General features: G+C 46.5%; 18 protein-coding genes across 29 annotated transcripts in view; 10 read left to right on the forward strand and 8 right to left on the reverse strand.

Moving 5' to 3' along the window:
* Window positions 1-630, forward strand: part of gpr137c (G protein-coupled receptor 137c) — a 9,458-nt gene extending 8,828 nt beyond the window's left edge. The window contains exon 8 of the mRNA XM_068590458.1: window positions 1-630. This exon is cut by the window's left edge and continues 2,074 nt beyond it. The gene's annotated coding sequence lies outside the window, so the exon portion shown is untranslated.
* A 328-nt stretch (window positions 631-958) lies between these two features.
* acp2 (acid phosphatase 2, lysosomal) lies at window positions 959-8,554 on the reverse strand. Its single transcript, XM_068591082.1, has 13 exons — window positions 8,406-8,554; window positions 5,685-5,780; window positions 5,260-5,346; window positions 4,979-5,039; window positions 4,808-4,899; window positions 4,619-4,717; window positions 4,444-4,530; window positions 3,959-4,042; window positions 3,815-3,863; window positions 3,534-3,622; window positions 3,235-3,341; window positions 2,914-3,089; window positions 959-2,832 (listed from the first exon to the last, which is right to left on the reverse strand). The coding sequence occupies exons 1-13, from the start codon at window positions 8,490-8,492 to the stop codon at window positions 2,687-2,689; spliced, it is 1,260 nt and encodes a 419-aa protein (XP_068447183.1). The 5' UTR covers window positions 8,493-8,554; the 3' UTR covers window positions 959-2,686.
* A 3,930-nt stretch (window positions 8,555-12,484) lies between these two features.
* LOC137793926 (insulin receptor substrate 2-like) lies at window positions 12,485-23,765 on the forward strand. Of its 5 annotated transcripts, XR_011078263.1 has the most exons (4): window positions 12,485-15,430; window positions 15,615-16,114; window positions 16,249-16,371; window positions 16,549-16,741. XR_011078263.1 is itself a non-coding variant. In XM_068590387.1 (3 exons), the coding sequence occupies exons 1-3, from the start codon at window positions 12,783-12,785 to the stop codon at window positions 21,144-21,146; spliced, it is 3,153 nt and encodes a 1,050-aa protein (XP_068446488.1). In that variant the 5' UTR covers window positions 12,485-12,782; the 3' UTR covers window positions 21,147-23,765. The 5 variants fall into 5 exon arrangements, 4 of the variants coding, with proteins under 4 accessions (XP_068446488.1, XP_068446484.1, XP_068446486.1 ...); XM_068590387.1 differs by lacking the exons at window positions 16,249-16,371; window positions 16,549-16,741 and adding an exon at window positions 21,142-23,765; XM_068590383.1 differs by lacking the exon at window positions 16,249-16,371.
* A 15,524-nt stretch (window positions 23,766-39,289) lies between these two features.
* lig4 (ligase IV, DNA, ATP-dependent) lies at window positions 39,290-43,502 on the forward strand. 2 transcript variants are annotated; one of them, XM_068590635.1, is made up of 3 exons: window positions 39,290-39,362; window positions 40,068-42,138; window positions 42,227-43,502. In XM_068590635.1, the coding sequence occupies exons 2-3, from the start codon at window positions 40,076-40,078 to the stop codon at window positions 42,888-42,890; spliced, it is 2,727 nt and encodes a 908-aa protein (XP_068446736.1). In that variant the 5' UTR covers window positions 39,290-39,362; window positions 40,068-40,075; the 3' UTR covers window positions 42,891-43,502. The 2 variants fall into 2 exon arrangements, with proteins under 2 accessions (XP_068446736.1, XP_068446737.1); XM_068590636.1 differs by lacking the exon at window positions 39,290-39,362 and adding an exon at window positions 39,775-39,817.
* A 2,770-nt stretch (window positions 43,503-46,272) lies between these two features.
* On the forward strand, window positions 46,273-68,968 carry nalf1a (NALCN channel auxiliary factor 1a). Its single transcript, XM_068590538.1, has 3 exons — window positions 46,273-47,458; window positions 64,892-65,063; window positions 66,208-68,968. The coding sequence occupies exons 1-3, from the start codon at window positions 46,772-46,774 to the stop codon at window positions 66,504-66,506; spliced, it is 1,158 nt and encodes a 385-aa protein (XP_068446639.1). The 5' UTR covers window positions 46,273-46,771; the 3' UTR covers window positions 66,507-68,968.
* A 16,200-nt stretch (window positions 68,969-85,168) lies between these two features.
* LOC137794134 (cholecystokinin receptor-like) lies at window positions 85,169-111,337 on the reverse strand. Its single transcript, XM_068590766.1, has 5 exons — window positions 110,909-111,337; window positions 102,111-102,359; window positions 96,370-96,631; window positions 91,726-91,853; window positions 85,169-91,063 (listed from the first exon to the last, which is right to left on the reverse strand). Exons 1-5 carry the CDS (start codon window positions 111,063-111,065, stop codon window positions 90,495-90,497), a joined length of 1,365 nt encoding a protein of 454 aa, XP_068446867.1. The 5' UTR covers window positions 111,066-111,337; the 3' UTR covers window positions 85,169-90,494.
* Window positions 111,338-119,003: 7,666 nt separating this feature from the next.
* On the forward strand, window positions 119,004-121,341 carry LOC137794117 (carboxypeptidase O-like). The gene is made up of 8 exons (XM_068590744.1): window positions 119,004-119,012; window positions 119,124-119,225; window positions 119,323-119,427; window positions 119,528-119,644; window positions 119,990-120,083; window positions 120,655-120,857; window positions 120,947-121,031; window positions 121,124-121,341. Exons 1-8 carry the CDS (start codon window positions 119,004-119,006, stop codon window positions 121,339-121,341), a joined length of 933 nt encoding a protein of 310 aa, XP_068446845.1.
* A 338-nt stretch (window positions 121,342-121,679) lies between these two features.
* nudt15 (nudix (nucleoside diphosphate linked moiety X)-type motif 15) lies at window positions 121,680-123,067 on the reverse strand. Of its 2 annotated transcripts, none has more exons than XM_068590747.1 (3): window positions 122,853-123,067; window positions 122,165-122,334; window positions 121,680-122,060 (listed from the first exon to the last, which is right to left on the reverse strand). In XM_068590747.1, exons 1-3 carry the CDS (start codon window positions 122,999-123,001, stop codon window positions 121,939-121,941), a joined length of 441 nt encoding a protein of 146 aa, XP_068446848.1. In that variant the 5' UTR covers window positions 123,002-123,067; the 3' UTR covers window positions 121,680-121,938. The 2 variants fall into 2 exon arrangements, with proteins under 2 accessions (XP_068446848.1, XP_068446847.1); XM_068590746.1 differs by having other exon boundaries at window positions 122,165-122,361.
* A 1,356-nt stretch (window positions 123,068-124,423) lies between these two features.
* trim25l (tripartite motif containing 25, like) lies at window positions 124,424-129,206 on the forward strand. The gene is made up of 16 exons (XM_068590287.1): window positions 124,424-125,053; window positions 125,419-125,514; window positions 125,626-125,859; window positions 125,969-126,128; window positions 126,218-126,250; window positions 126,340-126,372; window positions 126,460-126,501; window positions 126,592-126,633; window positions 126,718-126,765; window positions 126,897-126,962; window positions 127,259-127,444; window positions 127,537-127,644; window positions 127,874-127,909; window positions 128,029-128,097; window positions 128,193-128,258; window positions 128,378-129,206. Exons 1-16 carry the CDS (start codon window positions 124,424-124,426, stop codon window positions 128,950-128,952), a joined length of 2,424 nt encoding a protein of 807 aa, XP_068446388.1. The 3' UTR covers window positions 128,953-129,206.
* Window positions 129,073-141,330, reverse strand: trak2 (trafficking protein, kinesin binding 2). 2 transcript variants are annotated; one of them, XM_068590285.1, is made up of 17 exons: window positions 141,166-141,330; window positions 138,437-138,614; window positions 137,742-137,927; window positions 135,648-135,707; window positions 135,153-135,229; window positions 134,941-135,057; window positions 134,613-134,831; window positions 134,436-134,514; window positions 134,105-134,235; window positions 133,890-133,964; window positions 133,228-133,365; window positions 133,053-133,132; window positions 132,822-132,962; window positions 132,435-132,733; window positions 131,818-132,270; window positions 131,614-131,713; window positions 129,073-131,514 (listed from the first exon to the last, which is right to left on the reverse strand). In XM_068590285.1, exons 2-17 carry the CDS (start codon window positions 138,489-138,491, stop codon window positions 130,737-130,739), a joined length of 2,988 nt encoding a protein of 995 aa, XP_068446386.1. In that variant the 5' UTR covers window positions 138,492-138,614; window positions 141,166-141,330; the 3' UTR covers window positions 129,073-130,736. The 2 variants fall into 2 exon arrangements, with proteins under 2 accessions (XP_068446386.1, XP_068446387.1); XM_068590286.1 differs by lacking the exons at window positions 135,648-135,707; window positions 137,742-137,927; window positions 138,437-138,614; window positions 141,166-141,330 and adding an exon at window positions 137,319-137,699.
* On the forward strand, window positions 141,308-146,237 carry stradb (STE20 related adaptor beta). 2 transcript variants are annotated; one of them, XM_068590288.1, is made up of 12 exons: window positions 141,308-141,574; window positions 141,987-142,264; window positions 142,795-142,875; window positions 143,412-143,514; window positions 143,607-143,728; window positions 143,892-144,000; window positions 144,207-144,330; window positions 144,433-144,604; window positions 144,705-144,809; window positions 144,932-145,188; window positions 145,275-145,317; window positions 145,414-146,237. In XM_068590288.1, exons 2-12 carry the CDS (start codon window positions 142,253-142,255, stop codon window positions 145,564-145,566), a joined length of 1,281 nt encoding a protein of 426 aa, XP_068446389.1. In that variant the 5' UTR covers window positions 141,308-141,574; window positions 141,987-142,252; the 3' UTR covers window positions 145,567-146,237. The 2 variants fall into 2 exon arrangements, with proteins under 2 accessions (XP_068446389.1, XP_068446390.1); XM_068590289.1 differs by lacking the exon at window positions 141,987-142,264 and having other exon boundaries at window positions 141,532-141,574.
* Window positions 146,238-147,690: 1,453 nt separating this feature from the next.
* nbeal1 (neurobeachin-like 1) lies at window positions 147,691-182,438 on the forward strand. Of its 3 annotated transcripts, XM_068590306.1 has the most exons (54): window positions 147,691-147,737; window positions 148,272-148,657; window positions 155,990-156,081; window positions 156,993-157,154; window positions 157,317-157,398; window positions 157,500-157,627; window positions 157,744-157,826; window positions 158,866-158,951; window positions 159,251-159,641; window positions 159,810-159,916; window positions 161,463-161,549; window positions 163,642-163,725; window positions 163,835-163,933; window positions 164,014-164,585; window positions 164,745-164,877; window positions 165,026-165,145; window positions 165,310-165,619; window positions 165,702-165,787; window positions 165,952-166,041; window positions 166,152-166,329; window positions 166,446-166,579; window positions 167,509-167,771; window positions 167,861-168,020; window positions 169,732-169,890; window positions 169,988-170,147; window positions 170,705-170,793; window positions 171,125-171,715; window positions 172,346-172,521; window positions 172,629-172,917; window positions 172,997-173,305; window positions 173,414-173,563; window positions 173,666-173,823; window positions 173,961-174,085; window positions 174,481-174,607; window positions 174,694-174,842; window positions 174,943-175,076; window positions 175,179-175,283; window positions 175,374-175,469; window positions 175,556-175,680; window positions 175,809-175,949; window positions 176,059-176,189; window positions 176,389-176,498; window positions 176,747-176,864; window positions 176,961-177,058; window positions 177,182-177,298; window positions 177,446-177,535; window positions 177,634-177,743; window positions 177,881-178,053; window positions 178,178-178,272; window positions 178,514-178,630; window positions 178,808-178,969; window positions 179,206-179,354; window positions 179,439-179,574; window positions 180,581-182,438. In XM_068590306.1, the coding sequence occupies exons 2-54, from the start codon at window positions 148,607-148,609 to the stop codon at window positions 180,683-180,685; spliced, it is 8,292 nt and encodes a 2,763-aa protein (XP_068446407.1). In that variant the 5' UTR covers window positions 147,691-147,737; window positions 148,272-148,606; the 3' UTR covers window positions 180,686-182,438. The 3 variants fall into 3 exon arrangements, with proteins under 3 accessions (XP_068446407.1, XP_068446406.1, XP_068446409.1); XM_068590305.1 differs by having other exon boundaries at window positions 179,439-182,438; XM_068590308.1 differs by lacking the exon at window positions 161,463-161,549.
* Window positions 182,439-188,435: 5,997 nt separating this feature from the next.
* LOC137794220 (adrenodoxin-like) lies at window positions 188,436-192,961 on the forward strand. The gene is made up of 4 exons (XM_068590924.1): window positions 188,436-188,953; window positions 190,672-190,796; window positions 191,388-191,517; window positions 192,237-192,961. Exons 1-4 carry the CDS (start codon window positions 188,820-188,822, stop codon window positions 192,343-192,345), a joined length of 498 nt encoding a protein of 165 aa, XP_068447025.1. The 5' UTR covers window positions 188,436-188,819; the 3' UTR covers window positions 192,346-192,961.
* Window positions 192,962-194,151: 1,190 nt separating this feature from the next.
* On the reverse strand, window positions 194,152-203,849 carry LOC137794301 (rho GTPase-activating protein 20-like). The gene is made up of 16 exons (XM_068591054.1): window positions 203,773-203,849; window positions 201,246-201,331; window positions 199,539-199,712; window positions 199,236-199,385; window positions 199,049-199,090; window positions 198,882-198,966; window positions 198,563-198,640; window positions 197,985-198,051; window positions 197,502-197,681; window positions 197,254-197,426; window positions 197,004-197,168; window positions 196,455-196,567; window positions 196,184-196,376; window positions 195,993-196,107; window positions 195,017-195,792; window positions 194,152-194,877 (listed from the first exon to the last, which is right to left on the reverse strand). The coding sequence occupies exons 1-16, from the start codon at window positions 203,839-203,841 to the stop codon at window positions 194,152-194,154; spliced, it is 3,192 nt and encodes a 1,063-aa protein (XP_068447155.1). The 5' UTR covers window positions 203,842-203,849.
* Window positions 203,850-208,208: 4,359 nt separating this feature from the next.
* On the reverse strand, window positions 208,209-216,511 carry pspc1 (paraspeckle component 1). The gene is made up of 10 exons (XM_068590396.1): window positions 215,942-216,511; window positions 215,311-215,460; window positions 215,027-215,178; window positions 214,766-214,861; window positions 214,443-214,639; window positions 214,034-214,118; window positions 213,830-213,935; window positions 211,241-211,298; window positions 209,425-209,561; window positions 208,209-209,089 (listed from the first exon to the last, which is right to left on the reverse strand). Exons 1-10 carry the CDS (start codon window positions 216,458-216,460, stop codon window positions 208,823-208,825), a joined length of 1,767 nt encoding a protein of 588 aa, XP_068446497.1. The 5' UTR covers window positions 216,461-216,511; the 3' UTR covers window positions 208,209-208,822.
* A 1,178-nt stretch (window positions 216,512-217,689) lies between these two features.
* On the forward strand, window positions 217,690-222,781 carry LOC137793935 (ly6/PLAUR domain-containing protein 6-like). Its single transcript, XM_068590399.1, has 5 exons — window positions 217,690-217,733; window positions 221,021-221,186; window positions 221,404-221,502; window positions 221,613-221,743; window positions 221,836-222,781. Exons 2-5 carry the CDS (start codon window positions 221,069-221,071, stop codon window positions 222,010-222,012), a joined length of 525 nt encoding a protein of 174 aa, XP_068446500.1. The 5' UTR covers window positions 217,690-217,733; window positions 221,021-221,068; the 3' UTR covers window positions 222,013-222,781.
* Window positions 222,642-225,775, reverse strand: mmadhca (metabolism of cobalamin associated Da). Of its 2 annotated transcripts, none has more exons than XM_068590397.1 (8): window positions 225,589-225,775; window positions 225,053-225,097; window positions 224,650-224,791; window positions 224,217-224,434; window positions 223,849-223,954; window positions 223,597-223,715; window positions 223,424-223,510; window positions 222,642-223,337 (listed from the first exon to the last, which is right to left on the reverse strand). In XM_068590397.1, exons 2-8 carry the CDS (start codon window positions 225,062-225,064, stop codon window positions 223,119-223,121), a joined length of 903 nt encoding a protein of 300 aa, XP_068446498.1. In that variant the 5' UTR covers window positions 225,065-225,097; window positions 225,589-225,775; the 3' UTR covers window positions 222,642-223,118. The 2 variants fall into 2 exon arrangements, with proteins under 2 accessions (XP_068446498.1, XP_068446499.1); XM_068590398.1 differs by lacking the exon at window positions 225,589-225,775 and adding an exon at window positions 225,441-225,463.
* Window positions 225,776-261,485: 35,710 nt separating this feature from the next.
* rnd3a (Rho family GTPase 3a) lies at window positions 261,486-273,654 on the reverse strand. Its single transcript, XM_068590565.1, has 5 exons — window positions 273,330-273,654; window positions 272,930-273,017; window positions 265,101-265,210; window positions 263,679-263,813; window positions 261,486-263,527 (listed from the first exon to the last, which is right to left on the reverse strand). Exons 1-5 carry the CDS (start codon window positions 273,477-273,479, stop codon window positions 263,279-263,281), a joined length of 732 nt encoding a protein of 243 aa, XP_068446666.1. The 5' UTR covers window positions 273,480-273,654; the 3' UTR covers window positions 261,486-263,278.
* Between the last annotated feature and the right edge of the window lie 7,837 nt (window positions 273,655-281,491).

The raw sequence follows: 281,491 nt of genomic DNA on the forward strand, positions 1-281,491 counted from the left end.
GATTCCTAATCCATGTGTGTGTTTGTCTGTACGTGTGCGTGTGTGTGTGTGTGACCTTAAATATTTGTTTTCCTGTTTGCTTTTACACTTTTTTTTTACTTTACGGATCTCTTCCTCTCCTATTGTTTTTCGTTACCTCCCACATTTACTGAATCTCATGACAGACTGCATGCAGCCTGTAAGCATATTTCACTTGACCCAGTTCTCAGACCCAAATCAGTGTCCCCATCTGTGCCGAGTCAGGACCGACTGGAAAAAAAATGCTACCCAACATTTTGGTACTTAAACTGACGGCCATGAAAGCAATCTGTAAATGACCATGTAAAGGACACTGAAAAACAACCATGGAGCTGAAGCTGTCGGGTCCAGATGAACAGAAACATCTACATGCTTCTGCATCAGTGTGCAAGAGCTCAGTGTCATGATTTCTTTCATAGGCGATATCATTTATGTAACATTGTGGCTCTTATCCGCTATACAGCAACTGTTTTATGAATTGTTTCATGTTATTGATTGGTTTATCCGTGGCCATACTGAATGTAACCTATTGTGCGACAGATCACTAACGATGTATGCAAGAAAAGCACTACTATGTTGAAATAAAGGCCTACTGCACTGTTTTTAGGAAAAAGGCGAAGCAGAATTTGTCAATTAATTACTGTGGTTTGTTCTCCTGCCCTTGAATATTAGTCTGTTATGTGAAACATTACACAAAAGGTATCTTACTGCCCTCTGCCTCCCCTCCCTGTTTTGCACCACATACCACTCGTAGGTGTGATCGGTATCAAACCACCGCCAAATTGCACAGAAACGGTCTCGTGCTGCCGGTCATGCGGCCGAGTTTACAAGTTAACGAGTTTATCCCAGTTAAGTCCAGACAGCAGCTCACTGCACGACATGGTCGGGTTGAGCAGCACAGAGATCCCACTGCTGCTTCACATTGATTTGTTTATTCCACAAAAAATATCAGACAAGCAACAAAATGTTGTGAATTTCACACAGCATAAAATCAAGTTTGGACACAGTACTGAAAAATGTTAACTGTAGAGGATATTACAATTTAAATGTGATTTAGTATCAAATGTGTGTCGTCCATGTTTGAAACTACATACAAAATTTACTGTGCAAATTAACACTGCATTATATTCATTTGTAACACTTTACATTAAATATCTCTAATCACCGGCCTCTTGACCCAAATACACTTTAAGCATCATTGAAGCAAAGATATTCAAGTGAAGAACAAGTACCTCAAATATGTAAGTACTAGTACTTGAGTTATGTACTTTGTTACATCCCACCACTGTTGAGAAAGAAAAGGGGTAAAAAGAACGGGAACCCTACGACATTGGCAGCAAGCGTATAATTCTACGTCCCTTTAAATTTGTGCGAACTGTGTTTAACCCATTAAATGGGTGGGATTAAACTTAATCCTGTTTTGAAGACTACAGACAGGTGGACCCACTCTGCTCCAGATTAGCAAAGAGCTCAATTCAACTGCAATAGACTGCCAGTGGAGGGCAGTCACTTTGCATATTTATAACACTAAGTAGAACTCAAATACTTTGCACTTAAATGTCAATATTTGGACCTGAATCCATCAATAATTGGTGAAACAGCTGAAAATGCTTTGGGGGATTTTAGGTATTCTTTTAAGAACAGCATCCACTATCTGTTTATACATCATGTATAGTGGATCCATTGGCAGTCAGATTGAAACACACACAAAGGTTTCCTGTGTTTCTATAAATGTCATCTTCAGAACTGTTTTGATTCTCGATGACGCTCAGAAGAGATTCAGCTTTTACCTTGCTGGTGTTTAAGGGTCTCAAAGGACACTTGTGGGTGGACGCTTGTCGTCATGAGGCTTAAGGTCAGCTCTCTCTGGGCGAGTTAACCAAAGGTCGGCACCACCCTGCTGCTCCTTTGATCAAATAAAATGCGATGCATCAGAACCCCAAAAAAAGAAAAACATCTGAAGTAATTAAGGCATCTCGGCTGGTAGTCACAGACATCCTGCACACACACACACACACAAGCTGGTCAATCGTGAACACACATGGACATATACTTAATAAATGAATGTATTCTGCCTATTAAAAGAAAGTGATCTTTAAGAACTCGTGGAAACATTCTAGGCTGAGAATCATCGTGATTGAAACCAAAGAGGTTTCAATCAAGCCGACATCTTGTCCTGCGCGTTTACAAAAAGTCAGGGAGGAAAAGCACGATGCAAAACCATTGTTACATTAGAGAAAGTATTATAGAAACTTCAAAACCATTGCCTGCATCGACTTTCTACTACTTCTCTGCAGCCCATTTTTTCAAGACTTCTCAAGCCTCAAGACGCACACAAATAAAGACAAAAAAGAAAGACGAACACAGTCTTTCCAAGCAGCAAACAGGGACATATTTGTTAAACTTATTTGGCTGATCGGAGAACGAACCACACGGCAAATACTTTCGGAAACAAAAGCGCTAAACAGAATGGTTTTCCCTGCTGCGTTTTCATGTACTAGTTCAGTCTTGCTCCCTCAGACAATGTCTCTCCTCGTTTAGAGAGATGACGCGGCTCCCGAATGTGTTGATGAAAAAATCAACGGGTTCAGAATTCATCGTCGTCATCGCTGCTGCTTTCCCAGGACGCCAGGCTCGCCGATCTCCGGGGGAGGAGTTGGTGCTCGTGTCAGGATTCCTCTCCGGCTTCCTTGTTGATCACCTGTCGGTACCCCTGGCTCGTGCTCGGCTCCTGCTGCCAACAAATCACGCCGAGGAGGAAGATGATGAGGAAGAGGATGAGAGAGCCGGCCACCGCCAGGCTGATGATCACCTCTGAAAACGGAATGAAGAAAATGGATGAGGGGGTTGCATAAGTTCTTGTTAAATTTAACGTTTTATTTATTGTGTGTTCACCTTTATCCCTCCCCTCTACCGGCAGTTGACACTCCTTGTCGCGGTCTTCTGAAATAGAGAGCTTTGTAATTCTCACAAAGTCCTCTAGAGGGCAGTCTAGGGAGCAGCCGGGTAACTGCAGTGGGTACGCGTCCACTGCGCTGTCATTGCGGTAAGCCAACGACACCGAGACCGAGCTGGGCGGAGACACAGAGAGAGATTTACAGGCTTTTATTGGTCTGATGTCACAACAAAAGATGTACTTTCTCTCTTGCATCAGCGCCTCAGTGGCACATGGAGTCTGTTTACGGGCGATTGTCTGCAGTATAGTCTGTGCTTTACCCGTTGTCGTCCCTGTACAGCTCAAATATTTGACAGGCGGCGTATGGCGGCTGTCTTCCGTTGAACACATCCAAGCTTAACTGCAGAGCCGATACCGTAGTGTCATGCTGGGGAACACACACACACACACACACACACACACACACACATCAATAAGGAAATGTTTTGACATTTTTATCCCCTCCAAGAGTTAGAAGATAAAAAACACTTTGAAGCTACAGCCAGAAGACGCTTAGCATAGCATAAAGACTGGAAACAGGCAGCCTGGCTCTATCCAAATGTGAAACAGTAATTATTACCGCTGACAGCATCGTCATCTTCAGCCTCTGTTCAGGGTCTGGGACGGCCATTTTGGAAAGATTCTTCACAATTTCACCCAATAGGATACCTTAAAGAACAGAAACCGAAGCTATTAGTGACACATTTAGTCCTTAATTCAAAGCGTACGTCTCCTGGTATGCCAACATCGAATTTATCTACACACAAGTATTAAATCCTGGAATACATTATTAAAAAGACCTCAATATTGCACTGGGTAACAGGTTCCTTCATTGCAACACTACACGTCACACACACATACCTCCCTGCAGCCGGCTCTTTTCTTGCCGTTTGTGGAAGCCGAACATGACCTGTGTGGAAATAAATGGTGTCATCGCGTTACTTTTAACTACACGGGAACCAGACGTCCTAAATGGAGTCATTAATACCTGCTTATGACCGTTACCTGAAATCCAAAGTCTTTGAGCAGTCTGAGCTTCTCCATGACATCAGGAGTCACCCAGTCGGGGGCCGTCATGTTGTGACGGGACTGAACACACACACGCAGAAGAAAAACATGAAGAAAAACCACGACAAAGACACTGGATCGATAAGACAAAAATAAAAGCAGACATGAAACGGAGACAGAGTTTCATAAAAACTGAATGTGGTGGTCGAGTCACAAGACCGAGCCTAACGACATGAGATCTAGTCAGTTACTGTGTCCCCGACTGGAACGTTACACATAACTTGCGTCTGTTGGAAACGCAGCTTGTGAATTGTGTCTCGGAAGGAAAAAAAAAATAATGGAAGCTCTTATTTTGAAAAGAATCCGTAGTAAACCAATTAGCCAACCTTCTTCAACACTTGAAAAGTAGCACGCCACAACCTGAACTGTGCTCCAACTCTGACATTATTTTGCCTGTGTTTTGCTGCCGTGTGTGTTCTCACCTCACAGAAGAGTGTGTCGTACACGCTCCACACCGTTTCCACCGTTTGATTCAGTCCGGTTTTATTATTCACCAGCTTTATAATGTCCTGCAGAGACGAACGCAGTAACAATGTCAGTATACAAAAACATTGAGACTCCCTTTGAAGCCACGTAGCCCACCAAACCCGGCCGCACCTGGTACGTAGTGGTGACATTAATAAATTCCTCCGTGTGCTCGGTTTCATTCATCAGCTGTTTGTAGCGAGGACAGTCCCCAAGAGGAAACAAGAGGAGCTAAAAATAAATTTAAAAAAGACAAAGTTCAGACAAAGTGCGTATAATAATTTACAGCAAGGGGAAACAATGGACATGACGAACGCATACCCTCTCTTCACTCATTGGCACCGTGTGCACTGGTATCGGCTGCCACTTCAGGTCTGTTGTGAAGACCTGCTGACCCGCTGGGGGGTAGAGACCTGGGCGGCGGGCGAAATAGACTGTTAATGTGGGAGAGGGAGAAGGAGAAGGTGGAGGAGCGTGAGCGGATGTTCAGACCTGCCAGGTTGGCCTCGGCGCTCATCAGCGTGCGGTCGTAGTCCGTGCTGCGAACGGAGATCTGTGGACAGAAGGAGTCGCCGGTGAGGGGGTCAGACTGAATAAAAGTGATAGCAAACAGCGACCTCCGCTCGGTAAACAACTCCATCATGCTCCAGGAATTCCAGCACCAGTGTGGGAATGCTGTCTAACGCCAGCATGGCAAATATTCCCATGAATCATCGTCTGTCTTTGAGCGCCGTGGTCAGGTGTCATGTGATCGGAGAGAGGGGCGGGGTTACCTCGCGGCGGTCATAGGATTCGCTCAGGAATCCTCGGTACCGAAGCCTGAGAAACTGGCCCAGGAGTAAGTGCTGCCTCATCCCCTCCTGAAAAACACACAGCGATGACATCACGTCGTTAACTTTTCAGACTTTAAACACGCTTTTACGCAACAATAACATACAGTATCTGTAGATTTAAAACACTTATGTGATGCATTCGAATGCTTTACAGTTTATAACTCATAAAATGCAAATGCCTTTATATCTTTGTTATAAGTCCACAGCGTCTGAATGGGCCTGTGTGGACTTTATAACCTTTATAACTCAATGAGCTTCTGTTCAGTAGATCAATGTGCACACATCAATTGGGTTTAAAAAAAGTTCAAGACAACAAAAGGTGCTGATGCACTGCAATGACCCCAACTCAAAACAGCCCATTCTACCTGGGTCAGCTGGCCGAAGCCCTGCGGCCAGTCGCTCTCTTGGTGCGGGTCGGTGGGGAAAGCTTTGACTGGGGACCGGTCGCCATGACGGAACAACTGGAGGGGAGACAAAAGGAGAAGTCAGACAACACCCGACTGACAAAAGGCAACAACAACAAAAACACTTCGACAATTCTATAAACCCAGCATTGCTACACAGCAGCGATTCAATAGGTATTCATTTGGATTGAAAGTCAAGAGAATTCATTTGAACAAACCTCTGCAAATTATTGCAACAACAGTGAATGTATTTACCAGATTAAAGTCACTTGATCAAGCCAATATGGACTATTTCAACATGTGACTGGTCTTTATAGGCCTATTTGGAGAGTAGATATTCTATAGAGTGCTGCAGGAATGAGTCCAAAATCCCAGAACTGAGTCAGCGTCCTAGTTTTATCCATTTAGTGACGGTCCAGAGGAGCCCTGAGTTTGTCACAGTGTGTAGATCTTATTCGCGACCGAAGAATCCAAACACGACGGGTAGAGTGAGCATTTGTGGAAAAAGAAAAAGAAGCACCGAAGGCCCTGACGTTGGTGTGGCCTGAAAGGAAAAACCGTCAGTCAGCCCATAATGCTATTAATGTCAGCCGTCCTGCTCAAGTGGAACAGTTTCCAGTTTCAATCGTCTTCAGAGAAGTGTGGGTCTCTGATGTGGAGAGCACGCATGACCGATCTGTTCACTCTATTTGGAGGGTGAATAATCCCTTTTAGAAATCCTAATCTGATCTTTGATCAATTAATAGCTCCCTTGCCGGCCACTATGCAACCGTTTACTAAGAACGAGTGCAACAGTAAGAATGTGCTACATTAGAAGTTGTGGCGACGAAAAACTCAAACAACTTGCACATGAGAAAAACCTACATTGCCCCCTCTGACCCGTCACCCGAGCTTCCTCTCTTTGTGTCATATTTTAACGCGGTGACACGCCAGATGCCACGGCTTTAACACGGGAAACCACGAGTGTGACCGATGTCTTTTGCCAAGTCTCACGTCCATGACAGATTCTGTGACTGTAGACTGTAAATTATGAGAGTAAATGGGGAGGAGAGGGTGTGAAAAGAGAACCTGCTCACACAACAGAAGATTTATAAGTATAAATAAAACACAGTGAAACGCTTCAGGTTGACGTATGAGAAGAAAAACATTCTCATTACAGTGTTTTGGCCCTCAGGTCTGACAGTGTGTTCCTGGAACTCCGCAGCGAGTCGAGGACTTTATTCTATTGTCATCATCCCGCGAGCCTCGCCCTACTTTGCATTGGAAATGAGCAGACGGATACAAACTCTCCAGCTGTCCTTAAACAGTTATATTAAAGCAACAAAGGGGGGGACATGCAAAAAAGAAAAATGCACCAATGTGTAAAAGTGACGATGTCGTGCAACTTTTAAACCATCTATACAGCCATAACTCTAAGATTTGCCGGCTTGTGTCTCATGTGTGTGGTTTGTTGTTGTTGAGACAATCAATTCTGAAAGTGAGCTGCAAACCGAACTCCGGTTAAAGGTGACAGAACCGGAAAAGCTGAATCTGCAAGTACTTAAAGTTCGTCCTGAATATGCACAATGCAACAAAAAATATAAATTTTAAAAAGGAGAAGTCAGCTCAAATGGAATTCATATGCATAATGTCCTCATGTGCACTTTAATTACATGAATTCCTTCGAGGTTATATTGAACAGTCACTGTATCACAACCACGTATGAAGAAATACATTAAAGAACATGTATTTATAGAAAGATCGCAACGACCTGGTTTGATCCCTGTTGAGAAAAATGATGATGCATCCTAAGACGGTGACTCGCCTGTAGAGCCACCGGTCAATTAAAAAAACCTTTGATCAATTAGGGCTTTAATCATGATGTCACATCTCATGTGTCCAGGGAACTTCTTCGTCCAGCTGAGCTGAAACAACTGGTTACCTCGGGGCGGACATTAAAAACACGTCGAAACATATTTAGCTAAACAATTACCAATGATTAAGCAAGTTTAAGTCATTTATGAATGTATTCATTAAGTCACTTCCGTGTCGAGGGAACCTTTTGCAAGATGCTGCTGCTGCTGCTGCTGCTCGTTTTGCTTGCTTATTCGTAATAAAGTTCCTCATCTCGGGAAAACATTGACAGATTTTAAAATTATATATATATATACCACAGTCACATATATAATGGGTCACTCCACCGCAGATTGAGTTTCTGTTCTGTTTTCTTCGAGAGCTGTCATTACTCGTTTCGTGGAGTCACGCGCCTCTAAATACAAAAACAGGCCGTAGCATGTATACCATGACTTAATTAAAATATATTCATTTGAGTTTGAACGATAAACGCATCTCAACAAAATAGCCATTTTGCAAAATGTTAGCTTGTTGGTTTTAAGGCAATGCCTTAACGTCACCAGCAAACAGTGTAAACCGAACACAACATTAGCTCATTTATATAATAAATAAATAAAAAAAAGTGTTGCTCGGTGGATTATTAACATGCCGAATTGACCAGGAGACCCAATTTATTAACTGACGAATTAATTCGTGTTTCAAATAATACACACGTTTGCAGAGAAGCAAAGAAAACACAAAACCTCTAATATTTTGAATGCAGTTCCTTAAGCGTCGACGAGAAATGCGAATCAAAGCAGAGAACAACACAGCTTCCGTAGCGTTATTCCAATGACTAACAATACTCACCACAGTCACATATATTAGCTTTCTTCCTGCCGCAGCTTCTCGACAGAGACACCCGAGCGTTAAAAGGAAGAGCGCCGCGGCGGACATGTTTTTGTTTGTGCAAGCGAGAGAGCTAACCTCCAGATAGCCGACAAACACAAAGCACCTCCTTTCCCCTCTGCCTACTTCCTATCCACGCCGTTGGCTGAGCCAATAGCTGGTCTGCATTCACGTGACGACTATGACGCGCGAAATTTAGATCGAAGACCCTTCACGTGCGACTCCGGGCCAATCACAATGCCCCTCAAAATGTCAGTAATAGTTACTACGTGTCATTGCGACAGCGCCACTAAATCAGTTCACGCCTGTTGAATAGGTATAGAACATTATTTTGGGTAACGAAAACAATGCTGATTTAACCTCGACTGTTGTCTGTATGCCAAGAAATATATGAAAAAACTATTCTAGCATTTTCGTATTTTCTTTCAGTATACAGGACATCAAGGAGATGACAGCATGAGAGACTTGAAGATATTCACAATGTCATCAATAACAGGAGTGGAGAAAATGGACATTATGATGATGTGTATATATATATATATATATATATATATATATATATATATATATATATATATATATATATATATATATATATATATATATATATATATATATGGGCCATCTGCAAAAACAAACTCACTTCGAGTCATGCAGTATTTGTCCTCTGCCGCTAGAGGTCAGTGTTACACAATCTACAAACAAGTATCCTCTTATGGGTTTAGACTAATAGTATTTGCTTGTACTATGAGATTGCTGTGCTTTTGGCTTTAGATGCAAACATGATCTAGACCTTTTTTATTACTATAAGTGGAAAGTCAAGATTTGACCAAAAACATTCCTTTGTAAACGCATTCAACAACCATATCTGGAAAATACAATATGTTATACGTTCCTCTGGGATTTAGAGACCAAACCATGAATTTGTTCATTGGAAAAATACGTATGAACCGATTAATTGACAATTTAAACAATCAATCCCTGCAGCTTTAATTGCAATTCTGTGATTGCAAAAATGATGAATCTTCTGACATCTGTGTCTTCTCTGTGTGTTTGAGTATGTGCATGCATTCACACTGAGGCCAAGGGATCGACACACACACTTGTTTTGAAGTGAGACAATCATGCGGGTGTTAGAAGTTAGAGCTGCATGTGTGGACGCTTTGAAGCTTGAAAAGGCTTTCTGTGCTGCAGAGCAGTGACCGTGGAAAACCTCTGGTTCTGAGCGTAACCCTCTTTTTTACACAGTGAAAAGCTGCCGTGTTTTTGTGTGTGGAAATGTTCATCGACCTTATATTTTTATCACCGGTATTAAACTACACTGTGTTTGATTTGGGTGGGAAAAAGTACTGTGACTTCGTAATGTTTTATTTTTCAAACAAATAGAGTGAATAAGCTCTTTTTCCTCAAGTATTTTGGTGCATTTTCCACTTTGACAATGTCACTCTATCAACACAAAGTGTTTTTTAATATAGTTTTTGTGTTTATTATTTTAGAAACAAACGCTGCCAAAGTCAAGCAGCTATTTAGTTGACGTAATGTGCACACCTTTTTCCTGATTCAAAAAAGTAGGTCGGCTCAACTTGTTTCCTTCTCTCAGGTCACGTTGACCACAAGATTCTACCGGTTGAACAGGTTATCTTAATCCACAACTGTTGTTGAGGAAATAATACTCGTTCGGAGTCAAGTTGACCCAACTTTTCTTATCAAAATACGAAGTAGCTCCCTCTGCAACTGTTCTACTTATCCTTTTGAAAGCAAGTCGACTGATAATAATACTACACGGCCGTCGGACCAAAAACATTAGCGTCTCTTTTGGAAAAATTAAAAAATGAACAGTTTGGGCTCTTTAAAGTGGAGTACGAGGCACTTATGCATACTAATGCTAAAACATCCAACGTGACACAGACCTAGACCTAGAGACCCGATGCCCTCAACAGATTATACCACACTACAGAACTGTGTACAAGCTTTTTACTAGTCCTTATCTTATTAAGTTTAACTACCGCTTTTATTACCCACTATATCAACTACCTCTGTATTGCTAATCACTATCATACTATGTGATGCTGCTACTTACAAATACTACTGACATAACTGATAGTAATAGTCGGACAAAGACTGCTGGAGGCAGCTGAAGGCTCCAGTCTGTCCCATAGCCCGTTCACACTGGGGAGGTCTAGTCCAATGCGGCGAGCCCTCGTGGAGTTGAAAATGAACCAGCGGTGGAAAGAATGCCAAAATATCCCGCCGAGGCAGAAGAGCTCCTAATTTACAGGAGTTTCACCGGCCTCAGCGCAGGTAATGGACGGCCCCTGGGCTCGGGCTCGCAGAGGGACAGAAGATACCCAAGACTGGTTTTGGGTACAAAAAGCCACCCTGTGGGAACGTATCAGCACACCACGTCCCGTGCACTGCCTGCAAAACAACAGTATTCAGCGCTCATCCCCTTCGGTGTTGTTGCCAAGTTATTGTGTGTCCTCACCGCTTAGGTGTCAACAATAATCTCTTTGTTCCCTTTTGCTTTTGATTGCCTCCGGCTGTTTACATCTGTGTTACTAAATCCTGGTGGAGGTGTTGATGTTTTTTTCGCCCATATCTCAGATTATAAGTGACGGGGCTAAAGCTCAAAACACATGCCACACTGTTGATCCTCGGCAAATACACTCGTGTGAAAAACAGAAAAATAGGCAACGGGCAAACGTCACCGGGATAACGCGCACACACACGCGCACACACCCACACACACCCACACACACACACACACACACACACACACACACACACACACACACACACACACACACACACACACACACAGGCATCAACAATATCAATATGACCACAATGGTGATTAGAGAAGGCAGGATTAACCTTAATCTAGAGTATCTACGGTATGTGTTTGTCTGAAGGGGCACGCCCTTCATTCATAGCATCTAATTCACACTGACACCTCCATTGAGTGTAATCTGCTTGTTGGGGGGATTATAAAAAGTGTGTGTTTGGGTTTGGGTTGTGGGGTGGACATGACTAATGATCCCGAAGATCATAGGGAGAATTACTGGCATAATTGCCGAGATGATCTGACGAAACAGATGCCTGTGAGGCCCCTTCACAGCCCAAAGCAGGGCCTGTTATCCGGCACGACCTTTCGGTGCCTGTTCTTTTTTTGTCTTTAAATTGAGAGCCAAGCGGAAGAGGGAAAAAAGAAGTTGTTGTTTTGTTTTGAATTATGCGTGGGGGAAGACGTGCGTGCAGCAGAACGAGCAGCCAGATGATGGCGGCATTTCTGCAGCTTGTTATGACACAGGGGCCTCTGACGCATTCACTTTCGTCATCCCCCCTCTGTGAGATGCCTGTTTTTCATTCAAAAATAACATTTATTTTTGTATGTGCAGCAAAGGGCATCACAAACATGAAGGAATATCAAAACACACAGAAAAAACAAGGTCCCCCGTCTTCTTCAGCTGTTTGTTTGTATTATTCTTTTTAAGTTTACATGGAAAAAGTATATTTTGAACACTTATTTTCCATAATTATTACCAAACGTGCACACTACTGGAGTATATATGGTGTTGAAATAGGAATCATTCGGTTCCAGCTGGAGAGGAATACCCACAGGTTTAAATATAGACCACAACGCTCCTTACATAACAAGTGGGACAGCAGGGTTGTTTACACTCTTACAGCCTCAGCATTATGTTACACGTTTCAAATCCTAGCTAATCCAAATTGGCTTGTCAATCACACTGCAACACAACAACGAGGAGGTATCACTCCGATTGCATTACAATAAATACATAAAACAAGTATCGTGTGTGTGCTTTTTTTTCTGGCTTTCGACAGTTCGTAGGAATTGCTGTTATTCAACGGGCTTGTGATTTCTGTTTCTACACGACAGGGCTGTTGGGGGAAAAAAAGAGGGTGAGGGCGGGGTTTGCTTGCTTTGAATTATTGAAGCAGCCAATGGGAGCGCCGGAGAGCGCGATGGACAGGCACGAGCCCCGCAGCAGGCTCCGCCCCCCTATGACTCCGTGTTTTATTCTGTTTTTAGAGCAGCAGCGTCACATGTTGTTTTTCTCCAGGATCAGATCAGTCTCCCGGTCTGGTTCGGGTACACAGTCGCTTCTCCCGTGGCGTACAGCGGACGCATATTTCTCGGTGTCCGCGCGATGGATTAGATTAATTTATATATATATTTTTTCTTCTCTTTAAAAAAAAACAAAACACGATATCTCTTTGAAGTGAGAAAAAAACGAAGCAAGAAAGCGTGCTCATCTGAAACTTGGGGGAGTAAAAAAAAAACAACAAAAAAAACAGAAGAGACGTGGAGAAGAAATGGCAAGTCCTCCGGCGACAGGAGGACACCTGTTACCTAGTGGGACGAACGGCGTGAAGAAGTGCGGATACCTGCGGAAGCAAAAACACGGACACAGGCGCTTCTTCGTGCTGCGCGAGCCCACGGAGCGCTGCCCCGCGCGCCTGGAGTACTACGAGAGCGAGAAGAAATGGAGGAACAAGTCCGCCGCGAAACGGCTCATAACTTTGGACTCGTGTCTGTGCGTGAACAAGCGGGCCGACGCCAAGCACAAGCACCTCATCGCCCTCTACACCAAGGACGAGTACTTCGCGGTGGCGGCGGACAGCGAGCAGGAGCAGGAGAGCTGGTACACGGTTTTGACTGATCTCATAGCCGAGGGGAAGGTGTATGACAGCCCCGCTTCCACCTCCTCTTTAGTGGGCTTTGAGGAAGCCAACTACGGGCTTATTGCCCCTGCAACAGCTGCTTATAAGGAGGTGTGGCAGGTCAACTTGAAATCCAAAGGCCTGGGTCAGATCAAGAACCTCACTGGGGTCTACAGGCTGTGCTTGTCCAGCAGGACCATCAGCTTCGTCAAGCTGAACTCTGAAACCCCGGCTGTCAGTTTGCAGCTCATGAACATCAGGCGATGTGGCCACTCCGACAGCTTCTTCTTCATCGAGGTGGGCCGATCGGCGGTGACCGGGCCCGGGGAGTTCTGGATGCAGGCGGAGGACTCCGTGGTGGCGCAGAACATCCACGAGACCATCCTGGAGGCCATGAAGGCCATGAAGGAGCTGTCCGAGTTCAGGCCGCGGAGCAAGAGCCAGTCGGCCAGCACCAACCCCATCTCGGTGCCCACGCGGCGCAACCTCAACAACCTCCCCCCCAGCCAGACCGGCCTGTTGAGGAGATCAAGGACGGACAGCATGGCGGCGACGTCCCCTGGGCGGAAGTTCACGTCCTGTCGGATCAGAACGGCGAGCGAAGGGGACGGAAGCGTGACCCGGCCCGTGTCCATGTCCATATCTGTGAGCGGGAGTCCCACCAGTCCAAACCAAGGGAATCACCTCATCAGGTCCCACACCCTCAGCAGCGGGCGCACCTGCAGAATGCTGGATTCCTCCAACCTGCATCACAGCCGGTCCATGCCGGTGTCCAACTCCCCGCCGGGCACCTCCAGCCCCATCAGCATGTCTCCCAGAGGCGGCGCCCGCATCTCCACTCCTGACAAAGCCAGGCGGCCTTTCAGCTGCAGCGCCTCCATCTCCGGCTCCCTCAGTGACACTGGCTTCATGCTGTGTGACGACTACAGCTCCAGCCCGGGGGAACTCCGATTCATCCCCCTGACCCGCAGCGACACTCCTGACTCCCTGTCCAGCACGCCCCCGTCCCGTGACATCAACGACCCCTGTGGCTACATGATAATGGAGGGATCCGGGGCCGCCGGCGGCGGTGGCGACGACAAGGCTTACAGGAAGCGGACGCACTCCCTCACCACACCACGTCAACAACGCGTGGTGGCGCCGCTGTCGTCGGCCTCCCTGGATGAGTACACGCTCATGAGGATGGCTCACGGACAGAACTCTCACTCCGCTTCGCCCAAAGTGTGCTACCCCGAGGACTACGGCGACATTGAAATCGGTTCGTCCAGGAGCTCCAGCAGTAACCTCGCCGAAGATGGTGGCTACATGCCAATGACGCCAGGCGTGGCCGCCCAGTCGGGCAAGGTAGACAACTACGTGCCCATGAGCCCCATGTGTGTGTCTGCACCGAAGCAGATCGTGAACCCTCGGGTGCATCCTCAGGCGGCTGCCGGCGGCTTCAAGACCAACTCCCCCTGCAGCAGCTCTCTGGAGGATAACGGCTACATGAGGATGTGGTGTGGCTCCAAGTCCTCCATGGGGAGCCCAGACCGGCACGGTGAATACATGAACATGTCACCTGGGAACGCACCTCCACTCCAGACGCCACCCGATTACTACTCGGGTCTGCTTGCGGGGGAACCAGCGCCGGCGAGGTCAGCGTACCAAGCCGGCTCCCTCTCGCTCCCTGCTAAACTTCAGGCCTCCAGGAATGACGAAACCAGCCAGTATGTGTTGATGAGCCCTCAGAGTTTGAGGCAGAGGGTGGGGGAGTCCGACTATTATTCAGTGATGCAGCCCAGTGGAGCCCAAAGCTCTCCGCTGAGCCCCTCGGTACCCTCCCCGGTCAGACACGGCCGGGCGGAGAACCTGGCCTATAGAGGGCGGCTCGGCAGGCCAAACCGGCTTTCCCTCGACACCGTGAGGACCCTGCCCAGCATGAACGAGCACCCCCTGCCCGGAGAACCCCGCAGCCCCGGAGAATACATTAACATCGACTTCGGTGGCGCGAGATTGTCCGTTGCCTCCACAGAGAGCCGGTCTTCATCATCGGGCTCCAGCGGCGGGGCCCCTGTGAGGTCCTCCCTGGCAGACTACATGAACCTGGAGCCGGGCTCGCACTCATCCAAGGAGGCTGACACCCCCGCTGAACGCTTGGACACACTCCCAGAGTTGCCCACGTGCTCAGAGGAGGCTGGAGCGTACCATCTGGGGAGTGAGAGAGGGTCTCAGGGCCTCGGCGCTGAGGTGAAAAATGACTACACCGAGATGTCATTTGGGATGACCAGCTCGCCTCCTCAGCTTGTTCCTCACACAGCAAGGTATGTGTAACTGTGCTGGGAGCGAGAATTCATGAATATAAACTTTGATAATGTGAATCCTTTTAATTTAATCTTAATAAATATATACTGGTGATAACAAGAAGCATTATGTCAAACCTTTGGGATTTTTTTTGCTAGCATGAAAGTTAAATGTGTTTTCTTTGTTTTTAACTTTGTTCCCCAGTTGCCAGAGCAGCAGGGAGAGCAGGCTCTCTCTGGGAGACCAGGGAGTCCCAGAAAGCATTGGGGTCTTCCTGCTTGGGACCACGCCTTCCTCCACAGTGGACCCTGACTGCTCCGCCAAGGTGATCCGGGCCAACCCGCAGGGACGGCGGCGCCACAGCTCTGAGACCTTCTCATCCACCGCCACGGTGACGCCGGTCTTCCCCTCCTTCGCCCGCGGGGACACGATGAAGAGGCACAGCTCGGTGGAAAACATCTCCTCCCGGAGCAGCGAGGGCTCCGACGAGGAGTACGGCAGCCCGGTGAACCGGCAGGGCTCGGCCGCCTACCCAAGCGGGCTGAACTACATTGCCTTGAACCTGCTGGACAACAGGGACGTGGAGAAATGCGAGGAACTGGCCGGCTTCAAACCCACCAGCAGCTGCAAAGGAGGCATCAATGGATTACACAGCTCACCATATGTCTGTTTGGGATTCAAAGAGGCTGCAACCACTGCCAAAGGTGAGTCAGGCGTGTCACTGCAAAATAATGTATCTCAACTTTCAGCTTAAAGTCCGGAGGCTGTTATTGTTTTAAAGGAGGGAAGACACTGTTGTAAGAGTTTTTTAAACAAGGGATTTTCCTCCACCGTACAGCTGGCAGCTAAATGGAGGAGAAGGAAAAACAAGCAGGAAGGAAAAACTTGTATTTCCTCCAGAAATTCAAATGAGCTCTGTGACTCTCAAAGTACATAAAGGTGGTGCTGATGCAGCCTTCAGGTGCCGCTTTTTTAGCTCCGACTTCTGAGTACTTTCATATTCTGCATTTGTACTTATGTGGCGGTACTTGCAAAAAAAAACACAGTACCAAGGGGTTTCTGTTTTTTAAGATGAGAAGCGTCTGCTGGTTTGAGTATCAATCGTCACGCTTTACTGTGTTTTTTTTTTACTCATTAGTATTTGGTTCCTTCCAAGATTTCCCCACAACACGCGAACGCAGCACGAGGCTGCCATGAAACGTGACCAAGATGGGAGCTCTGAAGTAAACAAGCAGCACGGCGGAACAGGATGCCTCTCTGCTGCCGCTGCTGGTGCTCACGGAGGCTGCAGATACAAACAAAATAAATAAATAAAATAGATATTGACATTCCGCCGACGCCTATTATGAATGGAAGTTGTTTGCTCAAAAGAAACAGAAATGAGACACTGGAGATTATTCACAGAGCCTCGGGCATTTCCGGCTGTTGTTGTCGTCGAGCACATAAGAGGGTTGCAGTGGGAGGAAGGGCTCTGCACGCTGACATGTGAGGCCCCCAGCACGTGAGGCCCCCAGCACAAGTGGACATGTGTTTGTGGACATGTGTTTGTGTCCTTGTAGGCGGCGAGAGGGAAAACAACAAAGTGGGGACGGGTTGCTACGCGGCCGTCAGGTAACTGGATGTCACGGTCCGCATTCCTGGCAGAGACGGTTTTTTGTCCCGGCTCCGGGCCATTTGAATAGAAAGTGGCTTTTATTTCACCACATGCCAGAAAGAGAGAGATAGAAAAGTTGTTTTTTATGTTGAACACAGCACATACCCCCCAAAAAGAAGATTTTGCACAGTCAGAGGGAAATCATTTAATTTAAATACGTCCTCATCCTCGACAGTGACACGACTCAAATAGTCAAATGGCTGTTTTGTTTGTTTAGTTTATTTCCAGCAAAGGGCCTCTCAACAACGCGTGCTCTCACGCGGTTGTTTGCTTTTATCTGAGCTGCGTCGGTTCGCAAGTGTTTTGATGGAGTACAATTATTATAATTTGTGTTTTATGGCGTTGATAAAACTGGAATGTAAATGAGTGGGAAGAGGGCGGGGACCAGTCAAGCACATACATGTGGACTGTAGCACGTACGCCTGCGAACCCATCAGGGTTTTTCTCCCTTTTTTTTCCTTATTTTTTCCAGTGGCGTCGTGTGCTTCCGTGAAAACACTTGGCAGAGAGAGGAGGGGAGGGAGAGAGAGAGAGAGGCCCGGTTTGTTTTCCAGGGCCTGACTTGTTTGTGGGGGAGCCAACCAATGCGTGCATAATGGGGCGGGATGGCACGTGCACACCGCTGCACTTCTGCCTCATTAGGTTGTTCACTTAGCAGAAGTAAGACAAGCAGAGAGGAGGGGTGGCTCAGTAGAAAGAGGTGGGGAGGCGCTGCTTTTCAGAGGGACAAATGATACTCCCCTGTGAGGCCCCCCACCCTTCGACCGAAGTGCATCCTGGGAAGCGGTGTACGTGCGGCCCCCTGATTTGTTTACTCTGAATGCTCGGGGCCCACTGCTCTGTGGGGCGAGGGAGGGTCAAAGGGTCAAAGTTTGTTTTTTTGTGCCGGGCCCCACTAGCCTCCGGGCTTTGGTGTTGTGTTTATGAGGACGTCCCAGAGGTGGTAAGCTTTTTGACAGCTGGATACGTACTTTTTGGCCGCGCACACCTCGAGGAGGCTTAGATGTCCTGGTGCTCGGCATGCGGGTCAAAGTGTCTGTTTACCTCCTCGGCAAGGCGCTTACCTGTGCTCTCCTGGCCCCTTTCTCGTGGCGAGCCGCAGCTCAGCCAGGTGGATGTCCTGTCCCAGACCCAGATTAGCCAAGTCGCCCGTCTCTGTTTACGCCTCATCGGCTGTCTAATACCTTTATCTGGCGCCGCAGAACACCTTTATGTGATGAAGGTTTGATTGGCTTTTGCTTTTCATGGTCATCAGGCATCACACTGGTTACAAAGGGAAGGGCTCGGTGGGGGGGTTAAGGGTCTCCAGGTCCGGAGGAGCCCTGCTGTGGCAGATGGCCTAGTGTGTGTGCAGTTGGGGGGATGAACTGGGGTTGGAGGTTAAACACCCGCCACTGTGCCCTGTCTTCACACGCATGGAAACGCTCTCATTTCCCTGCCGTTGACCGTTGACCACGAGCACGTAGACGCATACACACAATGTCTCTGCCTCACATTCACACACATACACTCACCCCGAGCTACCCCCGCTAATGACAGCCTGCCATCTGCCTCCCCCCTCCTCCCTCAAGCAGGATGCAGAGAGCACGACCATCAGCATCTTTGTGTGTGTGTGTTTAATTCGTCGGGCCAGATTAGAGGCATTCGTGTCCATCGGCTCAAAGCCCGCTTCCACTGAAACGCCATTCACTCGGGAGTAGTGCGAGAGTGATGTCATCGCAAGTGGTGGGCGCGGTGGAACCACAACGCACCCTCAGAGCATGCTGCGTGTACGCCAATGCTACATGCACTTCTTGTGTTATGTGTTTTGAGTTGCGATGTCAAGGGGAGCGAAAGGGGTCTAGCCTGCACGGCCATGCATCCCTAACTCGCTCTGAGCATGCTCAGTAGATACGGCTCCCTCAACAAGGTGACACTGGTTAACATAATCCTGGGCTTTTTAGTGGTTTTGTTTGTATTTTCTGACATTTTATAGACAAAATGTACCACACACTCACACTCGAGCACACACTTAGACATTTTGCATGAATGCTGCATTGATACCACTTTTTCCACTGCTGGAATGATTTTTTTTTGTGGTGCCCGTGCGGCTTGTTTCTGATTTTCCACATGTCACTTTATTCTGCAGTTACTCGTAAAAAAGGGACTGATTTTAGCCGGCAGCCCAACGTCACACACACACACACACACACATATATATATATATAAGCTGTTGAGTGGTTTATTTACGTCCACGTTGAAGCTGAGATCCGGCAAACATAACAAAGTGGTGCGAACAGCCCGACCAGGAAGTCCAGAAATGCCATGTTACTTGATATATGGAGAACAAACATGCACACGTAACACCGCGGGCTCTTGTGTCAGAGTTTCCAGCGTGTGTGTGTGTGTGTGTGTGTGTGTGTGTGTGTGTGTGTGTGTGCGTGTCATTTCAAGGGGGGGGGTGGGGGGAGGAGCAGGAGGAGGAGGAGGAGGAGGAGGAGGAGGAGGAGCAGGAGGGGGCGCGCGCGCTAAAGTAGGCCGGGATGTTCCAGACAGAAGCGCTGCTAGATAACTGCGTGGCCAGCGCTCCCCACATTTAGCCGGCCACGGCTCCAGATGAGATTACGGCCTCTGTAGGCGAGATTAGACGGCCTGGGGTAGATCAGAGAGGGCCGGCGGCTACTCGGTGGACAGCAGCTGGCTAATGCGCGGCGCAAGGTGCGGCGGGCATGTTGTTTCGCTCCTCACCCGTCCACCTCACCTCTCGTGGCAGTCGAGCATCGAACCAATAATACATCTATCTGGATCGGTGATGAAAAGATAACAGCATCAGCCAAACAGGGTCATCTTCTGTGTAAGTGGGGGAACTCTGCAGGTCTTAAAGGGACAGTTCGCCCCAAAAGCAGATCGCCTTCTTGTCCCATTACATTTAAGAGACATCTTTACAGCCACCGAACTGATCTTGATTCCCCCTTCAACAGTGGCCACACAATCAATCATAATTATGAATAGTTTCTCTCTGTGTATAATATCGGAGATGCAGCAGCTACTCTACTAGTAGCTGGTTCTCCTCCACTCGGCGGGTGTCCATAGCAACACGGCAGCGCGACAGGAGACCCCCAACCCCCCCCTCACCATCGCTATATCCCAGATTATGTAATAACGGCCGCTGCCGACCACCAGCCTCCCACAAGAGCCCCCTCCCTTCCCTCTCTGCGGTCCTCCAAGCAGCTTCCTCTGGCTAAACAGCTGCTGTGTGAAGAAGTGACACGCAGCATCCAGCCACAGGATTGGATGTCCGGGTAGGGGGCAATGTGAGGTAAAGATCGGGGCTCGCAACGAACAGAAATTTGCACTAAATATCGCCATTAAGGACGAGCAAAGGCACATGAAACAATCAGGTTAACACATCCCAAATCCCTCCTCACCAACACGTATGTATGTGTGTGTGTGTGTGTGTGTGTGTGTGTGTGTGTGTGTGTGTGTGTGTGTGTGTGTGTGTGTGTGTGTGTGTGCGAGCAGCACTCGCTGTTCTTGTTATTCGAGCTGCTTTCCCCGGCGTGTTGTTGTGGCACAGAAAAACGTCCGCCTAATCTGAGTTCATGCTGTACAGTACAAGACAGTATGTTCTCTCAGGTCTGCAGGCTCTGAAAGTGCTGCGTTGTTGGTACTGGTGTTGTCCGTGGTTTGCACGTTTCTTGACTTGGATTTGTGAGATGACGCAGCCTTGGAACGTTTATATGTTACATATAAATATTAAAGGCACCCTGTGGAGTTCCCTACCGCTAGTAGCCCTATAGAGACATGTTTTTATGAGCGGGTCCTGCCATCACGGCAGGAAAGAAAAAGACCTTAAAGCTCTCAAAATGTAACGTAAACTGCCCAAGATTTTAAGTGTTTTATGAGGAAGCACATTTGCTTGAGCTGAAAACATTCACACAATGAGTTCGGGTGAGAAACACTGAATTGAAATATGACTTTTGTTTAACATGAATAAACTTCACAGTGTCTCTTTGAGTCTGCTGCTACAAATATTCATCCTGTAGTTAAAGCCAAAGACACTAATGCCCTCTTTTTCTCTCTGGCCGTTTCTTGCAGACTGAAGGACTTCTCCATCCTTTGAATTGGCGTCTTCACCGACTTGCTGCTCAGAAGAAAAGAGGAAAGAAAAACTCCACTTTGCCCTTCCACTGGGCTCTGTGGCCCGAAAAGACTGTTTGGACCCTCAGCAACAATCACACACACTTAGGAAACAAGCAGGTCACCGTCTATGCATGTCATGAATTTTCGCTGGAGGCAGGATAGGTGCGTTTGTGTGTGTGTGTGTGTGTGTGTGTGCGTGACGTTTGCGTCGCGTATCTGTGCGTCTCATGTTCCCTGTGCTTTTAGAGGCCATCTCACCTGTGACCCACATTTTGCCGCAAGCACAGAGCAAAGATAGTCAGAGAGTAACACAACTCTAATGGAAACCCAGATACTATTTATTTACCTGAGGGTAGTTTTCAGACTACCGGTGTGAGTGCGAGTGTGTTTCTGAGACAAAGTACAACTAACCGGTACGGCGGTGAACAAAGAAACTTACCATACAAATGGCCCAGGGAGCGAGGATACCAAGGTACACGGAGAATATAACTATATTTAGATGAATATGTTATTTATTTTTGGAAGACGAATGTCTGAAAGGACCTACCAATGCCTTAATGTCTATACTGTCCTTATGTTTTCTAAGAAATAAGAGATAAATATTCTATTACGGTATGTCTGTTTGGACCTACATCTCTATATTGTTATTCTGTTGTGGAACTTAAAAAGCTTACCAGTAAAGATATTATTTCAGAAATATACAGTACAGTGGGGCTGCTTGAGATCTGATTTATCGTATTAATATTAAAGTATTTTCTTAATTACTAATTTCTTATTTATTCTAACCTAGTTTATTTTTCGTCCAATCAAAGCGCTGGACTTAAAGAATTATATTTCTAAATGTCGTGAAGAGTTATGCATGTCTTTATAACTCAGCTCAGACCCCATAACACCAGGCATCTGAATGCACTGTACCTCCCACAGTTCCTCCGTCACTTGAGCCCCTAAGACCTCACACACTCCTACCTTCAAACCTCCACGGCCTGCCGCTGAGCTCGATGCAGGCTGCTCTGCTGTGATGTCATAGGACAGTACAAACTGTATAGCTGAGGTGACAACGGAGGGGTGGCGCCGAAGATAAGTCACACGGTCGGGGCACAGTGGAGACGGTTTCTGGTCAATCGCTGAAAAAGTAGAAGTAGACCGGCCCAGCGCAGAACAAAACACATCTGGCACCATTATGGAGGTTCACTGGAAAACCAGCTGTCTGGAAAATATAGCTTTATTGCAAACTGCATGAAGAGTTTCCTCTGGCTGAAGAGACATATGTAATGTTACAAGTTAAAACAAAACTACGTAAGACAATGCTAAAACAAATTAGAATATTCGATCACATAGAAAAAAGGCATCAAGTCTGTTTAATGATGGCTAACATTAGCCACTATCTGTTTCTAGCTGACGTTAGCTACCAGTAGCTACTAGCTAACAGTAGCAACTGGCTAACATCCGCCAGCTACCTACTAGCTAACATTAGCCGACATTAGCTACAGGTCGTTTGTAACTGAAATTAGCTACCGGTAGCTACTAGCTAACACTAGCAACTGGCTAACATCCGCTAGCTACCTACTGGCTAACATTAGCCGACATTAGCTACAGGTCGTTTGTAACTGAGATAAGACATCCTTCTTCTAACCAAAGTCTCAAACTAAGCTTTGATCCTCCAAAATGGCCGCAAGACGGTTGGTTAACATCATCTGAAAGCCTTCTGTAGTGTCCCGACTGTTTGGCCCTCGAGATCTTCCACTGTGCCAACTACAACCCCCTTTAGTGTACAGTAGATTGTAAAACGTTTCACCATGTCTGAATGTATCGCTGAGCTGGTAGGAACACCACACAAACATAACGTGGGAAACGGTTTTAACAGAGTTGAATAATATTGGAGCTGTACCACGTTAAGTTATATCTATTTATCTACAGAGTCTTGAATGTGTATATTGTGTACATAGAAAGAGTTTAACTAAAAACAATCTATTGAAAATACATAGTTCTTAGATTTTACCGATGTTGCAAGGATATTTCTGTGTAAAGACTTTGGCTACCGATTTTTCAAAAGGGGATGGGTTTTGCTTTGGGGTTGTACAGTATATTGTCTGCTTTTCTCCCACAGTCTATATGGAAAATAATACTCTGTCTATTTTATTATAGAGATCTCTTTGCCTTGTTGACACACTTTACCTAATGGCATATGCAATAGTGACATGAATACAATCTAGTTTACAACCGTGGAACCAAATGTAACATTGCATTGATGATTTATTTTCTTCTTGTGGCGAGCAGAAGCCGTTTTGCTCCTTGTACATTTCTCTTTCTGCCAAGTGTTTTTGTTTTTTGTCGCTGGGAACTTTGTTCTTGACATGTCTCAAAGCGCTTTACCCGTTTCTGTGTCCATGGACGGATGGACTGGTCTTGGATTGACTCAATCTGAATGCGTCGTTGTCTTCCATTGTACATAATTCAATATACTGTTTGTGATGCTCACAAGAGATGATTTTAATGATTTCTAAATTCTGGTAGTCGAGTATTGCTTTTGTCTGTATTGATTATGGATAGCAACCTACAGAAATAAATGAATTTATTTAAAGAGGAACTACTTTGTCTTCATTTTTTATTTCCACAAAAAATATACCATGCAGCCTCGCTTTTAATTCAATGGATTTTGAATTATATAATCTTCCTATACCACAAATGATGAACCTTTACAAGGCTCCAAATGCTCTCCTGCTCCTGTTCTTCTCCCTCCCTTACTTGAATGTCATGTATTTGGCACTGAAGTCTAATGGCTTCCTGGCTGTATCAAAGAGAGGCGGATATCATATTTTGCCCCCTTGACCTGCAGAAGAATGAGGAGCTGAACTCTCCCGACGACACTTTCCCTCTCCAGAAGTGTTTTTATTTCAGACGGAGGCCGAGGCGGGAAGCTCATTCTGAGCCAATGACTTCCTGTCAAGCCACGCGTCTCCAGAAGAAACTACGTAGTCAGAGTCTGGAGGTCAGCAGGTTCAGAGCATGAAGTGAAACAACCCCTTCCTATTGTTTCCTACCCGCACACACACACACACACACATGCAGCTGTTACACAGGGACATTGTGTTTCTTTGCCATGCAGCTATCTTTTTACACACGTTCATCGTAAAATAAAGGAATATTTTAAGGCTCAATTTACACACATTTTTCCCCCAAGCTTTTGAGACTTTTGCTGAATGACGAAAATGCATTGAGGTATTTAAAACAATAGTTTACGTTGCGGAGAGTTAGAAAAGCCTAATACCCAGATAATGTCTGTGTGGAAGCTCGGGGGGATTAGCCTAGCTTAAAGTAGCTAAAACCAAAAGGAATTCACCGAGCTGCACAGAAACAGACGTTCCAAAAAAATTTGCAATTTGTTCTGTCGTTTATCAATAATTAGTAGAGCACGTTTTCCCCTTAAACTCCAAACTGCCATCGCAGATGTGCTGGTATGCAGATATTTGGTCTGAACATAGCCGCGCTAGCTGTTTTTTGCAGTCTTTGCTAAGCTAGGCTCACTGCTACGGTGCAGCCTTGCTGCAGCACGGCTTTAGACTGTTAGACTTTGCAAAGGCTCAGTCGAACAGGTTTGAAACCCAAAAGCGTGTTGAGTTAGCGAGGGGAAATGTGAGAATAGGAGAATAGGGACCGCTAACGTTGTGACATTGTGCGTTTAGTCAGCCTGGGTTTCACGTTGTCCCCTTAAAGACGCCAAACTCTGATTCTGAAACATAGCCCACACTCACAATGTGATTATGATGCAGCTGCTTTGTTATTCTTTGTGTGCATCAAGCATCTCCAGTACAGACACAAAATGAACACACACACACACACACACACACACACACACACACACACACACACACACACACACAAGCACTGAGGGCACACCTCTGGCTGGTGTGTGTATTAATTAGCAGTGTGACAGTGTCAGTGGGGCTCTTCTCTGCTGCTGGGTGGAAAGCAGCCTTACATAACCCCGCCACCACCGCGCCACCAGGAGGGACACAATGTTCCTCATCCTTCTCGGCGCCGACTGGCCGTCTGCAAAAAAAAAGAACTTTTTTTTTTCCTTCCCCTTTTTTAATGAAATCTATACGGGCACATTTGAGGACACAAAACCAGAAGTCTTTGTTGCACGATGCTTTTGTTGTCGCTGGTTGTTGCTACCTCGACATAAAAGGACAGCTCGCTAAATAAAGTGTCAGGGAAGTGAGATTCTCAAGCCTGCGCGACATGGTTTTAACGGTTTCTAAAATACAGTTTACAGGATGCCGCTTTGAAGCGAGCGTGTGTGTTTGTGTCTATCTGATCTATTCCTGGATGCCCTCAATTATTCCCAAATTTAGAATCCCATTCACAATCACATGCTTGTAGACACGCAGACAAACGAGGAAGAATTCACAACGGCAAGCCACGTCATCGCGCTACGATTTGGAGGCTCGATCGCCTCCGACTTGTAATGAACTCTCGCTCCCAGAAGTCTTTGAAGATCCCAGAGTCTTTCCAACTTACAGCGAAATCAAGTGCGCTCCTTTCCAAAAAAGAGGGAACATGCAAACATGGAAACAGGCACGTGCAAATACACAGCAATCGAGCACATCAAAATTAAAAATTGTCATTCCCGGCAAATTGATTGAACGGGTCATCTGCGGCCATCTGAAGTATGGAGTGAAACCCCCTCCCTTCCCTGATGCGGTCGCGCCTTGTTCTGCAGGAAGAGGCCTGACTGGAAACAATCTTGTGAAACTGAACTTTAAACAGCAACTCCCGTCCTGCACCCTGTGGACTCGATGCACCCGCTGTACATTGTCGAGCGGCATGCGTGGTATGCGCTGTAGATTAGGGTCTTATAGTTGCTCCTTTGGCGACCCCGGCTTCTCCTGGGCCTCCCTCCCTTGCTAGCTTGCCGTTGCTGTGCTGCGGCTCTTGAGGGGATTGAGAGGCGCTGGCCCCATTATTTCTCCCTGAATCAGCCTAAGGATGGTTTTCAGCCGGGGATCACTGAACTTCACCGCGCAGCAGCAGCAGGGCGGAGCTGTGACCCACTTACAGTAACCAGCGCTAACTCCCTTTAGAAAAGAGAGGACAGATGCACGCAGCACTGGTGTGAGCCCACATGAAAACATAACATACTGACATATATTTTAGAAACGCAAGCACTAAATCAAACTACTCGTGAGAATGGATTGCTTTTTGTCACGCAAACAAAGACGTTCACGTCCACGACAAAGGATCATGTGGCCCCGCCGCTGGTTGAAAAATGCTGCCATGTTGGCCTTTTTTTTTTCCAACGTGAAATATGCCATGAGCAACGTTTGTCATTTAAGGGATTCTTGTTTCGCTTGGAGGGCTGGCTGGTTGTTCGTGGGCGGCGAACTCAAAGGCTGCGGCACTTAACCCCCACGTTTCTATATTTCAGATGTTGATTATGTATTCTTTCATATGCCATGAGTGATAAACACACAACAAAAACACAGAAAGAACACAATTGTAGAGCGATTTATGGGCGCTACCGGCCGCCATTAACACAGCAAATCTTGATTAGTTATCAGCCGCTCTTTACCCTTTTTCTCCTGGAGCAACAACAGCACTCTAAGTTACATGAAGGTCAACAGGTCCGCCCCGGTACATTCTCTCTGAACCTCTTTTGGTTTTTATTAGCCATCACTTCTGCATGCTTGTCCAGACAGAAAGCTGCCTCGAGGCCAACTAAAATCTGGATGCTTGGCTTAGTATCTGAAGACTGGGCGTTTTTCATTTTGATCTGTCCTTTTTGGATTCTTGCTGCAACGCTAGAGGAAGTTTCTGGGTCGAGACGTCTGCTTGTGAGCCTCACGGACCACTATTGTCTCGAGCTCGCTCAGTTTGAGTCTAGCCGAGGTGGTTTGACTCGGTTTAGATTCAATGATCAACTGAACTGGCATTATTTGGTACTCATTTTTCAACTTAGCATGCTGACAATCTTTGTGATCGTCTCCTAGGATTCTTGATTATAGAATAACGGGAAAAGGTTTCAATGGCGGATACATTTTTTCCGTCCTTGAGAGAGCCTGTGCATGCATGTGACTCTGTGTGTGTGTGTGTGTGAATGGAAAGTCTCTGCAGCTCTGTATCTCCTGGTCCGTGGCATTCAGACTCCACGTGTTTGGACAGCATGCGGAGCCCATGTCCCGCCCACTGCTCACAAGCACTCCTGCTGCTGTTTACCACGCTGGCAGTGGAGTGGAAGACTCCAGCCTGCCCGGTCCACATGCCGCCTTATCAGCCGACACTCTCGCGCGGCTCGTAAACATGTTTTGCAAAGGAAACACTCGGGGAGACGGCTGTCGTATAAAAAGAGCCGAGCATAAGTCGACTGATATTTATTCCCCCCCGATGAGCTGGTGTGATGGCTCGTGGGCTGAGAGCAGGCAGCGTTGTATGTCAGTTTCCTATTTCGGATGTCAGCTTAAGCAGATCCCCGTCTGCAGGAGGGGTTTTTTCTCGCATGCTCCCTTGCTTCTGCTTATGGCAAAACACGACCTGTACCCGATCACGTCATACTGGAAAGCTTTTTCACTCTTCAATTTTTGTTTCCCATCTCATTAGTTGAATTAAACCTCTGAGCACAGCTGCAAAAAAGAAGTAGAAAGTAAGAGGGAAGTCAGCAACAAGTGATAACAAATAGTTCCAGGAGGCTAAAAGCTAGCATGGCTTCACTATAGTCACACTGAAAGCAGCGGGGGACGGGCAACTTTTAGCGCAGATCTAAAAGCCGCTTTAACAAAAACAACCAGATGACAATGCCTAAAGACGTCATTTTAAATCTACTACCACAACTAGATAGTGAACTGAAAGTCTTGACCTGACACACCCCTGATAAGTGTCAACATATCTTGTCATTAAATTCAGTTAATTTAAAAAAAAAGAAGCTCTATGATGTATGTTATTACTATGATTTCATTTCTAAGTATTTGAAGTGAGAAATACAGGACAGAAAAATGGTTGAATGCCAACTTATGTGAGTCACTGCAGGCCTCGGGCTGAACTCACACTGGGCCCGCAGACAAAGAAATGCCTGCTCACACACCTTTACGCTGCTTTTTGAGTTTGCACAACCTTTAAATGTTGAAACAAATGTTTAAAGCTATTTACTTTATATTCTCTGACTGATGGCAGCTACAGGCTCCTGAAAGACTAACAGCTCGAGTCTGAGAATAGTATACTTTTTAATTCTCTATTTGTTTTATGTGGGAGTAAAAGGCCAAGTCCTGAACAAAGATAACTCTGAGATTCTTTACGGTGGGCTGGATATTAGGACAGTGCCATAGAAAAACTACTGTATATCATTAATTGATTACTGAGGTGTTCTGGGCCTCGTAAAATAACTTGAGTTTTGTCTGAGTTTACATCAGGAAGTTGCAGGTCATCCATGTTTAAGACATGCTTGAAGTTTAGCTGGTTGGTTTCCTCTTGATCGAGACATATATACAAGTATCATCTGCATAGCAATGAATGTATATGTACCATATATAAAGTGAATAAAATTGGTCTGAACACAGAACCTTGTGGAACTCCGTGACTAACGTTTGTGTTCATCGTTTATTCAGATCAATCTGATGAATAGGATTTGAAGCAGCTTAGGGCGGTTCCTTTAATGCCAATCAAATGTTCTAGTCTCTGTAATAGGATGTGATGGTCAATGGTGTCGAACGCAGCACTAAGGTCTAACAAGATAAATACAGAGACAAGTTTATCTGATGCAATTAGAAGGTCGTTAGTAGTTTTCACTGTCTCTGTGCTTTAGTGTTTTCTAAATCCCGTCTTAAGAAAAAGTTTAATTACAGCTACCTTGAAGGACTGTGGTACATGACCTGTTAGTAAAGACCCATAAAAGACTCTAAATCACAGACAATAATAACTGTCTGTTAGGACGAAAACTTAATAAGAACTCTAAAAATTATAGAAATTCTTAAATTGTGGACCTGGTGCCCGATACATACGACACATTTAATTAAGTGTGGCTTCAGCCGCATGGGGTCATAGTTGTCTGTACTGTTTTCCAGGTTGCATGTGAACGAATAAGAACAAGGCGTACTAGCGAGCAGTTGAGTGCAGCAGACTTTGAGACGATCATCAAACTGCCCCAGGGAGGAGAGCCGGGGTGGAAGCTAAGCTAACCTAGCTAGCACCCGAGGCTGCTCCATTACCCAGCATGCTGCTGGCTGTGTGATGCTTAGTTGCAGGAATAAACAGATGAATCCCTGTGTTGCATAATGATAATAAATGATCCTTGAATCCTTGCGTGGCTAAAAGCTTGAGGACCATTTGTTTTCATGCCATTTAATCCATCATTAATCATGACTCCTTGCTTTATTTCCTGTCATTACGCAAAGCTCTTTCAATTTATGGACAAAAAGCAGCATACAAACGCAAACATCCCCCACACACCCTCTCTGATCCCGCACTGGAAACGCAGCCTTCTGCGTGACATCTGAGTTTTAAGCACAGCGTTCTCCGTCGCAATCAAAAACCCCAAAACACGCAAGGTCCAGATTAGGAGTTATGTTGACTTTGGTGCACAAATACAGTCGTGCGCATGAAGCCAGTCAGCTTATCCACGTTTCCATCTGTGTGTGTGACCTTTTACTGCCTGAGCGCGAACAACATGAAACACACAGAGGCTTTTCCCCAAATAATTAAATAAATTAAGACACCGAGCTGTGTGTGACCACAGCTCTCTGTATTTCGGGTTATTTACCATTTAGTGAGTGGGTGTGCATGATGTTTTCACTTCACTTTTTTCTCCTAAACCACCTTCAAGAATGCTTGAGTAATCTGGAGGGAGCTTGACCTTCATATACATTTCTAAACTTAACTGCAGCGTAGTTTGTTTTTATAGTCAGTGACGTGATGTATTCCCTTTTTCTCATGCGTCACACGCTCCAGTTTCCTGCAGCTCTGCGTGGCAGTGATGTTAACTGGTTCTCCGTAGTGGAGGAGGATGGTGTTTCAGAGCGGAGTCAGTGAGACACTGATGCTAATGAGGCATTAGCTTAAGCCTATAATGCGGAGCATGGCAGTTTAACATCGAGGGCGGCCCCTCAGCGCACGACCAATCTGACTCACTGGATTGGGGATGATATAGCCTGTGACCTAAAAGCCGCAAAACACACAGTCCCACGCACGCATTTGTTTTTACGGGATCGTAAATGTAATTCAGTCTGCGTTGTGTGATATTGTATTGTTAGCTGTAGCTGTGTTCCTCACGCTACTTTTGCTGGATTTTATTTTTCAGGCAACGTATCAGCCATCAGCAATAAACCCACAAAATACCTCAGATGCGAATGATGACACAGTAGTCTTTGGGTAGCAAGCCCAAGACAGAACGTGCTGTCCATGAAGGAAAACACAGGAACAAATGCATTGTAATACAAAGTCACTGCAGTTTTGGGCCTGAATCCAACTCTGGTTTTGTCCCCTGTACATTCCTTTAACTCTCATCTCTTTAAATGCATTAGTGCGGCTCCTGCACCTGTAAAAGAGAGCCGTGAAAGCAGCGCCATGGTCGCCTCGGGGCCTATTCTCAGCCTGTAGCTTTACGTCAGAACGCATTCAACACTCTGAGTCACGCTGGGATGTCTGTGTGTTTGCGTATATATATACATATTAATGTATGTTTCTTTTAACGGCAGCAGCTCCAGTCTGAGCTTCTCCGTTCCATGAGCGTGAGTGTGCTGCCTGTGAATGAACGAAGACGAGGGGGATTACATGTTCGACTGCGGGATTTATGTGCATCCTTCAAATTCCTCTTTAAACCCGGGCTTTTACGAACTTTACTTTCAACTTTTGCTCCCTGCTGCATTGCCAAATGAGGACAACTATCTGACTCTGTCTACTTCTGGCATTTAACCTTCTACTAGCCCTGCGGCAGGATTATAGGAGAACCTTCGCTACTATAAAAACAAACATCTACTCATTGTGCTAAGCTAAGCTAAGCTCGGCCTCCTAATGAGAGCGGTATTGATCTTCTCGTCATACTCGGCAAGAAAGCGTTTGTATTTCCCAAAATGTTTGGAGGAGCAGTGTGTAGGATTTAGTGACATCTAGTGGTAAGGTTGCAGATTGCAACCAGACGAATACCGCTCCCATCGCTGCTCCCTTTCCCAGTGTTTCAGAGAACTACGTAAATTTAAACCGGCAGCTTCCGGTGCTGAAAAATGACGCCAAGAAGGAAAGTGACAAAAACTACAGTTCCTCAAATTGCCACTGGAGGTAGAGTTTAGATGTAAGAAGTCTACGGGCCTGACTTTAGATATAAAGAAAGCCACTTCATCCGCAGCTCATGGATTCTGCACAACACACGGTACGAAAACACGGCCAGATGTTTGTGCCTGAAGATATTTCAACTTCAGTCAAACCCCACGTGGGCGTTTTTTTTTCGCCACGTTTTGCAGCATATTTCCTTCTTCCAAACATTCTCCCAGCATTCCTCGACCGTTCGGTGTTTGATGCGCTACAGTCGGCATCTAGCTGTAAATGGATGCTTGCGGTTCACGCTGAACGCCGCGGTTTCTAAGCCACGCGGCTTTTAATGACAGCTTGAGTGTGTGTGCCCGATGTGGGTCACCGTGGCTCAGATCTGATCCACCGGCATCCGGCCTGCAATGCCCCGCTGCTTTCGACCTTAGTCCCTGTGCTTGTTTACCTGCTGAGTGGAATGTGGAGTTATGTAAGGCTTAATCTATCAGAGAGTACATGTTCCCACTGTTACCTGGGTCACAGGGTAACACACACACACACAAACACACACACAGACATGGATGTACGCACAGACTCAACAAACAGCTTAATGATAGGGCCTTTCTCGTGTCGCACAGAGTATATCAGAACTGTGCTCAAACAAAGGTACACAACCCTGTGTGCACGCCGCCGAAACACACACACACACACAAACACGCACACACACACATTGCACATAGGAGTGTGTTAAGGTCGTACACCGTGTCCATGTGTCCTGACGCGTGCACTTTTATGACCAATAGCTGGTCGCGCAGCAAAGATAAAAGCCCCTTCAGCTTACGCATGCTGAACACACTCACACACACACACACACACACACACACACACACACCTCAGACATTGTTAACCAGTCCAAATGTGTCCATGGAAAGTTCCCCTCATGTTTGCTGAACACACACCGCTGACGCGTTTCCGTGATATATTTTGTGGTATCGACCCGCCGGACGAGGTCAATATTTCTTTCCGGAGGTTTCCATTCGTGGAACCCATCCGAATTCGAGTGACACGGCGTCCCCCTCTGTGCTGGTGTGTCGTCACACACACACACACACACACACACACACACACACACACACACACACACAGACGGACCGGCAGGCTGCTCCGCATCATCGGGTGCCCCGGTTCCCGTGAGGTTTTTCCACACAAACATATCGGCGTGTTGGAAGTGTGCGGGACGGAAACATGTACGCAATAACAGGAGGCGCCACTTTGCTTTGTGTTCCAGTGGAACATAAACCTTTTATCTGAGGAAGACAATTAACCTGCGATCTGTTCTGATGCCGGTGTTTCACCAGCCGCTGGCCCCGACCCCCATCGTGGGGAATAGTTGGCGTCAATAGGATTCTCATTCAGCCGGGTTCACACGGCGGGCTTGTTGGCGTGCTTGTTGGCGTGCGCGGGAGGCCGAGTGAATCACCCCTCAAACATGCCAGCCACGAGGCTCAAGCTTACAGAGACAGGACAGAGTCGGAGACACTTAATGGAGGCAGGTTAAAGAAATGAATCCCACCCTGTGTTCTTCCTAACGGCCAGCAGGGGGCGACTCCTCCGAGTCTGATTGTATGCGAAAATGAGAAAATGACTCCACTTCTCATACCTCAGCAAACACAAAACAAATGATTCAGAACTTGAGATTTAAAAACCGTAGTCTACAAACCAATAGGTGCCACTTCTTTTGCCCATGAATTTTTTTTTTTTGCAGTTTGCTGTGTCTTTTTGAAACTTTATTAATGTTGCTAGACAACCACACAATAAATGCTAACGTTAGCTTAGCGCAAACCAGGAACGTTATGCTCCCTAACAGTATGAAGAGTATGTTTTAGATCAATTGAAGAACAACTTTCCCACTGCATTAATTTGCTTTCAGCTTTTCCGCTCAGATTAAATTGTATTTTTTTGACCCATGGAAGAAAACGCGCTCAGCGATGCAAAAATCTTCACTCTCACAGAAAAAAAAGATGACAAAAAGCAACCCTATTCAGCCACAACGCCCTCTGATCAGAGCCAGGCGGCACTGAATGGATCAATCAAGGTGGAAGGCCTGTCATGAGAGTGAGAACGGGCCGGTTCAAAGCTCACGTCCCATTAAACAGTGTTTAAGATCAAACCTCACAGCTTCCTGTCTTGGCACTATTCCCCCGGTTCCAATGAAAAGTTTGACCCCGAACGTCCAACAACAACCTCAGAACATTGCCGCGTCATTTATTTTCGAGTGTTATGCAATGAGTTGTTTTGTGAGCGGTATCTCAGAGTTGCATAAGATGCTGTCCGGCCGCGCTCTGCGTGGCGTGCGTCTGGATTTCTGATGTGGCGAGATAACGGCAAGGGGAAGGTGACTCGTCGGGTCGGATTAAAACACTTCGATAGCGAGACTTCAGCAGATAGATACTACTGTCATGGAGTTCAAAACACAGTGTGATCCATAATATGACCATAAAGATAAACAATATGGATGCTGGCACTGCAAAACAGGAATGAGGAACACAAAAGCGCTTGTGTTTTCTTCTTCTCTATAGGTGACAATGCTAATTCATTGTCTTTAACAGCGAAGAAATGCAGGGTAATATCCCAAATAATTGATTTGCATTTCAATTCATCGATAATAATTACACCTTCAGGTGCGTCTGCGTTCCGGCTCAAACCAGTCGCACAGATGCTTCTGGTGCTGAAAGCCCATTTGGACAACAGTACACACACAGTAGCACTCGATGTTTATTTAGAGGACAGGTCCGTCTGGTTTGTGCACCACAACGAGTCGACTATATTAACAATGACTCATTCAGTCAAATACAGCTGACTTCTGACAGAGTTGTGAATAGCGTCATGTTGAATGGGAATCAAATGCAAAGAGGAGGATGTTTCAGTGACACTCAGATGGGGCTTTTGATTGGCTAATATTCTCAGAATCAATAAACCATATCATTCTTTTCTCAATTAACTGGTTCATTTGTTGGTTTATAAAATGTCTGTATGTTGTATGTCACAATCTAACCCTCGCCTTCCTCTGTTAGGCCATCTGCTTCTCTTCACCGCTGCGAGGCCTTTATCTCCCGCTTTAACCCAAACCGATCCAGGTCACGGAAAGGCCGCGGCGACCTCTCGACCCCGCCTGTTTTCTGCTACTGTGTCGAATGACGCAACCGAGCGAGGCCGGTTGCGTCGGCGTGAGGGGCGGCCGGCCGGATTTGTATCGAAAAATTCGATCTCGTAACGGAGCGGGAGTCACGGGCCGAGAGATTAAACAGGTAACAGGGCGGCTCACGGTGTGGAATGGCAGCAATGCGTGAAGCTGATCCATTCAGTTTAGCCGAAGGTCACCGGGTGCAGTCTGGCTCGCCGCGCCAGCTGAAAGAAAAAGAAAAAAGCCCAACACATTATTTTGTGTTCCCGCAGTCCCGATGAACGGGATCTCCCTGTCCTCACCTCGCCTGACATTTGCAGAAGATTATGTGGCGAGGAGTTCGATCGCGCCTCCGGGCTTGCGGCTTTGGCAACTGTGAGGACATGTACTTTTTACTCCCTCTGTTTATAAAACAGCTGGGAACACACATTAGACACCGTGCGAGCGGGTACACGCTGTACTCTCATACGTACGCCGCGTATTTGTGATTGTTGCTAATGAATGTCAGCGTTAGCCTTCGGGCCCCCATCTGCAGCTGGGGTGATGCCAAATGTACATCCCATAAAACCTCAGTTCCACTGTATTATACACTGATTTTAGTGGAGATAAGAAAGTGCATTGATCCGCAGACAGAGGAATTCAGTCAGTAAGTAGAGAGGGCAAAAAAATAATAATTAAGAATGAAAAGAGAAGAGAAAGAACAGTGGAAGCCGATACAAAATCACATGGTGAGCAACACTGTGTGCTAAAAGTACTCGTTACCAGCACCAACATGTACATGAGCTTTTGTACGCTAACAGCTGCAGACTCCCTCCCGCATATTTTGAGTGTAATTAATTGTTATTGTTGTAATTATACGATGAATTTGACTGAATGGGTTATTAAATAATATGTGAAAAGGGAGCAAAGTAAACTATACGATCACCTGCAGCTAAATAATACGCTATAATTAAGCCACACCTCGATCATCTGAAAGCTTAAAGGCTGTTACGACTGTTTGATGTCGCACTTTCATTATTCAAACTGACTTTGGGAAAGGAACGTGGGAGTGTCCTGTTTGCTGAGTGGTTCAAGAGTCACATAACTTCCGACCTCTGTTGCATGTCATACTCATCTCATATGTATATATATATATATATATATATATATATATATATATATATATATATATATATATTCATATTTTATTGACGATTCCCTAATCTTTCACCTGATTTTGAGCCTTTTTTCAGGGTCTCCCCATGATACCTGCTTTTTGTTTTATGAGAAGTTCTACAGGGTAAAATAAAAGAAGAGGACTTGCCTTGTATTGTTGGATTTTAATATATTTCGATGAGAAGTGTATTTTATCAGGTATATTATATCAGGTGAAATATACCCAACCTTAGTGATAGTGCGACTATTTTTAACGTTGGTGTTTTATGGTTAAACGGCCCTCTTCCGAGCTAACCTGACGCGCCAGATGGTCGGCTACACGGAGCCATCTGCGAGGTTGTCATTAGAAACCTCTTGGAAAAGGGCGGGCACTTGTATTAAAATACTTGGCAAAAAAAATACTTGTTCGGGAGAAGAGAGAAAACCTCTTTTCCATTGAGAAAAGACCTTCTGTTCCTCTTCTGCCAATGAAGGAACGCTCTCCAGTTCCCATGGAACGGATGCTACCGCGGCGTCCACGCTAACCTCTTCAGGGCCGCCATTGCTGTTCGCATCACCTTTCCGTGCCGTGTCACAGACACACCTGTAAGCCACGCCCCTAGCGGCCAGCGGCTCCTCACAGGAGGCCGATTGGTCCGGTCACATCACCTGGGGCCTGACAAGAAGGCCCGGGGCCTTAGATCTGCTTCGAAGGTCCTTCTGGACTCTTCCAGTTCTGCCTATTTCCCGACTCACTGCGTCCGTCCGTCACGAAACGTTGCGCAACCGGAGTGAATAATCAACGGGAAGCCTTTTGGCAAACACTCCAAATCTGTCAGCAACCAGCAGGGGACAGGAAGTGTTTACCAATGTCTCAGAGGCAACACAGCAACACATCGCCAACAAGTCCCTCAGAACGAGGAGGCTGACGCACCGCTTAATCATTGGCCATGTCGAGAGATGAGGGGGGTGGAACAGTTTAGCTCTGTTACCCAATTCTCTCTCTGTCCCTCTGTGCCTCAGTGCCAAAATCCCACTACAAACACCCCCTTCCTCCTCCTCCTCCTCCTCCTCCTCCTCCTCTTCCTTGCTCTCGGAGCTGATGCATGCCACGGAAGCAGTGACGTCACTTGTTTACTGTCTTGTGGGTCGCTGCTAGTTGCAGTGCAGCAGCACATCCAGCAGGGCTTATGTAACCCCGCTGCACGACAGCATGACAGGAGGGTTACTGCAGTGTGTGTGTGTGTGTGTGTGTGTGTGTGTGTGTGTGTGTGTGTGCGTAGGGGGGCTTCATGCTGCACCACCAGATAGGTAGCATGCACGTGCTGCACCAACCCCGCTCTCATCGTTCCTGCACTGCATCGTGTGTGTGAGGCGAAGACACAGCAGGTTCACTGCTGGAGCTCATAGTAGCTCCATCCACACACACACACACACACACACACACACACACACACACACACACACACACATATCCCAGGATCCTCCACTGCAGCAGTAAACAGGTAAACAAACCCGGGCGAGTGCGTGTGGTGTGCGTGTGTGTGTGACTCAGACGCAGGGCGCCCCCTGCTGGCAGCAGGAAGCAATGAGCGAGACCAAATTTGGGCTGCCACTGAAGAGGAGTCTCACTTTGTTGTTTCAGGTCAAAACGAAGGAGGGTTTCTCATCTCACTGGGCCGGAGGAGCCCACACGTGTGTTAAAATTAGATAGAATATATATATATATATATATATATATATATATATATATATATATATATATATATATATATATATATATATATATATATTATATATATATATATATATATATATATATATATATATATATATATATATATATATATATATATATAAGTCGACTGTTGTCCAATGCCTCAAAAGAACTAAATAATAATGTGTTATAAAGCATTCATCAGGTTTATGTACTGATTCTAAATGTTAGAGGGAAAGACTTAAAGGGACAGTACACCCCCCAAAAATCTAGATTATGTCAGTAAGAGACACAACATAATCTGACAAATATGTACGTTTTTAAATGTTTGTAGTGAGCTGTCTCTTTAAAATAAAACGGTCACCATCTCATTTGTTTCTCATATATAATGTATAAAGGTTTATATTCATATTGAAGCTGTGGTGAAGTCACCGTTCCTATAAAGACACCTTTATCCATAAAGATAAAGATATAATAATATTGTGTTTTTGATATCTTCCTCTTCCAGAAGGCCGCTTGTTTTCAAAACATGTATTTTCTTATCTTTTGTGTGCTGGGTCCATCAAAACAATAGAAAAACAAGACCTGTGGCAAGCTTTATTGATCCCTGTCAGGAAATCCCTCCTCCCTTCCACACACACACACACACACACACACACACACACACACACACACACACACACACACACACACACACACACACACACAGGTCAAAGGTTAGGGTCATTGATTGAGCACCACTCCTCATGCCTGGAAGAGAGCATTAATACCAACCAGTAAAACATTACTGAACTGTTTAACTTTTATTTTAAAACTTGAGTATGTGTATTTGTGGACTCTTTGTCGGGGCCAGCCTCAGATACTTTAGGAACAAGACATCACTGGCACAATTTTGCTCTGCTTTTCAAGTAATGGCATGCACTTGGCGTAACCCCATCTGCTGACGCCGCGACAGTCAAAACAAGTTTATAATGGAAACAAAGCTCGAGGTTAAAAGCCGTGAAGCTTTTATCCAAACACAGGCAACAAAAACCTCTGTTTTTGTAGATCCTACTCATATTTTGTCCACACTAAATAGCTGCTCAGCTATACCAAGAAGCCAAACCAGGACTATTTACTCCCTCAAATAAGCAGAGGGAATATAATTATTCTTTTCATACAGTATTTGCTGTCACAAAAAGATTCCAGGCCCAACTGGCTTCATAATCTCCACTGAGTATATGCTTACTGCATTAATGGCCAACCAGGGAGGTCTGAAGTGTCACAAGTGCCATCTGCAGCCAGAGGACTCTGATCCACATATTTCCACATCATCATTGTCGTGAAGGGAACCGCCTTCTCGTGGTCAACAAGTGCGCATTCCTATCTTGCCTACCTACTGGCTCACTGGCTCCAGATCAGACCCGCGACGGTAAACAACCTCACGGGCTGCAGCCCCTCAGCACTGCGGCGTCTCAGGGGCGCCCTCTGCTGGCGAAAGAGGAGAGCGACAACAATACGTCTGCTGGGAAATCCACACGTTTTTCTGCATTCTGTTCATCATAAACATCATGAAAGGACAAGAGTAAATGCAACACAATGGGTGTGAACCAAGTGAATCTTACAACATTACAGAAAAATCAATTTAATTATAATAATACGTAAATAAAAAACAAAATGCAGATTAAACATTTTAAAAAGTGAATCCTTCAAAGTAGAACATTTGAGCATCATCTCCAATTTAGGTAATGAGTATTTATGTTTTGAAATTGCAAATCGTATTTGTAATCCTAATTGTAGGGCAACAAAGGTTCCGCTTTTGTTTCAGGGGGAATGTTTTCTTCGCAGGTAAACCAGGAAGTGCCCAGTATGTAGCTCGCGAGGGGAAGCAATTCAAGACCTCTTTGGAGGGTAAAAAAGAAAGCAAGAAAGGTAACATTACAATCTTATACATGACTTTATTTAGTCGGCGTGTATCGTTGCCGTTTCTAAAATAAAGATGGAGAACAACGTCTTCTGCTTCGACGGTCTGTTTTCAAAATGAAAGCGCGATCAACTTAAAACGTTTGATTCCTTCACGTTTCGTCGTGTGTGTATGAACTGAATGTTACGTCTAGCCGCCAAAACACACAATTATCCTTAAATATCAGCTAAGTTGTCGACCTGTAACTTTTCGGGACAGACAAGCCGGTACAACACTGACGTCGTATGACAACAGATGCTTTTATTTTGAAAATATTCAAACCGGAGTTGACGGTAGCTCTGGAAAATACTGACGTAAATACGTTTAAACGTTTATTAGTAGCTAATAACCAGCACGATATGCTTCAATTAGCATAACATCAGACGTTTAACGCAGTATTGGATTTTTTAGCTTCAACAATTAGGTAAACTTTTGGCTTTAGTTTAGTTCTTGTTCCTGTTTGTTTCGATGTTGGAAGTTTGACCTGTGTGGACCAATAACCTGCAACTAACCCATAAGTGGAATAACAACAATAATACTCATAAAATATTAAGCACATTTAAGATGGGCCACCATGTGTTTATTCTGTCAGTTGTCGGTTTTGACCCATTATTTCAGTTATTTTGGTAAAGCACCACAATGTGGCCAATTTATAACAAACAAATGTATTTCAGATTTCACCATGGAGGGGACTTCCAAGAGTGATGCTGCCGGTCAGCCCTTTGTTGCTGCTCAGGTTCCTTTCCTTCACCTTTGCAACACTTTAGAGAAGATCCAGAAGTCTAAACTCCGACCAGATAAATCCAAGATTCTCAAGGATTTCATAGAGTCATGGAGGAAGTTTCACTCTGCCCTCCACAAAGACGACCCCAAAACGACCGACTCGTTCTACTCCGCGATGCGCCTCATCGTCCCGTCCTTCGAACGAGAGCGAATGGCGTATGGCATCAAAGAGAGCATGTTGGCTAAACTCTATATCGACGTGCTGGGCCTCCCAAAGAACGGCCCGGAAGCCAACAAACTGTTGAACTACCGCGCTCCGACTACATCCCAAGGAGATGCTGGAGACTTTGCCGGCATGGCGTACTTTGTGCTGAAGAAACGGTGTGCCAGCCAAGGAACCCTTAGCATAAGAGAAGTCAATGACTTCCTGGACTCGGTGGCCATCAACAACGCGGGCAAGCAGAAGGATCTCGTGAAGAAGAGCCTGCTGCACCTCATCACCCAGAGCTCGGCTCTCGAGCAAAAATGGCTCATCCGGATGATCCTGAAGGACATGAAGCTCGGGATCAGCAAGGAAACGGTCCTGCAGGTCTTCCACCCGGATGCGGCCGAGCTCTACAACGTCAACACGGACTTGAACAAGGTGTGCCAGCAGCTCCACAGCCCCTCCGTGTCCTTAAGCGAAGTCTCCATCGGGCTCTTCTCCGCTTTCAAGCCGATGTTGGCGGGTATCGCGAACATCCGCAACGTGGAGAAACAGATGGGAAACAGCCTTTTTTACATTCAGACCAAGCTGGACGGCGAGCGCATACAGCTGCACAAAGACGGAGACGTGTACAAGTACTACACTAGAAACGCTTTTGAATACACCCAGCAGTTCGGCGGGTCCCCGCTGCAGGGCTCCCTGACGCCTTACATCCACAACGTCTTCAAAGGCCACGTCGTCAACTGCATCCTCGACGGCGAGATGATGGCGTACAACCCGACCACGGAGACCTTCATGCAGAAAGGGAGCAAGTTCGACATCAAGAGACTCATGGACGACTCTGAGCTGCAGACGTGCTTCTGCGTGTTTGACGTGCTGCTGGTCAATGGCCAGAAGCTCGGCAGGGAGACGCTGAAGAAGCGCTACGAGACCCTTCAGACGGTTTTCACACCAGTCACGGGGCGGATGCACCTGGTGCCAAAGACCGACGCCAGGACCGTGCAGGAGGTGGTGAACGCCCTGAACGACGCCATTGACGGCCGAGAGGAGGGGATCATGGTGAAGGATCCCATGTCCATCTACAAACCTGACAAGCGCGGGGAGGGATGGCTGAAAATAAAGCCTGAATACGTGGACGGCTTGATGGATGAGCTCGACCTGCTGATTCTCGGCGGCTACTGGGGGAAAGGGAGGCGGGGCGGCATGATGTCTCATTTCTTATGTGGCGTCGCCGAAGCTCCGAAGCCCGGCGAGAAACCCTCCGTCTTCCACACCCTCTGCCGCATCGGCTCCGGCTACACCATGAAGGAGTTGTACGACCTCGGACTAAAGCTGGCCAAGCACTGGAAAGTCTATCGGAAGAATGACCCGCCGGCATCCATCTCGTGCGCAACAGAGAAGCCAGAGGTCTACATCGAGCCCTGCAACTCGGTCATCATCCAGGTCAAGGCGGCCGAAATAGTCGGCAGCGACATGTATAAAACCAACTGCACCCTGCGCTTCCCCAGGATCGAGAAGATCCGCGAGGACAAGGAGTGGCACCAGTGCATGACCCTGGCAGAGCTGGATCAGTTCCGCGGCCGGGCGTCCGGGAAGCTCGCCTCGCGGCACCTTCGCATCGACGGCGACGAACCGCAGAAGAAGAAGCGCAAGCTGCCGGCCAAAGCTAAGAAGCTGGTCGAGGTCGTCGACCACTTCAAGCCCCAGGACCTCTCCGGCGTCACCAAGGAGACGGATATGTTTGAGGACGTGGAGTTCTGTATCCTGAACGGCACGGAGGCTCACCCCAAGGCGGAGCTGGAAAAGGGCGTGGCCAGGTAAAGTGAAAAGATCATTTTGTCTCCAAATAACACAATAGTGCGAGTCCTGAATGATGAAATGATTACTGGTGTTTCTTCTCATTAGGTGTGGCGGCGTCGTGGTTCAAAACCCGGCACGGGACACCTACTGCGTGATTGCCGGCGTGGAGAACATGCGCGTGAAGAACCTGGTCTCGTCCGACCGGCACGACGTGGTGTGGGCCGCCTGGCTGCTGGACTGCCTGCACCAGAAGGAAGTGGTCCCGTGGCAACCGCGCCACATGATCCACATGTCGCCCTCCACCAGGGAGCACTTCGCCAAGGAGTACGACGGCTACGGCGACAGCTACTTCGCGGACACGGACGAGCGGCAGCTGAGGGAGGTGTTCGGGCGGATGGGCGACACCGACCTGGACGTGGACGCCGGCCGGGTGGAGCAGCGGTACGGCTGGGAGGACCTTCCCACCAGCATGTTCAGACCCTTCCAGGTTTACATGGACGGCTACGCCGACATAGGTGAGCCTGAAAGCGCCATAGCTGCCACCTGTTTGGACATCAGGGCTCTGGAGTTTCGCTACCACGGGGGTACGGTGACGCCGGCGTTAGAGGAAGGGGTCTCTCACGTCGTTATCGCAGAGGAGACCAGACTTCTCTGTTTGAGGACTCTGAGACGCAGCTTTAGGAAGAAATTTAAGATTGTAAGCGACTCATGGGTGACGGATTCAATCAGAGCAGGACACCTGATGGATGACACCGACTACTTAGTCTGAAGAGTCTTCTGGCGGCACACAGGATGCAAGGAGATGAATCCTTGTGTCGCTAGCGTTTTTAATTGATTTACAATCAGCAGGTCGAAAAATAAAATAATCACTGTTTTTAGAGGACCCTGCACTGTGCAGGGATGCTACTTCTCAGGGGGTTTATGCAAACCGTTTGAGTTTTAATCTTAGCGTTCTTAATGAGCGGTTAAGGCTGCTTGTTATTCGTTTTAAATTAATACGCCACTTTTAAAGTCAGAGGGCTGAGAGAGTTCGTTTTTTTAAAGTTTTGAGAGAATTAAATTGCAAATTATATAAACACGGACACACACAGCACACACACAAACACACACACACACTTTAGCCTAGCAGTTACAGAGATATTTTATGGAACAAGGTTTCCACTTTAACAAATTGAGGTTTGGGTTTCATTTCTTTTTTTAAGGCAGAGATAACTCGAGTCATCGTTTATGAGTCAACAGAACCGTGTGTGTACAATTGAGGCATCAAAAAGGGGGGATTATTGTGCTGAGCCCCTTTTTTTTGTCGTCTGTGCCTTTTTTCTTTCTGTCCAATCGCATGTGAAGCGCAATAATCTAATAAATTACTTTGAATAGGTTTAAACCTGACTGGGGATTTGTTCTTTTTAAACTGATAATTAACTTAAAGCACGACTTCTGTGTGAAGAAATGGCCTTTGCCTCGCCTCGTCGGCGTGCACTCAGCAGAGAGGGAGAGAGGGAGGGAGAGAGAGAGGAGGAAGAGTGGGAGGGCCACCACAGGGGTACGTTAAAACCGGTTGAGCTCCCCCTGAGAAGCCCCTCTGAGAAGATGTGGCCGTGTTTCCGCTGTCTTCAAAAATGTCACCAATACGCCTCGGGACTCATTGATATGTTATAACCTTCATTACCGGCGCCTCTAGGGTGCAGGTAGCTGCCTGTGGTGTCCTGGGCATTGTTGTGCTTAAATGCCGCATGAATACATTTTCAAAGTGAAAGCGATGAGGTACCTGTTCTCCATCATGTGCGGTTACCGGAGAACATCGCTCGTTGCCTCGTCGCCGCGCTCCCAGCAGGGTTCGTCATTCTGGCTTAACAAATTCATTAAAAGTCTACCTTTTGTCGCCTTGGCTTTCGCAAAGAGTTCGCCGATAAAATAGTCGGGAAGCGTATGATTTCAAAATGAAGATGTTGTGCCTCAGAAAGCCCTGCTGCAGCCCGCCGCCCACTCTGGACTATTTCCAGGTGACGCGGCGTGAGCGTTGGACTGACAGGCCTTCATTAGAGGAACTCAACCGGCGGCCTCGCACCACAACCGTTGGTCTTGAAAAGTCTGAAGTGTGTGGTCCTCGTCGGGAGCAGATTGGCATCCATGAGGATCCAGAGATAAGGGAACCCCCCTCCTACATCCCCTCAGCAAACAGCTGCTGAACGCTCGCGTGGCAGAGATACTATACCCTAATGGGATGAATGCTCTAATTGGGATGCTTTTTTGGAGAGATGGTATCCGGCGAGCACGCTTGGACACGAGGAAACAAATGGTTTGGAAGGCCCCCACCCAGACAACCGGCAGCTGCGTGCACTCAGCTGAAATAAATGAGCTCCTGTCGAGACCAAACGGGCTGCGCGGCTGCAGGGGAGGTTTGTCTGCGGCAATTAGCCCGGCGCCCTCCCTCGAAGGATTCAATCACAACAACACAAGAAACGAGCTCCATCTTCTGCCTCTTACACAATCGGGTTTTGGATTTTCTATGTTTTGACATGTTTAACGTGTAGAAACCACTCTTGTCATTTGCATCAAATGGTTGTCCTTTCCTCTGTGGAGGGGAGGAGCCACTTGAGACAACATCAAAATAAATTGATGGAGATCGGTGAGATTTCGAGGTTCTCGTAGGTGTTACCTTCACCCCGAGCCGAGCTAACAGTCCCCCTCCCTCCCTCCTGCTTCAAGTCTTTAGCTTATGCTAAGCTAAGCGTCTCTTGGCTCCAGCCTCATGTCATGCCGTCAACTGGCGCGAGGTCTGAATAAAGACTGGATTTTGTGTATTTTTGTCTGTTTTTTCTATTTTTTTTCTATCTTGTGGCCCCAAACCAAGCCAAAGAGTTCCTCTCATACCTTCCTTATAAAAGCAGATTATATAAATGATTTTTGAGGTTTTCATTAAAGAGTTCTCAAGTTGAGAACACCTATTTTATTTAAAGGGCCGTACTTTTGCTTTAGCATGTTGTAGAAAATGTTTTTTAGATCCACAGATCCCTAAAACACAAAGGCAACCTGTGCTTTTGTATGAATTATAAAGATACACATGAATTTGAAGTGGGATAAAACATGCACACGCATCGGTATTATCCTTTAACCTATTAATAGGTTAAAGAGGGAAAACAGCCTTCTTTATTTTGATGGGAGCATCTCTTCTGGAGCTGAAACCAGGTGAGTACCAACCTGACTGGTACACTGTCAAGACAACGACAATACAGGCTACGACAAATCTGTTCGTGGGAGATTTCACAATAAAATCATCACAGTTGTCACAAACTATCTTTAGCTGCATGTGTTATTGCTCCATAGCATCAATAAAGCTGCGTGTTTTTTTTCCTTTTAGCTGTTTTTTTCCTATTTTATTTTGTACTACATACTCAAATAGTCGAGACAGTGTTTATTTTGGCAGCATGACATCATAGGCTTTCATTTTGAATTCACAATCACAACATTCCTGGTGTCATTGCAGCGGGCTCTCTCTGGCTTGACACACCTTGGTGCCGAGGGATGCGGCGGCTGCGATGCGCGCGCATAACGTCAGAGGCGGAGGAGTTTGGCAAGGTAGCGAGATTAAGAAACACGAAACCGGATGTTGAGTGATCGTATCTTCACATTAAAATAAGATATGAATCTGAAACGTAACGGTTATTTTTTCACCAAATGTGCACTAAATATAATGCTCTGGGGATTAGAAGTCCCGGATGCACTATTTGCTCCAATGCTGTGTAATAGAGGATACATTTGTAGATGAACCAGCAGGCTGTACGTTTTTTGTGTGTGTCTAAAAATCTTTAAGAGGACATTAAAACTACTAAAACACGTTTATTGAAATGCAGAAGCTGGATCCTGGAATAGCCTCGATCAGTTCACAAAATATTGGGCCAGCGTCTCCTGATATGAAGAGTCAAACAAGGGGAAGAGAGATAATAAACACATTCAGGTGTGTTACATAAAAGTGTATTTGTTGGGTCACAAATAAACCCAGTTTCGTAATCAGAGGTCGGGAAACATCGCTTCACATCACGGGACTCACGAAACAACAAGTGTCACAGGCGCGAAATAAACACGACCTTTATTCTGAAGGCCTCCACCGGAAATGCTGACTTAACTCAGCTTCCTGCAAACACACACCGTCTCCTGGCGAACATGGCGGCAACTTGACAACGGCAGCGAGATGAAGACGGCGAGGGCTTGAAAAAGAAACGAGGTCCGTACCAGGCTGAAGGCCCATCCGCCGACACAAAGGCAGACCAGCTTCGCCATGTTGGAAGAGGATAGCGCCCTTGTCCCTGCACGACCGAGGCCGGGGAAAACGTAAAAACGCGTCGGTGAGTGTTTCTAAAAACGGAGTCCGGGCTACGCAGAGGAGCGGAGCGGCGCGGCGAGGAGCTCGGGGCGGGCGGGAGGACAGCGGCTTCACCGGTCAGCCATGGAGGATGCGGCCCGTGGTCGCCAGCGTCTAATTTCCCATCCGGCCCACGCTCATTTTAATGGGAATTACCGCTGAACGCGAAGGCCAGCCGGGACAACCCACCGCCTGACATTCCGAGGGGAGGAAAACGCGAAGCGGACCCCCACGTCAATGACTGTTGCGGCAGAGGAGCCCCCACGGTGGAGTCGGCCGGTTCCCAAAATATGACCAGGGGTGCTGGGACGTGTTGGCAGCAAGAAGATGACGACGGCTTCCAAATCTGGCTAGAGCCCCCCCGCGACAACCAAAAGCCATTCACCGACTCCGAGAGGGCGCAGAGATGGCGACTGTCCTTGGCATCCCTCTTGTTCCTCACCATCCTCCTCTCTGATCACCTGTGGTTCTGCGCCGAGGCCAAGCTGGCCCGGACCCGGGTCAAGTTCGCGTCCTCCCACCTCCTCTCACCCCAGACCCACTCAGCACACAGCAGCCTCAGAGGAACCCCAGATGCTATTTTTATAGGAAACTCTACCAAACATGTGTGGCGTCTTGAAACTTGCCACCGGGATAGTTTGTCTCCGAACTGCTTCACTTTCGCAGACGCCGACCATTTGTGCGGGGGCCTTCACGACAAAGAGGGGACGCCGGCTGTAAATATGAGCGATTTGTACCTTTCCTTTTGTAACTCCTACTCTCTGCTGGATTTGTTCTACGGGTCGACGAGTCCGGACAATTTGAACTGCAGCCTCGACGTGCTCGGCGACGGCGACACGACCAGATGCAGCCTGTGCGTGCAGGCGTACCAGCGCTACGACCAGCACGCGCAGGAGAAGTACGAGGACTTTGAGCTCCTGACGGAGAAATACGAGCCGGGGGCATATTCGGTGAGGACGTGCATGGAGCAGTGCAAGGTAGGCTGCAGACAAGGGGACGGGAACAGGGAGGGGAAGGGGGAGGCTTTGGGGGATGGGGGGGAAGAGAGGAGGTGGAGGTGGTGGCCATCTGTTGATTTGGGCCCGGATAGATGCCAGTTTTGGTCCTCCTCCTCCTCCCCCTCCTCCTGTCGCCATGGAGACGGATGACAGATTCAAGGAGACTCCGGGCCTCATGTTCATTCATCTCCTCATTGCGTTTAGGCCCCATGCTAATGTGCAGATGGAGGCCCCTGCTAGTGTTTTTGTCATTTTTTTACACTATTTCTTTGCAGCACTCAGAGTTATTTCTCCAGCTCCCCGCTCTCGCTCTCCTCTGCACCCGGGCTTCGACACCGATGACCGCCTGACGCCTCCTGCGGCTCCCGCTCCCCACCGATTAGCCATCGATAACCCGGATGGGGTTGTTAGACCCGCACTGTTGCACAAGCTGCTTTTCTTCTTCTTTTTTTTTAATAGCCGCGACGTTTATGACGATTTAATGAGCAGGAAGGAAGCTGTTGGCCTATGCAAACAACTCCTGCGTGTGCGCCTGTGTGCGTGTGTGTGTGTGTGTGTGTGTGTGTGGGTTGTCGCAGTCCGCCAGGTGTTCATCATGGCCGCCCCCACTCCATATCGAGAGCGTTTCATTAAAGTCAAGAGGTGGTTTCCCTGCCTAATGTGGCGGGAGGCCTTCTTCAGCGCATCTTGTGTGTTTGCTCATTACCAGGCCCGCGCACAGGCCTCGTGTCAGTGCCTGTAGGGGAAGGGAAGGGGGGGGGGGGGGCACAATGTCACGTGCCATCGGGGTCAGGGCCGGTTCTGTAACGGGGGACCATGGAGACGTGGAGAGGCCCCACTGAGCCACGAGAGGCTGTTTTCAGCACCATGGAAAGCTCCAGAGCTCTCCATGGTGCTGAATGGCGTCCCTCCACAGACACACACACACAAACACACACACACACCAACCACCCCTCCCGGGCTCCATTCACAGAAGCCCTGGCCAATCCCAGATGGCCTCCATTCACCCAACCGGTGGCAGAGACACGCGCATATAGGCGTCAAAACGCGATTCTAATAAGGCCATCTGCCTGCTGGTACAAGACCAGTGCGACATAGACGGAGCCACTGGGCCTGGACTGCAAAGCTAGCTTACATTTAGAGGAGGAGGAACACTCTGTGTGTGTGTGTGTGTGTGTGTGTGTGTGTGTTGCATTCATCAAACGATGATTTGCGTTCTTTTATTTCCTCTGTTGGATGTCTTAATCCCTGCAAAGACGACACAGACTTTCTCTAGTTGTTTCACAGGAGGAAAAGATGATTGCAGCGTTCATAAAAAAGCCAGAAATTCTTCTTGTTATTATTAAACACACACACACTCTCTTTGTGCACACACACACACACACACACACACACACACACACACACAAATGAGCTCTTTCACGTATCTCATGCTCTAACAGTCGGGTTATACGGGGTGAGTTTACCGCCGGTTATTCTGTTCGGAATAGAGATTAATCGGTCAGTTGATCGGAAGAAAAGTGATCGACAGCTGCTTTCTCTGATCCTCTTTGTCGAAAATCGGCATAAACTCACGACTTGGACTTTTATGTCAACAAAACAAGGCGTTAGAAGACATCACTTTGGGTTCTGGGAACTTTTTTGGGCGGACGATTAACGGATGAAAAGATTTGTCTGATTAACCAACAGCAGACAAATGACCACCCACAGCCCCAGTTCTGCTATTTCCCATGAATCATCACACCGAGGGCCTTAAACCTATGTTGAGTCGGTGAAGCCTGATCTAAACTACAGAGTTTTCCTTCTCGGTATGAAGCACCACGCAGAAAATGTTGTAACATTCTCCCCCATCCTCGGCTGAATCTACATAATCCCTCTGAGCTCACCTCTCGACACTCATTTATCCTCGCCAGCTAATTCCTTCCAACGATGACCCCCCCCTTCTCCATCACCCTAAAACCTAGAAAATGGCGCGCTGTGGTTTTAAGTAGCCGGCTGCCCTCTTTGCCTTCTACGAGGAGCCATGGCGGTCCTCATCCTCTCATCCCTGCATGTTTTGTTGTTGTTTTTTTCTTGTTCCTCAGAACCGGAGGAAGGTCTCTGACACTCCAGGTGCTGATGCTTGACACGGAGGGGTGGGTTGTTTTTTTTCTCCCGCGGGCGGCGCTTTGATTCCTCTCGCCCCGAGGTGGAGCGTCACACGGCGTGCTGCTCCTCGCGGTGGGGTCCTCCACTACCCGCCGGCCTGCAAAAAGCCCACCCGTTCATCCCGGCAGCGGGGTCAGCCGCATTTACAACCCGGGCCGACGCGCCTACGCTGACTTGAAAGCAGCATTTATTTATTCCCCCCCCCTCCTTTTTTTTTAGTGTGAATCAAAACATCTCCCAGAATCCCACCTGGCTTTTCAAAAAGCACAATGTGGAGGCTCCCTGCAGTGCAGGAGCACGATCACCTGGTCATACAGGTGCAAAAGCCTTACTTTTTTCTTTTTTTTACGATTTGATTTCTGGGCACGATTGTCACGTACATACTGATGCGTCTGTAATAATCAATGACAACTATGAAAGGGGCTGAATTGGAACAAAAGCGGCTTTTTAAAGTCTAAAAACACGGCGCTTTGTTGTTGTTTTCATTATCAATAAACCTGCAGATTGTTTTTCTCTGATCTATTAGTGGTTTGGTTGAAAATGTCAGGGTGTAAGTGCTCCCCTCACTGGTTTGAAGTGGGCACGGATAACAAGTTGTAAAAAGGAGACGTCACACGGCTCTATTGTCAAGTCAAGACTGGCAACCATTTTGAGACGCTGGCAACCGATTCTCGGGGCTCTGGTTGCCGTCACCGGCGTCCGTTTTTTTGCAGGGCGACAGCAAAACGTGCACGTTGCAATAAGGAATATTTGTTGCATGCACACATTTAGAGATGCTGCTATGTCGTACGGTTGGATCGGCAATCAGGGCCCCGAGGGGCCCCGCGGGCCGCGTTGAGATTTACATATTTTTAATTAATACTGTTTGTATTTGTATGGAGGCCTTTTTTATTCTGTTCAGTCCGTCTTGTGCTTCAATGTAAGTCAATTCATGAAGTTGGTGCAAACTAAATACAGTGAACTAATGCAACTAATGGTCCCCGAGGACACCCATTGAGCGCCTCTGCACAGGTGTTTCACCCGTTTGTGAGTTTAAGGTACGGATCCCTCTTCCCTCAGAGTCCCTGGAAGCCCAACCAGCCGGTTCTTCTCTCTCTGCAAGCCGCTACGTCGTAAGATGATTTCAGACCAACCGCACACAGACGCTCCAGGTCCAATTGAATGTCTAATCTTAGCCGGTGTTGTGCGCGAGCGGTAAAAGGAGGACAGCGTCCTCCTCTCTTTTAGATCCTTGTCAACCGCGCACACATCTGCATTGCTCTGATCTCCCTCTGAGCCGAGGGGACGGGTGGCAGTAATACCGAGAGCCTGATCCCTATCGATTGGCGCCGAGCCCCTCCGCGTTCTCTCGCCCTTCATTTGAGAAGCTGGGCAGCTCCTCCAACCGATATATGACGGGGAAGATGTCTTGTCACGACGTGAGCCTATTTGATTGGGCCAGACCTGTGTGTGTGTGTGTGTGTGTGTTTGTGTGTGTGCTTCAGGTAGACCAAGCTGCATCCTCTTCATCCGTTACCTTCTCATCTACAACAGTGGACGGTTCTGCCACTCAGCAAATGATGCGCCGCAGCGAGGATATCGCTTCTCAGTTTGACGGAGCATCGTGAAGTCGTGCGTTTCCCTCTTTGGGTTTGAAAAGAGGCTTAAGCTCCACATTAACATCTGTCCTTTTTTTTAACCAAAGTCTCACCAAAATGTGGAAAAACGTTAATCCCTTCCAACTTCAAAAAAGGTCGGGCTGCGACCGCATCGATAGATTTGTCACTTTTAGCCAGCAGCATGGCCTATAGACTGAAATATCCCAACAAGCGTTGAGCGGTTTGCTGTGAAATTTGGCGCTGACGTGCACGCCACCCTCTGGACGCACTGTGAGAACTTTGAAGATAGCTTGACTTTTCCTCCTGCGCCGTCACCTGGTTCAAAATCTTAATTTAGAAGCTCAGGTTCTACCGATCGACGCTGATAAGGAAGTTTCTTAAAATGTGCAGAATGTTAGCCGACACAAACATTTAGCTCGGTCCTCGCCGCCGCAGAGTTCCCGGGACAGAGGATGTCGAATGTGGAAAGATTGTAAAGCCCTGTAAGGCAAATTTGTGATTTTGAGCTTTACAAAATATACTGAATTGAATTGCCAGGTAAAAAAAAACAGTAATTCACCTGCTCTAGGGCAGATATGAACTCAATTGCACAACATATTTGTTATATCAGAGGTATATCCTTTCATGTGGAGCACCAATACTGTGTGTGTTCACATAAGTAGCTTTGATTTGTCTCCCCCGCGTCCTGTGCTTGACAACAAGATATGGCCACAAACACTCATTATCTCATTTGCCTTCATGTCCTGTGATTTTCTGGCCTTTTATTTTCGTCATTCATACTCGCCGCCTCATGCGCTTCAATGAGCGACATGCTGTTGCATCGGCCGTCCGTCCAGGTTGCACACGGAGGCGCTCACATGTGTGATTTACGCCCGCGGGGCGGATGTGAACGCTGACCTTGGAGAGGGCTTTGTCCCTTGGAGATGCTTGGCCAGCTCCACAACGGCCCTTTTTTTTATGAATGGTTGGATCCCTGAGCGGCATGCCAATGAGCCGGGGAGAGGAGGAAGGGAGGGAGGGAGGAAGGCTAGCTGCTGCAGTGCACAGCAGCGCTTCCATGTTGTTTTTAACTGAAGGGAGAGCCACTCGGCTCACGTGAGATGCAGCAGGGTTGTCGGAGGGAGGAGGAGGGGGGGGGGCAGTAAAGTGGGTTACCCAATTAATAGACCTCATTTAACCTCTGTGGCATTTCCATCATGGGTGCCATGTGAAGTCATTCCTCCCGCACGCGGTCACGTCGTCAATCAAAGGTGGAGATTGTAATTAAAGCCACGCTGTCACTTTGTCGAAGGAGGATCCCGTTCATGGAACTGATGGCGTTCCCATGAGCCTCCGCTGTGGTTTGTGTTCAGCGTGTCAACACTTTAAACTCAGGCGGTAAACATTGCACCTGCTAAACGGCTAACAGCAGTGTTTGTTAAAGAGTCACTGCAGAGATGTAGCATCGCACTTCCATTGACTTGGACAGAAAGGCAGCAGCTGTGGCTCCCAAAGTACCTTTTCCCACAATGCAACTCGGTGGCCTTTTAAACTCCAGTCTCCAGACGTGACGCAGGCTTTCTGCTACACATTTGAAGAGACTTTGTGTTTCGCTCAGACCTCTTTAAAAGCCAGAAAGAGCACAACTGCTACATATTATCAGTTCAAGTAAAAAACACACACAGATATATAAAAAAATCATTCTTAAAATACAAATCTTCCCTGGAGATGACTCACGGTTAGTTGCTGCGCTCCTGAGCACAACCAAAATGTAATTACAGTAAAAACATTCATTACTTTGGCTTCGAATGAAGATGTTGCACGCAGGGTGTCCAGACTGAAACACCTGAGGGTCAGACTAATACCTTCATACGTTCATGGGCATGACATCAATTAGTCTAACAGTCATATTGTCTGCATCAGTATTTGAATGGATTATTTATTTCCAACAGGCGCAGATATAAGCCTGAATACATATCCCGGGCGCAGCGGGCTGTATTTAACTGATGTAGAACATGCAGGAGCAGGGCGGAGGTTTTGTGTCCTTGTTTGGGGCAAAGGGAGGGGGGGAGGGGGGGGGCATCGTCCACAGCTGGTGGTGTCAGATGGGGAAACTGATGACTGTGTAACTCTGATATCCTGTGGGGTGCCTCCACATGATCACATCTAAATCCCTGCACCACTTGGCACTAATGGGATTATCCGACTTCCCCTCATTCCCCGGTACGCCACCTCTCTCTCTCTCTCTCTCTCTCTCTCTCTCTCTCTCTCTCTCTGTTCCCCCCCTTTTTTGCCAAAGCTGTTTTGAAGCAGGCCTGCATGTGCGTACAGTGGACTGGGTAAAGGGTTAGAATCTGCGTTAAGCTCCGTGTGGCCCATTAAGGTGATTGAGGATGATGTTTCCCGGTAAATGAATTGTCAGTCACTGGGCACGCGGCTTGTTTCTGAGAGCGCCGCGCTCAGCGGGGCCGCCGTGCAGCTCTTTACATTAAATTGCGCAATGCGTGATGGCTGCTTTCTGTCTCATGCAATACGTGGATGTGACCTGTACGACGTGCGGCCGGTCCAACCGGAGCCGTGTTGTCAGCCAACGTTATCTCCATCTTCTTCCGCCTCACCACCGGACGAATGTCTCGGTGGCACTCGCTGCTCACAGATATGTATATTTTAAAAAGAGCCCAGTAGTTTCCAAAAAAAGATGAGCACTTTAGGAGGAATTAGTAGTATTTGTTTGGGACTATTTTTGGCTGCAGATCCACTTTTAGTGCTCGATAGTGAGTATGTGGGATTGAGTCAAAACAAACTACTGTGTGTGTGTGTGTGTGTGTGTGTGTGTGTGTGTGTGTGTGTGTGTGTGTGTGTGTGTGTGTGTGTGTGTGTGTGTGTGTGTGTGTGGTACTTGAGCCCGTACTTGAGTCCTGTGCCTCGTTGCTCTCCGGCTCGGCTCCTCATCAGGTTGTTTCCGGCTGCTGATTGGGGATCAGTTGCACATCAGCTGCTACCAGCGTCTCCTCTTTGCATCCCACCGCGGTGCAGTTGGATATAACCTGGACTAGCGTAATCCGGTCTGGACTACAGCCCTGCTTCATTGTAAAACGAGTGATGCAGGAACATCAGCCAGTGCAACGGAGCGGCACGAGATGCATCAGGACTCGTTATCGGATTCTTTGTTGGTTAAAACACCTTAAACCGGTTTGAGTGATGGGATCAGTCCGACTCGGATAGGTTTTCTTTTCATGTCGGCGCGTGTCGTTTTTTAACTTAAGGTAAGGCCGCGTAAACAAAGGAACACAAAGGGAACAGTTGGTGGCGCAGAAGGCGCTCTGCAGAGGAAGTACATCATAAACAAAACCGTTTTTATTTATTTCAGGTTATGCAATTTACACAGTAATATTCTCCATGTTTGCCAACTGTTTTAAAAACATGTTTCTTTCAGCTGCATCATATGGTTCCGAGGTAATTTAACAGAAATGCTATCAGGAATCCCAAAAACTCCACGTCAGCGTTTTAGTATTCAATTTAACAGAAGTAAGTAAGAGCTAGCATGTGGTGAGCGAAGGTCAAAGTCACTGTGGCCTTACACACACACACACACACACACACACACACACACACACACACACACACACACACACACACACACACACACACACACACCTCATCGGCCCTGTACTAATACCAGATGATGGTAAACGAATCCAGCCTCGAAAAAATGTCCCGGAGAGATATGAGCGAGGTTCTCGTGCAGTCACAAGGCCGCGATGTGAGGCGGGGGGGGGCGTATCATCGCAGGGAGATCGTGGGCGTATCGGGAGGCCTCTTGGCTGTTTCACGCTCACTTTGTCCTTGTATATTAATGATTCATTCCTGGAGAGCTTCTTATTTACATTTCTGACGTGTGAGATACCAGACCGGTGTCGGAGAGAGTACAGCTGTCTTCTTGGCAAGTAAACACTATTTAGCTTTAGCTTCTTCCTGTTTCCTGAATAAATGCCCCCCACTTCCTCTCCCCTTGTTCTCAGACGGTGGCAGATTCATGTTCACGCTGACGGTGTTGCATAAGGACCGCCGCCTTGACCACAGTGATCTATCTGCCCTCCATCACTCGCACAATGATCTTTCACATTTTCTGGACCCTCCAGGCCAATAAATCTATCTGCTGATTGCTCACAGTCACCCATCTCCCCCGAGACCTGTCATTCCTCATTCCCTCACTGTCATTACAGCCAACACTCAGCCCATAATGATCGGCTTTCTCAGTATTTACCTCGGAGGGGTGATCGCGACTGACGGCATGCGTATGTGTCATGACGAGAGTGGGCATCTCCAGGTCGTGTGGCGCAAGTTTTCAATGTTAAGGCAACAAAACTACTGGTTAAAGTTCAGGAAAAGATGGCGACATATATTGCTTCTAGAAACTACTGAATAATACGGACGTGGCGTTACTGAAGTACGGAGGTCACGTGACCAGTAAGTCCATGGGACTGCTGTGACGAGCGGCGCCTCCTGGAGAAGAGCAGTGTTTGTTGTCGGTGCAGTTTGGAGATAAACTCCAACAGCTTACAGTTTGAATGGGTGCCGTTGATTGAACAGAGGAGCTCGGCCCTTTATCTGTTTATCGCAGATCGACATCTCGGGGGCGGGCTCGGTCAATATGTCCGGCGTCCGGCCCCCTGAGCCACTCAGCGGGCGGCTCCGCGTCGATGGCGAGCGCCCTGACCCGCTCAGCAGCCTCCCCGAGCTCTGATCCAGCTGAGAGTGAACTCCTCCAGCCTTTTGGAGGACGAGAGCTGCAGAGCTGGAGGCGTGCCAACAGGGATCCCCCCCCTCCACCTCCTCCTCTAAGCAACCTGCTATCTATCCAGATTAGCTTGGTTCCCCGCAGCAGAGAGGATCTTTACAGACGCACCTGCTTTCTAATCTGACGGACGCACTGGAAACAAATCCCGCCATACACATTCATGACCACGCTGTTTCTCAGAACTCATCAGCAAAGCACGGCTCGGGGGGGAAACAAGTGGCGGGCGGGCGGCAGGTAGGGACGGGGCATTTCCAGTGAAAGGGTCCAGGGTTCCTGGAAGCCTCTCGGGGCCGTCAATACGATTGACGGGTCGCGAGCTAAGAGCTCCGTGGTGCGGATCAGGTGCCGTCTGGACTCTTAAAGACGGACCAAGGCTCAATCCCTCAAGCCGTGTAAAGGAAAGGAACAGCGAATGTTTAAATATCTCCTTGTTTCAACTGCGACATTGCACGACGCGATGGGGATGACCCCGTCCTCCAGCGGGAAGCCAGGACATGAAGAGCACCAGAGGCCCGTCGATACCGTTTATGGATCGCTAATCAAGGCCTCTGTTTGCCGCCGCTGACGCACTCGCTTCTGAGAAACCGACACGGCTCCTCATTGTGTGTTTCAGTTTCGCTACGTGTTTGTGTATTTATAGACATTTGCACCAACAAAAGGTGTAAATGAAAGATTTCAGGTGCACCCACAGGGCGTGTTCGGGAGTGGAAAGTTGAAAATAACGTGTGGCGGCTGGTTCTTGATGAAGTTGTAACTGGTTTATTACACATTGAGTGTTCTGTGACGCGCTTCTCTTTGTCGTCGTTCTCTTTTGAGACATTTTGATATATATTCCATATTTTGAGACTTTGAAAGATTAATTTAGAAGATTGTGTCTCTTGTCTGATCTTCCGAATTTCATTTTTAAGATCTAGAATTGACAGCAAGGCTCCAAAATATTTTTTTCTTTTCTTTAAACTGCCAAATACTTTAAACACCTTTTCATTCATTGTAGGGTTTGCAAAAAAAACAACAACAACAACAACCACACAGTTGAAATGACATTCATGATTGTATTTTATTTCAATAGTTAATACTTTAATTAACAGAACATCTTGGTGTTAATGGCTTTGATGATGTATTTACAGCTGCTCCCTGGCAGGACTTAAAAAGCTCCACATTTCTCTTCTAATGTCGACGTTATTTTGCTGATCAAACGTCTCCTTCACAGCTGCGTTTATTCACGGTTATTGGCAACAACTCCATTTTTACGAGATCACATTTGAACACATCTCAATTAGTGTTGTGCTCCGCTCCGACGGGAGTTCACTGCAACACAAAGTACGGTTTGAACGTCTTTAACGCTCGGGCCGATTTCTCTCGTTCCGTTCCCCAGACCTTCATGCCATCGCTCTCCAGATTGTTGCTCTGAAAATAAACCACTCAGTCAAACGTGGCCGTGCGTCCTCAGACCCCTCGCTGACCCGGCTGCTCCCTGAAGGACACTTGTTGCTGGAAGATGACACGGCGGACGTACAAACAAGGGTTGCACCCAGATTGCAAACCATCTAATTCGATGAAGAATGCTCTCTGCCTCGGAGTGTCATTTTCCAGAAACACGCACGTACACACACACATGTACACACAACCAGCGCCTTGATTTGTTACATCACTGGAGGATGGGATGTAATAAACGCGGACATCAATGCAGGAGAACAGACGCCCCTATATATCCCCGTCCTGCCGGATTATCCTGGGGTTGCGTCAGTGTGAGCGTGAGCGCATCAAAGTCCTGTCAACAACACCTCGTCAGTTCCTTTTATGTTGTGTGTGTGTGTGTGTGTGTGTGTGCGTGTGCACGTGTGTGTGTGTGTGTGTGTGTGTGTGTGTGTGTGGGGGGGCATGTGGACATACCCTTTTTTGAAAATGTCTTATGAAATAGACCAGGTGAGACCCCATATAATTTATCAGGAATTCATCTTTTTGCACACTCAGTACAATAATGGCACTATAAACTCTCCCCACACACACAGACAAACACACAAAAACAGCCCAGGTAGTGTGAGAGCCGCTTGCCGATCTCCTGCGGCCGTGATTTGTGTGAGTGGCAATGATCTGTGTCATTCAGCTCCTAACTGGGATCTCACTCTGCAGCTGACTCATATGCCTTTTATAGCCGTCTCTGTTATTCCACTTTAATGTGTGTGTGTGTGTGTGTGTGTGTGTGTGTGTGAGAGACGCTGTCCTGCTGATAAGAAAGAGAGTGTTGATACTAAGGCAGCGTGTTGAGTTAAAGTTCCCGACACACCCGGCAGCGGACCAGCACAAGGACGGTCAACTTGATTTTTGGGGAGTGCGTCTCCGGGCAAGTAATAAAAGAAATACGTCACAAATTGCAAAAAAAAACTACAAATGTGTTATTCTCTACAGTCATCAGTTCTTCCACATCGAACATGTCACTGTGAGGTTCATAACCCCGAAAATATCAGTTTATTTTTTAATATTCTTCCAGCGACAACTATTTTGCTCATAAAAATCTATTTAAAAAACAAGAAAGTGGGAAAAAACTCCTTTTAATGCAGAAGCATCTACATATATCAACAGGAAACATGTATTTATATGCATTATGTATATATATGGACACAAAATACATACATATTTTAGTTGACTTCGCGTGGCATAGCTGTTAAACTCATGTTAACAAAAGTCCACTTATTCTTTCCCTTTTATCTTCACTATTCCCCTCCCTAGTAATTACTTTTTAAGACTGTATTGTCAATATTCTCATAAATATCCCCAGGACACATTACTGCTAATGAAATTAGATGTTTTCATAAAACCTTCTACCTTTTTTTAACACCAATCTGCATTTCCTAACGTTTAGAAGATGCAGATGAATCTTTAGTGGATCTGCGGTCATCGAATATACTTTTAAGTCAGCGGTATTCAACTCATAGTTCATAAGGGACGCATTTAAAAATAAAATAGGCTCCGTAACAAAACACGTTTGAAAACTGTTTATCTTAAAATAAAGTACTTAATTTTAGAAATATGATTTTAACGAAATTGTCCTTGCCCTGTGACCCCAAAAAGCTTCAATATTATATTATTCTCATATTCTAAAAGGGTGAATGTGTGTGCGGGGGCTTTATCTGTGATTATTAAACCACTTGTTTCAGCTCCGCGCTCCTCTCTGTTCACATCATTGTTGGGCAGTGAATTAAAGCGTTGGGATTCTGATCACATCCAGCTTTTAGATTGTTTATTTTCCCAGCCTTCATTTTGGATGCGAGTGGGTACGTCTGCTCAAAAGATGTGCGCGCTTTCGTGTCTCGTCGTGGTCGTTTCACTTCGCCGCTTTCAATAATCGTCACAGCCTCTGAACACATGCGACGCACTGGTTTAGAGCCGTCATTTAAGGCTCTGGTCTCTCGATCGGGTCGCGACACACATGTCTGATGAGCTGAGCGGGATCACGTGAGGTGATTTACAAGACGTGCAGCTGCTCGTGTCGGTCCAGGTCCAGAGAAGACAGCGCCCGCCGATTGGTGACCCCTGTTCTTGGGGGTACTGAAGTATAAAGCAGTTTTTGTGTGTGTCCTCGCAGTAGTTGGTGTCGTCATTGTTGACAGCTGAAGAAACTACAAAGTTTATTTTGCAAAGGATGCCCTGATAAGTGTTTCTCCTGTGTTTTTTTTAATGTTGTGTCTGCTGCTTTTTTCCTCTTCTTTTCTCAGTCGTGTCAGCGTGGCGTTTTCCTCGCGGCGGTAATTTCGCACATTCAAGCACAAACGCCGACGACCCCGCCGCCTGCGTGGGGCGAGCTCCCCCCGCGGCTCGCTCTGTGTGGGATGACAGGCGTGTGAATGGCGAGGGGGAAGCCCTGCGACGCAGCGTGGAGGCACAGCCGCTGTGCGTGTCAGATTTAACAGGAGCTGTCGGCCCGGGCCGAACCGATGGATGCCGGTGGAATGACCAAAGCTGACCTGCTTTTACAACACAAAAATCACAGGGGGAGGTGTGTGTGATCCATCTGAGCCGAGCTGTGGGTTTCCCCCGAAGCCAAGCAGAGAGGAAATGCTTTGTAGCCTTTGAGAGGGGTCATCTCCAAACATCGTGAACGTGACATTTCTCTCTCTGCTGGTCGCTAATTCATATCACATTGAGCACCGCATGTAGCACGGCTCGCTATCTGCTAGTTGCAGCATCAGTACATTATGAAATAGTGCGCGCGCACACACACACACACACACACACACACACACACACACACACACACACACACACAAATACTCCCCGCAGAGACGTCTGCTCCAGCATTCGATTTGAGCATGTTTTTCCGCTCTCAGATTGATTGATGCTACTTGACAGCACACGAGCAGAACCCCTCCCTCCTCCATCTCGCAGGTATCAGATGCACAAGCTGCCAATTATATTGTGTGCCAGGCAGGGACACAAACTGGGTGCATTCAGATGGAATTGGTTGCGGTGAAAGCGGCAGTGTTTGTTTTGACCTTGTGTCGTTATTTGGTTCAATTTGTGTTCCCCGAAAAGAGGACGCTCCAATGTTTTGGTTCTGACTCACGACGCCGGTCCAGTACTGGTTCATCTGAGGGCAATATGACGTCGGGGTTGCGTATGCACTGACTGAAAGCCCACTAAACTCAGAGTTCCTCCATGTTTTGATTCAGATTATTGGTCCTGTACGACTTGCTGAGGTTCATGGTCCATTCATTGCTCCGTGTTTTGACAGTTTGGCCGTTTGCCATCACGTCTACTGGAATCCTGGAAGAGGGACAGCTAACACCAGCTATAACATTAAAGCTTCTATAATGTGTAGCAAACACAACACTGGTGTGTGTGTGGGAGCTGCCAATGACTCAGGTGTTTAGATAACATGAATAAGAAATACTGTGTGGGAATCAGTGCTCATGTTAGTAACTACGGCTAACTAGCTTCCACTTTATGAGTTGAAGTTGCAGCTTTAACTCATGCTACGCTAACTAGCTCCCACTTCCAAGTTGTACTACCAGCTGTGTCCACTCATGCTAGGTTTAGCAACTTCCAAGTTTTACTTTGAGCAGGTTCCACTCATGCTACGCTAACTAACTTCCACTTGCAAGTTGTAGTACATGCAGCATCCACTCCTGCTAGTTAGCCTAGCAGCTTGAGACGCTGCTTCCCAAAATATGTGCAAACCTTTTCGTCATCCTTTTTTATGCAATAGCCGCCGTACCATGCTGTCGTTTATTTCCTTTTCCCCAGATAATTCAAGGGATAAGAATATCTTGGACCACCCGATACCTTTTTTTTCTAGTTCAGGGTGGACTCCAGAGGGAAGTCTGAGGTTTCTTGGTTGAAGCTAATGAACTAAACCTAAAAGACAAAGTAATATATGTACTGCTTAGTCGCAGTAACGTGTCTGATTGTTCTGAGCAGTATGTTGTACTGCGGGCTTAAAGAAACTAAGAAGCAGTCCACCACTTGTTCTCCAGTCTGCTTCTTATATAATAGTAATAATCACTGTGGTGAAATTCAGATGCCAGCTCTGCTGACACTTATCTGCCAAAGCGTCAGCGTTTGAATCTTAATTTCTTTCTTTTTTTTAATGTTATTTTTAGGCTTTAAAAAGATTTGCATGCAAGCACTGGCAGGAAGGGTCTCACTGGTGCGTTTCACATCTCTGCAGCGACGTCTAAAAATTCAGGATTGTCTTGATTTCCCCTTCTGAACAGAGGAAGCGCCGGCTGATGCGACACTGAGAGCGGGGTGAAGCGCCGGGTCGCGGCGTCTGGAATCGGCTGCAGGAGTCGCCGGCTCGGTGTCTTTCCCGTCGGCGTCTCCGGGCTTCAGTACTTTGTTTGAAGCAGACTGAGCTGCATGGCGACAGAGGCTTTTTGAGTGCCAGGTTCCCATTCACACTGATCACACATTAGACTGATCAAATCAGACTCTGGGCCTGCTTCCTGACTAACTCAATTTGCTCTCATACGCTTCCCTTTTCACGCTGCGCACACACACACACACACACACACACACACAGACCTGGTTGTGCGCTTTAAACATGTGCACACAAACAGAAAACCAACAGAGAGCGGGGCAGCACCCATTGAGCTCTAATGAAAAGCAGAAAAAGATGTTACCTTGGCAACTGCCAGCATACATCTTCAGGAGGACCCAGATTTCCTGTCTGGCTGCGCTCGTATTGTTTTGGTTCTCTTTTGATAGCCGCAGCATCCCTAGACGGATTATCTCACAGCTGGGAAGAATTTATGCTAAATCATCGTGAATTAAACAACACCCATTTGAGCAGACGGGAAGTCGCCGCACTGAAAAACACCACAAACCCTCCGAATACCCAACCAAAACACGCACTTCATCAACGATCCGGGTCCCACGACCCTCTAGCAGACGAACAAGTGTCCACGAGGACAGAAAGTCCAGAGGAAAGCGTTTTAAACCCGGCAGCTTGAGACGGATCGCCCATCAAGGCGCTGATGTTGTTTTTCCGAAAGGACCAGTGTATTTCCTGGAAAACAGCGTAAAGCATTTAACCCCTCGCGGTACAGCTTGTTCCGGTACCGAGGAGGAGTCATGCGTGTCTGGAACATGTTTGATTTTGCAAAGCATTCAGGTCCACGCTGTTCTCGTCGTTATCATTCCCATCAGCATCGCCGTAATCAGATTGTTATAATTATTATAATTGCCCGTGCGGTGTTTGTTATCCTTGTATGGCGGTACGCTAATCAGACCCCCATGTGATTTCGCAGCATTTGAAAGGGCGAGGGACGCTGGGGGAGGAGCACGTTTACCTTTCTATCAGGGTGCGGTGGAGGTTCTGGGTGTTTTTATTGGTTTGAAGTGGGCGGGGCCTTACAGGAAAGGAAAAGGTGACGTCACATATTCCCGTTTACCAATCTGATTACATCATAGACTGTGTGTAAGAAGTGGGCGTAGCCATCGCGACGTCACCCCACTGGTTTGTAGACCAGTCGACTTTTTGAAGCCTCAAGTTTGACAATTCCGCCGTCGCCATCTTGAAATGACCGACGTAGAAACGCCGTACACAGCTCTGGTAGCGGCGGCGCGTTGTCATCACCTGCTTCATGGTCTGTTTGACTCATAAACTCATGTGTACAATGTTTACTGAGGGAATACATCAAGAAAGAAGTCATTTATAAAGACTTCTATACAACCAGGGGAGTCGCCCCCTGGTGGCCGGAGAAAGAAATCCCGTTTTAAGACACTTCTGCATCGGCCGCCTGTGAATTCCCATCTGTGTGTTCATAAATAATAAACAAGCGACCTCACACAACAGTAGATCGTTGCCTATTTAGCGGAGCATATTTCTAAAGACAGACACTTTGCTGGTGTAACTCTCCCACTCAAAGGTCAGTGTTCTCCCACTCTGTAATCACCTGATTGCCACTAGCTCTGTGATGTCGGGGTTTCATGACTGGGAAAAGGCGGCTGCAGCTTCCTGCTTGAATATGTCAGGGAGTCAAATGGCTCTCTCCTAACGCGCTCCATCACTTAATAGCAGCACATTTCCTCCACTGTATTATTTATTGGACGGGCCTCTCCGGGCCCTGCACGCCGTGCTGCTCCTGCTCTGACGGGACAGATGTAATCGTCTCCACGCGGCCAGCCTCACACAGGACTTCCTTTAATGATGTTTACAGTTCAGGAGTTCATTATAGTTCAGGCTGCGGATCTGACCGCTCCATTTTTAATAGTTTAGTCTCCTCCTGCGTAAACCTGCGTGTCTGTTACTCGACTTCGCTATCTGGTGATTTCATGAGTTCAACTGTGAAATGTCCCAATGTTCCAGAGCATACTTTGTCATTTTCTTGCAATAAACAAACTTTATTTAACAACTCATACTCCCCTGCTCAGCCTCTCGCCCCACCAGGAGGGGAGCGGGGTCCAAACGCATCTGATCACGGGCCCCTGTACCAGGACCAGCTGTGCTTTTCCTGTTTTTGCTGTTGTTGTCGCTGTTATTCCCCTTCTCTGGTATTAATCCTCGCAAAAAAGCACATGACGGGATGGCTAAAAATGAAAATGAATCCAGACTGTGGTCTGCCCTCGGTTCATTTTGTTTTGCTAAGCTTTTCCAAGCCCGAGGCTTTGGCTATTACATGTCACCATCTGCCTCCTTATGCACATACGTCTGTGCATTTCGTATTACATCCTGAGAATGAGAATAACTCTGAGGAGGGACGGACACAAGAAACCAAAGTGAATCCAAGCAGCTTCTTTTGAAGGGTTTTGACAAACCGCTCGGTGGCTGTGTGCTGTAGCAATGTCTCGCTTTGACAATCGATACAAGCCGTTTAAGTAATTTTTCCAAGTAAAAGTGCAATTAAATTGTTCCAGCCAACCGTCAGTGAAGCTGTGGCGCTTTTCTTTCTCTCATAAGGCAGTAAAATGAATATATTTGGAACCGTTGGCCGCACACTCACAACAGGAGTCGTCACCTTGGCCTGTGGGAATTGATTAATTGAGGAAAAAAAGTTAGTTTCAGCCCCAGTCTGGTGTTAAAGTGCCTCTAGCTTTTATGAAATAAAGGTTCTACATCTACTACCTGCCGTCTCTCCCGATCCATACCCCATAAAGAAGCAAATTACCACTGTATTTGGCATGCTTTACTTTCTTAGCTCATGCTCCGCGGGAAGATTTATTCAACTTCCCAGAAGGCTTTGCTTTGCAGACTCGCCTCGGCTCATAACTCCTGAGCTTTCATTAATGCATGAAGAGCCGGGTATCCATTTTGGAAGTTTTGTATCCGATGCTTTAAATACACGCGCAGTGACTTTTCCAGTGTGTTTTTGGAGGTGCGACTCAACAGATTGTCGGGTCCTGGACGGCGCATTCATGACTTCCTCTCTTCTCCTCCCCCCTCAGTCGGCCTACAAGCCCTGGCTGTGCGCTCAGTACTTCCCCACCTCCCAGCTGTCCTGCCAGAGGAAGGTGCCGTGCCTCCAGTACTGCCTGGAGGTCCAGCAGAGCTGTCCGTTCATCCTGCCCGACAACGAGGACCTGATCCACGGCGGCAGCCCCAGCTTCATCTGCACAGGTTAATACCGACCGTGCGCGTGTGTGTTTGTGTGTGTGTGTGTGTGTGTGTGTGTGTGGGCGTTTGCGTGGTCTCCGCCAGTGAGCGGTTACCAAGCGTGTGTCTCCCCGCATCTGCTGGGTGATGGTGTTCCTCCAGGAAGAGAAAGAAAACAGGCGAGCGGCGTCTCCGAAGGCTTTCTGATGACATCTAGTGGCGCGGCCGGAGCTCACACACTTCAGCAGCGATGAAGGGAACGATGGAGCCGTTTACTGCGGTTACAGTAGTGACCACGAGGGGCCGGGCAGCGCCGACGCACACGCCGGGTTCTGCCCGGTCGATGCTCTTTAGAGAGCTACAGGCCGGAGAGAAAAGGGGAAGGGGATTGAAGGTTTATCTTTCTTTTTTTTCTGTGTGAAATATGAATTCAACGCTCCTTTTCTGATGATTTCCATACAGTTTAAATATGAACAACGAGGGTCCTTTCATGTCCGTGAATAAAAGACTTTGTCTTTAATGGGATTGAACAATAAAAACGCTCCATTTATTAATGTTAATACTTTGCTTTCACACAGTCTACTACGTGTACTAATCTACTACTTCTACTAATCTACTACTACAGTCTACTACGTGTACTAATCTACTACTACTACTACTACAGTCTACTACGTGTACTAATGCACTTTTCAAGAGAATAGGAGACACACGAGCACATGGACCACTCAAATGAGAAAAATTACAGACAAAAGTATGTTAAAAATGCTCAAATTGAAGTCATAACAAAGCTGCCAAACCAAAATAAATCTGTAAAATATGTGGAAAATGTCCGGGTCACGCTCTGCCTTTACTCACAGTTCAGCTGGGGGTCACCGGCGCCGCGGGCCGAGACCCGGCGAGCTTAAAGCGAGCAGACCGAACGCTGCTGTTTTGAAAGCGAACTGGAGCAGGTTGTCGGCTCCAGCAGACGCTCTACTTCTCTCTGATTTCGGAGACGGATAGTCATCATATTATCAAGAAATGTTCGCATGAGAATACATAAAAATGTCCCGGTCAAAGTGACTCACAGGCGAAACCCAAATCACCTTGACACACTTAAAACAAATAAAAAGAAGCTGCGCCCAAACAGTAATCCTCTCTCTCCCCCGTGTCGCTCTCTCTCTCTCAGGGCTCCTGGCAGATCAACAACCAGACAGCGAGGCCGAGTGCTGCGACGTCCGATGGGACTCCAAAATGGACAGCCCCTCAGGCGGGACACTAAAAAGGACTGCCTCCTCCTGCCAGCCCGAGGGGGCCTCGGTCACCTCCGCCGCCACCCCGAGGCTGTGCAGCGGGCGGCTGAAGATCTGCCTGCTGGCCCTCGTCCTCCTACACACTGTCATCATCATCTCGGCCTCCCACAACGCCACGCTGGTGGGCGTGGCGGCCATTTTCTCGCCAGAGGAGAGCGCTTCTAACGAGGAGTGAACCTTTTTGGGGTTGAAGCCGGTGCTCGCGTGGGAGCGACGCCCGTGTGTTTCTTTTTTTCTTCATTTGTTTTGGCGGGCTGCCGGGGGACACGTCCGGCGAGAGACGCGCCGGAGACGCCTCTACGACCTCGCCCGCCGACGAGCCGTCGGCCGCGGGGAGCGGGAGGGTTTTCACTGGAGCCGAGGGCGCCGGAGATTGGACGTCGACCGAACCGAGGCGTTGAGAAGCGCCCGCTGAAGGACTGACCTCTTGCCACTTGAAACCTGCTCATTGTTTCTATCCAACCCAAATGTTTTCTAGCATATTGTCCCTTCCTTCCTCCCTTTCCTTCCCTCCTCCCTCCCTTTCCCTCTCCCCTGGCGTTTCCCGTGTGTATGGACGGCACGTCAAAGGAGACAAACGGACATCGATGAAGTGTCGCGCACTCACTTACCTTTTTTTCTTTCTCGATTTTTGCTGCATTTCTTTCAGGTGTCAGAATGTTTAGTTGTTTTTTTTAACATATCAACTGTGTTCCACTTCCTGCTCTCAATCACCTCGACGGCATCGTCCCGCAAAAGCGTGTGCGATGCCACTCGGGGTCGTGGGAGGGGCGGGGCTTCATCCATCATCCTGCAGACCCGGAACGTGTGTGTGTGGTTCCTCTACGTTCTCAACGTTCAGCCTTGTGTTCGGTCCCCTCCCCCGTTAGGACCTGAAGTGCTCTGAGAGGCGTCGGACAGGAAGCGGCGGCGCTCTGGTCTCTGGAGTGATCCTCGCACGGCGGCCCGGAGAGCATTCAGAGTAGTCGCGTGGGACTCTAGAGGACGGCTGCGTGATGCCAGAACACCAGAGGCCTCATTTATCAAGCGGACGCTCGGGAAAACGCGACTTTCTGGAATCGCGTGACGGTAAAAACAGAAGTTAGAGCGTCTGTAGTTTCAGCTTTAGAGGGGATCCGACCAAAACCGACGGGTGGGATCGCATCCACCGAAAGAGGTCGTGGCTCAGCGACACGTAGCAACCGGACTGTTGGCCTCCGCCCGCGCACCTCGCCAGGAGGGTTAAACGACTAAAAACACACCTCAGACGCATGCTTTTGGAAAATGAAAAGGTAATTTACGAGCCACTGATCCGTTGTGGCACCACTAACGGCGTCTGGGGAAAAGGACCCGCGGCAGATGGAGGGCCGTGCTTTCTATGACGGTGTAGTTCCTTCGTATCGGCAGGGAAAAACAACCGCCTCGGCCTGCCGATGGTCAATCGGCACGAGCCCGGGTGCACTGCGCTCCCCGCCAAACGCACGGGTCTGAGCGGCTGCGAGGTGCCGATGATGAATTGTGCACACGGCGGCGCCCGCTTTGAGCGACTCGTCCCCAGATCTCTGAGTGCCTCTCTGCTGCGTCACAGAAGAAGAGACGGTCCACTTCAGCGCTGTCATCGGTTCTGTATCGCAGACGAGGTGACCAGCCAGTCAGCCAATCAATCAATCAATCAATCAATCAGTCAGTCCGTCGACTCTTAAATACCCTCAGACGAGCTGATCCACCGCAGTCTCTCGCAGGCTGTGTAGCAAAGGGCTGTGTTGGTGTTGGCGCGCGAGGAGCTTTCAAAGGGCTGATCCATCCAGTTTTTTTCCGTTTGTTTGTTTTGAACGTGGCCACGAGGGCGGCGTCGCGCGGGGTGGGGGTCCGTAAACACTTTAAAACCCCTCTGAACCCTCCTGAACGAGGACCTGATTAAGCCCTGACGTTTAAAATCTGATGCCAACGAGTGATATACCAAAAATAAGTCTCTCTGCTGCAGCTCCCCCCCCCCCCCCACACACACACACACACACCCCTCCATGTCTGCTCGGTGATCCGTTGGGTTTTACTTCCCGTGACAAACCAACCAAGAGACCCTCATTCCCTCAGACAGCCGCGGATGTACTCGGCCTTCACGTCAGCGCTTCGTCCCTTCGATCTCTGTTCGCCATCCGAGTCCAGTGGATCTATGCAGATGAACCACACCCCAAACTAACACCACCACCACCACACCCCTTGTCCTTTCTGTTGTAAATATGTCCCCCCACCTCCTCCTCCTCTTCCTCCTCCCTGCCCTCCTCCCACTGTTGGAATCTCACTGTGTTTTCTGTTCGCCTCCTTTGGTTTCTCGTCTGTTTTTTGAGATTTTTGCCGCATTTTTTTTTTCTTCTGTTGTCTACAGCAGTGGTGTCAGTTGATGAGTAGGACTAAGTTGGATGTTAAAAAGACGCGATGAGGTCTTGAGAGAAATCTACACACTAAAAAAAAAGAAAAAAAAATTATAACGAAGCTTGAATTGAGAAAAGGGTTCAAATATAGAGAAAAAAATTATGATAAAGTTGTCATATTGTCATACTAGAGATGCTTTAGTTTGCTAATTTACTTTCTTTTTTTTCTACAAAAGACTTGGATGAAATTATTTATAAAAATGCGTCCCACGAGTCATGATCTTTTTTGGACGTAAAACAAATACATTTATTAACATTTTGTTCAAAAGAAAATAAATATAAATTATGTTAAACATTACTGGTGTTTGTGCTTTTTGTCCCACTGTGAGTGTCTCTGACTTTAATACTAACATAAACCCAAAGTGTTCATTATAAACTAAAGAAACTCATTAATATGAAATGTTACATCCTCTGTAAGTTTTAGGATTTTTAGGATACTTCCTTTTAGACCTTTTGTAAATGCCCCTTCTCACAAGTGCCTTTAAGTCTAAATGCCACCTCACATCATTTTTACTTTATTATTTTGTTCATGAGATGCTGAACCCTTTGGCACAGTCCATCCGGTCTCTGCAGGCCTGCAGTAGGAGCTGTGTTCGTATCCTGGCTAATAAGTGGACCAGCAGGCCTCCGTCCAGAACCACCAGCACAGGCAGAGGCGTGTGATTGGCTGACAGCAAAAGCTCTTATTGTGAAAATATGTGTAGTGGTCCGTTAATATTATTGAATGCATGTATCAATTGGATTCATTCATTATTTATTATTAATATAAGTGAACACATAGGACACTGCAGACATACAGTATAAGCGTGGTATTCGTGCTCACCAGCAGGGGGCGCTGTGGGATCATATATCTCAGGCCTCCGTTTGCAGCGGCAGGAAGGGTGTGTGAGTGTGTGTGTGTGTGTGTGTGTGTGTGTGTGTGTATATATGTATTTGTGTGCATGCGTTTATTTGTCTCCCAGATGAGAGGTTTGGTCATTGAAACACTTTTTTGAGGCAACCTAAAGAAAATGGAAGAAAGAAATGTTCCTCACCAAAAAGAAGAAGAAGAAGATGAAGAAGAAGAAGAAGAAGAAGAAGAAGAAGAAGAAGAAGAAGAAGATGAAGAAGAAGAAGAAGAAGAAGAAGAAGAAGAAGAAGAAGAAGAAGCAGGTTGCATGCTGGTGAAATAAAGAAGAGGGAACTTCCTGGAATATCTTTCTCTTGGGAAACCAGTCAAGCAACGTCTGTGTGCTCTTTGAGAGGTGCAACATAAATGAAGTGAATCACATCAATCTTACTAATGCAGCCTCTTTGACAAGCGCTCGGCCATTTTATTAGATGGAGACGAAGAGCCGGCAATACCCGGAAACGGCCACAAGGTGTCACCATTAGACCGCTTTACGTTCAGCAGCGTGCTGCACGAGTTACACAGGGGCACATGGGAAACAAATAGAGGGTTTTTTTATAAAGAGAGTTGAAGTTGAAGGCCTAGCCATCACTTCCTCCTTCTCAGCCGGACATTTAACAAGGTGACCAGCGTCCGAGGCGATTTCTCGGCCGTTTCAGTGGCAAAAGTCTGGCTGTTAAAGAGGTTTTTCCTCCCTGTTGCATTTCATGTAGTTCCCCTAAAGCAGAGCTAACCCATCTCTACCTCCTCTCTTAACCACACACAAACTAACCTGACATTTCCTCATCTCATGGGCCTTTTTTCTTCTTTTTTTGCCACCGTGCAGACTGTCAGGCTCTTGAGATGGAGGGATAGTTCTTGCACTTTGTAGTCTTGTTATACATAGATATTCCTAACTGTGTTCATATCCGGTACATGTGCTGTCATGCGCCCTGTAGGCGTCGGAGATGCCAGCAGCGTCCCTCCCACATCTCATCCTCTCGCTTGCCCACTTCCCTCCCCAAGTCCCAGTTTATTTATCGCGAGAGAGAAAATAATAACTGGCATCCTGAGACTTGACGCCTCATCCTCCAAACGAGCTCGGGCACGCCGTCCATCCGACGCCGGGGCTCGCCCGCATCAGCAGCCAGAGGGTGACGACAGCTACTGTACAGGCAGCGGGATACCACGGTGAAGGAGAGTAATGTGTTTACATGATGCCTTTTATCTGAGGGACGAGCAGGAAGCAAGCCGCTCCCACACACACACACACACACTCACACACTCACATCGTGGAGACCAGTGACTCTGCAGTGTTGTACCGTGCCTTGTGGACACCGCGTGTCACCTCCCATCTGTCTCGTGCACTCTTGTCGAACAAACTCCCGGAAGCGTTGTGTGTTTCTTTTTTTTTCTTGATCCGGAGGCAGGAAGCGGCGTTAAACTTTAATGCTACAATACGCGTGTCGTTGCGGGTTTGATACTGAAAAGCGTAACCACACACACACACACACCCTCCAACTACATTTGAAATATTAATACCGCAGTCCATCACGTTCGTCATCGTGACACGATGAGTAGTTATTAATATTCAATGAATTGAGCAGCCTTAAACTTTGTTCAGGTTCAAGTCTCCTGCAGCCTCCGTTCATCTGAATGACATTGACACACTGCTCACATCCCTGAGTTGTGGTGCGTTATCCGCGGGCCGCAGCTCCTCGCTGTCATACATTTATCAGAAGAACTGCAGCACGAAGGCGACGGCTTGTTTTCAACGTCAACAGGTGGCCGACTCCTCTCTTCTCTTGCAGCCGAGGACAACAGTTTAATGGGAAACGTAGGGCCGGGATTCATCCCCAGAGGGCACAGAGCGATCATCAGTCTGGACGCATTTCCTTTCACAGCATTTCAGGATGAACACACACACACGCACACACGCACAGCACATCAACTGGCTTTAATGGGATCTGGCAGGCTGTAAACATTCACTCCTGCATTGTTGGCACAGCCTCCATGCAGAAACCTGACACAATAAGACGCAATGCAGGGACACAAACTCGTCTTTCCATTTCTTTTTGTCCTTTTTTCTTTTTCTCTCATCCAAGACTTTGAAAAAAATATAATTGCCAGATGGCTCCCGGCACCACCAGACATTTTACCAGACATCCCTCTTTTTCATACATAAGCCAGCTGTAAGTGAGTGACGGCGCAGAAATGTCACAGGAAAGGTTTTTTTAAATTTTTATTCCCACCCCCATCGATGCGCACTTATCATTCATAGGCGAGCCTCCTTCTTTGCCATCAATCTATTTTCTCCCTTTCGAAAATGTCTCGAAGGTCAACACGGGTTGCCTTAGAGACGACACGGCAGGCGTCCTCCGACATCACCGGCATCGCTGACGGCAGCGGAGGACACCGGGGCTGTTAATCTCTCTGAAAACACCGCCGTGGACCCGCCGCACGGAGCCCATTCTGTCTCGTTAAGGCCGATGGCGTCACCGGCTCGCTCGTACTCCAGGAAGGCGGAAGCTTTAATGAATGCAGCGGCGTCATCACAGCGAAGACGCTCGGCGAGGCGTGACATTTCATTGCAATGTTAAGTGTGCAGGATGTAGGTAGTTAGAAAGACAACTCAACCAATGTTTGACAAATTGATCTTCCTATTCGTTTCCTGGAAGTTATCCCACATATTTAAGGTGATATATCATTTATGCAATGCCAGTTTCACATTTCCATGTGTCAGAAGCTCAGAATACTTATGGAAGTACTGTCACGTCAGCAACAGCGTTTACGTCATCTGGACACAGCTCGACAATCTCAAGTTGTATTTACCGGCTAACTAGCCTAACTGCTAGTCCTAACAGGTGATTTACATAGCTAACTCTCTTTCTGTATTCTGTGAGGTGAGTCTACAGCCAGTTATTTCAGTTTTCAGAATAAAAGCGCTAATTTAGAGCGCTGTCACTTTTATAATTGTAACCATAGTGCTGCTATGTGGCTGGGGGCTCAGCTGCAGGGGGCAACAGGTGCAGCTGATGAGGCCTAATTAGCAACAGGTGAAGCTGTTTAAGGGTGTCTTGTCCCTAAATGAGGCTCAGTGTAAGAGGAGGGAGAAGGAGAGCAGAGGCGCAGGCTGCCAATGTGTACACGTCACAATAAAACCAGTTAGCAACGTAGCAGGAGCTAGCGTCAACATAATTATATAGCTACATGGGACGGTTACCCTCGTAACTCCACGTTGATGTTGGACTTCCAGGTGAAGTTCAGTCAAAAGCTGTGAGAATGAAAAGCAGGCTGGCGTGAGCGCCCGCAGTAGTTCTCATCAACCTGCATCGATTTCACATGTGAAATCTATCCGGTCAAAATTGGGCTTTAATGACTCTGTTGTTCAGGCGAGTTGGCTTTGCCTCGGGGGCAATAACCGCCGTCAATATTCCTGCAGGCCCTCGGCGCGCGCCGGGGGGGAGAAGAATGGGGGAAAAAAAGTCTCTCCAATGAATGCATGTGCTCGAAATCCTGTAATTTGTGTTTCTGTGATTGGTGATTGCGATAAATACCCGCCAGCCAACGCCTCACACATCGGCCATTTCTTTTTAAATCAATGAAATCCTCCCACGCGGCGATTCTGTCGGCATGCAGGCCAGCGGGTAGCGTGACGTCTCGGGGCAGGCCGAAGGTCGTCTGCTACCTGATTACCCCGAGAGAAGAGAGAAATGAGGGGGTACACACACACACACACACACACACACACACACACACCTCCTTACTGTGGGTGAACAAAGCTCTCTCCATGTGTCTGTGATTCAAGTAGCTCTCCAGCCTCGCTGCTGTTTCTCTGGTTGAAAATGTGAGTAAATATGTGTGTGTGTGTGTGTGTGTGTTTACTGACTTCTTTAATTCTTCATCCCCCCCCTCTCTCTACAAACATGACCTCTTCTCCAGATAACTGCTGGTGGTAAATTACCCATTAATCTAGAAATCATTTGAATTTTCCTTCTGGTGCTGAAAATTAATTTGACTTCAGATCCATCAGTGAGCTCTTTGGCCCTCGGGGCAGATGGAGGCGATTGGTCTTAAACTACAAAATAATCACAAGTCTGTCAAACAGCAAATGCGGTGCGGGATTACGTAACTGATATTTAATCACAAAAGTCATTCAGTCATCATTTTTGGGACACACAAGAGAACTAATGATGATGAGCTTCGACTCTGGAAATTACACGTTTCCATCTTTTCCCCACAAACCCTTCAGAGGCCGTTGACACCAGTCTGTATGCTAAATGTGTCTTAGCTTAGCATAAAGACAAGTGTTTTACTGCTAATAGATATCTCCATGAAAGTTGTTTTTCAAGTTATCTTTTTTTCTGTTTTAAATATGTGCAAATGAGGCATCATCTTATTAAGACTGTGCACCATTTCCAGAACAATCTGACCGCTGCATCATGCCGAGTCAACCCTTTTTGTTTTGTCTTTTTATCACTCGATGAATCAGAAGATGCTGCCAGCAGCCAAAAAAATTCAACTCGGGCCGTGTTTTTAGAAATAAAATGTTGAAGTCAGGCTACGAACTGACCGTCAGAATATAGATAAGAAGGAAACTGTGAAGTTTGATATATTTGTGTGCCGCTGAAGTGGAGATTTCTTGTTGAATCGGAGGAAAAAAGCTCCCCTTGAGAAAAAGGCCTTTAAAGACATAACTCCATACATGATATGGACACTGCAGGTGAACAGGGTAGAATATGAACTATTACTTCCATCGTGACGATCGTGTTTCGTATCACAAATGTCATGTCTCTCTATGCAAATGAGCCTTTTTAATGGTGACGTTTGGGGGAACTTAGAAGGAATCTACATGCAAAAACAAAGGAAACACCTTGATTTCCAATTTTCTTCACTCGTTGGAAAGAAGATGTGTTTTGGAAAGACAACGAATTGATGACGGTTCCAGTGGATGTGGTGTTCAAAGAGAAAGCGTCTCTCCAGATGTCTCCTTCACAGTCTAGTTGCTCTGGAGTACTCTTCTTCTACTCGTGTGCAGCTTACAGGTTGGAAAATAAAGGCTGAGAGGGAAATGTTCTGGAAAACCCCCCCGTCAGTATCCTAGTACCTTTCTTCTTGTTTTTCGACTGGTTCTGCGTCCAGTGATCAATGCTGCTGCTTCCACCGTCATCTGAAGTATTCTTTCCGGGGGAGCGCTCATAAATAAGTCAGTGTTTAAACCCACAAAAGGAATGAGATTAAATCATCACTCAGCACTCGGCACATTGGAGGCGAATGTTTTTCCGTGGAGCAGCGGCACGCAAATCCTCTTTGATTTCCTGCATTCAGAGAATAATGGGGAAGCACGAGCAATAAAAACAGATTAACACGCATGTGAAAAGTCAATTTACAGGATGAATGAATTATAATTAGTCTCCTCGTTTGAACTGACGAAACATCTCAATTCTGTGATCCTTTTCAAAAAAACAAAAGAATGATACAGACGGCCGACAAACACAATTGAGTCATGAGGTTTAAAGGAACTGTGAGCTGAGAGTATTTCCTCCGAGTGGACGATAATTCATTCACGCTCGGCTCTCGGACCAGAATCTTTCGAGGTGGAGTGATGGAGGAAAGCGCTCCGCTCGGCCTCATTTCCATAAACGGGCTGTTCTTTACAGCCACGCAGCGTGAATACACTTTGGAGAAGAAGAAAAAAGCGCTCTTGTAAAAGCCAGTTTCCCTTTTTCTTTTTTTTGAAGGATTGAACTTTTGGCGTGTTATTATAGCAGCAATGATCCCCTCCCCTCCGCCCACCCCGCCCTCTCAAAAACCTGCTGAAGGCAATAATATTTCACTGCAATGCGTGTGGGGAAACAGGCTTTATTGGGCTGGAAGCCAAAGCAGGCGAGAGATCTGACGGCGAGAACATCAGCTTGATCCATCACTTTGCAGAAGTCCTCCATCTCCACGACGCGTCTACTAATAGTACTGACGTGCAGGTGCGATGGGGCACTTAGCGGCGGCTATTACAATGATTGCAATGCAGTTTGAAGGGGATTAGCATAACCATCGATTGCCCTTTTATAAGTTCAAGCTTTAAAGAAATGCCTCTTCGGGGAGCAAGTGCTTTATTTCAGGTGCCGTCTGGGACGAATCTGGATCCGTGTCAAAGACGTGAACTTGATTAACGATTTAACGGAATTTCACTTAGTCGACCAAGAGAGGTGCTCCACATCGCAGAAGGTCTTACTGTAATCAAGGTAGCGCTGTTTTCCCAAACTAAAACCTTCATTTAAAGAGTTTTGCACCAATCAGAGAGAGACAGCTAGCGACCAGCTGCTGTGCACATGGTGGAGCGTTGCAGCTCAAGAGCAGTTGGTGGAGACCAAAAACGGAGCTAAAAGAAGAGTGAACTTAGCTTTCTCAGGCTACTGTTGGCTAGAAAATGTGTCACATGAACCTAAAAGGTGGTGCGACAGGTCAGTGTTGTGTTTCAGCTCGTCTCTGCCGCCCAAAAGTGCCCCAAAAAATATATATCATCAAATGTTTAACTCTGAGCCAAAAGTGAAATTAACTTGTGTGTGAACACGGACTAAGGAAGCAAAAATTCACCCGCACACACACACAAAGTAGAGCCGTAAATTAAAATAAAAGAAGGAATCAAAGTATATGACACAATAAACATATGGGGAAGCGACACCTAAAGCAGTGATGCCCACAGCCAAAGTCCCACGAGCAACAGATGGCGACGCATTTACTGTATTCAAACCTCATGTCCTCTTTGTATGAATCTGTTTCACAGCCAGATGGTTGGATACGGTTCATTGTGGGTGTTGGAGTTGTGTTTTTAATAAATATAAAAAAGGAAAGTTCACATGTGCAATGTGCTAAATGTCACACACTGAGAGAAAACCCAAGAGGACGCGACCGCGTCTCGTTCCCATCTGCGCCGACGTAGATGTGACCTCTGACCTCGGCGGCGCCTGAATCGGGGTCAGTTCGGCTGCATCGCGTCGTTTATTCCCGCGCTCGGAAAGGTCACCATGATAAGTCACACGTGAGACTTTATGATATCACATCCAGCGTCGGCTGAGCAGGAGATGTGACAAATGACGGTACGATCGTATAGCCGCCTGAATATGAGACCAATTTAAGGATTATTTTATTCCCTGACAGCCAAAAAGACTTTTGGACCGGCGTCTGTGGAGGCTTTGAGCTGCTGGAGTCCTTATCTCTGGAGTCTTTCTCTCTCAGCGTGAAAGACTTGAGCAGAACGTGAATCAGACTCTCTCTCTTGTCAGCGGCTTAGAAGCGGCCAGATTGATTTTCCCCGCTTGTTTTACGCTTTTCCAGACTCTTCGAGGAGACGGGAACGCTCCTCGGCTGTTAATGTCAGTCATTTTCTGCTCATGGGCGGTTTCTGCTTCTGTTTTTCGCTTGTCTGGAATTTATTTACTCCAAAAACATGAGGCGCCTGAGACTGAGTTGAACTGGACCGGTTTCAGACGGGTCGTCTTCTTCTTCTTCTGCTTGATCCAATCTGAGTCGGAACCGTGCGCGAAAATCCTCCCGCGTCAATTTTAAGTCCCAGCATGCCCCCTTCAGACAATCTATTGCCATAAAATACGTAATATTTTTCGATTTTTGGGCCGAACGACACAGTTTTTTGACTGAACCTCCTTCCTAACAGGACAAGACTTTGTTTTATTGTGATTTTTGTTGCAGATTCAGATTCTTTAGGTCCTAATCTTTCCATAAAGGTGTCTTATTGACCGCTCCACGGGGCATTTTTGGGGAATCTGGCTCATATCATGCTGGATGTTCAGTTATCATCAAAATATCTTTTAAAAGTGATTTTTTTGCAGATATACATTTCACTGGAGCAGCGGTTCTGGTCCATCTGGGGCTCGCGTCATGTGACCTGGACATGATGTACACGGTGACATGGAGGACGGGTATTTAAAGCCTGCTGAAGAACACATCACTGAACACTTATTCTCCTTCATTCTGCTGTTTCTTGATATTTCTCATCATACTTTCAGTCACATAGGCGGAAATTGTCCTTGAAACAATTTGAACACTATTTTCTCTTTCCTTCATCTTGTCTTTCTTTGCCACATTCAATCATTGAAGGCCCACTTTCCTCACACACGGGGAACATCGAGTCATTTTCTTCAGTTTTCGGACATGATACGAGAGGCAGATGATAGTTTCACAGACGGCATCGTGAAGCCCTTATTTCATGCTTTGTTGCCGTCTGCGTCAGATCACTTTCATACATCCGAATCTGCTCGAAAAGCTTATTATGAAGCCGCTGACCGCTACGACAACGGACACCTTTTGGGATCATCAGCAACTTTCAAAGAAACGAAGGCAATGCCTGTTTTTGCTCGTCAAGTTTCGAGACGCAGAATTAAATTTTTCTTTTTGCAATAAGTGGCTTTATTTTCAATTAGATGAGAATTAAAAGGAAGCAGAGACTTCTTCTTCCTCTTGCTTCTCCCGAAAATGTGAAAGTGTGTTTGGTGAGGTGTGGACTGCACCTCTACACCTGAAGCCATGTTTTATAAAAAAATAATAAAACACCGGGAGAAGAAAAGTGCATCCAAGGCGAGAGCAAGCCTCCCAGCAAACCATGCTTATTGACTCAAGGAATTTACATGCTGAATACGGATGTTTGTTGGTTCACATCACGTCGAGCAGGATGCTCCTCGCAGGTGAGGAGACATTTGCACAGTGAAATGAGAACTCGGGCGCGTGACTCGTCCGGTTTCGATGCTCACTGACAACAGTTTCACGCTTTCAGATATTCCATCGTTGGCTTTTTGTGTTCGATGACAGGATCTCTCATGTCTGGACGCCTAGCCTAGCTTAGCATAAAGACCAGAAACAAAGAGAAATAGCTAGCTTGACTCGGAACGAAAATCGGCCTGCACCTTTTTTATTTTTTTAATTGTTTCATTTTGTGTGTTTCATTCACAGGGCATTGTGTTTTTAAAGCTCTTCTTATGAAAAGCTTCACACAGAAAGCAAATAATTCGGGGCGGAAAAGGTGGGAACACATTTTCCCTTCACCACTTCCCTTCCTACCTTTCACAATAAAAGGTGACAGAGAGGCTCGTCCGCTGGGTTACTTGACGTCCGACATCCTGCAGTGATCCTCTCACGGTGGATGAAGCCGTTCTGGTTGTTTCCCCGTGTTCCCAGTCATCATGCTGGGCGGCTGCAGGCTGCAGTCTTATGTTTACCAGCAGATGTTTGTCGTGTGAGCTGACCTGAGCTCACCGCCTGCAGGAAATAAACCCCTCTGTTGTTGTTCACCGCTCTCTGGGCGTGGGCAGACACTGACCGATTATTTTAATGGAGAGCACAAACACGAGACTGCAGGGATGCCGCGCGGTACATTTTGGGGTTATGTAACTGTGCGCTGCCTCACTGTACCTTCACCCTCTCTTGCAGCGAAAACACTCTCCTGCCTCATGTGCCTCCTCACCGTCGGCCCCTTGGAGCCGGCTGCCTGTCAGGATGATTGACAGCTGCCCTGCAGGCAACTAAAGTCAACACCTCTTTGCTGGATCAGTCACCGATTGATGTTTCTCCCCAGGGAGTTCAATTACAATTTGTATTCATGTGCCACTCTAAAGAAAAGTGATCCCTTTATTTATATATTTATATGTGTGTGTGTGTATATATTGTGTATATATATATATATATATATATATATATATATATATAAAATCAATATTTTGTGACGCATTTAGCGAGGAAAATCATCAACCAAACTGAGCTATTGGAAAAGTCTGAAGTACAGCAGGAAGCAACGTTTCACCCAGTAAACCTTTTACACTTTACTCACCATAATATGCACATATACTACAGCATCCTGCTGCCAAAAAACTCCATTTAAAAGATCATAAAAATCCATATGTTTAGAAGTTATAGATGTAGTGCCACATCGACACTGGAATATATACTCTATATCTTTCTCAACAATATTGATTGCAATGCAAAAAAAAAGTCTGTGCTGAGCGATGGAGCCCCCCTCGCTGTGTTTATGCCGCTTAATCGACACCTAATCCTGCAGCTTTGAAGTCCCACTGAAGGGCTCGTTCATCTCAGCGCAGGGAGGAGCGCCGCCTCGGCCCGAAGGCGCCGCGTTACACTCGCGATCCGAGAAGGAAAATAAAATCCTCTGGAAGCCGAGAGGCATGCGCGCTATTTTTTTCTTCCCCGGCCTCTGAGCGCCGCAGCAGCCAACACGCAACACATGTTGGTTCAGTCTGATTTATGGTCCAAAAGTATGTTCCCCTCTTCTTCTCGCTTCTGTCTGTCATCACACACATTCACGCTCATTCACAGCATCTGACCTCCTCCCCCCTCCCTCCTCTTGCCAGCGGCCGGCGGCCTCGTGGCACCGCCATGTGGCGCGTTGCCTCTGAGATCACGATCCCATAACGAGGCGTCAACGAGGACGACGGATGATGCCTCTCATCTCACTCTGGTGGTATCGGACTCTGAGGCGCTCAGACTTGAGGCCAGAAGGAAATCTGAGCGCTGGGGGGGAAAGATATTATCGCCAATTCTCTGGTTCCCACAGTCATCGGCGTCAATCGACACCCTGGAGAGTCCATTGTGGTCGTTTAGTTCAGCGGGCCGGTAGTATTGCATGCATGGCATAATGTACATTGTGTCATCGCCTGGCTTTTTGTTTGGCTCATGACTCGCTTCGTCTCCTGCCTAATCCATTGAACCGCCGCGCTAGACAACGAAGCGTACGTAAATGTTTGACGGAATAAACAAAAAAGACAAACTGTCTCTAAATCTGGATTCCCAGCGGGTGACAGCGAGCCGCTGTTGGGAGACTCTCGACTAATCAGACGCCACCTCTCCCTGTGGGGTCGACGCCTAACATCATTAAAAACGAGCGCGGCGAGCGACGGCGGTGTTTACACGGCCAGGTGACTAATGGCGACCTCGCTTTCGCTGCGCTTCGTCAAAACGAGGACCGACTTCGTCCAATTACCCACCAATCATCGGCCGCGTGCACAAAAAATAACGCCGGCGTGAGCTACGCGGGACCCCGCCGCATGTTTGATGTGCACCCACAGTCTCTCAGGCGCATTGGACTGTGTGTGTGTGTGTGTGTGTGTGTGTGCAGCTGTGTTTGCCAATTATTTCACCCAGCCGGGTGTTCCTAATTAGAAAATTGTCCTGATGGCAGGATGGAGATGAAACCACGTTCGGTTTTCAGCGTTTTTATTTTGCCGTCGCTACAAACGCAGAGGATTCGTCGAGCCGCCATTTTGAACATTTTGCCCCCTGATGTTGTCACCGATGAACGATTATTGGTTCAGCACCGATCCCGTTAATGAAGGGCCCTGGCGATGAGAAAATAGTCCCTTAATGAGCCATTTCTGAAACCGCCAGCTCGCGGCCCATCATGAGTATTGATTTATGTGTCGGCGCTTGTGAGTTTCCCTCCAGGCCGGTTCAGTGTGGTGAGATGTTTCTGACTGGTCTTCTGACCGAGCTTCACTCGGTCCCCAGTGAGTGATTGTGGTTTACTGAAAATAAGTTGCATCTAACCAACCCAGCATGTTTCTCATGACCCCGTATCATATATATATTTATATATATTGAGAGAACATACAGATCCTGTAGGGATCACAACAGACATCAGCTCTGGTGCTGAATATCTTTTATGTAACTTCCCGTTGAGGCTTTTTCTTTCTCCCACTCAATTCTCCCTGAATGGTTTTCTGCATCGTGTGCATCTGTAACATTTGACAGCTACTCTTCCTTCCATTTTGGGGGATTTTGGAGGAGAATAAAATGGCGGGCAGCGACTGTACAACACCTTAAAACGTCTTTTTTTTTCTTCTATAATTTAATTTGCATTTCATTAATACCCTGCTGTGTTTTATTTATACATTATATGCATACTTCTTGAGAATAGACATAAAATACCAAATGAGGCTCTCATCAAGTCCAAACATGTCTTCAAATGTCACGAGTTTAAAGAAATGAAGAGTTGCAGGGATCATATTTATTTTTGTCCCGTTGCTCTTAGATCAGAATCAAGCTGAAATCAGCTTCATTGTAGAGGCGTTTTAATTATGGCAGCAGAACGGTGACGTTTCTAACGGCAAAGTCAGGGTGACGGCGGAGGAGCCGAGGCGCCCGCAGAGCTCCTGGCGTGAAGCATTTCTTATCTTTGACCCTCCGTCTGTCCCGAAGCGCCGCACTCGAATCAATTTCTCCTCCTGAGTGGAACTTCAAAGTCCTCGTCGGGGTCGCACGCCGCATCCAAATGTTCACGTGAGGAAGAAAACAAAAAACAAACCACGCGACGAGCGATCGTCACATTTCACTCGAGTGGATTCCCTTCGGCCACGGGGAGCCGCAGCGCTCAGACGCCGGCGTCCCTCACCGCGGACCTGTGACACTTCTTCACAGGAAACGAACGCCTCGCCTCGCCACGAGCAGCAAGCTGCCACACAAACGGCCAAATGAAGGAGGTGAAGCGAAGGGGAAGAAGAGTCCCGTCGTCATATCGGGGCTCTGTGTCCTGATGGGAAATCATCTCATGGAAAGGTTCATTCATGCCATCCTAACCCGACATGTGACTGTCGACCCCCCCAAGCCATCCAGCCCATGTGTTTATTTTTTTATACGGATGTGTCACATTTTACGCCGTGGCAACTCTTCTTTTCAGTTCAGTTACTTAGCAACTACAGGACGTACATCGCGAGGAAAAGAAGAGGAGGAAGACCCTGAACCCCTTCGCTGGCGAGACAACTTTGAAAAAACACAAGGACGTCACAGCGATCGCCCGCGACAAATAAAACACGCTCAAGGTCGAGCGCGGCCCTTCGCAGTGGGCCGTTAGCGCCGTTAGCGCCGTTAGCGCCGTTAGCGCCGTTAGCGCCGTTAGCGCGTCGTTCCCCGGTAATGGGAGTCATTACAGCCGTCTGGGCTGAAGGACGATCTTAACTTTGGCGTCTTCGAGCGAGCGCTCGTCGAGCTGTGAGTCTCGGCACGCAGCGTCAGGAGGTTGACCTCCAGAAACCATTAATGAGAGCGTTAATAAGGATGAATTGTGACTGCATGATAGGGCGCAGGCCATTATGTTGGAAGTATATGATGACAATTTCCATACTCTATTATGTCTCAACCGCTTTGAGCCTTCTGCCATGAATAGCAGATTTCTTTACCACTGGAGAATTTATGAAAAATGAAATGAAATACCCCCTTAATGCCACATAGACCTTTAGGAACACCTGAGAAAGACGGCTGTGATTTGGGATCTAAAACTTTTGACATTTGGAGAAATTTAGAGGAATGGCATTTATTCAGCACTTGGAGAGAGAATCAGCGCTCTGGTGTGAAAATACTGTGTGTACGTCGTTGAATAGGCGCACAATAAGAACAAGGTTGTGGACTAAAAGGGTCAAAAATAAAGAGCTGCAGAGAAAGACACAAGTCGATATTTAGGTCTTTCACATTTCTGGGTTGGAAGGTTTTATCCACATCCTCTCTGGCTTTTCTTTCTCTCTCCCGCTTTCAAAGGTGACCTTTACCGAGGCATCCTTCCTTTCCGCCTTTTGGATCTGTATCGCTCTAAATTGAAAACCTGCTATTATATTTGAATTAGCCTTTCTGGAAACACAGCGAGCGGCGCTGCAACCTTTCGTCGCTGCGCCGCGTTACCCTCGCGAAAAAAGAAGAAAAATAATACATCATGGCCGCGAGGCTCACATGGCTTTCTTAACAAAAGCGCCGTGTGTGTGTGTGTGTGTGTGTGTGGAGCTGAAAATACCTACAGATGCTTTGAATTCGGGAAATGGAAATTATTACTTAAGTGCAGCATTAAATCAGCTGTGCAGCATCGAACAGAGCGACACATGGATTTACTGTATTACAGGATATTTCTTTTGAATTTCCTCCGGCTGTGTTTTCCTTTTGGGCAGCACATGCAACAACGCCTACCTTTACATGAAAGCAGTAGTGCGTATCCTCCTGGTCAGGACGCGAGGAGATGAGGGAGAAAGACCAGGAGAGAAATGCACAGGCGGTGGAGGCCATTAGGAGTATCTGGTATAGGGTTGCAAAGAAGATGGATGAGCTGTTCGTAGCGGGGCGCAACGGAGAAGTCGTGTCCATTTCCTTGACGCTCCGCTGTTGACTTCCATTACTGAACCCTGCGGTGGAAGGCGGCCATGACGAATGGTGTTGGGACCGGCGGGGTAATGGCAATATACATAACACAGTATGGCACACAGGAAGGGGCAACCCGTGGCTGGTTGGGATTACTGATGACTTCCCGGCAGTGTGGGGCTCCTCCAGCCTGATAGGTGTTGAATACATGAGTAAAAACTGAAGTATTAGATTGTAAATCCCACTTAATCCAAGTCAAAGCTAATTTTCGCAGTTGTGATGCTCGTGGGCCCAGAGAGACTTTTCCCCGTACACTTACATCATCATTACGTCATCAATGGATACACATTTTTAGGTAAATCAACTTGCCAGTAGACACTGAATAGCCCTTAATTAAATGATTAGGTCCTGAAACTTGCACTAAGCTGAATCCAGAGTTAATTTCATGCTGCCGTTCATGTGAGTGAGTCTGAGGCTGAGCAGCTGGAGGAGAGGAAAGGCGAGTCTGTTTGCTCGGTACCAGATGGTCCGGGAAATGATATCATTCTGTGGTCGAGTCCTTTCGCCTTCACGCGCCATCGAAAACCTCCCGTCTGAACCAACGGGAGTCGGCCTCCAACGCGTAAACAGCCCTCTTCTTACATCTACTGCTCTAATACCAGGACAACGATTAGAAATTACATTTTATGTACGACTGTACGTCACCCATTGGTTTGTGGACCGCGGTTCTGAAGCCACGAGTTCAGCATTTTGGCCGTCGCCATCTTGTTTTTTGCTACCAGTCACAGAAAGTGACCATATCACGCTGTATTGAAGAAGAATGATTTTTTTTTAAACCTTAAAACTTCAATCCACGAGGTTTTGAAGCTCCTCATACGCGGTACAGTTCATCAGAGCATCCATTACAACGGTAAACTGAATCGTGATCGTTGAGATTCAGGGAACGCGGCATGTTTTCCACTGTGTGAAATATTTAAAGCGCCTCGTGGGCTTCTGCAGCGCCTGAGAAAACAACAACAACCTAAATGTGCTTCTGTTTTTACACAAGTCAAGATCCTCGTCTCTGAAGGATCGCTTGAGAGGAAAAAGTATTTTCTCCGGGTTGTTTTTTTTGGGATCAAGACACCCCACCACTCCTGAGGACTCTGGTTCAAATATTCTCCGTGGAAGCTTATTCGCTTTTGTTTATTTTATTATTCATCTGCCTTTTTTTTGCCTGCTGAATACTTGTTCAGTCCAGTCCTCTTCGGCCTCAAAGCGTTTCAAACTCGAGCGCGAATACCCTTCATCATCTCGCAGATTATATCACAAAACTCTTTTTTTATTGAAGTAATCCCATATGCTCTCACTCACACACACACACACACTCACACACACACACACACACACAATGTCAACACACGTTTAATTTTCCCCCGATGTTTATTCTTTGTTAAATAATGGACATTTGGCATGAAAAACACTGCACGTGGAGCTAGTAAACATGACCCAAACAAGACGGCGTCAATATAACGACATCACACTGCAGATACAGTGAAAGCAAAAACATCACGAACATCAAGAACCTCACATTAAAGACCCGTTTCAACTCACGCACAAGTTACACATGTCATAATGAAGCACCAGCAGGCACCCGATGTGGCAAAATGCCCCCAAAAAAAGAGTAAAGTGAAAATAATTCAGCAGGCTCTGGAGACACACGAGCTGACGGCTTTCCCTCCAATCAGAGCGAGAGATGAGGTTTCCTCACCTCGGCATCTCTCAGGTTGTTTACGCGTTCTGCTTCCCACGTCAGCGCCGAGGACGCTCGGCCAGAAGGTGTGAAGAAGCGAGGGAAACGAGGAGCCGCCGCACCCAAAGACATGTTTTCCCCTTTTCTGTAAGGCATGTAGCGTAGAACATGAACACAAGCGGACAGGCGTCTCCCATTAGGTACGTTTCTCAGGTGCAGGACCTGCGGGCTAAAAATAACAATATTTCATTCTGTGCCAGAGGTAGAAACTCCAAAAAAAAAAAAAAAAAAAAAGCTCTTTGCAATTATGACTTATTCTGCAGAAGAGCAAAATTAAAAATCCAGCAGAGGCACATTTTACTCGCGGCCGCTCCCCCTCAGGAAGCCATTATAAATAATTGCGAAACAACTTCTCGTAATTTACTCATGAGCGCTTTGTCAGAGTTTGCTTCTGGCTGGAAAATACCAAAACTCCCAGCGGTCAAATATTCAGGAACTAAGAAAAGCCGCTTTTCTTTTTTTTGTTTGTCAGTGAGGATTTGGAGAGCTCAAGGTGAGCCGCGTGAGTAATCCCTCCACGGCAGCGGGGACATGAAAACCCTCCAAATGAGAGGGTGAACTCACGGCTAGAAGAGGCCTATTTCACCGCCAGACGAGTGACATTCATGTACTATGACGCTGCCGTCGATGTTCCCGTGCTGTCGCTCTCTTTTTCCCGTCCCGAGACGGTCAAACGTTGTGTGCGGAACTGAAGAATTTAGTTTTCTTCATCCCTGTGCGCCGCCTGGAGCGCCTAATGGGATTCTTGTTGAGGGAGGCAGCGATAAGAGAGAAACCGAGTGTGCCCGCGGTGCCTTGCCTCCGTCTCATTTCACTTCCAATTTGCAACAGGCATTGTTCTGGGGAAAGGGTGAGAATTAGATTTCTCACCCCTGCAGGGCCATTTTTACCTCGTGTGTTTTTTTTTTTAAGTCTGTAAACTTTTTTTGGCGTCATGGTATAAATCAATTCTTTCGGTGGCCGACTTTTTGTTTCAGGAGACGTTCACGAGTCTCGCAGCGGCGGACGTGCTCCAGATAGACTGAGAGCAACGATTATCCGAGACATCACGGGAAAAACATGATTATTTGCTTTTTTTTGTTGTTGACAATTATACGAGATTATTAATGCCACGAAACAGCGAATCGTGAAGTCACATTGCACGGCGTGTCCTCGCACAGTTTATTATTTTCTAAGACAACATACAAATTCATTGAGTCGGTTCATACACTTAAAAAGCTGTACTACCTTTTGTAGCATAGCTACATACAGTGCATGAGCCGAGCCAGCAACTCGTTCGCTCAGCTTGACCGTTAAAATATAAATATTTTTATATCTGCCCACATCTCTGTATAAACCATAATATATTTTTTTTCACAGATAAAACAAACAAGATATCACATTTGATGTAATGTGCTTAAAACAGCTTTGGAAAGGGCCAAACTAGCTGTTTTTCACAGATAGTTTGAAGATTTGGTTCAGTGATGTTTTCAAAAGATAAAAAGACGGAAAAAAAATCAGCTCACACTTGAAAACTACGAACTCAAATTAATTGCACTTGTCGTCGGTGCGAATTGTGCCGAGTGAAAGTAGCTTAACTCTAAAAGTACACACACGAGAAAGTAGCAGCCATGAGACTGGGAGGTTCGCTCATTTTAATAATGCATGCTGAGGTGAATAGAAAAACCGATAAGAAATTCAATAAAAAAAACTTTCCATTTCCAAGAGCAAACCTCTGGCAGGCTTCTCCTTCCCGATTAGTGAGCAAGGTTGCCTGCTCTACGGCCCGGTCCATAAAGCACACGAGCTGTGATTTATTTTGAGAAGGTGTGAATCTACAAGCCGTGAAGAAACACAAACACGAGCTTTCGGAGGCATATCTTCATTATTCCTACTCAGCTATGGTCGTTAACACACTTAACACTTTGCTACTCAATAACCTATAAGCTCATATTGCAACACACCATGCAAATGAATACAAATGAAGGGGAAAGTGTGCACAGACCAGTGAAATAAATCCAGGCTAAAGCCGCCAGGTTCTGCGCAGCAGCAAGTGCTGGCGACGATATGGAAATGGCTCACTGTTCTGCTTTAATTGCAAAAGCAGACACGGAGTGGAGGCTGCCAGACGAGGTGTTTACAAGCGAGGCTCTGCCGGGGATTTTTTGTGTGTGCCAATTGTCCGTCTGCAAGAAGAAGAGCTTGTAAACCGCTCTCGGACGGCGCTTGTTCCTGCAAATCTCAGCCGTCACCCACACGCCATTGACATTCATGTATTCGAACGCCTCTGTGATGGGAAAAGGAGGATAAAAAGGATGGTGGGGGTGGAGGGCCTGCAGGGACAGGCATTGCTTGGCGGAGAAAAAGAGGAGCAAACTTGAAAGTGACAGGAAATGACAGCGCTAAGCTGTCAACACAGGACCGCGTTTAGGACCAAAGCGCTGCATCACTCTGTTCAACACATGTCCAGATATCTTTGTGCTGTAGAGGCCATTTTTTAAATCCGTCACTGCAACTCTGTCCTGTCCATATTTCGGCCGAATCGACTGAATTCATAAAGGAAGTCATGAATAATTTCTTCAGAATTGTCCTTTCCTCAAGCTGACTACTTGCTACGAGCTCATGAATCTGACAAGTCCGCCTGACTTCATGTTCATTTGTGATGCAGTGAACATTTAAAGGGACATTTGGGTGTTTTGCAAGCTGGCTCTCATTTATCCAATTAGTTATGACAACTTGTCACTCGCCACCGTTTGTGATCATAAATATTTTAGGCACCCATTGAAATAACCCTGTGAGATTAGCGGCGGTAGCTCGCTACTTCGGGAGCTAACAAAACAGCGACCTGGTCATCTTCACACACTGGTTTGTTAATTTACATTACGACGCCTCGATTTAGCATTTGTGCTAGCTAGAAAAGTAGTTCTGAAGGATTTATTTACACTGTCGTCCTGTTTATTCTCACCAAAGTGCACAACCTAGGAGCCGGAGAAGAGCGTCTGCTGGACTGCTAGCTTGGTTAGCCGGCTAGTCGCTCCCTCGCAGTATTGCTAATAATCATTTTAGGCTTTGCTTTTACATTTCCTCAGTGTTTGGAATTATTCATGTTTCATTAAAATGCTTAATTTAAACCAAAGAAGATATCGGTCTTCATGCTAAGCTAACCGTCAGCTGACTCTGGCTTTCTATTCAGCGTAAAGACATGAGAGTGGTATCAATCGTCTCTCCTTAGCAAGAACTCAAATGAAGCGCTATCCGTCTGAGATCTTAAATCAAGGGTAATTATGCCATATCCATAATTTGAAGGCTGCATTATAAAATTATAAATGAAAATTTTTGACATTTTGGATGCAAATTTAGGAGTCTCATCTCCCTAAACGGTATGGGAACCCATTCGTAAGGGCACCGACACAAAAGGTCTATGTGAATATTATAAACAACATAAAAAGGCCTTTCATACCTTTCATTTGCCATTACTGGTTCTATTCTTATTCTAATTTCATCTATTATTAAAATGACTTTGTACTTGTTTTGGCCACCCATATTTCCCTTCCTTGTACAGCGCATTGCGCTCAGCTCCTAAAGTGAAAGATGCTCTTTAACTCAAGATTGTTGTTGTTATTATCAAAGAATTGAAGTGGCTCAGATGTGGCTCGTCAGCGGAGCCATTTGTCGACAGTTTTGCGAATGCAAAGCCGTGAGAAGCGCTCTGCAGGACTGAAGAGGGTCCCCGAGGAACACCTCGTTAGTCTAAGCCGGGAAACGGGGTCTTTGTACTTAGGTAATGCTCAGAGTAATTGGCAGCACCGCTGCAGAAGGCAGAGAGAGAGACTACATAAAAGACACCGTGGAGATAATTGAGCAGAAAAGGTGAGATTGACTAAAGCACTTTTCTGTGCCATTTGTGGCCGGGCAGACTGGAGCAACCAGCAGGCGCAATCAGCCTTTAATGGAGCGATGGACTAACTGCACTTCCTCCAATAATTCCCATCCCGATGGTAATGTCTGCATCAGTATTCAACGTACAACGGAGCAGCGAGGGGAGATTTAAGTTCCTGTATGATCCCAGTTTGTTCTGCTGCCGGCTGGAGCCGCACAAGACAATTGCCTCTTTCCAAAACTGCAGGCTTTCTCATTTACGCGTTCCAAGAAATGGGGCTAAATTACGGTCCTGCGCTGTCCATCGTCAAGATGAAGGTGCACCTGCCTGAATCACAGAGCGCTGCCAAAAAAGGGCACAAAAAAACCTGTTAAAAACAAGTCATAATCACCTGAATGAATGGATTCTGGCATTTGGGTATTACCAGAAAATATGCTGGACAAGAAGTGATGAAACATAACTCAATAAGAATGAAACATTAAGCAACTGCATTAACCCTTCAATACATTTTGGTGTAAATAGCATGATTTCTTCTTAATATCCAAAGGTGCCCTGTGTAGCCTTCAATATATCAATTCTTATAACTGAGAAAGATGCTATGATTGAAGATATAAACACAATAAACACAAAAGGAACTGAAATGCATACTGATTCATTACTGAGGTAACGAGTCCTCATGCTTCAACAGTATGTTTCTGTCAAAAATGAACCTTTGGCACAGTAAGAACCTAAAGACAAAGTATTTACAAGAACACAAGATCCATCTTCCCGTCGTAGTTTCTCACTAAAACGTCTCAGTCAGTGAACGACCCACCGTGCCAAAAGGAAGCTACACAAAGAGCACAGGCACTTGATGTTCTCTTGGGGATGCAACAAAGCGGATGCTGCCAATTAAACAGAAGAGAAAGAATGTCACCAAACTGCAACCGGCCTCACACGCTGCAACCGCGCACGCAGAACGGCCTCACAGACGAGCGCATGGATGTTACTCAGCGCGTGACTCCTGGTACAATAATACGAAGAGTGGAAAACAAGATGGGAAAAAGAATAACACACAGTAACCGCCGCCCCGGCAGCTACTGGTCGCGACCGGCTCAGCAGTTGCCGGTGGTGTTGACGGTGGTGTAGCTGAACTTGGTCATGGAGGTGGCCATCGACGTGGCCATGGAGGTGGCGGTGACGCCGTCTTCGCCGCCCTCCTTCTTCCTGCACAACAAGCGGCAGAGCCGGTTGCGGCAGCAGCAGGCGAAGGTGGACAGCAGGGCCTTGCGGAAGCGCATGTTCATGAAGCAGTAAATGATGGGGTTGACGCAGGCCGACGAGTAGGACAGCAGGTGGATGAAGGAGATGGGCGCCCCCGAGAGCGCTCTGGTGGCGGCCTTGAGGTTGAAGGCCTTCCAGGTGTTGGCCGTGTACAGCGGCATCCAGCAGATGAAGAAGAGCGCCACGATCACCATCAGCATGCGGATGACCCGCTTCTTGGCCTGCAGCTTGGCCTCCGAGGTGTTGCGGGCCTGCTTGGTCTTGGCCTGGGCGGCGCTAGACGAGGCAGAGAGGGTGGGGAGCTCCACGGCGGAGGAGGGCTTTTTGGACACCTGGATGTAGCAACCGTCGTCCTCTTCGTTGGCTCCCTGGACGGTCCGTCCTCCACCGTTCTTCTGGCCTGCGGAGGGGTCAGAAAAGTTTACAGTGGAGAGCTTTGGTGGACTTCCACATGCTGTGAATGCCAAACACTACAGAGATGCGTGAACTGGTGGAAAGATGAATTTTTATCGCATCCCGGGGGAATAAAACACGATGTTTAGCGATGGATTAACCGTTGCTACCGAAGGCTATTTCAGATCATCTCAACCTTGATGAATCACCAACTAGACTCCATGGAAACTGAAGCGGCTCATGCATACAGTAATAACAGCTATACCTCACCTAAAGGGACCACATTTCGGCAATACCTGACATGTTTTTCCTTTTCTATAGGGACTACCGGCTCTGAGGCCTCGCAAAAATTCCAAACACGCAAAAAAACAAGTGCGAGGTAGCAACAAAATATGTCTCCGCCTGAGGCGAAACAAACAGCTATCGCTTTGCAGAGAGTGCGAACACTAAAACACCTCCAACTGCATTCAAACAGATGTGCATTTAATTAAGATGTGATTCTGTCATTAGTGGCAGTTGTCATGTTTGACCACTGCAGCCTCTCTGTAATGTTTTGCACACACAGGACTATAAAAAGTGAGATGGATGTGTTCATCCCCGCCATGAAATAAATTGATATGAACACAAAAGTCTGTTGCAGTTTTGGATTGAACTCATGATGGATCTCACCGGCAGTCTCTCTGCTCTGGCCCGGCTCAAACTGCATGCCACGGAAGAGCTCTCTGGAGATCAGACCGTAGGCTACAATCATCACCACTCCCGGGATGAAGAACAGAATGAACAGCAGCAGCACATACCTGGAAAACAGCCAGAGTGGAAAGAGAAGAACAAAACACAGAGGGGGAGATGGAGTTGAATCGCAGCTCAAAACCAACCGAACACATCAGATTGTCTAGCCACGGGCAAAGAAGCAGGCTTGGGAATAGCACAAGGGATCCTGTTTTAAAAGAGAATAATACCAGTACCCTTATAGTGATACAAATACCAATGGAGCACTTCATAGTATTGCCATACTTTCCAGAGCCGTTGTGGCATCTCGACCACGGTGGTCGACTTCACCACACTGCAGACCGTATGGGTTGTTCATTTCTTTATAGATCTGGTGCACAAAAAGGATCAAACGCAGCTCTCATTTGACTGGAGGAGTTTCAATACTTGTTTCTGCTGATATCTTAGAGCGACTGAGGTAGTAAATCATAAGAGTAGTGGCGTCATTTTCTCATAGACTGCTTTAAAACCTGACTTATCTTTGCCATCAGACGTGTCGCCCTTTTCTGGTCAGTAGCGAGAAGCACGATTCAGGACACACACATCGGCTTCGCTCAGCAGAACGGGAGGTTTGCCGCCTGGTAACAAACCATCTGGCGGGTCAGCGATCTTGTGTTGTATTTCCTCGCACACCTTTGCTCATGTGTTGGAGCTGAGCTGGAGGCCCTGCAGATGGTTGACCCCGCCCCAACGGCCCTCTCTCTCGTCCCGTGGCGTCTGGCTAAAGGTCCTGCAGCATCCCGGGCCGGTTCTGCAGCTTCTCCCTGCAGACTATCAGGCTGCTCGGCACCCTGTGGTTCAACCTTCCCTGCACTTGCTCTACCTCCTTTAGGGCTGCTTTTCACTGGTGGCACGTGTGCATACCAATTTTATGCAAATACTTAGAAGTAGTTTTATGGGGGAAAGATTGCATTTTTTTTTTTTTTTTTTTTAAGAAAGGGGAAAAAAAGAACGAGAGAGATCGTCCTCGTCAAAACTTGGCACTTTGAAGTAGAAGGAAGTGTCACTTCGACAAAATGCTTAACAAAATACTCAGCACTGTAACATGACGTGTTAGTCATGTTACAGACTCATGTCATCCGAACATGAGGACCAATTAGTTCTCAGAGGGAGGCGAGCCAGTTGGACCAGTTTGCTGCTGCAGGTCAAACACTTTTAAACAATACTTTCTTTTAGAAGGAACGCCATGTTGCATGAGGCTTTCAACACCAGCATCAGACCGCCCTGACATGTTGACAGTGTCTCCAGTAGCATCCTCCTGTAGACAGTACACATGGCTGTATGTAACACACATTGGGAGGGCGTAGTCGCTGTAACATCACTCATTGGTTTGTGGACATTTTGAAATGTTCGTCTTTTTAGCCGCCGCCATCTTGTTATACATGATTCAACCAGAGGTGACGTGAGAAGAGTGGCGCTATAAGAACAACTGAATGTTAACGTTCATCAAATGAAAACGAGGGTCAAAGATCTAAGACTGAAACTCCCAGACCGATAAAGCCGTGTTAGCGGCCTGTCAATCACAAGGTAGCCACGCCCTAAAGCATCCCCTGCATTAGCTTTCAGGCCCTTCCGCATTGAAAGACATTTTTGAAACAACCTTTTGCCAAATGAACGCTGTTAAATGTGCTTTCATATGATGATATGGAGACACCGCGCGCTGCCGCCGGCTGTGTACTCGACTGTTTTCTGATCATAAATGGTCCATTTTTGTGGCACAGGAAAGTAATGAATATGGCTCTCCTGAGCGCCTGAATTGATGGCACCTCAAAGAAAAAGCAGTGGAGTAAATTGTAAAGAAACTGAGGAAAATGGGGGGAATTTATCAACAGGGTGCCAAATTCAAAGGGCTCCGAGCCGCCGCCGGTGTCTGCCTGCAGATTCACTCTGCAATTTCTACATGAGACCTGCAACACGGTGCTGCTTTGTTTAATTATGCAGTAAAGCACAATGAAGGAGTTGGGGTTAGGGAAGGATAAACTCTTTACCAGCGGATCAAATGAATACAACCTGTACATGAGTGGAGCCAGAAAGGAGTAACCCATGAATAAGTGAGACAAAGAAGCTACAGGTGTCACTTTGATCTTAATATATCTTTACCATCTGCAGACTCGTCTCCCTTTTGATTCGTCATAATCACAGAATAACCTTCTCCGCCACGCGGCGCACATCAGTCAGCGGATGAAAGTGACGGCACAGAGGAAGTCTCATTTACATCTCTGATATTCTAATGTCTTCCCGGGCAACGCTGTGAACTGCACAGCCCATCTCTCTCTCGCCTCTCACTCCAGGAAGACAAGGCTTCAGTCGAAGCCGCTCATCAGCCGGTTGTTTGAAACTGTGGAAAATCTGTTTGCACAAAAGCTCGCCAGGAAGTGAGGAGGGGAAAATAAATCTGGTGGGTATCTGCTTGTTTTGCCTCCAGAGGGAAACCCAGATGGACGGCACGATGAATATTCATATGCAGCGTCTCTCGTGACTGCTCCACATCACCTGGAAGCTGCGTGATTAACAACCGGGGAAGGTGCGTTGGCTTGGTATTCATCTTCGAGGAAAACCATATGCAGGTGTTGCACTTTTCTGTGCTACAAACACGACTAAGAATGAACTCCGCCTGTGATCGGGAGGTGTGGAAATGTAATCTGTTCTGCTCAGGATGAAACGTTAGATCTCTGGCGATCTCCTGACTTTTCCTCTAGCACCACGAGCTAAATATTCATCCATATAAGTCGAACCTTTTATTCTGCCCTTTATTGTTGTTGGAGGTTGTTGTTGCTCAGAGGAAAGGCCTCAAGCGCTGCCCCGGGTTAAAGAAAAATCCTTGCGCTTATATTTTAGGACACATTTTGTGATACCAATCATTAATATTCTCCTCGAAAGATGCAGATTCTTCAGCTTAACTGTGCTTGTTCTCTGGTCCTATTTACAGTCAAATGATCTCAGACTGGCTCGAGGCTTGATTTGCCTCAATGAATAATATTCTTCATCCCTCTGGCATAACTTCTATTTAGACTCCAGTCTGTGTATAAATTGCCAACGCACACCGTGCATAATGATCATTACAACACTTTCATAAAAATCACTACATTTGTCTTTGACTTGACAGGATTGGTTCATGGACCATTTCATGCCTCTTTAACTTGAAACGAGTTGCTCATCATTTCAGACTAAAAGCGGATGCTTCACTAACTCTATGCACCGCTTCATTAGGTGCTAAAAGAAGAGAAAAAAAAGATGCCATGTGCGGAGAGAGCGAGAAAACAGAAAAGGTGATATCTCCTGCCAGTCCAGGTTGAACCCCTAACCTGCTGTTCTTTAAAAGACGGGCCTCATGGGCGAAGATCAAGCTGGGAATTAAAACTTGAAAGGTCTGCGTACTTAGTGACACATCTGGACTTTTGACATCAGAGCCTCGACTTTCCTCCTCCTCCTCCTCCTCTTCATCCTCCTCCTCACCGAGCAGACTAATTAACTGGTCTACCACTGCCTTGTCTTTTTCCCAGAGAAGCTTTACGGTTTGACAGACGGGGCCGAGAAAAGAGCGCGTTTGACCACAAAAGGCTGTCAAGTAGGGAGATGTACACGGTTCTGCCGTGTTCAGCTTCTTCTTCATATTTAATTGTGCCCTCCTGCAGGACCGTGAGTTGTTTATGGCGCTCCAACGTCATCTCATCCTCAGCACTCATGCACTCGGAGGGTTTTTTTTTTAGCGACGAAACAAAGAACCGTGTATTGGTCCTCAGAGGGCAGGCGGATGGAAGGCTTTCCTAACGCCCACCATTCCTCTCTAGCGTCAGACAGCACCTTTTCACAGCTTCAGCCCAGGGGTTGAAGTCTTAAACGACAAGAATTTAAGAGCCCTCTCTTCATCAAGAGCAAGACTTTTCATCCCTGTCGTGTTTCTGACTGCTAGTGAGGAAATAAACCTCAGGCCGAGTCGCCACAGCATCCTTTTGTTGTGACGAAATCTATTTATCGTAATAGAATTGCCACCATTTGCTCTTGTAGTGTTACCCAAAGGATGACTGTGCAGGAAATTACAAATATTTTGCATCGATTGTAACTTTGGGGAACTTTAAGAAGCAGCTAAGTAGATCAAGTCACAGCACCTCTAACTGTATTAAGTCCCCTGTTAGTAAGTTCAAACTACAATGTCGCAGGAAGCATTTTTCTGTATTGACTGCACAGGAACAGTGGAGGCGCTAAAACCTGTGTCTGACATTTTAGTTAGATTAGCAAAATGACCAATTTAGCATGCAATCAATTTTTCGACTGTGAGCAATCAGCGGAAAAGGTCTGATTGCACGGCCCAGAAAATGACTTTCTGCTCAATAATGCAGATTACACAACTACGCCGCATGTAAATCAGAGTTCCTCCACACAATTGGAACCAAAGCCATGCAGATTTTATTCAATTCAATAACGGACTTTATCCATTCATCTCTCTCTCTCTCAGGCATCTCAGTTTATGAATGTCCATCACATTATTGCATTTCCTGTCGCAGATCTTTCTAAATCGGCCGAACGTCGTCGCCGTGGTCTTACCAGGTCTGCTCTGCTTCCCGACTGGGCCAGCCCATGCGGCACATGTGGGCGATGGTACCGTTGGCCTTCGGGAACGACCTGAGGACGCTGAACACCGGGTAGGGCACCATGATCATCAGCGACAACACCCAGGTGGCGGCGATGACGCGGTAGGCGTGGGACCGGGTCTGCCAGGCGCGAGACTTCAGCGGGTTGCAGATGGCGCTGTATCGCTCGATGGCGATGGCCACGAGGCTGAAGGTGGAGATGCTGACGGAGATCCCTGCCGGGGAGAGAAGAAGAGCTCAGGAAAACTTTGAGAGAGCTGGTCTGAGTAGATCAATAGTACTCTACAAGGATGCAGCCGTGAGGCGGTTACCTTAGCTGAGCATAAAGACGGGAGGAACTGAATCTGCACATCTCGTTCCCACTCAAGGAAAAACGATTAGCTTCGTCAGCAATTTTGCCGTTAGCGTCAAGTATCTTTACCACTCAGTAATCGTAACCAGTTCCCTCCCAGTTCTCTCAAACCCATTGGTCGAATAAAACCGTTATGACTGTCCAAGGACACCGTCTCTATCGGGTCCAACACGGGTTGAATTCCTTTGGAGACAATCCAAGGCCAAGTTTGAATTTGCATGCATGAATATGCATAATCAGCCGAGGGCAAAGAAGCTCAGCCGGTGCATAACCTGTGATCCGGGCGTGAGGCAGAAAGCGTTGATGGACCCATACCTGCGTGTCCCACACACCCAATAATTTATTCGCCACGTTGATCCTGTTGTCGCTACGAGAAGCAGCAACAACATTTTAATCCCCGTCCGTCGAAAGTGTCCCGACTAAGCCGAAGCGTAGCGTTCTCAATCGAGGGAGGAAGTGGTTACGCAACCTGCAGGAACCGTATTACTGGAGAGGTATTTGAGTGGCGGACCGCTCTTTGACTCGGCTGAAAACAATGTCTCCTCTTCGGCGACGGCCTCTCCTGCCAACCGCTGATAAGAACAAAAGTTTGGTTCTGTTGTGATAAGCTTTATTAGAAGCAGAGAGATTAGGGATTTAAGGTATATTGCCGGCTGACGAAAGGGCTGCGAGCATGTCTGGTTGTCGGGGGTTTGATGTGGAGGCTGATAGAGCAGCAACGCGATAAAGCCGTTCTCCTGCCTCCGACAGAACAAAGGGGCTGACTGGTCGGGATACTCCAGAACAAAGAGAACATCATTATTACAGAAAGACGTCTGAATGCCTTTTATGCTCCGCCAGCAGTTGGAGAGACTGTGCATTATTAAAAGCATTTCGACTCGTTGAGAGAAGGGTAATTTTTTGTGGTAGCTGCTCCACCAACATGAAACCTGACAGGATGCTACATCAAACTAAAACCACTGGGCTTATTGGCTCAGAGCAGGGGATTTTAACCCCCTCCCACCTCCCTCCACACACACACACACACACACACACACACAAAGACGCTGCGTGAGATGAAAGACACAGGTGCATGTCAGTTCGTGAAAACAACAGGAAGTTGGATATTATTGTTAATTATGCTTATTTGGCTCAGTCCACCCACACTATTTCAACAGTTCAACAAAGAATACGACACAAAGGTGAGAAAGAAGACAAGAAAGTAACGATGCGTCTGGCCAAGAAGGGCCACAAGGAAAGAAAACACACAAAAACAACAACCAGGTGAATGAGTAAAGATATAATATATAATAATAAACCAAAATAATCAAAACAACCATGCAACACGTCATCAGCTTTGTCAGTCGATCGTGTCAACCATGAATTCATTCAACATACAGATCTTCACTCCCTGTTCGTATCCTCAATCTTGGCCTCGATTATCCACCAAATAGAAGTTATGGGGCTTGTCAGTGTGCTTCCTCTGCGATTGTAGAGCTGGAATAACTATTTTTGTCACAGAACCTTAGCCGTCTATAGGCTCGTGGTGTAAATCTTGATTGACAGTCGACCCACTGTACACCTCAAACCCGCTACCTCCGGCTCCGGCTCAACAGAAGGAGGTGGGTGGCACAGTCAGCCGATGCGGATCTTTACAGTGCACCGGCGCTGAAAGAGTCTTGCACAATAAGTCTCTCACACCCACACATCTCCTTCAAGTGTGAAACACTGACACAGACCGAATCACACACACACAAGGGAGGCGGGGGCTTCTTTTGTTGACGCTTGAAGGCGGTCATGCACAGCCACAGCGCCGGCTCACGCTGATTGCTAAAAACGCGGCGAGGTAGGAATTTTCTCTCAAAAGGAACAATAAAAATAACGAGGAGTAAACAAGAAGGAAAGTGAATTATTAATACTGCACTTTTGTAAAGTGCTTTACAAAGCAAACAGACATGCGGCCGGATTAAAAGACGAAGGGAGAAGAACAATCAGCGGGAAAATGCAGATTAAACTGGGAGAAAAACACGGCCTAAGCATGGAGAGAAGTTTCCGAGGAATAGTTTGACTTTTTTAGGAAATGTACTCGATTTTCTTCGAGAAGATCAATAGTACTTTCATGTCAAGTTTCAGCCAAGCTACTGTCAGCTTATTTTAGCATCAAGAGTGCAAGCAGGGCAAACAGTCGTCCTGAAGTCCGTCCAAAGTATATAAATCTTCCAAACGGCACCCTCCAAAAAGCTCACTAATTGACTAATTCCACAAGACGAGGCCGCCGTCACCGCCGACCAGTCGGGCCGTATCGCCTCCTCTGAGGTTCATGAGCTTGTTATTCTTGGCAGAACAAGCCTTCCTTCATAAGCAACGTCTCAGCGCGTGGATACGCGAGGATGAGCCCCGTCAGAGGCAGAGCACAGGACCTCAGATGGCCTACGCTGATGCAGAAAGATAGCCGGGAGCTTGTGACATCCACACTGAAAGGAAGTGCACTTCCAGGTGATGTATGGCACCCGACACTCGGGTAATTTGGATCGATAGACGCAGCAGAAGGCACGCAGACCCATCAAAGACAAGTGCGCTTCTCGTCTGAGGGATTTTTTTGTCCTTAAAACATTTCAGTCCGCTTGACCATCTGTTTGTGTTACTGGCTGGGAGGCGGGCGGCAAACGCTGATCTGAGATCAACAGCACTGACGGAGCCATTCGTTCAACCCCTCAAGAAGAGTTATGACAGGAAATCTTCAGCCACTTTAGAACAGACTGCAGCAACTGTACTTTCTCATATATTAATACTGGATGTGCATTAAGAATATCAGTGAATCTCATTTTTACGATATTCCATTACCGAGAAATAAAACATTATAAGTGCTGCTTATATTAAAAAAGAGTGGCCACTTGCCCATCACATGCACGTCTCAGTTATTGCTGCAGAAAGTCCTGAGGATTTTTCAGACGTCCGCGCTGATCAAAGCTTCGCTCCTTGACACGTGGCGCTATGAGAGGGTTTATTAATGTTGGAGGACGGGAGATTCTGGACAAGGTGCAGCCAAGTTAATTGCCAGTAACTGACTAAACGCTCTCATTTTTTTCCTCTCGCCGCGCCGTATCTTCTCGTCTCGGGACGAGGAACCTCTAATCCCTTTTTCTTGTTCATTAAACACGAGGTTTGATAAGTGGCTTCTTTTCCAGCGAAACCGTCGGAGCTCGGATTCGAGAGGTCTTCTAGCACACCTCCCACCCTCGGGGAGAGATTTACATTTCCTCCAGCAGGAAACAATGTTCACTGTCTGCTCGCACCTGATTCTCTCTGCTGAGAGTTGAACAGAATCCTAAAGGCGTTACAAATGGAATTAATGTTTCATAGGTGCCAGACGCGCTGGCAGGCAGTTCTGTAAAACTTCGCCGGAAGCGTCGAAAAAACCCAAAACTCGACTCCATTATGTAAGCTGTCCCTCGAAGGGAGGGGAGGCTGCCAGCCTGAGCTGCTAAGTAGGTTAGTAATTGTGTCATGTGACCGGCACAAAAACACAAACATGGATGCATGAGGGCGATCGGAGGCCGCACAAACGCACACGCCCCAGATTATTGCGACATTGATCTCATAACTGCCGACCAAACATTATGGGGGTCATAACTCATGCGGTCATCGAGCGGGCGGATGGATGGATGCACGGAGGGGTGGCAGGTGAAGGGGGAAGATGGATGGCGTATCTTATGTCTTAATGGCCGTGCGCAGCAGATGAGTTGGCGAATGGGTAGATTGTCGCGCAATCAATGGACGATGACGGTCCTGTGATCCTGCCTATCGATCCGTTGCGGCTGATGGAGGGCCGTGCTCATGGGAGGCTCAGATCAAGAGGGGGAGGGTCAAGAGTGGGTGTTGAAGTGCACATTTAGATATTTGACGATCAGTCTATGATATTTCCACATCGAGCAACTCCGTTGTGTTGTTCATTCTGTACACGTCAGTGCTTCAAAGTTAAAAGTTGGAAATGAGCATATTCATATGTGGAAGATGAAAACGGTCAACTTTCGAGAACTCATAAAACGCTAACTGGAAAATTATGGGCAGAATACACGAGCAACACACAGAAGGACTTGCATCATTATTGAGACTCTTCCAAGCCAAGATTTCAGCCCATATCGGCTCCAAAAAGGAGGGGGGGTCATTCTTTAAGGCTGGCCGCTCGAGCCCCTCCTGTGGCTGGAAAACATCGCAACCCGCTAGATCTAATTGACAGTCAGCGAGCTCACCAGCTCTGAGAAGTGTTCTTCTCTCCTTCAGTAACCCTCAATTGAAAGGAACGGTGTCCTGAGAATTAAGTGCCAAAGGGGGTGTGGGGTGCGTACAACTCAGGGAGCTACGAGGCTCAACAAGCTGTGTTAGCGGTTAGCTCACAACTCCATCAGAGGCCCAGCTTCCACAGCCACATATTTGGAGGGACATGGTGAGGTCACAACTGAGCCTCACCCCAGTGCTGATTCAAAGCCAAAGGTGTGTATTCATCGTCCGAGGCTGCCGGCCTTGTCCTCATCACGACTCAGAGAACCCGGTAATTGAAAAAGGAGTTTCTTCCTCCTCACAGATGGTACAGTGCATGTCTGAGACAATAATAGGATCGTGGACTCAACAGCCCTCCCTCGGCCATTCAGACACAGAAAGCACTGCGGTGGATCTCAGTTGCCCCTCTCTCTCTGCCTCTTGTGCGTCTCGGGGAGCCGTCTCATCGCTCGGGCACACTCCCGAAAGATGCGACTGCTCGAGCTCCTTTGAGCACGACGGTTGCCCCCTGACAGGCGGGAGAAAGCTCTTGGAAGATATCAAGCCTTTTTTCTCTTTGCAGGATTCTGAAACTGGAGCAATTTCTTTCTGATTGGCAGCAACCCACTTAAAAAACATAAAAGACAACTCAAAGTCTCTATTCTGGAACAAGAAAACCACCTTTTAACCCAGTCGCTGAATGATCTGCCTATTCTTAAAGAACAATTGATCCATTTGAATGCTCCCTTGCTGCTGACAGCTATGACTCATTGAATGATTTTGGAAACAATGGGCTACTCAAACCAGCATTTCATTGGATTTCATTTTCCTGTGCCGATGTGATGTCCTGGAACAGAGGATGTTGTATGCAATACAACCTATAACTACACAAAATGAAAAAACAGAAAAGGGAACAGCATCCACTACAAACAGCTCTAAAGCTCACTAATCAACACGTTACCTGTACAAAAAAACAAAGTGTAGAAACGCCAAGTTTTGGTTTCACCGGCGGGATCGTGTGCAGTGACTTCCTGTCGTTATGTAAAGCAAGGCAGCTGCTGCCTGTAGCTTCGTATTCGGCGAACGGGAAAACCCATCCTCACCCATGAAATAGGAGACGGCCTTGCACATGGCGGCCCCGAAGATGAAGTCCTCCAAGAGGTTGGGGATGAGCGTGAAGGGCATGCAGAAGACGGCCATCATGAGGTCGCTGCCCGCCAGCGACAGCAGGAAGGAGTTGGTGACGGTCCGCATGCGTTTGTTTAGCACCAGCACCACGATGATGAGCAGGTTGCCGAAGACGCCGAGCAGGAAGATGAGGGTGTAGAGCAGGATGCGGAACGAGTCCATCTCTGATGGAGAGAGAAAGAGAGAGAGAGAGAGAGAGAGAGAGAGAGAGAGAGAGAGAGAGAGAGAGAGAGGACGTCATTTCTCAGAGCAGTTCTTTTATGTAACTCAGTTGATCAATTAAAGGAAGGAAGCATATTTGCAGAAGTGAATTACAAAGCACACAGCGTTGAATTAAATTGATTGAATGTTGGCTGCCTTCAAAAAAATTAAAACATAAAATTGTTTAATAATGTAAAATTAAGTATTTGACGTAAGAGGGAAAAATCGCAAAAGTAATGTAATGAACTGCCTGCTGGTCCGGATGGACAACAAACATTGGCTTCACAAAAGAGGTGTTTTTTTGACCATGTGCATGGACGTCAGTGTCTTGCCATCACAACAGCACACATGTCAATAGATGCGAGAAAATGACAAAATCTAAAAAACGTTGTATAAAAAGGTGAGAAAATAACACTGACACACGACGGGGAGATGCTGTATTGAGGCTGTTCACCTGGGAAATGAGAATCACGAGACGACGCCAACGGTTATGAGGACACAGAACAACTCCTTATAATAACTTAACATCTTTCGTTTTGTGCTTGTGACCAATTACAAATTAGATTAATAATACTGAGACAAAACGGTGGAAGACAAACAACATCCTGCGGGCTGAACAGACCGTGTTATGCGTTAATATCTCCGACTGGAAGAACGAGATCAAAAGTCAATATTATTCGCACCATAACATCCCTCTCGGTTAGCGTCGGATAAAGTATCAAATGATCAAAATGCAGATCAACATGGAGCATCTTCTGTGCAGGTCTAGCACGTAAAAACTAAGAATGAAAGGGTGCAGCTGAGCATCAGCGAGCGCGGGGCGACCCGGCCAGAGGAGATTTGGGATGTTCCCTTCACTCACACGGGCCTGTCAGGACGAGTCTGCGCGTCACAAACGGGACAAGGTCGCGGCCGGCCATGCGCTCTGATTACAGACAGCGACTTGAGAGACGGCCAAAGGTCGGCGGACACACACACGCCCCCTCAAAGGCACAAGGCTTCATCAGGGCCGGGCGACATGCAGGGAAACCAAATACCCTCGGAGTGGTTAGTGTGAGGATATGGCAGGGTTGGCCATTTGTGCCTTCACTAACTATTCATGAGATTCATTCATATGAGATGGTTGCTAATCAGGAATGTGGGTATAATGACTTCCGTGGGGGAAGACAGATGTAACGCAGCTTCAGCCGTCTGGTTAGTCAGAACATGACATCGCTGTCATGCAGCGTTCACCACAGGAAGACACAACACTGTATTAAAGTATACACATTCCAAACAAAATAAAGAAACACATTTTACGAATAAAATGTTTTCATTGGACAGTTTTTTAAAGCTATGGTATGACTCTATTATTGCGTAATGCTGCTCTGCATGGCTAACGTATGCACTGCAGAGTATTAACAGTATTGCTTCATATTGCGTTGTGAGTCTAGTTACATATACTGAAGAGTGCTTGTTATAACCCTGTGTGGTTTCGCTGCTTCCTTCTGTTCTCCCTCGTTCATGGAGGATGCTGATTCAGTTTCTAACCTGCTGTTTTACCTCCATTGGTGTCGGGGCATCTCGCCAGTTAAAAAGCACTGCACCAGGTACAGAAATGTGTGGCCTGTCTAAATAAATAAAATATGAGCTGTTTTAAACAGCCCTTATCTCTGGAAAAGGTCCTACACTGCACCAAACCTTCGCTCTATTTTACCTTTGTTTGTGTTAGTGTTGAACTGAATACAAAAAGGTCGAGGGATCAGAAGCCGTAGCCAATTTCTAGTCGAATTTATCGGACAATCTGCAGAAGAACTGTGAGAAAGATAAAACGTGTCTGAGGGATTTGGAAACCAGGAAGCCGCGTGAAGCATGTTAATCACCTCTGCCACCTGAGAGACGCAGTCGCCCCGCACCACAAATATGAATTATTCTTTTGATGGGAAAATCCTCTGGCGGCTCTGAGAGCGGTTTCATCGGCTGAGGATTGACGATGCGGTCAAGTTGATGGAATAAAGTTTTTCAGAGAGTTGGACACGGAGCGGGGGAGCCCCCACGAGCTCAGCGGCCTCCATTGTGTTAGATCGGGAACGATCCAGCCGAGTGAAAAGGGAATTATCTATTCATTGAGCACCGGCGGTGTGTCTGACTCCCCTGAGCCCGACGGCTGCAGGACAATCCACTCCGGTTCCTCTGACTCCCTCAAGCGTGACAGCTGCGTTCAAATACCTCTATAAATACATCGTCGATTGGAAGAAAATAAAAGGCCTCCGAGATGCTCCGGCGCAGCAGTTGAACATCAACCGGCTGAGTTATGTTTATTTAAACTCTGTTTGCTCTGCATATCTTATTGGCTCTGCGGTGCAAACCGACGCCACATTTCTCCGCAAGGATCATTAACGTGTCATCGCTGCACTTTGTCTTATCTCCGGGAGACTATTAAACCAACTTAATAAGGACGGAAAGCGTTTGAAAGAGTCCCTCGCTGGTGGATGTGGAGCGAGAGGAACATTTCTGTGCATCGCCTGATCTCATCCTGATACACGAGTGAAACAATCTTTAAAAAAGAGACCGTCTTGAGATGACGTCACACCAGGTAGGACGCAAAGTCGGGCCGTGGGCTTCCCTACTTCCTACTTCCTCGCTTCCTTGCACATCCACACGCAATCGTGTGAAGTTGCGCGGCCGCCTCTCCTGCAAAGTTTGCCACGTGTATCGCTTTAGCAATCTGCCTGTGGACAGATTGCTTTGGCGAAAGAGGAAAAAAACGCCCGGCAAAGAAGTCGCAACCGCCTACAGCGACGGTTCCCGCGACGGTAGGTGTTTCCAGGACAACGTGACTCACACCGGTAATAATGAACAGTAATAATCTCAGAGGCGATACGATTGAGACGCCACACAACTCTGAACTCTCCTTTTAATCACGGCCTCGCCGCGAGGCGCTGTTTCATCCCGAGCCCCTGTGAGATGATGAAACGTTCGAGACGACTGTCGACTCCGTCCAGATCTGATGTTCCTCCTAATTACAAGCGAGCCGAAAGCCCCTCGGAAATGAACCTGTGACGCAGCAGACGCCAGCCAGGAAATGAGTCCCGGACTTGCGGGAGTCGGCAACTGATTCGAATTTCTGAAGTATATTTATTTTCATTCCTAACATGAAGAGCTCAGGACTGTTTCGGACTGTTTTTCCAGAAACCAGGACACATGCTTAGCAGGTTTATGTTCATGTCAACATAACCCCAGTATATCTTTTCATCTGACTAAAACTGATCTGTGCAAACACATAATCACTAAATCGTGTCCGAATATTAGAGAAATCCCTCTAATATAATGACATTTACCAGAGTACAATTTTGTTGGGACATTTCCAATTTCCCTTCAAGCAATAAACGTCCTAAAATTACATTTCCATTCCTATTAGAGTCTCTTTTGGAACGTCAGAGAGAAAAACATATTATTTTGTGGAGGAAAAAAAAGGTCCTCGAGTCAAGCGACAGAAAGATTCATCACTGGTTGACGTTTCGGGAGCCTCATAAAGTATTTTTTCATTTTAAGGACAATATAATATCCCAGTGACAGCAGACAAATGGTAGAGTGAAGATAAGATGATCCTTATAAAATGTTCAATACAGTAACTTGTATTGGCTTTTCATATTGGGTTCACTTCCACTTTATATGAGGCTTTTGGCATGAAGGTGAATAAAAACCTATCGACCTTGTGTCTTTGGCTCAGACTTATGAACTTGTCCGTGCACTTTTACCTTTTACGGTGTTCATCCGCTCCACAGCACATGAAGAAATAGGTGAGTGTTTTGAAATTGAATTTTTTTTCTTTTTCCTCTTCTCGTACAAGCTGGTTACAACATCTGTTTCCTGATAACCATGAATGGTTGTGTTTTGGACTCATTTCTGTCTTAACAAGTAAACACCCCAAATACTATTTCAAACATGCTCATGAATGTTTCCCCAGAGTGGAAGGCTGCTTCCGATGCTAGATTTGTGTCCGCAGCGCCAAGAAATCACTCTTTCACATCACCGAGGCGCCCTGGCTTTAATCCTCCCCGTCACCTCCTTCCAAATTGCGGGAGACAGTTGGCGGCATGTTTTTAATCCACATGGATCCAGTCAAAAGATAGGGCTTACGTCTTCAGTCTAATCACAGGGGAAGCACCACCTCTGAATACCGAGACTGATTTCACCTTGAGTCAGGTACGCAGGCTCCTTTCAGACCCAAAGGATCAAAGTCAATCTGGCTCGTTGCGGATTGGACCCAGTGGGCCTCTTTGCAGCGCCGAACACGCGTCACTGGATCTTAAAAAAAAAAGGGGTGGCAAATGAATCCATTGACAAAAGCAATCAAGCACCTAGTGCTCTGCAACCGTGTCGTATTCTATCACTTTAACGAGGCAAGCTCCTGGTACAGTCAGCGAAATTGAACTCAATTAGTCTTCTCAATTAGGCGGCCATATTGATCTTTCTCTACCGTGACTTTTTTGGCCGTCTGGGGGCGGCGTTCGTTTGTGTTGCGCGAACAAGCTCTGCACATCTTAAATTACCCACGAGGCCACGAGATACGCATTCTTGCTTTTGACGCCATTAATTCCTCCGATATTGGCCTCATTACCATATTGTAAGATACCAAAGAGAATATTTTAACTTGAAAGCAAAATGGAGGACGGAAACTGGAGGGGCACAACGGCTATGGCAGATAGAGCGGTAGGTGTGAGCTCATGTCTATTTAAAGGCAAGCATTTAGCAGAGCTGCTGCACTGCAGACGTTTGTCTTCTGGAGAGTTGTAATCACCACTACAACACTCATTAAAGGAAGTGAAATAACCGATTCCGATTTAAGCTTGTTGACGTTGATTAAATCGGAGTTTCCTTGTTCGCCTCGATATAGTCTCATTTGAACAAGCGCCTCGTCGCCGCGTATTACCGCCGCCGTATCTTGAGGGATTTCTTCATAGCATTAAACATTCAGCTGAGGTGGTCGCCACTTGATCCCCATTAATCACGATGTAAACAAAGCCAACAGGGAGGCGCCGGTGATTCAAAAGGGAGCGCCATGCAGCGCAAATTACTAATTGGACTCAAACTTTGTGAGGTTCAGACTTTACAGAAGAAAAATCAATCAGAAGTTACAGTTTGATTTTTCAGGATCATTGAAGTTGCTCTCGGCTGCACAAGGGTGGAGGACCCTATAAAGCAGAGGTGTGGGCTCAAGTCACATGACTAGGACTTGAGTCTAACTTGAGTCACATGACTTGGGACTTGTTTGTCTTGACGAGGACCTGATTTGAGATTTGTCTTTCTTGACCATGGTCTTGACTTGAAACTTGTCTTTCTTGACTCTAGACTTGACTGGGATTTAGACTTGGACTAGATTTGGGACTTGCCTTTCTTGACTAGGGACTGGACTTGGGACTGGGGACTTGAGCACAAAGACTTGTGACTTACAAAAGCCCTCCTCTCCCAGCACCTCTGCCATGAAGCAGTGTTGAATTTGCTTTGTTACCCGGCGAGTCACATGGCGGAGGATTAACCGACGGTGAAATTAGTCCTCCCTCATACCGAGTCTGACTGATGTCAGATAACCGCATAAACCTCCAGCCGTGCCTGCTTCCAATCCTCCGCTATCACGAGCTCATGAAGCCGTTGTGCAGACGAAGGCCATTACAGCTCAGTACAACTATTATACGGTTGAGGGCATCTTTATTACTGGTGCCGTCTACACTGCAGACAACTCCATACACCATCATAATCTGCGATAACTGCACTGTTTTTATTGAGAGAACCGAAGAGATAAATACCGATAAAAGCCATAACGCATTATTGATCTACCTTATTGATCTACCTTATTGAATGTTTACTGACAAGAAGCAACAGCTCAAAGTCAGGAGGGAGGGCATATTAGTGTGTCTGTGTGTGTCTGTGTGTGTGTGTTGTGTCTGCCTCACTAGGTCGCTTCAAACGCCTCAAATTATTTGATCTCACTCTCGTGATCATGTTTGACATTCTACATCACTGTGTACACACCAGACGGGAAGAAGCTGGTGTCTTCTGCGAAATATCGGGGAGATATTAGAAACTCCTGAGGCGTCCCTCCAGCATTGCTGTGCATACAGTGCACAGTGTCTCTGCACTGACAAGGCTCCCAGCCTTCTTCTTTTTGTTTTTACCATGCAGAGCCCGAGAGCGACTGGTTGCTTCATTATTTCTCTTGGACAAAACTGAAGACGGTGTGTATTTAATGCTCACGAGATCCCTTAATGGGATCCGTGTCAGATGTTGTTTTCATGTTTTTGCGCCGCATCACTTTCAGCCGTAGGCAGCAAGGAGACACAGTCACACGTCTCCGGTAAAGTACAGACCTCAAAGGACGTAATACACTCACATTTCAGGTCGTTTTTGCATCTTTGCACATTAGCACCATCAAAAGTTAACAGAATGGGCCACTGTTATGCCATGTTTGCGATGCACCCAGCGGTGTACCGTCAGCTCGAGTTTAAAACATCACGATTCTCAGGCTCTGGAGTTATGGCTGTGTGTTTTTTCCTCGGCACACAGGCGTTTATTTGTGATGTAAAATTAAAGTAATTTTACAACATGCACTTCGCGGGAGGAGGAGGAGGAGCAGGAGATGGAGGAGGAGGAATGCAATTTGCAAATTGGATTAATTTGAGCAAATTAATGGATCAGACTATGATAACTGAAAGTGTTTTGCTTTTGTAAAGAAAAGTGTTCACATGTTGTGTGTATAGTCTAATGAGGAAGCAGGAGGCGCCTGTCATGTTAATTTTAATCATTTGTAAAAAAAAAAAATGGTTCTAGTCATTTTCTGTGTTTTTGTCACGCGATAAAGTGAATACATTTAGTCAATTATCCACTGATTCTGATTAATAAGTGATTTAATTGCATGATTTTAACAGCTCAGTCTGTCTGCATGGACAATAAACTGCAACGTGCTCGACCACAAATACACCAGGCTATATTTACTCTTTTCGGTTCATTGGGATCAAACTGCTGTCGTGTTTATTGCTGCCTGTTATTGTTCTGTTTATCCACCAGCATCACAAGCTCTGCCCCTTTGCAAGGCAAGGACACAAATCTCCAATTCAAGGAGTCAGACAGCAGAAATTCCACAAGTGGAGGGTGTTGTGTGCATGTGTGTGTGCGCGTGTGTGTGTAGGTGTGTGTGTGTGTGTAGGTGTGTGTGTGTGGAGGGGATGCCGCTTTAATATCCCGTCCCAGCGCTGGAGTGGCTCATCTCATAGAGCAATCCGGCCGCATAATCCGGCTCCCTCGGCCTGAGGGGGGATAGAGGGACAATGAGAAGAGGACTGTTGGCGCGTGTCGCAGAGCGGCAGGAGGCGGAGGCAGCGATCCATCAGCGGGACCTCCTCTCAGTCGAACACCGAACACACGCCCAGCAGCGCCGGACCGCTTTCCCGGCAGCAATCTTGTGTAAGGTCAATGCAAGCAATGCAGCGCAGAAGACGGAACGCTTGTGAATTATTTAGTAGGGGGGGTGTGGGTGGGGAAAGGGATTTTCAAAATTTTCTGCAGTAGCAGTGTGTGTGTGTCTGGGGAGCAGGGGGGGGGGGGGTAGTCTCGCCCACGTTCAGACTTCAATCAGCCCTTATTTTCCACACGCTGTCCCGATAGGAGACGAAGGGCCGCGTCTTCCTCTCTGCTGTGTGGGGTTTAATCTCCTCAATGTGCAGTCAGCAGTTTGAGAATTATACACAAGAAACATTAGCATACAGGATTTAAACAGCTTCTTGCACTGTGCACACACACAAACATACACAAACACAAACACACACACACACACACACACACACACACACACACACACACACACACACACACAGACAATGACTCTCCCTCTGATTGTCGTATTATTGATGCAGAGGAAAGCGCCAGTATAATTGGTCTGCTCCATGATGGATTGCACACAATGAGGCTGAGGAACTTGACACAACTCTTGATTGCACGTAATTATTTTTTTTACATTTTTTTTTTTTTTTACAGTTTTACATGAATGTAATGGAAAAAATGGAAGGATGTGATGGTTAGAAAATAAAAGTGCTTTTGTTGTTGTTGATTTTGTGGCAAATGTAATATCTGCAATCAACTCTAGATCTGCTGATTTCATTTTTAAGCAGGCAATCAGTCAAAGGTGGCAGTTTGTAATTAGCAAACAACATTATCAGGTTCAACCGGAGGGTTTTTTGCGATTTTATTTTGTAGGACTTACATTTACAGATATGCACTTGTTTTCTATAGATATAAGAAGAAGAAAAATGTTGTTTTTTTTTAATCCTGTCAAACAGACTATTTGAAACATATGACAATTAAGACAGTTTGGGGCCAGATGTTGTCTTTTTTTTATTTTTCCTTTTAATTATTATTTTTTCCGCCCGATGCAGCGCTTCCATCTGAAGCGCGAGCGCAGTTTCGCAGCTCAGCTCGGGTGATTCACGCGCGACAGCTCGGCGTAGAGGAGGCGACGAGGAGAAATCGAGCCTACCTTTGACTCCTCTACCCGGCCCGGGCAGCACGGAGCCGTTCTGGTTGCTCTCATTGTAGTCTCCAACTTCCACGCTGAGGTTCCCCGGCACCGCGTAGCCCGCAGACAGCCCCGCCGCCTCCAGCGCGCTGGCGTTCGGCCGCAGCGGCAGAGCCATGCTCCCTCCTCAGCGGGACGGCCGTCAGAAGCGCGGGCTCTCTGTCGCGTGCACCTGCGCGCGCTGTTCCGACAACCGTTGGGATCAATTCGCGAGGGTCGCGTTTTTCTTCATAACAACCGATGGATAGAGACGAGGTGTGGAAAGGTTTGGGGGTCGTGGAACTTAAGAGAGTTTGCCAATTAAAAATATATATAAAATAATATTTAAAAAAAACTAACAACGCAGAATAACGGGAGAATCTGATCGTTAGAAGTTGAAGAGCGCGCGGTCGCGAGGGAAGGAGGGGGCGGGGGGAACCCCGGGAAAGTGAAGCGCAGCTCTGCGCGTGCAGCACCGGACTGTGAAGGAATGAAGCTGCGCTGCTAAGGCAACTGAGGAGCTCTCTCCTTCTCTCTATCTCTCTTTCACACACACCCTCCCTCCCTTCCTCCCTCACTCCCCCCTTTTCTTCCTCCCTCCCTACTTCTCTCCATTCAGCTCACGACTGTCACTGTACAATTCGGTCACAGCTACACAAAGCAGGCTTCTCTGTCTGCGTAGCTGCGAGGTGGTGACTTCAGGTTCACCTCTTTGAATGAGTTCAAATTACAATTTTCTTTTGGAGTGACAGCAGAAGTCAAATATAAAATGTGTCAAAACCCCCCCCTCGCTTTTTATTATCATCGGAGCATCTCCGAATCAATGCTTTTGCTCTGACTCCGACTGCACCTTTTACTGTTGTCAGCTCGTGTCTTGCAGTTTACAAGAAGGTGTTTTTTAGTGAAAGAGCTGTAAAATCCCACTCGACACCGAATGCTGAAGCAAACAGCAGACAGACAGACAGTACAGGTTATTTTTAACACTGCATGTATTATTTTTATACATTCCACGTCATGGAGACTTAAGACAGATTTACTTTACACATCTTGTGAGGGTCTGCTTGTTCCCACATGCATGACAGAAATGTCATAAGCCGCCAATTTGAGGGGACTGCAGTTTCTAGTCCGGGCTTGTCCACAAGTGGTTCACTTCAAGTGGACAGTATAAACAGGACCACTGTGTGTTCTCAGCCGTACTTGTACACGTCTGTTTGGGAGTATTAAACTGGAGAGATGGATACCAGCATTAGTTTCTCAGGACGTACACAACTAACGCTCCGATACGCAAGGTGGCATCATGCCCACATGGATCCTGTTGTCAAATGCAATAATCTCTCCAGTCTGAGGCTCAAGTTAACATTAGAAAGCAGCATGGAGGCCAGCTGCTAAAGAAACTTGGTGGAGACCGAAAACAGAGTTACAAGCAGATGCTACAATTTAAAATGCAGACATCCAACGAGACAAAACGTTTGGGAACCGCTGGTTTAATCTTCATCAATAAAGTGGACTTACATCCAGTATGTGAGTGTATAGCTACCTCTACTGCGCTCGAGCCGTTTTATATTTGTTATTTGATATTATCGTCCAATCCCAGAGGACCCCACAACCGCCTGCCTCATTTCATGTGCTGCTGAGGTGCACGTATAGTGTGAGTGAGTGTGTGGAAATAGATTTGCCGTGGGTGAGCGATGGGGTTAGAAGAAACAGGAATGTAATTTATAAATTCGAACCCACTTCAGCGAAAAACAACAACAACAAATACTCCTCCTGTATTTTGGTGACTCATTTATTAGCCTGGATGAGTGGCAAAAACACTTGAACAGAAAAAGATTAAACTGTCTGAGAGAGACTTGTAAGAGAAGTAAAGTCATTTTCTCATAAACTTCTATACAACCAGAGGAGCCGCCCCCTGCTGGTCAGTTGAGAGAATGCATGTTTAAGGCCTTTCTGCATTGGCTTCACTTCCCAGAAATGAAGGTGGCCCCATGAAAGCTTAGACCAGCTCCCTCCCTCACTTAGCGGTGTTGTTTGAACTCATTTCTCAATGTAATGTTTTAATTTCATGTACAGCTCCAGCGAATCGATAGAACAATCTCTTCTTCAACAAATAAATGCTGTTGATTGCTCCGCTCTAGTGAGCAACCTCCAGGTCTTGCAGGGATGGAGATATAATCAGTGGGACAAATAGCCGTAATTCTGCAAGGTTCAGAGAAGGGTACCAGGATATCTTTTTCTTAAATTGTCTGGTGATTTAAAGCAGAGGAGGATGGTGCCATGGTTACAAATAGTTCTCTTGGATGTGCAATGAAAGGTATTGCACATACTTTTTTTTATTTTTTTTGATAAAAGGGTTTTTTCCCCCTCTTTTGTGACGGTCTCGTTTACGCTGATGTTTCAAAATGATTTGTAACAGGAGAGCATCTTGGATTTTTTTCCCCAGCCGGTGGAACCACTGTTACATTTTCCATTTGGCCGCTTGGACTCCTGATGTGCGGCGTGATGGCTTTGTTTATGGGGAACATTCTCCGAGCGCCTCTGGGTTTAGCTTGTGTGTCACCACTTGAGAAAGGATACTGATGCTTTAAGAAAACTGGGGACTGCGGTGGAGAGGGTTAGTTTGCTCTGTGGGGGAGGAGGGCTCCACTATTTGTGTTTGGGATTTGTTCGATAGGTGGCTGTCAGTCCCGCTGATGGTTTAACAAGCGAACGCTGCCTTTGTTGCTGCTTTCATACCACGCTTGTGTGGGAGGTGTGTGTGCAAGTGCATGTGTGTGTATGTATGTGTGTGTGCGCGCTGCTCTGGCTTTGCAAACATTTTTTACATAATGTTTTTTTGTTTTTTTTTAAGATAACAGCTTGCTAAAAGAAATGCCAAAAGTCGCTTCCTCTCGAACTTTGAAGTCGTTCGGCAAGTTTGGCAGCTTGGCTCCATATCGATTTTTACTGTGTCTACACGCAGGTCATGACCAGCGTGTCTGACGAGGCGGGGAAACCTTCTGATACTCCAGGGTGTCAGAACATCCTGCTCCAGTATACAGGCCTTTCGTAGCCATTTTATTTTTTCGTGAAATTGAAAATCTTTGTGGAAGAATCCACTGGATTTCACTCACAGCTCAGGTGGAGCACTAAAGTAAAAAACTGAAAGGGTTAATTTTGGGGGAGGATGTCGTATGTGTACAGATTGTAAAGCCCTTTGAGGCCAATTTGTAATTTGAGGCTTTACTAAATGAATTGAATTCAATTAAAGCATATGATTTACGTAAGAGGGAGAAAAAAAGAAGTCCACGAGTGCCTCAGGACAGCGCTGTCAATACTGATGAACAAACAGCATCCTCAAGGCGAGAAAAACAGGAAAACTGCAAGATGACTTTTCAAAAATGATCGCTCGCTGCGTCGGCATTGGAATGGTGCATTGGGGACACAATAACAACGTACATTAACTTTTAAATTGAGTGGAATTATCCTTCGCGGAGGTACATCAACATGAAGTGTTAAGCTTTTTAATGCTGCAGTTAATTGGTCCAAACCTAAATTGGAATTAACATTCCAGGATAAATTAACCGTGTTGAATTGGGTCCACAGTGAATTGTCTTTGGGCAAGACACCAAACCCCAAATTGCTCCCGAGGACTATGCCATCAGTGTGGGAGTGGATGTGAATGTGAATTAGTCCTTGGTCATCACGATTTTTTAAACCTGACCTGCCGACCTCAGGTTTTCTGTCTAAGAACTATAATTAACGGCAAAGCTCCAGGGGCATTTCACTTACTTACACTATAAAATGATTTTAGCATTATCTTATACTCCATGCAGGCATTATAATCACCACTGTGATCACACGTCTCATTATCGCCTTTTATTGCCTGTTAAGTGCAGACAGACAGGTGAACTTTCCCGTATGAGAAGAGAAAAGTGCCTCAATAGGAGTCCATGACCTTCGATGTGTGTCTTTGACGTGAAAAAAAGGGGTTTGCTCACTCGAGGATATTCTCCTAATCCTGTGATGTAATGAGCCCAAGAACTGGAACCAAGGGGGAAAAGCTAGCCATTGTCTGTCCAAAGGTTAAACCATGATTGCATACCAGAACCTCTAAAACCCTATAATTAACTCCAAGTGTCATCTTTACATTTCCAAGTCAGGCTAGCTGGTTTCCTTCGCTGCCAGTCCTCCAACCGTCTCCTCGCTGTAGATTCAGGCGACTTCAAGGAGAAAGGTGGGACATTTTGATGAATAGACTTATTCGCTTTCTTGTCGAGAGTGAAACGAGAAGATTGATACCACTCATGTATCTCCTTTAAGTATGACGCTAGAGCTAGGAGACGGTTAGCTTAGTATAGCATGACGACTGGAAGCTAACATGCTGGTACAAATAATTAAACTACAAGCGCCTTCAAAGCTCACATATATATACATATATATATATATATATATATATATATATATATATATATATATATATATATATATATATTTGTTTATTTTGTAATAAGTGAGCTTCAGAGGTGTTGATATAATTTATTTCGATCCCAGTCACACGAGCTGTTTATGCTAAGATAAGCTAACCCTCTCTTAGCGCGAGTTAAATTCTTGACGGTTAATAAAGTGCATTTTTAAACTTCCAGTTCCCTCCTATCAAAGTCTATTTTTCATTTTTTATATTTCATTTTGTATAGAAATAAAGTCTGTGGTTAACACACCATTCTTCAATATAAAATACATCATCTAGTGAATTTTAAAGCTTTTTTTGTATCTTAGAAAAGCGGTTTGCTAGCAAGTGACGAAATGAGCCTATAGAAAAACATTATGCCGTCTCGCCTGAGTTAACATATTTGTGGTGTTTCGTTCTGAAGATTATCTAGCTGAATAAAGCGTGTTAAGTATCACAAATTTGTTTGCCACAGTTTATTTTCCGCAATAATCCAAAATCCTGTAGATAAACTGCATTCGCTCTTCGCCGAGGGGACCAGTGCGATGCTAACAACAACCCTTCACGCCCCTCACGGATGTACGCGCCAAAAACACATTTGACCCTCAGCGCTGCAGTCTGTCCAGATGTTTACGCAGCTCTCCAAGTTAACTGCGCCTCATAAAACAACGAGTGATCGTAAAAATGTTGGATGGAAACTGTCAGGTGATGGGATGTTTTGGTTAAATGAGTCACAAGCTGGGAAGAGAAGAGGATGGATGTGTTTGAAATGGCTTCCTTGGATCCTCCTTGCCAGTTTAGAGACATGTAACCATGGTAACCAGTGCCAATCTCATGTGACGCACTGATGATTCGTGAGCTGAACTTTCTTATATATATATATATATATATATATATATATATATATATATATATATATATATATATATATATTGCACTCAGCAAAGTGGAATCTTTTGCTTAAATTGAAGCATTTCATGACGTTGCAGAGCTGTCCATTATCGTCTGTTATGAACCTTGTTGTCACTACGGCATTGCATTGTGGGATATCCATGACGCCGTAGTGTCCAGTGTTTTGGATATCAAAAAGCTCACCAACTAAACCCACGAGTGCATGACTTGGTAGCACATATCCAAATTCAGCTCCAATCCCCCGGAGAGATCTCTTATCTCTCAATCCAAACTTTAAGATGTTATCAGTGGCTTCAAAGACGCCGACAGACAGGCGGTGAGCTTGTGTCTGAGTGCAGCAGAGCGGCCTGCCACTCTCATCCAAAAGCATTAGCGCTTTCATCCATCATTATGAGGAACGGCCCATGATGTGCACTTTGATTCCGGGTTTGTGCACACAGCGCCGCGGCTGAGACAGGCCTTGTCTCCGTATCTCATGAGCAGCTTATGAATAGACAAGATGCACATGTCAGCAAAGCAGTGGGAACAAAGGCCGGAGCTGCTGAGGCGTGGTTAACACGCAAGCGCTTCACTGTCAGGGCTACAACCACGGAGCAGTCAGACGGAGACGGATGGAGCGCCGGGTAAAGGAAAGGCTGCACTCCGACACTAATTAATCTCAAAGGGTCAACTTTGCCAAGAGCAGCGGGTATCATAAATGACTAGTTGACAACCTGCACTTACTTTTTATTGAGAACTCCCATTGATAGTCTGTCATTCAGAATATAGCTGTCATTGTGTAATGGGTGTACTCCAGGTGTCTCTGATTATCTTATGCTACATAGTTTACCTAAACTCAGCATGGCAGTGACATCTGCTGGTGAGACATTCTTACTAAAACATGAAGGCAGACATTACTGTGCTGACAGCATGTTCCATACATTCAAACATGTCCGGGTTGAAGTCGTTTCCATCGAGGGCAATGTCTTCAACGAAAGATTGTCGGCTCAGCTCGATTTTATTAACGAAACTTTCAACACTTTTAATGCCTGACAGTAAATCGAATGCTTGGACTCCAGAATCCAGCTGCCTCAGCACAAGTTTCAGTGCTTATTATTAAACGTGTGAAGGTTTTACCGCCGTGCCGCAATGGAAACACAAGTAGAAAGAAATGGGTGAGAGGAATGCAATTTCTTTTCTTCTAAAAATGCTATATTCTTTGCAGCATTACAGCGCAGTGTACAGTTATTACGATCTTAATTGGGCCTGTGTGGATGTATCAGACATCATGACATATATTAACAGATTATTATGATCGATGTTTTGTAAGGAAATGACTGCTCTATCTCAGTTTCAATGAGAATAGGTTTGAAGAATATTAATATTCCTATAGAATTGCCGATTGTGTAAGTTCGCCCACTGACAAATAAATGATCATTTTATTAGTAGATTTATTTGAACAGTGAGAGATGGGACATAAAAATAAAAATATGAACGATGTGATGGATGTTTACCATCTAGTTTAGTGTTACCATGCTAATAAATATTTACACTTCACACAAACTACAGCTATTTAGTCATAAAACTTTATATTTATATTGATTTAAAGATAACACAAATGTCCAAATCAGATAATCATCATCACCAAAGCGTTATATTGACCTAATATTTTCCACCCAAATGCATGCCTCCTTTGTTAAACAGAACATGTGCAACACTGACATTTATACCGGTGGACCTTTGCTCTTTTTTATCGGCCGAGCCTCATTATTTTTTTCCTGTCATGTCTTTGACTTAGTGGGGCTTATCTAATCTTCTCCCTCTTATATTCACTTTTGGGAAAACATGTTCTCTTGTGTGGCTGAACGCACCGCTATTACTCTCATACGAGGATGTAGGATGCTCTAAAAATATCAGCGCTTAAGGTTTCCAGAGAGGACGAAAGGAGCAATATTGCTTATGAATTACACAATGTTTTCATGCAAGTTCCTTTGTTGTTCCTGATGAGTCTTTGTGACGGCCAGCAGGACTGAATACCACCTGCTCTCACTTCTTTGTGAAGAAAAGAGTGAGCTGGAGTGGATGCAATTAAAAAGTCAAAAACAGTATTAAAAAAGGTCATTTTGTATTGCTATGGTCTATTTTGTATTGCGATTGTCTTATGAATTTGTTAACCATCTGATTTGATTAATATTTAGCAACAGATAATTAAAATATCTGCGATAGCCCTGCGATGGACCGGCGACTTGTCCAGGGTGCAAGCTGCCTTCACCCATTGACAGCTGGGATCGGCTCCAGCGCTCCAGGACCCTAAACAGGGTAAGCGGTTCGGATAATGGATGGATGGATGGATGATGGATGGATGGATAATTAAAAGACATTAATCATCAGTGGCATGATGGGTGAAAAGTCAAGGCTGTCAGATCATTCAGTAACCAACAGATAGCGTGTGTGTTCTCATGCCGAGACAAAGGTGTATCTTTATCTGCTGGAGATCTCCTATAAAAGCTTGAGAACCAGACCAGTTGGTTTACCTTCACAAAAGCGACAATGCTTAGCTCGGCGAGTCTCGTGGTGCTGCTGTCAGCAGTGGGAGCAGCCGCAGTGGAGAGGTGAGTTTCATTCATGAAGTGTGTTCTTGTTGTTCAAATACAACGTGCTATCAACGAGGGAGGACCTCGTACTTCCACCACTGCTTTCTCAATCATTTTGCTGCTGTGCGCATACAGAGTGGAGCATGACTACTACAAATATCATCCCATGCCGGAGGTGAGAAGGCCTCCGATGAGCTCGCTCTGACACACGCCTCACTCCTGACAGACACACCGCTCGCTTCACGAGACACTCGGGTTGCGTAACGCAGGCGTTCTCACTCCTCAGATCGCCAACTGGATGGCTCAGGTGGCGAAGGATCACCCCGACGTCGTGACCATAATGGACTACGGACAGACGTACGAGAAGAAGACCATAAGCCTGCTCAAGGTCAGCCAACTTTGCGGTCTGTTGAATTCAGATCGGGAATGCGTGTGTTGGTGTTGTGCGGCGGCCTAACCGGAAGCGATATGAATGTGTCTTCAAGATCGGCCTCAACACCGGGAAGAAGAAGAAAGCTATCTGGATGGACTGCGGCATACACGCCAGGGAATGGATCGCCCCGGCCTTCTGTCAGTACTTTGTATGGCAGGTAAGACATACGTGATCATTTCAAAATCATGACTTCTTCTTCTTCTTCATATTATTTTTGCTTGTAATTGACATTCCAAACCATTGCATTCTCAAATCAGATCCTGGAAGAGTACAAAAGCGCCCCCAAAATGCAGGAGATGCTAAAGAACATGGACATCTACGTCACCCCCGTGCTCAACATAGACGGCTACGTCTACTCCTGGAGGGACAACTCAGTCAGTGCTCACGCTATTTTAATTTTGTGATGGATTCAAATCAAATTACTTTTTCGAGGGGTTTCTTCCTTGCGGCTCTCGGGCCACAGATGAGCGGGATAATGCTATCTATTAAGGAGCCGGCAATTAAGTTGCAGCGGGCCACGATTCAATCAGAGAACAAATAGATTTCTGGTGCTCAGAGTGACCCAAGTAGAAATTCATCTCATTTGTTATCATAAGAGAAAATGATATCACACAGCGATCCCAGGCTGGAGTATGTTTGAGTGCCCATTTATATCCCACTGAATTGATAGGACGGCCAGAAAGCAGCTGATGTAACTGACTGAGCATTTTGACCCGTAGACTCGACTGTGGAGGAAGAACAGGTCACCGGGACCTTCCGGCTGCAACTGCACCGGCGTCGATCTCAACCGCAACTTTAACGCCAACTGGGGCTGTGAGTCTTGTTGTGGTTCTGCATCTCCTTATTATTCAACAATAAGCAAGTTTGTGCCGCACAGAGATAACTGTCCCTTGTTCCTCTTCAAGATGTCACCGAAACAGTCTAATTAATGCACAATTTGTTTTAAAGGGGGTGCTAAAAAACACAACTCCGCACCATAAATATCCACAACTGTCAAAATCCTGGTCATTAACGCAGATTATTATTTCTGTTAGAGTCCGTTTTTGAGAAAAATGTGAGATGAAAATGCATGAAAATGTGACATACTTGCATGCGAACAGTATACATCTGGGGCTTTTATTGTGAAAAAAGGAGCCGATCTGTTGTGCGTCTTTGACGTGAAGTTGATACAATACAAATGTGAATCCACGACATGATACCCAATCAGTGTGTGGTATATACTCAATGTCCTAGGATGCTTATTCACAGGGCAAAGTGGCCAAAAATCTGCATCCAAAAAACAAATATTGACATACAATTATATTGTTTTGTAGAATTTCAAAGATTTAGGCATGTACAAAGAAGTGGCTTGACTCCATTTGATTTCTTTTGCCTGCCCTCACAGCGATCGGGGTGTCATCTAACTGCAGCTCCGACATCTACTGCGGGACCCAACCCGCGTCCGAGCCCGAGACCCACGCCGTCACTTATTTTGTGGGAACCCGGAAGGAAGACTTCCTGTGTTTCCTCACCATCCACTCCTACAGCCAGCTGCTGCTGGTTCCCTACGGAAACCCCAACTTCACCGCCTCCAACTACGACGAGCTGGTACCTCCGTCGACACACAATCGGCCGTGCACAATGTTTGATGTCCCATAGTCAGGATTTGAAACATTATTACGGGCATGGCTCCTCAGATGAAGGTGGGTTTGGCTGCCGCAGCCGTCATCAAGAGCGTCCACGGGATGAACTACACCGTGGGAACCTCTCCGGACGTGCTGTGTAAGTCACTGCCGGTGCTTGCCCGCTCTTTGCCTCGCTGACCCAGCGGGGACGGGCGCAGCGGTAAAACCTTTGGACCCTCTTTTCTACAGACGCCAACTCCGGCTCCTCCAGAGACTGGGCTCGGCTGCAGGGGATCCCCTTGGCCTACACCTTTGAGCTGAGGGACAAAGGGAAGTTCGGCTTCCAGCTCCCTGAGGATCAGATCAAGCCGACATGCGAGGAGGCCTACGCCGGAGCGCTGTTCATCGTCACCTACGCCCACGACAAGACCTTTAGCGGTGCCGTGTGCTCTGACCCATGCTGTTAGCATGTTAGCAGTGGGTGTCACCAGCAACACTCTGATGTGAGGAGGGAGAAAACTGACCCGTAACGCCTTCAGTTCAGGTTTATCGGGTTTTTAATGTTAGTTTCGTAAACAGTTCCAGTTTTTAAGATGCTGTGCTTTTATATTGAGGCAGGTTTTTTGTATGGAAATGTATCTGTTGATGAATAATAAGCCACCCTTGGTTCAAACCATTAAACAAATGCTGTGAAGTGTCTTTGAATGAGCTCCATTGTCTACATCTATTCATAAATCGTTCTCAAGTCTATTTTTATATCATCAGATATAAATAGAATTTCCTTGGAGTAAAAAAACAATAAAAATATTTAAATAAGTGATGTTTATCTTGTGTTGATGTGTGCACTTTAAACATTTTGTGAAGCGCATTCGCTCACGTACATGACACTTCATCGTTTGCTTAAAATCTGAATGAACATGGCAAATATTTGTGTATGCACCAAAACAGAAAGAACACATGATGTTTGAGGAAAAGGCCCTTCAACACCAAGCACTGATGACAAACAAAGCATGTTGTGTCCTTTGGGGAAAGGTGTAACCTTCCTCAATGTAAACACGGCCGTTTCAAAGCTGAGTTTCAGCGCTGCTTGTCCTGAACGGCTGGAAGCCTTGCTGCCTCAGGCCTGCCAGCGGCAGAAAGAGCTGCTCCTCTGGAGGGAACTGGTCCCACAGAGTCCACGTCCAACCTGGGAGGGAGAGAACCACGCACAGTGCTCAGGTGGATGGGAATATTGTATTCTTATTCCTTTCATTTAAAACTGCTGACAAACAGGAGTTCCACCTCACGTACCCTCGTTCTTCTCCGGCTCCAGGTTCTGCGGCTCTCCCGACTCCTTCCGGTCCAGTTCTCCCTGCATGAGTATGGTGACGTAGTGGTACTGCTCCTCTAGTCTGATGGAGTTCACCACGGAGGCAAAGCGCACGTCTCCCAAACGCACCCCCGCTTCCTCCAACACCTCTCTGCGAGCACACCCCTCCCATGTTTCCCTTTTCAGTGACATAGAAACGAGTGCGTCACATCCACTGGAGGTCATCACATGCACGTCATGCATGCAGCACATTGAGGAACATATTTAGACTACAGCCTCTCCACCTCGCAATTACCAGGAATTTGCTTTAAGGTGAACAATTTTTAAAAAAGAGTAATACCCACACTTCCCACCTCAAACTAAACTCCCTTTAAAATATGGCAGAAATAGTCTTTATGCACACTTAATTGGCAAACACGTGAAACAATGCAAAATCAGAACATGACTTAATATTTGCTGAACACTTCTGAACAATTCGGCACATTGATATCTGGCCGAGACGTTGTTTATTTAGTTGTAAATGCATTTTTAAAGACAGAAAAATGCATAATAATGCACGTGAGGATACAACGAGGGGTGTTTTGCAACAGCCTTACGTCACACGTCTACGCACGTGTCATATTTATGAATGGGGCTTAGCTAACGGCTGCAGCTGTCTCGGTTACGTACCCGAACTCCAAGTGGCCGCCGGGGAGCTGGTACGTCCCGTTGCCCATTGAGCTTTTCCGCTTCCCCAGCAGAACACAGCCTGGGTGGGCCGGGTCTGTCACCAGCACCCCGACCCCAACTCCCGGACGTTTCACGGTTTTATCTGACATGTGAACGACTTATAAATGACACAAAGTTAGCTAAACTGATTAGCTTATCTGTCTGTGAGGTGCAAGATGGTTATTTTTCAGTACTTCCGTCTTCGCTTTGAAAAAAAAATAAACCGTTGGTTAGACCACGCTCTCTTTTGTTGTCTTTACTTTGGTACATTAACTCCTTTTTTAGAATATAATGGCAGATATAAGTAGCTGACATTTCACATTATACTGTCTTAACTGTTCTATTTAGCTGGTTAATTAAATTAACCGCGTTGTAGATACTCTATTTGATAGTTAAACATACTCTTTGGCCACAGGTCGGTTTTAGCCGCGTGACCGCTCCGAAATCACGACTTATATTGGTTTATTTCTTAATATAATGGACAATAATTACATTAAAAAGAACCCGCTGCAGTTACTCAACATGGGTGTAACACTGCCACCTAGGGACACGTTTAGCTAAGTGTATATCTATTTATAGACCTACAGGGACTATTATGACTGTTAACCAGAGAGCTCACTTGGCTTTAATATATCTGCTGGAGAGGCCTTTCCTAGAAGTCACAGTGGGAGGAAGAAGAAGCAGTCCACATAATTTATTTCCCACATGGGACACAGTTTAGTCTGAGTTAAACCAAGCTTGTATTATTGGGACAGTAGTTTAGTTTAACATTTAAATAGACAGTCAATCCAACTGAAATGAGAGCGTAATCTACTAGGACACACTCAGTTACATGTGCAACTTTGTTCTATTGAGAACATTTTGAATTATTCTCTCCTTTGACTTAAGTAGGATTTAAACTTTGTTTTCCTGGTAATATAGGCTTTTGACATTGTATTGGTTTTGTGACGGCCCTCTAGCTTGTGGCAGGGCCTGGTGTGTGTGTGTGTGTGTGTGTGTGTGTGTATGTGTGTCTTGCAGGTGCAGGCTGGAGCTAATCAGCCTGACTGGGATCACCTGTCCAGGGTCCCTGAGAGGGTATTTGAGGCTCGTCTGCTCCATCGCTCGTAGGCTGCTGAACCTCCGTCCCATCAGCACCCTGTCGTGTTAGCGGTTTAGACTGCCGTGTGCAATTAATAAATGTGTGTTCCTTGTCGACAACCCTGTGTGTCCCTCGTCTGTGTCGCACCCTGAGAGCCGGGCCGAGCCAGTTTGTTTGAAGTAAAGGATCTGAATCTTGAATACACCCAGGTTTTATTTTTTTGTGCAATGACAAAACGATCGGTCCATTCACACACCTTTAGCAGTTTTCCACCAACACCCGTTTTCCCCGCTAGACCTGCCCGGTGGCTCTGGCCCCGCCCCACCCAACCTTTCCCTGCTCTCACCTTGAGACACAGAACTTTCCTCCCGTCAGTCCGGACGAGGCTTCCCTCCTTCACCGCTCTGCCTGGGACTTCTCTTCCGTCTCCGCTCCACAACGCGGCGTCGCCATGAGCTCCAAACTGTGGACCGAGGAGCAGTTCAACTGCCCCGTGTGTCTGGATCTCCCGAACGACCCGGTCACTATCCCGTGCGGGCACAGCTACTGCATGGGCTGCATCAAGGACTACTGGAGCAAGGACGACCCCAAGGGGGTCAGCTGCCCCCAATGCCGAAAGAACTTCTGCCCCAGGCCCACCCTCTCCAGAAACACCATGCTGGCCGAGGCGGTGGAGCAGCTCCGCAAAGGGGCCCTCAAGGCCGACGTGCGGGAATCCATGCGGAACGCCCGCTCCTCCGGCGCCAAAGGGAAGCCCTCCTCCTCGTCCTCCTTGACCTCCACGGCGGTGCCGTGCGACATGTGCAAAGGGGAGCAGCGGGCGGCGGTCAAGAGCTGCCTGTCGTGCATGACCTCGTTCTGCGCCGCCCACTTGAAGCCCCACTCCACCAAGAAGGCCCTGAAGGCGCACGAGCTGATCGCGCCCACCGCCAACCTGGCGGAGAAGATCTGCACCCAGCACAAGTACCTGCAGGAGTTCTTCTGCCGCCAGTGCAAGATGTTCATCTGCTGGCTGTGCACCAGCAACCTGCACAAGGGCCACGAGTGCGTGTCCACCAAGGTGGAGCGCCTGGAGAAGCAGGTAAGGGAGGCCGATGCTGCGGCCGGGGAGAACGTGGGTGTGTTTAGAAGTAACAATCTTTATTTAGTCAGTGGAAAAAAAACAGATTATCGGACGAAACACAGTTTAATTTCTTGGACAGAGTTTCGTTGGTGGTTTCTAGAACAGTGTAGTGTTGTGTTTTCATTGTTCACAGCTCGATGGGTTTCTGTGCCTCTCCTTTTGTGTCTCAGCGTGACTCCTGCCGAGGACATTCCTAACCGCATTCCTGTCCAATCATAACGCTCCACCTTCTCACATTGTCCTTCCGTGTGACACACACGCACACGCACACGCACACGCACGGCTGTTTCCTTGTTTCATTGTTTTCATGCCCCTTCTTGCAGAAAGTGCTGACAGATATGCAGACTGAGAATCAGCAGAGGCTGAAAGTTCGGGAGCAGGAGCTGAAGGACATGAAGAAGATGATGGCCGGGATGAAGGTTGGCCGGTCGCACACAACCAAAATGTCCCTCATACAACTCTGCAGCGGTACGGCTGTTCCAGATAAGGGGGGTCAGTGTTTTTGACCTCCTCCTCCTCCTCTCTCCCAGCGATCTGTCGACCGGGTGCACGAGGACACGGAGCAGGAGCTGGCGGAGCTGCAGCGCTCCATGGAGCGGCTGCAGGAGCTGCTGGAGGAGGCGCTGGACCAGGCGGGCATGGAGAAGATGGGACAGGCCCAGGAGGTCGTGGACAGCCTGGAGGCCGAGGTCCAGGAGCTAAGGAGGAGGGAGACGGAGATGAGGGACCTGTCGCTCTGCGAGGACCACATCCGCTACCTGGAGGTAACGGCCGGGCCGAGGAGGGTTAGAGTGTCCAAACTACGGCACGCGGGGCCAACTGGGGCCCACTGATCTTTGACTTGAATATGACTAAACGTGCATTCATTTAAAGGCATGTGAGTCAGTGTGCAGCCCGCTGGAGACCAGCGACCTTCCTGCCGTCACGGTCAACCCGGACGCGTCCTTTGAGCCTGCGCGGGAAGCCATCCTGGACCTCCGGGACCGAGTGGAGGACCTGTGCAACCAGGAGCTGGGCAAGATCACCAAACAAGGTCCGTTGCCGGACGACTTCCGGTCCCGCCTCTCTTCTCTTCCCTTTTTGCGGCCTGTCTTTCATCTCATCTCGTCTTCTCTCTTCCAGTCAACGACACCACTCTGTTCACGCTGAGAGACTGTAAGTCACAAACTTCTTCCCCCAAACCACACAACATGAACGCAACAGAAGAAAGACGTCTTTGCTTAACTTCCTTTTGTCTCCTCCAGCTAAAGCAGGGTCGAAAGGAGGGATTTTAAAATGTGAGTTTTTTTAATTTCTTTATTTCTGAATGAATGTTCAAGGACTCCTGAACGTCGTTATTTCATAAAAGCTAATTCCCCCTCCAGTGTTCGGTCTGGGCTCTCGCAACACCAACGCTCGTCCTCCAGGTACGTCCAGCGTCTCCAGCTCCACGCCTCACCTGTCATCACCTCGTCACCTTTAACGTAAACCTCCCTGTTTTCTGTCCCGTCTCACAGCGCCCAGCATCTCAGTGGGAGCGAGGAGCACGGACAGGCGAGGTGACGTGAATGCACCTGCGACAATATCGTAAATTTAAAAAATATATACACATTTAACCTGCGTGTTAACGTTGTGTCATTCAGGTGTCGGCATCAAGAGTCAAGACGTGAGGAGCAGAGACGCCCCGCGAGGTGAGGCGCCGCATGGAGCAAACCTCAATGAACCTCGAATCTGTGATGGAGCAGTACAAATATGTGTGTGTGTGTGTGTGTGTGTGTGTGTGTGTGTGTGTGTGTGTGTGTGTGTGTGTGTGTCCTTGTAGTAGACAGAGGAAACACAAGCTCACCTAGACTCCAAGACCGGCAGAGGAGGGAGGAGCGAGAGACAGGTGTGTGTTCCTGAAAGATCACGTGGCGGGAGATACCGGCAGCACGCGACTAACGCTGGAAGCATTCCTGAATATATTCACGCTGCTTTTAAATCAATAAACATAACGCGTTGTAAAGCATTTTTATGACCGACAAGGTCAAACATCACATGACTTCATAGTTCAAGGTGACTTTTTTGTTGTTGCAAGGCTCAAAAGTGAATTTTAATAATCACAGTTTTTGGAAGAGGAGTTTGTTTAGTTTCACGCTTTCATCAAACGTTTCGATCTGATTTGTCCCGTGTCCTTTCAAACAGTGAGGGAGACCAACCCCAGCCCCAGACCCAGCCCCAATCCCAGCCGCAGGGAGCCTCATTCTCAGTCTCTTTGGAGCAGGGCCAGCCAGAGCCAGGCTGTTCCTGCAAGTATCCCTACTCCGATCCCGGCCACCCCAGCTCCAGCCCCAGCTCCAGCCCCAGCTCCAGCTCCAGCATCATCCGGAGGTACAACACCAACCTTCGTTTGCTGCCACCGACAATAAAAAGGTTCAGGCGGGAGTCTAACCTCCTGTCCATCCTCCTCCCCCTGTGTTCAGGCTCCGGTTTCAGTCGGATGGCGTCCATCAGCAGCCTGTTTCGCTCCCACCGTCGCGGCACCACCGCGGCCAGCCCGGCCGGTACGCTGCCAGAGGGAGGAAACCCATGTGAGATCAGAGTCCAAGAAGCATTTATATGTTCAGACTTAAAGCCCGAGAGGCTTCATTACAAACGATATCTCAAAGGAAAGCGGACGGTCCACAGATTCTGGACATATACATCAAATCTGCTGTGACCAGTAACACAAACATACTGATCTTTACACATCTGAACAAACCTCACAAGTGTTTCCTTTATGATTATTATTCCAACATTGTGTCTGTGTCCACTCTGCAGGGGGGATGGCCGCTGTGTCCGAAACACCGACAGAAAGTAAGATGGCCGCCTTCACACATGTCCAATCCTTTTAGGCTCACCACTCCAACACGGACTGTGTTGTTAACATGCATCATCCCTCCCCTCCTCCTCCCCTCCCCCCTCCTTTTGGACAGTTAACCCAGGCCTCTTCTTGGACCTGCCCACCCCGGTCTCCACGATGCACGCGCCCGCTTTCCCCGCACGTGAGTAACACGTGTGCAATGGAACCCATTTGCAAAAAATGTGGCCTTTTTTTTTTTTCTTTCCCCGTGAGCTGACACGTCGTTTGCCTTCCCAGTGAGGGAGCTCAGCCTCGACAGCATCCAGGCCCCGGAGCCGAGGACCAGAGAGGAGTTCCTGCAGTGTGAGTCGCTCTTTCATGGTCACGTTCTCTTAATAATCATGGATGATAGAAGCGTTTCGATATACTGTGAACTTCACCGCTTAATTTCCGTGTGACTCATTCTCCGTTGAACCCTCCAGACTCGGTGACTTTGACCCTTGACCCCAACACGGCCCACCGGCGGCTTGTTCTGGCCGAGGGCAACACCAAAGCCACCCTGCAGCCGGCGCCGCAGCCCTACCCCGACGCCCCCCAGCGCTTCGACGGCTGGACCCAGGTGATGTGCGCGAGGCCGATGAGCGCCCAGCGCTGCTACTGGGAGGTGGAGTGGCGGGGGCGGGGCTCCTCCATGGGCGTGGCCTACGGCGCGATGGCGAGGAAGGGCACGGCCGCCCGCTCGGGGCTCGGCTACAACGCCCAGTCCTGGACCCTGGAGCTGTCGGACACCTGCTGCTCGGCCATGCACGACAACGAGAAGAGGGACATGCCGGTGACCTACTCCCCCCGCCTGGGCCTCTACCTGGACCTGTCCACGGGGACGCTGGCCTTCTACAGCGTGGCGGAGAGCATGACGCACCTGCACACCTTCCACGCCAACTTCACGCAGCCGGTTTACGCCGCCTTCGGGGTGGGCAGCGGAGTCGGGGTGGGTCTGGACTTCGCACTCGGACAGTTCAGCTCCAGCTCCGACATCGTCAAGATCTGTCCCATGTGAGAGGCGTGCAGGCCGGGAAAGCATCCACAACAACAGACCGCAGGGGAATACGTTTGGGTTGACTTTCCGCACTAGTTCTTCCACAAAGTATGAGTAATAAACCAATGGGTGAGTCAGCAGTTTTGTTTCCATTGCTTTATTTAAAAACGGAGAAGAGGCAACTGAATAATAGCCATGAGTAGTTTACAGAGGATCATGACCTTGAATTGGAGGACTGAGGAAGTGACAGAACATTTCATATTTTAGCCTAAGCAAGGCGCGCACACACACACACACACACACACACACACACACACACACACACACACACACACACACACACACACACACACACACGCACCTGAACCTCCTGCTTTACTGGAAAAACAGGGGGTATGACAACTAATCTAAAGATATGAAGTGCCTTCTTTCCTCTTTAAACTTCGACAAACATACATACGAAATAAAAAAAGCAACTTTTGCTAAATATTTTACATTGGGTTTTTTGCACACGTGAATAAAATAATCACTTTTGGCTTCATTTGGATTCCATTTGTGTGGGAAAGCAAAATAATGACTCATATTAAAATGTTAGCCGCGGCCGTTACTGTGTTCTCATTATGTGTATATTATTATGTTAGAATATGTACACTTCAAAAAGTGGTGTCACTAAAACAATAGCTTAAATATAAAGTCAAAGTGCGATAGCGGAGAGGGAGGTCTGGCTGGATCGACGGATGTTGGGGACGACGGCACTGAAGGGGTCATGGTGGGGGTCAAGCGCTAAGCTCCGCCCCTCCTCGTATCTAAAAGCATGATATTACAGAATATAAACAAGTCATTTGGATGAACTTTCTTTACGCTCTTCTGCAGGAATACTCCCACCTGCTGGCCAGTGTGTGAACCATATAAACAATGTGATAAAACCCGAATATCTCACAGGCCTGAATCAGATTCAGTGATCGAGCAGTGATCCTCAAAACAAACACAACCTCCAAATTCCACTTGAGTGTAACTAATATATACAAACATGGCCTCTCGGCAACATGAACCACAACAGTGCTGGCTATACTTAAGGCCTCCGACCATTAAAAAAAACACACCCACAAGGACCCAAAGGAAAAGGCAGACCCGGTCTTGCTCGCCGCTTCAGGCTCCCTCTTCTCATACAGAGGCTTGCGAGAGGCATGGTCGCTCACCAGACCAGTAAAAATCATTAAATATATTGATACCGGCACGTTAATGGCATGGACTACAAGGTTGGCCCGGCAGTATGCTATTAAAACAGCGAGCGCTGAAAGTCCTCGTGTTATGAAAGCACTGATTTTCATTTGGAGATGACCTAAAACCATCCGCTGTATAATGGTTATGGTCGTATTTGATTACAGGCTAAAGCTTTTCTGAGCAAGCCCTTGGAACAGCCCGGATGCTCAGCCGCTCTCTCTTTCACTGACTTTCCCTTCTGACGGACGTATTCCTTCATCATAACTCAATCTCCACTTATCCACATCCACAAACCTTCGTCAACGTACTCGTTCCCCTCCTCCTATCCCTGCACCTGAGCATCCAGAGCCTCGCAGGTAAACTACAGAACCTAATAGATGACTGAGAGGTAAGGCCTCGGCGACCGTCTACACGCGCAGACGCGGCGGTGGAGCTAAAAACAGTCCAATCTTCGTTGAATTGTGCTTTTAAAAAGGGGGTTGTTCTGCCCGCCGGATGCCCCGTCTCCTTTTCAGAGTGGAGGGAGGTGTAAAAGAGCGGTGGGAGTGTCTGCCCCTCGCGGTCCAGCCGCCTCGTCCCCCTCAGCGCTTTGTTGAACTAGACGGAGCGTGCGGGACGGAGACGAGATGCCGTCGCCGCTCTTTAGGGTTTCCCCAGGACGGTGGCGGGATGGCCAGGGTGGTGGGGTGAGGGGGAGGCGTCGGGTGGCCGGCCGACCTCCCCGCTCGGGCGCCAATCATGGCCGGGAGGCTCTGGTTGCGCCTCAGGCCGTCCAGCAGGCTGCCGCCGCCCGCCGACACGAAAGTGGCAGAATCCTGGCGCGGCGCCTCAGACTCGGCGCTCCGGAGCACCTTGGAGAAGCCCAGCCGCCGCAGCCGCTCCACCAGGCCGAGGTCGGGCACGACGCGCCCTGCCTTGGGGGACGGGACGCGGGCCGGAGTCCCCTGGGAGGGGCTTGGTAGGTCGGGGTGCGGGGAGCGGCCCAGGTTCAGCCCATAGACGTCCTGGAGAAAGAGCTCTGCGGGCCGCGAGGCGAGGAAGTTGTCGGCCGCTTGCTTGCGGGCGTCCGGGGGCACCGGGGAGGGGGCCCGTGAGTGGGTGGGGGAATTGGGGGGGGTGCCGGGGAGGAGGCGGAAGAGGGGCTGCCGGGGTGCGGTTTTTGGGGACGGAGGTGGGGTGTCGGTGGAGACTTGTGCGGAGATGCCCCTCTCCAGGACCAGCTTGGCCAGCCCACTGGTGGGCACTGAGGGGCGTCGAGGGAGAAAGGAGTCGCCCAGGCTCAGTCTGCACGGCGTCAAAGGGGTGCTGGGACCCGTCCTCATGGAGCTGGGTGTGTTGGCCATGAGGGACGACTGGGTACTGAAAAACATGGAGACGGGTACGAGGTGAGAAGAGAGTCCTGTCATTCACGACAAAAACGACACAAAACGTTCTCTGCGTCCTTTGCGGAGGACTTACCTCGAGGTGACCTGAGTGATGTCACTAGGGTGCAGGATGCTGCAGGTCGTGAAGGTGTAGGTGGAGAAGGTGGAGCTCTGGCACTTCCCTGGATTTTGGACTGAACACGCAATAAATTAAGTCATGACAAACAAATTCATAATGGCAACAATGGGCGGTTGCACCCTAAAAACCCTCTCGTTTAAACAGTCGCGTGGCGTTTACCAGAAGAAGACGTTGACGTGGAGATGAAAATCTGACTTTGTGATTGGACCACGGTCGCGCAGGCTCCTGGGATGGGCTGAGGGGACGTCTCGGTGACATGTCGGGGCGCGGGGGTCAGACAGAAGGAAGCGTCAGATGTCGGGACGGGTAGAGGCAACACCGTCTGCTTCCTGTCCCTCCTCTCGGCCGGCGTGGACGTAACGCGCACCTTGAAGGTGATCCCGCCTTCCTCCTCTTCCTCGTCGACCTCCTCCTTACACCGCTCCGCCGCCCCCTTCTCCAGGATGCCGCCGTGCTCCTCGTCCTCCGCGTCTTCCTCCATGTCCGACAGGCGGTAGACGGCGTCCTGAGCCAGTGGACGGAAGCCTTTGGTCACCACCCCAGGGTGGGGGTCCAGGATAGTGGCCAGGTGTGGTTGGGCCAGCTGCTGCCAGTGATGCAGCGTCAGTGAGCCTGTTTTAAATACAAAAATATCATTCTGGTTACTTTATTTCAGGAGTTTAACATGCCTAAAGATCCACTGGAACCAGCTCGTAAAAGGATGATGTCATTGTTTTAAGTCCAGAGTCTCAAGTCAAAACACTGGATTTCTCCCGTCTGACAGCTGAACACTTTACCTTCCATGGGCTTGACGATCTGAAGCTTCTCGGGCAGGAAGGTCCTGAAGATGCTGGAGCTGTAGGAGAGCTCTGACAGGTTGGAGAACGAGGACATCACGCTGCCCGTCGGCGAGCTGCGGCCGCTGGCCTCCCCGTCGCCCTCTGGGCCCGCCAGGGCCTGCAGCTTCTTCTCGCGCTCCGCCTGGAAGAACTGGCGCTCGCAGAGGAAGTTCTGTCGTCTCAGTGACAGCCGGTGGAGCGCTTTGGTCAGGTCGTTTCCTCCTGGACAGCCGGGCTGGCCCATTCGCACCTCCTCCCTGCAGAGCACACTTAATTATGAAGATGAAAGGGGTACGCATGTCTTCCTCAAGTTAATATCCAAGGCAGGGATCTTGGTGACGGTACCGCTGATTGGACGTGAAGGGCTGTGCGGTCATCACCAGGGAGCTCTGTCCTGAGCCGGGGATGGGAGGCGTGGCCGAAGCGGGCCGTGAGGCCGAGGCGTTGATGGAGCGGACCGTTTGGAAGACTCTCTTCTGGGACACTCTGCAGGAAGAAGAGGTATGAGGTCAGAGACACGGTCGTGCAGTCTCAGCCTCAGGACCGTCCTTCAGTGGGGAAGTTTGGGTTTCTGACCTTTGGTCCTGAGTGGCGATCTCCTCATCGACACTCAGCTCTCTCCTCATGGTGCCCTCGATCTCTGCTGCCAGGGAGTCCTGCACACACACACACGTTTATTGACCTATACTGTACTGATAGGCACTGTTAATTGTTGTGTAGTAGTGTGTCTGTTCATCTCGTGGTCTCTCACCATGGGGTACAGGCCGTAGGAGAGGTGCCGTCGCATCCCAGCAGACGGAGTGTTTCTACTGCGCAGGTCCTTGATCTCCTCCTGGGACTCATGGAGCATCTCTACACACTCCGCATTCCTGTCTGCCGACTCGTCCAGCTGCAGCACACACACACACACACACACACACACACACACACACACACACACACACACACACACACACACACACACACACACACACACACACACACACACACACACACACACACACAGTTAAGGTAAAGTAAGCCCTTGCATAGGTATTTGAATTAGGCATGCAATCAGACTTTAAAGTATTATTTAATTTGTCAATTTAATTGTCTTAAATACATTTCTAAAGCCATTAATGGATTTACAAAATGAACATGATTACTAATTAAAAGATACAACTTTTTAAATGAGGCATGTAAACTATTAAAATGTATTCAAATTATTTGTTTAATTGTATTTTTATTCGAGTCGATAGTCAATGCAATAATTTTAGTATTCATTAATCTGCCGAGTGTCGCTCACATAGTGTCGCTGTATGTTGAAGCTGCAAACATAAACATCTGGGATTTAGATATTTTAGTTCAAATGAAACGAGTGCATAAACAGAAGTATTCAGGATCTGAAAGAAGACTTCCTGTGAGAGATGATACCTCTGCTGTGAGCTGCCTCTGAGCTTCTTTAGACGCCTGCAGGTGGATCCTCAGCTCCTCCTTCTCCAGAGCCAGCTGTGTACAACACACACACCAGCATTTAAACACCTCCCCAAGTCAAGACCACCAAGTCTCAAGTCTTACTCCAAGTCCAAGGGAAGTCACACTTGAGTCTTTAAAGTTTAGCGGTCCTTCCAGCCGCTCGGCCTCCTCACCTCCTTCACTCTGCGTTGCAGCTCTACGATCTGTGAGAGCAGCTGAGAGATTTCCTCCTGGTGTCTGAGCAGCTCCTCGTTCTTCTGCGACAGCTCGTCCGTCATGGACACCATCTGGCTGTTGGACTCTCCTGCAACCGGTACATTTACATCTACATCATTGTTCAGCACAGTGGTTTAATGGGTTCAAGTGTTGGATTTTTTCCCCCCGTTTTTTTTATTTATCCATTTCCATCAATGTATTGTTTTCTTCCCGGAAATCGATATTTAGATTTTTTTTTTTTTAGCACCAGTATTGCAAAATACCCAAACGATACCCATCCCTACTCACGGAGCTCCTTGACGCAGTCGCTCATGAGCTGCTGCTCCTTCTCCTCGTAGGTGACGGTGTCGCTCTTCAGTTGACACGCCTGGAGAGGAGACGAGGGAAACCAATTAGCACCTGCAGTAATCGCGGTCACGATTTAAAAGCTCCCACTTCCCACCGTGTCTCCAGCACCCCTCGTACCTCGGACCTCAGGGACAGGTTCTCCTCCTCCAGCTCCAGCAGCTTGCCCTGCAGACTCTCCAGCTGGCCGAGAGCGCCGGCAGCCGTGGACATCCCCGCCGGCCGGGGCTGCCGCAGCGGCGTGGACGCGCTGGAGTCGGTCTCGCTCTCCTCAGAGGCGCTGGCCACCATGCGCAGCAACTCGTCCTTCTTGAGGAGCTCATGCTGCACCTGGTGGACCTGGCCAATGGGAGGGAGGGGGGACGGGGTTACTGTGTGAGACAAACTGATCATTTTTAAATGGGTCTCCTTCAAATATAGAAACAAAGACCGAGCGTGTGTGCGTTACCTGGTCCTGGGCCTGTGCCAGCTGCTCCTCTAAGGCCTCGTTGCGTTCCTGCAGCAGGTGGTTCCTCTGCAGAAGGGACTGACCGATACGAGCTGCCAGCTCCAAGTCTCTGTCCCGCTGTCCAATGAGAGCACAGACCGTTCAGATGCCGCTTCTTAACTGCCAAACAAGTTGTCCCCGAGCGAGTGGGGAGGATGGAGGGGGCGACCTACCTCCGCCAAAAGGTGCGAAACCACTTCGATGTCATTGTAAGTCTTGGTCATCTGCTCCACGCGATCCCCACTGAGGACTGTCCAGAGAGAGGACAGTTTACCATCAAGCGCACAAACACACACACACATGCCGTCTGTCTACACACCGTGCATGCAAACACAAGAGCATTTAAAACAAACCACACATACCACTCCACTTTACTCGCGGCCTAATAAAGAACGTTCGGACCACAAGCAGCCACAAGCCGTTACAGAAACACTGCTGATACCACTTGATGAAACGGCTCCACAACATGGCGATGTGGTTGTGAGTGGTCTGAATGTAATGGAGCCACAACACACACACACACACTATACGGTGCTATGAAGCTGTCTACACAGGCAGACAGCAGACCCACACTCAGTTAAATTATCATCTGCTGTCGTCTACATGCGAAAAAGCAGAGACAGACTGCAGCTAAATGGAGCAGAGCAGGAAGAGAGAGAGGAAGATACCTTTGGAGAGGCTCTGAGAGCCGGGGTGGGAATAGGAAGAGGGCTCCAAGGCAAGATACGCTATAGAGAGAGACAGATAAAAGAAGGGGAAGAGTTTAGAAGGTTTTCAGTCTAATGGGGCAGAAAAGACAGAAAGTAAAGAAGCTGAGGGGGGTGGAGAGCTGAAGCTTCAACATATTAGCGTGTTGACAATCTACACATCAATTAGTCCGGTCCGCCTTTTAGCACCTGAGTGGGTGTCGCTGGCGCCGCCCCGCCGCCCCTTCCACCTGTCCAAAGAGAAGTGGCAACTCTAAAAAAAATCACTGAAAACATCGGCAGGCTCAGCGTGGCGCAGGAGCGAGCTACATTTCAGCAGGAAGAACGTGCGGCAAGCGGCGCAAAGGGAGCCTTGTGTCCGGTAATCCGAGGCCCGCGGAGGTCACCGGCGGTTAAAAATAACATCTGCTGCCCAAACGGAGCCATCTTTGTTATACATATCTCTTATGTTACTGTACATGAGACGACAAGGGTCTCACACACATATACAGTATGAATATCCTTTTACCTGCCGGAAGAGTAAGGCGTCGCTGTGTAGATTAATGCACTGCTAGCATATTCATGGTCAATGAGTGACCCATTTCAACACTGGATGTTTGACAGTAACGTCACCCGCTGCAGGTACAACATTTAGTTTATGCGGGAAAAAAAAAGTAGTAATACTTTACATTTTTACCCAATTGCATTATCAACCAGAATTAGAAATTATATGGACAAAGGGTCAAGTATGAGGACAAAACAAACGTGTCCATTTTACTGGTGTTGTAGTGCTGAAGTGGCGCTTCCACAGGTCTCCTACTTGTGTTGCTGATGTGGTTTTGCGAGGTTTGTGCAGGCAGCACACACACATGCGAGGTCAGAGTGGCAAACACTAGACAGTATTAGAAGCGGGCTGGTCCTGGAAATGCATTTTGCCGAGCAGCACTCACATTCCACTTTGCATTGAAGGAGCTTCTGCTGCTCAATGAGCTTCTTTTTAAAAAGTTTTTGCCGAGTCAGACCGCTGCCTGTTCCGATTTCACAACACAACATAAGAACGGGACACTTGAGCTGTACTTGTGTCATCGCACCGAGTATTGGAGTATCGAGGCTACGGTCAGCACTCACTCCTCTCTCCTGGGCGGCACTCGAACATCAGCGTGCCTCTTCCCGAGTGCATTGGGCGCTATTAATAGTTTGGATCCGACAAGTGGAGCAAATGTTTAAGCGAGCAGGAATAGGACTCCCTGACTGTACCACTTCTCTCACACATAACCTGTACATGATACTGTTATCATGGAAACAAAACCATCCACCTCGACTCAAACCTTGTGTTAAAGCTTGTGTGTGTTCAGGTCCGATCTAATTGAATTATGCTTTAAATTAAAACTGTTAAAACAAAAGGAGAGGAAGTACAGAAAGCACTGAAAACGTTGACAGGAAGTTGTTCCTGAATGCTGAAACTTGTTTGAATGTAAACACGCAAGCATTCGTTCAGACTGGCACCACTTCCTGCCTTTCAACAAACACCCACACACACACTGTACACTCGCTCTGCCTGACCTTGCAGACTCGACACTGGAGCTGCAGTCACACCGGCTCGCATGTCAAACACAAACCCACACACACACCCCGAGCACTGCCTGCACTGACCTTCCACAGCAAAGTTGTCGTAAACCTCCTCATTGTGAACGTTTAAAATCGGCATGATCCGACTCCTCGCTCTACCGTCCTCTCTTCATCCTCTATCAACACCCCCTTCCTCCCTCGTCATCGCTCTGTCCCGTGACTCTGGCTCCGGTTTTGAACTGCACTTAACTCCGGCTGCTTCACTGGATTCCTCTTGCCCACCGTCTCTCACACACACACACACACACACAACCAAATAATATCCGCGCTTAAATCCCTGCCATTTAAATTAGAGAGGATGTACTTTGTTTGAAGCAAATGCCTCACGAGACAAAACGCCATCTGCTCGCCGATGGTGAGCCGCGGGCTTCAACCAATCAAACGACGGCAAACAGAAGGGACACAGGTGTCCCGCCCCCCGACCCTCTAGATAACACCCACACTTACTCATGTAGCGGAAGGTCTCCTCGGCCAGCATCGGGGAGATGGCGCAGTGCGGTGCGGGGCCCTCGTCCGGGGAGCAGCTGGGGGACGCGGCCCAGTCCTGGCTGTCCGACAGGTAGACGGAGCCGGAGTCGGCCGAGCCGGAGCCCAGCGAGCCGTAGCGCTTCCCGCTGCTGCCCAGCCCCTCATCTGTGGGCGAGACGGGACGGATTGAACATACGGCCGATTGTCCGGCATGTCATGATTACTTTCATCGAATGACGCGGTATTATGAGATCACTGGCGGGAAGACTGGAAGCAGAATACGGCTTGTAGTAGGAGCCTAGTTGCCATATTTATATGCTATAAATATTCACCTGACAGAGGCCACAACCAGCTCGAGAACTGGTGGTGCATGACATCGAAAACAAAATCAAGGCTTTTACTATGTTATGCGTCACCATGATAACATCAATTAGAGATGAGGGATGCTTTTATTTTGTTAAAAAAACGGTGCAGCCCGGGTGAGTGTGGGCCGATGAAGCCTTTGAGTGTGTGTTTATGTCTGTGTGTCTTTCCACTTCAACAGACGTGGTTTGCTGGGACAGACAGGGGTAACTATAGCATCGAGCCCGAAGACACGGCTCACTGTACTTCAGGGCAGCGGGACACTGGCGCAGTAATACTTGTATGTACGCAAAGCTCACACTGCGCCCTACCTGTCTCTGTGCTCGACTCCTTCTTCTCCACCGCCCGGGGTTTGACTTCAAACATGTCCTGTCCTTGGAGCGGGAGGGGGGGGGTTCCCCGCTCGCTAACACAAAGCTGGACCCGGGAGCCGCTGTGACATCACATCCTGTCCCTGCGCTGATGGGTGGTGCCCGCGCCCACCTTTACCTGAGAAGAGAAGCGTTTGATGTCAAAGAGATGAAGATATTCACAATGCTTACAAGTCAAATTAGGACCTATAAAGAAAAGAGAATCAAAAATTCCTCCCACAGTGTTTGCTGCTGCTGCTTTAATCTTCTTCAAGGTTTGACAGATCTTACAAACCGTTGGAAACGACATCCGCAAAGCCCTAAAATCTCAAGAATCTGCAAGACTTTTACTCTCTTCAGTCTGCTCTGTCGCTTAGAAAACATAAAGTCCCTCTTTAAGAATTCACAGTGGGAAACATGCAGAGCAGCTGCTGTATATTTTCATTTCCTGCTATGTGTCACATGTTTTTTAGGGGGGGAGAGCCCGCCCACATCCTGTTGAGTCTCGGCAGGGAATGCTCTGGGGCTTAAAGGGATGACTGCAGGGAGGAGACAGGCTGCACTCTCTCTTAAAGGGATGAAGTGGAGAATTTGGGAAAATGAGCTTCTCTATTGGAATTTGGTCAATTGTCACTCCCAGGTTACTTCAGTTGCTGCAGGAAACATTCAAAACTCAAATTAATGGGCAACTCTGGCAATTTAGCATTGCGCCTCAATGAAGTTGTGAGAAACTTGTCTGTTTTTTTAAAAGGGAAAAGGAAAGATGGAAGCAGCAGAGGGGGAGAGATCACCTGACTTTTAGAGCTTAGTGTCAGTGACGCCCCAAAACACTTCCCATGATGCGATTCGACAGCATTTCACTGTATTACAGAGACGATTTCAAGGCTAAACTGCTCTTCACGTGTCAAATCTGTGCTCTTTTAAGTGGAAAGAGATTGCAGCTCGTGACAGCTACTTAGACAAAAAGGACACCGTGCAGGTTCATGCAATCCCAGTACCATCTGCATCCCTGACCTCAGCGCAGGCAGACATATCGGTGTGGGTGGGTGTAGGCATGCCTTTGGAAAGACACGAGTCCTTGGGCAACATTCATCCTCTGCTTGCATAACACTAAAGCTGGAATCGTTTGTTCCGTAGAGGAGATTAATGTCATACACGCACCGCTGCAGCTCAAATGTGCCGCTTGGCATCAGAGGCCTGGGAGATAAAAATGTACTGACCCATTAACGACACCCGTATTGGAATGAATAGTCTAAGGGAGGGGGCTGAGTGCAATCTTCTACGCACAAAATATTGCATTTATTAAATCATCCTAAATAGCTCAGTAAGAGCTGGGTAAAGAAACAACGCACCAATCATGTCGATAGCAACGTCTTTCAGAGGATGCTTGTCCCTCCCCCTTGATTTAAAATGCCACAGCTGATCTTGACCAAGAGGCCTGTGAGTCATCTCATGAGCAACACTGTCACAGACAGGCAGCGCTGTGTTTGTGATACAGCCTGGTACTGTGGGGAAACAGCAAGAGATGCAGTCCTTTGGGAATCTAAAAAGAGCCAGCACACAAAAATCAATCTATACACTGCTTCCTGTGGTTTTGAAAAAGACTCAAGCTCTCAACCTGGAAACCGCCACTTAATGTCGGTGACAGATTATTGCAGTTTATAAGTGTGAAATGGAAGCTACGGCTGCAAGATAGCAGCTCCGCGAGTCACTCTGTGAAACACACGGACAACGCAGCAGCACTGGGCACAAACAAGGTCCCGTCACAGCCGTCCCACAGGGGACTCGCTGCTTAGTCCAGCTTTTTACAGGCTTCATCTCCCTTCGCGACTAATCCCATCACTCGGCTGACGCTCTCATCCAGAGTGACCTACGACGAAGTGCAGCAGCAGAAATGTCCGTATCTGTAGTCGGCCCCATCTCATCTGACAAACTGGACAGGGCCCGGGGGCTTGTGTTTTTGTTTGTAAAGAAAGGGGACATTGGAAGGAGCATGTGACTCTGACTGGACCAGAGGCTGTAACTGCATAAACTGACACCTCAGCCATCAGCAGAGATTCCTTGCCAAAAGAATATGAATTATTACCAACAACATCATAAAATACTCACTTTATCAGATTGGCTGCCAACATCAGGAATCATTAACCTCCATATGTGTCATCACCGAGCTACTTTGTGGTTCGTTAAGGTGCCAAATGTAACACAAGATCCCCTGATATGTCAAAAAAACATACATTTAGGATTAAGATGTTCTATTAAAACATTATTGTTGACTTTGTCGTTGATAAACGAGACGTTTACAATCTGCCAACATTGATTGTATACATATACCTTTAGGTATAAAGGTTAGCATATTATAAACCAGCTCACCAATAAACAAACATGTTTAGCAGGCCAGCTAACAGCCAAACCCACAGACACGGAGGAGAGGTCGTTGTTGGTTCTTCATCAAAATATCTTTTAATTTGAACGTTGATTCTTTTTTATTCACTGTTATTAGGATATTAGCATCAGCTAACGTTAAGTTGACCGACATGCGAAACAGTGACAGCTCCACCGTTGCTCGTCATTGCGTTGCCCTCGCGAGCTCAAATTGACCGCGTCCCTCACGCGGGGCGCATTTACAGCATTGCGGCCATTAACAATGACGTTTATGTCATTTATTATGAAGTGAAAAATAAAACACTTACCCAGTGTCAGTGTTATTCCACGGCATCTGTTATTACAGTTTTACACGCGGTGTCTTTCCATCCCTTCACCGAGACCTGAAACAATGGAGCGGAAGGGAGGGAGACGGCTACGAGCTACGAGTCATCGAAGCGCGACAGTAAACTCAGTGACGTATTTAACCCGCGCCAAGGATCTGTGTCAAATTAAAAGTCCTGTCAAAAAAAATAAATAAATCTAATTTTCGCGTTGGGATGTCGCGCAGTTCTCTATTGCCTGTAAAACTCGATACTTCATGACCCCCCTAAACCAAACAACGAAAGAGTATCGAGTTTAGAGACAAAACGCCCGTTAGAATATTGATATCAGCCTCTCTTTTGTATTTTTAACTTGTTTACGTCGAGGCGCTGTATTCGCAGCCGAGAGGAGACGGTAAGCGACTCATTTTCAACACGGGAACGTTTCTCTACACCAAGTCAATAGCGTTACAGTGAATACAAGAGCTATTTGTTTTAACTGAGCTAACGTTATCTTGAATACATTCAATACTCAGCCTACATGTTAGCTAAATGACATTAGCCGTCGGTTTGAGTAACGTTCGCGGTCTGGTTAAACTAAAATGGCTGCAGTTAATCTTAACCTTGAAGTGGACTTGAGTCTAATACTTGCTCAATAATGTTGGATAGTAATTAACTCAAGTTGTGTACATAACAAACGAGGCTGGACGTATTTAATGTCGGCTTCTCATCGGGACTTTGGGCAAACAGTTTCCCCGGGCTTCATGATTGGACTCAGCCTGATGTGGGTATTTGCTGGTTAACTTCATATAATTTGCTTAACCTAGATCTCCAGATCACCTGACGTAGCCAGGTGAGACGCACGCGGATGGCTGGTTTGAGAGCTGGCTGGGGTCGGACGGACGCTGGCTGCTTTCTACTCTAGTGTGTGTGTGTGTCTGTGTGTGTGTGTGGTGGGATCAACGCTCGTCTCCTGTTACACCGCTGCTCTTCGTCATCCCCTCACTGTCTCTCCTTCGCGGTCGGTTCCTTCTCGGGCCCGTGAGCGGATGAATGCCATAGCCTGCGGTTTTACCGTCGCCGAAAGGACTCCATGTCTTTCTTGGTAAGAATATCCCGCTGGTTTGTTTTTTTCTTTCACTACGTGCCTAATCGCTGAGCTGACATCGAGCGAGATGTGCAGTCTAGTGGGATGAAGCAAAGGCAATCAGTCTCTCTGGTTTGCGATGCACCGACATGTGTGTGTCAGATTATCTGATGTAGTTTTTCTGAGGGACATAAAGAGGTCAAATATTCCTGAGATGGCTTGTATGGAAACCCTGATTCATCTACACTGCCATACATGACGTCGATAGGGAGGCTACTGTGCATTGCTCACATCTAATGGACATCTACTTAAGTATGCAGCTCTGTGGGGACGCATTAGTCACTCGGCTGCCTCTTATTGTTGCCTGTTATTGTGCCCTCACCACTTCTGATAAAATGCCTTGTAAGTGCCCCCCATCTGGCCCTGCCCAGTGTATCACCCTCCTCTCCCAAAGCTCCTGTGATGTTTTTACCTCTCCACCCATTCTGTTGTCTGTAGGGCATGTCTCACCTGTGCTCCTCCTCCTCCCTCCCTCCCCACTTCACCAGGACTGTTCCTGCATCTCCCACACTCAAGTCCAGCCCCTGGACATAGAGGATCAATATGAGGACATCAGCCACCATTTCCTGGTCAGTAGCCAAGACTGTCAGCACGGAGTCGGGCAACACACTGACGCTCTTCCACATATCACCACTGTTCATTCATCCATCCATCTGGGGCTGATTAACATGTCGTTAAGTTGTTTAGGATCGTAACTACTGGAATCACATTGCAGATGTTGAAGCTGTTGGTAGCGTTTAAAGAGGTGCTCCATCAATTTAATATTCTCACACAAAAACAAATGAACGGACAAAATTGGAGCGTTAGATATTGTTTACTGTGCTGGCACAGTAAACACACTCAGCTGATGTGTTGTGTTTTCAAGAAAGCCGCATCCCCTCCCAACCCCTTTATGCTCTGCACAGTGTCACAGTGCCTCCCTCTGGCAGCCACTGTGCCCGCACACATAACCTCACCACAAAGTAGTTTTTGGTTGATGAAGGTCATGGATCACCGGAAGCCCTTTTAAAGCGGCCGCACATGCGTCCGTGTTCGAGCACCTTTTAAGCGACGCGCTTAACATGTTTATAAAAATGCATGATATGTGTGTGTGTTCGCCCCGCAGAGCTGCGATGGTTCTGAATACACCCTGCAAGGGCCGGCAGGTGGTGATGACATCACGGGGCTGTCCGCTGAGCCAGCCCACTACCAGCTGCTGTCCGAGCTAGGTGAGAACACCACAAGCGCTTCAGTCAGGCAAATGGTTCCCTCTCCCGGGGGAAGGATGATTTTCACTTGAAGTCAATTCTCTGTGTCACAGGGAGGGGCTTCAACAACATGAGCCAGGTGAACATGGCCCGCCACGTCCCGACGGGCCAGCCGGTGGCCATCAAACAAACCAACCTGGACGAGTGCACCGAGGAGGAGCTGCTGCAGCTCATGGTGAGCCGGTGCTCATTTATTTGAGGGACCTGTTTGGCTGAGTACACGTGGTTCTTCCCTTCAAAGCTAAAAACCTTTTCTTTTTACTTTTGAGGCACGCTTTCGGCACAATAGCTGCTTTCCACCCAGGTGTGTTCACAGCTGATTCTGTCTCAAACCCCAGAACGAGGTCCTGCTGTCCAGGCGGTTCCGTCACCCCAACCTGCTGACCTCTCGCCTGGTTTTCGGCTCCTGCTGCCAGCTTTGGGTCCTCACGCCCCTCATGGCCTACGGTCAGCCGCTGCTACGCCGCCATTCACTTTTTTTTGCGTTTTGTTTTGCCCATAAAATCATTTAAATTGAGTGATTATGAAATGCAGAACAGACAAAAGCTCTTTATTGTTTTTGCGTTCCCTCTGTCTCTAAATTCAGATAAATCACTGCTTTCCATGAGAATTACCAGCTCAGTTGTTCTTCTTCCTCCCTCTCTTTCCTGCAGGCTCTGCAGACACGTTGCTCCGAACATATTTCCCAGATGGAATGAGTGAATCCTTGATAGCGTACCTTCTGTACGGCGCTCTGAAAGCATTGGAATATCTGCACCGGATGGGCTACGTTCACCGGTCGGTGGGAGACGGGTTGACTTTAGCGACAACATCTGTATTACCAAAGTGGAGAAGTACTTAAAAATGCTTAATGTCTGTCCACATGTTCTTTCCCATCAGGGGGGTGAAGGCCAGTCATATCCTGCTGTCTGGGGAGGGGCGAGTCTACCTCTCGGGGCTCCACAGTGTTTACAGCATGATGCGCGAGGGGAAGAGGATGAGGGTGGTGTTCGACATGCCCCACCACAGCCCCGCCCTGTTGCCCTGGCTCAGCCCCGAACTACTGCGACAGGTCAGGACTCCCCAGATCCAGAAGCAATGCGCCGGTGTCGGTACCTTATTCCTAATGTCTCCTGTCTCGCCTCCATCCCACATGGTGTTGCCCTCAGTAGGACCTGCACGGCTATGGAGTGAAGTCTGATATCTACAGTCTAGGTATCGTGGCCTGTGAGCTGGTCAGCGGCAGGGTGCCTTTCCAGGAAATGGCCCCCACTCAGGTAATGGAAACGCTTCCATCCAAACCTATGTCGCTAGAATAACCACATTATAATACACACATCCATACATGTGTATGGATGTGTGTATATAATAATGTTTCTTGCCCCCCCTCCCCGTCCAGATGCTGCTTCAGAAGCTGCGCGGCTCCCACTGCAGCCTGCTGGACGTGGTTCCCTTCCCGCTGGGCGAGTTGGGGGGGCTGAAGGTGTCACGGTCCGGCGTGGACTCCGGCATCGGGGAGAGCGTGGCCACCGGGAGCATGACGCACAGCGCCACGGCTCCTCCCACCGACCGACCTCAGAGCCCTGCCCCTAAAAACCACTCGGTCACCCTGCACAACCTGGTCCAGCTGTGTCTGCAGCAGCAGCCCGACCGCAGGTCAGTGCCTTCGAGGACCAGTCGGCCTCATTGTCAAACACTCGTGGCTGTAATGCATAAGTGTTTCTTCTTTTCTTCTTCCATAGGCCGTCAGCATCCACCCTGTTGACCCACGCCTTCTTCAAACAGGTGGGTTCGTTGGGCTTCTTAGCACATAAAGATAATACATGTAATCAGTATGACTTTAAGCGTGTTTAATCAAAGGTTGGTGTCGTTCTGTGACAGGTGAAGAGGCACACCAGAGACACCTTCCTCAGCCTCATGTACCCAGCGGTGCCCCTCACCAGCCCAGAGGACCCTCCGGTGTCCAGCCCCCCTGTCCCGTCCTGCCACGCTCCGGTGTCGGCCTCGGCCGAGGCTGCGTGGGACTTCTCCTAATCCCACGACCTCTGACCCCCCCTAAATCTCCAAATCCTGACTAGCAAGCCAAACCCAAAGACAATCAAAGCAAAGCAACGAGGCCAAATCCTACTGTGCTTTTATTTTGTATTATTAACACGACTCTCTGAGCCTTTTTTTAAAAAGTAGTTTTCGTTTTTTTTTATCTGTTTGTCTGATGCATATACAGAGTAGTGAGATGGGGACGAGACTGTGAAAGTGCTCGATCAAAGATGCTGCTCTGTATTATATGTCATCGATCCATGATGACGATGATAACAATGGACCGTCAACAAGTCACACAGCACAAAAGAACAATCCGTTGACTTATAATCACACACTTCCTTCAGAGATGAACGCAACTACCAGTTGAAGGAAAAGGCCCCCCCGCCCTGAAATACTGTGTTAAAAACAGCAATTTGTGTTAAAGACATGTTGTTTTCACAATGTGCTCTTCATATCTACATGGCCGATGGTTACTATTGAACCTGAAACATGGAGGAGCTTGTTAACTGAATCTGAGTACGTCAGAAAGTTAAATCCTAACAGGTACTGACAAAAATAACCCCTGAAGCGCAAATGACTAAGCGAGGGTGTGTTTTCCTTTGACGTGTTTTAATGTATTCAGACTGTGAATAGTTAATACTGCGGTACATGAGATATTTACAACATGCGCGCATATATATATATATATATATATATATATATATATATATATATATATATATATATATATATATATATATATATATATATATATATATATATATATATATAATTTCATTCATCTCTATATCCAGTGAGTCTGAGCTCATTCGGCACACTTTTAGTAGTGCCAATTTGCCAAATACAAACAAATATTGGCTTTAAAATCAGGGATTGAGTTGTTGTAACAAGTCTGAGACCACGGCAACATATTACACAGAATTATTAGAATATTAGACTATTCAAAATGTAAACGTTTTTTCTGTATGTTTGAACATATGTGCGCACAGTGTTTGACCGTATATATCGTCATTTAAAAAACATAGGATTGATAAGATAAACTTGCTCTAGACTAAAGCTAGGGTCCCTCGTGGGAGTTAGAAACAATCCGTAGAATCTGTAGAGGAATTATTGCCAGCGAGTCGTCCCAAGAGAATACTTCCACTGTGACCTCTCCAACAATGCCTTTGTGTTCATGAAACCTGCATTCTGAATATGGTGATCCATCTGTAACTGTGATTAAGTGTACTGAAATGAGAACTGTGATCTACAGTACGTATCAAACATGGTAGCTGTAAGAGCCTTATATATAAATATATATGCACATAATTATAAATGATATATATGAATATACATTTGATTTCTAAACTTCCTGTTAAGCCTTTAATGCTTTCTTTATAGTTGTGTGTGAACCTCCTTTTTTCCATCACATTTAATCACAGAAATACGCTTGCAATAAATAGCGGTTCACTCCGGCGCCACTAGAAGGCAGTACAACATCAAAACAAATCGATGGAGCGCTGCTGCAACCTGAGCCCCGCGCTTAGCAACCACGTAGCTCCACATCGACAACGTAAAGTGGACATACAGTCGCAAACACACCGACTGTTATGATAAATATTTCACGTCACGTATTCCGTGCTTTATTTTTTTTTATCAGAACTAAATGACTACGGTATAAAAAGAAAGACGTATTTGAAATTGAAACTGCACTTTTAATACCTAATAAGTTCGCTTGGTTTGTAGTTTTTCTGTGCCAGTTGCTGCAGTGTATTATGTATCCGGTTCCCCTACCAAATTAAAAGTTCAATGGAAGCACCTAATGGAAGCAAGAAAACTAATTCAAGCACCTGTTAGACATAACGTATGTTTAACCAAACCATTTCTAACTCCAGAAAACAATTATTGTACGTTATACACCATCAGCAGTCACCACAAACCTGTGTGACTAATAATACAATATACCATTGAACATGGCATATTGAAGAATGAACTTGTTAAGAACTTGTTGCGATAATATTTTCATTATTGTCCTTTTGGGCGAGGCTCTTATTTTGAAATAAATCAAAACGCACTCTGACCGGAAGTTACTGTCGGTTAATGCGCGGTGTCAGTGTCGGCAACTTGACGCAATTACAACAACTCTGGAGACGGCGTCAGTGACAGTTGGTCCTTTCGTTGCACAGGTGAGAGGTCCTTACGGTTTTAATACACGTTAGCAGGCATTCATATTCATACTAGTTTCCTGGAATGAAACGTGTGTAGCCAAGCGGGGGGTCGGGAGGACGAGGCGTGTACTGTCACATGAGGTGGAGGAGAAAGGGAGAATAAATAAATAAATAAATAATAGAAATAGGGTTTTTTTGACAGCTAGCTTTGAGCTAACGTTAGCTTGGTCAGGTAAGGTCGACCGACCGAAGCAGTAAGTTAATGTTTACCGAGGATAACCGAGGGCGTTTTACAGCCGTCGTAGCACGGGCAACTCTGCTTTTAACTAGCTAATAGCACGCGACAAAAACGGACATTATTAATAAAACCGTGTAGTTCAAACCACCGTTGCTTCGGTGAGTCTTCGCTCGCGAGCCAGCGGGGCAGCTGAACGTGCACGGTGAAACCCGCGTTACTGGAAGTGTTTCGCCGCCGCTAGCAAGCGGACGCTATACTGCCCTCCGCCTCCGTGATAACGAACTAATTGCCGGTGTTGTTGTTGTCGTTGATAGCGCAAACCCCGCCGGGAATACCCGCTCTGGTTCTCCGAGAAGAGCCGAACCAAGTGGAAGTACGGGCCCGGCTGCTTCGAGGACCTATCTGAGGACCGCACAGCACCCCTCCGCCGTGGAATAATTCTCGGGACGGTTTGTGCCACAACACGCTTGACATCCACTTTGAACACGTCTCGAAGGAGGTTTTTTTTACACCTCGCCAGAGTTGGACAGCAGGCATGATGCTGAGAGCTGAAGGCCAGCAGCAGGGGTTCTGCTCATGACTGAAAACCATGAGGCAGCCAGGGAAGTGACCTCGGTGGACTCTGCAGGCTGAGGGTCCAAGGCCCACTATGGCATCCAAGGAGAGACTGTACGAGGTCTGGATGCTCTACTGCTCCAAGGTACTGTGTATTCCTGAACACACACACGCACACGAACACACACACACACACACACACACACACACACACACACACACACACACACAAACACACACAGTGTCTGTTTTAGTCTCCTGTGGAGCAGCCAAGGAAATGTCATTAGGTGAAGTAATGGACAGTGTGATGGCATTTCCTCCCTGGCAAAGAGGTCATCCATTCATGACATTTCTCTTTTGGAAAGTGTTGTGTTACATAATAGAATTAATTCAGCATATTTGCGGTGGCAGACTGGTCAGTGGTAAAGTAAAATCAACGTGGAATTCCGAAGCTTGTGCTGGGCAGATGTTTTTTAAACCAAAGTCACTGATTGCCATTATTTTGTGGCAACGTTTAGCATCTTTTTATACCCTGTGTTTTACTTTTTAGGATGGAAAAGCCTTCTGAAACGGCATATAAAACATTATACGACTCTAAAGCACTGCAGTCAAACCCGCACTTATGAAATTGCCTGCAGATCCTGAACGTTGAATAGTCGGGGACAAATTAGTCCCATGAACAAGCAATTAATTGACAGAGAGCTACTATAACTTTATGTCAGGTATTAGAACCAGTTTCTCTGTGGCTGTGGTGAGACGGGAACCATCATCACATTGGTGCTGAATAAATAATACAGAGAAATAACTCTAAGAAAATCCAACAAGCGGAGGTCTTCTCAGGCCTACGTGTCAGGAATGGTGTTGTAATGTGGTGGGCAGCACTGCAGTGACCGGTGCAGTGCTCGGAGCGTTCTGCTTTTGTTCGTACAGCGGATATGAATGAATGACACTCGGCAGAGACGGCACCCCTTGAGTCAGCTGTTGGCTAGATTTAATTCACTTGGCGATAAAGCATGCGCGCGTCCCGCCGCCCAATCAAAACGGCCCGCCTGAGCCGCTCCTCACGTGAGCCTGGCTGCAGTCACACACTTAACTTTCCCACTGTAATCCCTCACAACAACACTCACACACACACACAGCCCTCTCTGAAGTGTCCCATAAAAGCAAAGCTGTGTTTTTTCTTCTTCCTCCTCCTTGTTGCAAGTTTAGGACACGACATTGAATAATCCTCAACCTGAGAAGCAAAGTATAGAAGCTTGAACGCTGACACAAATAGAATATCTAATGCCAGCGGCGTGGGTGTTTGGGGTTCACAACAGAACACGCTGCTGCTGCTGCTGCTGCTGCTGCTGCTGTTGTTGCTGCTGCTGCTGCTGCACACACTCGTCACAGCCCTTTGTGAAAATGCCAGCAATTTGCTGCGAGCATACACATTGCATTTATTGCAGCAGGAGTGTGTATTTGCATTGACTGAGCATTACACTGCGAGGACGGGATCGTTTCTTTTCATCCTGGCCATGAGCCAATTGTCCACAGGGGCCAATATTGCTCTCTGCATGAGGCAAAGGAGACGCCCCGAGGGAGAGGAGCATTTCAATCTATATGTGTAGCAGCCTGTCTTTTTGAAATGTCAGGTTTGGCCAGCGGGGTGTCTCAGAACTATATATATGTGCACGTATGCATGTTAGGGTTGCTCTAGGAGATGCTGGCTGTGAGGGGAACCTGCAGTCACATGACCTTAATCAGATAAGGAATGCTGGTGTGGGGGACCCCCAACCCCCAACCCTCTCTCCCTTGTGTCCCACTGATGGGTTCATTGTTTCACAACAAACCTATGTCTTTACCTCTCTAGTCATACTCCATATGCATTAATGATTGATTACCAGTTATTTGCATTTTCATTCCAAATGCTACAAAATGATGTGCTCTGTGTGGGCTATTTAGGCATGAAAGAGTACAAGAGTAGCTATTTTAGTGGACTAGAAAAGTCTTTTATTGTCGCCCTCGCCATCTGTCTGTAATGATTGACAAAACAGTGGAGACGTCACGCTGCCCTCAGTGTCAGAGGTTAACACTTGCACTGTTCTCTCTGAGGACGGTTACGTCCGAAGTGTATTGTTGACAGGACAAGCTTCCACAATACAAGCAGCCGAGGGTCACATTCGGAGACGCACCAGCTGTCTTTTCTTATCTCGGTGTGTTATTAGTCATCACCCGGTGCTGAAAGTGAAAGGAGTGTCGTTTTTCGGGGGTGGGGGTGTTCTTATTGAACCAGATGTGATGCTGTCATTAAATGTTTTTTTTTTCTCGCATTTTGATAGATCACATTGTAACTGATTTCAAAGCCAACTGTGGCAGCTGTTCACATGATGATGTTTGGTGAGCAGCTGTGGCACCCACCGTCAGTGTTGAGGAGTGATGGAGTTGGTGTGTTGACTGCTGCTGCAACGGGAAAGTCTCAGTAACATTCCTCAAACTTCTTGCCACCATATTTTGTATTACAAACAGGATTAAACAGTGCATTCTTTAGGGACTATTGTCAAGTGTTGATATCTACTCTAGCTCCCTAAGCTTTCAAATGCATGCTCATTTGTTTCTCTACAAAGTGTTCCCTACAAAATAGAGGATTCTGTGTAGTAGAAGATGCAATCAGACTATTTAAATATTAAAGAAAACGGTTATTAATCTGCAGTTACTGCAGACTACAGCTTGCTCCTCAGAGTTGTCGAGGGCACAGCTGACGGCCGTTGCGTAACCAGCGATCCTCTTAGCTGCCTGCCATTGGTCTGTGCCAAAGTGTTGTCTCCGAGCACACCGAACCGCTGGTTGCCGCTGGAGCACTGCACCGCAGGGGCGATCCTCTCCCGCCTGTATATTACCCAGAAAGGCCTCGTCAGAGAAAGTGTAGAGCTTAGCAGCCTCCTGAATGCCGGCAGTTACTGTCTTAAAGCCTTTGTCTGCTGCAGAAAAGCCCTTTTTAATTCCCGACCACAGGGGGACATGCCTCAACGACCAGGGGCATCGTTATACCCTTCAGTGGCTTTAAAGCTGAGTCCGGTATCTTAATTTTAGAGCAGAGATCTTTACTCCCTTCTAATTGTCAACAAACTAGGGATTTCTGGGAAAGATTTACAGAACCGCCATCCTGTCTTATGTTCCCCCGGCCCATTTCGCCTGGTGAGTCACTTTTTCACTGAAAGTGGGAGAAAAGACAGTCATTTGCATAAACCCCTGCATTTATGGGAGTCAGAATAGCAATGGAATCGGAGGGAGAGATGTGAAAACAGGGGAAGAGAGAGAAATGAGGAGGGAGATGAACAGTTGGAGCTGGAGACGGATGGAGGAGGAGAAAGTGCTGTGGTTTCACATATTTGCTCAAGTAGATTACTCAGGTCTTTTCCCCCGGCTTTGCTGCCTGGTTGCTAGTTACGGTCTAATCTCTGTTGTCACACACACACGCATGCACACAATGCCTCACACAGTTAACACAAGCCCACACACTCAAGCTTTGGTTTATGTGCTGGCAGGCAAAGTTTGTTCCCTCGGGCGAGCTTTCTTCCTCGCCGGCGTTTACTGCATTCTGTGCTACTCTCTCGCTTCTCTTTTTTTTCTCCTTTTTAAATTTTTTTTCTTTTCTGTCTGCGCTATGAATATCTCTGTAATAACACTGATGTCACTGACACAGTGCATCAGACTTGTGGTTTCCAACCCTCCCACCAGCCGCTTAAAATACACCCTTTGGCAGTGACGTCACGGACCGGGGGAGTCGCCGCTGACTGATGGGGTGTGATGGGGTGCAGATGGAGAGCACCCATAGCGGGGAGGGGTCCTTTTTTTTTTAAACTTTGCGGTTTTTCAGTGACTCCATGCCACTTCCACCGAACCAGATCAGTCACAGCCAGCCCACACTGAGCGGGCAGCTGCCCGTCCAGCTGGCCGGCTGCGCCTGTCTGGACGGGATGGAGCACTCGCTGAGACTGCGTCGCATAACGGATAATAGATCAATCCATTAAGTGATCTAATTACTGACAAACATGAGTGCATTTCCTTGCTCATAAAACATTTGCGAGGTAATTTATTTAAAATGATATTTATCTGCTCCTGAGAACATTAAATTATTTCTCCACCTGTTCAGTATGAGTTCGACCTTTCTGTTATCGTCAGTCGCTGTGACTTATCCGACGCTGGGGGCTTGTTATTAGCTGGAAGGGTATGATGTCATGAGGCGGAGTCTGCTCAGCTGTCGCAGGTACACACACAGATCTCTCGTTCCATTCTCACGACAACGAGGGATCTCGATTTTTCTTCCAGAATGACGTGTTGTCGCCGGTGACCTTGTTAGCTTTCCAGAGGTCAGCTTAAACAGATCAGTGGAAATGTGGTATAGGGGCTTGGCAGACGGCCTAATATGATAACGTGTATATATATATATATATTTATATACACACACACACACACACACATACATAGGGAGAGACATGTGATCTTCTCATGGGAATTGTTTGCCTAGTTGGTTGTTAAGAGTCGGGACAAGATGACTGTTGTTGAGTTAGGATTCCTGCTGCTGCGTGTAGATCATTATATGTGTGTGTGGGTGTGTGTCAGGCCGGCGATGGAGGCCATGGATAAACAGAGCCATGTAGAGCAGGGTGTGTCCCTGACTGCCACAGTCCAAAACCCTCAATGGGCATCTGTGCTCCCAGAGCTGCTGCCTAAAAGAGGACATTCTTTCAGACACACACACACCCGCACACACACACCCGCACACACACACACACACACACACACACACACACACACACGTGCACGCACACAGTCATTCAGTCACTGCTGCTCGCGAGCTCACTTGAGATTGAGCTGCTACCATAAATCATCATCTAATTATCTGCCGGTACAGTGGACATAAATACAATACAGTATTTATTGCTTGAGTTTAAAGGACAGATTTCAACAGCAGGCTGAAATAAATGAGGTTTCTCTCTGTACTAAGGGTTTCATGCAGAGGAAGAAGCACACAGGCGACATGCCCGCACTCTCTCAACAGAACATTATTCACACGTGGCTGATTTCAGATTTCACATGTCTCTCCCACACATACACACACACACACACACACACATACACACAGGCCAGCGACGCAGGATTGGTCTCATGACCTCATAGGCATTGCAGAGAGCTGGCTTCCTGCTTCGCTCTGTCTGATTCCACACTGTGACACGCAGACAGAAGCAGTCAGCCTTTCAGGCCCCTCTCCCACTCGCTAGCCAGATGGCACCGCTACCCTGAGAAAATCCCAGTTTTTCCAGTTGTGCGTGTGTGGTGTTTTTTTTTTTCTTCTCTCCACTTTCAAGCTCTAATCTGCAAATGATTCCTTATTAAAGGCATAGCTCAACATGACCCACATCAAAAAGACAATCCCAGACACCATAGACCCGCTGCAGTTTGCGTATTGTCAGAATCGGTCCACTGACGATGCCGTTAACAATGTCATCTACACAACCCTCACGCACTTGGAGTGCAAGGACACCTATGCAAGACTGCTTTTCATAGATTTCACATCAGCATTCAATACAGTTATCCCACACAAACTCTCTGAAAAACTCCTCACTCTTGGTCTGACACCTGCTCTCTGCAACTAGGTGCTGAATGAATACTGGTGGGGCTTAGACAGCGTACAGACAAGCAAAATAAGCTTTTTATTGTATAGAATAACTGTCTGTTATCTGTGCATATGTCAGTAAAAACATCTTAGCTTCATAGGTAATTGTATGAAACGCTTGGGAAATTGTCCCAAGTGTTCATGTGTCCTGTTTGTCTGAAAATTGGCATCATGGGAGATTTTCAGGTGCGCACTGTTTCTGCAGCATCCAGCTGGGGATGGCTTCATTGCAGGAAATGAAGAAATACGTTAAACGTCCAATCACAAATGAGTCACGCAATAACCCCATAATAACACCAGCGCAATGTTGCTTAGTGTTCTCATTCTCCATCTGTGTCTTTGTCTCCCGGGGAAGCTCAATAGAAATTAGTTTTTCGGTTTCAAAGTCGCCTGCTCCTTCAAAAGAGACGTGACAAGTGTGGGGCGCAAACCTGAGCAGCAGCAGAAGAGCAGCGTTTAACATGACGCCGAGTGAAACGAGCAAACTCTCTACCACCAAATGCGCAACGTGCAGCCGGGTGCTAATCTGCCCCGATCACCTCTCCAGCCCTTCTTGACCCAGATTGGCTCACCCTCACCCTTCGAGACGGATCAAGGTCTTTATGACAGGATCTGCTGCTGGGAGGTGGGGGTGTTGTGAGCGAGTGATAGCTCCTGCATGATTAATTAATAATGCCTTCCAAACTGTATCGGGCTATCCACCCTCCACCCTACATGCCTGTGCATTGGCTAATGAGCACGCTGTATTTATTACGGGGTTGTAGTATTTTACAGCTTATTCTTTATTCTGATGATGTAACACGACTTATCTGATAAATACTTGCAGATGTACGTGTTGCTTTCCACCATGAAACTGTAAATATGTATTTACTGGTAAGCCTTCACACGTGTGTGGTACATTATTACCAGCTGTTATTTTGCGTTGGTCATAAAAACCGACAGCTCGCTACACCATTTTGCATTTTTTATTGAGGTATGAAAGAGCCTCGTCTCCCAGAGGTACGAAGCAACGGTGTGGGACTTTTTGGACTCTGAGCATGCGCCTTTATGGCGCCAGCTCTTGCTATTTAAGCAGTGTTGCCGCGTGGGCCCATGTGCTTGGTGTCTTGTGCTTGTTCTTCTGGGTTGAGGACGTTTATTCACCAGGAACTGATCCAGCAAGCTGAGACCCGCCCCCAGCCTTCCTCCTTGGCTCGCGTTGCCATCCCATCCCTCTCTGGGCTTTGTTCCTGGAATTTGGGAAATGCCGGTGAGCCGGCTGCTTGAAACCCCTCCTCAGAATGCAGCCAAACTCGTTTCCCCGCTCCGAACAGGTGCACGATTCAGCCTCCACGCCCCAAAAGAAGATAAGAGACAGACGCGCGCACCTGAGACATTCCTGCCATCACGTGTTTGTCACGCTTTGGTAGCTCGCTTCTTTTTAAACACGGTGCTCAGTATACGCTGCATCTTGTCTTTACTTGATCTATTACTGTCTATGCACATAATCAGAAACTGGTTTCCTTTTGTTCTCAAACAAAGACAAAATGATTGAAGTCCTTGGAACCATGAAAAACATTGCCTTGAGCATTTAAAGGGTGCGCCGGTAATAGAAACAGTTTGCTGTCTGTTGTTGTCTAGGAGTAGATTATGCACACACGCACACGCACGCGCACAAACTCAATCATATTGCAGACAGGGCCTGTCAGCTGCCTGTCATTTATGTATTTTAACCATGACAGCCTTTGTCAGCAAAGGCCACTTACTATGTTATCTCCTCTCTCCCTCCCTCCCCCTCTTCCATCACCTATTCTCTCTTTCCGTCGTTTCATTTCTCAGAGAGATCCGGACTACTTGAAGTTATGGCTGGAGATTTTCATCAGCTCCTACGAGCGATGCCTGGACGTGGACTTTGAAAAGCCGCCGTCGAGGTAATGTGTGGCACACTCGGTTGATTTTCATGTCACTAACATATTCCTACAGCTAATGGTTCTCAAAGTTATCACAAAAACTACCATTGGTGACGGTTCCTCTTCTGCTTATTCAAAACTAACTGGAAACAAAACCCACATATGACACCTCCTGGTGGGAAATCACCACCATCACATACACGGATTACTCTCACCTCCTGGTTGCATTTAACAATACACTGAAGCAGTTTCCTGCAGCAGGTCACTGCGAGTGCGTTCAGTACTATGTATGCGTCATCCACAACGCGAACCCACAACCGAAAGTTCAGTATTTCTGAAGTGTGCAGAAATAAGTTAGTTGGTGCGACATGTCACATTTTTATCACAGTTGGAGGGCCGTGTGCAGTGAGAGTGGAGGAGTATGGTGTGTGGAGCTTTTCATCAGTCTGTCTCTCGTCATTTCTTTTTTCTCCTCCTCCCTTGACTCAAAATCTCCCATCCTATCCTGCTTTTTCTCTGACTCCTTTCTTTCATCCTCCTCCCTACGCTCTCTTCTCTCTCTCCTTGCCTTTTCTCTGTCTCACCCCTTTCTTTCCTCTCCTTCCCTTTCTCTGCAGCTGCCACATCTGTCCTGCTTTTCCCACCAACTCTGTATCTCTGTCTCTCTCTCTCATGTATGCAGCGCAACACACAAGCTGTTTTTTCCCAAGGAAAGAATGCCTGAACTCTCTAGGTGTGTGTGTGTGTGATTGAGTGAATGCAGAACATGGTCTGCTCCTTCAAGCTACTCTTGTGTACGCTGCAGCGACACCTCCGTGATAAGACAAAGCTCCATCTGCACCAATGTTGACATTAACCTCCCACCCCCCTCCCCTTTGTGCTTTCTTATCTCATGGAGACTAACCTGCCTCCTTTGGGGTCTGTGTCTGCAGGCCAGAGGAGGTGCCCCCGGTGTTGACGCTCCTCCCCGACAACATCCTGCAGGTTTTGCGCCACCAGCTGCTGCAGTGCGTCCAGAAGGCCTCCGATGGCCTGGAGCCCGAGCAGCAGAACCTGGCTCTGCTGCTGCTCAAGTTCCTAATCATCATCTGCAGGTCTCGACCGTAAACATGCACAAAAACTGTTTAGCTACTTTACAGCAAGACAAGGAGAGATTTTGACATACGAATCCTGAGCTCGGCATAGATTTTGTTGTGAATAGACGGTATTCAGAATCCACCGATGAGCTAATGGGTACGATGGTTTGTTTCTAATAGGAACCTGTCCAACGTGGAGGAGATCGGAACGTGCTCCTACATCAATCACATCATCACAATGACAACGCTCTATATTCAGCAGGTGTGTGCCCCACGTGAGAGTGACATTCAGTTGAATTGCTCTAAATGAGACGTTGTAGTAGCAGGTGTGACTAAGGTGTGTGTCTGTGTGTGGTGGTGCAGCTGAAGAGCAAGACCAAAGAGAAGGAGATGGCGGACCAGAGCCAGGCGGAGGAGTTTGTCCGTCATGCGCTGGCGTTCTGCGAGAGCCTCTACGACCCGTACCGCAACTGGAGGCATCGAACCTGCGGGTAACGCCGTCCCACAGCTAGCTCGCCGTCGCTTCACGATACCGTAACAACCGTGACGCTAACGTGCACCGTGCAGGAAGTGTTTCTCATCCCGTGTATCTGTTTTTGCTCCACAGGGAGCAGATGGGTACTGTCGAGAGGAGCAGACAGAAGTACAAGGCAGCGCCGCTCACTGTGGAGTTTGTTCCTTTCTTTTACCGTAAGTCATGTGTTTTACAGTAAGATCAAGGCATACTCATCAACTGTAATTTTGCGTGGCTTATTTGCAAACATTTATTACAATGCTTGCTGTGTATGGTCCTCACTTTGAATCACCTGCTTCAATGGCCTCTTTGGGCGTGGATGAGGAAGCGATCTCCTATCATAAAAGTTTCCTCCTCTCCTCTCATTTCCTCTCCTCCACCATCTTTTTTTCTTAAGTGCTCTCACGCTGTCATTCTCTCCCTCAAGTGCCTCCTCTTCTTTCCTCTCTGGGTCCAGTTGAATCCCCTCTTTGTGCTCGCGTCCCGTTCGCCGGGCCGCTCAGATGAGCCGATAGCGAGCGCCGTCTGTCGAGCCACTTCAGCTCCACTGGCGGCCATTTTTAACAAATACTCCCTTTCTCTCCTTGCGTGGCTGCTGTGGTTTTGCAACAAAGATAACACCCGAGTCCTAACCTGACAGCCTGTGTGTGTGTGTGTGTGTTATGTCCATCAAATACAAATAAGTAGGAAGGCCGTTTCCATTTATATATGTTAAGCTCAATTAGATATACAATGAATGATAAAGTGATAGTAGAACGTTATAGCAAGACTGGAATAAAGGAAACAGACATCACGGAGCCGAGATGTCACATCTTTCCTCCCTAGTCGGACGTGTTGACAGATGAGTTAATGGATGATGGGGGACCACCATGGCCCAGAGGTTACTGGCATGATTGCCACATGCCAAGTGTGCGATTGTGCTTTCTGTGTTTGCTAACTGAGCTACTATCTTATCTGGTTTGCAGATTTAATTTAGTGTGCGTGTGCGCGTGTGCGCGTTTGCATGTGCGTGTGTGTACGGAAAGATAACGGTGTGTCTGTGTATACACTCGACAGTGTTTTGGTTATAGACAAAAATGAGGAACTTCAGCAGTTGGCTCTGAGCTACAGTTTCGCTTTGTGGTTTCGTTGTAATTGCAAAGTAGACCTTACGCCTACAGATCAAACTAATGGACAGTGTGTGTTTTGGTGTGTGTGTCCTGTTTTCTGTTGCAGAGTGCTTCCAGGAGAGTGAGCACCTAAAGGAGAGTCTAAAATGCTGCCTGTTGCACCTGTTTGGAGCAATCGTAGCTGGTGATCAGGTACGCCTCTGGATGACCTTCAAGGTCGCCACATGTTTTAACTATCAGGTCTCAGATGATTCCTCGCTGCCTCTTGCCGGCCATGGATGCGTTTGGAGCGACATGGCACCAACATATACATCTATTTCAATGACACCTGCTCACAAGCTTCCACTTTCTCACCTATAGTCGTATGGCAAATTAATTTATCAACGGTCAAAATGTCCCCTGTGAAATATACCAAATAAATAAATAGTAAAAATGAAGTCTAGTGTAACTGCCTTTGACTTTTCTCTCTGCTCTTCCTCCCCCTCCGGCAGAGGAACGCCCTGCTTGCCATCTCTCCAGCCACCATGGAGGTGTTGATGCGGGTGCTGGCCGACTGCTCCATGGGGAGCTGCTCCTCGGACGAGGGCGAGGACTGGGACAGCGAGGCCCCCGACCGAAAAGCGCTGCTGAACCTGGGCTGCCTGCGGGAGGTGGTGCAGCGCCTCCTGGCCTCGAGCTCCGACCAGCGGCAAGTGGAAATCGCCTCCGTGCTGGAAAACTACTTCAAGCTGCTCAATTCGGACCCGGCAGCCGTTGTTGCCTCCCAACAGCAGCAACAACAACAGCAACAACAACAACAGCTGCAGCAAGCCAAGGGCAGAGTGCCGACACTGGGCCGACACTGGGAGAGCCGATTTGTGGCGCTGCAAGTAAACATGCTAGGTACTTAAATGGCAACACTTTTGTGATATTGAATACGCTGTTTTGAGCTCAAGTTAAGTTCATGTGACTTATTCCACCTTCTTGTTTTATTTCTGTCTGTGCTTTTCTCCCTCTATGTGTCTCTCTTACACTCCCTTTGTCTGCCGTCTGTCTCCTGCTGCCTCTCAGACACCATCAGGGACATGTTCCTGTGTTCAGACAGGCCGGTGCTACAAGCCATCTTCCTCAATAGCAACTGTTTCGAGCATCTGACGCGGCTGCTGCAGAACAGCAAGGTAACGGCAAAAGTCTTTCGTTCTAAATATAACCCGAGGACACAACTCAGTTCTGAGCGGCTGGATCTGGGTTTTGATCACTCTGAGTGCAGAACTGGGTCAAAGTTATTAGTTGCACCATCATGACACGACAATACTTTTGTTTGAGGTTGTAATATCGTACCAGGATCACATGTTTTCCCCACTGCATTTATTTTTTCTTGTAGAGGTTTTGTGAATGTTTACGACATGATCAATTCTATAATATACAGTTTTATACTTAAATATATGACTTACAGTGTAGTAGTGCTGTATATAAGGTAAAGTAACAATGTTTTCATCTTTCATTGTACTCTGATCTTTCACAGTATCATGTCAAAATTAAGTAAAAGTAGTTTCAGCAAAATCAAAGGTGCATATTTTGCAGAATGGCGCTTGTCAGTATGTTTTATTATCCTTATATGTATTATTATTATTATTATTATTATTACTATTTGCATGTCGGCAGCATTTTTTTGTGGCAGCTTGTTTCTTGTTTGACTTTATATGTTTTTGGTTGGGTAGTTTTCTTTGTAACAGTGCATTATATTTTATCTCTTGAATCACATTTTATATGTGAAATCTTACTCTGCGAAGAAGAAGCATGTTGATGTGGAAAAAAAATAAAAAATAGAAATTTTGAGATGTATTTAAGTTAAGGACCAATACTTCAAATGTGTCCCGCCAATGTATTTAGTTACTTTCCAGTACTGAAACTCTCCAAGATAATTTTACATGATTAGCGTTCTTAGACGTCTCTGGTGAATCGGTTTCTGTAGTTCTGGGGTTGTATTCACAAAGGATTTTAACATGAGGACTCCTTCTAAATGGAGTTTCCGCTTGGAGAGATTCAAAGAGACAAGAGGAGGGGCACTGTTGACCCCGCTGCTATGCATGACATGTTATTTTTTAATGAACTTACTCAGTATGTCAACAATGAATGGTGGACGGGTGACTGGTTCGTGTCAGGGAATCAGTATTCATTAATGAACAAATGAAGATAGATGGATGGGATTTAACGCATAAAACAAACTTGTAACTGGAGTTTATTGTCTCTAACCTCTTTTGGACCTTTAGTGCTAAAATGCTTTGTGAGTTACACCCACGTCCCTTGAAATTTGGACAGACTCGCTCCTGATTTTAATTACCTCCTAACTTGGCCGCTTTAGAGCCTTAGGGTGTTTTGTGAATATGGCCCCGAGTATTTAACATGTAATCTGGGTTCATTATGTTTCAGGGCTGGTTTTAAGAGCATTTTGCCCACATTGCATGTTTACCTCCCACAGCAAGGCTGGATCACCAACACGCCTCCACGCGGTGACCCCCCCCACTCCCTCCCGCTGAAGGGGGTCACGGCTTCTAACCTCTCGCCCTCTCCTCCACTGACAACATCTTCTCCCTCTCCCTTCCTCTGCACCATCCTCCTGCCCCGTGTCTTCCATTTTCTCTTTTTATCAACCTCCCCACATGCTGTGTTGACACGTTGCCTGTTGTTGTTGTTGTTGTTGTTGTTGTTGTTGTGTGTCAGCTGGTTAACGCGAGGTGCACGGCGGCAGACAAGGACCAGAAAGATATAACCAACAACAGGTTACTGACAGGAGAGAGGGACACTCAGGTACCGCCGAGAAACCCCCACCTCTCCACCTTCCCCAACCACCCCTGCGCAATCATCCACCTACCCGTCCCACTTATCCTCACTTGCTGCCAAGTCCCGCCCCCTTTCACCTCACCAGAGCCACGTGGGCCCTCCACAGCACGACGCGCCCGCTGCTCTCTGCCAGATGGTTATTAGTAATTGGATCGTGGCATAACAGAAAGCTACACTGAGCCACTAGACTGCCGGAGCGCTGGGAGGCAACCAGTCGTGTGAGCATCATTTATTCAACAGACTGCTACACCACCATGTTTGGTGATTTTCGCATTTGTACTGTTTTTCTTGTTAAAACCTTCTGTTGTGTTTGTGGCTTAGAAAAGCAAACCCAGAGACCAGTTGCACAAAACTCATTTTTGATGAAGTTGTGTTCAGGTTAGAAGGTCTGGTTGTCAACACAGTGCTACTCTGGGGACAAGGAGTCAAGTGTATGGACGTCTTTCTTAAAGGAACAGAACACTGTTTACCCCATCGCCAGATCTCACAATTCTCATGCTGCTATAACCCCGTTTGGTCCGTCAGCAGGTCATAACAAGTGCAACAAGTCAGCACGTAAGGCATCAAGTAGAGATTTTTCAGCCATTTTACCACATTTAGAACAAGTTCTTCAAAAGCCATGGTTTTGCCTAACTATTGCTGGCACCTACAGGAGCTTTCTAATGCGTCTAAGACCCATTTGAATGGTGCAGTGTCGACTATCAGTCAGGGCTCTTTCACTCAATCATCTCAAGTGCACAGAAAGGTCACTTGTTCCCCCGTCAGAGTACACCAGCTTCCATTCTTTTCCTTGTACTTTCTGTTGCTACTCGCAGAGCCACCTTTTTTTTTTTTTTTAGAGGGTATAATCCCTCCATTGATCTGGATAATGTGAATGCAGGTGGACGAGCCAGCAACGGGCCTTTGTTGCTGCAGCTGCAACCCGATGCGGTGACCGATGCTTCAGTCTGCTCGCCGGGGTTTTTGTTAGACATCAAGCATTGGCTGCGTTCAAGAAACCAACGTGTAGAACTCCATCTCAGGAGGTCAAAGCGGCTTCAGAGTTTGTTTAGCGAGACGTCAAAGTAATGCAGACATAGTGAAAAACACTGAAACTAAAATGTTCAAACCAGAATCATCCGTTGAGCTGTCTTGCTGTGGAGTGGGCCCGCTTGTCACAGCTATGTCATTTTCATTTTTTATGTTAATATCCCTCCCCCTCCACATTGTCCTGGTTTGCTCCGGTGTACTATGGGTTTCGCTGGAATGCTATCACGTTGGCCTGGTCTGTTCTCCTAGTTCGAGGTGATTGATTTTCTTATTTATTTTTATTTGCCACAGTCCCTCTCCAGCTGGTCCAAGACTCTCTTTAGGACCAAGACGCCTACGAGCTGCATGTTTATTCTAACATGTTGGACATGAGCTTGGACAGAGCTGGATGGAGATGTGTTTGTCTGTCATGGATTGGCTCATGTTTTTATGGGTTGCATGCTTCTTTTGATTTTTCGTGAATCTGTGCGAGGAAAAAGAGCGAAGCACTTCTTTTTGTGGCTCTCTCTGTGTATGTGTGTGTGTGTGTGTTTGTGGAGGTCTGTGTTTTTGTTTTGTCCAAGCCCCGAGGGCTTCCTGCTCCAGTCAGATCATCATGCTATTAAAAGAATTGTTTCTTCTTTTTTTTACCTGGAGCAGAAAGACAATACTTTTCACTAAAACGGCACCAGAGTGACAAACCGGTTGCTCAACATCAACGATGATTTTACTCACATTCTCACACAAACTAATTGAATCAAACCAAAAGGCATCTACTTAAGTCTCTCTTTTATTCCTCTCAGTGTGATGCATGTTGTATTCAGCGCTTTAAATACGTTTATCATTATCATTTTAGCATTGCAAACCTTATATATATGTGAATGTGGCTTTAAATTGTATGCACGCTTGTCACCTTATAAACGTGCTGTAACATTCATCTGGAATAAGAGGAGATTTGACTTGTGTCCAATCATCTGTTACTACACACTCTGCCCACTAAAAGCTGCAGGGATTTGCTGTCTGGACTGACGCATCTGATCCCCCCCAACAGGTGTTTCAAGGGCGGCTAGACTCCCTCGCCGTTGCAACCATCAAAGCCCTGACAACAGTGATGCACAAATCACCGGCTGCAAAGGTAACTGAGACACACACATACACATGCAAGTGAGGTTATTGTTCTGCACCAAGGACGCTTTGTAATTGTATCTTTCATTCATCATTTACTTTCCTGCCGCCCTCTTTAGGAGGTGTTCAAGGAGAGGATCGGCTACATTCACCTGTATGAAGTGCTCACTTCTCTCGGCCAGCCATCGCGGCTCCTCCTCAAGGAGCTGATGAACATGGTGAGGGGTGGATCGTCTTTTTTTGGGGGGCTTCTTGTCTGTGGTTATTCTGCCGTCTTTACGCACGTGTCTGTGTGCAGGCGGTGGAGGGTGAGCACACCTCAGTGGGGCTCCTGGGCATCAGCAACGTGGAGCCCTTGCTGCTGCTGGCCCAGTGGCTCCCGGAGCTGGACTCGTCGGAGCGCCAGCTCTTCACGGCCGACTGGCTCCGGCGCCTCAGCTGCCTCAACCGCCAGACCCGCGCCACCTGCGTCAACGCCGCCATGGTCCAGCGCGCGCTCGCAGGCCTGGAGCGCGACCAGCAGCTACACCGGGCGTGCGCCGAGAGCCTTTTGGGGCTGGTGGGCTCACTGGGCTCCCAGTCCTTGGGCGCCAGGGAACTCCTGGGACTTCTTCGCCTTCTTAGGCCTCCAGACTCCACTCAAGCTCACCCCTACGTGGGCCCCGCCCTGAGAGCCCTCCTGGCCATGGTGCGGAAGCAGGGTCTGGAAAGCGCCATGCAGTACTTTGACCTGTCACCCAGCATGGCGGGCATTGTAGTACCGACAGTGCAGCGCTGGCCCGGCTCGGCCTTCAGCTTCCTCGCCTGGTTGTCACTAGACCAGGACCAGCTGGGCCCACTGAGCAAGGACAAGAGGAAGCAGCTCTACAGGTGAGAGCGAAGGGAAGAAGAATAAAGGTTGGGAAAGTGCTGAATGTCTGGTCTTGACGAAGCTATTTCTATTCCTGCTGTGCGAGAGATCATCACAGCAGAAGGCCCTGTCTGTCAACTCTCGCTCAAACTGGTTGTATTGTGTTTCATCCCATGCAGCTTTTTTACCCCTGGGGGGACTGGTTTTGAGGCCTTCATCAGCTCAGCGGGTGTGCTGGTGGTGGCCGTGTGCACGAAGAAGGAGTACGTCACGGTCATGCTGCCCGACTACTGCTTCTGTGACTCGCTCTGGGTGAGTCCGACTCAACAGAAGTCTTGGCCGCACAGACGGCACCCTACATTTAGAAGATTACACCTTTTAACCAAAATGATTAAGTCTGATTAAAGAGAGCAACCCTCAGGATTAAAGACTAAGTTCCTGTGTGGATTTCCACTTACAGCACAGCATCGGTGTGGTGCACGTTCCAGGAAAGAGGCCCTTTGGACAGAGTCTTGTGTACATTTACGTGGACGGGCAGCAGAAACTGTCTGCCCCCCTCAAGTATCCCACCATGACCGAGGTGAGACCTGTACTCACTTGGTTTATTGTGGGAGTTTACCAACTTCTTGGCAACTCGATTGTGTGTCTTTTCCTTCAGTTTATCAGCCGCAGCAGAAATGAGTCACTGCTAACTGGCTATTTTCTGTTTGTTATGTGTTTTATTTGTTTGTCCTCCACCCGCAGCCATTCATCTCCTGCTGCATCGGCTCAGCAGGCCACCGGACCACCACTCCCCCGCCCTCCCAGATCCCGGACCCGCCCTTCTCCTCCCCCACCACGCCCACCACTCGCTCCTCGCTGGGCGGCATCCTGTCGCCGCAGACCTGGGGGGGGCTGCTGGGTGGGAAGCCGGAGTCTCTGACGAAGCTCATTTCTGCAGGGACCCAGGACAGCGAGTGGGGGAGTCCCACCTCGTTGCAAGGCCAGCTGGGAAGCGTCATGGTCTTCCATGAACCCCTGCAGCCCAACCACATAAAAGCCATCTGTAATGCCGGTAAGCAGATCAGAAACGAATGTAAAAATAAGCTTAGGAATGTTTTTGTCAATCTGACACACTCCTCCTGTCTTCTACGCAGGTCCAAACTGCATCTCTCCATTCAAAGCCCTGGAATCTGAACTCGCCGACCTTTCTGCCAAATTGCTGCTGCACTACTCGCCCAAGGTGATTGGACCGCTGCGGCGTCAGTCATCCCCTTCAGAATGTGGAAATTGTGTTCGCCAATGTAGTCACATTTCCACTTCCTTTAATGAGTGGAAATGAGAGAATAATTAGTATTATTTGTTTGAAGGGTAGCTGCTAACTAAACTGGGTGGTTTTGTCAAAAGGCGTGTAGGAACCCCATCTGTCTAGACCTGTCTCCGAACATGCTGCACGGACGCCTTACTGGGAATAAAGTGGTCAACTGGGAAATCAAGGTGGGCGGATCATACAGCTCCTGCCGTCGTGTAATTGTCCCGCACTCAGAGGAATATGACATTACTTGTATGGCAAACCATTTTTATTTTAATACGTGTCCCTGCGGCAGGATATGATCAACTGTGTGGGCGGCCTGCCGGTGCTGCTACCCATACTGGAGCAGCTGACTCTGATCATCCCAGATCAACAGGCCGGTGATCCTGCAGCCGGGTCAGATTTCATCACCCCGGATGGAACCACGCCAGCCGACGGAGATTGGGTCCTTCTGCCGTCCAACCGGGCGTCAGGTCCGCACACAAACTGCATTTAGATATAGATATATATAGATTTATTTCTCTCTACCTTAAATTTAAACTGTAAAACTGGGGCATGTGTGGAAACAGATTTTTCTTTTTGCTTTCAGAGGCGCGCCTGGAGAAGAATCTGGTGGCAACCTTCCTGTTGGTACTGAAGCATTTCCTGCAGAGGCACCCTATCAACCAGGAGAATCTGCTCCACTCGCACGGCGTCGGCACACTAGGAGCCCTGCTGCAGAAGGTTTTCGTTTCTTCTTAATTTTGCATGTGGTCAATATTAGTTTCACTCACGCACAAGTCAACACGTTTGTTCAGAAAACATGCCCAATATGGGCATTACTGTACATCCATCACCACCTCCTGTTAAAATATGTAAAGCTTTTGAGTTTCAAAGTTTGCCTGAGATACCATACAGAAACATCCCTTTGCATTTGTGGCTTCCACCTTCCTGAGCTTCTAAAAAAGCTTCTTTTTTTTCCGGGTTATTGTCTACCAACAAAGAGCATTTCACAAAATGAGGCCTACCTCCAAATGTAGGACATAAGAGAATTATGAATGTTGCTCGACCTGAAACGACTTCACCTCAGACAGCTTTTGTTCCTATGTTTGTCTTTTCCTTTATGTCTGTCTGTTTGCTCATTCTATTTCACTTCATTTCTCTTTCTTCCTCTTCCCTCTTTTGTCTGGTGAATGTGCCTAAGTATCTATTTGTTTATCGTGGGGAAAAGAGGTGAACGGGGTGAAATACCTCTGAATCAGCATTTACCCTTTGGGAAAATAAAAGAATCCACTGAGGATCAGATAAAATAAAATTGCCTGGAGCAGCTTTTATTTCATCCAAGTCGAGTAACCACACCCTGTAATTGGTTGAAAGAGTACAAATAAACCACTAATATGCATCTCCCCTTTCCAATTAGTTCCTTATCTGGTTTGAGGAGGCAGGTTATGTGTGAGAGGCATTGCTTTGAACTGGTTTTCCAACTAGCGTCATCACTGTTTTTGTGGCTTCACATAATAAGTACCTGTTGATGTGTGTTTCTTAAAAGAGCCCTGGTCATATGACATGCTCCCCGTCCCTTCTTGTGTCGTATCATGTTGCATGTGCACCATTAAATGTGTGTACAGTTGAGCCAGTAGTTGAATGCATTGTTTTGTTTTTTCTGTGTTCAGCTGCCAGCAGGTCATGTGGACGTCAGCGTGCTAGTTGCGATGCAGCTGCTGATAGAACAGGTGACCTATGAGAAGAACCAGGTTCTGCTGCAGCAGCTTCACACACATCTGCTGTTCAACTTCAACATCTGGAACAAAGGAGACTTCCCTCTACGCATAGGTCACATCCAGTACATGTCCACCGTCATCAAAGACAACAGGAAGCTGTTCAGAAAGAAATATGGAGTTCAGTTCCTCCTGGACACCGTGCGCCTTTATTATGGGTGAGATCCCATTTCCCAAAGTTCATCCCTCCCCGACAAGTTCAGTGTGTTTGTGGCGAAACGTCATCGTCATGTGCTCCTTGATTCAGGAGGAGCAGCAATAGAGACAGCGACCTCAGCGAGGACGACGTTCGCACCATCCGGGCGTCTCTCTGCGGCCTCATCAAGTACTACATCAGCAAGGGCATGTCGCAGGAGGAGATGCACAGCATTCTGGGATACATCGCTGCCATCGGAGACGAGGAACAGGTGAGGGGGGCGCAGTGTTGGACATTATGGTTTGCACTTAAAAAGATATAACCTGTTTTTAGGACCGGATATGTATATATATCTTCAAGGTACAAATGTCGATTATAGGTGTTAGAATATGAAGTACTAAATCATCTCTTTTTCTGAGTTGGAAGCCTGAGGAAAATAACTATTGTGAGGTGTGTCAGGCCAACCAAGGAAATGTGGAGTAGGTCGAGTTATTATCGGTGTGCTTGCCTGATGGCCCACATAGTGAAACGGGTCAATGCCGACCGCTATGGACGTTTTCACTGCAGGCTTTTTCTGCTGCCCCATGAGACTTACTGCAGGGATGCCTGCACAGGAAGCTGTCGGCCTCATTTCCCGCCTGACAGCTGTTTGTTTTCGAGCAGCCTATCTCTGTTTCTCTCTGTGCATCCTTTGCAAACATTTCCCTCTCTGTCAGCAATATCCATCAGTGGCTGTCGGACGAACCAAACCACTCAATTTCCTGACTGGTTCCCTCTTCGTCACCTGTTTTGTAAAAACAATTTCCTCCTTGTGTCACACCGCTCTGCTTTTTTTTAAATCTTGTTTTTCCACTTTGTCTGTCACTTTGCATATCCTCTTACACAGCACAGTATAAGTGGAAGCTTACATCACCCTCTATGAACATATGGTCAATATAATCACATGATCCTCCGTCACAGCTGATCAGATACATCTGATAGTACTTATCTATTCATCGAGTCACAATGAGGATATAACCTCTGGTTAAACATTACATACATGGTCCAGGTGTAAATTGTGCAGCACAAGGACTTCGACTTGTTAGATGCAACTCTGTGCTTGTTAAAGGGACAGTTTGCATCTTTTTGAAGTGTGTTTGTATGAGGGACAGATCCATAATCAGAGTGTCACCTACAGTAGATGGAGCTCAGGCAAAGCAATGTTCTGCTGGACATATTTTACACACCTACATAAAATCAATATCCGTTTAATTATGCGCTATATTTAGAATATTTTCACCGCTTCACAGTGGCTGCTTTACACCTTTCTCTGTTGGGAACTGAAGCCGTCCTCTACGCTCTCTTCAAAGCCACAAGATTTGACAAAAACAGCAGAACACAGAAGTTGCTTGTCTCCTACTGCTTTGATATTTTGCGTTCTTATGTTTTTAAAGGGATAGTTTAGATTCACACAATAACACAAACAAACCAATGAGTCGAGGCAGCCATGGACCAGCAACTCCTATGCTCTGCGAGTTAAAATAAGTGCCTTTGTCAAAGGGGTATTGTAGCTTTGAAGAGAGCATAGTTCCCTGTCAGAAAGGGCTGTCTGACGGGAAGGTAAAACTGTGAAAATACTCTAAATACTGCGTGAACTTTAATCTGATATAATTTTTTATAACGTGATTTAAATCTAAATTGCTGCTGCCCTCGTCCACAGCAGCTTATTGCTGTGCTGGTACTCGTGTCTGCTTCTCCAATCGCCCTCTACTGTAGGTAGTAACACACTGACGATGGAGAAGGACCTCATGCAACTACATTTGAACTATTCCTTTACTCTCAGAGCAGACATTACGTTCATGACTAGATGTTCTACAATATGTCTTCAAAAAAACATTTCCCCTCACGGTGTTTTAGTTCCATGATTTTCATCTCAAAACAACGTAAAGATCTGTCAAAACTACGTCTAAGTATTAAATGCAGTTGTTGCCGTGTGTCTGCAGTTATGTGGGTTGCTGGAGTTGTTGCTCAGCCTTCTTCAGACCAGTCCGGCCAGGGACCAGATCTTCCTGCTCCTCTTCGAGGCCGGCGCCGCCGACTCCTGCTACGCGCTCCTGCTCAACAACAAGCACTCGGATCGACTCCGGGAGCTCGTCTTCAAGGTGGCTTCCTCAACACTGCATGTCGTTCACCTGAAAGGGAGAGTGGCTTTTGGGCCGAACAGCAACTCAAAATGCTCGTTTCTTCTTTTTCGTGCAGTTGTTTGAGCGCATGCTGCGCTGCGACCGCGTCTATGAGAAGAATAAGCAGCGCTTGCGGCTGAGGGAGGCGGGTTACGCCGGCCTGTCGCTGCTCTTCTCTGAACTTCACATCACTCCGACGCTGATCCGCTGTCTCCTCAACCAGGTCCTCCACACAGGTCAGCTTTCCTTTTCTTTTTTAAGTGTTATTTTAAATGTAAATAATGAAGAAAAAATGGATTATGAGCTGTATATTTGCTGAAGGAGCTGCTATCATTAAGTACAGTCGTTAACTATCCTGCTAATATGCCCTTGAATTAAATGTGTTCAGCTTAGGTTGAACCTAAGAAGAACACATTTAATGGTGTTTAGCTAAATTGGTAATGGACCAATTTAGCTAATTGGTCCATTACTTCTCGTTCCTTGAATTAATGGGATTAATTTTCTGAGTCCAAACCGTTAAACCAGTACTCATTATTTGTTTTTGTCCTCAACTCCAGTCATATTCTCACTGGAGTTGAAGGATAAACAGCTATATTAGAGAGGCTGTAAAAACAGATCAATGGAGCTCAGGCTTTAAGTCCAAAGCATTACACAGAATTGCTCCCCTGTCTGTCATTCATTTAAAAAAAAAAAAAAAAGCACAGACAATAACTCAATAAGCGCATGGAAGTGCCAATCAATGCCACACACAGTTACACAAATGTGAACTTGTGTGTGTTTTCAAAATCTACAGATCATGTGGTGAACTACAAGGACCTGATGGCTCTGGTTCAGCTCACTCACCGGGCCGGACCCGGCGAACGCCTCCTCGTCTGCAAGAGGGCGAGTAAAACACCTGCACTCAAACCTGCAGACATCCCGGCTATTAATTATGAATATTGAATAACAGCAGACACAGGAAATGACTGACGGTCCCAGCAATTGATTAAATGCTTTCTACATTACTTTCTATTTCCTTTCTTCTCTTTATGTTCTGTTTCTCTTCCTCCATTATTTTCTTACACACACACACACACACGAACAATCTTTTATGAGTTTTGTTCCCGGTATCAATATGTAAAAGCATTTGAAGATGGGAACCAACAGCCACTAATAGTTGTTTAGTTTAGTGCAGTTATCATTAACGTTAACCCTTTCTCCACTTCGTCTTCAGGTGTACCAGCTGCTACAATCCCAACAAGATGCTGCGATCCAGATCTCGAAGCAGCAGTGTTGGCAGGACACTCTCATGCGGCTCTACCTGCGGAGTGATGGGTCCCAGCCGCACCGGGGCACCGACACCATCAGCGCCTGCAGCCTGGACCTGAGCCGCCCCGGCGCCGCCAACCGCCTGGATTTGCCGCTGGAGAAGAGGTCGCGGGCGGGCAGCGGCGGCCGCCCAGAGGACGACCGGCTCAGCGTCGGCGACACCCGCTCCGTGGACAGCCTGGAGAACGGCGACGTCATCTCGCTGCTGGACACGCCGTCCTCCTCGGCCTCCGCCGAGCCGCAGCTGCACGTCAAGCCCTGGGTGCTGGGGAAGTCGGGGGGCTTGATGCTGGATCTGTCCCACCTGCATGCCTACGAGGGCGGGGACACCGGCAGCCAAACACCCGGGAGCATGCCCAGCACGCCGTCGCCGCTGGAGACCTCGAAGCCTTTCCCAGGTAGCGCCGGGGAACGAGATGCAACCTCCTCCCTGACTGAGGACAGCTTCCTCTTCAGCGACAACATCTCACTGGGGGAGTCCTTCAACAACGCCGAGGTGAGTCACGATGTGTACAGCAGTGGTTTATTCATCCTCTTGAAAGTTGACCTCACTCCCTCTACATTTATTTTGAATCCATTACAAAAAGAATTAATTGGATTGCACAATAATCATTTTATTTCATATGATAGTCTGTACTCGAAGGTTGCCTTAATGCTATTACACAGCAAGGGCTTCGTACCGTGTGGGTGAAATGTCACCACCACCTCGGGCTACCTGGCGCCGACTTTCATCCAGTGAGCTGTTTTCCAGGGTGGCACTGGGGGTGCGGCGGTGAATGAGAGACAAGCGGGAAGCTGTTAGTGATGGCATGAGATGTGTCATTTTAAAGCTTCACTTCGGGGATTGTGACAAAGCAGCAGAATAATTTTCAGCCAACACAAATCATCTACATTCTAGACTGAGCACAGATTATAGGGAGCTCATGCTGAAGCTCAGGCTGACACAAGGCTTTGAGGGGTGTTAGAATGCATTAAGCAGCGAAATAAGGAACGCATCACCTGTCGTCATCATCTCATTTTATCTTTTCGCTGTATCCTGTTACCTACTGCAGTTATACACCAGAAGGAATAATGACTTTTCCCCCCCCCTCCCCCTCCCTGTTTTTGGTGCAATGTCGCCCCCTAGCGGGCAGAGGAGGAGCTGTGCGCCATGCTGCTGGAGATCGTGCTGTGCGTGATGTGGCGTGGGGTCGAAGGCTCGGACGACTCGGCGTGGCTGGAGCGCGGCCAGGTCTTCTCGGCTCTCACCAAACTGGCGACCGCCAACGAGCTGCTGCTGCCGGTCGACCAAATCAAACTGAGGTGAGCCCGCCGCCGCCGCTGGACGTAGCATGAGCTAAAAACACGTTCCCAGAGGCACGTTTGTCGACGGGGTCTAGAACGCTGTGCCCTCTCTTTCCCCCACGCAGTCTCATGGAACGCATGCTGGAGTGGGCTGTGGGCGATAACCGCGAGGCGTCGGCCGCCACGCTGCCGCAGCACACGGAGAACGCGGTCCGGTTGCTTCACGTGGTGCAGGACTTCCTGCAGGCGGAGGGCCTGGTCAACCCGGCGCTGTGGACGGAGAAGGTGCTGGAGGAGACGGTGACGCTGATGGACAGCCTCATGGTGTGGTACTCGGCCGGCGTCCAGTGGTTCCAACTCTCACAAGTTGGACTGCGGCTGCTGCTGGGCTTCATGGCTCAGGAGGACCCTGAAGTGAGTTATTTTTTGTGCGTATTTTTGTATTTGATGGGCTTTCAAATGCATGCACATTAATAAAAGGCCTCTGTCTCAGGTGTGTGCCATGGCCACAGCCAAGCTCAACGGCATCCTGCAGACCAAGCAGGTGTCCAGCCAGGACGAGGCCTGCTACCTGCTGGGTAAGGTAGAGGGCATCCTGCGGCGCTCCATCCAGGAGCAACGGGAGGAGACGTACTCCTTTCTGGTCCCGCTGCTGCGAACGCTGCTCTCCAAAGTCCACCGCCTCCTCTTCATAGAGCTGCACCTGCCCCAGCTCCCCGACACCAACGGCAGCCCGTCCTTCTTCGAGGACTTCCAGCTGTACTGCAACTCCCCTGAGTGGCGCGTCTACCTCGACAAATATGTATGAGGCGGAGATTTAGAGAGAATCATTGTTTGGGATTCTATCAGATGTGGACTTATTGGAAAAGTTAACGGGAATGTTCTGCTTTTTACTTCCACTCGTCTCCAGATCATCCCGTACATGAAGCAGTATGAAATCGAAACATTCAGCCAGGGCCACGAGACCATGGCTCTCTACTGGAAGGAGTGCTACGAGGCTTTCATGGTCAGCCTGCATAAGAGAGAGAGGGAAAGGGGCGAGAGCAAGATCCGCTTCCAGGTTAGTCGGATCAGTGATAAATAATCTTAGCTTGGACCCCCGTCTCATCTAATCTTGTGGTGTAAAGCTTAAGCTCGTCTCCCATAAATTCTTGCTCTCCAGGAGCAGTTTGTGGAGCCTTTCTCGCGGCGAGGCCGCCAGGAGAACCTGCGCTACAACAGCATGTTGAAGCAGCAGCACAGCCAGACCAGCGCCACCCTTAGGCAGTGGAAGGCAGCACGCCGGGGTCTGGTGTGTGAGAGAGGGCCCTGGGCCGACAGGTACCGACGTCAACCTCCATCCTCCCAATTTATGCTCTCTACTGCAGTAGCAGAAAGTTTATTAATATAATATATAGTGATGTCAATAACGGATGCCTTCGTGATGTACAAGTGTGTTTCATTAACCATCTAAACAGGCAGCAGGATGAGATGCACTGGAGGGTGTCCAGTGCTGAGAACTTCTCCCGCATGAGGCTGAAGCTGGTTCGTAGTTACAACTTTGACCCGCACCGGGAGGCCAGCGCTCTGAGAGACAACCTGGGTAAGGAGGCCACTCCTCACTGGCGTCTCTTAAATGTATGCTCGAATAGTGGGACTAAATTTCGCTGCAAATTCTGCCGATGTATTCAGTGGGTGGATGTGCTGATGAGGAATACGTGTGTGTACAGTATGTCATGAGCACACTCATCCAGCCCACCCTTGATAAACTGATTAGAAAGGACTGACCTTGAAAAAGCCGAGTTCATGTTACACCTTTTAATCTACTTGATGGGGAGGATGATCCACTGGGTTTTATTTGGGGGGAGGGTTTCCTATTAAGTTGTTTGTAAGGTCGAGGCTCTTATTTTATTTTGACTTTTATATTGTGAATGGGCAAGTCTGTGGATGCTTCCTCCTCAGCGTTTAATCCTCTCTCATCGGGTTTGCTCTTCCCAGGTGTCCATCAGCAGCGCGTGAACGCTGAGTCTCTGCTGCTGGAGGCCGCCAAGCAGGTCAAAGTCAGCGACCTAGCAGACGACATCCTGGAGCTGCCGGAGGACGACCCCGCCGCCGCCAACAACCAGTCAGTCACCCAACACGGCAACCACAGAACCATCACATCCCCCCGTCGTAGTCGAGAGTCACAGCCTGCAATGCTTTGTCCTGCAGAGTTGAAGCGGAGGAGGCGGGCCAGAAGGAGAAGCTGGTGCTGTGGGAGGACTGCGAGCTGGTGACGGTGGTGGACGTGGTGCCCGGACGCCTGGAGCTCACCACCCAACACATCTACTTCTACGACGGCAGCCCGGAGAAAGAGGAAGGTGAGGAGGGGGCGAGGGAGGTAAAGGTGAAAAGATGGGAGGTATAAAGTAAATTGTGAAACTTTTACACACACACCAACTGTCGACCTGTTTCCCGAAGGAGTGGGCCACGACTTCAAATGGCCCTTGTCTCAGATCCGAGAGGTCCACCTGCGGCGTTATAACCTGCGGCGCTCAGCTCTGGAGATCTTCCTCATCGACCAGACCAATTACTTCCTGAACTTCAAGAAGGAGGTGACGAGTCACAAATTTAACTTGAACTAACAAATAAATGAGGTTTGAATTTCTCCCCTCTTGCCTTTTGACATAGTTCACGGTTGGGTTTCTTATCAACAGGTGAGGAACAAGGTCTACAGCCGCATGCTGCTGCTGCTGCGATCCATCAGCCTTTATGGAACCCGCTCACCACAGGAGCTCCTCAAAGCCTCGGGACTGACACAGGTCAGGGATCTTTTGTTTTTAAAAGAGAGGATTTGATCATGTGGTTTGTAATATTTTGTGTTAAACTGAGAAAACTTTGCTTTTGCACAGAAATGGGTGAACCGGGAGATCTCCAACTTCGACTACTTGATGCAACTCAACACGATTGCAGGCAGAACGTACAACAACCTGGCTCAGTATCCAGTGGTACGTTCCTCACTTAATACATGACCGTATAAGTGTGGCGACTAGGTGAGTGTTTGAGCTAACCTGTTGTGTGTGTGTGTTACTAGTTTCCCTGGATTCTAGCTGACTACACCTCAGAGGAGCTGGACCTGTCGGATCCCCGGGTTTTCAGGGACCTTTCGAAACCAGTGGCGGTTCTTAACGAACGCAATGCCAAGGCTGTTCGAGAAAAGTACGCTTCATCCCTTTGTGCTCCAGTTATTCTCATGAATACATGATCCCTAAAGCAGCTGGGGAAAAGGCACGTTTTCTGATAATCCGTCTGGCTCAAGTTCCCCTTTTTCAAATGTGCACCATCAGGTATGAAAGTTTCGAGGACCCAACCGGCACCATCGACAGGTTTCATTACGGCACCCACTACTCAAACGCTGCCGGAGTGATGCACTACTTGATCAGAGTGGAGCCCTTCACCTCCCTGCACATCCAACTGCAGAGCGGACGGTAAGGAGACCAGCCGTTCACACCCGCTCCTCTGCTTTCCCGTGTGCCAGCATGAAGCTGCTTTTGTCGAGTGTTTGTTAGAGATGCTCAGTCGTTCCATCCTGTTCAGGTTCGACTGTGCCGACCGCCAGTTCCACTCCATCCCCGCGACATGGCAGACCCTCATGGACAACCCCAACGACGTCAAGGAGCTCATCCCGGAGTTCTTCTACTTCCCAGAATTCCTTGAGAACAAAAATGGTACGGTTTGAGAATTAAGGATTCTTTTGCAAATGTGTTGAAATATTATACACAAAACTAACGCGTAGTTCCATCAATGTTGTGTATTTTCTTAAGACGTAAACATGTTTTGCTGCCGTTTGTTTTCTGATCCCTTTCATTGTTCATACTCTCTTTAATACCTCGCTTCCCTCTTTATGTTCCCTTGTCCATCATGCAGGCTTTGATCTGGGTCGCCTGCAGATCTCCAAGGAAAGGGTGGATGATGTTGTTCTGCCCAAATGGGCCAAGTCCCCCGAGGACTTTATCTACAAACACCGCAAAGCCTTGGTGAGCTGCAGCTTTAATTTGTATGACTTTGCTTCTTGGGGATCATTCTCATTAGATGTTGTAGAAGGAAAACCAGGTAGAACAAAAACCATGATTAATGGCGTGACATCAGTGCAGAGTGTCCGGTATCTGGTCTATGACACCAAAGAGGATATTTTACCTTTGATATACATGATATGTATTATGTTTTGTGCGGAGCTCCTTATTATGTCTTTTACAACCACAGTGTGCATGTATTTTCATGACAGGAGTCGGAGTACGTATCGGCGCACCTTCACGAGTGGATTGATCTGATCTTTGGTTACAAGCAGAGAGGCCCCGCGGCGGTGGAGGCCCTCAACGTCTTCTACTATTGCACATATGAGGGTAAAGCATCCAGAACAGTGCTGACGCTGCCACGGGTTTTTCCAGTTGACATTGTTGTATTTTAGCGTAGTGTTTTTAACTGGTCTGGTGTTGCAGGGGCGGTGGACCTGGACGCCATCACGGATGAAAAGGAGCGCAAGGCCCTGGAGGGCATGATCAGCAACTTTGGACAGACGCCCTGCCAGCTACTCAAGGTGCAGACGCACACGCCAGACACAACATGAACCCTGACGAGCTCATCAAGCCCTTTATCTGTGCCCATGAATGGATTATAGACTTTGGCGTGTGTGTGTGTCTGTGTGTGTGTGTGTGTGTAGGAGCCCCATCCAGTGCGGCTGCCTCAGGAGGAAGTGGAGAAGAGGAATGCTCAGCTTGACTCGTGTCCTCTCAGCATGTTCGAACACCTCAGCGACCTCAAGTCCTTCTTTGTCGAGGTTTGATCTCTCGACTGCTCGGCACCTTTTTTTCTTTTTGAAAGCTAGTAAACAAAAATCTGGAATAATTTAACCAAAATTACCTTGTCATGAAAACATGCCCCTATAATAACTGTGATTTCAATTCTCTCCCCCGGCATGTTGCAGGGCATTAGTGACAACGTGCCGCTGGTTAAAGTCGTGGTGCCAAAGAATCAGTCCCATTCCTTCATCACCCAGGGGAGCCCTGACACCATGGTGAGCAAACACCCATTCCTATAATTGTCCACAAAAGGAATGAGTTAAGGGCAGGAGGTAGACATATGATATCTTCTTGGTGTTTGCACCGTCTCCAGGTGACAGTGAGTCAGAACTGCCTGGTTGGGACCCACGGGTGGCTGCCTTACAACAAGAACATCTCCAACTACTTCACCTTCATTAAGGACCCCACCGTGTCCAACGCCAAGTGAGAACACGCACACAAACGCAGTATTTACAGAGCGGTGACAATGCAATGCAGACTTTTTTTGCCGCTTGGTTGCGTCCCCTCTCTTAGCTCTCGAACCCTCCGTCCTCTATCTTCCTCTCACCATCTTCTCCCAGGACCCAGCGTTCCCTCTCTGGACCTTTCGCCCCCGGCGTGGAGGTGACGGCCGGGCTCTTCGTGGCCTCCCACGACGGCAAGCTGCTCTTCAGCGGCGGCCACTGGGACAACAGCCTCCGGGTCACCTCCCTGGTTAAGGGCAAGACTGTGGGACAGCACATCCGACACATGGGTAACCGATGCTTTTAGACTGGAAATAAGGCTGCAGCGTGTTTTGTCTCTTTTGTATGTGTATGATTTGTTTGCGTACGATTGTCCTGTAACAATCGGTGGTTTCGCTCACCTCTCTCCTCCAGACATTGTGACCTGCTTGTCGACTGACCACTGCGGCATCCACCTGATCTCCGGTTCCAGAGACACAACCTGCATGGTGTGGCAGGTTCTGCAGCAGGTCAGCACAGCCGGGTTGCGCTTGTACACCACGAAAAGAGTTTTAAAGTCATCCTTCCAACTTCATAAAACATGCACCAAAGCAGTAGAGGATGGAAACTTGCATTGTCCTATTCGGCACTTGACTCTCTTTCCATCCCACCACCAGATACGTTCTCTCTCTCTCTCTCTCTCTCTCTCTCTCTCTCTCTCTCTCTCTCTCTCTCTCTCTCTCTCTCATTCTGTTTTGTTTGCTTCTGCAGGGTGGCGCACCGGTGGGTCTCAATCCCAAACCGGTTCAGGTGTTGTATGGACACACGGACGAGGTGGTCAGCGTCAGCATCAGCACAGAGCTGGACATGGCTGTGTCGGGGTCACGGGTAAGAACGCACACAGAATGACGGCGCTATGCAGGATATAGGAATCACGTGTGGGTTCTCAATCACATGCTGAGCGACTGCAATGAGCTGGAAAACGGCTTTACCTGAAGGTTACTGACCCTGAAATAACCCAACGTGTGTGTTATTCAATGTGTGCTTCCACTCTCTGTGCCGCAGGACGGGACGGTGATCATTCACACGGTGCGTCGGGGCCAGTACATGCGTTGCCTGCGGCCGCCGTGCGACAGCTCCCTGCCGCTTTCCATCCTCCACCTGGCCGTGTCCTGGGAGGGTCACCTGCTGGTCCACACCTGCCTCGAGGGCAAAGCAACGCTCAAGGTGCGCGGCAGATAAACTGCTCCAACAAAAATAGGGAACCTGGGAAAGCTGAATCTCAAATATTTTGGACTGCATGTGGAAATAAGTAGATCACAGCTGTGAGAAAGGCAAAACTCCCAAGAAGAGTTACACTTTATTTTCTATGGATTTTATTTGGAAGTTTCCAGTTAAAACTCTGTGCTGTCTTTTTCAAACTTTGTTTGTGAGAACTGAGATGTTTCGTTTTCTCTCCCCAGGATAAAAACGCCCTCCACCTTTACTCCGTCAATGGGAAGCACCTCTGCAGCGAGCCTCTGAAGGAGCAGGTGACCGATATGTGTGTGTCGGGGGAGTACGTAGTCATCGGCAGCGAGCAGGGATACCTGTCCATCCGCGACCTCTACAGGTAAACTCCCCGGAAACTGCATTTTCTAACGGCAGCGTGCGAGCACATGTGGCCATCACAACTGTACTCGTCTCTCCTGTGCAGTCTGTCTCTGAGCACGGAGCCCATGGCCATGAGGGTGCCGGTGCGCTGCGTCTCGGTCACCAAGGAGCAGAGCCACGTCCTCGTGGGCCTGGAGGACGGCAAGCTGATCATCGTGGGCGTGGGCAAGCCGGCGGAGGTAAAGAGCTCGCTGAGGAACTACATCGCTCAGAGCCTGGAGGGGTCGCCGCTCTTGGCCTCCCCCTTGCTGGCCCCGCTCCGGGCCCGCTCGCCAAACCGCCTGCTCCACCAGCGTGACCAGCTGGTGTTCAGCCCCACTCCAAGCTCCCATAAACCCCATCGGCTCTAGTCTCCTCACCCCCTTTCACCCGGCAAGATCTGACAAACACACACACACACAGATAAACCGGCTGCACATATCGCGTGTGTTGCAATGCTTGGCCTCAATGTCCTCAAAAACCTTTTAATCCACAGTCACCCCTCCTTCTCAGGGATGGTTGTCACTCCCACATTTCTTCATTCCTCCTTAATCAAACCACACACACACACACACACACACACACTTACACACACTTACACACACTTACATCTGAGCCACACAGATTTAACTCCTTTGAGCGAACACGGTGGCCACTAGAACCACAACCGTGACCTGAAAACAACGTTTCGTGCTGACCTCATCCGCGCAATATTTGACTTGATTTTGCCGTTGACCTGGGATAAACTCCTGCTGTTTACCTGGAGTGTCATTATGTGACGTGTTTGTGTGTGCTTCACCACTATAACAAATATGCTGTGAAACAAGACTAATTAACGCTTTCTGCAAACTCAAGCCATATTAACAGTGTAGCCACAATCTAATAATGCAAACGAGTAACCCTGCGCCAAGATAGACTTTGATGTTTTGATAGTGTAAATAGCGTGAGGGTGTAGATGAGCTCGATGCAGGTAGTTAGTCGTCACATGTGAACCATCGCACCTTTCTGCTTTTCATCTTTTCTCAAAGTGAATCAAGCTTTGGTATTTTATTTTGCTTTACAAGCTGCAATGAACTAACCAATCACTCATGAATCATATCGCTCCTTTTCTTTCCTTCCGGTTTCCTTTGACTTCACGCTTTTCCTCCCCCTCCCCACACTCTTCCCCCATCCCACTTCTTCCTCTCCTTCCTCCGCTCTTCCCAGATGCGCTCGGGCCAGATCACACGGAAGCTGTGGGGCTCCAGCAAGAGAATGACCCAGATCTCCTCGGGGGAGACGGTCTACAACACCCAGCACGACCACGACTGACCCGCCCTCCCTGGTCCCCACAACCCTGAACCCTTCCCACGCGCATCCCACATTCCTGTCACCCAGCCCGCCTCCATACCTGTCAATCACCAAACGGTTCACTTCATTCTGTCCAAGGAACTCCCTTCAGTTCCTCCAATACCTTTCCACTCTTTAATGGCCGGTGTTTTGAGGTGCGAGAGCATCGCAAAATCTGTGCGCCCATTCGTCTGTTGTGTTTTTCTCTGTGTCTTTTTTTCTGCTTTTTGGATTAAGCGTACGGCGCCGGCGCCACGGTTCGAATCCAGCCTCAGCAACACCACGCCAGTACCAAACCCCATGGCTCCACTCGGCTACTCATCATCATTTTTACATGACACTAATGTTTCTCTCCACTGAGGCACCGTGTAGTCTCCGACCTGCTCAGATAACAATGCGACAGGATCGGTGCGCTAACTGCTCTCCTGTATGTATATATGTGTGTGTGTGTGTGTGTGTGTGTGTGTGTGTGCGTGCATGCGCAGGGTGTTGCCATGTTCTCTGTCAAAATATAGTTTCAAGTGGCCTTTTTGTCCCCCTCCCTCTTAGTTTGCCTTCGATGCAGACAGGCGGGCCCGTGCTCTGTAGGTGGAGACTTCTCATGGTTGCCTCAAAGCTGCCACACAGCAGCCTTAATGCAGTAAGACGGCTCCATCACTCACAAGACCAAACTCTTTGCCTTTCTTATGCATTCTTATATGTTTATATATATGTATGTGTATATACATATATGTGAGTGTGTTTTTTTATTGTTTCTTTTCTCTGCGTTTGTTTTTTTGGACAGATTTCTGCATGTACCCAGTAACTTGCCGTCTTTGTTGGTCCATTGGTCCATGTTGAGATTAGGCAGCATCCGAACACAGTGATGGAGAAGTCATGGTTGTTGTTTTTAACGCTTCGATATGTAGCCGACTTGTTTTGTTCTAGAAACATCTGTAGCTGTCTGTCTTTTTAATGTCGGCACGTCATTTCAGATATAGTTTTGTAAAAAGAGAAAAAAAATTACACTACGGACAAAACACTACATTGTCACTGCAGTACAGAGAGATGCGGCTTTAAAGTCACACAACGCTTCATCGAATGTTTTTAATTTACTTGAATCTGTGTTTATTTATACGTAAAAGTAGCCGTTTTAAAGCTCACTCTTTGTCTCTTGAATGCAGGCATAGTTGCAGGCATAGTATTGCATATTTAAGACTGTTCTGACTGTTCAGACACCTGCAAAAGAAGGAGAAACACGCACTCCTCAAGGGCTTAACGAGATGTCAGTGTTCACAACAATACAGCTCCTTCGTCGGGTGTCTGTTAAAGTTTTCTTCCTGTTCCTCTGTCCGGTCTTGGTTGCTCCGCCAGCCCTTTATCTTCAGTCTTCCTACAGTTTAACCAGGACAGTAAATGCACCACATCTTCCTCCCTCTCCTTCAGCTCTCATCATTGCCTTCAGACTGTCCATCCCTCCTCCTCGTCTGTATATTGTGACATCTCACTCTCCTTCCTGCTCGTTGTGAAAGTGTCTGAGTTCTTCAAGAAGGTTCGCACGCCTTGTTGAGGTCGCTTTGGAAGATCGTGTTGTTCAAGTGTGTGAATGGGATTTCTTTCCACAAAAAGCCACAGTATGAAGCTTCTGTGGTTGAGACTGTGTGTGTGTGCTTGCTCGTGTGTGTGTGTGTGTGCGCTTGCTTGTGTGTGTGTGTGTGTGTGTGTGTGTGTGTGTGTGTGTGTGTGTGTGTGTGTGTGTGTGTGTGCGTGTGTGTGTGTGCGTGTGCATGCCAATGATGATTTAAAAAAAAAAAAAAGAAATTCTGTTGACGCGGCTTATCAGACCTTGATTGTTTTGGCTCACGAGCCATTAATTCGGCATTGGACACAAGGTATCTCTCGTTTTTTTGGGGGGAGGGGAGAGGGGGTGTTCTTCTTTTTCAAAGTGATTTTGTATTTAGTTTTTATTTAAATGTCACAGCGAGATGGAGCGCAAAGACCAATCTGTGTCCTTCTCTCTGAGGTTTCTGTGAAAGATGTTTTTCTTCGTCCGCTCATCCTCACTTTGTCGTTCAGACAATAGACCACTGTTTGAGTTGTTCCACGACTGCAACAAACGGAGTGCCTTTATCCCAGTGTGGCATTAACACAGGTTTCTCTCATCGTCCCAGACCTCACAGTAAATCTAACGAAAGCAGCATTCCAGACGTTAAACATCCACAGTTTCAACAGAAGCCAAGAATATAGGACTTCAAAGCGAAATCAAAAAATTTAAAAAATGTTGTGTCTTGGCAGCATTCTCTGTGACTGTCACCAAATGGATGTGTGTGTATATCTGTGATTATTTATGAATACCGTATATAATGTACAGCATGATTTTTATTTCAGCGTATTTGAAATGTACTTTTGCACTTTCCAGGTACGAAATTGTAACAAATTGTTTTAACTTGGCTCCCTAATCTGTACAAACTGCTTTGTATACACAAGTGGAAAATGATCATTAAAGTCTTGTCTAAATTTAAATGTGTCGTGTTAATTGTGGTTCATCTGTCTGAGGTCTAAAGAAGAAGACTCACTGCTGTGTTTAAGGTAAAATGGCCTATTTTCACAGATCACACACGCTGATGTAATATGCCAAGTTTTATTTGAGTCAATACAGATGTATGCAGAGAAGGGTAGTTCAAATTAGTGTCAAGACAGCCACCCTCTTGTGTGTCTTTGTGGTTTTCATGCAGCGATCTGGTACGCACAGATGGACGCTCTCTCCAGTTCACAGTCGGCGGCCGTCCACCAGCTCTCATCTGCAGAAAGGGTCGAGTCAGCGTTGTGAAAGACGAGTCGGCTCGCCGTAAGACACAGTACTCTGGTATTCATGACATGTACAAATGTATGAACAGGACAGAACAATAAGGAAGTATTGCAATTCAACGGGCAAAGATTCCTTCATGCAAGTTAATATTTTTATCTTATCCAACTTTCCGTGATGTAACCAAGACGGTTATCTGAACCTCACCTGTCGGTAACCTTTGTAAATAATAGTGTGGTTAAAGGTTGTATTTTTTCCCCCCCAGGTCACACTTGAACATGCCTGATGCCGTCTTCTAGGAAATGCTGATTGGCAAATGACTAAATTGTATCGCCAACGTGTTTGTGTCGTGTTCTCACCCATCTTGAACATCTCCACGCAGACGGGTTTATCCGTGTGGATGTTGGGGTGACCCGGCATCCAGTCGCTGTAACGCCACTCTGACCCGTCGGCCCACGACGCCTTCTCGTTCTGAGGTGCGCAACGCCAACACACACACACACACACACACACACACACACACAGTATATCAGTCAACACATTGTGTTGGCATCTTCAGTAAAACTACAGAAGTAAAAGTAGGCAATGAAGAAAAATGTGTCTTGTCCCATATGCATTATATTTCATTATTAGATTGTTAATACTGTTTTATGGTCTTGTTATCTGACAGGACAGAAACAGATGGAACATTGAAAAATAAAAGTTCAACGGTCAATGTTTCACCAAGGTAAGAAAAACACTATCCGCTCTGTTGATAACATATCCGATGAAACTCTCCTTGGCCTGGATTCTGTATCACAGTACAGGACCAGACTGTTGGCGTCACTACAAGTAAGACCATTCATAAAGAATTATGTCGCAAGATTATTTCTAACGTTGCTCTAAATGGGGGTATTTGACGAAAGGAACTTGCCTTGACCAAACCTCCCAGCCAGGTCAACACGGGACTTCTCTCTCCACCCTTGGTCACAAGGGAGACCAGGCGTTTGTGCAGATCGGCGGTGGTTACAGAAGCAAGCTCAGCATTTGGGGCGCGAGCGCTGCACAAGGCCTGAGACAGAGGACACAGAGGCTTAATCTCTAGAACCAGCAGCATCATTACCTATGATTGTAATGGGAGATATCATTTGTCTCACCTGTGCTTCTTGGAAGGCCAGCCGTGTGGGATTGAACTCATAGCAGTTTCCATTAATGACCTCCCCCTTACATGCCACTGTCTGGAGCCTGGAGGTGGAAGGTTCACTGCCCTGTTTAAAGCCTTCTGGGATTATAAGAATGGGTTCAGTCCCCTGTCTGAAACCATCTGGGATAGACCTGATTGGTTCAGTTCCCTGTCTGAAACCATCTGGGATGGACCTCATGGGTTCAGTTCCCTGTCTGAAACCATCTGGGATAGACCTGATTGGTTCAGTTCCCTGTCTGAAACCATCTGGGATGGACCTCATGGGTTCAGTTCCCTGTCTGAAACCATCTGGGATAGACCTGATTGGTTCGGTTCCCTGTCTGAAACCATCTGGGATGGACCTCATGGGTTCAGTTCCCTGTCTGAAACCGTCTGGGATAGACCTGATTGGTTCAGTTCCCTGTCTGAAACCATCTGGGATGGACCTCATGGGTTCAGTTCCCTGTCTGAAACCATCTGGGATGGACCTCATGGGTTCAGTTCCCTGTCTGAAGCTGTCTGGGATAGACCTGATTGGTTCAGTTCCCTGTCTGAAACCATCTGGGATGGACCTCATGGGTTCAGTTCCTTGTCTGAAACCATCTGGGATGGACCTCATGGGTTCAGTTCCCTGTCTGAAACCATCTGGGATGGACCTCGTGGGTTCAGTTCCCTGTCTGAAGCCTTCTGGGATAGACCTAACTTGTTCTGTTCCCTGTCTAAAACCATCTGCAATAGACCTAATTGTTTCTTTTCCATGTCTGAAACCATTTGGGATAAACCTAATGGGTTCGGTTCCCTGTCTGAAACCATCTGGACCAGACATGAGTTTGGTTCCCTGTCTGAAACCATCTGGGATAAACCTAATGGGTTCGGTTCCCTGTCCGAAACCATCTGGGATAAACCTAATGGGTTCAGTTTCCTGTCTGAAACCATCTAGAATATACCTAATAGGTTCGCTTTCCTGTCTGAAACCATCTGAGATAGACCTCATGGGTTCGGTTCCTTGTCTAAAACCATCTGGCATAGACCTAATGGGTTCAGTTCCCTGTCTAAAACCATCTGGCATAGACCTAATGGGTTCAGTTCCCTGTCTGAAACCATCTGGGATGGACCTCATGGGTTCTGTTCCCTGTCTGAAACCATCTGGGAGATGAGAAGCAGAAGGTGCCACTACACGGACCCAACCTCCACCATTCTTCTGGGTTGGAACATCAACAGGGACTGGAAAAGCAAAAGACAAAGTTACAAAGGTTACAATGGATGTGTTTTGCTGCGTGTGCACCCTCCACCAGCCTCCACTGTGATCTTTACAGATTGGTGGAGTGGCCCTCTTTAGTAATCCGCTCATGTAATTTACCTATGTTGTTTTTAACCATTGTTACATGTGTTTCTGATACTGTATTGTATCTGTGATGGGAAGATGCTGAAGTAGTGGAGGATAAATCATAGTTGAGTTCCATAAATTGTGACTATCTCACTTCATGACGTCCTCACCCTCTTCTGTCAGCAGGTGTCTTCTCTTCATCTCTCCAAATCCCTTTCCCAGAGAAGGACTCATGAAAGCTGGAAGAGGAAATGTACATATGAAAAAGAAACACGGTGTAAGTAATTAGCTCTTGTTTGGCTTTGATTATTTACTTACCCACACGTCTGTTCATCTCATTGACATGTTCCTGCACAAGGCCGGTCTTGAGGTCCACCAGGAATTTCCTGGAGGGCTCGGTACCTTGTCGGAAGTCATCAGGGAGCTGGTAGGTTGAAGATGTCTCATGCAAACGTCTAGCGACTGCAATCGGGACAGCTTGGAGGCCTGTAAAAGGTATTCAACACATCCTGCTTATTACCTTTGGGAAGAAGCCATTACATTGTGGAGCGGATCAGAAGCATGGAGTCAATACACACATTATTGTTCACTTTTATAAACACTAACAAACTCCTTTGCTGATTAAACAAATACCTTTCCCAGTTGACTGATAAATAAAGGTTGGGCTCTTTACAGCAGTTATATAAAATAGAATAATATTGAGTTTTTCTTTAACAGAGTAATAAATCAATAATGGTTATCGTCTTATTCCTGTATATTTAGTTGCTTGGATTACATTGCTGTTCGTCACAGGCTGCAGTTTTGCCGTCAAGCTGTTAGATGTTCTCTAACTGTTATTAAACGTCTTAGTCCGTCACAATCCTCTTATTCAGAAATGGACATTTTTATATTCCTTTATATTTGTACTCCTTTCATTTTGTGATGTCAAAGCAAAGCTTATGTCTATAGAAAATACATAACAATGCAAACAAAATGTTTATTATTTGCGAAAGCTATTTACTTTTTGCAAATATTGCGTGATCTCTAAATGACACGCTGGCAATCCCATCGTTATAATCTCAGAATAACATATTTTTTAAATAGTATTGTAAGAAATAATATAAACTCACATAACCTGCAAATGGAAACATTCACTAAATAGGACAGAATAAATTCTGGCACAGAAATGAATAATCTTTCCACTAAACATAATGTATGAACAATCTTACCCGACAGCGTCAGGGACAGCAGCACGAATTTAAACATCCTGTAAAAACCAGAATAACCAGAACAACGTATTCTTTTCACTGAATGTCAACCTGCAGACTGAGGCAGTTCCTGCTCCTCACAGGTCCGATAAAGGAGATAAACACTTAGACAAAAGGCGTCCCGTTAATATATCACTGTTTTGGTCATAAACCCCAGATAACGGTTAATAAGATTATTGATTAATCTGTGTGTTCCATGGCTTGATGAGAGCTGATATTGGATGCACTTTGCCCTCATGCAATCCTTGAGGGCAAAGGGTTTGAACAAAACACCAACAGCAGCCAATAAAGTACAGTTTACCTTGACATCCTAACATACTGTACACATCCTGTTTTCATGGTTTTGTAAATATGTTGAAGGTGAATGACATCTGGTTTAATCAACGGGGGCTCAGTCAATATTTGTGAACGTGGACAGAGAATGTGGACGTCAACAAGGGTTGTTTAAGACTGTAGACCTAAAGGTTGGAGGCAAAAATCAGGGCCCTTGATTCCAGTTTTTTTGTTTCATTGTGTGTAATTTGTGTATGCCTTACTATCTCAGCAATATTTGAGTGTGAAGATACAGACAGTTGTGTTTAATTATTCTGTATCTCTGTTTCCACCTGATGCAGTGCTGATGGATTCACAATAAACACAATATATCATGTAAATAAGAGAGCTCCGTTGTACATAAGATCTTCAACCCGTTCTTATCTGCTTCCAGCGAGACATGCCGTGTTTTTTTTTTTTACATAAACAAAGTTCAAGGTTAGGTGGCATCTGATTTCTGCTCAGTCGCTATAACTCTGCTGGCTGGCGCTGTGATTAAAAACAAGTGTTAACACTCTCTCAACCCCGGATTTGGTCAACATTTAGCAAGCACGTGGATGAACTATGTACAGAATAATAGAAAAGCACGGATTATTTTTTGTTAGTGGAATCAAGCCATCAAGCTGGCCATTCCGTCATCCACCGCTCAGCAGGAAGCTCGTCGTTAAAGCTTTCAAAATAATAGTAAACAAAAACTCCTGTTAATGAATGGAAATGTGTGTGATGCGAACAACAAAAAGTAAAACGTAAACTACATTTTATTAAGCGTGTGCTTCATTTTAACTCCTGGGCGGTGTCATTTCGGAAGATTTGCAACCTTTTTACAGAGTTACATCCTGTGGTTGCGACGCGTTGGTTGTGAACGCTTTTATTTTTAAAATCCAGGACCGGAAGTGTGTTGCGTTAAACCCAATCTGTGTTGTCCTTGCTCTGAAAAACATCGGGATCGCTCACGTTTGAGGATTGACTACATCAAGCTGGGCAGCGGAACTGCGGCTGATGGTGTCTGCTGTGTGTGTTTTAGCTTGTTTTAATCACAACCCGGTTACAACAGACTCTTGCTGTAGGTTACACGTTACGCAATGAACGTGACAGTGACAGAGTGACTTCTCGCAGCTAAAACCGGCTAGCTCAGCTAGCTAGCTCAGTGGGCTAAGGCAAACAACTTCGGGTTCGTCTCCTCTGGGAAGCAAAGAGCTCGAGCTGAAGTGAGCTGTGTCCGCGTGTTGGGCAGGTTCCCGTCGTTCCCCAGTCCGTTTCCAACCTCCTCGTTTCTGCTCCAAATGGCTTTTGTAACGGCGCTACGAAGACTGGCTCACGGGAGCTTGCGAGGGTATCCGCGGAGGACGGCGACAGTAACTTCGTTTTCCTGGCTGACGGGTCAGAGGGGGTTCACCGGCGGCACACAGTCTCTGAGGTAGGCAACTTTACGGAAAGTGTTTAAACTTTAACCTCCTTAGAGATCAAATGGGTTTTGTATACACAGCCGTACGCCAAACTCCCTTCAGAAAACGCGTAGTTTGGACTTTTCTCATTAGCACACCTGGCAGGACTTCAGGTTCGAGAAGAGGGTAAGTCATTAACTTCTGTGCTGCTTGTTCCCACGATAACTTCTGGATATAGCGAGAAAACATAACTGTTATTACACAGCAACAGGCTAGACGTTTAATTGAAACTACAGCTTCATGTTTGAACTACTCGTCTCGGCATCCAGCGTGGTTGCGTCAGACGTGTCACGTGTCATATAGAATGTGTAGGCAAGGTTACACCTTAAATGTCACATTTGTGAATGGAGTTTGGTGTGAGATGTTTTTCCAAGCTAAATTATATAGAGTCAACACATTTGAGGAAATATTGTTGAACATGTATCTTTTTTCTTTCTTTTTTTTAAATAAAATGTGTGAAAACTTGTGTTTTCCACATGGTAGCAACAGAGTGGCACTTTGTAGTGTCATCGTTTTAGGAATGGCTGATTGAACTTCAGATATGTCTAATAGCCCAAAAAGGATCCATCCTTCAGGTCCAAGGCTTCGGGCCCATGGCTGAGCTCCCCAGGGCCAAACATGTCCTGTTGCACAGCTGGTTGGCCTTAAACCGGTTAACACCGTCCCTGAGAGCCCACGTCAGGGTACACATGGCTGGCCCTGACACTCCAGAGACTGTAATGTTTAAATTAATCCACTCGGGGCGATCAGTTGCATGCATCTATTTCCAAGTCTGTGCATTTTTATTTATTTGTTGGTCTAAAAAGGTCATGCGGTGCACAAGAATGTTTGGAGTTTGACAACTTTTTGCAAGCAAAACACAAGAACTCTGTTTAATCTGCTTGCAAAGCAAATAGTCATAGGAAATAGGAAAGCAGACAACTTCAACTGTTGTCACTCAACAAGACCAAAAGCTAAACTTGAATGCTCTGTATAGGTGATTTATTATTTTAGGTTGAGTAACTGGATCAATGCATATTTGATCAGTTTTAACTGCCTAAACAAATAATGGTACTTCGCCAATTGTGTATTTATTGTTCCTGTAGAATTAACAGAAGATCCGTCCCACAAAGGACTCACTGTTCCTTCTTTCAGGCTCCATGCTGCCAGAGCACAGCTTGTCGTCTATTTGTTCGACAAATATGATTATTAGTGTGATCTTCCTGCTGGGTTTAAGACCACATAGTCGACTTAATCTCAGAGCTGGAGAAGTCATTATAAAAATATGTCAGAAGAAAAATATATTTTTTCACCATTTGGCCCGAGTGTAGTGACGAGCTCTGACCACTGGAGGGCAGTGAAGTGCAGGCAGCTTGGCTGCTAATGAGTGCTGTAAGGCAGCGGCCCCCACACTTTTTTGCTCCACAGACCGGTCTTGTGTAAGATAATATTTTCACGGATAAATAGGACGTAATAAAATTATACAACCGGCATTAAAACAAATATAAAATGCATAAAAATACCACACGTCTTTAGGCCATATTAGTGGGAGCCCTGAGCTCGTTTCTCTGCAACGAGACGGTCACATCTCAGGGTGTTGAGAGACGACACCCGGCGTGTCAAGGTTTATGTTCTTTTAATTACTTTTACATTTCAGGTGGAGTGTGGTTTCAGAAAAGTAACTAAAACTGTGTCTGTGTGCATTTGTCAGGTCGGACAACAAGGTGACGGTGAACTTCATCAACAGAGACGGGGAGAAGATCACGGTGAAGGGGTCGCCTGGAGACTCACTGCTAGATATCGTCATTAATGAAGACCTCGACTTTGATGGCTTTGGTATGGAAGCACACACACACACGTTGTAGTGTAGGAAATAAAAATATTTTAGCGGCAAGTTTTGCCTTCACTTTCTTCTCATAATGTTGAGGGTACTTTTTAAAAAAAGAAGGTAATTAGTGCGTAAAGTTTCTGATTTGACGTGCATAACCACGACATGAAACACAAAGGAGTCTTTGTCAACGTCTTTGTTATGACAACTTGACACTAACCAGGAGAACATAACAGACATAATCATAAGCACGGCACGCCGAATTATCAAACTCGACATATGAAACTAAATAGTTCATTTTGTTATTGGATTACACCGTCATATGGGGGTTGGTTTTGACATCAACTGTCATGAGACTATTTTAATTGTATCAAGAATATTTGCCGTGACTCAAGTACAGCGGTGCAAAATGTATTCTGTGTGTGTGTGTGTGTGTGTGTGTGTGTGTGTGTGTGTGTGTGTGTGTGTGTGTGTGTGTGTGTGTGACGGGTTATGTTGTCAACTCGTCACAACAAAGACGTCACGGACAACGTCAACCATGCACAAACAATGTGGCTATAAAACACAATAAATCAATTTTTAAATGTGTGTTTTTTCAGGGGCGTGCGAGGGAACCCTGGCCTGCTCCACGTGTCATCTCATCTTCACCGAGGAAGTCTACAAGAGCCTGGGGCCGGTCACAGACGAGGAGATGGACATGCTAGACTTAGCCTACGGCTTAACAGACACGTAAGGAAGGACACAAACGCACCGCTGTTCTTTGTTTCGTCCCTTATCAGAAATGCGTGGATGAAAAGAGCTTGATGAGCGTGAGATCTGCTTGATGCTGATGAGATTAGTACGAGTTAATCAGCGTGGGACAGAGGAGCGGCCTCTCCACTCCCACAGCCTCAACAGCGAGCGCCTTCATCAAGGAGAGCCAAACGTCTCCATGGGACGTAAAGAGATGAACGCACAGGATTCACTTCTTGTTTCTGCTGCCCCCAAGTGGCCAAATAAGGGGCTGCAGGTGTCAGATAAACCCGAAGACTAGAGGGCTGTGAATGTTTACAAAATTGGAGAAATGTTCCAATGTGCAAACGGCCACCTGGAGATTTTTAAGACGGACATTTTTTCCTTTTATGTGACGACTCTAAAATTTAAAATTTAAATTTTTTACTTTTTCATGACTTCTTTAAAATACTATTCTGGGACTTTTCATACATATATTTTTACATGCTATTCTATGATTTAAAAAAAAAAAAATATTTTCATGGCAGACTATCCTGACTCTTTTCTAACTTACTAGTATTAGCGAATGTATTTCCTTCAAAAGGTCTCACGGTTGTCCTCCAGAAGAGGCGGGTCTGAGCCTCGCGGGTCTGAATTACAGAGTAAATGGAAGAACCGGTTGCTGGAAAGCGCCCCGACAACAAAGCGCACATTAAATCGTACATTTCTCCCCACAGATCTCGTCTGGGCTGCCAGATCTGTCTGACGAAGTCTCTGGAGGGCATAGTCGCCAAGGTCCCAGAGAGCGTCGCCGACATCCGACAGAGCCAAGACGGATCCTCCTGAGCTGCGACCGCGACGCGTCTACGTCGACACACACTGCGGGGTCGTGCCAGGTCAGAACGGAGGCGGCTAAACTCTCGACACTGCTGGACCGTTTAAAACAAAGAATATGGAATTTGGACGCACACACGAAGACCGAATCATCTTTACTGAAAATAAACCTGGAGGAGGCGAGACGCGTAGACTCACTGTAAACCGTTAGAGAGGTTTGATCCCCTCGTGTGAGGAGTTGTAGCACGACATGATCTCCAAACTGAGACGACCCTGTGACATCTCATCATTCTAGATAAGCCGTCCTGATTTTAATCACTTTTAGAAGTCACTCAGGCCGGCGCGTGAACATGTATTAACCCTCACATGTAACCATATAATTCCATCATATGATTGTACATAGCTAGAACACACATATATATAAATATATATATCCATGTATAGAGGGAAATACAATGTAATAAAAACAATCCCCCTTTTAACGGCAGTTTTTACATGATTGTAATGAAATATTTTGCTGTTTGTAGCAGCCATCAGTTCTGTCACCTGCCAGTTATCACAAATGGGAACTAATAATTGTGTCACACGTTATAATCATTTTATTTGCAAATAAAAGGCTTTAACACTGCGTTTGATTACATGTAAAGGAGGCATAAACATTATAAAGCAACAGTATTGTGGCCTATTTTTAACAAAGTTCTGAGCTGCATGAATTATAAAGCTTGAAAAACCATATTTACATCATAAAAACATTGCGACGGGACGCGTGTGATTAGTGTGAGTCAGTACAGGCTTGTGTGAAAACCACATCGTTGGCAACAAACGGAGAACGAGGACCAAATCTACGAGTTTGACTCCAGCGTGTTTAAATGCAGAGAAGCGTTTGAAATGTGTGGTGTAAAAAACGACTCCCAGAACAATGTACGTGATTTATGACCAGATATTTCGAGGACAAAGACTCGAATAATAATGATACTTTAGTAGTTGGCAAAAAGCAGTACAGGCGCACAAAAGCACAGGCGTTTAAGTTGTTAAAATGTTCCATTAATAGTGAACAATCACACGTGAGAGCATATATGAGTTAAGATACTATCAGTAACAAAGAGTGGTCTAAATTCAAACTTTAATCATGATTGTATAAGCTGTTAAGTTTAGCAAAGTCACAGTGTATTGTTATATATGCTCTAATTATATTCCTTAATCTGTGTCGAGACAGGAAGTGACACTAATGAAGCGTTAGAGTTTTATAGACGGCTCTATGAAGCGTCTGCTTTTAGCCAAACTCAGCTGCACGGTGACACTGAATCTGTTTATTGACGTCACGACGCAGAGCTGCGTTCTGTAGCCGAGATCAGCATCTGGGCAAATCCACCGACTTCCTTTTGACTGAGTTTCTACTTGTTCACGACAAACGAAGGCAACTCCAGGCAGTTTAAATTGGCATATTTCTTAACTTTGGCCTGATATAGTTTGAAAAACAAAACACAGGAATGAAGATTCATTAGTTTCATCACGCGGTGGCAGACGATCATCAGTTTGGACTTTCATAAACGTATTATTTATTATATAAATAAGGTAACAAAGCCCAAATAAACGCATTCCCTTAATGGCAATAAGCTCTCGGTAAAGTTTAAGATCAGGTGGAACTACTTTTCTCCCCGTTTGTTCTACCAAAGCAAACTAATTACACTTCCAGTCCAGACTCAGCCGACGTGTGCTGGATGGCAGAGGTCGTGCATTTAAAAAGGTGCAGAGCGTAACGACACATTCAGAAGTATTGATGTTGCATCTCATCCCCTTTTCACCCTGTGACAGCGATCACACGTAAGACTCCTCAGCAAAAAGAAGCTGGTCGAAGTCCGGTTCTGCAGACGGGTCGCTGCACCTCTTCAGCCGCTCCCTGCGACTCTCCACCAGGGCGAGCGCCGCCTGCTGGCCGCTCTGGGGGTTCGCGCGCTGGTGAGAGGAGAAGTAGTCCCTCACCGCTTTGGTGGCATGCGGCGAAAGGCAGGAGCGGGTCTCGGCCCGTCCTCGTGGGACCTCCAGCTGCGGGTCGCTGGGCAGCCGCGCCCGCGTGAAGGTGGCGGCTCGGTCCACGACCTGCCGCCCGGGCTCCGACCCCCGGCGCCTGCGCAGCCTGGCGTCGCAGCCCTCCTCCACCGAGTGAGCCTTGTGCTGCTTGAACAGGGACAGAGACGGCCCGCCCTGCTTGTAGAACAAAGTCGGCGACGAGTGCTTCCGCTCGACGGCGGCGTCCCCTCCGGTGTCGGCGCCGAGCTGCTCGAAGGTCGGCGGGGCGTCTGAGGACGAGAACCAGGCGGACTTGGGGAGTTGGAGACTCCCTGTGGAGCGGTGGTGGGACGGGGGGCTGGACGAGTGGTGTTTGAGGCCAGGCCTCCCCGTCACACGGCCGCCTTCCCGTCCCGCATCTTTTAAAGCTCTGCAGGACGCTCTGGGCTTGAGCTGGCTGCTGGACGGTTTAACTCCTTTCCCTTTCTCGGGGACATGCTTCCCACATGCAAGCGGCTTCTCGCTGGATCCTCCCTGTTGTAGAGACACAACATTAGCATGTATACTGTGACTTCTTTACGGCATATGTCGGGGAAAATGAATTAAAAAAAGGCATTTTTAACCCCTTTCTATAGGTTGTACAATCATAAATACATATGACTCGTTCAGTCACCTCCGCTTCCTTCTCCAAGTTGTCAGGTTGGGTTAGTGACAGCCTCCGGCCTTTCTTCAGCCAGGAGTTTGGGTGGAGGCCCCTGCAGCCTTTAATGGTCCCCCAGCTGAGCGCTTCTTTACTTGGGGATCCTTTTTGAGTCCCCGGGTCCAGATGTCCACCAGCAGACGTTATGCTGAAGGGTGGAGGAGAAGGACTGGTCGGCAGATGCGTCTTGGTCGGGTAAAGCCTGCGTCTGCTCCCCCAGGTGACGTCACTGCGCGGGGAGTCCAGAGAGTCCAGGGAGGAGTGGGTTAGTGCCGGGGAGGTGGGGGTGGAGGACAGGCTCGGGGACCTCACCACCGGAGCGGCGGGCCGCCCTCTGGAGAGCCCGAGTGTGTTGGAGAGCTCCTCGTCCTCGTCGGGGAGACCGTCCGCGTCCCCTGAAGCGACGCACGGACCAAACTCGGCCACGTAGGCGACAGCCGGCGCCGAGCGTCTCCGCTGCCTGTGCCGCCTGTCCAGCGACAGCAGCTCCAGGGAGGACGAGTCCACAGTCGGGGCGTCGCGGCCGGGGCCGCAGGGGTCCGCTCTCCTGCCCGTCTGGGTCTGGTGGGTGTCCGGGTCCGTGTCTTGGTCGCAGTCGCTGAATGTGAGGATGGAGTCCAGGCTGTCCTGCAGCGCTTTGGGTCGGACGCGTCTCCGGCTGCAGAAGCCCGGGGAGCCGCCGCTGCTGTCGTCCAACTCGTTCTCCAGACTGTCGTAGGAGGAGTCGGTCAGAGGGTACGACCACGAGTCTAGTGAGGGAGTGACGGGACAGAAAAACACTTTGTAGATGTTTAAACATGTCAAGACGACGACTTCTCTTCCTGTAGATATTTTTGGATGACTTGTAATGTGACTTGAGCCGAACGACTCTGAGCCTTGAAAGTGCTTTGACCATCAGCTCAATGGAGACGGCACAAACAGACAAGCAGCGTCGGCAATGTCTCCGTACCTGAGCCCGTCTCCTCGCAGTCGAGTCTTCGCGGCGGCCCACCGAACAGGGAGGAGGGCTCCTCGCCTACAATCTGCTGACAGTGTTCAATCATGAACTTCACCAGCTCGCAGACCTGAGGACCAACAACGGGGGCGGGACGTTAAACTACTGCAACGACCCAAAGCTCCAGATCTGGGTCACATCCTCACCTTCTTAGTTTCTTCTCCCTCCACCTCGGGGTCGCAGGGCGCTCCCGGAGGCCAGAGCATGCTGGGAGCGATGCACACGGACAGATTGAACGTGGTCATCTGGTTCTCGTGGGCGTTGCCCTGGATCCCGTGCAGCATGGCCAGCAGGTAGCGGAGCAGCAGGGTGTTTTCTTTGGGCAGGCGGCAAATCATCCTGCGGAGAGATGCACACGGCCGTGAAACGATGCAGCGGCCTTCATCGCGACGATCCGACCGCACGTACAAGCGTTACCTCTTCACGTCCTGCACTTGTTCTTCCTCCTCCTCCTCTTCCTCCAGCACGTCCATCCATTCTTCGTGCAGCTCACAACAGAACAAGCTGCTCGGGATGCTGCGCAGGAAATCCTGAAAAACAGGCACACATCTCACACCGGGTGTCTGATAAAGAATCGCTGAGAATAAAAAAACAAAACAGAATGAAACCATTAAAATCTGATCATTAAAATATTTCCCCTCTTTGCTGCTGCGTGATCACTTGGTCTAAGTGAGACATTATCAATACAATCCTTACTATCAAACCTTCAGCGCTGTCGTGTCACAGTCTTAGCACTCGTGCACAGAGGCTCTCTGTTATCCCCCCAGATAATAAGAGAGTATAATCCAGATTACATTAGCAAGCTGCTATGGACATCTTGTCCCGGTAGCGAGGCTGTGGAAGGCTTTGTGCGTACAGATGTGTCCATGAGGTGTCCGTGTGGCCTCGTGTTTAAACCCCCCCCTCTCTGTTTCATCAGTGAAGATGTTTTGAAGATGATAATCCACCTGTTGAGGTTTATCTCACCTTGAAGACTCCGGCGATGAGGAAGGCGTGGTCCCTCGTGAGCGGGAGCTGAAACTCTCCGGCGTCCAGAGCGTCCCGCAGCTCCCTGACGGCCCGGGCCCCCGCCGGCCGGCGGAAGATCCCCCGCGTCCGCGAGCCCTCGTGGTACAGGAACGCCATCATGTCCTTTAGCGAGGGAGCAGAAGAGAGGGAAGTCTGGTTTCTCGCCGTTTCATCAGGACGACCCCCGAGGCGAGAACGCGACACTCACCATCACGGGCTTCGGCAGCGCGTCCTCGACGCAAACGGAGCCGAGCGGCCGGCCGAACAGGCAGCCGAGCGGCCGGCCGGCGAGGGACGGCTCGTTCAGGTGAGGGGAGGAGCCTCGCCAGAAGGCCCAGGCGATGAGGGAACGCCGCCGCTTAAACGGCTTCTGAGACCACTCTGTAACGCAAAGACATCCCACCTCAGCAGGAAGCAATCGGCCTGTTTTAATACTTCTATTTTCAACGACATCACCTGCAGACGCGTGCTGCGTTTCGACCGGCCGCGGCTTCATAATGAACTGGCACTGCTTGTACACCTGCATCTGCTCCACCTGCATGACCCTCGGCGCGTCGGCGTCCCTGCCGCCGCCGCCTCCCTGAGACATGGCGTGTCTCACGTGACTCATCTGGATGCTGAAGGGAAACTCGTGACCTGAGAGCGAGGACAAGACGGCAGCATCACTCCCTGGAGGCCTCGAAGGAGTCGATACAAAACACCAACAGCACCAGGGCATCGCATTATTAGCCGGCACACACACACACACACACAAACACACACTGCGGCCCCTCGCCTCCACCCTGAAGGAGGCGGATTACACAGCACACACTCTTCTCTAGGAATGAATGGTTCTAGTGTGTTCAAAATAAAATAAAAAAGCGGTTAGAGCTCCTTGCAGAGACGGCCATGTAGCAAATTATAGACAACGACAAACTGGCGTGGCCCTCAGTCACTGACCAATCAGAGGGTAGGGGGCGTTGTCCCTCTTGGAGATGACCCACAACTGGAAGTCTTTCACGTTCCCCTGAGCGAAACGGAGACAAAGACGGTCAGAAAAGTGAGACTGGACGGCCCGTCCCTCTGAGGAGGAATTCATTTTTTAGGAGACGCGACTGACAAAGAACGCTTTTCTCTTTCAGCTCTTACGTGCCGTGAAAAATCATATAATATAATATCACATGCAACAGGCTGCAGGGCTTCAGTTTGGTTTAAAAAAATCTATCTGGTAACATATTGGCATATTCTTTTTTTTACACAATCTGGAGACAGATCCCTTTGATGTTTATTTGTTTATTGTGACCGTAACATGGACACAGGATGCGACCTCGAGCACATTTTAACATTCCTATATTGAGAAGTGTATAAATAGTATTAGGTTGGTTGTATGTGTTTCTAATCTGAATCATGAAACTCTTTCCAACAGGACTTTTATGTAATCACCAAAAACACTTATTTTATTCTCTTATTGTATCCTCACCACTAACACATTGACTGTCTTCCACCTGTTGCAAGCAAGAGGGGGCGGAGTCACTCACTATGATGCTGAACTGCTGCAGGGCCAGTCGGATCACCTCATTGGTTGAATCTGAGTTGCTGACCGGGAGCGTCTTGGTCTACGAGGAGGAGGAGAGGATTTACTGACGCGTGGCGCCAAAATCATGTGGCATCACTGGAGGTGAGCGACAAAGTTGAATTTATTTACACACACCGGGAAGTATTCACAGCACTTCACTTTTTCCACATTTCATGATACAGACAGCTGTGAATACTTTCCGGATGCACCGTGTATGAATATATAATCTAATGTTGAGATTACGGCCGGTAAAAGTGGGTCAAACGTCAAAGTAAACTTACAACAGCAAAAGTGTTGATTCCCTTCCCGTACACTCTCAGAGGGATGGTTTTGGGTTCCTCGGCCTCCTTCTCTTCTCTGATGCGACTGGAGAGAGGAACAAAGAGCGTCACGTTTCTCTACACATCGAGTGGTCGCGCGTTACGTCGCTCACGATGGCGGACGTTACCTTTTGAGGAGGGGGAGCCATCTGTCTTTCAGTTCCGCCGAGCTGAGCGCGAGCATGGAGAGGATGTTAGTCGGATATTTAACGGATTTACAATTTCAGAAGATACAACTAACTCATAGTCGTAACGTGTGTGTGTGTGTGTGTGTGTGTGTGTGTGTGTGTGTGTGTGTGTGTGTGTGTGTGTTACCTGAACGTAGCCACACAGTTACAGGTGGGCCAGCCCATAACGAAGCTCCTGTCTGGGTTGGTGCTGCCTTCACACACCTCGTCCATGCAGTCGGCCGTCCACATCTCACACACACACACCTGGGTCTTCAGCTTGAAGTGGTTGGCTGACCTGAGAGAGAGAGAGAGAGAGAGAGAAAGAGAAAGAGAGAGAGAGAGAGCGAGAGAGAGAGAGAGGTGTTAACCTAATTCACAGCGAAAGGGAAGCAGCCAAAATGTTCCTAAAGCTAAAGACACACACACACACACACACACTTGCGCTTACTTGGCTTTGGCGATCACCAGCATGTCGCTGAACAGGAAGAGGTGTCTGTCCTGCGTCTGCATGCCGGTCTTCAGCTGAGCGTGAGCGTGGAGGAGGAAGGACCGCTCGGCGCCGGCGAGGAAGGACTGGACCAACGAGCACGTCTCTGGACACACGGGCAGCAGGAAGCTCTCTCTGGGGAACAAGCACACGCGGCCACTGAACACAGGAAATCTACGCGCTTTTAAATACCCACGCTGGTCAAGAACTACTCTGAATAATTACAAGTTATTTACGTGTACTAATATGAATCATCAAAGCTCGTTTATCATCGGTAGGATACTGAACGTACATCTCAGACCACGTTCACCCCGCTGTAAAGGCGGCGTTCTTTCAAAACGTTGAAATACGACGTTAAAGTCTCCTCTCATGCCCTTTGATTCGCAGAGATAACAGCGTACAGATTTATCAAAGACACTCTGGTGCGACCCGTGCTCCCACTTGTGTCGTCTCCTGACAGGACGTGACGGCCAACCTCCTCATCAGGAGACGCTTTGAGTCCGAAGGTTCGCCGCTGACGTCGCCCATCGACACAAAGACGTCTCTTATGACGGGCGAGCGCCTCTTTTATTAGATTATGGCCTCCAGATCTCCGTCTCTCCCTCATCGCCGAATACAAAACAGCTCCCAAATACTGATGTTTTTGTGCCTTGAGTCGGCTTCTTCTCCTTCGACTTTGCGTTTGGGTTTCAATAACTGAGTGATGAGCCATCGAAGCGCTCTCGGAGTCAGGGAATCGTAAAGTGGCGCTTTTCCCAGGCGAAGATTTAAAATAGTTATGAAATAGAATAACGGAGAAAGTGTTGTGTTGCTGAACATAGTAAACGTGATTATGTGGATGAATGGAATTATTGAGTAAACGTTTACAAAAAAATAATTGATTGCTTTATTATAGGAATTTAAATTTTCATTTCCGAGTTGAGAGACAGGTCGCAAAATGTTTCCCTCCAAATAACTAACGACGTTATTGCGCGTAAATTAATAACAGCCACAATTGTCGGTAACGAACCATAAACAGGGTTCTGAGACATTTTTAGAAACACTTATTATAGTCAGATGATCATGAAGGGGGAGGAGCTCACGGTCCTGAAATTAAGAAAATAAGATTTTAATAAAAGGAACGATAGAATGATCAGATTGAACCTAAAAACAAGAAAAGATTTTGGAACAATAGATTCAATAACACCGTCCATTGTTACTTAATCAGTAGGCAGAGGTGTGTGTGTGTGTCTGTGTGTGTGTGTGTGTGTGTGTGTGTGTGTGTGTGTGGGGGGGGGGGTGCGGGGGTCGTTCCACCTCTGTAGGCATTTTTTAATGAGGTTATTCCGTCTTCTCTTTCCCACACCGTACGCTCAAAGAAGAGCTATTAATAGAGGCCTGATCCTGCGATAAGTCTGGTTACAGGAGGATTATCCAACACCTCACTCTGGGTTGTGCCTCGGGCAAGCGAGCGCGTGCACGTGAGCGCGTGCACGATGTGCGTGTGCACGTGAGCGTGTGCACGTTGTGCATGCCAGACCGCGGCTTCAGGCTTCTGTTCTCTGCGTCTAAGTGAACTGTTTGGTTGGCATGACGTGATAAGCGACCCCTCCTCCCTGAAACGAGCCGCCCGATGACGCGGTCTCCCGAGTAAACCCAGCGTGCAGACTCGACCCGTAGGGCCGGTACCTGGAGAGAGTCTTGGACCTGATGAGAGCCTTGGTGATGACCAGCGACGGGGCCGACTGCCGCCGATAGCTCTGAGACTTCGACCGCTGCAGGAGACAAAAAGAAACAATCACTTCAATGTCAATCAAAACCTTCGCACTGCTCCTTTAACAGCGGCGCATGAAACCTGTGCTGTGACCGAAAAGGCTCGATTCCCACAGAGAGCTTCCCTCGTGCTCGTGCCATGTTTACACTCCGCTCTCCTCGTCCGCGGGCGCCATCCATCACATGCGGCGTTGGCGGCCGTGGCCTCCACGAGGACAGTGGCAGCTGAGTGAAGCAGGAGAATTTAAACAGGAGGAATGTCGCGGCGTGAAGATTAGCCGGAGGGACAACATTGTCTGTGTTGCCTTCAGGGCCCCGGCCTCCATCTGACAGCGCTGACCTCTCTCACACCTCGGTGCTCAGTGTAGCTTTCTGCATGTTTGGGGTTAAACTAATAGTCAGAGCGACAACGGCAAGTCCTTCAAGTCTAATTTAACTTAGACTAGACTAAATGTGGCACTGCAGTGCTGGATTAATCCTCCGGTCCCATCGCACCGCGTCCTAGCGGCTGCTGCTGGCGGCCATATTGAGATCCAGTTTCTCTTTGCTTTGACGCCATCGTCCTCGTTTCATTAAACATTTCATCTAATTGAACACGGGAGTGTGAGGCGAGGGGACACAGATAATTCATTGTGTGTCAGATTAACACACTCATACGTACTCTAACAAGAGGCGTGTTTGTTGTCTAGGAAGGATCCGTATCGACAACTTCCCAGATGAAGAGACTTTTCGTCAGCGTTGTTCTTGCTCTTCCGGTCCGCTCGTCTCAAAGTCGAACAGTTTCATGAATTTTCAAGCTTTCACGCGTCTCAAACGAAGGACTCGCTAACGAGTGGCTGAATGAGACGACGGCTAGTCACCGGTTTGTCTGCCGGCCTTCGTCAACTTTCAGTCCCGCAAAAGATCAATCCCACCTCCACGCATTTCTGACATTTCACAGTGTAATATCCTTGATTGAGCGGGGTCGCACAGCGGTGAGACATTCCTCATGCCGCAGCCACAACACGACAATGTAACCTTTCACTGCGGGGAATAAACACCGGCTCACATGTGGACATGGGTTCTTATGTTGGGCAACAGAGCACCGAGCGTTAACACTGTTGACTGGATTACAACACAAAGCAGTTGTTGTGACCCCCAGCAGCGACGACTTGAACTCAGACGTGCTCTTCCCCCGAGCTGCTTCACTGTTGAGGGCTTTGTGTTCCTCACAGGGAACTGCACATGTGTATTTACTCAGACTGCCAGCAGGTGAAGCGGCTCCATGGCTGAGTTTCTGTGTCGGTTTGAATCGTTAGCAATCATTAATGAAGGCAGGGAGAGCGCTGCAGGACGGGGCCGTGCATTACCGGACCTGCGAGTGAATACATAAACACATAAAGGAGCATTGCACTGAAGCAGTGGTAATGTTAAGAGTTACAAAATATTCGGCAGAATCAATGTAAAGTTGCTCGCGTGGAACTGTTTAAGAGATGGATAACGAACCACACCCAAAGGAAAGTAGGACATCCTGAACAGGCACATGGGGCGTAATATGAATACATAACGTTACAGTTATGTATTCATATTATCACATTTGAGAAGCTGCAACAAGCAAAATGTTGACATCTTTGCTGGAAAATGTAACTTTAACTGTGATTGATTTATTGTATCCAACTGTTATAGGCAATAATTCAGTAGATTAACATTTATAAGACTAAATGGTCATAACCAGCAAACCTATGAATTATTTTGTCAACTACGACTCCTTGAGTGAAGCGCCTGTAACTGTAGACGCACTAACAAACGATGATGACAATGTAACAAAAGCTGTAATCATGTGCAGCGACATGTGATTACTAATCTTTGCAGTGCGTTATTAAACATTTGATATGATATATGAGCAACAAAGCACTTCTTATTTCTCCATACATTATTAATAGATGCTTTGCAGAGTTTTAGTTGTTAATATATATATATTAGAAACACTTAAGAACTCCAAATTTTTTCTCACAACTACAAAATACTGTATTAATATAAACTCATTGCAATGTTTATATATTTATGAATGCTATTGGGGAGGTCACCAAACTGGGAAATGAGATGAGCTCTACTTATCTTAGTTGTATTGTTGACGGTCGAACCCCAATAATTAATAACCAGAATATTGATGCTCGCCTCCAGCTGTTTGAGCGCGTTCACGCGGCTGTGAACTCTGAATTAACGTCTCACCCGACGGGAGCGCGCGCACGGGGACAATCCACTCATTCATACATCAGCTGCCTCGTTATTATTATTAGACCCCGCGAGTGAGTCCGAAGATAGACGCAGACAAAGTTCCAGATTTGATCCGGAGGCAAACTCGCTTGCGCATGCGTGTAAAACTTTATAGAACCACTTTCTACGCGTCAAACTCTTGATAAACAATGTTCCCGTGAGGAATGCGCGGGGGAGAACCTCATACCCGCTTGTGGTCCTGCTGCCCGCCGCCCCGGCTGAGGCTGTCCTGCTGCTGCGGAGACATGTTGTCCATCAGCGGGCTCGCGATCCGGCTGCGCGCGGGGCGACGCGTCAACGTCTCCAGAAGGAAATCATCCCCAACGCGCGCGCACAAGTCACCGGGAACGTGTTCAGGGTCTGCGAGGAGGGACAATGAAGTCAAAAAATATTTTTAAAAAGGAGCAGACGTTCGTCCACAGCTACGTCTCACTCCTCACTCTCACTGGAAGGCTGAGCTGTAACCAAAGCGCCTCCTGTCTGGATTACCAGCCACTGTGACACTTCTTAATGCGTCTTTACGCACAGGAGGAGGAGGCGCCAACACGCTGCAAAAAATAAAAACAGGCTCATCTATTTTTAACTAAATTGCTGCACACGTTCAGGTTCACCCTAAAACTCTCAGTCATAACTGTTGGTAAGAAGAAGGATCTTTCTTGTCTATTGTCTGTCAACTTTATTGTTAGTATTATATGTAAACAATGCCTCTCAGAAGCTTTTACAACCACGTGACTTTAGTATCTATGGTTTTAAGTTGTGGTTTTAAAAAAATATTCAAGAAATAAACGCTCTCCCAAAAAAAAATTGCTGTCAAAAAAAAAAAAAAATCTTGTCAAATTTTAGTTTTTCCGCTCTCAATCTAAAATGTTACCAGTTGAGTTTTTTTTTTTTTTTTTTTTTTAAGAGCATTTTTTTTTTTTTTTTGAGAGCAAATTTTAGTTTTGAAAGCAACATTTTTTTTGAGAGCGTTTATTTTTTTTTTATTTTTTTTTTTAGAGCAATTTTTTTTAATTGAGAGCAAAGATTTGGAGATAATTTACTTACAAACAAGAAATTTGCTCGGGTAAAAAAAGACACAAATCTACCTTCATACACATGCTAGCATGTAACACGGTCTCACAGTGTTTGCTTGGTGCAAACTGCAGACACTGAACTGAAGGTTGAGAGGAGAACAGCCGTCTCACTTGACCCAGAGATCAAAAATGTGTCATTTTCCCCCGTGTGCACGTCCCTGTGATTATTATCGGCGCGTGCAGCGTTTCTGGGTTCTTTAAGAGTCCAGACAACAATGAGGGAAAAACAAGGATTCAAAATCTGAGAGCCAACTCAAAAGGAATTGATGGAACATTTTCAGAAAATCAAAATAAGATTCTTCAGATGTGTTATCAGATTATGCTCTGACGCACACCGTCGCTGCAGGCCCGTGCATCAGCGTGAAGCCAGATTATTAGATTCAGTGTCTCCGTCGTGAACACAGCGACTGCAACGTGGGCCGCACGGTGAGACGTAGCACACATGCAGCCTTAGAGGAAGCCATTGGCCCTCAATTAACTCCACCAAGGGACACCAGCTGTGACCTGTGAAGCAGATGTAGCTGCAGGAAACACTTGTGATGGATTCATTTAGGTCTAAATGCATGCTGGGTAAAAAATAAAGTAGAAAATTCAACAATAATTTTCTGTGGCTGCTGCTGTAAGACGTTATATATATATATATATATATATATATATATATATATATATATATATATATATATATACACGACAACATTACCAGTAGTAAGATGTGTTATTGAAGGAAGTTGGAACTTAATAAAAGCAACGAGGGAACCATAAAGTTTGGATATTTTATGAAGCATCACAATGAGATGTTTGCCACACGGAAATTAAAAAAAAACAAACCTGAGCATACACGAAGGAAATTAGGACATTTTTATGAAGGACAAACGACTGTTGCCCCAAAATCAATTGTTCTTCTAGAAACAGAAGTGGGCCACAAACTGGGCTAAAGCAGAACAAGGCCAGAAAGAGAAGAAGAGAGAATTCGTTCCCCAAATTGGCCGCGATCGGCCCTGTTAAAAAACTGGATCACTTCAATGATTACCTTCCCTCCGTGTTGTAATGAGCCGCCTTGGGCACGGAGAAGAAAAGCTGCTCGCCGGCTCAACGCCTTCTTGCTCCAACACTTTTTATTTCTCTCCATTAAACAATTGAGATGGTTTGTTCGAGCAGAACCGTGACGTAGAACCAGGAGTACCATCTCGTCTAACTTATCCTGCGCTACTAATGACACCCTGAGGGTCACTTTATGGCATTATTCATAGAGGTATATACATATATATGTGTGTGTGTGTGTGTGTGTGTGTGTGTGTGTGTGTGTGTGTGTGTGTGTATTGCTATTAGTTGTATGATGTGCCTGTTTTTTAGGTCAAATGTCAGGCACTGTTCCATTTCCATAAAAATGTAAAAACTTCAACATAAGCCGTTGCCCAAATACTTTTTGGACCTCTAGTTCTGGGTATTGAACATGCAACCTTGTGGTTGTAGGTCAAACACTGATACCACTGTGCTAAAGTCCCCATGTAGCTCATTAGTGAATGACATTGAACCATTGAAACAAGCGCGACCGTGAAACACAAATTTAAACAAACTGTCATCTGGGAATCGAACACAGCACCTTCTGTTTGAGAGACTGCAAGTTTAACAGTACTCTATAGAGATCAGTATAGCATGAGTTTGTTTTTTTTTCGTCACCATGACTTTTTTTCACTTTTTGGGATTTTTTAAAGTGTCATTATTTGACTCTTTTTTCATGTAAATATGACAATAATGGGATCAAAATGTCTCTCTCTGGAAGCTCTTGCCTTGCTGTTAGTTTTGCAGGATTTCATTTTTTTGACTTTTTTGTCCGACATGCAATAGTATGTCGGACAAAAAAGTCCAAAAAATGAAATACTGCAAAATTAATACTAAGGCAATATATTAAGATATTTTGATCCCATTATTGTCATATTTACATGAAAAAAGAGTGAAATAATTACATTTTAAAAAATCCCCAAAAAGTGAGAAAAAGGCATGCTATAGCATTTTGAAAGAAAAAAAAATGCTATACTGATCTCTATAGAGTACTGCTAAAGTTGCAGTCTCTCAAACAGAAGGTGCTGTGTTCAATTCCCAGATGACAGTTTGTTTGAATTTGTGTTTCACGGTCGCTCTTGTTTCACTGGTTCAATGTCATTCACTAATGAGCTACATGGGGACTTTAGCACAGTGGTATCAGTGTTTGACCTACAACCACAAGGTCGCATGTTCAATACCCAGCTGAGCCTGTGATTGTGAGTTCAATCCTCATAAGTGCTTCAAGATTTTGGAAGATGTAGGCAGGGTGAGGCGTAACTTACTGGGTTCAAATCTCACTCGTAGGTACTTAAAGAGATTAGAAGTGGAGTGCTGGTGGGCGGCTATAGCACAGCTTGATCAGCGTTTGCCCTGTAACTCCTGGGTTGCTGGTTCAATTCCCAGCTAAGTTCAATGTCTCAGGCTGGCACAGGTTTCTTGTCCGAGCCACCAGTGCCGGGTATTGCTGGTTGCCCGGCGCTGGCTCGGTCCAGACAACCGATCTGTAGTAATAGCTTGAGACATGGGCATTGAACCAGCAACCCAGGAGCTACAGGACAAACACTGATCAAGCTGTGCCAAAGGCAATTTTTTTTTTACAAAAAGACTACTAGAGACTTGGCTAAAAAAAAAAAAGCTTGTTAACAAAATCAAAAAAACATGATGTAGTTTTAAACCCACACGTACAGACTCTTGTTACAGGACAGATTCCTCATCACTGCACTACAAGTCCGTTTCACTCCTGAAACTCTTGTCTTTGCATATTTGACTTTGTCATTGCATGTCAGACCTAAAAACTTGAAGCACTTATGAGGATTGAACTCACAAGCTCAGCTGGGTATTGAACATGCAACCTTGTGGTTGCAGGTCAAACTCTGATACCACTGTGCTAAAGTCCCCATGTAGCTCATGAGTGAATGACATTGAACCAGTGAAACAAGAGGGACCGTGCTACACAAATTTAAACAAACTGTCATCTGGGAATCGAACGCAGCACCTTCTGTTTGAGAGACTGCAACTTTAGCAGTACTCTATAGAGATCAGTATAGTTTTCTTTTTTTTAAATGCTATAGCATGATTTTTTTTTCACTTTTTGCAATATTTTACAGTATTAATTTCACTCTTTTTTCATGTAAATATGACAATATTGTGATCAAAATGTCTCTCTCCGGAAGCTCTTGCCTTGCTATTAGTTTTGCAGTATTTCATTTTTTTGACATGCTTGACTTTTTTTCCACTTATTTTAAAATATCTCTATTTCACTCTTTTCATGTAACTACAACAATATTATGATCAAAATGCTTCTTTCCGGAAGGTCTCACTTTTCTATTAGATTTTAAGTATTTTTGTCGAAAACGTTTTGGACAAAGTATCACTATTTCACTCTTTTTTTTCATCTAAATATAACAATGATATGATCAAAATGCTTCTCTCCGCACAAGGTGCTTGTAGTGTGTAGAGATGTTTTTTAAACTGAAGATGAAACATGCACACAGACACACACACGTTTTGTGAATACCTCATTGAATGAGTTTTTAGGGAGAATGACAATTACTTAAAATCACAAAGAGACAGGACTTCCAACAAATATTGTATTTCTCTTAACTATCAAACACAGGACACAGCGCTGCAGAAATATTCAATCACTTTAGGATTGAACATCTAATTAGAGTAACGGTACGTTTCGAGCATGTGTTTAGATCCGCCATCTTGTTTGGACCCAAATCAACGTCCCATCTGATTGCTCTTTAACTTTCCCACAGCAGCTTGTAGTGCATCCCAGACGATGGCAGTCATAACAGTCATAACCTGCAGAGACGTCTCCCCACAAAAGACCTTCTTGACAACTCGTTCACACATTCAATGTTCAGCAGACCAAAGGGAACAATAGTGTATCAACATTGACAATAACCGTCGATCCGAAGCGTTCTCCTGCAGTGTCCTGTAACCGATCACTAAATAAATGCTCCTTGTCCCAACTCGGCGTTAAATGAAAATACAAAACTCAGAGAACTGATTTCCCACAGGAGGGGGAGGGGCAACGTAGAGCATAATGAGAGATGATTGGACGGGGAGGAACTAAAGGTCCACGAGTATCGCGTCTCCGTGATCAGAGAGGATTTAATATCTGCGCCGCTTATTGTTTGGTCCGTCAAAGACTCCTACTGGACTCCCCCGCCCGGCTTGAGGGCCCAATTGTGGCGGTTGCTGTTGCTGCTGCTGTTGCTGTTGCTGTTGCTGCTGCTGCTGTTGCTGTTGCTGCTGTTGTTGTTGCTGTTGCTGCTGCTGCTGCTGCTGCTGCGGTGACGGTTGCTGCTGCTGCTGCTTTGGGGACTCAACCTCTGGTCGCCCACCCATCAGTGCACCCTGCGAGTATCGATCTTTTCTCTGAGATATCATGAAGACAGCGTTATACAGTTGTTTTTTTTTAAAAAGACCATAAACCCATTGTATCCAGAAAAGCAATTTCAGAGTTCATCAGTCCGGGTTTGATCCACGTGTGGCCGTCGGAGAGTAAAAGAGGATCCAAGCAGACAAAAGAGAAAGACAAGAAAGGGACAATTAGTAAAGTCTACAGCTTAAAAGACATTTTAAAGTATTTTTACTGATTCAAAACAAAGCTTTTATTTTGTAAACATTTGACTGACATACTGTCATTGGGCTTTGTTCTTGTAGTCTACTCATCATGTGAAAAGATTCCTCTAGTGTTTATTTTACATTACCATGGCTCCATTCTCTGACATCAATGGCGTCCCCATATTTGCAGTTCCCTCTGGGCCAATGGCTCCTCCTCTTCCACTCATGCCCATCATTTGCCCCTGGTTACCAGTGGGCCCCGGAGAGCCCTGGTTAAAGCCATCTACACGCAAAACAAGGGAGCATTGGTTTGTGATCTGGTGGGTCAAGTTTGCAACGCCCCGCAACTACTGCGGCAGCTCACCGCTACAAACAATCTCAATGACTTCAAAGGTAACGTTGGCTTTTGGTCGGCAGCGATGATGATCATGATGATGTGATGATCATCCTCTGAGGACTCAAACGAACACTGCCTGTAAACATCTATCAGTTTGAAGTAAGACCTTTACACACATCTATCATTAAGCTACATTCTGTTCATTTATTGGTATATTAAGATATAAAAAGGTCACCAATACAACCAGAAACCAACGTTAATTTAAAGTCGATAACAATGATATATTATGTAGATATTAAAACTGACATTTCATAGATAAGATACGTTATTGATAATGAGAGGACAACTCAAATTGTGCCGAGTGCCAATGTCCACATCTTTTGCTCATTACACCTTGGATTGCACATCATCTCCGCAGAGTCCTCTACGATCACACTGATCGACGAATAGAGTTCAGTGGAGATCAATAACGCTGCACCGTCCCAACGTGTTGCAAGCTGAGACTTTTGGACATTACTCCCTTTTTTGTTGTTTTTTTTGCAACGAGTAAATGAAGTCAACCACATTTGGACTGTAGAGGGGTGACGCTGTGGTAGTGACCTGTCAATCACAGTAGCCCCGCCCTAAAGCATCCCATGCTTTATGGTGTGTTTGACTCTAAATGACCATAATTTAATAAATGAACATCATGCTGTAATAAAGAAGACTTGAAACTAAAGATTAAGACATAACTCATGTTTACTGAGGGAATAAATTGGAAGAAAAGTAGAGTCATTTTCTCATAGACTTCTATTCAACCAGAGGAGTCGCCCCCTGGTGGCCATTAGAGAAAATGCAAGTGTAGGTCACTTCAGAGATGTCTGCAGATTGTTGGCAGAATTGCTGCAAATGATGCACATTAGCTGGCAGTTTCACCTAAATAACATCTAACATTACAGTTGCTCATAGAGATGATGTGCAATCCCAGGTTATAATCTTTGTGCTGTGCAATCCCAGGTTATAAACTTTGTGCTGAAGTGCCACCATGAACCTCCAACAATCTGTCCCACATCAGACTTCAGCCTCGGGCCCCTCATCCTGTTACGTCAGATGTTTTCATTCATGATGGAAATTGACAGACGTTTGTCTCCAATTATTTCCAGCTATGATTCACTTAATTTTTTGGAGTGCTAAATGAGTGCTGCGGCCCTTTGGAGCCTTTTTGAGAAAGTACCGTGAGGAGAGACTTAAAGCTTACTTCAGCTCATGAACGTCAAATCATTTCACTTCAAATCTGAGGATGAGAGCTCAGGGACTAAAGACGTCTCAAACTATGAAGCCCCACCCAACAAAACCACCCCATTCAGTGCACGTGTATTCTGTTATGTCGTCTTGTGGTGTATTATGGGTTTTTTCTCCTTTGCATCCCATAGGACTCCATTTTACACAAAAAAGGAGTCAAATCATACAAAGTAAAACTTAAGTCATTACAAAAATTTAAATACATCTTGATGAAAAAAAGAGCCACATGGGATGCAAGACCAATAAAAGCTCTTAATGACATCAAGGCAGTCATCATCATCATCATCATCATCATCATTATCATCACTTGGTCTGGACCAGTCTTTAAACAATCATGCCCGTACCTCCCATATTAATGGCTCCACGAGGGCCCAGCTCACCCACTCTCATTTCCTGTTCTCTCTGGAAGAAGTGAAGAAGAGCCTTCAGGACAAAACTCGACTAGAGAACAAATCTTTAGCGGATGGGCTGTCGTCCAACACTCACACTGTCAAAGTAATTATTTTCCTACACACAAAACGGATGATAGAAATTGCACGCGTCTCTTAAGGAATGTAAATATCATTGTTCATGGCGGATGGAAAAGGTGAACTTAAGGTTCAGTTTGTCTATTTAAACTATCAAGGAAGAAACCGCTCACAGACACTTACGTCGGCCTCTAGACCCAACCCAAATCAAAAGTTAAGTGACAAAACCTTCACAACATTCGCCCGTACACACAAGGTCCTGACACACCAAGGCGACATTGGAAATTAGAGACGGCAAAGCCCTCATCTATAACACACAAATACTAGTTTACTTTCCTTCACGGAATCAATTGCGTCGTCTCTGATCGGCCGTGAGCCAACTCCTCTTTGTGCTTTGTGGGGGTTGACTCGCACAGAAAGCAGTGGAGATGCTGCAGCGTCATAAATTACACCAAAACATTAAAGTACTGATAAAAGAACCAATAAAATCAGTTAATGTAATGGTGCCTATTTCCATTATAAACACAAGCTTACTTGTCTTACACTCCAGACTAAACAAACGGCACCAAGTAGTATTTTAGCGGTTGTTTGGCGTCGTGTCGTCAGACACGAGTCGGTACTGAATTGGCGACTGCTGCTGAGCAGAGTCATTATTTTTAACATGTATTGTGTTAAGAATGCAGCTGGACCTCAGAGCGATGACGCCTGTCTGCTTGGTGTTTCAGGGCCCGAACACACAAAAACTAAAAAAAGTGCTCCATCATCCGTTCATTCACACACACATCCTCTCACAATAAACAGTTATGGATACATTACATTCACACACAAACTAATATACAATAGTCTCTCTCTCTTAAAATCTACAGTCACAGATTTCACTGAGCTGGATTGAGTCTGTTTTAGGATTTATGATCCAATGAATCATCCAGACACGGCTCGATCCAACTCACTGTCAATGACCAATTAATAATATACTTTTATTGAAATTATAAACTCACTACAATGAGTCCATAAACTGCATCACCAATGCAAAGAGCTTCACACATTTCAGCATGAATAATAATGAAAAGCAGCCGTAGGTCTCCTCGCAGGACACAGGATCCGTTTGTTTGTGTTATTGTCGTTTCAAAAAGGTTAGTTTGGATTCACCAAAGTCACAGTAACACAAACCAACAGATGGAGGCAGCGGGAGACCAGCAGCTCCCTTTAAGGTGACAGTGGAAATAAAGACATTAAGAGGTTTGCAGTTTTAATTTGTTGTGCCAAAACTTTACAGCAACAGTAGAATTGGTTATACCGCAATTTATGAAATTTAGAAGAATACGTTAAATGACTGCAAATATTGTAACGTTTGTGATCTTTAAATATTTACCTATCAAATGGTCAATATGGTGCAACTATAACTTACTAGTATGAAAGTGTGATCAAACCTTTTATCATTGTTCCACTAAACTATGACATGACAGCTTCGGCTGCAGCGCATACACATACATATATACATATACACACATACACACTCACACACACAAGATGGCTGCAGGCAGCATTTATGTTCTGTCATAACGAACAATTTCTCCTTCCAGCGAAAAAAACAAAAAAAATGTGTGTCTTCCTTTAAATTAAAGTTTATATTTTACCAAACGGCAAAGGAAGCTAGTGTGGAGTTGACAGTATTGCTGTTTGGGAAGTAAAGTGTATGACAAAGTTGTTCTGTAAATATGTCAACACACACCAACTGTACAACACAACACACACGCCCCCTTCAGTTTAAAACTACGAAATACAAGAGAAACTTCTCATGTACTCCATCTCAGACTGTGTGTGTGTGTTCATTGATAAAACTAATCGTTGATGTGTTGATGGGAATCAACTATGTATTGCAAGATTGCAGACTCCAACAGGACCTCTAAACGGAGCAAAGGATTTGAAGAGAAAAGTTATAACAGAAGAAATAAACAGCACATCACACCAACAGACACTCATCCTGAAAGTTAAGGCAGCTAGAATTCACACAAACATTCTTGATCGAGCAAAATGTGAAACGGTGGTGTGAAACAACAACAAATGTGTTCAGCATGCAGTTCAGAAAGAAGCCCAATGAAGACTAGTAACAATGTGAGGTTTGTTCTTATTAATAAGTAATTAATTGACAATGCTTTATTAATAAATAAGCAGTACACCTGAATGAGAGTGGGTTTTGGTCCCATGCGACACAATGAACCAGTGTTACCGTGGTGTGTTACCATTGCGGCCGGAGAGCAACTTACAAAATACAGGAGAGCCGTTATGAATATGAAAATGTCGTCTCTGTATACATTCCTGAAAGCTGCAGCAAAACTACGAGGGAATACGAAATGCCTGCACAGCAACACAATTAAGTTGCGGTTCGTGAGTGTAACTGGAAGCTAAAGTTGTTGGTTTTATTAAATGTGTTTGACTGCTTGTATGCAGTCCAGCTGTACTCACCTTGTCCAGATAGTTTGGTTTGAAGCCATCTGGGTGGCGTCTCATGTCCTCCTGTTCTCTGTGTCTCATCATCTCTTCCTCTCTCCTCCTCCTCTCCTCTTCATGCCTACAGCCGGAGCGAGTCAAGACAGAAAACAGTCAAATAAAACAGTCAAATCAAACTGTTGGACTGTCCTAATGGTTTGCTCAGGAGAGGAAGCGCACCTCATCTCTATCTGCTTTCTTCTCTGCAGCTCCTGGTTGCGGAGCTCCTCCAGTCTCCTCAGCTCCTCCTGACGTCTCATGAGATCTGGGGGAAGGGAGGAAGGCAACATCAGTGAGACAGGCAGGCAGGGGATCACTTCTTCAGTCCACTTCAGGCGGCATAATCCATCCCCTCCTTTCATCCTCGAGTTCCCACTACAGCTGGCATGTACCACCTCGCACTAGGGTCAGCGGTGTGAAGACTGTGAGACTGTGATTGTGTTCCTGAACTTGCCTGACAGTGAACACAACATAGAGTCTGTTAAATAAAAGGCTTATTTTAAACTTTTTGAAAAGGGTATGCTGGACAAGTTTGTATTTTGTAGTGCAGCGGAGCGACACACAGTGCAACAGTCACTGCAGCTCCTACCTTGTCTCATCATCATGAGCTGATGTTCGTGTTTGGCCGCTTCCAGCTCAGCCTCCAGTTTCTCTTTGGCCTCCCTGATGTTCTTGTCCACCTGCTCCCTTTGCTGTTTCTCCATCTCGTGAAGAGCTTTCCAGCGAGACGAATACTCAAAATCAAATGTCCCCGGCTGAGCAAAATGTGGCATCTGCTCTCGTTCCCTTGTGGGGGGGAAGAAGATAAATGCACAAAAACCCCGGACCAAGAGACAGAATTAGCATGAGAGTTTAAAATGTACTTTAAAAAAAGAACAAACAAGGATGACAACACATCCTCTCCTTACTTACTTATAGTATGCTGCAGACTTCTGCAGCAATTTTTCAGGCTGTCCATCCTCATCATCAAAGTGCTCCGAGGGCTCCACGATGGCCGGACAAGGCGTGCTGAAGAAAGCCGGACAACAATGAATTAAACCTCTGATGTCATACGAAAGCGATGGGTCAGGGATGTCGTCTACAAATCTGAGAGAAAAACTGACCCTTCATTTTGCGACAAACAAACAAAACCACACTCTCGTTCAACCCCCAGTCTCCACCCGCACTCCTTACGAGGTCAGCAGCAGGGCTCCCTCCGCGCAGCGCTCCAGGGCTTTGCGTGCAGCTACTTTGTTTGCAAACTCCACAATGCCTCTTCCGGTGGGGCGACCACGGTCATCCGTCACGACGATGGCCCGCTCCACCGGCCCGAACTGAGAAAACGCCTGATGGTAGAGGGTGGTTTTCTGATTACATGTCATTGCACACAAAATAGGCAAATCCCACCGAGCAGCGAGACACAGGAAGTAGATTTGACACCTCAATCCCGTTGAATCTGTTAGATCTTTAGAGCATACCTCTTCCAGCAGCTCATTTGTCACTGCGGGCAATAAGTTGCGCACCGTGAGGGCAGCAGTATGTGTCGCAAAGCTGACCCTGATCGGTCGATTATTCAAAAGAGTCCCATCCAGCTCAGCTTTGGCAATCTCTGCCAGCGTGCGGGTTTCCTTGAAGACACCAAAAAATGATGATAACACAGTGAGGCAGATTCTGGCATTCATAGGGGAAGCATGATGGACTTCATTACAATTGTTATCTTCACTTATTTATTTAACAGTCCAAAAGTTGCCCTTGCACCAGTGTATGTTCTATAACTACTAATGAAAATGTGTCACATAAATCCAAATAAAGTGGAGTCGCGTCAACGATGACGCAACGTCGCAGGTGACATTCGGGGTGCCTGCTGACAGGTGCACATAAAGGCTGCAATTAGTTAATTATATAAGTAATAACCTAAATTTACTCGATACAACGTAATGTTAGGGTGTCAAAATGAATGGAGTCAACTCAAACAGCACTTTGTGCTAATGCTAACATAGGAGCTACGAGCTCCTCTTTCGGTCCGCGTATAAAACACGTTAAAGCTCGAGCTTAATCCAAGAAAGTCAAACCAACAAACACAGTTCAAAACAAATAAACGCCATTTACCAGGCGGATAAAGCCGAAGCCCCTGTCTCTGTTGATGAAAACCTCGCTAATCTTCCCGTATTTAGCGAACATTTTCGTGAACTCCTCCTCCGGCAGGTCCAGCGGGAGGTTCCCGATGAAAAGGCGCGAGCGCTGGGTGAACGTCTTCTCCCCGGGCTTCCGGAAGCTCGTGATGTCCAGAGTCATTTCACACCGGCTCTCTTCGACCACTTCCCCGGCTCCCTCCGCCTGTTCAGCCGCGGGTGACGGCTGCTGCTGCGGCGGCGGCGGCGGCGGCGGCGCCGGGCTGTCTTTGTTCGCCGGAGACTGCGCCGGGGACTCGGTCCCGCTTCTCGCCGGTTGAGGGGAGCTGCCGCTCTGCGTCGTCGCTTGTTGCGTATTTCGGTTCGCCATACTCGGATAAAGTAGTTTGTGTGACGTTATCTGAATTAAAGTAACTTTGAGGAGACGGCTCGCGGGCCAGTGTGTTGATGGTGCACACCTCCTGAATTTCAAAGATGGCGGTGCCTGCGCGCGCATCTTTCTGTTTGGATCCCTTCAGGGGCGTCGAAAATCTGGACACCAACTGGACTTTCTGTGACCCTCTTTCCAGCTGTGCGGAGCGACAACAAGCGTCAACTTCAACACACTGAATCAAAACAGGACTGTTATTTAACAGCAATATAAAAACAGACATAAAAATATGAGTGACAGAAGTAATATATGTATTGCTGATTAATGTTCTGTGGATAGATTCATTGATAAGCAACTAAACAGTAAAACATATATTCTTCATATGGCAATATCTTGGTCTACATAAAAGATAAGTTCATATGTTGACTATCCAATGTATAATGCATATAGACATGTTCTAGTAGAAACCAAAAATACAAATATGAACCTAAGAATGTGCATGATTTGGCCCTATTTAAAGTTCACAAGCCTTATTTCCAACATGAACATATGTTTTGACTGATCCCCTTTTTGTCATTTGAGGAATGTGCTTAGAAGGTGCATGCTGAAAAGCTTTTCCCATGATGCACTGGCCATCTGTACAGATATTATGGCACATCTGTGAACATATTTATTCCGTCTGGACCGTTATCGTATTCATTCTCCTGTCAGGGATCCTGTGTCCAGTCCGGTCAGAGGCCCTGCTGCGGCTGAGGAGTCTAAATATGATGTCTGTCCACATGCGTTTTACTTATGGAATATGAATAAGCAAGTGGTTTGTTGTAATTAGCCTAGAGACATAATGCATGCTCATTATAGAAAGAGAAAACTTGCTGTTGGATCTCTTTTGATCCTGAGCACAACCCTGAAGCGTTCATTTTACACATCTGAAACATCTTCGTCTTAATTACGTCTGTGTTCATTAAACATTCATTGTGAGTGATATATTACTCTATATGATGTTTGCTGATGGTTAATACTGATGCATTAATGTACAATTACAATTTTAAATCTTAAAAATACAACATTTAAAAGAGCAATCACATGCTTAGTGTGGAAAATGTTATTGTGAAACGTAGATAAATGTAGTGCAGTAAAAAGTATAGTCTTCAATATTTGCCTTTAACCTTGTGAAGTAGAAGTATCTACTAGAAGTATCTACAGTTCTGCAGCTCAGAATATAGCTGCAGAACTGTACGAGGGGGAAAAGTACTTTGTTATAGGATGACACCACTGGATAATATATCTATATCGTGACGTAACCGTGACGTCGCAGCACCCTCCTCCCTCGGCTCCTTTGAGCAGCGCACTAGTTTCTCTGGTCTCCATCTGCGCTGCAGGTCTCGAGCGGACTCATCGGGTAAGTTGTCTTATGAACTATTATGGTCTGGTCAAGTCACTGTTAATGCGCAGTGTAAATACCACGCGCCTCAGATGAATTAAGGATTATGAGTCGGATTGTGACTCCCCTCATAATATGCAGTTTAGTGCTGTTTGTCTACTGGAGGCGTTTTAATGCGGAGGCTGATTTGAATGTGAGTAGTCCGTTAGCTCTCTGTTTGGCTTATTCATGATTTAAAAAGAAATGTGAATGCTGTGTTATTTCCATTTGACTCTATAAATTAGGGAAATATTGCGGCTACATTTTACATTTTACTTGACAACGACAGCTAAAGCTACTTTGCAGATTCAGATTATTGCATAAAACAAGTGCAGTTTACATGATTAAACTATCTGATTTTATAAAATACTTACCTGAGCTTCACCGCCACCTACTTACCTAAATACTGTGATGCAAAATCAGTGATATAGAAATCCAATAATATATAATATACAGCTGAAATAATAAGTTGATTGGTCAGGTTTTGGCAAGATTATGAGAAGATGGTCATGCTTTTTTCTCATCATTTTTGTGGGATTTCTTTGTCCATCTGAGAACGTCATGTTTGGCTCTGTAACATTGTAATGGAAGTTTTTACAATTTTTTGGAGAAAAGTTTTTACAATTTTACAATTCTTTACGTTTCAACGTTGGAAAAAAAACCATTTCATTTTAACAATGATTCAACACGACGCTATAACACACACAGAGACACACACATCTGCTGTAGTGTTGATACTTGAAGCCCAGTTTGACGCATACTTTTACTTCTTTAAACTCAGAACTGTCCTTTGCAACAGAATATTTGTACCTTGCAGTTCAGACTGCGCATTTATTTGCGCATCGTGAGGCTGAACTTCCCCATAATAACGCTGAACAACATGAAGTGTCAAGCAGAATGGCTGGAATGTCTCCGGTGCAGTCATGTCTGTCCAGCTGCGTAAAGGTGAAGCACATGAGCGGCAGTCTGACAGGAGTTAAGCCGCAGCCGCGTGTGTCTGCTCGGGCAAACCTCAAAGGCCACTCTGGTGGCCTGAACACTTGTCTTCTTCTGACACGCATGACCGACTCAAAGCTATTACCCTTCATCAAGGTTCACGTGTCCTTATTTATTACCATCAATGTAAGCTTGGATCACTTCATGATTACAAAAATCGGGTTGTTTCTGCACATGAAACGCTTTCCGACCGAGACAATGATGTCTAACAATCGCTATTGTTATATGTTCCCTTAAATATTCATATCTGCGTGCAGTAAAAACAAGCAGCGGACACAGCAGCACGGAAACCGAGCCAAGAACCATCGTCACAGTGTGATGCACTATGGAGACGGCTTTCTCGGTTTTATTTACAATGTTTTGGGTCATTCGCGAGCGCTTCATCCATAAATTTGTTTCCTCTGACAGCACGTGAATGCACCGCAGCACTGCCTGCGGACGGAACGTGTGAAGGGCTAATTAGTTTGTGAAACAGTTATTTAATTATCTTGGAACATGTTCATTAACTTGCAATGTTATTAATTCTGGTCTATATTCATGAACATGAGGAGTGTGTGTGTATATATATATATATATATATATATATATATATATATATATATATGTATATATACATATATATATATATATATATATATATATATATATATATATATATATATATACACACACACACACACACATTATATTTACAGAAAACCCAGCTTAACTCCTGAACTTCTGATGATTTATAGCGTCAGTACTTGGCAGCCAGACCCAACTTATCTCTGGTATGAGGAGGTCACAGGCAGCGTCAGACAGTCAGACAGCACTTAAAAACGTAATTCTTCTTCTTTTGTGGGTAAAAAAACAACATGTGACACTAAAGTTCAAACGGCTGCATCAGGGCCGGGCCCGAAGTGCAGCACAGAACCACTTTTTGGACGCCAACGTCTCAGCTCAACTTTTACACAATTTGCACACTTCATCCGCAGTTGTCAGGGGTGACAGAAAGATTTAAAACCGGCCCTCCTTCAGATTCTTTCGGCGCTGAAGGAGCCGGTCGGTGCTGATTGAACACAGAGAGATATTTAAACCCTCTCCAGTTGTAATAGGGAGACCTAATCCCTGCAAGCACTCCAAGTTCTGCTCCAGGCCCGGCATCTCTCATGCAGCTCAACGATGGAGAGCTGACTCTGAAGTTTCCCTTTCAGCTCAGAGAATATCATTATGAGCTACAGTACAGCGCCAGGAGGAGGAGGAAGCCCGGCGATTGAAAGACTTCCCTGAATCTATCAAGTATTTACTGTTTGATTAGGACTCAACTTCTGTAGTCCAGATTGGAATAAGCCGAGTTAGCACCGAAACAGTAAGGGCCCAAAATCCAAAGATATTGAGTTTAATATCATCAAACTGTGAAAAACAGAAAATAAGAAGCTCGAACTGGATGAAATGCAGCATTTAGATAAATCAATTCAATACCATCATGCTGTCCCCCTGCAAAAATTCACTTATTACAGTAATTATAGTCCAGCTGATTTGATTTTACTCTTATATATTGTGTACAAGTCTTTATTCTACAATGTTCAATGTGGCTGATCTGATCCTATTTTTCTTTTGAACTGAGAGCCTTGAGAGTGTGCGTAGTGCAGTATGTTTTTCAGTCTGCAGCAAAGACACGGATCGATGTTATTGGGGCATGCATAATGCTAAGAAAACAAGCATTTACAACCACAAGGCCTGGGGGTAAAAGCACAAAATGCAGTGCGAGACATCTGAACTCAACGTTGATCTCAACACAACGGATCTGGGATCAGGGGCAGAACCAGGTCATCTGGTGTTTAATCCACTGATTGACGTTTCAGTGAATCTGAAGAAGAGCATTAGTTAGAGAGCATCCCTCTTGGAATGTAACTGATTACTATTGGATGTAAGACACACACACAGCCTCTGTTTTCTCTAATAAAAGTCAACACGTACCAAAGCCCATTGATCTTGTAATTGAAACATAACTCACGTTTCTGTCAGAAGTGGTAATAGCTGTAATGGATGTCCTCCTGTCCCGTGTCTGCAGACTGGTGGGGTTCCTTTTGACATTTTAAATAATGAAGCGAGCTCACAGCGTGCACAGCGCGCACAGCTGATCACGTTTACAGACTAATTGCTGCCATTAATAGACGTTAGCTTCTCATGTTCTGTTTACTACAGCTACCAAATTATGACTTAGACACATCTTTATTAAAAAATGTGCCCATCCATTTCAGCTGCTTGTGGTGCCTTCCCTCCCACAGAGTTTCAAAGTGCCAAAGGAAAGTGCATGAAGGGACTCTGGGCTGACGATGGAGGCCTGGCAAGCGGTGGCCTGGGTGCTGCTCATGACCAACGTTGCTGACTGGCTGAAAGCGGTCCAGTCGCGGGACTTCTCCATGACGGACATCATCCTGCTGCATCCCTCAAGTAGGAGCATTAGGACGATTCCCAGTGCAGATATGAGTCTTGGCAATGGGAAACAAAACAAGTCCTTATTGGATCTTTGTGTCAGAGCACTTTAATTAAACGGATGAATATTCAGAGATTCTGTCTGGACGACAAATCTGTTACTTAACATCCAGTTTGTGTGTGTGTGTGTGTGTGTGTGTGTGTGTGTGTGTGTGTGTGTGTGTGTGTCCCACAGCTACACCTCATCCTGGCGGCTTCAAGTGCTTCACGTGTGAAGACGCCTCAGACAACTACGAGTGTAACCGCTGGGCGCCAGATGTTTACTGTCCAAAAGGTAAACATCAGCTGAGCTGAATGCAAAACTCACGTCCACAAAGACGCACAAGAGTTGCTTGTCGCTCGTAGTAAAACTGTCCCGAAGTCAAGGCGTGCCGTGTCTTCCAGATGCCAGATACTGCAGCGCGCTCCACGTGATGGATCACCACGGCGACAGTGTGTCCGTGACCAAGCGCTGCGTGGCGCTGAAGGACTGTCTGTTCCCCGGCTGCACCGACGTCCCCGAGAGCGGCCATCAGGTACGTGGAGGTCGACGCCGACGCGAGATGAGGTAAGGATGTTGTCCGAATCAGGAGGACGTCTCCTCAACGTTCTGAGTCTCGCCCGCCAGATGTGCTCGTCCTGCTGCGAGGGGAACATCTGCAACGTGCTGGTCCCGAGGAACGCCAGCAGCTCCGTCTTCTCCTCGACTTCCCCTCTGGCCAGCAGGGGGTTCCTGCCCGCGCCGCTAAGCTACTTCGTCATCGTCATCATCGTCACAGGCATCTTTCTAGCCGGACACTTTTGACCGGGAAACTCCGCATCTGTCGCACAACTTAAGGACACTTCCTGTGTCACACACATTTGCTAAAAGACAAATGTTTCCTCATCTCATGTTCACTTTGTATAGCTGATATTAGAACATAAGGATGTTTTACAAACCATCATCAAAGGCACAGAAATCCAATTAAACATTTAATTGGAACAAATAGGACAATAAAAACGGTCACTACTAGAAAGTCTTCCCCTTAAATGAGGCTTCCTTCCATACAGTTTAACAATTTACTGAAGCTGTTTTGTTAATTTATTGATGCCAAGTCTGTTTAAATCTAATGAAAACTTACCAACGGTTCTGATGTCTTTAACTTTCTCTGGATCACAGCGATTGTCAAGTCGAAGGTGAAGGAGTCGGCCTCTGCAGTAAATCACTAGGTGACCACTAGGTGGGGACAAATATCCAGTTTCCATATACGCACAAAAGCTGAATTTAAAAGTGCAACTGTTATTTTGTTTTATGTATTTTTGATGTATCATGTATAGGCAAATCTTATTTCTGAAAATGTTGAAATCAACCTGGATAATTTGGTCTCGGTGTACTAGAATGGGTCGATTTATTACACCTGTGTGAAGGAGCAAACAGGAAAGAGTGTCACAGCATCCTGATGAGAAGTCACTTTATTGGCTCAGCACTTCTGACCATCACATCTGTAGTGATTCAACTCAAACAGCATCCACACTTGTTTAGATTCTGTGCAACAGTTAAGAACAAAACACTGTACATTTTTGTAGGAAAAGATTTTAACCTGAAAGCTGCGTTTACATTTCAAATCCATGGCTCTATTGTCATTAAACACAAGTGATGTCATCCTCTGAAGTGACAACATTGTCTACTAACTCTTTAGACAGCACGTTACGTGTTGAAAGGCCTCCGAGTTTGTGTTTCTACCTGATGTGTGCAGGCTAAGCCAGGTTGACGAGCACCAGAGTCTACATTAGAGTCTCAGTCAAGTCCTTGTTACAGTACGACAAACTTTGCACACCCTTTCTCTGATGATCCAAACTCCTTCAAACCATAAATAAGACGCCTTGTTTGAATCTTGCTCTGGGAAATATATATAAATATTTTTTAAAAACCTATTCCTCATCAGCGAGCACATTTGATAGTCCTTGTAGTCTCGCGATGGCAGAACTGTGAGCCGGTGCGTTGGTGAAAACAGTCCCCACAAATTGAGGCGTTCCTCTCAGGATGTGGCGAATAACTGTGCACGAGCCTGACACTTCGATGTGGAAGCCCAGATCTCTTAGTTCCTCCTCTGTCCGCAGTTTGGTTTGACTTGTTGGAGATGCAAAGAACTGTGAGGGGAACAAGAGCTGATGTAAACAGGGAGGACGAGTCACCGTTAATGCAAGAAATCCCTCCTGCAAACAGGACAACTCACAGCTGCTCCTGTTGTCGGGTCAATGAAGTCTGCCCAGTAGCCTGCAGTCCACAGAGCGAAGCACATTTCCTTTGCTCCCGTAACAAACTGCAATGAGGAGAAAATGCACATCAGTAAGCCGTTTTAACATGGCATCTCTTCATTTATAGCGATAAAACAATCACGGGACTGACTTTGCGCAGCTGCTGGTCTTTGTCCTGCTCTGCTGCCTCCTCACACAGACCGTTACCCTGTGTGACCGTCACAACTGTGATGGAAGTGGTGGGCGCTGAGGGGAACATGAGCTCAAGATCTGTGACACACACACACACACACACACACACACACACACACACACACACACACACACACAGAGAGAGAGTTGTGTTACTTCAGGTCATGAGGAGTCACTGTATAAGAGTTGATGCTAAATAACAGTCCCTTACCTTTCCTCAGCAGCTCAGGGCAGGAACTTATGGAGCAGTCCGTCTCCGTCTGAGTAAAGTACTGCTCAGCTTTATGGACTCTCATGTCTATAGTACCCAGGTTCCCCTGATGAACACACACAAATACACTTTGACAATTGATAATGAGATACCAGGCAAGTGAAGAATCTCCCCAAATATTCTCCCGTTAGATGGCTAAAAATGTATTGTTGAAGGACCCTTACATGTATATAAAGGTACAAGAGAATGTTGAGTCCCCCAAGGTTGTCAAATTCACAAATAAATGAATACAAATACATAAACCCAACATAACCTCAGTGCCCTATATGGTAGCTGCAAGTTGAAATCAAAACAATTCAAAATCTTACTTGGAACTCGTTAACAAACTGGGCCAGTATGAACTGGTGTCTCTCTGCGCAGCTCGGGGCCGTCAGTACATCCGGCACTGTCTTGTGGACTGGAGTCCTCTTCTGGTCCTCCATGCCCTCCAGGTGGCAGTCGAACCCGGCATTACCCGGTAACTGAAAGCGCTGGTCTTGAGGTCCGAATGGTCCCATGTTCTCGTCAGGCCACACGGTCCTGGGGCCTGCAGCGGATGTGACAAAGGCACAAGTGTGTCTTTAAAGATTTTTAAATAAATGTTTGGGTGTCTAATTTTAGTTTTGATTCTTACTGTTATGTCATCTCTCTTCTTTATATTGTTGTTGCTTCTATTGTTTGTTTTTACCATGTCAAGTGCCTTGAGCACCCTGTGAAGCGCTGTACTAATAAAATGTTTTAATTATTTACTATTTGACTCACCTGAGTCTGTGTGTGATATAGATATGTAAGGCTCATCTGAGCTCGCAGTAGAGAAGAGTCTGGTTCTGCCGACACGGAGGGCAGCGAATGCATGACGGCCAACAGTCTTAGATAGGACCACCCTGCCTCGACCACACAGCACCTGTATGGGAACGAAGACATGTTAACAGCTGAAAACAAACATGCACATCTTGTGTAACACATGTTGACTATTAGGAATTGCTTACACTGTGATGGTAAATTCAGCATTTGAGCGATTCAACAAAAATCCAAATTGATTTACTAAAGCGTGTTATTTGTACGATGAGCAACCTCTTGGGAAATTGCTTAGATTTTAAATGTAGTCTGGCAAGGGACTCGGGTACAGAGGGCTGACGTCACTACGGGAAGTTATGTCACTTACACTACTGGACATTGTGGTTCGCCTCCTTCTCCCGCTGACTTTAACCTGTTGGATTACAAGAATAAGTAACAACAATTAGTCAGTGCAACGGAACATTGAGTATACACTCAAAACGTGTAAACAAAAATAAAAAAGCTTGAGTTCGTTAACTTTAAGTCTGCCAGCCAGAGCTAGTGATTATAACACACATGCTAGCTGACATGATGCAACCTTTCACGGGGCAGCAGTTGCAGCGACTTGGTCGTACACTTTCTTCACAAGCAACACACACGTTTGACTTGTAACGGATACACATCGTCTCATAATGCGTCAGGCTCGACGCTAACTAACAAGCCAGCTAGCTAGTACCGTTAGCGAGCTGTTTGCTAACATAGGTCAGCTAACTTACTTAGACACTTTCCCTTTTTAGACGGTATGGAACGTTCCCCAACTTGATATGAGCAGCGCACAAAACAGCCGACAACGTAATGAAGAAAAATTATAAATATACATGTGTTGATACGGATTATAGCTTAAAAAGTACACGTTGTTCTTACCTGTCAAATTGGACGTCCGCGTCTCCACCATGAACTCTTTCGTTGTAACGAAAACAACGATGGGAAGCGATAAGGGACAACTAAGCCATGCGCAGTTTGCGTAACTGTTACATCAACGACCATATTACTAGTGACGTAAGGAACAATTGAAACATTAAAAAAGGAGCTTGAACGCGCGATATTCACTCCGGGATATTTTATTGTTAATGACAAACGTTTTGTCCTTCAAACCGGTGCTGTAAATCGAATACTAAAAAGGCCGTGTCTTCTCATGTTTCACCACAAGATGGCAGCAAGTTAACACTTAACACGAACAAGGATTTAATAACAGCAGTACTGTTACTTTGGCCTCATAAAGTTGCATACTAGCTGTTATTTGCAACTTCGATTATAGTATTTAAAATTTGTATAATATTAACCTGCCTCCCATATTGTTATTTGTGCGCTGGCTTGCTTTAAACTACTAAATATTACACTTTTCAGAGAACCAGACTTAGTTTTGTTGGTATTTCAGCTTGATGATAATGGTTCTGTCCTACTCGAAAAAGACATATTGGTTGTTTCAAGCCTTGGTTTTACTGCAAAACTATCACATGATAATACCAGGTGTGCCAGCTGATGACATCATGTCAGTGTACAGTCCTTGGTGTAAATTATGACATCCTGGGTGAAAAGAAAGTGAGTTCAATAACACTTTCACTTTCGTTCACAGAAACTTTGATAACTTCATCTTGGCTAACCTCTCAGGAGTGTCCAGAATCAAAGACTCAAAGTGTGTTTGTACTGGGCAGGTCCCAGGTGGAGAAACAGCACACATGCTCAGCAAAAATAATCACCCCCTTGATCAATAAAGTTTAAAAAATAAAAATAAAAAAAAACTAGAATTGTCCTGGCGAGAGCAGTAATATTTACTGTCAGAAGTTGCGAAGGACAAGGACAGCGAAAGTGCATTTTGCTGGCGTGGACGCGACTCTTTATAGCTGACTCGGACAAGCTGATTGACACTTTCTCTGAACTGACAGCATGTGCAGTGGGAGTGTGTGTGTGTGTGTGTGTGTATGAGAGATGTGGAGGAGGCATGTGGAATCGCACAGAGCTCGGCTGTCAGCATGTGTCCCACAGGATCATTTGTAACAGCAATGCAGCATCCACCCTCGATGGAGCCCCTGTGGGACACGGACACGGACACGGACACACACACACACACACACACACACACACACACACACACACACACACACACAGACTCTGATATGCACCAGCATCCCAAAGCAGCTACCAAATGGAATCTTCACCACAGGCTTTTCACCCCGGTGTTGTTATTTGGAGGTGAAAAGCATCGAGTGAATCAAGTCCAGTTGAGGAAAAATTCAACACTCTGCTCTGTAGTGAGATTAAAATGCAGCTCGACTGACTTTAAAGCGTTACCATACATTTTCCATTCTCCTTACCAGTAACCTGAAATTGTGTTTGAGTGAATGAATTTATCAGGAAAAAAATATTTTTCTGCCTCTTCGTCAGCATTTACTTTCAATTAAAGTGTAGTTATCAGTCTATAATTGTTTCTATGAAACACTTTTTTTTCCCTGGACAGCATGCGGCTGGTGTCTTCGTGAGTGGAATTCCTCAGTGCAGCGGAGCCTGGAGACCTCAGACAGGGCCATGAGTCACTCGAGGTCTTATATCGCTGCGCTGTCAGGCCACATTGGATCTCGTCTGGAATCAGCACTTTTCTATTAACATTTCATCCACTGTCAAAAAAAAAAAGAAGAAAAAACACATTTCCATCCCATTGGAAGCTATATACCTGCTCGTGTCAGCACTGTATTTATTGCGCTCCTTAACTAATGACATAGTGACCGCCATTAAAAGGTCTGTACCCCATCTCCTCTTGGTATTTGACGGTGAGAAACCTATTAGGATTTCAGGTTTTGTTCATGTTTCCCACCTGCCACTGTACCTCCACCGTGGCTGTCTAACAGTGCTTGCTCGTGCTGTGTTTAGAAACCCAGGCGCTCCTGTGTAAAGCTTTAAATCCCTTATGTCTGCAGGCGGCGGGCCCTTGTTTGGTTCCTCGCCACTATGAGAAAATTTAGACGCAGTGGCACTGACATTAATCTCCCTTCAATTGGTTATTCATCTCGCAGCTGTGAACGCATCAGGAGAGAGAAATAATGAAATACAAAAAGAATAAAATCACAAATTGGGGCGTTACCCTGTCAGATGAAATCTTGGCAGCATTTTTAATGCAGAAACTGGGAACTACCTTTAATGTACTTTCTTGTAACTTGTTAGCTTAGCTAAGACTTGGAAATGGGGCCTAGCTGGCTAGCTGGCTCTTTTTGAAGGGAACCACATCCTCATGTCTAAATCACAGTCATTAATACATTTTATGCTTAGCTAGTTGACAAAAATACATCTTGGTTTTAAAGGTGATAGTTGGTGGATTCTGAGCCAGGCTGGCTGTTTCCCCCTGTTACCAGTCTCTATGCTAAGCTACGCTAACTGCCTACAGGCTGTAGCTTCAGAGTTAGCATACATGAGAGTGGTATCAATCTTCTCATTGAATTCTCAAGAAAGCAAACAAACACATTGCCCAAAACATGTAACTATCTCTTCGATGTATAACAACAATTTCATTTTGGGCTATGAGTGTTCCAAGAAGTCTCTTTTCAATTAAGTAGTCGCATCTTTAATCATTCAAAGAGCCAGACTCCTGTCTACAGGGTCTCAGCTGCTGTGGAGCATCACCATCTGGCCACCAACTGCCTGCTAACACCACGGTGGGTGCTTTTTGAGCAGAATGAAGAGAAACACTTTCAGCATCTGTGGATCTAGGTAAACAGCATATTCGCTGGAATATTTCGGCATTTTATGACTTATATTTTGCAATTCTTTATAAAGAGCATACTGCTTTGGACAAATTTGTGTCCTGGTCGCAGACTTACGGATGAGAAAGAGAAAGACAAAGACAATACGGGTGAAACTCCTCAAACATTGAGCAAAGTATTTATGCACATTTTCAGATATATTACGACAGGATATCCTGTTCAAATCGATGTCAGAAACATAAAGAAGCTTTTAGCTGGCGTTCAATCAGGAAGATAATTACCATTTTAATTTCCTCATCTCTCCAGGTCTCATTTATTATCCAATGACCTCGCCGGGTTATGTCTTGTGTGTTTTTTCCTGTCAAGGGCATTTTGCCGTTGTTCGTTGAATCTGTGCTGCCACTGCATCACTGTCATCAAGACCACGTCTAACGGCTCTCCAGGGAGGGATATTTAAAATGACTGCAATTTATAGGCTCTTAACCTATAAACTGATGTCATTGATGGGGTTAATCTTTTAAACATTAATCCCAACATCCATTTTTCTCCCCTGATTGACCGAACGCGGTGAACATGGTTACAGTGGGCACTGATGCAAAATGCATGAACCTCCCGCTCCTGAAACATTGCATGATTATGAGAATTCACAATAACGGCTCAAACGCGGTTCTGCCTCATTAGTGACTGTAAACCTCGGGCTCGCGCGCGGAAAATAATTGAAGCGTTCAGCACTGCTGACATCGCTCAGAGCATTTTGGAATCCATTTCAACAAATAAGCACCAGGTGAGAGGATGATAATATCTCAAGAAAGCAGCACAGAGACTCGAGCAAGTGCAATAAACCACTGCAGAGATGACTTCTGTTTTAATAAAACATGCCGGCTGATGAATATGGCCAAAACACTGGCAAGGAGGTTTAACAAGAAAACCGCTCTGTGAGGCGCCACATGCTAGCATGATGATGTTTAGCATGTTAGCATTTTTTTTTTTTATTGGTTTCAGTCTGAATTAGGTCTGTAGTAAACACAAGCTTAAAATATGTTATGTTTTGTGAAGCTTTTGAGTGTCTTAAAATAGGCGGGACCATGATGTAGTTTATTGATAGCTTAGCATTGTCTTTTTATTTTTGGTGACTGCATTCCCGCTCGAAAAATCTGTGTTCTGCGATTTCACTAGTTTCATAAACTGGTGTTATCCACAGAGCTTATGTTCTGTCTGCATAGCATCACGATACACGTACCGGCCAGCCAAACAGTCAAACCCTGCACACGACAAAAGCTCAAACAGGTAGTTTAGCATTGCGGCTAGCTGGCTTGTTTGTAGAACATTTAACATTTAAACTATTTCACGGGTCTTCTGCTCCGACGTCTCGTTCCCTCGGTGCTCCCGGAGGTTTCCGGTGACTTACCACACGAGCTTGACTCGGCTGTTACAACCGTGACAGCCGGGGTCAGGGAATAACAGAATATTACTGTAGGTGCTCACACCTGATGCTCATTTGTCGAAGTCTGTCCCCCCCCCAAAAAAAAATAAAAAATGCTCAGGGCGCTGTCAGTGCTGCTGAACTGTGCAATTAGGGCATTTTCCCGGTTGTGAGCCCGGGGGCCTGCAGTCACTAATGAGGTAGCGGTGGGTGTGTGTCTGCTGTTGCACTGTGCGCATAAAATTATGTAGATGTGGAAAGGGCCCCGGGGTGTAGCTGCACCACTGGCACCAACTGATGCTCGCCTAGTGACTGCTGGTAGTGATGGCAGATCCTGATATGCTGGCGAACCCCCGAGACCTCTGTTTGCTGAGTTTTTACTTTGTTCAGCAACACGGACGTCATACCTGGAGCAGCTCCTTTATGCGCGAGGGGTTCATTAAAATTCAGGCGAGTAGTAATTATGAGGGAGATAATTACTACGCAGTTTGCATGTGAGAACACTCAACCTTGTGGCACCCCGATCATTTAAGCCCTTCTACATATCTTTACATATCATGAATGCAAGCAAAGTGCTCTAATGGCATTCTGGTTCAAATGATGTTGTCGACCATGTTTCTTCTCCCTTCAGCCGGAGAAGATGGAAGTAGCAGCTATAAATAGAAAATGTGGTTACATGTGTTTGTCTGACCGTCCTGGTAGGAGATTAAAAACTGCACGCTTTCCCTCTGAAGCAAAGCCTCTCCTCCCTCAATTACCTCTCCCACCAGATCCCTTCTGAAAGACGTCAGGCTGGATCTATGATTTGTGTGTCTGTGTGTGTGTTTATGTGTGGGATTTCAACCACAAACCACAAGCAGAACCAATACCTGCTAAATGCATCTGAATGGTTAGGAGAGGTTGTCGGGCAGCAAGACCCCTGAGAATTTTCTCATGTTTTCGCAATTCAAGAGTGATGATAAAAGATGATCCTGTATGATTGAAGGCTACAGTTGCATGAACCCACAAGAAAGCATTCTTGATATCGGTATATATAACGTGGAGGACTGCACAGATTAATGCCGAGGTCAACACAGTGAATGCAATAGTTCAATAAACAGCCATTTCAATGTAAGAGCTCGTGCAGTAAACCCACTCAGACAACGTTACTCCAGAATAAATGGCTCAGGAAATGGATCCGTGTGTGTGCAAAAAATGTGAGCGTGAACTGTACAGCGCAAACTTTCATTAAAATGTGAATAAAAAATATAATTGCGATGACATCATCTTTTATTCAGTAATGAGAACAGGTCTCATTCCTGGTCTGTGAAGGTCAGCGTGAGCCTTCGGCCACTAAAGCTACTCGGCAAGATGAAGCATTGAAGGTCAGCCGAGCGAAGTGGCAGATAATTTATGACAGTACGGTATGTTTGCAGTTTGAAGCAGCAGCGCTGGACTTCTTATTTCCCTCTCTCTTATCTCCTGCCTTTTAACCAGGCCTCAATCTTCTTAGTTGGAGAGGATGTGCTTCGGTCCCACCCACTGACATTTTAACTCCAGCCAATGAGATTACCGCTGCCTCCGGATCAGCTCAGCCCGCAAGAAATGTTTGTGTAACTAAAACTTCTATTCTCATGTACATCATCTCATGGGTGTGTGTGCGTGTCGGCGCTCGTCATTCCTCGGCGACTAGAGGTGGGGTGACATTTCTGAAGGCACGTAAAACCTTGCCACTGTCTCACAGCACTGTCTGTTCGCATTACGGCAGCAGCGTGCCCGGTGTCGACGGGGAAAGCTCTGAAAGTGTGTAAAAATACTCAACTTCTGTCATGTCTGATACAAAAAGAGGAAAACAGACACCATGACTTCAGTGTGTATGAAAAAGGGGCGAGTGAGTACCAGCTTCTGTTAAATTGAGTGTGTATTATGCTCTCTGAATGCAGGAAACTCTGCTTGAATACTAATGAAGCGATTATCTACATGTTGATGGTTATGGCATATTTTCTTCGTACTCAACTGCAATTTGAGCCTCCAAAGCACTCAGGATCCTCTCTGTTGTTCAATTAAAAACATATCTCATGAAAGCATTTAGTTTTTTCAAGATAGAGACAATATTTCCTGAAAGAGGCTTTGTACTTGTAACTCACAGTCAGGGAAAGAAAATCAGATTCTCCAAATAATATGACGTCATTGCCAAAATATTATAGCAATGTTCTCAACAATATTTTGAAGAAAGAAAATGGTGACTTTAATCTTTTCTGTTAACATATCTTTTCTCAATAACGTGGCTCTGATGACTGGATGAAAACAAAGATGTTTTTGCACTGTTGCGTCTCTCATGCTTCTGCTTCATGTTCTGCAGCAAAGAGAAAACAGCATTGTTTCAGCGTGATCGCACAACATCCAGCCTCAGAGAAACTCCATCCACCACCTCCAGGCTGAATGACACCAGACGACATCGTGATGACTGCGTGGTGCAACAAGGGTGTGGACGGGGCTCTGCAACGCCACGGCTCATAATGCCCTGCTAACCTGCGCTTTCAGTTTCCATTCACAACAACAGAAGATCATAGTCCCTGTCAGATCTGGGAGGGTGGCAACCCGGTGCGAAAAGGCGACGGTCCTGTGACTCTAACGCAGTTTGATGGAGGGGATGGGTTTCACACTCTATGCCCAACGGTAATGTAGCTAATCTCAGAGTACAATGCTGCTGTTTATCGACCCGTTGGAGGATGAAAGAGCTCCTCTTAGAAACCAGAAAGAAAAAAAAACATTTTCCCCAAGACAATAATGTCATGAGAGTACTATGAAAGATCCAATTGATGCATATACATCAGAGCAAGACGCTACACAAGTTCACAGTGTGAGGCCTAATGTGTATTGATGTGTTCATGTCAGCTGTCTCTTTGGCTTTGTCACACGCTCTGATGATCGCCATCCTGCCCGAGAGCCACCTACCTACCTACAGAGACCTCATGGGGCTGTGAGACAATAGTGAGCCTATATGCAATGTATAGGGGGCTTGTGGCAGGAAGGGAGGACGGAGGGATGCCGCTGTTGTTTCTGAAAAATAAGTCTTCTCGGTTTGTTCAGAGGTTCTGCAGCTCGATGCAAAGACTGTATGAAAGGCATTTGTTGACACACATTTGCATTCACCACCAGCCAGGTAGCGCTAAAACAATTAGATGCGCGAATGAGCCTCCAGAAAGATGACCAACACTATTGTACAGGAGGCGGGGATAATGCCAGCTGACAGCTGGAGGTGATCCAAATGAGTTCATCACACATCAGGCGCCCCAGGGCTGATTTAACTCTTCACGGTTGGATTACACGGAGCAGCATGATACCGCGCCGAGGGGCAAAGCACCTTTGAGAAACAATGAGGGACCACATGAGGGAAGATAAACCTCTCTAAGGTCAAGAGTTGCAGGGACCTTACAGTCTTCTACAGATGCTTACATTCAGGTCAAATACGTCTAAGAGAATGCTCGTGAAGAGTATAACTGTGTGTCTTTACTAAAGGATCTTTCCAGGTGTAATGTCTTCAATCGTCATGGTTCATTGCGTTAGCATGCTAATAAGAACTACTCACACAAGAAACACCAAGAAAAGATCAGGCTGAAATAAATGTCATTAGTTTATGCAGTCTTAAACCAACTAATTACACACAAAGGCCAACCTCGTGACGGTGCTAGAGGTCCCCAATGTTTCTAGAATACATCATCCATCATGAACTTCTGCACCAAATTTAGAGCAAATCCACCAAGCAGATGTTGAAATATTTCAGGATAGGTACAAACCTTGAAGGGATCGCAGAAGTCACGAGGGTTCATCCGCTGGGCACCATGATCGTCTGTACAAATTTGCTGACAATCCATTCAATAGGTACTTCATCCTGGATCCGAGCCAACCGGCCAACACTGCCATGCCTCGAGCCACGTCGGTACCTTGGCTAAGAATGTTAATGAAACTGAGACAAAAACAACAACAACTCAAAGCCGAAGGGGAAAAAGAATCATTAGACAAACTTGCAGCCTCGGACCGAGCTGCCACCCGACGTCCTCCTGATAACCAGCGACATCCTCAGCCTCTCCTAATTGGAGCCAACCTTCTGTTTAAGCAACAATTAGGTGAGCTCAACAGAAACCAGGCATTAAAACGACACACTATGACAAAACAGCATTCAAATGAAGCTTTCTCAGTTACTGCTGGTTTCACAATTTACCAACGGAGGACACACACCAGTGCACCGATGTCTCTCACTGATGAACAATGCTGCTCTTCCTCCCTCAATCTGACTAGCTCGTTTGGCGTAATTTGTTGAATCTGATTTATCTACTAGAAGATAATCTGAAACACGGAACTGAAAATCCTGATTTAACGTGCAGAAAAACATTAATGTTGCAAACGGGGCTCAGTTAAAATGGGGTGAAGACACACAGCGCTGTTGGGAGTTGGGTATTGGAAAAAAAGGAAAGGTCCAAGTTGTATCTTTGTAGTAATAATCTTCACTAAATGCTTCACTGTTTGCTGTCCTGCAGTCTGGCCGGGGGGGCGGGTTACCCTTTGCTCCGCAGCATCATTAAATAAAAAGCTTTGAGACATATCAAAACACGTCCTTTCCTCTTTTAATGACTCACTCCGTGAACCCGCAGCGCCGCCACACTTCACTAGGTTTCCGTGCTTTCCGGTCTGCGGGCAGAGTTAACAGCGGCGAGCGTTGAAGCGTGACCATATTGCTCCACTATCGGCCGGCCTTTAGCTTCTGGCGTTCGCTCTGCGTACCGTGCAGCAACGTGTGCGTGTGTGCGGGCCGCGCCAGACAAGGTGAGAGAGCTGACCTCGCTCCATCAGACGAGGGGGGCGACGATGCAACGAGCGGTGACCTAATTTGTGGAGGTAACTCTGATCAGCTCATGTTACCTTCAGCAACCTGTGTGCCGGTGAAACTCCCTGCAGCTGTTAAGTGAGTGACGGGTGGAGAGCAATCAGGACGGTGTGTTGGGTCCGTGTGATGGCTTTTCTATCGTGTTGTCGGGTAGAAACAAGACGACTCTGGTTTTCTTCTTATTTCAATGGAAACGAAGCCTTCAGTCGTGGACGTGCGATACACAATCATTGTTAGCTAACATTGTTTTCACATGAAGACTAATTTGTGTGTTTAACCTTCACATCCGTGACAAAATACACAATCAGCCATTTTATTAAATGTTATGTGCATTAATTGTTATGCAATGATAAGGCTACATTAGACTAATGTACGAGAGTATCATGCAGGCACTGTTCCTCCGCTCGGTGGGCCCCTCATGAATATGAGGAGAGATGAACTGTTTCTATTATGGTATTGATTGACCAGTCATTTCAAAAGGTCAAAATAGTCCGTCTGGACCAGGAGAACATTGAATGAATTTGACTAAATAGACAAATGTGTGGGTTTAGGTTATTAGTGTGACAGAAAGACAGGTCTGAATCTGATTATGACGTGTTTCAACAATTAGTCAAGCTCCTCTCCAAGTTAAAACTTTTTAAAATAACGGCAAAAAGACTATGTTTATCAACCAGGGAGCATATATGAATCACATCCTTTTTTTAACAACACATTTCCTATTAAAAGAAAGAGAAAATGGCATATATCGGTACACTGGATGACATTTTGGGACCAGTCCTCTCATTCTTTACTTCTCCCTCTGGATTAAGACCATCGATTCACCCAGTGCACTTCGAGGTCAAAAATTGGCTGTTTGTCCAATCAATGGCCATCTTACCGCCGTCTATCAGCCGATCAATAGGCCTACCTGCTTTAATCTTGGCACAGCTCCCTCTGAACAGCATCCATCCTCCACCATGGCAGCAGTGCATCTTCACCAGCGCTGCAAACTCATAACAGACTCCAAATTGGCCGGTGTCTCCTGAGGAAGAGGTGAAGAATCAATACTTGGAGAGCGAGAGGCGCCGTGATGGATTCAGGCGATGGTGATCGGTATGGTTCTCTTCCAGCCAGGCGATCAAAAGCTCATCGCTGCTGTTGTAGAAGTTAAGTGGACAAACTGTCGGACAGAGATCCAATTGAGACTTTTGGGACAGAAATCTCCCGGAGCAGGCGCAAAACATACTCAAATCATTCACTTTGAGATGTTACAAATTTACAAGATACCTTTATTGTCTCAAGTATATAATGATGGGATCCCATCTCATTGATAACTATTGATTAGGCGTTCATACTGGCAGCACTGTAACAGTTAACCATGCATCCACACTGACATGTTCATATGGCAATGCATTGCCTGTTCATGCGTTCAGAAGACACAGAGCAACATTAGTGTTTATTTGGAGTTGCGTTTCTGACCAACACACGATTGTGAGTCAAATATTCACTCTTTTAGTTCTGTTTTTGGTCTCCACCATCTCCTGAAGGAAATATCCGGCTTTTTAGCTGTTAAATGCGTTACTATAATCACTAGTTTGCCGCTGACTTCTTCTGCCCACTGTTTGGAGCTGTGCAGGTGGTCTGTATTGTTTGTTTTTTAACAGTTGTGTTTAGCTGAAAACGGCTGCCCCCTGCTGTGTGAGACCACACCAATGAGAATAATGAGGGACTCCAAAGAGTGAAGCTGTGGGCGGTACAAGCAAAATGTGCTGAAGATGCTAAAAAAGCACTGTAGAGCTGAGGGGAACTGAAATGTTGGAAATGATTATTCTCTGTTCATTACTAAGACGGACCACTTTCACATGAATAGCGTTTCATCCATTGTTAACATCTAAATATTGACCAGAGCAGCTTAAGTAAGGCCGGTTTTGCTCACTGCCATGACGGATGGAACAATGGGAAGCTCCTTCAGTGGCCGGTGATGTGTTGTGTTGGGAGTACACAGGAGAGGAGCTGGGTAACATTGGGAATGACAGCTGGAACCAGCCACAAACTGGAAATAAATCAGTTTGATTTGATAAGTGATCTCTGGGAGGCAGAACCACTTCACCAGCAACAGCAGAGCAGTAAAAAAAAAGAAAGAAAAAGGACGATCTTGTGGATTACCACGCTGCACGCGGTGACAGATAGTCGGCTCGAGCAAGCCCACCACCCCCACGGTGCCGTCGTGGTGCGGCGGCGCAGCCGGATGAAGGAGGTAAATAGCTTCTGACAGCACATTACGAAGCCTCTCGGCTGCACCGGGCGGCTGCATCGCGCGTTTTACAGAACGGTGAAGGACACGCAACACACAGAGAAAAACAGACACACACTTATAGTCAGGGTCACTCTGTTAATCTGATATGATGCGTGTTAGCAGGTACAGGTGCACGTTGTTGCAGGGACTCGTCAGGAGGATATGTGGGTTATGAACTTTAAGGCCTTTATTTAAAAATATGCTACTTTGAGTGTGGTTTGGAGGAATTTGGAAAACGTATGGACAGAGTACTGTATTTCAGAAAATATGGAACTATTGCCTTTATATACACAAAACAAATACATTTAATTGTACGCTCTAAATTCAAACACACATAATTTTCACCTCTTAGTGGCGTGTAGGCGTGTGTGAGTATCCTTGAATGATTATCAGTATAAATGCACCACTCCTGTATCTTTCTACTCCATCTGAACCAACCAGGAATCAGCACCTTCATTGTTTTTCATTCACTTTGCAAAGGTTAAAAAACTCTACCCATTATCTCTACGCGCACCATGTCATCTATTGCTTATTCATACACACACACACATACACACACTCCGGCAGCAGAAGATGAGGGTCAAGGACAGGTGGGACCTCAGAGAGACATTGTTGAAAGCTGATGGCCTCTCCAAAACAAACACAGAGGCCGGGATGCAGAGAGAGGGAAGCGGTGAATGAAGAAAGCTATCAGAAGCAGCAGCTGGATTGGTTGTGACAAGGCACTGATGGGATAGAGAGGCTCCTACAATATGGAAAAAAAAGCCCCGCCATCAGCAGTTCTGTGCCTTCAGGTAATGGGCAGATAACATGAATTCACCTCCTCGCTGGAGCACTCTCCCTGCGACAGTGTGGCACTTTGGTTGTTGTGAGAGTGCTTTCCTTTGTCACCTCGCGAAGGCAACAAGGGCACCGGCGGGAGGAGCGGCAGCATCTGGTCCAACCATTCCTCCCAGCAGATAAACTTCCATCTTTGTCTTCCTTGCTGTCGCCGCATGTTTTTTTGCCGAGCATCAAAAAAAAAAAAAGAAGAAACGCTGTAATTTCAGGGCTTCTTCTGTTTCACACAACACAAATAAACCAGCCGTGATATAAAAATGGCTCTAATTCATTTACCCCAAAAGGATGGAGGTGAAACGCTCTTTTTCCAGCTTGCGGCTCCCAGTCGAGCTTCACTCTATTACCCATTTTTGTAACCTTGCACAAGATAGTGATGACCTTCGCCGTCCCGCTGAGAGGACGCCAAATCCTCCATCACAGCGTAAGCTGATTGATGCCTCGACGGCGCGCGACATCCGTTCGTCGAGGGTGACGGCAAATCTATTCTCAAGTCTCTCTTTCAACATCAGATTCATTTCTCTCTCTCTGTCATGCAGAGCGATTCCTTTTTTCTTTTTTTTCAAGGGCCACAAACATTTTTTATTCTATTCTGAAGATTTTTCCGAACTTGAGTCAATTGAACACAGAGCAAACAAGATGTTCCCTGTTAGAGATGAACCAAACCACACATTTACTCCCCTTGAGTCAACCCTCCCTCTGATTGGATAATCAGAAACATAAGAAGGAACTAAAGCGCTGGTTTGCAAGAGACTACAAGCAAACTGCTCTGCTCCAATGTTGTTTTACAAAGAACACAACGAGCAATAACCACAGATTACACAACACGACGGGATCCTCAATCGTGGCAAATCTCTCGTGAACATGCGAGACATTTCATTCCTCTTTCACAGTCAAGCTGAAACCAACGAAACAAAGAGAATCGAGCCTCGTGTCCAGTGAAGCTCGGGCGCATATCAGCACAATGCACACTTTTATGAACAGTATGTAAACACGATGACGCTGCGTTTGTAGCATTATTGTGAAGCGACTTTTCCCTGCAGAACGTTCCCTGAAAGCGAAGCAATGAGCAAGGAAGAGGTCACATGTTGTGGCATGCCTGGCACCTATGCTAATCAGATTAGCTAACGCGCAGAACAAATCACATTTTGCATCATTAAAGCAATCTGCTGGAGCTCTCCAGATGAGGCGCCGCCCCGCTCAGCAGAAGAAAACCTCGACAGAAACAGCTGCGGTTTGAGCTTTTTGTGGGGATATTTTGAGGAAAAGGGACTTGACCTTTTGACCTTGTTTGTGACCATACAATAGGTTCTCGTGTTGACGCTGTCGGAGGTGGGGAGTCACGCTTCATGAGCGGTGCGGAGGTCAAAGATCTTTGATCTGGTTCAAAGTCAGCCGAAGCTGCAGCGAACAGCAGCGGATTTCTTTTCTTCCAAAGAAACAACATTATGCAACGCTAAGAATGTGAAGTTGTTTATACGAACGCAGGAACATTCACGGATATCTCCGGCCCCAGTGTCGGCTTACTTCACCTCACCGCTTCCTTTGCGTTTGAACTGTAGTGTCACGCTCCACCCGAGCTTTAAAATAGAATCGCACTGATTGATGAAGGTGAAACACATCCAATGCACCTACAGTCATTTGGCTCGTATAGTTTTATCCCCCTGCACCTCATGCGGAGGTCATTCCTTATTATTATGCCCACACAAATGTTATATTCATGCCCAAAACCCTCACCAAATTCATATTATATGTGTCCTACCTTCCAACAATAGGCAGTTATCCAGCTAACTACGGTATGAATGTCTCCTAAACACCTTTAAGGTGCGGTCACGCACTGAAATTAACATTTTCATTCGGATATGGCAGAAAAATAACATTTGCTTCGGGTGGAAAAGAATATATAATTAGTACCAAAGTACGCGGCCCTCTTTAGGAATCCTCCAAAGAATTTGCAGTTATATCAGTTAATATCTAAGAAATGATCAGAGAACTGTGAGACACATACAAAGTGTTACTAAAGTCTCACAACAGTGTGTGTCCTTCATCAAATCCAACCTTTAAAGTACCAACATCGTGTATATTTTAATGGAATGTTTTCCACTGTTTTCAGACATCTCAGATTCAGACGACTCTCGCTTTGTTTACAGCGAGCGCAACGCACCAAATGACTTTTCTCAGTCCGACCACATTAGCGTTGTTGGAGATCATTACGACCTCATCCTCCTCACATTATTGCACACGGCAAAGAGCTTCAAGCTGCACCAGCGTTAAGGCTACAAAGCCTTGATGAGTGGTGACAGCGATCAGAGCGCAGCATCCTATTAAAACACGGCACACACCTAGCCTCCCCGCAGCAGCGATAAGAGCACATTACGTCTAATGAAGCATCCATATTTAATGTGTCAGCTGCCCGTGTGTCAGGCTGCCTCTAAACCCTTGTGACTCGGAGTATGCAGCGCTGATCCTGTAGTGCAGCACTGACACCCTGAGGCCTCCGTGTCACTCGCCCTGTGCAACATGACGGAGTCACTCGCTGGAGCGCGTCGCCGGTTGTCTCTTGTGCGACGTCACCTTAAAGAGAAGGAAAAAAAACGCAGATGCAATTTGGAAGTGTTAAACTTAATATCCCTTCATTTGGCGTGAAAAAAAAAAAAGATTTTATTGTATTCTTGTGCAGTGAAGCAGCGCGCGCACCACATCCACTCTGAACTGATGAAACAAATGCATTTAAAAGCAATAAGCGGCCTTATCAACATTTTACAGAGTCTGCAGAACGTTGGCTCAGTGAGATATCATTTGCAGCCTCCCAGGGGGAACGTGCCACCGCTCATTTAATCTGTGGCTCCCTGCTACACTTTTTCCGCTCAAAGCGGCAGAAAACAAAGGAAGCCGAGAGAAAGGAAAACACAGCTCATGTTTCATTAAATCAGTGGGATACCAGAAAGCAATCAATGCCGAACACGACGTGGCCATTTTCTTATTCACTGACTCGGAAACTGAAGGAGAGAGATCTTGTTATTTGAAAGCGTCGCGTGGATTCGGTTTGAGTGACAGCTGCTGCGGTTTGTACACAGATATGAACCTGAACATGCGCGTGAAAGTGCATCAAAGCTGATTATTCTTCCCTACTTTGCCCATTTTCAGAGAGTGTAAACACCGTCTCATTGATTAAAAGCCACATCGAAGCAACTTAATCCATATTTTTCCGCTGGAACTTGATAGAATTAAGCGATAATGGGACATTCAAGGTTTCCCTCGAGGTGGCAAATATAACATAACATCATTTAAAAGTTCTGCAATGGGAGAAACAAACATTTTCAAACCTTGTTATAGCTTTTCTGCTCTTTCGTGCTTTTCTCTCGTCAGTTCGAGCTGTGAGTTGATGTCATGAGATCCAGAATGATGGAATATTACTGTATATGAAGTATATTTCAAAGACATCTCTGCTTTGCAGCGTCCACTGAGTGTCACAGGATGTGACAGCAGGCTGCAGCGACCGCCGTGCTCTGCAGCGACACTCTGTCCGCTCGCATCAGCGGCAGCGTTCCCCGCGGCGGCCTGTCACTATTCTGCCTTCAACCACCTGCCCAGGTGGTGGCGGGCGGAGTGGAGGGATGAAGCGGCTATGGCACCACGTGCCCACATATGGCACCTCCTCCGCGGCCTCCTCCGCGGCCTCCTCCGGACGATCGCTGGTCATTTTTTTAATGTCCAAAATGCCGGCAGGCTTCTGAAGTCGCACGTTTACACTTCGGACAATGTTTTGATGGACAGCAAGGAGGTATTTAGAAGATGTTTAATTCCTTTTGTTTCTTTTGTTTGGGAAACGAGCAAGAGTCAGACGAGAAGATTGATACCGCTCTCACGTTTGTATGCTAATTTGAAGCTAGAGCTAGCTTAGCTTAGCATTAAAGACTGGGAGCAGGGGGAAACAGCCAGCTCTCAAAAGTGTGAGAGTGAAAAGGTGAATATTGGACGTCTACTCGTCAGGTGTTGCTCCGTACCTGCTGCCGGAGCTAACAGGCAACTGTTTACGACACATTAGCCACGTCGACTTCATGAGGCGCTACTAAGTCCATGTTGTTCATGTGGAAGTCTTCGATGTTGCCCGATAAGCCTCTAGTGTACGCGTGAGGATAGCAGTGCGTGGCGGCGAGTAAATTACAGTCCTTATCTTCATCATCGTCACACTTGGGCGCCGCATTTTTCAGAAGATTAAATCAATTCGAACGTGAACCGATCCAACTGCGGAGATAACAGTAACCGCCGCGCTGTCAGACACAAAGAATCAGAAGCGTAAAATGAACTTAAATTAGCTTGTAATGAACTGGGACACATTGAACGCTAAATGTTCAAATAGTTCATGTTCAAATATGTGAGAAATGACAGAACAGAGCAAAGAAAACCCAACAAATTACCAGTCTGTACTTTCACGGCTGTCACTGAAACATTTTCAGCCAGAAGATGTGCAGGAAAGTGGCGGCGCGTTTTTTATTATTGCAGTTTTGTCTATAATTGGGAATTAAAGCATCAAATAAACTAAAAGCAGCTGCGTGTCCTAAATTTTCATTCAGTATTGAGTGGAAATAATATCCCACCTTGTCTAAGAAGTTAACAAGAAGAAAATGCTGCCAGTGTTTCAGCATTCATCTTAGCACAGAGGAGTTTTCAAACATGAAGAAATAGTTTAAAAAAAGACTCAAACGGTCAGTATTTTGTGACAGTTCATTCCTCCAAGACCTTGACCAATCATTAGTTTGTTATTAAAAGCTTGGCTTTTTTTTTTGTTTTATGTGTAAATAAAAGATGCTCGGCAGGACATCCACAAAAGGAGACAAAGGAACTCCAGATGCCAAAACACTGGAGGTGAAAAGCACCAGAAGAGTGAATCTGCATGATGCTCAACTCGCCCTCAGCACCTGTTCTGTCTGTGACTCAGCCAATCAGCTGGCTCGGCCGCTACATCTTCCTGTGTGTTTCCCTGAGGAGTCGTAAAGGTACAACCGACACAGAGCCGGGCGAACCCTCTCGCTTACTTAATCCGGTTTCGTTTTGTCTTCCAGAGCGAGCCACACTGACGACTCTTTAGAGATATGCAGCTTTTAATAATCCTCCGCTTGGAACAGAAGAGCTCGCTGTTTTTACCGCCCGAAACGACAAAGCAAAGCAAACAAAACAAAAGAAAACCACAAAAGGCCTGAAGCGTCAATCTGGTGTCTTTTATCATGAAAGAGCTGCGGCTGGACTTCAACAGTTTGGAGACAAAGTGGAACTTGTACATTCACTTATTGTGGGAAACAAAACCCACAAAGTACATTTTACAGTCATTTCTTCCCCTCGGTCACAATGCATTATGGGTCTATTGCTTTGTTTTTTTCCTGTCCGTCTTTTCCCCGCCAGTCTACGTGAGAATAATAATCTCATCAATTCTGCTTCAGTTTCCCATTCATGTCGGCACTGGACTTTAGTTCAACTTTTGACTTTCATATGCTCAAAAATTCAAAGGAATAAAAAGTCTTTTTTTTTACACTTTGGAGTAAAAATATGCTGCAGGCCTTCGCATTTATTCTGATTATTTACAAAAGGAACGGGTACTGTAATAGGACTTGCCTTTATGGGTTTTTTGTGTGTGCATGCCTGAAATAATTGGATAAAAATCAATTCCAAAAGAACCCAATGTAATAGCGTTGGGTCGTTGCAACATAAAAACTCCTCTGAGATCCTGGAAGATAAGATCCAGCAATCCCTCCTGGCCGGCAATCAATCACATTCACGTTAAATGTCACATCTGGTGCTAATGGATAGATTATAAGACAACGAGTCCCTGGGATACGAGCTGGTGGAAAACACCATGACTTACATCATATTGTGTTCATGGAGAAGAAGAGACACATATATCCATAGATATCATACATAATAGATATGATGTGTTATATTCTATTTAATTAATCCCAAAACTAACATGCGATAGATGAGGAATATGGTTCAAGTGCGGATCAATATATCGAATCAAAGCTCTTTGTGAGATATCAGACATGATTGGTCTGAAGTGTGTTAGAGAGACCTATAGACAGACGAAGCAGGACTAATTAAATTTTCATTATGCCTATCCTTTTATAGAAGTGTACATGTACAGTAGATGTGAGGTTGTACACAGGAAAAGAGTCGTCTCTCCTCGCATGAAGAAAAACAGTTCACCTTCTCACAGACACAAACTGTGACATTTCAGGTCCTTCCAGTGACATTGTCTTGGATAACCAAAGGGCAAAGTGTGCGCGTGTTACTGTGTGTCTGCGTGCGAGGAGAGGAGGACGTCATGTTTACACAATCTGACAAGCAAATCTATGGCGGAGAGAGGGGGAAATCTTTTTTTTTTTTTTTTTTTGAAACCGCTCAGCCACTGGAGTAAAAGTGTGCAGCTTCTGAATTTGAAAAGATAAGTCTTTCTGCGAAACACATCACAGACATGACATATCTGGGTCCCCACCAGCGTGGAAAAAAAATTGTCTCAAGCTCGCGAAAAGGAAGTCACAACAACTCGCTGTCACATTCTTCGCTCCACTCCGGCATCAGTTCTGTTCTGGATTTCAGGTTTTAAATAGTCGAGCTGCCCCTGCTGCGTCGGATGCTTTCACAAACACACGGTGGGACTATTTCTGGACCTACGCGGTTATCATACAGCACACAGACTCTGTTTCCAGTTTGTCGAAGGCCTGACAACTCATATTTTAGCTTTGTTTATTCAAGTGTGTATTCACAAGTGTATATGTCCTCACAAGGACAGAAAAATACATACAAACATAGCCTATTTGGCTTATTTGGGATCTGGGTTTGGGCTCAAAGTCAAAGCTGGAAAATAGCTCAATGATCTGAAGGTCAACTTGAACCCTGTTGTCATCCTTGAAAAATAGAGCAGGTCACTGTGACGGTCATGTGCACACAATAGTCTAGGGTTTACATTCATCACCACATAATTAACCATCACACACATGGAGAAAACAACCCTTTTCTCTCCTCTTTCTTGATAAACAATCCTGTTTAACAATCCATTTTCAAAACCCATAAATCTTTGGATTCCCCGGCATGCTGGACTGCAGACCAGGGAGGTCGAGACGTATTGAGAGATGGACTCACATGGTTGGTTTCAAGAGTTTTCATGGGAACAAAAATGTTGTTTCATAATTTCACAAATCCTCACAAGCCGGTTACACACAGACGCAGGCCTGTTCTGTTTTAACACCCTCAAACTGTAATTCCCCGCTGTCCCTCTGCTTATTCGACTCCCTTTCCCAACGTGTCAGCCAGTTCTGCCCGTCACCGCTCTATTGAGAGAAGCTTGAAAGTAGCGTCTTGACTGCGACGTTGCTCGCTAAGCCTCTGGAAAGACTCCCACTGCCATCCTCTGGCTCTCAGCCCTCCCCCACCTCCCCCCTTCTCCTTCGCCTTAACAGTGTGTAGGAAGCCTGTGGAAAAACACACAAGAGATAATAACTAACGTGTCAAACCTGGAGCGAGATCAAAGCAGCGCGGCTGACAAGAAACCTTCCTACCAACACAGCAGCGGTACGTAAAGAGGGGTGAGAATTTACATGTTATGCAACACAACGCTGTCATTTAAACACTCAAAAGCTCCTCTAGACGTTCTCAATGAAACGGTCCCTTTCACCTCATAGTGAACCCTTTCACAGCAGTGATTCGGCATAGAGAGGTGACGACTGCAACCTTCGGCAACGACATTATGGGATATTATTTCGAAATGCCACTTGCAGCAGCGCAGGAGTTCGGTCTTCATCGATCTTCTATGTTGCACAGAAACATCCCCGTAAGCTATTTAGCGCTTTTCAGTTGGTTCTCTGCAACTGGCGACTAATTGTGTTCTCGTCAGTAAATACAAAAACACCTGCAGTGTCTTTTAATTAGTCATTTTTCTGAGGCGCTATTAAAGAGACTAATCTATGGAGAGACGCTGGAGTCTCTTGATGTTTACATCCTCGGGTTTGTACAGAGGATGTGAGGACAATAAATGTAGAGGGGTAGAGGAGTGACAGCGTGCCAGATCTTTTTTCTCTTTGGCACCCATCACTTCAGTCCCACTTCATCTTCAAGTTTTTGTGACAGTTTCAAACGTATACCCTTGAAAACTGAATCAAAGTTGAGTGTCTCATGAGCCTCAGCTTATAACTTTTTCCAGAAAGTCTCACGCTCCTTTTTCCTCTGTTCAGATGTGTCAGTATATGGACAACATTGGTGTCTTTTAACATGTATTATCTATTATTCATTCTTGGTCTATTCTGTCTGTGAATTCCTGACAACGGGTTCTCACGAGTGTTTGCAGAAGGATATTTGTTTGTTTGTTTCAGTGGCAAGTAAAGCTAAATAAATTACAGTAACTACTCAATTTGCTTCCACAATTTGGGACCACTTGTGCCTTACTGAGAGTGAAATGCTAAGCTAACACAACACCTTCTCACTGTAGGCTAAGCTAACACAACACCTCCTCACTGTAGGCCAAGCTAACACAACATCTCCTCACTGTAGGCTAAGCTAACACAACACCTCCTCATTGTAGGCTAAGCTAACACAACACCTCCTCACTGTAGGCTAAGCTAACACAACACCTCCTCACTGTAGGCCAAGCTAACACAACATCTCCTCACTGTAGGCTAAGCTAACACAACACCTCCTCATTGTAGGCTAAGCTAACACAACACCTCCTCACTGTAGGCTAAGCTAACACAACACCTCCTCACTGTAGGCCAAGCTAACACAACACCTCCTCACTGTAGGCTAAGCTAACACAACACCTTCTAAATGTAGGCTAAGCTAACACAACACCTTCTAAATGTAGGCTAAGCTAACACAACACCTCCTCAATGTAGGCTAAGCTAACACAACACCTTCTCACTGTAGGCTAAGCTAACACAACACCTCCTCATTGTAGGCTAAGCTAACACAACACCTCCTCAATGTAGGCTAAGCTAACACAACACCTCCTCACTGTAGGCTAAGCTAACACAACACCTCCTCATTGTAGGCTAAGCTAACACAACACCTTCTCACTGTAGGCTAAGCTAACACAACACCTCCTCATTGTAGGCTAAGCTAACACAACACCTCCTCATTGTAGGCTAAGCTAACACAACACCTCCTCAATGTAGGCTAAGCTAACACAACACCTCACTGTATGCTGACAGCTTGTTAAACCACGATGTCTACATCTTTCTAAAAAGGCATCTTTGATGGAGCTGTGCGACAAAAACGCAAATGTAACAAGTAATATCATTTTTGCACTAGCTAGTTCCTTTTTTAATATGTAATAATTGAATATACTTTCCTAGACTTAACAATAACACTGGTAATCAGTGATCTTTAAGGAAAACATGTGTCTGAGTCTAATCAATATCCAATCTAATTTCATAATCCTTCAACACTGCACCCAATTAAAGGGCAACATGAAAGGGCAACAGAACGAGAGAGAACAGAGAAGCAAAGGCCGAACTTATTGCAAGATGGAAAACACACTGTTTTAATCAAACGTTAGAAATGGAAATTTACACCCAGGCAGCTCATGTGTGAAGCTTTTCATCTCGGGGTGTTCATATCCGCTAAGCAACATTCTTTGATCTGTATGTCGTGTGTTTATGAATAACTTTTCTCTTATCTTTCGGTTAGTGCAGTCAGAATGGAATCATGGGAGTTTCTTTATTATTTAAGTACATTTTGTTCCACTTCTTATGTTAAACGTGACGGAGAATTTAACATAAATGAATCAGCCGCTCTTCTGGACTTTAATCACAGAGCATAGTATGTTTTCAATTCAAGTCAGCAAACAGCTGACTTCAATGCGTTTGTGTGCTCGATGTTGTCGCCTGTCAGTTTGTGACAGTTCAGTTCACGGTTCGACACAACAAAACCGAGCCATTGCAAATATATTTGAAGTATTGTAGCATACAATTAGATTATCCCATCTGACTTGACCTACCTTGGAAATTGCTTATTGCAGCATCTATAGTACAAGCTGATGCTGTGCACAGAAAGGGTGCAGCATGCTACATCACAAAGATGCAATTATTTCTTTGGACTTCTTTGGGATACAACCAACACCTGACTGAATATATCTGTTGTTTTAAATTAGATCTCGCATGATAATCAACATATCTGCATATCTAAGACAACATGAAATTCAAAGTTGATGTGTAAAAAATAAACACAATAAAGAAAACGGTATTGACACTATTTGGTATTCACGGGAGGTTGAAAAACATTTTTCATTAAAGTAAAGCAAGGCTGTTGCAAAGAAGAGTCGTCATTTCAATAGAAAGGTGTATAACTTGATCTTTGAGGAAGTATTTCTACATGAATCAAAGGTATTTTAGAGGAAGTCGGCCACCAGGATGTTTAGAGAGACCAGCCCTCTCCTCTCAGTCTCCGCTTCCCCTTTTGAACTCTCCATGTTTCAGTCCCAGCTGAGAGGAAGGAAGTAGGAAGGAGAGAAGAGGAGAGAGGAGGAGGAGGAGGAGGAGGATAGGAGGTGGTGGATGTGCGTGGGGGTTTGGGGGCGGTGTCGGAGACACTTCTTGGGAAACCTCAGTCAGCAGTCAAGAATCTGAGAAGAGATGAGTTCACCGAGTGAGCTCCTTCAACCGAAAGGGCTCCAAGAGTCAAACATCCAGTCTGTAGGAGAGTGATAAATGATGAGGAAAAGACTGAACATTATCATTGTTATCTTTAACAGCAAACGCTTAATATTTTTGGATAATAAAACAATGAATATTATTTTTAGATAACTGGCATGATTTGTTTTTCCCTCCAGTGAACAGATATCGATCACATGCTTCAGCAAAAGATAAAGTGAGTCTACAGGCAGGATGTGGTCACACTGCTGTCATCGAGACAGGAGATGGTTGGAGGAAGTAGCTGTATTGATTCCTGTGTGTGTGTGTGTGTGTGTGTGTGTGTGTGTGTGTGTGTGTGTGTGTGTGTGTGTGTGTGTCATGCAATATTTAAGATATTTTCCACTATCCATTAAGATAACGGTTCAGCTCTGCTTTGGTTTTCATTCCTGGGTCTATTTTCAGAGTGTATCCAACGTACACAATGGATGTTTTTAGATGAGGCATGAGGTAAGTTTAGTAAAACTTCTTGCCCACATCCAACAAAAAAAGGTAGAACTGTATAATCTGTTTGACTTTTACACAACCACGTGACAATAAAAGACTTTAAATGAAAGTAAACGGTCTCATCAGATGCAGACAGAGTGCTGAAAGGTTTGATCTGTCTTTTTGTCTCTCAGGAAGGTTTTCAGGTAAAGTGGAAACAGAGAATAATATTATTTTCTGCAGGATGTGAGATCCTGAATGCAAGCTTGACCTTGGTTAGAGTCTTGTTTTAACATTAGTGGTATGGTATGTCAGAACTTGTTGAAGGCTCCCAGACTTCCTTTCTATCAGGAAAATTTGATTACTAAATAAAATCCAAGAGTCAAAACCAATCCTGCAGCTTTTTGTGCTTCATATCTTTCATATTTGATGCATTGGAGAACATGTCACGCATGTCACGATACAATTTTCAGGTTGGACTTAAGAAATCGATGCTGAATGCAAGCTGGTTTTCTTTTAATCCGATCCACAAGGTCATCATATCCGGGCTCCCCGTTCACCAAATTCTTTGCGTGGATCAATGCAAAGCCAACATGGATGACTGCCGGGGTTACATGGTCTCCTTTGATCCATTATTAATAATGCTGAGCTACTTCTTTTTGGTGCGTGAAAGAGAGAGAGGCTCCTCAGAGGAACATTTTGTGCACACAGTGTATATTACTGGCAGTGGCTGCGAGGAAAAATGTCCTTGGCCAATTGCCTGGAAAAACTTTTTAGTATCGTCCGTGTTGCCTTGTTATTAATGAAGTTGTTGATTAATGTTGCAGCTGTTAAAGTAATCATCAATATCGTTGTAATCATGCGATTCATCTTGAACTATGTGGGAAAAAAATTTGCCCTAATATGGTACAGTCTCATAGTAACTGCTGACTTATGCAAACGTAATATTCGGTCCGGTATTAAGTTTGGCTGGTGTCATTTGTGAAATTGCCCTGAACCGAATAAAGAGCACGACAAAGAAACTCACGTTATCTTGAACTCTAGCAGGCTGTCACTTAGTGGTGGAAGACCTGCAGTGGATGTGCCAGTCAGTCCTGAACTGGGCTTTTATTTAAATATTGCCTGTAACACCACTAATTAATGAAGCCTAATTAATTAAGGATATGCTGTATGAGGTAGCTAGTTAGCCGGACATGCTAACATTAAGAGATGAACAACGTTTAGCAGGAGAAACCACAATCTGGAACGGTTGCTGCTCCTTCTCATTAGCTTGGGGAATATTTGATCCTTGAAAAGAAAAGTGTGAATTTGGATATAAAAGCCACAGGAAAAGGCTTTATTTCTGTCAGCGAGTGATACTGCTCACCCAGAGACACAAAGCAACAACACAAAAAGGCGTTTTTCATTTAATGGAGCCATTAAGGGATCTCTGAAGGGACCTCTTTGAATATCTGACATTAAAGCAGCACAAGGCAATTTCACAAACTGGCAGCTGCAAATGGAAGCAAGAGATAAGTACTGGAAATATGTAATGAGTTCAGGCACCAAAACTTCAACTATGTGGCTTCAGTAAAGCTACACTTGGCATGCTCACGTTAACCAATACAGTACCAGAGCTACCTGAGGAGCAGCGGAGGTCCAACGTTGGTCCAACCTGACGGCTTCATTCAACATTCAGAAATGTGTTTTTTGGGAGAGGAAGATTCTTGATGCCATTCAAGACAATCTCACAAGCCAGAAGCTTTGAATTTCTGGAGCATCACTGCCCTGAAATGTGATATGAAGTCAGCAATTGCATATCTTTGTGGTTTGGGCGATCGTTTTTCAGCTGATCAGCCCTTTGAGGGACACTTTTTGGGTGGAGGGAATGTGTTACAGTACATTTCTGAGGCTTCCTTTGTTAAGTCCTCTGGGTGGAGACCATTTCCTTTCACTGTCCATATCCATCGCTTAAATTAAATTAAAACATCTCTCCAGAACTGTAGAACGCATGATCTTTCAGGTGTTTTTTTCTGATTAGAAGATGGAGGATGCTCTGAAACGCCGTCGGGATTTTTTTTGTCTCGCATTGGGTTGTTTCTTAATTTTCCAGATGGCGGGGAAATCCCGAGAGTTTGCCTTGAAATATGCAGAACGACAGCGGAGCTACAGCGTTCCCCTTGTTTAATTGAGTTTCAGTTTTTGGGCCCCCACCTCACTGGGACTTTTGAGTCATCCAACCTCGCTGAGGTTTAATTGCTTTTGGCTGTCGAGCACCTCTGGGAGAAATGCGGCAGCTGAGGAGAATTCCTGTGTTAGGAGGAACTCAGGCACGCTCTCACTGAACTAAGATGCTTTTTCTTAACACTAATGCCGAGAATAAGTTGATTTTCAGACAAGTCTGTATTATGGATATGAACCTCTAGTATCTCTTTATTCATGCTCGTGTCAAACATGTTCATTCCTACTAATCATAGAGTGGAGTCACACCCATCCGTCTGTTCTCCATTGTATGCAACAACAAAATGAAGACAATTTCATTACACAACAGAAAAAGCCATGTGCCCCATGTTCACTAACAAACGTCATCTTGCTCACAAATTCACTTTCTCCTCCCAAGAACTGCCGAAGCTGCTCCTTTGTGCGCCGACATTCAAAGGAGAGCCTTGAATTATTTCTGTCTGTGGCAAGTCTACCCCTTTCTGCGCCGCAGCCGCCGCGTCTCCTCAAATACACAAAAGGGCAGTTTTCTTATTCCACCTTGATTCGAGTGAGCAGAGTCGTGGAGAAACTTTGCGAGAAAAAAAAAAAGAAGCAGAAAGCTCTGGGCTCTGCGAGCTGCTCTTCTGTTGCGTTGCATTTCAACGTGTCTAATGAGGTTTCTAATAATAGTGTCGCTGCGGCTCCTTCCATCGGCGATCCATCCTCAATCTTTGAGCTTTGCTCAGAGATGACTGATAGGCGAGGAGTCAGTGGGCTGCACGCAGCTGATAAGACGAGTCTGCACAACCCATGGACTCCCCTCTAATCTCCGCACACAGTTTGATTCCAGCAGCTTCATCAAGTGCAAGTTGTGTTTGTGTGCGTTTCGGTCCACCTGACCTTGAAAGGCTGAAGAGATGTTATCTAGCTCCAAGAAAGTGGAAGAGTACCGACGGGGCTACTGGGCGTACTCTGACCCTTCAGACTGGTGGATGTCCACAGCAACGATTCAGGGGAAGACATCTTCAGAGTTAGAATGTAATCATCATGACTTTCATACCTAATTAACGGCACTTCTGCAGATATTTTAACCCAAACCACAATCTTTTTCTTCCTCACTAAGTACTTCACGATTTTGTTTTGCATAAACCCAACTGAATAGTTGTGCTGCCCAAACCTAACAAGGTTATTTCCTGTGAAGACGTGAGTTTACTTTGGAAAAGATTGCCTGCATGTTGACACGAGTTGCTGGACTGTTGAAGGAAAACGCACATAAACAAAAAGAGGAGTAATCTTTCCCTCAGATATCTTACGAGCCGGTGGAGGAGGAATGTTGTATGAAGTGCTCAGTATCAACAGCTCCACAATAAAATCTGCTCCGTGGCTTCAACATGTTGTGCATTTAAAATAAATACTGGCTCATTACACCACGCTGCCTCAGACAATGAACCAGGAGCTTCAACAAGAACACAAATGAAGCCGCCAGCAGCCGTGAGAGGCCGTGTCCAGGTGCTGAAAGCTATGCTAGCATGCTGATGTTTACCAGCACGACTTCATTCTACCCGTTAGAGCAAGCAGCAGCTCGGACACACACACACACACACACACACACACACACACACACACACACAGTATATGGGAACTTGAAACAGCTCGTGGCTATGAGCCAAAAAAACTCTAAATATCTCAAAACAATCTAAAATAAAGGATATGCAAAGTCAGAAGCTTGACATGATGTCAGCTGAGCTAAATGAAAGCACCCGATCACGTGGAGTTGATATTTACAGTTTCCAATCTCTCGGTGTGTAAAACCTGTGTTCTCCTGGAAACAAAACACGATCATTCAGAGTCGTACTGGCGATTGGTCCGTACCTGACCTCGGCGGGAGGTCGATCGGCTTCGCCAACAGTCATGCTAATGATGGCGCGCCTCCACCCTGCTGCAGGATCTCAACCTCCCCCGTGCAAAAAAAAAGCAGTTTGTGAGGCTCTCCGCTGCGCTAACGCAATCAAATGCATTACAGCCCATTAACAAACAGCCGCTGCAGGAGTGTAATTGTGATTTAATAGCCTGAGACAGCAGAGGTGGCAAACGGAGGAGGCGAGTTTGATTAAGAGGACGATCATCAAGCGCGAGCCGTCTTTGAGACGTGCATAAACATCCGCCTGAGTGTTATTTATACACCACAACACTCGGATGCTCCTCTAATCTCGTAAGAGCGCGAGTCCCTTCCTTCTTAACGCGGCTCACGCTCGACGGGCCGCTATGAGCCTCGGCTCCAGGCGAAGTTTTCACGCCGCGACAACCAAAACTTGTCTTTTCTCTTTCCGTCTTTGACCAAAACAGAAAAGGGCTCCCGGGACAAAAGCGGCGTCCGCGATGTGAAATTAGGATTTAGAGGCCAATTGAGTTACGGCTCAGCAAACACAAACGCCCAGCGGGGCGTTTCAGCGGCCGACAACCGATGGAGCGTCTGTGGCTCAGTGTGGAGCATCAGCGGCGCAGTGGGGGGGTTGGGAGGTGGCGGTGGGTTTGATGGGTGGCAGGCGAGCTAATCGGGGCAGGTGGGAGTCCTGGGTGCTTTTTTTTGTTATTGGTGAAGTAAACACACTCAGCAGGAAGCCGGGGAAGGAGGAGGGGGTGTCACTCTGTATCTCACACACACACACACACACACACACACACACACACACACACAGCGATGTTGAGATGCTCCAGTTTCTCTCTAGTCTTTTGGGGGTCCTGTAAATGAGCTAATAGATAAATACACACTTTGAAGGCGTTAAAGCTTCATTGAGAACAGCTGGAATTTTTATTTGTTCTAAGTGTGCGTGGGTGTGTGTGTGTGTGTGTGTGTGTGTGTGTGTGTGTGTGTTTGGGGAGGGGCCAAAGCGACTGGACAGGAAGTGAGGTCGGCAGAGGTTAATGAGGTGAAAGCCCGGAGGAGAGGCTCCTCAGAAAGCCGAGGGAGAAGAGCGGAGGGAGCGTGGACGGGCTCCATCGTTAAGTACATATTTGTCTGGCTCAGGAAACGCAATCGTATCCCTGAATTAAATGTTGTCCTCGTTATCAGATCCTTCTACGGTGGAAAACACCCCACGCTGACTCATCGCAGTTATCGCTGTCACAGCAAATCCGGGCGGCAACTGGAGGTGAACTGGTCTCTAGTTTAGAGGTAAGTCTTGTTTGCTAGGAACAGTTTAATATGCTGTTTAACTCACGAAGGTAACTCGACATCCAAGTAAACTCCTAATTGAGGGAAGGCCGTTAGTTCTGCTGTATTTTGGTCGTAAGCCAAATAGCGATAATGACCCGTTGATGGTGTCTGAAGACAACCAATGTCCTCTGGGAGGAAGAATTCATCCTCCGGGAGCCTTAAATGCCTGAACAACATCTCGTGGCAATCTATCCAAAAATTGTAGACCAAAGTGGTCGAATAAATTTAATTTGATATGGCAGAAGAGCACACACATGATTGTTCGCGTGTCCCCAGTGCGTCGTTGGCTCCGGCCCACTGCAGCGTACGAGACGTTGACTGATATCAGCGCCGCGGAGGAGATACATTTAGAGCTCAAGCAGGCGATGAGGACTCGCTCTCTCTGCCGACAACATGCTCAAACATGTGTCGGGCTTGGCTCCGGACCAAAAAGGGGCCGAGCCGGGAAGCAGATGGCGAGGAGAGGAGGTGAAGCGGGAGGTCAGCGGTCTGGACGTGGTCCAGGCTGAGGATCAGACATATGGCAGAGCGGGCCGGAGAGGAGGGGATGCTGGAGAAAGATGAGGGGATTCCACTTCACGGGAATATATAGTTTTTAATCCGAAGTGTGGACGTTCAAGTACTTAATGTCGAGATTAAATGTGGAAACAGCTCCGAGCTTCGCAGTGGAAGCTCCACATGGCGAGCTGGAGCCGACGCTGGCGAGCAAAGCGGCCTCCAGCAGAAGAACACGAGTCGGGAACTTTTCTGGCGATTTGGCGGCCGCTCGCCGCAGAGACATTCCACGAAGGAGCGTGAAAAGCTCTTCCCGTTGTTCCCACAGCCTCCTGCACACAGTCCCCCCCATGGAGGGCAGCAGTGAGCCGACGTGAAACTGATCTGAGGACACCGTGCTGGATTACATGAGCGCGGAAGTGAAGAAGTGGGATTTATTAGGACAAAGTCTGGACTCATTCATAACACTGACACGCTATCAGGTGATGTTCCGGGTGGAAGTAGCCGGTTTTCATTGTGTTACAAAGAAGATAAAGCACATTAGTCTTCCTTAAAAAAAGGAAAAATGGGTTTCATAAGCGCTCGCCGCTCAATAGCAGTTTTGTTCCTGCGATCTCATTCGGCCTCGTGTGACCAGTTGGTGTTACAAAAGTTACATAGGTTCACTTTAAAGTCTGAATAAATAATAAATAAGGATGCTTTTGAATATTTAATGCCACAGAAAAGCTTTGGGACGATGAGTTAACATGAATAGCCTTGACTCAACCGAACGACTGTATGAATAGTGCGGAAGCAGAAAATGTGAGTTTATGATTTTGTCTCATTTCCCAAAGAAAGATGTTTGTATTTCTGCTTCATAACCTGGAGTTGAAGCGTTCTCTGGCTCTCGCCACCACGGCGCTGCACTGTTACTCAGCATTTTAGACTAAGCCGCTGTTTTCTTTGTTTTGTTGTGTGTGTGTGTGTGTGTGTGTGTGTGTGTGTGTGTGTGTGTGTGTGTGTGTGTGTGTGTGTGTGTGTGTTCCCGTGTTGCAGCAGTCCATTCATAATGAACTAAAGGCTTGTCGTCTGCGGCCTCTCAGCCACAGGGAACACGTTCTCCTCCTCATCCTCTTTTCTCAAGACCTTCAGCAGAAAGCGTATTCTGGAAGGAAAAAAAAAAGGCCCATTGTTTCGCTTTCAGCCGTCTCTACTTTACAGCTGTGCATGACTGATTATTTGAGGCAGGAAGATTGTAGGGGGGACAATGCACCACCAGTTTAGACCTATTGATCCACACGCTCCCAGTCTGTGGGCCCCAGCTGGTCGAGTAGGAAAATTAAAAACTGCGTGTGTGTGTGTGTGTGTGTGTGTGTGTGTGTGTGTGGCTGGGGGTTGAACATAGCGGCTGCTCTCGCACACAACTTGGGGGAAGCTTGCCTTCATATTTATGCGAAACTCCGAGAGCGTGTGAGGACGTTCTTTGCCGGCTTCACTGAGACGCCGCGCAGAAACAAAACAACTCACTTCCCTCCTCCGCCTGGAGTTCAGCCGGTCGATCTCACATGAGGAGCAATATGCGGCTGATTGACGATCCCTCCCGCTCAATCGAGTTGTTGCTTTGGCCAGAACGGTCCATCCTGGCAATCTTATTTCTTAATCAAGATGGAGGGGAGAAAGAGGCTTCTTCGCTCATACAGAGATGGAGATGAATAGTTTCCATCTCCCTCTAAGTCTGTTACTCGCAGACGGATCATGGTATTTATTCTGTTGAGCACTGGAGAGTGGGAAAAGGCCATTCAGCTTAATATTAAAACTATTTATCACAACTGTGCATGCGGGGAGCTCGTGAGTGACACTTTAAAACGGTCTCAGGCGAGTTTGCCCGTCATGAATTAAAGCAATCAGGAGGTTTATTTAAAGGTTTGATGGACTTATTTGCGTGAAATTAAGAAAAATGCCCGATGAGAAATGGCATCCTGTAAACGTCCGACGCCTTGCAGCTCCTTCTCTAAGCACACGGTTTGTCACTTGTCAGATTAACGGGCTGCAAGGCCGCTGTAAACAAAAGAATATGAAGGCACGGTTCCCTAATTCTCTTTTCTTCAGACGATGTTTGTCATTTGGGACCGAGCTGCCAAATGCTACAATGCAGCTCAACCTTTCCATGTGCCAGATTAGGAGTGGCTTCTTGTCACATTTCTCTCACATAAATGCCACCACTGTGTGTGTGTGTGTGTGTGTGTGTGTGTGTGTCAGCCGATTTGTCTTGAGTTTTCTATTAAACATTACGAGTTTAGAGCCCATGCTGTTCACCCTGTGAGGAGCACCGAGTGTCCGAAACAAACTTCATGACGATCCATCCAACAGTTGTGAAGATGTTTCACTTCCAACCAAAAAATGTCAAATTGTGGCCGTGCTTAATAACCAAAGTCAGAGGGTCGGTTCATCTGGGAACCATGAATGACGGCAGGAAATGGTGTGCCAATCCGTCATATAGACGTTGATCTATCTCACAGGATATGTGAAAGCGTTGACCTGCTGGAACAAAAGAAGGGGAGGATGATTCATCCTCTGGGGAGCATGCACGCTTGGCCCCGAATTCCTTGGCAATCCATCCAACAGTAGTGGAGATGTTTAACTTTACAAAAAACTAAAATACCAACCTCGTGGTTTGCCGGAGGGAAAGTAAAAAGTCATTCAGATTCCACTGGAGACCATGAGTGCCTGTTGCAAATTTCTCTGCAATCCGTGCTGTAGCTGTTGAGATATTTCATTCTGGTTGTGGCGGACCAACCGACATTGCCATTCCTTAAAAAACCACAACACTAGCGAGCCTAAAAAAAAAACATGCCCGGTGTATCTGAACAGCTGCAAATCATATGAACCCGATCTTGGGAAAACGGCGGAAATCACTCACAGCACATCTGCAATCAATGGATTAGCTCACTCCACCTCCCAGACTCACAGCACGGCTGGTGAAATGAGCCGCTGTGGGACACGACCAGGAGAGGACGGGGTGGACTGCAGACCCGCTGAACAGACTCTCTGCCAGTTCAGGCCACGGCTGGGTTGTTTAAGACCAGAGCTTTGCTTCAGTCGGATTCCTTCCTCATTACAGTATCTGGGTCAGGCTAAACACCGTTACCGGCTGGACCCGGCTGCAGAGTCAGGGAGAAGCTGCTGTGTTCATGTCGTAAGGCGACGTGTCGGTCCACCGCCGCGATCACAGCGAGTCAGAGATGAGCAGCTGCAGTCGTGCATTTCAGAGTGTATGAAAAAGAACAACAATGGAAGAACAATGGCAAGAAACCAGCTTTTTCCAGTTAGTCGTGTACGTCACTCAAACGCTCAACATGTCAGACGTCCTGGTTTATGTGACCATAATCTGGGTGGAGAAAGTGTAATATGAGCTACATCTTGCGCAGCAGAGTATGTGTTATGTGTCCCTTGTGTTTCTGGTGAAATAAAGCCAACTCTAGAAAGGAGACGTTGCTGTGTCGTACAGGACTGGCATCCAACCTGATTACTGCTGTTGTTTTGCTGAAAGTTCTTCTCCAAACCTTATGAATGCATGAACGACATCAGATAGCACTTAAGGCTGAAAGGAAAATGTCTTTTTTTGTTGTTTTACTGAGAACACGGAGACAAGATTGTTACCTCTGTCATGTCTTTACACTAAAGATCAAGCGGTTGTTAGCTTAGCTTAACACAGAGACTGGAAACAGGAGAAACTACTATCCTGGTCTTGTCCAAAGTCTCACGATTCTTTATTTGGTTTTTAATTTTTAGATTTGATTCACAGTTTTTATCTATGAAAATACCTGCTTTAATCCATGTTTGTTGGCGTTTAGCCTTTCAAAAACACTTCATTCAGAGAATATATTGGAGGATGTATTCTTTGAGTGATGGTCATACAATATGACTACACACATTCATAGCTTCATCCGAAAACCTCAATAAAAGCTTAGAATGTTACAAAATATATTATTTTTCCAAGTGAGCGGTGGAAATAAGCGCTTCATTTAGTTTTTTGGGCAGTACAGGGTTTTACCGAATGGATTAAATGTTCTCCCATTTTGGCAGCACGCTGTGCAAGCATTCATGAGAAACCACCAAATCATTTTTTATAAATTAATATGCAAATGTGTTGAGCAAAAATCGATACTGTGGTGTTTAATGTCTGTTTGTATCTCTGTTCTTTTGTTTAAAAAGAAAAGCACCACAAATAACGCTAACATGTTGTATTTTGTTTGTTTAATCTCTAAAAAAAATAGGGCGTAATATTACAAGTTATGGTTTCATGTGTTTCAACCAATCCAGGCTAGCGGTTTGCAGCTACGCTAACTAGCTCGTAGCGATAGCCTCACGTTGCCTCAACAAGAACACATTCCCTAAAATGTTGGACTCAGCCTTAACTTTCACGATTAAAAAGACTAAACATGAACAGGACGCAGGACTCATCTAAATCATCTCTATATCCGAGCTGCAGTCCACTTAGAACAATAAGAAATTAGTCTTAAGAATACAAATTAGACTGAAATCCCATTTAAATGCATGTTGCTTAAACGTTCCTCCATGCGACCGTAAGCAGCACAGTTGTGCGTCTTTCATCTCTGACATTTATTTCTCACCTGACAGCCCTGTTTTCCTGCCCCCGACAACCTAATTCATCACAGGCCGTGTGTATGTGATGAAGTCGCTCCGTGATATATGGGCTCGCTGCGTGAGGGAAAGCAGTCTGCATGCTCGGCAGCCCGCGGGAATTCACCAAGGCCTGCGCGGCATTGTCTGCTGCCAGCGATACTGCAGCCTTTCACGCAGACGAGACGATGGAGTCTGACTCACAGAGAGCGTTTTGTTCCACTCAGCTGCTACAAAACCTGCTTTTCACTGCGATGTCAAGACGGTCAGGACTCAAGTCAAACTTGTTTCTCTCTGAAAGGAAACACCGTGGAGCTGAATGTTAACTCCGCTGTGTAAATGCTCCACTATTTAAACCCATTTAGTGTACAACCTTTCTGTTTAGTTTGTTTCAGTATGTTCAGTTAACACAATGCGTTTCCTTTCTCGTGCCTCTGTACCTCGTTGTGAGCTAACGCTACATTAGCAAGCTAACATTACATTAGCAAGCTAACAACCCTGTTTATTCGTTGTCAGTTAAATTGGTTCATGAAAAAAAATTACATTTTTGGATTTGTTCCTCTTTTATCTACATTTTAAACTAAGGCTTATAAAGAGTTGTATATAGATATTTGCACAGTGTTTAATGACAAATCCCTCATCGTATAACAATTAAACTTTTGGTTGAATATATTTATTTTGGTTGACTAGGTTGTGTATTCCAACCTATTCAACCAATTGTTGTGTTAACCTGAAGAATTTACTCAAGATTTTTATGTGTTTGTATCTACCTTGTTTTGTTTTTTTGTATTTGCAATATCAGAACTGAAGAACTGAAGACTTAAAGCAGCATGTACAAAACATTTTCAAACCAATAAAAAGCTAAATAATCGTCCTCTTTTCTTTGACCTGCTTGAACACGATTGGTCGAGACTACTCGGACTACAAATGTGAACCAGAACACTTGTGACACCCACATGGTATCCTGTGTTGATGGAGATTAGTGCGTCTGTCCTCAGACTCGAGAACAAAGGTCTCGCTCCAGCTTACTGTGAATAAAATGCACTTTTGCAGGTTTTGCCTGAAGGACTTGTTGCTATGACCACAGCTTCATATAACCTTTAAGCCGGTCTCAAAGAACTGAACAAATAAAGTTTTTCATTGAATCACAAACAATGGAAATAAGCCAATTCAGTGATCTATATACAAAGTCCAGGGATTTACAGTGTTGTTGACGAGACGTCCGGGCATCAATAAACCACGAGACGGACAGCCGGGATCCACCAGAGCTCCCAGAATCCACCGGGAAATATGAATGTGTGGTTTAACTCCAGTCATGTTTGTGTACCACACAAGGAAAAAAAAGAGCTTTTGTTCCAAGAGCAAATAAAGGTTAATAACTACCTCCATCGTTGAGCCGCGGGTCTTTGTCTGAGCGTTACAGAGCAGGAGAGCAGCAGGCTTTTTATACACCTGTGCAATCACGTCAACGCAGCGCAGGTGTGCTTTGTCCTGACGAGGCCAGCTGAAAGAGGACGGAAAAGCTTTGTGCCTTAAATGGGAAATAAACCATTGATGATGGGATTTCTTTCTTTGATAAAGTTCTGTGACCGTATTTTTGCAAATTAAATGTAACCTTAAAAGAGGAAGTGGATTATTTCTCCTCCACCCATTCTTGTAACCATTGCTTCCTTTAAATATTTAAATATATATAATATATAATATACCTTGTAACTCTGCTGTGGCTTCGTAGAAACGTGTTGCATGCCTTCATGAAAGACTTTATGCTTCATTTCAACACTGCAATGATGGCGAAGCTCCACAAAATTAAACTACGAGGCCTTGAATTCACTTTTTTGGTTCCTGTGTCTACATGAAATATCTTTGGTCCACCATTAAAACATCCTGTATGTGTAGAACAATTGACTGAATATTAATTCCAGCTATTGTTGCAATCTGAAGTCAACATGCTTGATACCAGAATAATACCATCAGTCACTCAATCGCTTTGCAAATATTTTCTCTCAATGAAAAGCAAACGCACTTCTCTTCACTTCCATTTGCATTTATTCTAAAGGGAAAATATATAATTCAATAAATACTGCGGAAACAACATTGGCAAAGACATCTGAAGGTGACATCAACATTCAAGAAAACATGACAATGCACACGGGGGAAAGAGACGACAGATTGGGAAATCAAGATGGAAACAGAGCTGCTCAGTGTTACAGCGCGGCCGTTTGAACGAGATGAATCCAGGAAGTTACATTAAAAGTGCATCAATACCGTTGATATTCAAACAGTTCCTCAATTGCGCTGTTGGAGGAAAAAAAAACAAAAAAACAAAAACACATTTACATTGTAAACACTGTTTCTTATATTCAAATTGACGCCCATTTCTTTGTCTGATTCGAGTGAAGGCCCGGTCACAGCTGAAGGTGGAAACAGCAGTTATTACTCCTCGTCTTCGCAATATTTGTTGCTCTAAAGAGGCGGAAGCTAATCACTGAGCTGCTGTTGCGCTAACCGCTAACGCACTCAAATTAGCTCCTTTTTTTTTCCGTCTATGCCAACGACTCCGCCTCTGGCGTTTTGTTCATTGTACAATCAAGTAGTGCCAATTTGTTTTCATTATTTATTAAGCTGCAGATTATTTTCCTTCCTCCATTCAGTCTGTAAAATGTTTAAAAGCAATGAAAAAAACGACAATTAATTGATGGATCCGAGCGGTTTGCTGGCGTGACGGGGCCTTCATGAGTTTAACTACCAGCGCAGTCTGAACATTTCAGGGAGCTTTGGTGTTTTCAGCCTCTAATACTCAAGCTTTAATTGTTGCTTGCACACACACTCCCTCCCTCCCTGAAGTGCGGTGAGAAAATGACTCATAGCTCAAACCGGCTGTCAGCCTGCAGGACAAATTTACACAATTAGACACATTTTCACTTCGACTAAAGCTTTCAGACTCATTAAGGGTCCATTAAAGGTATTTAAAACGTGTGATGACAGGTATTTGCGTTTTTCCAATTTCAAAAAGTGTCCCTAATTGACACTGCATTTGTTTGTATAATGGACTTAAGGGATTGTCGGAGAAATCCTGGAGGCCGACCCACAGCTTTGTATCTGTCGCCGGGACGTTAACGGGGCACAGAATGGCGGTCCGACTGCTACAAACGTGCAGTTATTGACTCGAGAATCGCTCAGCGTGGTGCTGAAACTAAACAATGATGCGGTTACACAACGATGACTTCACATTATACCAACGACACATCAAGAGACGGGAACACACAGCGTCAGGTTTCCTTCGTGCAGCACTGAGAAGTTCTTCTTTTGTCTGACAGTTACAGGAACGAGGGGAAGGGGGAGGAGGGAGGAGTGAATCGGGTTCAAACTAAGTCCTTCGAGCAAAAGGTCTTTGATCCGGCACAAACCGCTCCCCCGATCGCCTTCAAACGATCACATGCTCTCAAACCCCTTCTTCCGTTCACAAAATAATGACATCACTCTTGCTGCTCGTTTCCTGCCCGTGTGGAAAGCCTCGACCGCGTCCGCTCCGTCCTCCGTCCGGGGGAAGCGGGTCACTTCCCCGAGCACGTAGCATCGCTGACGGATAGCTTCCTCGTCTGGCGGGGCAGGGTGGGGGTGGGGGAGGCGGGGCCACGTGGGTGGGGATGCTACTACGCGTTGAGTTTTCACCGGTGCAGAGTATTCCAGCAACATGAACATGAATTGAAGCTTAAAAAATATCCTTCCGAGACAAACAAGGGGTCTCTAGCATGCAGGAAAGAGCGCCGCCCCGCAGCTTCCTGCTCGCACGGCGCCCCGTCCTCGCTCTCAGTCCCGATCCCCGCGAGTCTGATCGGTCACATGACCGAGCAACTTTTGGCTTTGTCCTTCCGCAGGTCCGAGGCCACGGCCGCCAGGTCGGGCCGGCCGGGCATGTGTGAAATCCTCTTGTTGCCGCGGGTGGTCTTGCTGCGCTTGACGTTCTTGCTGCTCTTGTTGATGCAGGCCAGCGTGGCCACGTGGAAGATGTCCCGCACGCTGTTCTCCGACTGCTGCGCCGAGCACTCGATGTAGGGCGCCGAGAGCTGCTTGGCCATGCTGGAACCCTGGGGGCGGACACAAGAGGTCAAACGGGGTCACCGTACCGGAGAGAAGGGGGCTTGTAGGTCAGGTTAATGAGAACGACAGGATTTTTGTTCCTCAGCCGTGGCTTTAAGTGGAGCAGCAGGAAACTGTGTCATTTACAACTCGGCATACCTGGTCGTAAGACACCGGCGTCTGTCTGTGGTTGGAGAGCTCCACCAGCGTGTTCAGGTCCGTGCGCAGGTCCGACTTGCAGCCGACCAGCAGCATCTTGGTGTTGGGACAAAACTCCTGGATCTCCCCTTTCCACTGTGGAGGAAGACAAACGCTTGCGTCATGTAACAGTCGAGGGGAAAACAATGTCTGCTGCTGCCGTTTGCTCTATTTTCCACGGAAATCGAGTGGATTTCCAGAATGACCTGATACAACGTCCCATGACTTCCCTCCCCTCCCTCATCACCCGTTCCTTTAAGCACAAAGGTTAAAGCTGCCACTTCCTGGAGCCCCTCACGCTTTTAACCCTGGAAGGGAAATACAAATAATCCCCACGCTTCCTCCCGGACAACAATAAACGCTTTGTGATCGATGGCATTTCTCAGGGGCTTTAAGCCGAGGCTAATGTGCCTCAGGGCCGGCTGGCCGGCCGGTCAGGGATCAAGATCATCAACGTCCAAAGAGGAAGTTGTTTTGCACAATGTCGGCCATGTTTCGCCATAATTCTAATCTAGATTGTCTGAGACGCGACCTGCGACTGACGCAACGTTGAGGAAAGAAACTTAACTTTGAAAAAACCCCACGACAAAAGCAGGAAGTTCCTTCGAAAAGAGCACATGCCAGGTGTGTTTTACTGGTTGCAAAAACAACTGTTTCACATTCTTTGGCAACTATTTTTCGGAGAGACATCCGAGCCTTCCACCAGTCAGATGACACACACACACACACACACACACACACACACACACACACACACACACACACACACACACACACATCAGCCAGCACGACCGCAGTCAGACGTTAACCACGGGCGGCTCCGTGTGAGTAATTGGCGGCTGCAGCTCGGTTAAGAAGTCAGTCGGTGGAGAGCAGCCGCTCCGAGGGTTTAACCCGGCTCGCCTCCGGTCACACTACATCCCGACATCACAAGATCTGCCGTGACTGAGGCTGCAGAAAGATCTCTTGACTGCAGACTTGGCCTTTGTCAGCGGATCAGACAAAATCAAAGACTTCACAGTGGAGGAATTTAACAGCTCAAAGACATCGGCTGAGTTTATCAACCGCTGGAGGATCCCTCCTTGAATGAATGAGTCAGTAAGGAGTCTGTTTTAAAATAGACAATAAGCAAAGTATGCTTTAGGGTGCGGGTACCTTATGATTCTCTATTGCTATGATACAAACCGCTTCCTCCGTGTTATTCGCTCATTCAGTGTTTTCAGTTCATTGAAACAATTTGCTCGCCTAGAAAATGTCTTGTTCCGTTGTACATAGCTCCGCCCTCTTCATGAAGATGTTTGTCTTTCTAGCTTAATAAACAGAGATATTGTACAGGCCTAATATTTGCCTGAAACTTCTCCTGATTGTCCGGAGCCCGCTTACCTTTTTCAGTACGCTGTCGAGTGTTTCGGGGCGGCTGATGTCGAAACAGATGAGGACGGCGTCCGAGTCCGGGTAGGAGAGAGGCCTCACGTTGTCGTAGTACGGAGATCCTGAAACAGAAGAAAATGAAGAAGTATTCACACATGATGCCGAGCTAATGACATCTCCCTGAAATTGCCCTCGAGGCCTAAGATTCTTCACTGGAGAGGAAATACCTGCATCGAAGTGAGGCTGCAGTAACCTATTCTAATCTACAGAAACACTAACAGATCTTTAATCGATGAACGCGCCCAACTGATTGCTTTAAACTGCAAAGCATTTTTTGGCAGCTATTCTCATCTGGCTTGATCGCAGCTCAGCCATAATCCATAGCAACGGGGCGGGAGGAAAAGAAAACAAATAAAGCCGCATCAGTCGGAAAAATGTGCTGACTACGGTGAGATCACTTGTTGAAGAAACGGAGAACTTCAGAGCGAGGAAGTGACTGCCATGCTCGAAAAGAAAAAACTGAAAACATGTGTGAGGGAGACGCCCATCTCTCCAGCAGACTGAAAGATCTCCGGGGAGGAAGGAGAGCGAAGGGTGGCCTCATGTCAAGGTGAAGTCAGGAGCACGAGACGAGCCAGAGCTGACCACACACACACACACACACACACACACACTAAATTGGCTGCCAAAAAATCCGGGGAATTTTGTTTTTGGTAACCGAAGGTTCCCCTGGGAGGTCTTTTCTAAACACTGCCATGGAGAAAAGTCAGGAATGCACACACACACACACACACACACACACACACACACGCACACACACACAGACACAGACCTCGTGTTCCTAACCTAAACGGTCGGGATGGGAGACGACCCCGTTTATACAATCCGCGCTTCCTTCCAGTTCGGGCCTCGCGTAGCAAAGCATGACGATGGCTGATGTGTGCACAATAAATGAGCCGCTGCTGCACATAGAAATCTCACCCGTATCTATGTCCACAATCACACATAGCCAGGGTTTGAGCCGGGGGAGGCGAGGAGGAACGAGCCGGTGAGGTCACCGCGCCGTCCAACGGGGATAATAAACAATACTGTCGAAACTGTACGCCAACGGAGAGCAACAAAGTGTTTTAAATGGTGTAATAATTATTAATATTATTAGACACAACCTGTTTGTTTGACCTGGGTTGGGCCATTGACAAATACTTCCAATCAATATTTCGGCAATCAATTTCACGAGAAAACCACACACATGAATGATCTTCAGCTCACGTTTAGCACCTTTCTTACAATTGATTTTTCTTTCTTGCTTACAATTATATTTAATTCCTCTAATTGATGCCGCTCACTGCAGTTCGGTCGCGGGTTCAACTTCTGCGTTTAAGCTTCAGTTAGCCAACGTTCAATTTCACAGACTGGCAGAGCAAACTGCTCTCAATTTAGGCATCTGAAGACTCAAGGTCCCACTGCTAGCTAATGCTAGCTGATAGCATACCGTGCTATCAGCTAGCATTAGCTGTCGGTCAGTACTTGACTATTTACCTCCAGCACCTCGAGCTGGAAAAAGTGGACAAATCCCTTTGTCTCCTCTTTGGAGAGCAAAACGATACGATCCGTAAAAACAGAGGATATTGCTAGCGCACCCTATTTAGCCAATCTGGAAAGTACCGAATGTTTACAAGCTAACAGGCAACAGTTTTACATTTGGCAGTAACGGGCGAACGGTGAGACATTGTATGTTTTGGCTAGAAACCGTGAATTCCACAGTCTCATTTCCCGAATGTTGAGACACACCGAGGATGAAGGTAACGTCTGGGTTCTCGATGCCTTTTCCCATTTAGAAGACTGAAAGTCAGTGAGGTATGGACGCCAGGAACAACACAGAATACATTATTTTGATGCCTTGATCTGAACATAATGCGTTTCTGCTTTTCCCCACTCGCTCCCCGAGGATCCTTTGTGCAGCCGTCTGATAGGTGACACCACCGAAACAAAAAGGAGCCGCTATCGCCGACACGGTACAGGAAGTACAAGGCGAGCAGGAACGTGGGATCTCCTGCAAGAATTTATTTCCCATTTTTCACGGCCGCCTCACAATCAATCACAGCCACATTGCATTGTTTGAAGGTTTTTCTTCTCGCTTTCCTTTTTTTCTCCGTCCAGCCTCGACTGCCTGGAACCAATCACTGGGAAAATAAGACCCTGCGACTGAGTCGGTTGACATTTTACGATGAATTGATTCTTTTGACCGACCCAGCGGAGGGGGGAGCACACATATCTGAGTGGCCGGGAGAAGTGTGTGTGGTTTCAATGAGTCTCTGCACATGTCCCTGCGAAATTACCTGGAGATTGATGTATTTATAGCTGCAGATTTTAAGCCGCACAACAGCAACGGCGGATCAGAGTGTGCATGCGGCCGCAGGTCTGTGAACAGTTTTCATTTCAGACGCGTTCAGAGCGTTTTAATTGGAGATTCTTTCTCCATCGTCGTTTACGGAGGAGTCGTAACTGTGCTGAGGTCATCTTCCTGTCAAGCGGAAAGATAAGAGGACATCCCATTGCTAGCACACACACACACACACACACACCAAGACACACACACACACACGACCTGGTGACTGTCGTCTAATTAGCTCCAGTCATTGTTCTCCCACAGGATCTCTAAATCTGGACGAAGACACACACCCCGTCCTCCCTGTCCGCCCTTTAAAACACACACCCTCCGCCCGCTCGCCTGCTCTTGAACACATTCCCCCTCTTGTGTGTTGCTCACGGAGAATGAATGCGACAACGTGAGAGGATACAGTGTACTGTGAGACAATACCCACTGACGGAAAACTAAATGTCTTTCCATGACCGCACAGAAACTTTTCCAAAAAAAAACGTCCTTCCTTCCCGTTGTGCCGAGTTCCTCAACAGCTGGGATGAAAAGCTCCACTAATGAACGCACATGAAACGAGTTGGACCACCGACCTGCTCGACTCGTGTAATTGTGACTCGATATTCAAATCCACCCGACGACAAAAGAATCTGATGTTTCCCTGATGATGCCTGTCGGGAACACGGCTCTGAAATACTGAAATAACCCCGTGATGTTCCAGACATCCCACTTTCTGCTGGAACCCACACACCTACACACACACACACGGCTTACGGACATGGAAATGTACTTTTTATCGCACACGAACACACAGAGTCCTGAGGTAAGCCAGCTGCGACCCGGCAGTCTGGAGGTACGGTCTGGGCAACAGGTCTGCTGATTTACTGCATAGCTAACATAGCTGAGTTAACTGAGCCGAGGGGGGAGCGTGTGTGTGTGTGTGTGTGTGTGTGTGTGTGTGTGTGTGTGTGTGTGTGTGTGTGGAGAGGCGTTAACGCCTTCAGGGACACCTGTGGAAACAACGAGACAGCGACGAACACGCCCCCCCGACACCATTATCAAGCTTCAATGTGTGACCGCTCGCCAGCCAGACGCATTCAACGCAGCGAGGAAGACAAAGAGCGAGGAAGACGGATGTGAGCCGGACCCACATCAGCTGTTGTTGCTGTGGTTACCAAGATATCTGCTGCTGCAAAACGCTGCTGTGTAAAACTTGTCACGGTGTCCAACCGCTTTTATGTGTACTGTGATGTATGCATATTCATTCAATTCAGTTTATTTTATACAGCCCAAAAGCGCGTAAACCTGTAACTGTGATTTACGGGTTTATTTCTGTGTTTTATGATGAGTTAACGAGGCACTTGCGTCTTAGTTCGGTGAAAGAGAGACTTAAGTAATAATAAAAAAGAAAAGGTGTATTGTTGAAGAACAAAAACAGGTGCAAGAATATTTATTCTATTGATTTATTAGACTTAAAAAAGGCTAGGGGGCTTGTGAAAAGTAACTAACGGTGCAGATGGGCCAAAGATTTTAACACAACCCCACTGTAAGATAAATGCACTAGGCACAAACGCGACACATTTCTTTGATAAAGATTGACAAAGTTGTGATTTTGGATCAGAAAATAATTGGAAATGTTGCTCAAGATAACCGTTCGTCTCTGGAAACCATCACATTCAGATGTGGAAGCACCTAAAAAAACGTATATGTGTGATGTATGTAAATGAGCTCCAGGGGTGCCGTTAATGACAGTCGAGGCCACAACAACAACAACAACGTGTGAATCCACTCAACTACACAAACATGGTGGACTTGAAAGGAACGGTCAGACCAAGAAGGCGAGGAGTTCGGTGTCAAGACCGGACACGAATGTTTTAATGTCGGGCGTAACATCACACAGAAAGTCCTTCCAACACATTAGCGGACAGGAAGTCTATTCATCTTTCCCAGAGTTCCTCTGTCCTGAAGTTGATACACCACATGGCCGCCGTCTCTCGCTCGCCGGTCGGCAAATTCCTGTGTGATTCAATTTCCCCCCTTGGAAACGAGGTAGGGCTCCAGCGGACCACGCCACTTCTCTTTTCACTCCGAGGATCCAACCCGGCCGGGTACAATGGGGGTCTTTGTAGGCGAGGAAGGAGAAACCTTTAGTCTGAGGAATGCCAGACATGCGGCTCCAATTCGCTGAGCCCAGAAATGTGATCCAACGCAACAATGGCCGCCGACACGGAGAGCGGAGGGGGCACGGCTCGCAGAGGAGCTGAATGCATGGAGAAGTCCCGCAGTTCAGACGTCCAGCATTACAAGGAACGCGAGGAAAGGACAAACCTGTCCACTATCATCACATGACACCCTTTTAAAAAATGTAATAAACTGCTTTATCTGACTTTTTTCCTCCTTTCCTGTGTTTCAAAGTGGGTCGTCTTTGACTCTGCAGAGTCGGCAGCTGTTCAAATCAACCACGAAACAAAACACAACAAGAAGTTTCCCCTCAAGGTTCCCCCGGAATAAATATTACCAAATGAGATCCATGGGGTCTAACACGTGGGTCTCTTCGGGAGGCCTTGATGTGAAGTTCCTGTGTTCTCCCGATGTGATTTTATTGAAGCTTGCACTCGTCCTGGCTCTGGCACATTGCCTCAAGAGAAGTTGGAACAAACACCTCACACTGATTTCTGAAGAACTGAGCTGCCTCGTGCAGTCCACTCCAACAGAAGTACATCCAGAGTGTTTCACCAGTGTTCAAGCTGATTAAACCAACTCTGGGATTAGCGTTGAAACAATTAGTTGATTGACAGAAATCAGCATTTTTTTAAAGGTATTAATATCTTTATGCTGACTGTGTGTGTGGTTCGGCTTTGATAAACCCACCAAACAGACACATTTAGCAGCTAAAAAGATATCTTTCCTCTGGAGTCTGAAGACTAAACCAGAGCAAATACTGGACTTTAATCCATCACGTGGCCTTAAACTAGACCCTAACTAAATGCTAATGGTGTCTGCTGTATGTGTAAGGAAGCAGATCTTACCAGTCATAAGTGTGTCGGTGTAGTTTTGTGTTTGTAATTTGTCGTGCTGCCCTCAGGCATCCAAAAATTAATACGGATTCAGGTTTGAGAATCAATCAAGTTTACAATAAAAAATAAATATGGATTTGCTGCTTTTTTCTCCATGTGGCTGTGAATTGAATCTTTGGGCTGGACAAGTCTCTTACAGACATCACCTTGGGTTTTGGGAAAGTGGGATTTTTCTTGCTATTTTCTGACATTTAAATAATGCAAACAGCTGCCAGCTGCAGTTTCCCTGCCTGAGATTACCGACATTGCAGGTTTTGAGATGTATTTTTTTTTTGTGCTCATTTCAACTCAAATGATGAGAGGCCTCGGGCACACGGGCCACAGGGGCTGTTCTGTTTACCTTCCACATCCTCCCATCCTCCTGTTTACCTCTCACGCGCAACACCTTCGCAGCACATTCAGACATGTGGGCAGACAGCATTAACCACTTCCTCTGCTGGTGAGAGACGTGCGGAGCATCAAAGCGCCCCCATCGGGGCCCCGCCCTGAGGCCTGGGAAGCAGAGCTAGCGCCGACAAGCCGGGTGAGGGGGGGGAGCAAATGGAAGGCAATACGACAGGCAGGCATTTACCTTAATGACCTGAATTACTCCCATCACCCTCCCTTTTTAAAACACACACGGCAGCCATCTCATTAGGCCACTCGTCACCGCAGAACAAAGACCACCACGGTGTGTGTTTGAGATGGAGGGGGATGGATTGTTGGTCTTCATCTCTGCGTCCTGGTCTTTGTCCCAGTGCATGCTGGGGTCACACACACACACACACACACACACACACACACACACACGCAGCTCCCTGCACACCTCAGGAGATAAGGGATCGATTGGATTGGCCACGGCCGATGGGTTGTCTCTACAAAGGGGACCAGTCAAGCCGAAGGCCGTATCAATCAGTCTCTGGGTGTGTGTGTGCATGCTGGGTGGGGGTGAGGATTAAAGGACGTGTGGAGGGGGTGATTGGCTCCATCTCAGACCCGCTGATCTAATAGGAACGCGCCCCACCCTCGCTGCTTTATGAAGCGAAGAGAAAAAGAAAAATGGCTCCAGGCGATCGTCCAACACAGCGCAATAAAACAAAATTCTCACACTGGCCGACTTTCATTTATTCTTCCTCCACACATACACACACACACACACACACACACACACACACACACACACACACACACACGTAGGGGCCAAAGAATTTGAAACCCGACCTCCCTGCTTTTGCTCGCTTGCCGAGTTTGGAAATGAGAGCGACTTACTGTGAAGCGAACGTCTAACTTCAGGCCGCTTTTTGCGGTTCAAAATGATTACTCAAAAAAACATTTGCGCAAACTCTGTTGAAGACGAGTCCGCGGGTTTGCGTCTCTCTTTCACGCAGAGCTTTAAAAGTTGCACAAAGTCGCTCAGGAATTCCAGCAACAGCTGGCTGTGTGCTTGTCCCCGCCCATGACACACACACACACACGCACGCACACACACCACATGCTCACACACATGCAACATACGCCTCGCTCACGCCTGACTGCTGTGCTATTCACTGCCTGGGCATTGATGGATGGGAAAGTGGGTTTGTTTACACACTCACATATCTAAGCACACACAGGGGAGTGTGTGTGTGTGTGTGTGTGTGTGTGTGTGTGTGTAAGGGAGGTGGGGGGGTTGGAGGCAGCAGCTGGTTTGGACCCCGAACACAAAGTTCAACCAACAAGTGATAAAAAGCTGTGGACACGCGTTGCACAACAAAACTTTCCCCCCCTAAAAAAAAAAAACGCAGTGGGAAGAATTTCAGAAGTGTGTTCTCCAGATGTACGATACGTGCGCTCCGCCCGGCCTGTCATTATCTTTCCTTTCCTGCTTCGGCTTTTCCTCAGCCAGGAAGGAATCCTAAATCTAATCCAGCGCTTTGATGCATTTCACACACTGAACACACTGAAACGTTTCGATGTAGGTAGAAGGTAAACCACTTTCCTAATCTGAGTTGGGGGGGGGGGGGTCTGGCCTGTGGCACCAGAAACTATAGACTATGTGTGGAGGATTAACAGCTTTGTTGATTAAAATGGGTCACAGATTAATTTCGTTATTCAAAAATGAAAGCATGGGCCTTTTTAAATGTCATGATTTGGATATTTTTCAGGGGAAATACGTCAATGTTAATTCATGAAGACAAGGACAAACACTGATTCAATTTGACCCCCCCCCCCCCCCACACCTCTCCCCAACCACATCTCCAAACAGCATGTCCACAGGGGTCACACAGGAATTGTGCAAGCGACCTGCATGTTTGGACATGTCCGGACATATCAGCAGAATTGATTCGCAATGAAGATGAAGCACACCGGAGAGGTGATAGGAGGGAAGGAAAGGAGGGAAGGGAAGGATCAGAAGGGGTCATAATTACCTGAGGTGTCCCACAAACTGAGCTCAATCCTCTTCGTGTCGATTTCAAAACTGGCTGTGTAGTTTTCAAACACCGTGGGGACGTAGCTCTGCAGGAAACACAACATAAAATGCATAAACTTTTCGTGGAAATGACTAAAACGAGGAACAATGTACAATAACTAACACTCAACTGGTATCGTGATGCTACAGCACCGCTACCACCACTATACGTGCATTTAACGCACACATGCATGCACCACATCATATGAGCTCGGTATAACATTCAATGCGTGTCCTTCGTCATCATTGGGGCGCCACATCCGCTCCCACAAAACACGCACGAGGCGTTTCACCGCGCGCGCTCACGCGCAGGTTAATTAGCGTCACGGCGGTCGGTGCGCGGGGTTTCGGGGTCTCACCTCGGGGAAACAGTCCTTGGCGAACACGTGAAGCAGGGCGGTCTTCCCGCACTGGCTGTCTCCCACCACGACTATCTTACACTTCACACTCTGACTGGGCTCCATGCCGGATTTCAGAGATAGTTTCTGACACGAGCGTCTCTCCTTCATTGATTTCAGAAATACAATTAAGTGTAAAAGTCCAATCCTGCGCGCGCGTGTGTGTGAATCGTTTAGAGATGAAAAGCAACAGAAGCGTCTCCTGTCCTCCTCGTCCGGTGTCTCGCTTGCTCTGTGCCGGTAAATGCCATTTGCCTTTATTTATAACGTCGTAGGGAGCCAATGGCAGCGGCTCTCCTCCTGTCAGGACGAAGCTCGTCCCTCCCGCGTGCCCTGTGCGCGAGCCACTCAGCCCGCAGGACCTTCCTCCGTCATGGCGCCCCCTTTCGGACGACCACCACTTTTACATGACACACAACCATAACTAACGTTATAAATCATAATAATTAACTTATAGTACGCGAAAGATAGTGAGCTCAGGGTCTCAATATGTAAAATGATCAAAAGAAACTGATTTTAAAACTCTTTTTTTGACTTCCGGTCATGTTTTCACAACATGCCCGGAAGTCAATTAACTCATAAAGCTGCTAGCTTGTTAGCTTGTTAGCTAAACTCGCTAACTAAAATTCAGCATTTAGTTGAATGAAGATTACTCAAAAGTAAACCATAAAAGTAAACCTTTCTTAAAAACAATTGAAATATAATTATTTGTTGAGGCACTAAAGAAAAGTCAAGATGCTTAATATTCAACATAAACTTGGGCTTTTAGTTCACGTTTGAAGTCATTATAACATATGCTCCTTAGATAGTTTTCTTTATGTAAATTATAATACAATATGTAAAATAAAAATGACTCCTATTCGTACTCAATTAGCTGAAGTTTTAACGTTTCCCTTTTTTATTTGCAACAACAAAACCCTTAAAACTAACTTGGTTTATGTAAGATCCTACTCTGTAAATAATAAAACACCTTTTGCATTTTTAAGTGGAAACAAACCGTTTTTAATTGAGGCGTTCCCTCAACACAGGCGAAATACAAAATAAGAATACTTATAGAGTGACCTTCATGAAAATATTTACTGCATACATAAACTCAAAGATAGGATTGTTAAGCCCAAAATAAATCAAATTGAAAGAACGGAGTAGTATATTTTGTAATGGCATGTTGCATTCCATGTTCCCTTCTGGATCACAAGTCGTCTCTCTTCCTTTAAAATCTCCTGTAATGCTCCGGATAAATTTGAAGCACTAAAAGTGTTGCACTGCATATACCACTGGGAAGAATTATTCACTCATTAATATACACTTTAAGGAATATGCTGATTGTGTCAGTTTCAATAAAAAGAAGAGTGCTTTAATTTTGTTTCTGCTGGAGTGTACAACAAAAGGCTCCTTAAACTCACAGTTATCCCAAAAGTGACGCAGCAACACGCCGTATTATCGACATTCCTCTTTGCACACGTTTCACTCCATTCCTATGGCGAATGAGCCCTCGGGCTCCGAGTTAGCTGAACATTGTGAGCAGGTATTGATTGGAGGTTTTTTTCTGTTGGAGCGATCGTAATTGGGAAACCAATAAACCCAGTGAACCCAGTTTCTTATTTCCTTTTCGAGCAGCTTTGGTAGTTCCCCTCATTATCGGTGAATAATACACACATTTATTGTGGCACACACAGCCGGGGAAAACGCAACATTTCCTCTTATGAGAAGACACAAAAAAAGGGGAAAATTCAAATGTTTAGATTTCCCTTCGGGCTTGATTACGCTTTTCTATCTTTCTTTAGAGTGTGAACAGACACCCTTCTGGTCTCAAGGCAGCGTTCTGCATCAGCTCTCCCCTCTGTGACGGAGTGATTGGACTCTCTGTGTTGCTGGCAGCTTTTTTCCTTTACAGTGAGACAGCTCCACCCTGCAGGCTGTGTGGTGGGAGTCCCGTCTGTTGTGTGGGAGCTCTGCCTCCAGGACACAAGGCTGCCAGGAGAAAAGAGAGCGGGGAAGGAGGGAGGGGGGTTATACTACTATAGCTCTGCTATTTGGCTGCCATCTCTGTACCATATGCATTTGACCTCATTCCAATTCTGGCTGAATCTGAAGATTATGGGGATTTTACCTGCATGGGTTCAAAACAGCCCGTTGTTTTGTGTATTTGTGTGATATATATCTATATATAAAACCATGCTCCATTGCTAAACCCTTATTCTTTCCTTTGATATATTTCTTCATGTTCAAATAAATGCAGCTTACTGAGACAGAAACAGCCACAGCAGAGGACACAGTGAACAAAACCACATTAGCTGAGGTGTTTGCACACTGTGCCCTTGTGCCCTTCTCCAGGATTTTTCCCCCCAGTTTCTAAGCTGCCTGCCTGTGTGTGTGTGTGTGTGTGTGTGTGTTGTGTGTGCGTGTGTGTATGAGCTGCATTCTGTTATAGCCAGCAGCATTGCCAATCTCACTTGGGTGCAGCCACACATTTGGGCCAAAGTGAGACTGTGCAGAAGCATCTTAAAGGACAATTTCACCCATTTATATAGAAGATATCATCAATCTGTAATGCATTTAGGAGTGATTTATGTTTTTTGTGTTCATCTTTTTTGTTCCCTTAACCTTGCCATGTCTAATATTTACCAAAATCCCTTGCAGCAAACCAAAGAGAGAAAAGAAATGAGCTTACCGGAGCATGAGGAAAGAGAGGTAGAAAAAGCTATAATATTTATCATCATTATTCAGTTGTGTATGAACGTCTATTGAGTCTCGCGTCAATATAAAAGATTGGTTCCCTGCCCCCTGCATCTCCAGCATGATTGATGCTGAAGTAAGACAGCACAGTGGACCCACAACATACAGCACAGTCAACATTAAAGTAGGTCTTTGTGTGAAAGGAATTGGCAGACAAATGCCATCGCCAGAATACTGGAGACCGGAATAGAAATGAGGGTACCACCTGTTTCTGCTCACATGCTGCTGTCAACATCCTGCACATCTTGTGAGTTTTCATGAGGGGGTTTACACTGACTACCCAAAATCTGAGCTATTTTTTGTGACTTTAAACTTGAGGAACTCAGAGCAGACTCATGTTTTTATGTTTGGAGAGGATGTGAGTTAACAGAAGATGTGGTCCGCAGCATCAGCTGGGGTTCCACAGATGATCTTGAAGTATCCTTGACTGAAAACGTCAATAGCTCAAATAGCGCTTGTCTCCTTTGGGAACCCTTTCACCACGTCTGCAGCCACTGCCCGTCACATCTAGAATAATGCAGCGATGCCCTTGGAAAGAGAGGGATTTCGCTCTGTGAATGCACGTAACAACAACGGACCACACGGACTTCGAGTCCTAGATTTGGGATGTACAAAATCCACTTTAAAAATCACAAGATAATGATAGGCCGTACATTTGAATGAATACACTGTAATTAATCAAATTTAAAGCACACAAACTGTAAGAGATGAATACCGGATGACCTTGGCGTGTATTCCCGCAATGCTTTATTACACAACTAGGTCAGCACACATCTACCTCGCCGTATTTCTAAAGCAGTCCAATTGGTGCATGTTGGAAACAATCCGGGAAATCTGCCACAGATATTTTGAAAGCTATAAATAATCTGAATTATTCATACGGAAAGTACCTCTAAGCAGCAACACTGTAGTTTCCAATGATGAACTCACATTCCTGTGTGTTTTGAATGGCAAGCAGCCATTGTTATCTGTGGTATCTGTGGCGTAGTTCAGGTCTGGGTCACACACCGGCGTAAAGTAATTCTTCCTGTGTGCAAAAAAAAAAAGCTTCTTACCGCTATGAGAGGGATTTGTCAGGTTGTTGCAACGCTTTCCAGAAATCGTAGGCAACTCATTTCAGGTGCGGTAACCATTTCACCACGATGATTAAATCACAGTTTATGCACACAGGTCACAAGATGATGCAGAATGAGTAACAAATAGCGCAATTTGAAGTGAATCCTAAGCGGTGTTGGCCGGCGGGCCGGCAGCGCTGGAGGAGCTCAGAGGAGTCTAGGTCACTGGGCCTCGGCCCTGACGGACGTGACAGCGCGCTGCCCCACAGTTATCTCTGTCCACGTGCATTCGATCAGCGGAGCGCTGACATTTACCGCTGGGGCGAACGGCACACACTCACTTTGTTTCAGTTTTGCGAGGGATTTCCTCGACGGTGAGTCACCGTGACTGGGAAATTAAGGGCAGATTCAGAACTGTTCAGGGGAGGAATAGCGGCGGACGTCACTTTTGTTCTTTATTCAAACACAAGTGAAAGTGCCATGGGAGGTGCAGATTTATTTACGCTGCTTTTACGGATTTGTGTTGACTGAAACTTAAAATCTGTATTAAAAAGATTTGTCAGGGTATGAGGTCTTGCTGCCCATAAAGAAGGAGGTAATTAACATTCAGATGATTTGCAGACACAGTATTCCATAACATGTACTTTTATCAGTCTGTAACTGTCTGTACTGTTCCCTAAATTACAGCCATGGCTTTTGTGTTAAAATCTCAAAAGCAGCCCTGTAAAATACAACACATATTGTTAAAAAACGAGATGTCAGAGTCGTTTGACCTCTCGCAGTATTCCAATTAGCAGCTCTGAGATCTGTGGGTGACAGCAGCAGGGGGCCGCAGCCTGACTGTACTCTGGTTTCAGAGAATGGAGAGATGTTATTTCACACCAGCTGAGCTAGTGAGTGACCCTTACCGACATACTGTACGGTATGAGTGTATCCCTAAAGATAATATAATCTGCATGGGGAATAAAGGCTCAAAGCAATGACATCACCAATAAAGAGACGCAGCTTCTTATTTCTGGCTGACGGATGATGATTTTTGCTGCTAAAATGACAGATCTTCATCAGCTTTAGCTATCCGGCTAATTAAGCTAAGCTAACTTCGAGAGTTGTCGCTGCCTGACTCGTTCAAAACGAGAACCCCTTTAAAAATGTCTTAAACATGCACTACATGCATGATATTGAACTAAAAAAACTTTACCGTCTGCATCCACTGCAAAGCGACATTGTTCTCACGTAATGTAACTTTATATTGTCCAGCAGCGTGTTTCACTTTGTTTTAATGAAACTTTCCAAAGTTTCACAATAGAAACTTCTGCAATATCACTCTTGTAGAAGTGGGTCCGTTGCTATATTTAGAACCATGGCACTGTTGTGTAATTACTTTCAATAGATTATATCGTCCTTGCAGCATCGTGAAATCACTTTCGTGATCACAGCACTGGACATCACTTTGTTAGTATTTTATTATGATCTCGTATAATATGAATTGAATGTGGATTGGGACATCGCGCTGAAAACAACTGGGAAGATTTCCAAAATTGCTTTTAGTATTAAATGTCTTGAGAAAATGTCATCCTGTTTCCAGAAACCCTCTTAGTTAATTCTGTTATTTAAATTCTGCCTCAAGCTTTTGTGGAGGAAAGAAAGGCAGGAAAAGATTAATCAAAAACTAGTTTTGACATATTAATGATTTGTCCATTTTCTAATGTAAACTCATTATAGTTTATCATTTTTTTAATCTTGAGGGCGAGTGATTATGTGTAATACTTAAGCGGGGTCAGTGTGTCCTCAACCTTTCAACCACACACTGCATGAATCACCTCTTATCACTCAACCTCAAAAAATGTGAGCGTGGAGAAGCAGAGCCAAGACGTCTCATCATCCAACAGGTAAGACATACACACATTGCATTCTGGGTTTTCTAGTGCATGAAACAATGCTAACCAACTGGAACCCCCTAATGAATCCTAATAAGCATCGGCTCCTTTCCTCCTCCGGCTTACTAACACATGACATTCTGTTTTAATAAACAATTAGCTTTATATCCTCTGCTGGATGCACTGTAGGGCAGCGAGGGCACACACACACACACACACACACACTGACGGGAACACACACCCGGACAGAGGAGAAAGGCAGTGGCGCGTTTGACAATAGTACAGTAAGTCTGCCGAGTGTCTCCCGTCAGTCATTAGGTCGGTTCAGGCATGGATACACACTGATGTAATGAGGCACAGTGAATGTGTTCAGTCTGTGTGTGTGTTTAATAGATTGAAGGATGAATCATTCCAGGGATGACCTGATTCTTCAGGGAGGTTCGAGTATGTGTGTGTGTGTCTTGGTGTGTGTGGGTTTGGGGGTTAATGGTGCATGAAATGATGGGTTCATTAGCATCTCCTCAAGACAAAACCACATGATGGGACAATCATCATATCTGTCAGTTACATGACAGGAACAAAGGGTATTCGCGAGTGTAATCATTAAGCGACAGCGGTGGAAAAATTAAAACGATTCGACCCATTTCACCTGTTTCGATCTGATCGGAAGTACGCTACGCTACGCTAGCGCTACGCCTCCTCACTGTGTGGCGCTGTATATAACGTTAGCTTAACTTGTTATAGCCTGTTTGCTTTTGTGGTTGATTCCAAAGTGTTTTTGTGCCGCCTCTTAACTATTTCATAGTGTAATTGTTAAACGTGTTTAGTTTGTAAAACTGATACTTAATTTGTTTTAAGAAGTGCTAGCGTTAGCTTTAGTTACTGACGGAGACAGCTGTACTGAAATGTGAGCTAAAGCAGCTTTCCAATCAGGAACTACAATGCGCAGGATTTTGCAGATGCGTGCATGCGTACCATTGGTCCATCACTCACAATAATGTTGAGGTAAAGTGTAGTTTTTGTCATCACAGGTTCTTTTAATTTGATCTGTTCTGTTTCGTCGTGCAGAAAAAAAAAGAAAAGAAAAGGTTGCCAAGGAATATTTTTTCGTCAACGCAATCAACACGGCTGGCTGTATCTCGCAGTCGTGTAGTCTGTGATCCAAACCAGCGCCGGCTGTATAATCCCTCATGATCCGTGGAAATGTGCGGCTGCTGCGCGAGGATGTGGTTGTTCTTTTTTCTTTTTTTTTTATTTAACAACCGTGTGCAGACCCACCACAGTCATGGCCAATGAGTCAAATCACATCACAGGGAGATCCAGATCTGCCGGTGTGTGTTAGTGTGTGTGTGTGTGTGTTGGTGTGTGTCGTGTGATGTGGAGATGAGGTTGACAGCCTCCGGTGTCATCCAGCTCTTTATCTCAGTAATGATATATGAGAGGCTCCATATGGGTTTTGGGAAGATAAAATGTGAGGACTGAAATGCATCCTCGGATATCAAATGCACAAAAGGCAAAAAGAAAGATAATGCCGCTGTCGTTCCAGAGGAAAGCTCTGGAATAAATTAATTAATTGCCATTGACTGATGCAAATGTTGACGTGATGGTCGGGTTCGAATGGCTTCTTTCAGGCTTTCAAGTGACATGATGTGCCCCCTGGCTGCTGTAGTGGAGGTCCTCAGCTGTGGATGAGACGGCAGCTGATTGTATTTCTAATCTATAATATAATTTTTCTGAGGTTTCAAACCCAGATACGACCGTTTGACCTCATCACAAAGACAGTTAATTACTTCAGTGCTTGAGAGAAAGAACATCTAATGTTTTTTTTTGGGTGGCTGTGGCTCCACCTGCCGTCTCTGCTCCTGAAGGTGGATGTGACATAAACCTCTGGCTACTTGCATACTTTGTTACCTCACTTGAAAACAGAGTTAGAGTTTGTCGGCCCTTTGGAGCAACAGGATTTTGCTTTCAGGGTAACAGGCTGTCGGACAAAAGCGCTTCCGGTCCCGAGGGGCAATTTCTGGACGACTGAGCTTTCAGAATAACGGGCCCCTGAGGGGACGACGGGCCGTCCCCCCTGAGCTAACATACCATACATCAACATAACATAATGTGTTGTTGTGTATCCCTGCGAACTAATGGGGGTAAAAATGACGAGCTGTGAGTTTCACAGGAGTTTGTACGCTTTACTTTTCCAACCAGGATGTTTTTTCACACATTCGAACGTCACATCAAGAAATCAAAAGTCTCCAAATAAAACCTCTACTCGTTAAAACCAGCCTTCCATATATTTCATGTTCTAGCTATATATAGCGGAGAACCAGGACATCTCTCTGGCCCATATATGTGTTAACGCGCCATCAGACCTATATGGAAGTGCCAGACGAGGCTGCTGGGAGATTTGAGAGCCTCTGCAGGGCACCGATGTGCTAAAGTACAGCGAGCTTCGTTATGA

Source organism: Clinocottus analis, unplaced genomic scaffold, assembly GCF_023055335.1.
Source record: "Clinocottus analis isolate CAN_PGR_092001 unplaced genomic scaffold, fCliAna1.0.p SCAF_24, whole genome shotgun sequence".
Lineage (NCBI taxonomy): Eukaryota > Metazoa > Chordata > Actinopteri > Perciformes > Cottidae > Clinocottus > Clinocottus analis.

What these genes read in the sequence shown, in the direction of transcription:
- LOC137794134 (XM_068590766.1), bottom strand. Translation starts at nt 111,065, where the DNA reads ATGGCTCTGCCGCTGCGGCCGAACGCCAGCGCGCTGGAGGCGGCGGGG. An exon ending in GCCGGGTAGAGGAGTCAAAG is followed by an intron (nt 102,360 to 110,908) that starts GTAGGCTCGATT and finishes TCTCTCCATCAG; the next exon opens with AGATGGACTCGTTCCGCATC. An exon ending in GGCCGTCTCCTATTTCATGG is followed by an intron (nt 96,632 to 102,110) that starts GTGAGGATGGGT and finishes TCTCCCCGGCAG; the next exon opens with GGATCTCCGTCAGCATCTCC.
- trim25l (XM_068590287.1), top strand. Translation starts at nt 124,424, where the DNA reads ATGAGCTCCAAACTGTGGACCGAGGAGCAGTTCAACTGCCCCGTGTGT. An exon ending in AGCTCCAGCATCATCCGGAG is followed by an intron (nt 127,445 to 127,536) that starts GTACAACACCAA and finishes CCCTGTGTTCAG; the next exon opens with GCTCCGGTTTCAGTCGGATG. An exon ending in GCCAGAGGGAGGAAACCCAT is followed by an intron (nt 127,645 to 127,873) that starts GTGAGATCAGAG and finishes TCCACTCTGCAG; the next exon opens with GGGGGATGGCCGCTGTGTCC.
- lig4 (XM_068590635.1), top strand. Translation starts at nt 40,076, where the DNA reads ATGGAGGGGACTTCCAAGAGTGATGCTGCCGGTCAGCCCTTTGTTGCT. An exon ending in CTGGAAAAGGGCGTGGCCAG is followed by an intron (nt 42,139 to 42,226) that starts GTAAAGTGAAAA and finishes TCTTCTCATTAG; the next exon opens with GTGTGGCGGCGTCGTGGTTC.
- LOC137793935 (XM_068590399.1), top strand. Translation starts at nt 221,069, where the DNA reads ATGGAGGCCTGGCAAGCGGTGGCCTGGGTGCTGCTCATGACCAACGTT. An exon ending in AGATGTTTACTGTCCAAAAG is followed by an intron (nt 221,503 to 221,612) that starts GTAAACATCAGC and finishes CGTGTCTTCCAG; the next exon opens with ATGCCAGATACTGCAGCGCG. An exon ending in TCCCCGAGAGCGGCCATCAG is followed by an intron (nt 221,744 to 221,835) that starts GTACGTGGAGGT and finishes CTCGCCCGCCAG; the next exon opens with ATGTGCTCGTCCTGCTGCGA.
- stradb (XM_068590288.1), top strand. An exon ending in ACATCAGCCACCATTTCCTG is followed by an intron (nt 142,876 to 143,411) that starts GTCAGTAGCCAA and finishes TTCGCCCCGCAG; the next exon opens with AGCTGCGATGGTTCTGAATA. An exon ending in CCCACGCCTTCTTCAAACAG is followed by an intron (nt 145,318 to 145,413) that starts GTGGGTTCGTTG and finishes GTTCTGTGACAG; the next exon opens with GTGAAGAGGCACACCAGAGA.
- pspc1 (XM_068590396.1), bottom strand. Translation starts at nt 216,460, where the DNA reads ATGCGCGCGCAGGCACCGCCATCTTTGAAATTCAGGAGGTGTGCACCA. An exon ending in TGGAGCCATTAATATGGGAG is followed by an intron (nt 209,562 to 211,240) that starts GTACGGGCATGA and finishes TTTTGCGTGTAG; the next exon opens with ATGGCTTTAACCAGGGCTCT. An exon ending in TGTCAGAGAATGGAGCCATG is followed by an intron (nt 209,090 to 209,424) that starts GTAATGTAAAAT and finishes ATGATATCTCAG; the next exon opens with AGAAAAGATCGATACTCGCA.
- trak2 (XM_068590285.1), bottom strand. Translation starts at nt 138,491, where the DNA reads ATGTTTGAAGTCAAACCCCGGGCGGTGGAGAAGAAGGAGTCGAGCACA. An exon ending in GGAGACCTTCCGCTACATGA is followed by an intron (nt 135,708 to 137,741) that starts GTAAGTGTGGGT and finishes CTCTCTCTATAG; the next exon opens with CGTATCTTGCCTTGGAGCCC. An exon ending in CTCTCAGAGCCTCTCCAAAG is followed by an intron (nt 135,230 to 135,647) that starts GTATCTTCCTCT and finishes CTCTCTGGACAG; the next exon opens with TCCTCAGTGGGGATCGCGTG.
- nbeal1 (XM_068590305.1), top strand. Translation starts at nt 148,607, where the DNA reads ATGGCATCCAAGGAGAGACTGTACGAGGTCTGGATGCTCTACTGCTCC. An exon ending in CCATCGGAGACGAGGAACAG is followed by an intron (nt 168,021 to 169,731) that starts GTGAGGGGGGCG and finishes GTGTGTCTGCAG; the next exon opens with TTATGTGGGTTGCTGGAGTT. An exon ending in TCCTGAACTTCAAGAAGGAG is followed by an intron (nt 175,077 to 175,178) that starts GTGACGAGTCAC and finishes TCTTATCAACAG; the next exon opens with GTGAGGAACAAGGTCTACAG.
- rnd3a (XM_068590565.1), bottom strand. Translation starts at nt 273,479, where the DNA reads ATGAAGGAGAGACGCTCGTGTCAGAAACTATCTCTGAAATCCGGCATG. An exon ending in CAGTTTGTGGGACACCTCAG is followed by an intron (nt 265,211 to 272,929) that starts GTAATTATGACC and finishes CTTCTGTTTCAG; the next exon opens with GATCTCCGTACTACGACAAC. An exon ending in TCGACAGCGTACTGAAAAAG is followed by an intron (nt 263,814 to 265,100) that starts GTAAGCGGGCTC and finishes CTTCCTCCACAG; the next exon opens with TGGAAAGGGGAGATCCAGGA.
- LOC137794301 (XM_068591054.1), bottom strand. Translation starts at nt 203,841, where the DNA reads ATGGACAACATGTCTCCGCAGCAGCAGGACAGCCTCAGCCGGGGCGGC. An exon ending in CTGGTGATCGCCAAAGCCAA is followed by an intron (nt 199,386 to 199,538) that starts GTAAGCGCAAGT and finishes TCTCTCTCTCAG; the next exon opens with GTCAGCCAACCACTTCAAGC. An exon ending in AACTGTGTGGCTACGTTCAG is followed by an intron (nt 199,091 to 199,235) that starts GTAACACACACA and finishes GCTCGCGCTCAG; the next exon opens with CTCGGCGGAACTGAAAGACA.
- LOC137794220 (XM_068590924.1), top strand. Translation starts at nt 188,820, where the DNA reads ATGGCTTTTGTAACGGCGCTACGAAGACTGGCTCACGGGAGCTTGCGA. An exon ending in GGCGGCACACAGTCTCTGAG is followed by an intron (nt 188,954 to 190,671) that starts GTAGGCAACTTT and finishes TGCATTTGTCAG; the next exon opens with GTCGGACAACAAGGTGACGG. An exon ending in GCCTACGGCTTAACAGACAC is followed by an intron (nt 191,518 to 192,236) that starts GTAAGGAAGGAC and finishes TTCTCCCCACAG; the next exon opens with ATCTCGTCTGGGCTGCCAGA.
- nalf1a (XM_068590538.1), top strand. Translation starts at nt 46,772, where the DNA reads ATGACCAGGGGTGCTGGGACGTGTTGGCAGCAAGAAGATGACGACGGC. An exon ending in CGTGCATGGAGCAGTGCAAG is followed by an intron (nt 47,459 to 64,891) that starts GTAGGCTGCAGA and finishes CTCCCCCCTCAG; the next exon opens with TCGGCCTACAAGCCCTGGCT. An exon ending in CCCCAGCTTCATCTGCACAG is followed by an intron (nt 65,064 to 66,207) that starts GTTAATACCGAC and finishes TCTCTCTCTCAG; the next exon opens with GGCTCCTGGCAGATCAACAA.
- mmadhca (XM_068590397.1), bottom strand. An exon ending in CCCTGAGCTGCTGAGGAAAG is followed by an intron (nt 223,716 to 223,848) that starts GTAAGGGACTGT and finishes TGTGTGTCACAG; the next exon opens with ATCTTGAGCTCATGTTCCCC. An exon ending in ACCCGACAACAGGAGCAGCT is followed by an intron (nt 223,338 to 223,423) that starts GTGAGTTGTCCT and finishes TTCCCCTCACAG; the next exon opens with TTCTTTGCATCTCCAACAAG.
- LOC137793926 (XM_068590383.1), top strand. Translation starts at nt 12,783, where the DNA reads ATGGCAAGTCCTCCGGCGACAGGAGGACACCTGTTACCTAGTGGGACG. An exon ending in CTTGTTCCTCACACAGCAAG is followed by an intron (nt 15,431 to 15,614) that starts GTATGTGTAACT and finishes TTTGTTCCCCAG; the next exon opens with TTGCCAGAGCAGCAGGGAGA. An exon ending in GGCTGCAACCACTGCCAAAG is followed by an intron (nt 16,115 to 16,548) that starts GTGAGTCAGGCG and finishes TTTACTCATTAG; the next exon opens with TATTTGGTTCCTTCCAAGAT.
- acp2 (XM_068591082.1), bottom strand. Translation starts at nt 8,492, where the DNA reads ATGTCCGCCGCGGCGCTCTTCCTTTTAACGCTCGGGTGTCTCTGTCGA. An exon ending in CGCCGAGGCCAACCTGGCAG is followed by an intron (nt 4,900 to 4,978) that starts GTCTGAACATCC and finishes CCCGCCGCCCAG; the next exon opens with GTCTCTACCCCCCAGCGGGT. An exon ending in ATGTCACCACTACGTACCAG is followed by an intron (nt 4,531 to 4,618) that starts GTGCGGCCGGGT and finishes TCGTCTCTGCAG; the next exon opens with GACATTATAAAGCTGGTGAA.
- LOC137794117 (XM_068590744.1), top strand. An exon ending in GTCAGTACTTTGTATGGCAG is followed by an intron (nt 119,428 to 119,527) that starts GTAAGACATACG and finishes TTCTCAAATCAG; the next exon opens with ATCCTGGAAGAGTACAAAAG. An exon ending in CTTTAACGCCAACTGGGGCT is followed by an intron (nt 120,084 to 120,654) that starts GTGAGTCTTGTT and finishes CTGCCCTCACAG; the next exon opens with CGATCGGGGTGTCATCTAAC.
- nudt15 (XM_068590746.1), bottom strand. Translation starts at nt 123,001, where the DNA reads ATGTCAGATAAAACCGTGAAACGTCCGGGAGTTGGGGTCGGGGTGCTG. An exon ending in GGCGGCCACTTGGAGTTCGG is followed by an intron (nt 122,362 to 122,852) that starts GTACGTAACCGA and finishes GTCACTGAAAAG; the next exon opens with GGAAACATGGGAGGGGTGTG. An exon ending in GGAGCCGGAGAAGAACGAGG is followed by an intron (nt 122,061 to 122,164) that starts GTACGTGAGGTG and finishes TCTCCCTCCCAG; the next exon opens with GTTGGACGTGGACTCTGTGG.